The sequence below is a fragment of the Ictalurus furcatus genome, chromosome 8, assembly GCF_023375685.1.
Source record: "Ictalurus furcatus strain D&B chromosome 8, Billie_1.0, whole genome shotgun sequence".
Lineage (NCBI taxonomy): Eukaryota > Metazoa > Chordata > Actinopteri > Siluriformes > Ictaluridae > Ictalurus > Ictalurus furcatus.
The window spans coordinates 8,122,165-8,410,522 of NC_071262.1; the positions used below are offsets into that span (position 1 = coordinate 8,122,165).

General features: G+C 38.3%; 7 protein-coding genes and 1 pseudogene across 22 annotated transcripts; 6 read left to right on the top strand and 2 right to left on the bottom strand.

Moving 5' to 3' along the window:
• The first annotated feature begins 5,568 nt into the window (after positions 1–5,568).
• Positions 5,569–21,021, top strand: gdpd2 (glycerophosphodiester phosphodiesterase domain containing 2). Of its 2 annotated transcripts, none has more exons than XM_053630999.1 (15): positions 5,569–5,674; positions 13,836–14,037; positions 15,010–15,113; positions 15,375–15,468; positions 15,560–15,619; positions 15,855–15,953; positions 16,621–16,714; positions 17,849–17,988; positions 18,475–18,557; positions 18,636–18,795; positions 18,912–19,112; positions 19,688–19,836; positions 20,076–20,223; positions 20,446–20,528; positions 20,790–21,021. In XM_053630999.1, exons 2-15 carry the CDS (start codon positions 13,951–13,953, stop codon positions 20,851–20,853), a joined length of 1,566 nt encoding a protein of 521 aa, XP_053486974.1. In that variant the 5' UTR covers positions 5,569–5,674; positions 13,836–13,950; the 3' UTR covers positions 20,854–21,021. The 2 variants fall into 2 exon arrangements, with proteins under 2 accessions (XP_053486974.1, XP_053486975.1); XM_053631000.1 differs by lacking the exon at positions 5,569–5,674 and adding an exon at positions 11,662–11,981.
• An 11,720-nt stretch (positions 21,022–32,741) lies between these two features.
• dlg3 (discs, large homolog 3 (Drosophila)) lies at positions 32,742–128,927 on the top strand. 7 transcript variants are annotated; one of them, XM_053630509.1, is made up of 24 exons: positions 32,742–33,115; positions 33,867–33,998; positions 40,710–40,795; positions 46,582–46,695; positions 85,307–85,360; positions 87,042–87,092; positions 88,133–88,257; positions 88,952–89,121; positions 89,242–89,378; positions 90,266–90,410; positions 90,979–91,153; positions 102,106–102,262; positions 102,857–102,959; positions 112,675–112,789; positions 119,153–119,329; positions 119,950–120,025; positions 120,552–120,654; positions 122,438–122,479; positions 123,088–123,138; positions 123,240–123,341; positions 123,461–123,633; positions 123,788–123,897; positions 127,257–127,348; positions 127,494–128,927. In XM_053630509.1, exons 1-24 carry the CDS (start codon positions 33,100–33,102, stop codon positions 127,598–127,600), a joined length of 2,613 nt encoding a protein of 870 aa, XP_053486484.1. In that variant the 5' UTR covers positions 32,742–33,099; the 3' UTR covers positions 127,601–128,927. The 7 variants fall into 7 exon arrangements, with proteins under 7 accessions (XP_053486484.1, XP_053486486.1, XP_053486487.1 ...); XM_053630511.1 differs by having other exon boundaries at positions 90,997–91,153; XM_053630510.1 differs by having other exon boundaries at positions 32,743–33,115; positions 120,555–120,654.
• Positions 128,928–130,043: 1,116 nt separating this feature from the next.
• tex11 (testis expressed 11) lies at positions 130,044–151,077 on the bottom strand. The gene is made up of 29 exons (XM_053630645.1): positions 151,056–151,077; positions 148,640–148,755; positions 147,206–147,290; positions 146,980–147,059; positions 146,652–146,732; positions 146,409–146,528; positions 146,178–146,258; positions 145,960–146,045; positions 145,675–145,732; positions 145,495–145,590; positions 143,429–143,510; positions 143,012–143,090; positions 142,773–142,924; positions 142,221–142,306; positions 141,458–141,595; positions 141,257–141,359; positions 140,773–140,897; positions 140,034–140,119; positions 139,843–139,896; positions 139,406–139,446; positions 139,155–139,241; positions 138,967–139,037; positions 135,228–135,344; positions 134,925–134,997; positions 134,660–134,809; positions 134,398–134,506; positions 134,193–134,313; positions 131,238–131,405; positions 130,044–130,808 (listed from the first exon to the last, which is right to left on the bottom strand). Exons 1-29 carry the CDS (start codon positions 151,075–151,077, stop codon positions 130,737–130,739), a joined length of 2,739 nt encoding a protein of 912 aa, XP_053486620.1. The 3' UTR covers positions 130,044–130,736.
• A 12,855-nt stretch (positions 151,078–163,932) lies between these two features.
• Positions 163,933–208,313, top strand: kdrl (kinase insert domain receptor like). The gene is made up of 38 exons (XM_053630517.1): positions 163,933–164,512; positions 171,049–171,130; positions 172,240–172,436; positions 173,276–173,397; positions 174,301–174,460; positions 174,593–174,729; positions 175,505–175,676; positions 175,765–175,828; positions 175,990–176,156; positions 176,780–176,861; positions 179,916–180,112; positions 181,650–181,771; positions 182,641–182,800; positions 182,937–183,073; positions 183,205–183,376; positions 183,464–183,581; positions 183,687–183,853; positions 185,352–185,508; positions 187,689–187,803; positions 190,015–190,120; positions 191,044–191,328; positions 191,558–191,704; positions 191,964–192,092; positions 193,039–193,145; positions 193,461–193,596; positions 193,965–194,069; positions 195,236–195,349; positions 195,448–195,536; positions 196,163–196,316; positions 196,950–197,047; positions 197,552–197,674; positions 198,068–198,179; positions 199,845–199,944; positions 202,049–202,154; positions 203,105–203,226; positions 204,048–204,126; positions 204,350–204,450; positions 206,358–208,313. The coding sequence occupies exons 1-38, from the start codon at positions 164,443–164,445 to the stop codon at positions 206,533–206,535; spliced, it is 4,989 nt and encodes a 1,662-aa protein (XP_053486492.1). The 5' UTR covers positions 163,933–164,442; the 3' UTR covers positions 206,536–208,313.
• Positions 208,314–232,804: 24,491 nt separating this feature from the next.
• On the top strand, positions 232,805–233,932 carry LOC128611266 (kelch-like protein 10; annotated as a pseudogene).
• A 14,527-nt stretch (positions 233,933–248,459) lies between these two features.
• On the top strand, positions 248,460–251,273 carry cdx4 (caudal type homeobox 4). The gene is made up of 3 exons (XM_053630923.1): positions 248,460–248,987; positions 250,666–250,811; positions 250,909–251,273. The coding sequence occupies exons 1-3, from the start codon at positions 248,546–248,548 to the stop codon at positions 251,140–251,142; spliced, it is 822 nt and encodes a 273-aa protein (XP_053486898.1). The 5' UTR covers positions 248,460–248,545; the 3' UTR covers positions 251,143–251,273.
• Positions 251,274–253,188: 1,915 nt separating this feature from the next.
• Positions 253,189–258,789, top strand: chic1 (cysteine-rich hydrophobic domain 1). Its single transcript, XM_053630530.1, has 6 exons — positions 253,189–253,331; positions 254,337–254,391; positions 255,396–255,551; positions 255,916–255,972; positions 256,359–256,418; positions 257,352–258,789. Exons 1-6 carry the CDS (start codon positions 253,189–253,191, stop codon positions 257,400–257,402), a joined length of 522 nt encoding a protein of 173 aa, XP_053486505.1. The 3' UTR covers positions 257,403–258,789.
• On the bottom strand, positions 257,935–284,102 carry lnx2b (ligand of numb-protein X 2b). Of its 9 annotated transcripts, none has more exons than XR_008386525.1 (13): positions 283,892–284,102; positions 273,069–273,616; positions 270,088–270,278; positions 269,074–269,270; positions 267,050–267,442; positions 266,376–266,510; positions 264,570–264,744; positions 263,705–263,948; positions 261,767–261,925; positions 260,840–261,375; positions 259,060–259,100; positions 258,717–258,734; positions 257,935–258,610 (listed from the first exon to the last, which is right to left on the bottom strand). XR_008386525.1 is itself a non-coding variant. In XM_053630529.1 (10 exons), the coding sequence occupies exons 2-10, from the start codon at positions 273,461–273,463 to the stop codon at positions 261,240–261,242; spliced, it is 2,022 nt and encodes a 673-aa protein (XP_053486504.1). In that variant the 5' UTR covers positions 273,464–273,616; positions 283,892–284,102; the 3' UTR covers positions 260,355–261,239. The 9 variants fall into 9 exon arrangements, 2 of the variants coding, with proteins under 2 accessions (XP_053486504.1, XP_053486503.1); XR_008386523.1 differs by having other exon boundaries at positions 258,717–258,756; XR_008386521.1 differs by having other exon boundaries at positions 258,717–258,756; positions 258,913–259,100.
• Positions 284,103–288,358: the final 4,256 nt, after the last annotated feature.

A 288,358-nucleotide genomic window follows, 5' to 3' on the forward strand; every position in this document is an offset into this window, starting at 1 on the left:
ATGATTTGTTGACTTCAAAAAAGCTTTTGACTCAATTTGGCATTAGGGACTTTTACTGTAGTTGATTCAGTGTGTCATCAGAGGAAAAACACACAACATCATCAAATCAGTGTACACAAACAACAAATTTGCAGTTACAACTGATGACAAACACACATATTTCCTCCCTCAGAGTCGTGGAGTGAGGCAAGGCTGTAGCTTGAGTCCCACACTTATCAGTGTATACATCAATGAACTAGCAAGGGCTCTGGAACAGTCTGCAGAACCCGGTCTTACTCTATTAGACAATGAAGTCAAATGCTGCTGTCACCCACAAAAGAAGCTGCAGACCTCCTGCACACCTTCTGTCAGACATGGGCTCTGTCAGTTAACCCAAAAAGACTAAAATAATGATATTCTCAAAAGACACAGTTGCCAAGACCAACATCATAATTTCAAATTACAACCCCAATTCCAAAAAAGTTGGTACAGTATAGAAAATGCAAAACAACAAACAAAGAGTCATTTGAAGATTCAATTCACACTGTACTATATTGAAAGTACATTATTAACACATTATTTGATGTTTTACTTTGTGTATTTAATTTATTTTTTGAAAATATACACTCATTTCAAATCCAAAGACACCAATTGGTTAAGTTTAGCGAGCAGAATATTCCCCCATTCATCCAATATGCATTTCTTCAGCTGCGCAACTCTACAGGGCCTTCATTGCCTTATTTTGCACTTCATAATGCACCACACATTCTCAATCAGAGACAGAACAGGACTGCAGGAAGGCTATGCTAGCACCCGCACTCTCTGTTTACGCAACTATGCACTTGTAACTCAGGCAGAATGTGGTATTTGAATGTGCTATTTGAAATGTTGACTCGTTGGACCACAAAACATGATTTCACTGTGCTATTGTCCATCTCAGATGAGACTGAGTCCAGAGAAGTTGGCGACGCTTCTGGAGAATGTTGATGTATGGCTTCTGCTTTGCATAGTAAAGCCTTAACTTGCGTCTGTAGATGCAGCGGCAAACAGTGTTGACTGACAAAGGTTTACCAAAGTATTCCTTAGCCCATGTCAGGATATCAATTACAGACTCATGACAGTTTTTAAGACATTGACGTCTGAGGGATCGGAGATCACACATTTTCAGAAGTAGTTTTCAACGGTGCCCTTTATGTACCGAGATTTGACCGAATTCCTTGAATCTTTAAATTATACTGTGCACTGTAGAAGGTGAAATGCAAAAATCCTACCACTTTGTCTATGAGGAATGTTGTTCTCAAAGTGTTGGATTATATGTTGACTAATCTGAAGGTAGATTGCCAAGCCTCGCCCCATCCTTGCTCTTGAAGGACTAGGCCTTTTTTGGAGGCTCCTTATATACTATCATTAGACGATTGCCTCACCTGTTTCACATCACCTTCTTATTTCAAGTCATCACATCGCTATTAGTCCTAAATTTCCCCTGTCCCAACTTTTTTGGATCACGTTGCATGCATCAATTTCAAAATAAACATTTATCTTCAAAAAACTATGCAGGTGATTAGGTAAAACATCAAATGTCTTTATATGTTTTTTTGTCAAAGTACATTTACAAATCACTCCTGTTTTTATTAGCATTTTCCATACTGTCCCAACTTTTTCAGAATTAGGGTTGTATCGACCTTTTTTTTTTATTGCGTGTGAATATGTATATCTGTAATTTAATGTTACCAATGCTTTGGCAATGTAAAGCCTTTTACCATGCCAATAAAGCTACTTGAATCTGAATCTGTGAGAGAGAATGTGTGTGTGTGTGTGTGTGTGTGTGTGTGTGTGTGTGTGAGAGTGAGAGTGTGTGTGTGTGTGTGTGTGTGTGTGTGTGTGTGCACATAACCTCATTGATACCCCAAATTTCTGAAAAACACTCCATATTATTAATCAGTTTATAAAGCGAGAAAGAGAGAGAGATGTAGGTCCGCAGAATCTCTCACCATCTTCAAAAAACAACTAAAGACCCACCTCTTCTATGAACACCTAACAAACTCATAATAAAAAAAAAAAATGCACTTACACCTCTACTCTGCACTTTGCTTCTTCTGGAATTCAATTAATAGATCTCGTATGGTAGCACTTCTTGTATTGTTCTCTGCTTGATATCGCTTTGCTTGCATCTTTCTCATTTGTAAGTCGCTTTGGATAAAAGCGTCTGTTAAGTGAATAAATGTAAATGTAAATGTAAATGTAGGTGTTGAATGCAGTTCTACCACTTTAAATTTAAATCACATGACTCTTGTATTTTCTTTGGACTTTTTGCCCAAAGACTTTTTTTTAATTTAATAAAATGAACTGTCAAATCATATGTAAATATTGCCATGTATTTCACTACTGAATGGGTTCATACACAAAACATACCATAATTTAAAGTCCAATAGCATTTGAAGAGAATAACTTACAGTCACAAAACCAACTGGAAAGTGTTCATCTAGGGGTCAGCTTTAATGCACACATTTTAGATTTTTGATATTTAACCCTACAATGCATGAACCAAAAAACCTACACGGATACATAAAGGGGGTCAAAATGACCCGTACTGGAATTAATAGTTTTCTTAAAAAATAGATGTCCTATTAACTTAAGCTGGCTGCACACTGTGCGATTTTTAATCGTCTTTTGCGACTGTTGCTTGTCAGACTGTACGAACATGATCCCTGCTTTAAGCCACATCACATTGTAGGATCTCAGGCGTCGTTAATGTCTGACTGTACAACAGTCAAGACACGAAAAACAGACACGTGCAAGAAGACTCGTATGCAGTAGGAGAAGCAGCCACACTACAGGACTATGCCTCAAATCTTCCGACACTACCAGAATTCCAGAATTGAATCTGGGGAAACATTTGAAACATTTTAGGATTCTCTAAATTTGTCTCAGACGACCAAATCATGGCCAAAAACCTACAGTGTGAATCCGGCTTTGAAAGAACTGATGATACGCAAGTGTTTTAATATTTCACACATGTTTATTTGTTTTCTGCATTTTATGTCTGTCAGCTGGCCACCAGATAACTGCCTTGTTGACTCAACCGACATTTTTGGTAATTGAGCCAAATTTTTTGAAAACTGTATAGGGAACTGTGTACAGTTTAATTTATTTATGTGTAGACCGATAGTGGATGGGAGCCAAAGGAATTCAAAGTTATTTACGCAGGCAGCACTTCTAGTCAACATTTTTTGCCCTGTTGAACTGCTTGTCTGACATAGAAAGGCATGCCACATGGAACCACCTCTTGAAGCGGTGACATCCAACCTGAAAAAAAAAATCTGAAACAAAAGTATGGGGAGCATATTTTGATATTTTAAATGAACCAGCAATTATCTCAGGAGCGTATTCTGTAATAACATCTTTAAGATTTCAGGAACAGCATGTTTAGATAAACCAATATCCCCTATCAAATAATGCTCCCAGTTTATGTGGGAGATCAGGAACATCAGGCTGTAATGACAGATGATGGAGCCACTGATGAGTCCTCAGAGGATGAAAGAGAGACCCAAGTCCTGTGTACATGAGTGAGCCGTAATGGCTCATTGGAGTCATGAACCGCCTAATCAAAGCAAAGCTCAAAGTCACAACATCTTGATGGAGTGTCCTGGACCAGCTACAGGGCCCATCACCATGTCCACTAAAGATACCTGGGAGATGTTTGTCACAAATAACATTGTTGAAGAGATTCTGATATGTACAAATCTCAAGGGCAAAAGGTCTGCTACAACAAAGAGTAAGCTGTGGATGGACATAATGAACACTTTACAGTTGGTTTTGTGACTGTAAGTCATTCTCTTCAAATGTTATTGAACTTTAAATTATTGTATAGTTTGTGTTTGAGTCCATACAGTATAAAAACATCACAATGTTTAGATATGATTTGCCAGTTTATTTGAATAAATATCAAAAATCTAAAAAGGTGTGCATAGTAGCAGACACCTACATGAACACTTTACAGTTGGTTTCGTGACTGTAAGTCATTCTCTTCGAATGCTATTGAGCTTTAAATTATGGTATATTTTGTGTATGAGTCCATACAGTATAAAAACATCACAATGTTATTTATACCATTTATTTTAACCCTTATGTTCTGTTTGGGGTCTATATGACCCCAGACCCTCTTCAAATAGGAAAAAAAAAATACCATTACATGTGTTTTTTACTTTCTGATAATGTTTCTGATGTCTGCTATGACATGACTACACACGTGATGTTTGGGGTCATATTACCCCAATAATAAATGTTATTGAGAGCAAAGGATTTTCATATGCTTTGAATTTGTTTGGTTCCTAAGGTGCAAAACACACACTCTCTATCATACACACACAAAATTACATTTTGCAATGTTCTCATGGAGGGGGGATGGGTGTGTCTGCGAGAATCTGTGTGGTATACACCTGTAAATCACGGGGAAACTTTTATACTTTCTACCTTGTCTGGCATAGGGGTGGAGTTTACATTTGGCTGTCCTGTTGCCCAGATGATGTGTATGCTTAAATTTGCACATAGATAGTTTCTGTGGTTAGTGAGTGTGTAGTAACAAAAAGCACTTTTGCATTTACTTAATTTTTCTCTTTTTTTTAGTTAAAAACAAAAACAAAACAACAATGATATCTGACCGGGTCAGATTGACCCCAAATATAACTAATATTACTATTGTGGAAAACTGATTTTATTTCTGTGATTTTTTTATTCAAACAATGGGGATATTTATATTTGTTTAATAGCATATGTAGAACATATACGGCTATATTTTTTTTCACTATTTTGTGTAAATTAAGAAATGATATGGCTATTTCTCTATTTAGTTTCTTTTCTGAAACACACATTCCTGCTTCAGTAAATATAAGCGTTTATGATACACTTCTTTCTATTATTTTATCAGTTCAATAAGCTCAGGATAAATAGAAAGGAACATTTAAGCAGGAAAAAAAGGTTTATTTCATAATTATAATGATAATTTTCACACTTTAATCATTGGGGTAACAGTGACCCCCAAACAACGAGGAAGTGAAGTAAATCTCAACAGAACATGAGGTTTAATAAATATCAAAAATCTAAAAGGTGTGCGTTATACCCGACACCTACATGAACACTTTTCGGTTGGTTTTGTAACTGTAAGTCATTCTCTTCAAATGCTATTGAAGTTAGAAACGTGTATACCAATGTCTCATGAAACTTTAGAGACGGTCCCTAAATTTGCGAATATCCTACGCCAACTTTATGCCAGTCACTTTGTAAGCTTTTAAATGCTGTACGTTTCCATGCTTGCCCAAGAAGAACAGAAAATATTTATAGTTCGTTATTTGTTTTTAAGTCACAATCGAATTCATGAGGTTTAAAGATTCATTTTCAAGTTTTCCGTTGACAATTGGGCTTCTTCAAGTTGCCACCAGCCTTCCTCCAGAGGAATTTTAATCACTTATCATTAGCATTCAACTCTCGACATGCTGCAGCAGCGAGAAACACACACAAAGTTTAAAAGAAAGAAAGAAAAAAAGTGTGTGTGTGTGTGTGTGTGTGTGTGGTCGGTCTGGGTCTGTGTGCGTGCGTGCGTGTGTGTGTGTGTGTGTAAAGAGCCCCAAGTGAAGGCACTTCAGTGTGCTGAAGTGAATCTCGTCGAAGTTAAGCTCCTTCTAAATGCAATGCTAAGGTAAGGGATTCTGGTTTGTTTTCACAGTTAACTAGTTAACGGATTGCATTCACTCTAGACTGTATTATCTGTAGTTTTGCAGTGTTATCTCTCTCTCTTTTTTTGTTAAACCGGGTCTGAAAAAAAAAGCATCTTTGAGGCTGCACAATTTAAAAGTGAAGTGATTGGAGTTATGCCGTTGTCTTTTACCATCTTACCAGATCTGGCCACATTGTTTTGTCAGTCGCTTTTAATGTAAACCACTTCCAGGAAGAAGTAGAACAGGAGCACAGACTTTTTACCGACAGTGATACTATTACCTAGACTAGCTCAACGAGTCGATCAGAAACAAGTGGAAGACACAGGGGGAGGGAGGGGCTACCACTTCACCCACTTCTCCCACTTCACCCACTTCTCCCACTTCACCCACTTCACTAAAGTAATAGTAAAGATTAAGTGTTAATAAAGTACCATATATTTTCCTTATGATTGTGGATACATTTGTGTTCTGTCAGACTCCTTTCCCAGATCTCCCTGGGTAATTAAAGGTGGTGACAGCTGGATAATTTTGGGTTGTAAGTAGTGTAAAGAGAGGCTCACATTTCATAATTACCTCAGATAATAATAATAATATCACCACCACTTTGGCTTAGTGGTTAGCTAAGCACGTTCGCCTCACACCTCCAGGGTCGGGGGTTTGATTCCCATTGTATCCCTGTGTGTGCGGAGTTTGCATGTTCTCCCCATGCTGCAGGGGTTTCCTCCCCCAGTCCAAAGACATGCATGGTAGTCTGATTGGTTTGTCTAAAGTGTCCGTAGTGTGTGAATGTGTATGTGATTGTGCCCTGCGATGGATTGGCACCCTGTCCAGGGTGTACCCCACCTTGTGCCCGATGCTCCCTGGGATAGGCTCCAGGTTTCCCCGTGACCCTGAAAAGGAGTAAGCGGTATAGAAGATGGATGGATACCACCACTTTACTAAACCTACTTTTAAGCAAAGATTAAGTGTGGCACACTATTAAAAATTTCATGTCATCATCCGATGATGATAAAGAGCAAGGCTGTGCATAAAGCACTCTGCGTTAATAATAATAATAATAATAATAATAATAACGACCAGCACTGGTCACATAATCACATAGTAGTGACAAAGCACTAGTAAAAAAACACCAACCATATTACCTTTAGAAAAGCTGCAGGTGACGAGTGGAAGTATTAAACTTTCTCAGAATGAGGTCTTTCCATTCGGTGCGAAATTTCCATTACTGTTGAATTATGAAGCTAAACATTGAATGTTTTAGACAAAAGTTTTCATGACCGCACATAACAGCAGCGTGTAGGTGTATTGGCTGATTATGACAGTACGTCATGACTTTAAGTATATTTTTTAGTCAACTTCTACTCTTCATTCATAATCAGTATTCATGGTAAAACTAAATTAATTTACAAAATTGTTAAAATAATTTTTTGTTAATTATTAGTATTTCAAGAAGTAAGAGGGCACAGAGGCATGGTGCTGAGTCCCAGCAGCTGAAAATGCGTTCAGGAGTGCTTACCAGAGGGGCCACAGTGACCTAGGTGGCCGGGCCGGGCCCCCTGCAGGCCCCCTCGTGGCGCAGATGCTGAGAAGATAGGAGGAGCAGAGAGTTCCAAAAGTACACACCGCTTGTGTATGACACTGGTTGTGTCCGAAACCACATACTTATCTACTATATAGTGTAAGCAGTATACCAGAGGGGCAATATGTCCGAATTCTAAGTATGCGAGAAACAGTAGGCAAGAAATACCCGGATGGCCTACTGCTTCCGGCGAGATTTTGCAGTATGCAAATGATGGACACTACGCGAGTCAAACAATCCCATTATGCAACAGGACTGGTGCAGACGAACTCAGAAAAAAACGTGGAAGACAGCGTCGGTTCTTTTTAAGTATTAAACGTTGGTTAAACAGGACTTGTTTAACAATACTTGAATAAATTGTTAACTTGTTTAAGATTTTTGTGTTTATGATGACATCAAAGGTCACATGAAATTGCTAACATGGCGGATGTAGTATGTCCGGGATTGTAGTCATAATACACACACATACTCATTAGCACGTACTGTTTCAACAGCAATGCAGTATGTACTATAATCCAAGTTTATCAAGTTAAATTGCATTTATACATGGGGGTTTTCTTACTAGAAGACTATCTTACCCATCATTGCTTGAGAACTACAGCATCTCAAATTCAATTAAATTAAATTTGTATAGTGCTTTTTACAGTGGACATTGTCTCAAAGCAGCTATACAGAAATATATAAACACAGGATACAGATTTTAAATGTGTGGATTAATCCCTATTGAGAGAGCCGGTGGCGACGGTGGCAAGGAAAAACTCCCTAAGATGATATGAGGAAGAAACCTTGAGAGGAACCAGACTCAGAAGGGAACCCATCCTCATCTGGGTAACAACAGATAGTGTGAAAGTAAAAGAAAGTTCATTATGGTTTTTACATGAAGTCTGTTTGTTGAACTAGACCACTGTTCACCAAAGGAGACCTGAGTGCAAAACTGCATGTGGTAATTGCAGTGCCAAGGCCATAGCAGCAACCGTAGTCCCAGCAACCACAGTGAGAATGTCCATGTGGAATTGAGGTCCAAATCTGTTTCATGGTACTTCAAGCGGTACCATCCTAAGCAATCTCCAGGCTGTAGCCTTCAGTTGATCAGAGCTCCATGAGGAGGTAGGGTATCCAAACGGTTCAGGCAGGTCCGGAGTGCAGAAAGGATCAGGATCACTGGCATCTCCATAAAATCATGTGTGGCTTGACAGAAGGAGAGAGGGAGAGGGAGGTAAAGAGAGGGAGAGATTGTTAGGTAAGACTGTGTACTTTGCGTAAAAGAAAGTCAACATGGTAAGCTTGAGTAAACAAATACATTTTCAGCCTAGACTTAAACACTGAAACTGTGTCTGAGTCCTGAACACTAATTGGAAGGCTGTTCTATAACTGTGGGGCTTTGTAAGAGAAAGCTCTTCCCCCTGCTGTAGCCTTCGCTATTCGAGGTACCGAAAAGCGTTGATCTAAGTAGGCATTCTGGATCATAGAAGACCAAAAGTTCGCTTAGGTACTGTGTCGCAAGACAATTCAGTGCTTTATAGGTCAATAGTAGTATTTTATAATCAATGCGAAATTTCACTGGGAGCCAATGCAGTGTGGATAAGATCGGGGTGATGTGTTCATATCTTCTGGTTCTAGTTAGGACTCTTGCAGCTGCATTCTGGACTAACTGGAGCTTGTTTATGCTCCTACTGGAACGACCAGACAGTAAGGCGTTACAGTAATCTAGCCTCGAGGTGATGAAAACATGAACTAATATTTCTGCATCATATAGTGACATTATATGTCTTATCTTAGAAATATTTCTGAGATGAAAGAAGGCTATCCTAGTAATATTATCTACATGAGCTTCAAATGAAAGACTGGAGCCAATAATCACTCCAAGGTCTTTTACTGCTGCACATGATGAAACAGAAAGGACACCTAGAGTTACTATGTAATCAGAAAGCTTACTTCTAGCTACAAGTCTTCCTAGTAGAAGTACTTCTGTTTTATCAGAATTAAGTAAGTGGAAGGTAATAAGCATCCAAAATCTAATGTCCTTTACACATTCCTCAACTTTATTAAGCTGCTGTGTGTTGTCTGGCTTTGCTGAATCATACAGCTATGTATCATCAGCATAACAGTGGAAGCTGATACCATTTTTACGAATAATTTGACCCAGGGGTATGAAGTAAAAAGCAGTGGGCCTAAAACGGAACCTTGTGGTGCAAGCAATAGCTCAAAATACACAGCATGTTTTTTTCTCGTGGTGACAGTCTCTGCATTCCCAATGGTATAAACCACCCTCTGAAGGGCATTTTGAAGGGAGAGTAATCAAGCTAGTCCTGCTGTAAGATTGCTTCAAACTGAATTTCCAATAAAAATGACTTAAAAATTGAGTTCCATGTAACCATTATTTTTAGCACCACAACTTTTAGCCCTCCAAAGCTCTCACAGTGGATGGTAAAGTCTCTGAAAGGATTAGGGATGATCATTTCAGCTCTAAATTTTAGTTTAAATTGATTCATTTCGTATTTATGTCTATGCACTAAATGACAAAAAAAAGTCATATCTTTCCTGAATTTGCTATGGATGTTCTGTTTTCTTGTAATTATAAGGAGAACTTTTGGATCAAATGTAATAGTTTTTTTTTTTTTGATTGTGTATAAACATTAAATTAACGATTTAAGTAAAACCTTGTGTGCTTTTATTAGACAATTTTGAATAAATGAACAAGACATTCTGTAGATGTAATCAGTTTTAATATTTCAAAATTGATTTAGTCTCATACACCGTTAATTACAATAACTACATTTACATTACATTTACATTTATTCACTTAGCAGACGCTTTTATCCAAAGCGACTTACAAATGAGAAAACTACAAGCAAAGCGATATATCAAGCAGAGAACAATACAAGTAGTGCTACCATAGAAGATCCATTAATTGAGGTGGGTCTTTACCTGTTTTTTGAAGATGGTGAGAGATTCTGTGGACCACATTGAGATTGGAAGTTCATTCCACCACTGAGGAACAGTTAGCGTGAAGGTTCTGGAAAGGGACCTTGCGCCACGCTGAGTGGGAACTACTAAATGTCGGTCGCTAATCGATCGCCGATTGTGAGAGGGAACGTAGGCCTTCAGGAGAGAGTTGAGGTAGAAGGGTGCCGTTCCAGACAAGGTCTTGTAGGTGGGCATCAAGGCCTTGAATTTGATGCAGGCGGCTACAGGAAGCCAGTGGAGGCAGATGAAGAGGGGTGTGACATGGGTCAGCTGAAACTAGCTGAAAAGAAATACTGAAACTAGCTGAAAGAACTACTGCTAAAAAAACAGAACAAAGACTTGAGACATGACTTGGACCTCGGGGACTTGTGAACATGTCTGGTCATCACATTGCAGAAGATGATTTTAAGTGTCAGAAATATGATCGAGGTAAAATAAGTAATATGAGTAAATGTTACATCAAGTGCTAAAACTGCACTATACTGCTGTATCAACAGTATATTGTTTCCTTGGATTTTTGGTCTGTCAGTAAAGAACCTTTTGTGGTTTCTGAATTTGGTGATGTGGGATGGGACTGAACCCAGAGTTATTTTCTATTAACAAGTGAATGATTTTAATAACTTTCAATACTTGAGTGAACTAGTGGATAGTGGAGAAATATAGACTTGCTGTGTTTTATATGATTGGTCTGCACCCAGGATTGATTCTAGATTCAGAAGAGAGAGTATCATGGTTGCAGGTTTATCGCATAGAATTAACCGCTGTGACGAGAATAATGCCGTGAGTTCATGGTAAACTACTTTTCACTGAAAACATTGCACAGCCTGCATGACTAAACTCCTCAAGCAGGAAAAGCATGAATTCTGATTGTGCAATTATTATACAACACCTACAGTGTGTGGACAATTGTACATGCCTTGCATGGTCAATATTGTTCTGTCTTTGTACTAAACTGTCCATAAAAATAGACTCTGGTCCAGGAAAGACATAATGGGCTCAGATAGCAGACTGTGGATCCAGCAAAAGTATTTTAGTAGATTAAACCAAGCACATGAACAATAGCTGTATTGATCAATGCATGACATAATAGCTGTGGGTAATTATTTACCTGATGGGAGCTCATAAACAAAGGGAAGCATTTTCATAGGTATTCATAGTTTTTTCATTATTTAATTAACCCTTTGTGGTCTAATTAGTGAAGTAGTGACATGGTTTGTTAAAAAAAAGTTAACAAATTTACCCTGAAAGATGGAGCAGAAAAGCATTTCCCTTATGGTCGAGAGATCACAAGTATGAATCCGAAAAATGCCACACCCATCTGTTGCCGGGAGCCACAAGAGCAAAATTACCTGTACTCTCTGGGTTGGAGGGATGGCATCCAACATTAGCCCACTGTGGGCATCTGTGAGTTCATGTGTGTGCAGATACGGCTTTCCTCTGAGTGCGTTCACTGCACTGTGACATAGCATGAGCAGTAGTTCAAAAAGTTGGCTGGCTTCCTTAGTATCTGTTCTGTTATAGGGGAGGGTAGGGGTGGATGGGAATTGGCCAAGACCAAATTAGGAAGGAAATGGGGAGCAGGTTTGGGCAACCATGTTCAGGGGTTGTCAACTGGCAGACTGGATGCAGATGCAGCAAAGTGTTTCAGCGGATCAAACCAAGCACTTAAATATACAGTAGCAGAACTGATAAATGTGTGGAAAAAAACTAACTGTAGATGATTCTTTAGCTCATCAGGAAAGGTAAGACATGGCTTGTTAAAAAAAAAATGTCAGCAAACAAAATAGAATGTTTAAAGTTGACAGAAAACAATGCATTTGTTCAAAAAAGATATCTAGGCATAGTCATAGTCTGTGGCACTAGTCAGAAGTGGTAATGTGAAGTGCCAGTGCGAAACAAACCATGGGTACTTTTTGATGTGTTTTGGTGTGTCCTATTTATAGCAGTTAACTAATCACAAATGTTATCACCATACCATCATGTTCGTTATCTGGACCTTTGTAAGCAAATTTTATCTTGCTGAACCAGATATCACTTACCGTTATGCTTGATGATTTTATGGAACATAGTCCATTGTTTGAGCATATAGATCTTTGTCTGAAACCAGTCATGGTTGCTGTAGAATTTACATTCCTTTGTGAAGGACCATTAAAAAAAAATCATGATGCTTTTAAATGGTCTACATTTGTACCACTGTTGTGGAGTTAAATTCAGACACTTTTGCACTCAGTGCCCATATTTTGTATAAAGCTGAATGCAAGAGTTTGCACAGAAGCACAGAAGCTGAAAGAACGCATTACTAACCATGGTTTATGAAAACAATGTTGAAATTCTGTTTTCTCTGATTTTTCACCTGAGGTATGCATTCCATGTTTTAAAACTCATGTAACATATTTCAACATGTCATAACTGGTCATATTTTCTGTGATGGCAAAATCTGCACCAGGATAGCATAATCTCAAGACTAGAATAATGCCATATTGTTTATTTTAATCACCTTAATCGAATGAATGATTTTTTATCACAGTATACAATCTTGCCAATAAATCACACCCTTGGGTGGAACATGTCTGGTCATATGATCTAAGCTGTCTTAGATTGCAGGTGTGTGGTTTTATTTTACTGCTCATATATCAACCAGAGGCATGTAGAAAAACACAGATACATGTTAAGTAAACACATTCATTTTAATTGCATTAATGCTAAGCTCTTTGTATCCACTTTCTCTCCAGTCAGGCCAGATTTCTTGCTTTTTAGTTTTCTAAAACGGATCTGTTTTTTTTCCTTCTCAGAACTTGTCCTACTTACTATGCTTTATTGAGTTTATTTATTTATTTTAAAAACTGACCTCTCTTTATCTTGTCAATCTGATCATCCGTTGTGAGGTGAGAGGAGAAGCTCATGAAAAAGCATATTTTGACAGTATATTGTTTCGGTGCATGGGAAAAGCTAATGGAGATAATACAGATAATGGAGAAAATACCACTGTGACAAGTAAATTACTCTGCCATGGTTTGAGAAGGCCATGTGTATTTAGTTAAAAGTATTTCCTTAAATTATGGACTAGGCAGCCATATAATTGTTTTATGTTTATCGTATCTAAATAAAACTTGGCCATCATTGTTGGTATGCTGTGTGTATGTTCCAGACTCCAGATTTTCCTGGCTGTTTTCTGGCCATGTGAAATACTCACCAGTGATGTAAACCATATACTATAAACTCAGTAGCTACACAGGATGACACGTGAACATATCCTTATCTGAATATGGAATTAATGGCATGCAAACTTCTCTTAAAACATATAACTTTGTTACTTGCACCATTGTAGATATTTGACTCTTTCCCTGACTCTTTCCATTAGTAGTATTGGGTATTTTTTAAATTTGTATGTTATTTGTCCATAATATATCTATTTAAAATGCCTGCTGTGTGTCTATTCTACTGTTGATCACTTGCTATATTTATTCATTGTTTCATTTACCCATAAATGTCGTAACTGAAAAAACACCCTCCATGCAGGTTCAGTAACCACTAATGAGTTAGGAGGTGTGTTCCAGTGTACTACTTCTTCCATATATTGTCTTTTCTCCATGCAGGTCTGAGATGTGAGTCATTTAACGGATTCCTACACACATAGAAACTCCGCTGCAATATAACGAAGGAGCTCTTATTTATCTTTCATTCTGTGTGTGAATTTGTGAAGAAAACGCAATGCGCTCAAGAGACAGCATCTTCAGAACCTGCCTCAGAGGGATTTACAGTTGCTCTTGGAAGCGTTCACAAGACAGTAAAACAAAAGTGAGCCATGATCATTTTGTCTAATGTATTCATTTTGAAATATCATTGAATACTTCCTTAATGAGCACTTACAATGTAACTGTGTTTTCCTTTTAACTCAGTGTAGTGCTCTTGGACAGAAGATTTAGTCCTGATGAAAAGTGTGTTAATTGGAAGCCTGATTACTGGTGCAGGGGGGCATTTATATATATATATATATATATATATATATATATATATATATATATATATATATATATATATATATATATATATATATATATATAATCAAGATGACTAATTAGGAATATATTCAGGAGTTTCTAAAACCTTGTGTGCAGTGGCCTGCTTTGGTTAAAAGCTGTTAAGAGCTGCAATTAGTTTATCACATCCTGCATGTTGTGTCTCATCAATCCATCATTCATGATCGAGCGAAACTCAACATGAGGAAACGAGGGCATGGTTCCAGGAGCCTCAAACGGGGCATCCAGCCTCACTTTAAATATCTACACAATAAAGATGAGAGTTTATTTGAATGCCACATTTAAATAGAGGTTTAGCAGAGGGGTTTTTTGTGCATCAAGAAAATTCTCTCATCTTTTTCATTTGGGGTTTAAAAGCTTTTCCAACAGGGACATTTCTTAATTGTGTTTAAGTCTTTGACTACTTAACTACTCAGAAGGGTGATGGTTCATTGAAAGTACGCTTTAAGTACAGTTTATTTATGATCCATGTAACCTGAACACAGTAAGATTGCGAAAGACAAGACTTTAATATTTGCATTTTTTTCACTGATCCATACGATTGTAGCAATTCATGTGAACGGGCAGAAACAAACATTAAAATGAAAGATTGATGTTCTCGTTTGTGTGAGTAATAGAGTTTACCTGTTTGGCCGGTATGAAGATTACAGGTAAAAGTAAATTGGAATGACTGTAAGTTGGAAGCGTGTAGAAACTTGTACCATGCTTGTTCTCTCTCATCCTTCTTTAGTGTGTATACTGCTGGTTCAGCTTTCTCTCTCTGGTGTCCATTCTGACCCTGGGCTGGATGTATATCTGTTTTGTTGCTTATAATGACCACGATGATGTCAACAGGTGAAAACACACTCACTCATGCACGGACACTCTCTCTCTCTCTCTCTCTCTCTCTCTCTCTCTCTCTCTCCCTCTCCACATTAAGTAGCTCATACAAATGTCATATTTAAATAATGCAAAATTAAAATGTAAATCTATTGTTAAAATTATTGTATTTTTTTTTATTTCTTTCTTTATTACAAATCATATCTTCGTTAAATATTGTGGTTACTCAGTGTGGTGGGTAGCTAAATATTTATTCATGACTTGTCACTTTAACAGGGAGGCCTTTACTTCCCTCAGAGTTTGGGTGAACTGGTACATGATTGTTATAATCCTGTCTGCAGTATTGGCTACTTACTGTCTTCTGCTCCTGGTGAGAATGGAAAATAGATTCATAGTAATTATATTTTTGTAAGTACCTCTATTTAGTTATTTGTTGTAATAAAATATCTTGCTTGTTTCAGGTGCTTTCATTAGTCCATATTTCCATAAAAGAACCTTTGGCGTTACACTGGCTGCATAAGGTACAGATATCTCTCAAATAGTATTTAAGCATATATTAAAGTATAATGTTTGAAACAATTAGATGTTGTAATTCATGACCTTTTACCGTGATTTCGTAGTGCACTAAATGTAAACTGGAAGATCTATTTTAGACGCTAGAGACTCTAGAGTGATGAGGAGAAATTTCTTAGCAGTAATATCTCAGTAAAAGGCTAATCGGATAGACTGATTGTTTTTTTCCTTCTTATTGTGTAGGTTTTGTTGTTTGTGGGTCTGGTTATGGTCGGACTTGGCGTAGGTGGAATGAGCTTCAGATGGACAGAAGAATGGTCCAGTATCTACTTATCACTGCAGGTGCAGAATGGAAATAAATTCTAAACTATTTATGATTACATGAGTCTGAGTATATACATATACAGTACATATACAGTCTTGGGCACAAACATTATTTTTCCAACAAAAAATTAAATGTTGGAGAAAAATGTTTGTAGGCCAGTAAACAAAGTAACATATAGTGTAACAGACCACTTTTCAGATAAAAACATAATGGAGGCTGCTGGGTTTTGCATGCTAAAAATAAAAATGCTGCAGGAAGTGCAACAGTCAGAGTCTCCAGAAGAAAAGAGGCAGATTCTCCAAGATGCTCAGTAAAATTTACCAGCTACGTTCTTTACAAAACCGCACAAATTGTACCCGAGACTACTGATGTATTTTAAAAATGCAAATTCAAGTCAGTTTAGCACTTTTAACAATGAACATTGTCCCAAAGCAGCTTTAAAGAAATATTTAAATTCAGAATATGGATTTTAAGGGCAGGGTTGTCCCAACAAATTTGGACTTTGTTTAATTTGTTGCTGTTCACTGCTTTTTATAGTATTTTCTTAGGTAGAAACATTATTTTTTGAAGCCATCTATGCTTTACAGTATTTCCTTGAATGTGCATAAAACCTTTGCACAGTAACGTATATGGAAGCATTTTATTGTACTACTATCTCTAGTATTGTGTCGCTGTATTGTACAGGCCACAGCTCCTTTTCTGCATTTGGGTGCTATTGTGGCTTTGACCATCATCAGCTGGCTTGTGTTCCAGAGTTACTACAGAGCTCAGAGAACTGGTGAGTACTTCTTAAATAGTCCAATGAATCATGCCACATACAGTGCCCTCCATTAATATTGGAACCCTTGGTAAGTATGAGCAAAGAAGGCTGTGAAAAATTGTCTTTATTGTTTACCCTTTTGATCTTATGTTTAAAAAATTCACCAAAATATACTCTGCTCTCCTGGATATCAAACAATTGCAATTTATGTAATGGAGTCACAGGCCAGGGTCAATCAATCAGGCAAACAGTCCAGACTAGGAAAAGCAAAGAGACATGGTCGTGAAGTGAACAAGGTCGAAACCATATAAACAAACACAGTATCACGGCTTGGTAACAACAGAGACAAAAGGCAACTGAGTGTATACTTCACAAAGACATTGTGAATGAGCAGTCTTTTTTATATTGTGGTGTGATTGGGAACAGGTGTGCGTGATTAGTCCTCAGTAGAAGGTGAAGTGACTGTGTGTTCCATGACACAAACCAAACACAGGTTTATTAAAATAAATATCTTTGTTAAATATAGGTGTGTAACAATTATTGACACCCTTTTAGTCAATACTTTGTGCTACCTCCCTTTGCCAAGATAACAGCTCTGAGTTTTCTCCTATAATGCCTGATGAGGTTGGAGAATACATCTCCTCTTCAGTTCACCCCACAGGTTTTCTATTGGTTTCAAGTCAGGGGACTGGGATGGCCATGGCAGGACCTTGATTTTGTGGTCAGCAAACGATTTTTCTGTTGATTTTGCTGTATGTTATGGATCACTGTCCTGCTGAAAGATCCAACCACGGCCCAATTTAAGTTCCTGGCAGAGGCAGTCAGTCTTCTTTGCTCATATTTACCAAGGGTGTCAATATTAGTGGAGGGCACTGTGTAATAAATAATATAATATATATATATATATATTAGTGTGTATGTGTGTGTATGTATTAAAAACATTTTAAGCACCACTGTATTGTGTATCATAGAAACAACTTCAAGAATTGTGATATATTTTCGTTATATTGCGTACATGACAGTATCTTGTCTCATATAGCATGTATACGTAGTGAAATTTCATCAAGTATTTTCTTTTTCATCTTCTCATTATAAATAGTTATTCAGAAAAGCACTGAACACTGCACATTGGCTGTCTTTGTTTTGGCACAGTTTCTAAGATCTTCATAATTGGGGTATTCATGGCAATTTTGGTCGTGGTTTTCCTCAGTCCTCTCTTGATTCGTAGTCCATGTCTTACTGACACACTTCCCCCAAAACCCAGTCTTGTGGGCCACCGTGGTGCACCTGTGGTAAGCACAGCTTTTCTGAAAATTTATACATGTGGTGTTGCATTTATTTCTACAGATAACAGTAGACTGTATCATGTTACACTTGCTTATACCTGACAGGCTGTTTTGGAATAGTTTTCTACTGTAATGTTTCAAGTTATTCTAGTGTGATAACTTTTTTTGAAACCACCGTCAGTTTGGAGCAAATTAATGAGTGAATCATTTGTGGTTATTTCACCTTTGGCATCATTCCCAGAATGTTAGCTGGTAAAACAAAGTCATTTTTTTAATGAGTTTGCTGTCTAATGTGGGAATGTTCTTTAAATCAGATGGATTTGTAGACTCCTTAAGGTCTTTGGAGCAGTTGCTCTAGTAGTAGGTATAGAATAAAATGTAGTGACAATAAAGATTAGAGATTAATACATTTAGGGATTAAGATAATTAAAGTGCAGTATATCTTGTAAAATCCCCCTTGAATAGTTTTTTTTTTTACTGTGCTGTGTTCAGTTGGCTCCAGAGAACACCATCATGTCATTCAATAATAGTGTGGAGTGTGGTGTGGTAGCCTTTGAGACGGATGTGCAGCTCAGGTACATCAAATCCAAGTGACATATTTCTACCGTTTGTCTTGGCTTTGCTTTCTAATGTGAATCTTCCTCTCTCTTCAGCAAGGACATGGTTCCTTTTCTAATGCATGACAATCGTAGTAAGTTTCTGGCAAGGACAACTAATGTGGATATCGTGTTTCCAAATCGAATGTACAACACGAGCAGTGACTTCACATGGGAGGAGCTACAGACGTTAAATGCAGGCGAATGGTTTGTCAAGGTAAAATAGGGAATTTTTCCATGGTAATTAAAATGGGAAATTCTTTACATTCATGAGGGAGAATTTTAATTAATTATTTATTTATAATAAAAAAAAATGTTCTTTTGTTCATGCAGACAAACCCTTTTTGGTCTGTGTCTTTCATTTCGGAGAAAGACAAGGCTCTTGCTCGTGAACAGAGAGTACCATCCCTTGAACAACTCCTAGGTATTGCAAAAGATTACAACATCTCTCTTATCTTTGACTTCAAGAATAAAGATGATGACTGCAATAGCACAGTTATGACCATACTGAAATCTGGCATCTCGCAAAATTTGGTAAGCTGAATTGAAGAACTGCATCACATTCATTCTTAACTAGCTGGTCTTCTGACTGAGTCCATTCCAGTTCGAACAATGAATTCCAAAAAAGTTGGGACGCTGTGTAAAATGTAAATAAAAACAGAATGCAGTGATTTGCAAATCACATAAAGCCATATGCTATTCACAATAGAACATATCAAATGTTTAAACTGAGGAAATGTACCATTTTAAGGTAAAAAATAAGGTATTTTGAATTTGATGGCCGCAACACGTCTCAAAATAGTTGGGATGGGGGCAACAAAAGGCTGGAAAAGTAAATGTTACTAAAAAGAAACGGCTGGAAGTTAACTGGCAACAGGACAGTAACATGATTGGGTGTTGGGTACTGTGCACATCAGCTAATTAATGTTAATTAATAAATAATAAATTTAATAAATTAATAAATATTATAGATTTGTCCATGAAGTAAAAATATGTAGGTGAAGTGGCTATGTGCAAGCTTTTTTTTTTTATTGGTCTTTTTTTTTTTTTAAATCCTGCTGTGCTGCTTTTTGTTGAAGGTCTGACCCTATGACTGTAATGTCTTTCAGATATGGTGGCTCCCTTCAAAGTGTAGACAGGATGTTAAGAAGCAGGCTCCAGGGTTTCGCCAGGTCTACAGCAATAACTCTTCAATGGTGAACGACTCTGGGCGATTTCTTAATGTGAAATACAATGCAATAAGTACTGAAGACATTAGGTGTGTATTAAAGGTGTTTGCGCACACTTTGAGACAAGCATAGACATGATAGTAGGTGAAAGGCTGTAGTTCGACACCATGAGGAAATTCCATGAGAGATATGTGGTTTAGATAATATTAGGAAGTTGGTGCATATTGTTATATTTCACCAAGTATAAAATTAATCATTGGAAATAAAACTTAGTTTTGGTGTAGAGGTGTATTAAATATGCTTATATTGTTGCCTATTTATGGTACAGTAACTTCAGAAGCTATAATGTGACGGTCAACCTGTGGGTGGTGAATGAGCGCTGGCTTTTCTCGTTACTGTGGTGCGCAGGGGCCAGCTCAGTGACCACTAACACATGCCACCTCCTCAAAGACATGTCTCAGCCTGACTGGCATCTGGTAATTTCCACTTTGCCTGTTCTACATTCTGTTCTCATTTCAAATTTATGTCAAATTAGTGTTCATTAGTGTTGTAGTTCAGTCCAAAAAGTTATGCAAGAAGTTGTCTCTCTCTCTCTCTCTCTCTCTCTCTCTCTCTCTCTCTAACTCTCTCTCTCTCTCTCTCTCTCTCTCTCTCTGTGTGTGTGTGTGTGTGTGTGTGTGTGTGTGTGAATTCCTCAGGCTCCTCATGTGTACAGAATTATATGGATCACTGCTGATGTGGTGTCATTACTGGTGATGATCATTCTGTTTTTTGTGCAGGGGTAAGATGAATCTTAATGTGTTACGGATTTAGCATGAATACACACGTTTACATCGCTACAATTGTTCAGTAAATTGGTATAGTTTCTCTTTCTAGTTTTTATAGCTATTTCTGCATTAATAGAACCAATAAATCCTAAATGTATGAATGTTAATGGTAATTTTAGTGTTTTCTGATTGCTCTTACGATTTCTCCTTCAGTGTGTTCAGTGAGGAAACTGCAATGATTACACATGAAACAATGTCTAATTCTTTGTGTACAGGAAAGCAAGGAACCAGATTTTTGTCCTGGAATCAGAAAGAACCGTCCCCCTTCTTAATTTCTGAGTAGCTCTAACACAGAAGAAAGAATGAATACAGCACCGTGGTGAAAAAACTAGTATTTTAAATCAGAGATGCAGATGGGACTAATGGAGCTAACAAGTGGCCTCCAGCTCACAGCCTCCAGTTTGTGAAACATTCACAGCTACACCAGCCCCATAGCTTCAGTGCAGAACTTTAAAAAAAAAAAAAAAAAAAAAAAAAAAAAAAAAAAAAAAAAATAGTAATCTTTGAAAGAATGAAAAAGGGGATATTGCTTATAGTTTTTTTGTTTTAGTGCCTTTTTCTTTACTGGCTGATCTATTCATGTAATTAGTGATTATATCACTAATTATAGAGCAGGGAAATCACTGGTAATAGAGCAGGGAAATCACACTGGATCAGAGATGGGAACCTCTGCTTTATATAAGGATCTCTTGTTCAACATAATGTTTAATAAGAATTAAAAAACATATGCAGATGAAATGACTTCCATTAAAATGTTGCTTTGCTTAATTCAAGGTACAATCATGATGATTTGGCATTTATTTAAAACAAAAAGTTTGATTTGAAATCGGTCAATTTTTTTCAGAAACAGATCAATTTAAAGTTGCCTATAAAAAAAAAAACAACTCATGACATTATATCCTCTCCTTAGGAAAAAAAACATCACTGAATGTATAGTATATGTCCTTTTTGATATTTGTTAATGTTTATAATACTAATGAAAAGCTTTAAACCTTCTCTACTCCCAATACAGCTCCCATCATGGCACTATGTTAATGCTACAGTAATGATGATGATGAATGCTTTCATTTTTAATAAATAAATAAATAGTTCCACAATGCAGAAATTGGCTCCAGGCACACATGTCAAATGTTACCGAGCTGAATGGTGAATCTCTGCCTGGTAAAATATGACAGAATGAGAAAGATATGGTACATAAACTATATGAAATGTTTGCTGTTTTAGATTCTAGGTCTTTTTAAGAAAAAAAAAAAAGTGGGGAAAAAATCTTGTCCATAAGATTAGAAATGAAGCAGCTAATATAACTGTTTCTGAATAAATACCCAATATTATTCTGCCCTTCAGCTTTTACACAGTCATTTACACATGCCAAAGGTATTTAGCCTAAATTCTAGAATGATTTGACTGTGATTAATGATCATTTTTTGATCATAGAGTATATAGTACAGTAGTCCTGTTTATAACTGGGTTAATCAGATGTCTCATACTTTAAAACCTTAGTGTGCTTGTGTCTTAATGTCAGTCTTGTCTAAATTGTAGGTTTAAATGTTTAGCACCACTGATATACTTTTGTCTTTGACTGTTTCATCCATGTTTGAAAGCTGTTCTTAGTGTTTTGGTCGGAGTTTACTGATTTTTAGGTGTTTCAGGTTGTTGATTTCTAAATATTGCTCAGTAATAGAAGGACAGTTTAACACTAACCAGTTCTTGATTTGAACATTTGAGCCACTGAGTCACTGCTTCCTTTTACTGAAAGGAGCTTGCTTTTCTTGTTTTACTGACTTTTACAATCAGGTTTTTGTCTGTGCCCAAACCCATAACTGCTGCATTTCAATAATAGTTTACAGTTGAGAAAAGTTTGTGAAAGGCATCTGAATTTGTTAAGCTTCTGGTAAGGGTTTTAACTTCCCAGATGTTTTTCTGAGAATACGAGAAATAAAAACATTTTTGTTTTATTTTGTTTATGATTCTAGTTAGTTTGTGGATTAGTTTATATTGATTTTAATCACTCGCGTTTGAAAAGCCTGGTTATTGAAACAGTGACCTGATTGGGAACTTTTAAGTAGACTAAGCCACCTTTTATTTTGGTCTGTAATGTTTACATTAGATGACACCAATGTTTATATTTCAATAATATTGTACCATGTATTGTTGTACCATTTTTTAACTTCTATAACTGAGTGCCCCTGAGGTTCACAAACACTTAAGAACCTCAAATGAGTTTCCCAAAAGTCAAAGGTTTTTTGATATCAGAAACTAAATTGTGCACTTGGCTTTGAGATTCCAATAGCAATATATGAAATTGTTGTATATAGTCTAAACTGTGGGCTTCTGAGTCTTATTCAAATTGACTTTTCCATGACCTGAAAAGCAATTTTTTTTTTTAACTGACAAGTGGACTTGCTGTATATGAACAAATATTATATGAACAAATGCTTTAATTATCATCTTTTGACTAATTATAATCAAATGTTTTTTTTGGGAGAGAGGGTATTCTTCCGACATTCCTCCGACTGAGACAGCATGGCCACAGATGGCTGTTTCATTATCAGGATTCAAACCCATGATTTCCTGAAAATAGCATGTGTACAGTTTCCTGTTGTACCGCTTGGGAACCAGAATTATCTGTTATTTTAATCAATTTTTCACACAACTAACTGATTTAAATCTAAGTGATGAATATATTGTTTACTTTATGCCACTATCTAAACAATCCACCTGTATTTCCTACACTCATATCTCCACCTCAAAATCCTTTTATAGATGGAGCAATGAGGTAGATGAATAGCCATGTTTTGTGTTGTAGCTGTTTATAATTAATTCCATAATTTTACCAACTAAAATTTTGATATAAAATACAGTGTAAATAAAGAAAACCAGCTTTAACAACCTGCCTTGAATATCCCCAATACTTGACTTAATATAAAGTTGCAGGATTGGGTCTGACCTTCTAAAATTCATGTTTAGGGCTCTACTTAAAAGAATATCTTGAATCTTCAGAAATGTTTTTTTTATATATATATATATATATATATATATATATAACCTATCTTACAGTGGTGCCTGAAAGTTTGTGAACCCATTAGAATTTTCTATATTTCTGCATATATATATTATGTACAGCATCATCAGATTTTCAAGACCTAAAAGTAGATAAAGAGAACCCAATTAAACGAATGAGACAAAAATATTATACTTGATCATTTATTTATTGAGGAAAATGATCCAATATTACACATCTGTGAATGGCAAAAGTATGTGAACCTTTTGCTTTCAGTATCTGGTGTAACCCCCTTGTGCAGCAATAACTGCAACTAAACGTTTCCAGTAACTCTTGATCGGTCCTGCACATCGGCTTGGAGGAATTTTAGCCCGTTCCTCAGTACAGAAGAACTTCAACTCTGTGATGCTGGTGGGTTTCCTCACATGAACTGCTTGCTTCAGGTCCCTCCACAACATTTCTACTGGATTAAGGTCAGGACTTTGATTTGGCCATTCCAAAACATTAACTTTATTCTTCTTAAACCATTAGATGGACAGGTGTCCTAATATTTTCCTTTAGAGTTCCCTGGTATAATTCAGAATTCATTGATCTGTCAATGATGGCAAGTCGTCCTGGCCCCGATGCAGCAAAACAGGCCAAAACCATGATACTACCACCATCATGTTTCACAGATGGGATAAATTTCTTATTCTAGCAGTGTTTTCCTTTCTCCAAACATAACACTTCTCATTTAAATCAATTCATAAATATTTTTTACTCCTCCACCCAGAAAACATTTTTCCAATAGCTTATCGGCTTATCCATGTGATCTGCAGAAGGGCAGCAACGTTCTTTGTGGAGAGCAGTGGCTTTCTCTTTACAACCCTGCCATGCATACCATTGTTGTTCAGTGTTCACCTGATGGTTGACTCATGAATATTAACATTAGCCAATGTGAAAGAGGCCTTTAGTTGCTTAGAAGTTACCCTGGGTTCCTTTGTGATCTCGCAGACTATTACACATCTTGCTCTTGAAGTGATCTTTGTTGGTTGGCAACTCCTGGGGAGGGTAACGGTGGTCTTGAATTTCCTCCATTTATACACAATCTGTCTGACTGTGGATTGGTGGAGTCCAAACTCTTTAGAAATGATTTTTATAAGCTTTTCCAGCTTGATGAGCATCAACAAGCCTTTTTCTGAGGTCCTCAGAAATCTCCTTTGTTTATTCCATGATACACTTTTAGACAATTTTATGTTAATTATCTAGTCTAGGGTAATTTTGTGTAGAAAAGAGTCAAAAAACTCGGTCAGGATTAAATCCTTTTAATGACAAAAGCTTTTGGTCCCAAGTCCCTTCAGGACAGAGTATGAAGTGACAAGAGTGTATTTCCTCATTTGAGTCAGCCTAATATAGTCGCAACACCAGCCCTTATCTTGCAAAGAGCTGGTCCTGAAAATAGAAGTTGTCTGTCCAGTCAGCAAAAGTCTGAAAAACAACTTTACACACTACCGGTCAAATGTTTGGAGACACTTAACTGAAATGTTTCTCATGATCTTAAAAAGCTTTTAATCGGAAGATGTATGATTAAATGTTTGAAATCGGTGTTGTAGACAAAATATAATTGTGCCAACATATACATTTCTTTCATTAGAAAACTAATATTTTATTTACAAAAAACTCTTTGACTTGGAGCGAAATATTCAAAAAAGCAGCTAATAAGTGTCCAGCAGAGGTGGGAACTCCTTTAATACTGTTTAAAAAGCATCTCAGGGCCATTCCTCAAGAAATTGGTTGAGAAAATGCCAAGAATTTCTAGAAATTCTAGGCAAAAAGGGTGTCTAAAATATTAAATCATTTTTATTTATTTTTTTTGCATTTCTTATAACATAATTTCCATAGTTCCATTTGTGTTACTCCAGAGTTTTGATGACTTTATTATCAAATAAAGTGGGGTGGAATTAAAGAATGAGTGTGTCTAAACTTTTGACCTGTAGTGTATGTATCCATATAGCTGTTTTCCACTGAGTCACTCTCCCAAATGAGGAAATTGCTAAAAGGAAAAAATGTTACAAACAGTTCAAACATTGGGTTACAGGAGTTAAAGAAAAACATCAAGTTTTCTTAAAAGGCAAAAGCATAATAGAAAAATTTCCATCATTCCCTCCTTTTATCGTTAAAGATAACATCATCATCATTTCATAACATACTGATTAGAAACGTAATAAATGATAAAAATGAGAACATCCACCCTACCGCTCCCAAAACCTGGTTTTACAGTAAGGCTTCATAAGCAAAAGATTTTTTCAAAAACAGAGAATTATATCCTATGACATTTATACTCTATCATCATTAAACGTTTGCCACATTTCAGCATTAGTAAGATCTTGCATGGGAAGAGCACACGTTTTGGTGATGGGTGCGAGAGCAACATAATCATCTTCATCTGTCTCTGGAATTAGGTGATAAGAAATAAATTGATGTGTGATAGAGTGATCCAAACTACAGATGATGAACCCTCTGATGCATGGAATGATACAGCATCCAAACAGATCCCGCCTTGACGAGCACCCAATCGCTGGAGTTCACCTTAGTCTCATAAACGGGAGGGTCTTCCTGTTGGGGAAGACATTTTCTAATAGCTTTAAGTCGTTTAGCAAAATGGTGCACATATTCTACCAAGTCATCATGGATATTTTCTCCCTCCTTGGGTACCTGTAAAACAGTATTTAATGGAAAGGGTCTGCCACGGAGCAATTCATACAGAGAGAGAGTCCTAGTGAGCCTTTGGCTCTAATAGATATTAAAACTAAAGGCAAACCTTGAACCCAATTTAAACCTGTGTGATTCATGGTCTTTCTCAATTTCCCTTTTATAGTGCCGTTATTGCGTTCCACTAGTCCGGCTGATTGAGGATGGTATACACAGTGTTTTCTGAGATCTATTCCTAGCCATTCACTAATGATGTCTATGACTTTGTTACAGAAGTGTGGTCCTTTGTCACTGTAGATTTTTACAGGGATTCCCCACCTAGGAATGATTTCATTGACCAATATTTTAGCTACTGTGGCGGCATTGGCTTTCCCAGTTGGGAAGGTCTCTACCCATTTTGACCAACTGCTCACAATCACTAGACAGTATTCTTGACATGGTGTCAATTCAGTGAAATCCATCATTAGGTTTTTGAATGGTCCTCCTGGTTTAGGGAAGGTTAAGGTTGGTTGTTTTATGTTTCCCTGTGGATTAAATTTAGCACAGGTGAGACAGCACTCACAAAAAAAATTTTTGAATAGGTGGTGAATCCTATAGTATAGAAATGCTTGTTTACCTCTTGTACCATCCCTCTTCTTGAGACATGAGTTACTCCATGGCTCAATTTTGCGTACAGTACAGAGTATGAACTGTCGAGGCATTTCCTCTTTTGAGTCAGCCTAATTGAGTCAGCAAAACCATCCCTTATTGTGCAAAGAGCTAGTCCTGAAAATAGAAGTTGTCTGTCCAGCAAAAGTCTGAAATACAAACAAACAACAACAACAACAACAACAACAAATATATATAATGTAATATTATATAATATAACATTATATAATATGATATATATATGTACAGTGTGGGAAAAAAGTATTGAATGCACCAACATTTTTTTTCAGTAAAAATATTTCCAATGAGGTTATTCACATGAAATTTTCACCAGACACAGGTATTAACTGAAGAAATACGGAAATATAAAGAATTCAAAGATTAAAGTCCATAAATACTGTTATGTGTAATAAAGTGGAATGACACAGGAAAAAAAGTATTGAACACGCTAATAAAAAGCAGTTCTCCAAGGCAAGGTAATGCAAGGAACAAGCTGAAATCTGTAAGTAGTTAGAAAGTATATCATATAGGCCTGTGTGTGAAAGGGAAATGATGTGACTGTGACAAGAATAGATTAAGACAGAAATAGGGGTGTTTTGAAAACGGGTCGCAACGGTTGTGCTATTATTAGAGATGCACTGATACTAAATTTCTCAGCCGTTACGATAACCAATTATTCAGAGTGATATCGCCTGATACCGATACTGATATTGATAGTTCTGCCTTTTATGCCTTCTTTTAAATTAATAATATTCTGAAAGAAATGCAAATAAAAACTTTATTCTCTCCATTTCAACAAGTTGTTTCACAGTAACTGGTCTCATAAACAGAAAACACACTACTCTAATTAACATTAACACATGAACTAAATTCTGAAGATTAAAGTAAGATTTCTTAACTTATTGAATGTTATTAATTCATATTAACATTGACTGAAAGCTAAAAAAAACCTCCTGTTAGTCTCACATTCACTCACCACAAACACAAGCATTTCTACTTTCACTGAACATCAAACTAGTAATATATAATATAAACTTTTTTATATATTAACATTAACTGGATATGAAATATACTACTCTACAAATATATATTTTCTGGTAATATATATTTATTCAATATATATACAACTCATCTTCATTTAAATCTTTCAACAGTGTACTGGCCCTTTAATTCAGCGTGAGTTGCGTGTCAAAAATAAAAAATTAGACTCAACGCCGAAACTCCCGCGTCACTGTTGCAGCGTCCGGTGTAAAATTTTAGCGGTGCAGAGATTACAGAGATTACAAACTGCAGTTTTGTCGTCATTCCACACAAGAGACATCATCTTTACACACAGCACGAAATTGATGTGTTTTCCCGCCCTCTTTTGAGTGACAGGATATAATCGACCCCGATCATCGGATGTTTTTAAATTATCGGATGATAGCCCATAGCGTGAAAAATTGCCTTTATCGGCCGATACCTAGTGTTGAATTAACACCAGGAATGTTTATGAGAGTCCAATGGACTCATATAAACACTGAAGGGTGTGAATTCAACACTGTGATTGTTAAATCAACACTGGTGATTTTGCTGTGTATAATGTGTAAGTCAGTTGCTGGTCACAAATCATACACCTCAAAAGGTTGTTTTGGAGGTTTTCAAAATGGTCACATACAAGAGACCTTGGTCTTTTCACGCCTCCACTCATCCTAAAGTTGAAATGATTGTCAAAATGCAAAACTGTCCAAATTCTCTTTCGCCTACGTAATAACCCACATCTGGCCATGTCTTCTTTATTTTTAGAATGAAATTTGGCAAGATTTCACATCAGATGATTGACAAGGCATCCTGAGGCTAGCACTGACCAAGGATCAGTACAAAAACTATTACAATTTCATAAACCTACATAACCGGCTCATAGTAATTACCTGATATAAATTCATTCATTCACCTTGAGATCAACACCCCCTAGTGGTGAACCATAGAAATTTCCAAACGTTTCAAGCCAGTATGAAGTTACTAAGTCTCGTTTGCTGAAATCACGTGACCTGAAGCAGTGTTTTGAAAGCGCCCATAATTTCTTTGAGCACTAGAATGTGAGGTAACCGGCCTTGCTGTGGTTGTCGCTCCCCCTCTGGCCTCACCATGGACATCGCTGTCCCGTTGAGCTATGCCGAGAATGACGCTCCTCTCTTCATCTCCAGCCGTTTCGCCGGTTCGTCCAGGACCCTCTTGTCAGGAGTTGTGCCTTTGGGGGGCTGGGGATTTGCTGAGGTGGGGTGGGGGTTGTTCTGTCACATTCACCATGGATAATTCCCTTCCAGAACAGTACAGGGCAACTTCACACATTTTGATCTTTTTCCTTTGTTGTCCAGCTAACTTCAGGTGTTTGCACACCTGTTTTGTGTTCCTCTATATAAGTTCTGCAATTTGCCTTGTTGCTGAGCATTGTGCTAGTTGTGTTGTGGTTATATTTTCGAGATTAGTGTGTCTTTGTTAACGTATTGCCTTGTCTTGTCTTTGTTCAACTAGTTTCCTTGTCTTTTCTTAGTTACTTTGGTTTGTGTCATTAAAATGAGCAATGTGCTGGAAAATTGTGAAGAACTCCTCACTGAGGGTATGTTAAAAAAAAGAGCTTGAGGTGTATGTTGTAAAGTGTGTGCATGTTCACAAGATTGAAATGTCAATCACCCCATCATCCATATATATATATATATATATATATATATATATATATATATATATATATATATATATATATATTCTAAAAAAAATTCCTATAACATACATTTATCATAAAATATTGACCCTGACCCTATAATAGTGTGTGTAACTTAAAATGTAAGTTTGTCTTGGTCTCCATTCACTGATATAGGAGTGAGCAGGGCTAAAAATTGTAGTGCAGCCAGTGAAAAGAGGTCCTCAGTGACATTTAACCCTTACTTTTAAGCCTCTGTTATGATACAGTCATTGCTTATGACTTCGACCCATGTATACCCTCCTGAGACCTGTCAGAAAAAAGTTTTAATATTTAATAAGTTTTTTTCTCCATAATACAAGTATTTTGGTTGAAATAAATATGTCTAAGAGAAAATATTTTCAAAAACATTATTTATTTTTTATTGTCTGTTCCTTGTCATGACATCAGGTCATATTTTGTGTGATATGTAAATGACAAAGGTACTGTAGACATTCATTGAATACAAATACAATGAAGAAATGAATAAAATAAAGAAATACATCCTTTAAATTTTCTTAAATGTTGAAGTTAAGTGTGAATAAGTAGTATGGGGTGTCCATCAATGTAACACTCAGGTCTGAAGAGGGTAACAGTCATGAATGGTACACAAGGAAGTTCTTCTGTCTGGAAACATATAGAAACTTTGTGCATTTGTTGCACTTCACAAAGGTGTTTACCTTGCATTCAGCTCTTCGGCATCTTGATTCACTGATTGCATCGACCATCTTTGTCAAAGGCAGTACTCCATATTTTCTGAGAGTACTTCTCCTCTTTGGAACAATATATTGTTCATCAACACAGCTCATCTCAAAATCATCACTGCCCACCTTGTCTTGTTGATTTCCATCACCCTGTGCCTGATAAATCATTTCTTTAGCCAGCAGGAACTTGAAATCAAAATACTGGAGCCTCTTCTTTTTACATTTCACAAAGACATGATGATCTGACATATACTGAATACAGCTGTTAGTGGCAGCCATTTTGTTAAAAAATAAATAAATAAATGGATCATTGTGCAGAATTCCATTTTCTTGTATGGCTTGACACCCCTGAATACATTCTTGCATCTGTAGCCTTCAAAATCCAACATCAAACCATTTGGACTGGCAACCACAAAGACTTTCAATCTTGTGACATGGCATCAACAAGATGAACAAACTGCCTTGCAGGACACCCACACTTAAAAGAGATCATTCGTTCATCTAAAGAGGCCTTCAGTGGTCTTGGTAGATTGAGACAGCTTGTTGGACTCTGGCCAGCAGTGGCCTCACTTTCCATAGAATATCATTTATTAGGTCTTCCACAGAAATATCACGATCGTGCTTTATTTTACGTTATTGTCTAATCTTGAAGAATCCATTCATATAGATAGATTTGGCAGTGGGAACCGTCATCTTTGCTTTCTAGCCTCAAGTGATTTTTTATCATTGTACTGCTCAAACTACTTCTAGGGCCTCCAGTCTTGTATCATACTCTTCTCCATTGTAGCAATTTAATAATTGCAGCAAATTTAATAATATTAATATGAACCCTTGGAGTATATTATATGCCTGCGTGTGCATACTTTTAACTTATGTGCATAGAGTATGTATTTATGTATAAAAATGTACAGCTGAAAATATAAAAAGGCTTAGTGTTAAAAATGTACAGCTAAAAATATATAATCTCCTTGTATAATACACTGAACTAAATAAATTAAGCTCAGAACCCTAGTTTACATGTTACATCTTACCCACAATGTACAATGATGAGTATTATCCCCTTTTCCCCAGCTCTTGCTCCTAATCAGCTGACGTGTTCTCCACTGAATTTTATCTTCCAGTACTGATTGCTGACCATCTTCATCCTCATCAACAGCTCTATGTCTGAGTCTCCCTCAACAATTCTGAGCAAAATATTTTTTCTTCCTGACTCAGAGCCCCATTCCCTTAGGAGTGAAAATAAGCAGAAAAACAGGTAACCAGTCCTGTTGTCCACAACATAGGACATTAACTAAACATTTAGTTTTCAAAGAGTTAAATTTACATTATATTACTAAAACCATTTTGAAATAGTAGCTAATATACTTTTTATTTTATTTTACATACATTCAATATCAGCCTCAGAAACACCATGTCTATATAAATTCAATCATTTACCTCCTTTGCTGCCATAAAATGTGGTGGCTAAGATGGAAGCCATACTGAAAAGGTCAAAGTTGGTGTTTTCTTATACACATCCCTACAAATGTGACATCACATGATATCCTCTAAACCAGGCGTTCTCAAACCTGTCCTGGAGGACCCCTAGCACTGCACATTTTGTACATCTCCCTTATCTGACACATCCAATCCACGTCTTGCAGTCTGTGTGTCAGATGAGGGAGACATACAAAATGTGCAGTGCTGGGGGTCCTCCAGGACAGGTTTGAGAAGCACTACTCTAAACAATACAATAGGATGCAGTTTTTGAGATGGAAACCTTAGACCAATGGTCACCAAGCCTCTTCCTTGAGATCTGACTTCCTGCACTTTTCATCTCTGACCAAAATATAACACACCTCTTTTAGTTGATCAAGAACTTGTTAAGGCAATGATTAGATGGTCAGGTGGGAACAATATGGTTGGAGCTAAAGGCTTCAGGAAGATGGATCTCCAGGAACAGAGTTGGTGACCACTGCCTCAAAAGGTCTCAAAATTGGTAGGTCTAAGGAGGACACTGCCATTGCTCTGACTTCACAGCACACGTAGCCTACAAGTGTTTTGTAGGCATAGATTTGGAGGGAGCACTGAAGGAACGATTTGTCAAAATTTTAAAGCAAATTTCTGCTTACATTTCTTAGAAAATCTTTAAAATGTCTGACTGATCGCGTTCACAACGAGGCTGCCACCGCTTCTCACCACTAGATGGCGACCGTGGCCTGTTTATAATCTAAAACGACATCGGGTCTCTCTGGCAAACAAGTTACACCCATCAGCTCAGCGTCACAGTTACAACAACAACAAAAGCTTTTGTTCTCTAACAATGTCCTCACCTGTGTAAATAAGGAAAATTAATAGCAGGAGCACTAAACATAGGTGAATGCTTGAAATATGGGATCTTTTAATAACGTGAACTTTTGTGCTTCAAACAAACAAAACAACCCCACAAAACACAGGTTTTATTTTATAGGGAGACATTAACCTCTAATCTGAGTGAGCAGCTCGTTAGTCATGTGTATCATCCGTGCCTCCGTCTACACACCCTCATCTCTTATCACACACACACACACACACACACACAGCGCTGAGCTCTGCCCCTACCTACGTGTCCGTAAAGCGGCCAGAGTTTGTTATGGCCTCAAAAGTGAAAGAAACTCCCTGAGAGTGTGAAAACTGTGAGAAAGGACGGTCTTTAAACTGATTTACATGAAACGTTGAGTTCATTTGGGAATATTAACGCTGTATCCGTGGACTGTGTAACTGTCAGGCTGTAATTATTCACGATGGTCCATAAGTACGGTAAGTCCACTTCGCTAACTTTGGCTAATGTACTTGTAACTTGTGTGGTGTGTTCCTGCATGAGAAGCGACTACTGCTCCTTTTAATACTTCCCCACAGTGATGATAGGGTTGTTGTTTTGTTTGTTTGTTTGTTTGTTTGTTTGTTTGTGCATAATTTTGCGCTCTTGAAGAAGTTCCTTGGGAAACAGGAAGTGGTGGATAAATTTCTTCCCATCATATTGTGCGCGTTCAGCACTAGTCTATAAAGAAAAGTGTTTTTTTTTTTTTTTTTTTTTTTTAATGTATTTTTTTTAGGATGAAGTATGTATAGATTTAAGTCTAGTGCTCAGTGTCGGTCGCTTTATTTGACGCCCACTTTCAATTAGTTAAAAAGTTGGACCACGTTGTAACTCCACTGTTTGCACTGAGCAAACAGAAACTTAACACCAGGAACAGGAGAACATTAGAAAACACCGGGCAGTTGTACAAGCTAAACATTACTCTAAACTGAGTAGTATTTTGATTTGTGCATCACCTGGAATTTAAAACTACAGAACCGTTTTCCAGGACGTCACGCTGGTGGCCCCGCCCCTTCGAGCACAGCAGTATAAATGCTGATGCAGAGTCACACTATGTGGAATCAGAGGAAATGAGTAAACGTCAACTTGTCGTTGTTAATGGTATACCACTGAGCAGCATGTTCAACCTCATACAGATCTAAAGCTATAAACAGGCAACACATAGCCAAGTTTCTTTCCCTCTATTTGCAGATACTGAGAGAGCCGTTGGGCTGCTGAGGCAGTATCAGGCTAGTCTGACCAGCCCAGAGGAACAGGCTCTAAAGACCAGTGTGGGCAAGGTTTCTGCTATCTTTGGCAGCCAGCTCTTTAAGGCTCTGTTGGGTAAGATATGTTTCTAGGTGAATCATGTCTCTGGACACATTGAGTCTTATCATTTTCGTGCTGGACAACACTGACTTCAGCAAATTCCATGTGAAATCACTGCAGCAAGAAAATATTTGGCTTTGCACTAATCTGTTTCTTTGGAGCGCTCGGGTTTGGGACTCAACCCTGTGTTTTAGTTGTTACGTAATCAGTCTCAAAAATCCATTCTGGTATGATAAAAGTTGCCAGAAATGCCATAGTTCCACAAGCTCATGTAGCATATCGCTCGCGCTCATTCCTATTTCTTCAGGGTGATACCACAATTGGGGTGTCCCACTGATATTACATTTATAAATGTGAAAAGTCATTTTAAACATAGTGTCCTTCACATCACAGCAACCTGTGCGCATATAAATAACAGATAAATAACATTAAGAAAACCTCTCTACAGCACTTAGAAAACTGCATTTTTGCCTGCCCCCGCCCATTATAAGCACTACCCTGAAACCTACGCTAATCCTTAAAATCTTATTATTTTGCATTAATGTGCACAAGGCACCCATTATAGGTTAGGAAAAATGTGCATTTTAGTTGTGCCCCACAGCATTCCCTGTACCCTCTTACCTGACCACATTCACCCCTGTGAAATATTTAGAATACTCCACAAGTCACATGTTCAATAGGAAGTCATCAGGATTTCCATAGAGATTTCCTGAAGACCATGGGAAGAAGAAAATTACGTTTTATTGTTCTTTTTTTAATATTGACTGACCAAGGGTGAGTTTCCCAATAGCATGGCAAAGTTCAGACTGGGAGAGAGAGTATTCAGTGCGATGCTTTCTCTATCATTTAATGATGATCTCTGTGCTGTGAAGCTTTTGGGAAAACCAGCCCAGGTTCCTTTGAAAGAACAACCCTGTTACTCTCAAAGTAAATCATTAATTTAACAAAGTAAATCATTAGATTACCCTTACTATTATAATTTGCGCCGGTTAATCACATTTTGTACATTTGCAGATTATATATGTGCACGTATATACTGTATGCTAAAAAAATCAAGCTCGTTACTTTCAATCAATTTAAGAGCATAATGCAAAAAAAAAAACCTTTAAAATGTGAGATATTTGGCCTTATTCATCAATCTTTTAGCAAAGTTGTGTGTTAATGTAAGCCAAACCAAACTTAAAATTTTCCACTGGATTTACAAACGTTTGGAAAGTTTACGATTTTCTTCGTACTCGCGTGTGTATGTTGATCATCTGTCACAAAGCTCATTTGCATTTAGTGACCTCCACAAACTCCATAAAAGTTCAAGTCACAGACAGCTGGGAGCGTGAAATGAAGGGTGAGAGTGAAGGCTGAAAAACAGAAGTGAAAAATATTTTGACTTGAGTAAAATCTGAAAGACAAAAAAAAAGTGGAAATCATTTTAGCTCACTTCTATGCTAATAAAAATAATATTATTAATATTATATATTATTAAATAAGCAAATGCTAAATCTTCTGTCAGCTGAGGCGTTTGTGTGCGGATTACGGCTGTGCACAGACAGACGTATTCTTCTCAGACGTATGTATTCTTAGTCCCTGTCCTAGTGAACTAGCATTTTCACGAATGCCACATTTCTTGTGTTCGTCCAAGCCATTTACACGTAAACCTGTTCATATCCAACTTGACAAATAAGGCTCGTTGTTGCCTGAGATGGGTTCACACAATTTTTTGGTTAAATGAATGTTTTGTTAGATTTAGTATTGAAAATTATTTTAAAAAGTAAAGTTTCATTTTTAAGAGTTACAAGGGCTAAATGGTACCTCCATTGTCGAGCACCCTTCAGTACATGTGAACTAAGCAACCTGACATTTTCCTGTAGTCAGTTTGGGAAGGACAGGAACAAGCATCCTGTGCTTAGATGCTTTTTGTTTTTTATTTCTCTGGAACCTACAGAGCTACTTCTCTGCAAAGGAAATTTAGTTCCATCAACATATGGCTATGTATTTTCTTAATTATGAGTCCCAAACCTTAATGAAACTTTCCTATTAGGAAAAAACAACAAGGCACTGTGTTGGTTTAGTTTGGGTTGCTATGAGCCTGTAGTGATGAAAGGGACAGGTTCTCCCTTCATTCAAAATCCCAGGTGACCTTAAAAGGCTTACGGCTTACTTTGTGTCCTCGCCAGATAATATTCTGATGAAGCAGAAACATAGCACTGGGTATAGGAATTACTTTGCTGCTCCTCATATATCTGTTAATACCTTTGTTATTGAGTATTTATAATAGATGCTCTTGTGTTAAGTACTCTTGTGCTTTCTTAGATATCATGTAATTACATGTGTGTTTAACAGATAATGTAAATGCTCTCAATTATTCTATCAGTAGTTGAATCAAGGATTTAGAAACCACACAAGATAATTGCAGTGCAAAACTTGAGAAGGTACTATATGCAGATAAATAAATACGAAAATACATTCTGGAGGGAAAAAAAGCCTGGATTGCTATTTTAACAAAATTATTTTGAAGTGAATGACTGCCATTCTCTATAGGAAGGATACAAACCAGCTTCACACAGGGTGTGTTTTCAGATTGTACTGTAGTGTGAAGGAGAGCCCAAGTTGTCTCTTAGGCCCAGAAGAGAATGGGGTCAAATTAGGTTTGGCTGTAAAAACATGTGGTTTTAATCAGCACAGATTCTGGCCTGGTGTCATGTTGGGAGGGTGAATGGAACATGATCTTACCTTTAATGATATTTCTCTTTATTTGGGCTTTGAAACATTATTCCAGGCCCCAAGCCTACTGTTGTACAGTACTGTGCAAATGTTTTAGGCACATGCAAAGAAATGCTGTAGAGCAAAGATGCCTTCAAAAATAATGAAATTAATTGTTTCTACATTTAAAAAATACTGTAAAGAGCAGTAAACAGTAGTAAAGGAAACAAAGTCAATATTTGTATATTTATATTTAAATAGTAGTCTCTCGTACAATTTGTTTTGTAAGGAAATGAGCTATAAGTTTTATTGAGCATTTTGCAGAACCAGTCACTGTTCTTCTGGAGACTTTGACTGTCGAATTTGCTTCTTATTTCTGCAGAAAAACCCAACAGCCTTCATTGTGTTTTTAATCTGAAAAGTGTCTCTTACCACTTAATATACTGCTTTCTTTATTGACATACAAACACTTTTCTGTAACATTTCATTTTGTGCTAGAAAACTAGTGTTTGGGAATCTAAAATGTTTTTTGTACTGACTCGATAATGTAGAAATCATAAAATAAGAAATCTATAACAAAGTTTGTACTAAAAAAATATAGGGTGCCTAAGACTTTTGCATAGTACTGTATATACCAGTGAGCTGCCTTTTTTTTTTTTTTTTTAAATTGTATTTATCATACATGCAGTCAGATTAATTTCTTTTTATCACCCTTAATTTCTGAAATGATTTTAATTTCCATCAGGTCTTTTTGTGATCTTTTTCTAAGTGGTCACTTCTGTAAATATAGCATAATTTCACAGTGTATATGTTTGTAAATCTATAACTTTCTGTCTGTTAATATAACTTTGTGTTTCATTCATTTAAACATCAGGCTTATTATTCAGATTTTCATCTTGAAGCATATTATTCAGTACCTACTATGAATTATTCAGTAACTACAGTGAAACTGTTAGGAGAGGTATATAGAGATATATGTCTGGACCCTCCATGTCCTAAGAGTTTAAGGAGTTAACACAGTACATTTCTGTATGTTTTATACAACCTTCTGTCATAGGTGATACTGTAATTATGATAATGGTATTGAAGAACTGCACTCCTGCTTGTAACAAGCCAACCTCTGTGCTATGTGGGAGGTAGGGAGAGCGGCTGGGATGGTTGATGGGATGTCTGCATGATTGCACAATTTTGAACAAAGGTTTCCTTAACAGCAGGCTCATCTCTTTGTTCCCAAACACACAAAACACAGGGGAACACACAGTTCCCACAAAAGAGGTGCTGTGGTGACCCCTGTCAGGGCATCACAGATTTGTACTGTATGGAAGAGACTTAGCTGTATGGAATACAATTTCCTTAGCCCAAAGGATACAAGGTTGTAGATTCCAACTTAGGACAAACGTGAAAAAGTAGATATGAAATATGGCTGTGGTAGGAACTGTGACTGGTTAATTAATGTGGGAGACATGTGTACATTTTGTTTTGTGTCCAGGAATGTGTGTGGTTTTAATGGGGAGTGGAAACATGGTTTCAGAAAAATTGTTGGCATTATTCTTTTATTCTGTCATGATTTTTATGTTAAACTAGACAAAAACATTTTGCGCTCAACTGTTGCGTGTACTTTAGATGCATGTGTATTGAACATTTCTTTTATGCAAGTAAGAAATGTGGGCTGTTTTAATATTTCATATATTCAGCTGAAACACGCAGTGATGAATGTAGCAGAATTAAGAAAATGAGCTCACTAGGACCTGTGCAGGTACTTCCTGCCATTTCTGTTCCAATTAGGACTGAATTCATGCTTGGTGTACAACAGGAAAGAGTGCATCATTACTGCCTACATGATGTTCGAAGACAGCTCTGAGAACTTTCCTAAACACCATGTCTCTTTGTGACACATTTAAACATTTCTATTCATTACAAAGCTGAATGTTTAAATCATGCTTTGTTTAGAGGCGAGTCCTGCTCATTTAGCTTGCAGTTTACTTGCTTTACTTTATCTCTCTGTCTCTTTTATCTCTCTCCCTCTCTCATCTCACTCTGGCCAGCCGGGCAACATAACTACCTCCTACACAGTGTTCTCTTCCCACACACACAGACTTACATAGACACAGCCACGATGAGTCACATAGCCCTCATTCTTCTACTGTCTTTCCTAATGCACCTCTGGGGGACATCGACACGACCCCTAACAGCCACTCATGCACAAATAAACACGCGCCACAAATCTTGGGAATTTTTGCTAAGAGTTTCTTTTAGGTCCTTGCAAATGCTACGCTCTATCTGGAGGTACTTTTGTAATGGTACATATTTATGGGAGTAGTAAAGAAAGCATGTTTCACACAGTAGAGCACCAAGGAACACTATATCATTAGCTCTGTTTGTGGCTTTGTATTTTGAGTTCATGATTCGTGACCACATGTCCATGGATTGTTAATGACTGGAGAGGTGAAAAATAAAGATCTGAAGAGGGCAATGGAGGAAAGATTTATAGCTGAAATAAAACCAGGTAGGGGAATAGTAAATGGCAAAAGGGATAGAATTGTAGATGGTGTGAGGGTGATGTGATCTGGATCAGCAGAACAACATGGCATAGTGGTAAGACAGAGGTTGCTTATCATTCGCTTATTGCTTATCATTCTCGGGTAATTAAAGATCTCTTAAATGTACAACGGCCAAAAATATTTCTCATATTGCTGTACTCCATGGCTCATATGGCAATAAAGACAGCATTTCTTATGTATAGACAGATGGCAAATTAAACGGAAAAAAAACCATAAAAATGTGTTAATAAGGTGATGGGCCACCACAGGCTGCCAGAACAGCTTCAGTGTACCTTGTTACAGATTCTATAGTCTCTAAAACTGTACCAGAGGGATGAAGACCATTCTTCCAAAAGATTCCCTCATGTGGTGTTTTGATGATGGTGGTGGAGAGCGATGTCTGACATGTGACTACAAAATCTCTCATAGGTGTTCAAATTGATTGAGATCTGGGGATTGAGAAGGCCATAGCATATAATTTACATCATTTTCATTCTCACACTGTGGAACTGTGATCCTGCTGTATTCAGAGACCCAGCAACAAGTGGCCAAAAAGAAGGACGGCAGGTGGTAGTCATATTAAAGACTGTGGGAATAAAATTGCATTAAAAGTCAAAGATTGTTGTTGGTTAATACCTTCTTAACAGTGTTTAAATGACTTATTTGTTTATACTTTAGGGAATTGCACCAGCAAAGTTACAAAATATAGTGGGTTATGAACATAAATAACATCAGGAATGGTCAGAATTTCTAGGGAGAAAGGAAAGGTCTGTGTATATGACTGAGATGAAATTCTTTTTGAATAGTCTCTTGGTCAAGCTAATGTAGCCCATCTGTTTTATACATTTTATAACAAAGGATGATATAGGAATCAAATAGACCTACAAAATGAACTGTAAATTGATGTAGATAAATATAAATGTAAGATGTCATTAGTTGGTAGACAGTGTTAGCAGTTTTGCTGGACCCCTAACACTGTTGTGACCTGCAGTATTGACACTGATGGTTTTCCAGCAGTGGAATGTGCTGTGTACTTCACTGTGTTATCAGCAGTGAATCACATTAACAGCCTCTCTGTTAGTGAGTGTGACTGCTGCTGCCATCTAAACTCAGTATGGGCAGGAAATTTGGATGGAGTTGCTGGAGGATATTTATAGATCCAGACAATGGCAAGACTGATGCACAGGTTGAGCCATGACATTGTTTATGACTTTGATCTTGACATTTTAATCATACTGGCCTTTCACATGACCAATACGGTTCTCTTTTGTTGTTGTCAGTTACTATGACACGAGTAACATGCTTCATTAATAGTAACATGCTTCATTAAGAAGTCATGTAATACTGTATGTGTCTTTAATGTGGTGTTTGAAACATCATATTCCAGTGGTTTATCATAGTTATGAAAAAGCCCACTGTAGAATGACTAACCTTTGAAGGTAAACAAATAAACAAAGAAAAGCATAGCAATATATTTTATTCATTACAGATATTCAAGAATGCTATGAGGTGACCCTGCAGCTAAATGCAACAGAGAAAGCAGCAAAAGAGAATGGCCTTAAGGAGATGTTGGAGGTAAGCGTCTTAAAAATATGAAAGTTTGTTATATAAAGTGAACAAAGAACTCATAAACAATATTTAAAACTATGACTTTAACAGAAATATGCACATACCTGTCAATTTGCAGCCTCACATACTCATTACAGTTTTACGTTCAGACATCGGTCAGTGTACCTATTTATTGGTCAGTGTTTGTCATCTGCCCATAGAACAAATATGTGAAAAATGAAAAGGATTTGGTGCAGTCCAATAATCAAAACAGAGTGGAGAGAAGATGAACGAGAAGGAAGTAAGTGTGAAAACAGATGGAGAGAAAGAAAGAGGGAGCCAAGCATTAGTCATTTCTAGAAAGGACTGCAGTGGTAACATCCAGTGCTCATCAGTGGGAAGCATAACAATGTCACCAAGAACTTCAATTATAATGTCTAGTCACATGGAGCAACAAATTATTTATAGGCACGGTTGAGAAAATATAACCTCAACTTCTATTTGTAATCTGGTAAAGGCCACTTGGAATGAAAACATGATTTACTGCAGATTATTTCTCCTGTCCACACTGCAGTGGAGTGGTGACCTCATATATATATATATATATATATATATATATATATATATATATATATATATATATATATATACATATATATATATATATATAGTTAGTGCTGCAACAACTAATTGAAAATAATCGATCATGAAAATCGTTGTGAATGAATCTCATTATCGATTAGTTGGTCTGCGCACGTTTACTCATTACGTTACTTCTGTTCCGAAAACACACTTCGGAGAGTAAATACTAGAGTTGTGTCCCAAATGACGTACTATACACTTACACTATACACTGTGTACTCTTGTGTATGAATTTTAGAAAGGTAATATCATTCAACTGGAACACTAGCGATTTATTTACTTACCGGAAGTATAAGCCGCTTCCTAGTTGACGGCGCATGACGTCATACCCACGTAATGCGACGCCGCTAGCTTTAGCCTAATACCTAGTCACCGACAATGACTTTCTTCAGTTTACTGTTTATGTCAGCGTTACCTTTTATTCCAACATGACCTCAGTGACCATCAGACAGAGGCAAAATCGTCAAGTGACTGAGGAAGAAAGTGTGCGACCTCCAAGTTCTCTAAGGCAGGGGGATCATTTTATATTGAATATCGTGGTGAAGATCAAACTTTATAAAGCAGAGATTGTGTAGCACGGAAGCACGACAGTGATGCACGAGCACAAACTTATGTTTATATCCAAAATAATATGCCTAAAGGCAATGAGTAACAGAAACCACAAGGTGCAGTGAAAGTGAGTTTTTATTATTAATTTAGGACTGTAGTTTAATTCAGTGCTTTTTGTGCATCCATAATAATAATGCATAAATACTTATAAATCTTATAAATTATAAAAAAAAAAAAAAAAAAAAAAAACTTATAAATTTTATATATATATATATATATATATATATATATATATATATATATATATATATATATACACACACAAACAATACAAACAATACAAAAAATATAACAACAAAAGGTTGTTGAGCTTCACAAAATGGGAAGTGGCTATAAGAAAATAGCACAAGCATTGAAAATGCTCATTTATACCATCAGGGCAATAATTACGAAGTTCCAGTCAACTGGAAATGCAATGTGAAGAGGATGGTTCCAGTGACCAAAAAATCTCCAAGGATCACAGCTGGAGAATTGCAGAAGTTAGTTGCGTCTTGGGGTCAGAAAGTCTCCCAAAGTACAATCTAAAGTCACCTACATCACCACAAGTTGTTTAGAAGGGTTTCAAGAAAAAAGCCTCTACTCTCATCCAAAAACAAACTCAAGCACCTTCAGTTTGCAAGACACTATTGGAACTTCAAATGTGATCAGGTTCTATGGTCAGATGAAACCAAAATAGAGCTTTTGGTGATAAACACCAGAGGTGGTTTTGGTGCACACAGAGAGGTAGCCATATGGAAAAGTACCTCATGCCCACGGTTAAATATGGTGGTGACTCTTTAATGTTTTGGGGTTGTTTTTCTGCCAGAGGTCCTGGACATTTTGTTAGGATACATGGCATCATGGACTATCAAATATCAACAGATATTAAATGAAAACCTGACTGTCTCTGCCAGAAAGCTTAAAATGGGCCATGGTTGGATCTTCCAGCAAGACAATAATCCAAAACATACATCAAAATCAACACAAAAATGGTTTACTGACCACAAAATCAAGGTCCTGCCATGGCCATCCCAGTCCCCTGACTTGAAACAAACAGAAAACCTGTGAGGTGAACTGAAGAAGAGAGTCCATCAGTGTGGACCTTGAAATTTGAAGGATCTGGAGAGATTCTGTATGGAGGAATGATCTCAGATCCCTTGCCATTTATTCTCCAACCTCATCAGGCATTATAGGAGAAGACTCAGAGCTGTTATCTTGGCAAAGGGAGGAAGCAAAGTATTGATTAAAAGGGTGCCAATAATTATTGCACACCTATGCTTAGCAAAGGTTTTTTTTTTTTTATAAACTTGTGTTGTGTTTGCAATTGTTTGATATCCATGATAGCAGGATATTTTTGTGAATTTTATTTTAACAAAAGATCAAAAGGTTAAACAATAAATAAAATTTTTCACAACCTTCATATTTACCAAGGGTGCCAATATTAGTGGAGGGCACTCTCTCTCTCTCTCTCTCTCTCTCTCTATATATATTTGTTTGTTTGTTTGTGTGGGTACTATATGCATGTACACTCACTGCCCATTTTATTAGGAGCTTCTGCACATTCATACAGTTATCTAATTAGCCAATCATGTGGCAACAACACAATGCAAAGAATTATGCAAGAAAACCACATCAGGTTCCACGTCAGTGTAAACTCGAGAGACTGTTGTGTGTAAATATCCCAGGAAATCAGCAGTTTCTGAAATACTCAATCCAGCCCATCTGGTACCAATAACCATGCCACAATCAAAGTCACAAAGATCAAACTTGTTCTTCATTCTGATATTTGATGTGAACATTTCCCAAAGCTCTTAAATTGTATCTGAATGATTTTGTGCATTGTGCTGCTGTCACATGATAAGTAGCTGATTAGACAGCTGCATGCATGTACAAGTGCATGAATGTACAGGTGTTTCAAATAACTTGAATGGTGAGTGTATATGCACACACTTAGATTTCAACCAAAGAACAAGCAACAAATTAAATAAAAATAAAACAAAGCAAACTTGGGAGTAGTTATAAAAACCTTCTTGTGAAAGAATACAATTTTTAAAATGTTTAAGAAAAAAGTGTCAAGTGTATGGTTTTATATGAACTATAAACTGAAACAAGCTAACTCAGTGCTGACCATGAGGCATTAAAACCTCCCTGAACAATCAGGTAATGTATTTTAAAGTCTGAAGAGCATTATGTATTGTCAGTAAAAGTGTGATATGTATGTCTCTAATCATTTATGAGTTTGGATTGGATTAGATTGGATAGAATAGCTTGATAATACAGATACAGTGTGGGACTTGGATACAAATACAAACCAGGAAGAATTTACCATAAACTTGATCAGTTCAAATAATTAATTCAAAAGTGAAAAAATGTAAAAGTCAATATTTTACTGTAATTATTCTGTAATAATATTTTTTGTAATAATGTTATTACAAAATCATATTTGAAAACATTTCATACATCAAGAAACATGCATTTAAAATCTATAAAACTATATTGCTGGAAAATAAAACTAAACAAATACTCTATGGTCATTAAAGTGTGTAATTAGTATGTTAAAAGTTAAAAGTATGTTAAAAAATTAATTATAGGCTGTCATAGATTCTCGTTTGGTATGCACAGACGTGCAAAGCATTTCACACTTTGATTAGAAATTTGTACCAGTAGGTTTCACAGCATTTGTGATTTGTACATTTTTATTTATTTCATAGTACAGAAGTTTCTGTGCTGGTTTGATTAGCCAGACATAAAAGTCTACGCACATTTTTCTTCTCATATTGAAACTGATTTTTCCCTTCAGTTCCACATTCCACTGTTTTCAAAAGCATCAGCACTGTGTGACAAGGGCCTCCCTTCCGTGAAAATACTGCAGGGGTCACTGACTCACTGTGTTATCTGTGGTGAAGAATGTTCCAGGCGCAGCAGAGCCCAGTATGACTTTGTAGAAATGCAGAGCCGTGCTGTGGAGAGTTGCTGGCTGTTGAGTGAGAAGCAGCAGGCAGGGAGGGTGGGCTAGAGCTGAGAGAGTCCAGTGCAGTTCTTATTAGCATTCACCACACATTGTCACCTGAGTGGAGGAGAGTTAAATGAAATGAGTCTGCAAATTCACTGATTTCGTGCGGAGGCTAGAGAGAAAAAGACATCAGCATCTCTAGAGCACCATTACTGTGAATGTAGAAGTGGTGGCATGTCACTTTTGCTATTAATAGGATTCAACGTAATCAGCCTTCTGGGTTTTGGAATTAATATGACTTTAAGACGCTCTGAATTTGAATATGCATCTTTTTGCCATTACAATGTATTAAAACTATTTTGTGCCCAGTGGGTAGCAATAGTGTGTCTATTCACTTTACTGGCTCTGCCACAATCAGTTGCACTTATACACAGCACTAGACTATCATAGGTCAGGGAATGCTATCCTGTTGTAATTTTATTTTTTCCCCAAGATTTTAATTATAATTTACAGGTTGGAGGAGCCCTACGTCTGTCATGGGTATGAAATATGGTTAAAAAATTATTCAAAATTTTTAAAAAAACTGTGGTTAAATATATTGTAGCAAGCCCATGAACTCTTGCTCATTTGTTGTACCTAATTAATTACCATTAATACCATTAATTTGTTGGCTCATTGACAGTAAATAAAAAGGCACTGTGCAAACATATGACAACACAAGTTAGTTCTTATATGTGAAAGCACATTGTTGTGGTAATCATAGATGTAAGAAAACAGTAGTAAAATAGTAGATAGATAGAACAGTAGATAGTTGGTAGCTACTGTTTTGATCAGCATGTCCTCCATGTTGGAAGGGGCCAGATTCAGTCGTAAGCCAATGCAAGTCTGTAGAGAAATGTGGTTCAACTGAATTTACAAACTTTGCTTTGTTGCAGATGTTACATTGTTGTACATGTTACACTGTATATTACAGGTACATGAATGTTCTGATTGAGGCACATTGCTGAGTAACTGTTATCAATAAATGTAAAACTACTACTACTTATTAAAAATAACTACTCTAATAGGCGAGAGAATCAGAGTAGGGAGCCAAAGGCAATAATTTCTTAACTCATATAATAGGAATATTAGCAATAACAAAATTTGTAGATGAAAATTACGTAATATCTACATTTACGTAAAATGTACAATTATGTAAAAAAAAAAAAAAAAAGTCCTTTACAACAGCTCATTTATTATAAATTGCTAACTTAAGCTATTGTAAGTTGGGTCATGATAATACAGTGGTACTCTCAAATCCAATCCAAATCTCAAATATTGATAACATTTGGCACAGTGTAAAGATAATGTCAACAGTAGACAATCTTTAAACTCACCTAGCCATCATCTTAGCTTTCACACTAATGTGAAATGTGTTTGTGAACATGTGAAATATATCCAAATTTGATCATAGTGTTGTAAGTTACATATGAACATTATATTGAAAGTATGCTGTCGGGAATTGGTATTGTATATTAATGGTTTGTCATAAACGACCAGACATTTTAAAGTTCAGTGGAACATTTTGTTATTTAAATATGTAACCATTGAATCTGTCATTGTCTGAGGTTATTATTCTGTACATGTGTAGCACAACTCAGAATTGGAGGGTGTGTCACGAGTTCGAGTGACCAGCAGGAGGACTCCACAGAAGGTTGAGAGAGTGGTCGGGCTCGTGAGCTGTTCCCATGTGGAGACACCCAAGGTGAGTGGCAAACTGGGAGCAATTTGAATGGATGTCAGTTTGAAGATTCATGGAATTACTTAAAGGAAAGTTCAATATTGTCCTGTTTAGAATAACTGGAGTTTGGAAAAGAATACTGAGACTACTGAAGAATCGCACAAAGCATTATAGTCTTTGTCTATGAATGAATAACTATTAAGTGGTTAACCTTTTATCAAATGCCAGTTCTGTTGTGCAAATGGAACTACCCCATATTTCTGCGTGTTCAAATTTACGTGGACATGCTGTATGTTTATACAATATATAAATGCAATATATGTTCATTTTTGTTGAAATATTGGGAAGATACAGTCATGTGAAAAAATAAGTACACCTCATGGAAATAGTTGGCTTGTTTGACATATTTGGACAATTAGCTTTTCAATCATTTATTCAACAGAAATATCAGTAGATGTGAGATTCTTCTGTGGAAAAATTAAGTACACCCTTGGCCTCAGAAGCTAGGATTGCCCCCTTTAGCAGAAATAACTTCTTGTAGGTGTTTTGTATAATTGTCCACAAAGCTTGCTGGAATTTTTGAACACTCTTCCATGCAATATTCTTTCAGTTGTAAGATGTTTGAGGGGTTTCTTGCATGTACTGCCCGTTTCAAATCCCCCCACAACATTTCAATGCGATTCAACTCCAGGCTTTGACTAGACCGTTCCATAACCCTCCATTTCTTCTTTTTGAGCCATTCATTTGTGGATTTGCTAGTGTGCTTAGGATAATTATCTTGTTGAAAAGTCCACTTTTGGTTCAACTGCAACTTTTGGACAGATGGCCTCACATTATCTTCAAGCACTCTTTGATATGATGCAGAATTCATAGTTGAATCAATGAACGCAAGCTGTCCAGTCCGTGAGGTAGCAAAACAACCCCAAACCCTTAAATTTCCACCACTGTGCTTCACAGTTGGTATGAGCTGCTTCTCCCGAAAAGCTGTCTTTGGTCTGAGCCAAACATGTCTGCTGTTACTATGGCCAAACAACTCTATCTTTGATTCGTCTTTCCAGAGCACATTATTCCAAAAGGCCTGGTCTTTGCCTATATGCTCATTGGGAAACTGTAGTCTTGCAAAGGCATTTTCCTGGCACTCCTCCCATGCAAGTCAGATTTTTGCAATCTCTTCTTGATTGTAAAAGCATACATGTTGACACCAACAGTTGCAAGACTTACTAGCAGATCCTGTGATGAATTTGTGGGGTTCTTGGAGACTTCTTTTTGCATCAGACGGTCTGCTCTTGGGCTGAATTTGCTGGCACGGCCAGTCCTGGACAAATTGGCAGTCATTTGAAATCTACGCCATTTGTAAATTATATTCCTTACAGTGGAATGATGTATTTCAAATAATTTGGAGATCTTTTTAAATCCCTTGCCAGACTAGGCATCCACAACCTTTTTTTCCTGAGGGCCTTACAGGCATCTTCATATCTCTGCATAATGACACCACACTCCTCAATAACAAAGGGAACACCAGACACTAGATACGAGAGGGGTATAAATAAGACGGGTTCCACCTGCACTCCCTAAGCAGGTTGTAATCACTGGTACCAAATGTTGAAAACATGCTTCTAATTTTATGGATTTGATTGGGTGATAAAAGTAGGGGTGTACTTACTTTTTCCACGTGATTGATCTGTTTTTTTATAATTGTGAAAATTACTACAAAATGTCAGTTTTTGATAGAATGTATCAACCTTATTAACAGGCACTGTTTCGAAGGTTGCATGTCAACATGGCTCTATATCTGTAGGTTTAATTTCAGTATTCCCTTTTTTTTTAGCTTGCCCAACTAGCTTCAATGCTGTACTTGTACATATAACTGTTTTACTGTTTTGATGAGAATAAAACATATTTACACGATTAGATTTATAAGGTGCTTAAAGAACAGTGTGCATGAATTAAAACTATTATGCTTTAAATATTTATTACCTTTTTTATGTCTTTCTGTGATTTGGGATGAATGTAAGGTAATGAATGATACAGATTGGTGCCATTTTCACATTAGATGGTAGATCCAGGCTAAATCTCGACCAAAGAAACATGGTGTTAATCACAATGTCAGAGTTGTTTGAGATGTCACTCTATTTTTTTTTATGTGCTCCAAAGTCATCATGGTCAAGTTGCACTGTATCATTGCAGACCTCATTTTCACATGTCTTCCCAATCACAACACACCCAGAGGCACATGGCAGCACAATGCCTGTAGGCACTGGCTTTTGAGATGAGTAGAGAACTGAGCGAGGGGTGTGGGAGTGTGGAGGAGGAAGAGGAGTGTGCAGTGGTCTCAGCTAATGCTGTAGGAAGGCTTGGTGTTTTTGTTTTTTTTAAAGCTATGTCAAGTGTCATTTAAAGATTGTCAATATTAATATCCTGTGGTTGATAATGCAAAGCACATTGTGTTTGAGAGAAAAGCTGGGTGATGCTGAGCCAAATGTAGTGCCATGTCTCTTTCCACACATGAGTAGGGAATTTTGGGGATACAAGGTGCAGTGTAGGGATGGAGAGAAGCACAGATAAAGAGGGAGCAACAGAGATAGAGAGAGAAAAATAAAGAGAGAGTGGGGGAGGATGGAAGGAATGAGCCGACTGAGAGGCGAGGGCCGGTGCAGTGCAACGCAGTCAGAGCTGGAACGGACACCCAGAGCTCAGCCTTCTGCAGGTTGCCATGGAAACCACATTCCTCCCTCTGCTTGCATCCCCACAGACTGACTGCCTCGCTTGCTCTCCCTCCCTCTGTCTGTTTTCCCATCTCTCTTTCTCATCTTTGTACCTTACGCAGTCATATGTGTTCACCAGTACAACATGGCCAGAAACCCAACACCAAAATCGTAAAATGTGTGGACATGATAAAACTAAATGAACGGTCCTAGTTGAAAGCTTATTCAGTGCGAGAATTGAATATTATCTTATTTATCATATTTGTGTGTGCTATGAAATGTATGTTCACTGATTTCTTGTCATAATTCCATACATTTTTATTCCAGTCATTTATTTCTTATGATTAGCATTCTGCATGTAATATGCTTCTTTATATGTTCCCTCTCCTCCCATTATTATGCCTGCACCTTGCTCCTTCCTTTCCTTAGCTTCTGAAATATTCTTCTCCTTTTCACCTGATTCACTTAATTTCCAGTCACTATACATGGACCTCATTCTCCTTTTTTCTCCATCCCTCTTTTCCTTTGTCACTATCTTTCGTTTTCTATAGCTCCCCCCTATCATTAGACTGTCACTCACATGTGCGCTGTTTGGTACAGCAGCTGTTTTCTACCACCAGTTCTATTAATAGGAGTCACAGCCTTTATAGACGCTTTTGTTTAGGGTCTCATTGAGTGCGTAATGTGGGAGCCATGACAGAATCTTTATGTCTATAGAGTCATGTTTCTCCCTTTAGCTGTCCATGAAACACTGGAGAATGGTTTGAGCATGATTGAATTGCATGAGGTCAGCACAATGTTAAGAACATCATTTGAACAAAACATTTCCCCACACTGCTACATATCCAACAACACTAAAGGAGAAAAGGCATTAATATCCATGCCGTATCTTCACACTGTTTTAGAAATCTCCCTGTATTTTATGCAACCTTGTCTCTGCATTTCATTCAAATGATGCTTAGTAATGGTGCTAGTGCCCCTTTAAGTCTGCCTGTGTCTTATCTTACCTTATTTGGGCATGCATCCTGTTAGGTGGTTAGAGAGCAGTCACATGGCCTGCTGTGAGAATGCACAAAAATTCCAGAAATTTTCTACAGATGTCATCTGTGGGAGTGTGTATCTGAAAGGTTTGAGGTGTAAATGTTTATGTAATTGGGATTGCAATTAGGCAGATAGATGAAGGTTATTTTGTTTCAAGAGCTTTGCCTTCCCCTTGAAATCATGTGGAATTCCTCATGTTTATACTATGAATTGGTACACCTTCCATATTGATTTATTAAGATTTGGATAGATTATGATCAATAGCTCTGCTATGTCACGTTAACATGATTTCATCAGAGCTGCCCCTATTTTCAGAATCATTTTCTAAACATGTATGATGAACGAGTTCAACTAGTTGGCCTACCAATTAGGCTACCTAGTGTAGGTAATATAGCATCAAAATATCCAGTATGCACTGTGAAACATTAAAACTCACATACTCAGGAACACATTTTGTGAGAGGATCTAAATCTAGAGCTGTAGAAACACTTGTGTTCACACTATACAGCTGTACTAATGGCATAATTGTTTTTAGAATTCAGCCTGTGACTGCATCTGCCTCTCCTAGCACACTATGTAGTATTTTCAGTACATGTATACTATACATGATGTAATCTGTAAATATAATATGTGTATGGAAGCTTTATGTTTTCTGCAAAGCTGATTAGTGACGATGTCTGTTAAAAGAGCTATATATATAAAATTGAATTGTATTGAATGGAGCTGCCTGCAATTGTACACTACATGGCCAGAAGCTTGTGGAAATCTGACCATCACACCTATATGGGGCCTTCCCCAGACTGTTACCACAAATTTGGAATCAGTTGTATAGAATGTCTTTGTATGTGTTGTTATTACAATTTCCCTTGACTGGAAGAGGCATAGCCCAAACATGATCCAGCATAACAATGCCCCTGTGTATACCTTTTGGGATGAACTGGAACGCTGACTGCGCCCCAGGCCTCCTCACCCGACATCAGTGCCTGACCTCAATAATGCTCTTGTGGTTTAATGGGCAAATCCCTACAACCATGCTCCAAATGACATCTAGTGAAAAGCCTCACCAGAATAGTGGAGGTTATTATAACAGCAAAGGGGGACTAAATCTGGAATGGGATGGTCAAAAAGCACATATAGGAGTGATGGTCAGGTGTCCATGAACTTTTGTCTATATGACAAAACAATGCAACTCAAGCAACAGTAAAGCATTCACCCTATTATACTGAGTTCGCGAGTTCGAACCCTGACTATGACGCTGTGGCCATGAGTCGAAGAGAGCAAAACGGGCCATGTTTTCTGAGTGGGTGGGGTGGCATACTCTCTCTCCCCTGTCAATCACAGTGACACTAGCCAATCGTTGCCATCTGTGAGGTCATGCATGTGGAACCTGATGAGTAGCGCTTTCCTCCAAGTGTGTTATGCTTCCTAGTGATGCAGTGCCTAAATCTTTGATTCAATTGGCAAACATCTGCCCTCGTTTCTTCCCTCTCTCCATGCCACTTTTTATTATTACAGTTATGTAGAGCTCTGACCAAACATAAGCCCTTTTTATATATTTGTTATGCAATCTTTGAAGGAGTAGGACTCTTTCCCTAGAGGTACTAGAAACACCCACATGCATTCACACACTGAAAGATGTAACAAACCCCATGACCTAATGCCAGCATGTTATGCTTGAGTATAAGCCTGAACTGCTTCTCTAATTTCTCCTCCGATTTGCATCTTCAGTTGTAAAGATCATGGAGATTTGTACACTGCTCCTGTGAAGAGTACTGAATTGTGCACCACTGTATGATGAGAGCTATGGGTAAAAAGAAAGAAGAGAAGGAGTCATGGCCTGAGATGGATATGCTTGCATCGTCATTTTTAGCTGCAAGACACCACCCATATATAAACTGGTTTCAGATGAGCAAGCTTCCTTGTGGTTATAGTGTAGGAGCAGATTTTTTAATCAGTAGTTTTATAGAAAATTGTAATAGTAGTAGTGATTATTCCCCTTCAGTCATTTCAGTAACTGCTGTTTCCTTTCCACTGTTTGGCAAGAGAGTTAAACTGGGCTTTATGAAAAACATGTTTGGGGTGAAAAAATGGCATAAATAGTTTTGGGATGAGTTATAGTATGGTGCCCTAATGCAGCCATTCGTATTGCATTATGTGTAATAGGATTGGATAATGAGCACAATAGCCATAATAACATAATAGCTGTCTCAAAATTAATTTCTAATTGACAAGACATGTTAACTAAATAAATATTCTAGTTAGAATCTAGGATATTTGGCATGATGACATGATGATGCAGTGGGTAATGTTGCTGCTTCACAGCTCCAGGGTCCCCGGTTCAATCTTGAGCTTGGGTTTGAGTGGAGTTTTGCTGGTTTTCCCTGTGTCCATGTGGCTTTCTTTCAGGTTCTCATGTTTCCTCTCACCTCTCAAAAAAAAATAAAAAATACACATGCCTGTAGGATGACTAACTATGCAAATTGCCCTTAGGTGTGAATGTGTGTGTATGGTAGTCTGCAGTGGACTGGTGTCCCATCAAGGGTGTGGTTCCATTTCATGCCCGGTATTAATTCACCACGATCCTGACCAGGATAAAACAGTTAATAAAGATAATGATGATGATGACGATATGGGCTCAAGGCCTGTGATGACATAATGATGTCAGTTTGGCTAGGGCTAATTCAAATGTACGTGAATCCAAAAGTTTAAATATTAAGAAGGAAATATTTCGAATGACTACACTACCTTTTGACATATTTCTCCTAACTAAGGTGCCTTCATATACTCGGTGTAGTTTGACTGTTTTTTTTTTTAATGAATTAACCATAATGTGTTAGACCTTAGAAATTACCATAAAGTCAGGTTGAGCCTGTGACAAAATGTTAGTTCTCTATTATTTGGGTGATTTTTTTTGCAGTCTGCAGTGATTCATATGAATATGACTATATGAAATGTTCACCTGACTCATCCTAATTTGACAGCCTTAACTCTTAAAGCGTTTATGTGCAAGCACCACTTTTTCTGATATGGAGCCAGCATTTGATAAGTGTTGGAATCTCTGCATCTTCATTCTGTCGCTGTGCCTGTGCTCAGTTTATGGAGCGCTGTCCCTTTAAGAGCAGCCACTGAAACAACGAGTGGTGCTGCTGCTGATGGCCATGCTGCAAGTTGATTGGCTGTGTCTCTCAGAGCTGAGGTGCTGGAGGGATGCTGCTACGCATCTCCCTCTCCCCCTCTCTGTCTTGCTTCCTCTCTCTCTCTCGCTCTCTCTCTCTCGCTCTCTCTCTCTCCCCCTCTTGCTTGCTTGCATCCCTCTGTATAATCCTCATCTAGGGCAAGTGAACTGAGCGGCAATTCAGTGCTCAGCTCCTTTCTGCAGGCTGAGAAAAGAGAGAGGAGGAAAGAAATCGCTTCCCAGCACAGGAGGAAGATAAAGAGGAAATCTTACTGGTAAAAAGAAGAAAACAGAGGAAGATTTGATATCATCCATAGATATATATACAAATTGTTTATTATATATATTTGTACACACGCATATAGATATATAAATATATATGTGTATATATACATTATATACCTGTATATAACTGTGTATTTGTGCTTGTCAATTTATATTAATATTTTTATATGTACTTGTGCGTGTGTGTGTAAATATATACATATATAAACAAATGAATTTATATATCTATGAATTTATTTACTCATCACTGTGAAGCAAGACAGTCAAGAAGAAAGTTCCATCATCGGGGCTGGTCTCTGATTGAGAGATCATATACAGTATTTTCATCTTTCCCTTTCACATTTTTTTACATTGAAGGGAGGAAGACTATAGTCCTTTTTGTATTTCTTCTTTCCTGGCTGATACCTCCTCACCTCCTTTTCTGGATTGGGAGGAACAAAGCAGAGGATAACAGGGCTTAGAAGACAGTGAGATTCCTGTGATTTCTGTGCTTTCCACCAGCACTGCTGTTCTCTGAGCCGAGCAGCATTGTGTGCTGTGTTTGATCTGAAGCGGCGGCAGCAGCAGCAGCAGCAGCAGCAGCACCAGCAGCAGCAGCAGTGAGAGACAGTGAGAGAGCACCGCGTCGTGTGAGCCAGCCAGCATGCACAAACACCACCACTGCTGCAAGTGCCCAGAATGCTATGAGGTGACACGCATGGCTGCCCTGCGCAGAATGGACGCTCCAGCGTACGGAGACTGGCAGCCGGAACCCTATGGATATCCGGCCAGCTATGGAGGTGGTCAGACCTTACCGCCCCAAACCTCGGGTGGAGGAGCAGGCATGGGCGGAGGGGGCACACTGGGCAGAAGTAAAGGGAAAAAGATGTCAGCCGGGGGCCCTGGAGGCCCCACTCCCATGAGCCAGTCCAAGGGTGGCCCCAAGGTAAATGGCAACAACTCGGGAGGGCAAGGTGGATGGTGGCCAGAATGCACCTGTACCAATCGGGACTGGTATGACCAGGTAAATGCATTTGTCGTGATTGATAGACTGCCCGTGCCAGTGGGGGCGTTGAAAGGAGGCAGGTGGTGTATGTGGTTGCTAGGTTGGAGCGCTCGTATTTAGAGGAGCTCGTCCTTCTGCTGGAAGTCTGTTTTACCACAGCCAAAATGAAGCCTATGTCAAATCCCTGTTAATAAGCGGTTTTTGTAGTACAGATGTTTTCTGGGTTGGTGAGTGAATAATTCAGAGTGGATCATTTCATGGCTGTATTTTTGTGGTGGAGAAGATGGAGGAGGGGAGTGACAGGATACTGAGTAGCTTGTCTCTAAATAGCTGCACTGATTGAGGTGTTATTCATATTCGAAGGATCTTGATATATATGGATGCCTAGCTTACTAAGGATGATAAGAAATACTGCACAAGATGCAATAGTCATGTGTTGGATGAAAATTTCTACTGATTATCTAGACGTGTCTAAGCGTATATAAATCTTCTTTTATTGCTTATATTTTGGGAGTGCAAATCAGAAAAAAAATAGGAACACACTGTAATTAAATAAGGTGAGAGAGAGAGAGAGAGAGAGAGACAGAGAGAGAGCGAGCAGGGGTGGGGGAAGGGTCACAGTCAATGTATGAAATGAAAGAAACAGCGGCTTATGTGAGCAACAGTGTACATGTATGTACAGTGCATACAAACCTATACTTGTATGTGATGTCATTAGGCTGGGGACTGTTTTAATCTGTACGTTTTGAGTGACAGAGAAGGTGAGAGAGCAGACAGCAGGAGAATAGCAGTAACATGGAGGGTGAAATATCTGTGGCTACCAGAGAAAGTGAGAAAATCCACCAAGCAACGGGAAGAAAACATGATCAGGAAGAAAAATGTGAGCAGCTGCCAGTGATCTGCTCCCTCTGTCTGGATGGACTTCTTTTTAAATATATTTCCTGAGCTATAGGAAAAAATTATAATCAGTACCTTTTTTGAATACTGCATGCTCTCTACTAATTTGTCAAATATTTTATGAAATATCCCCTATACGTTTAACGTTCACCAGGTTTAATTTTGGTTATGCAGTTGCTTAGTGGGCAGTTTTTAGAAAGTATGTTTATGGGGATTAATGAGTTGGTGGTTAAAATGGATGGTGGTTAAATACAAAACAGTGAGAAAATGAAAATGCCTTGGTCGGGTGGATATCATGATGTCATCTTGCCTGTCAGGTTTTCAGAGGATGCTTCAATTAGCTTTGGAGGCCGCTTTACTTACAATCACCATCCATCGTAAATGTGAATTAATTAGTTATAATCTAAAAGGACAGCATTATAAAATCATTCATTATATCATTATATCCCAGACACGTAAGAGACATAGAAATGGCATGAAAAATGGCAGTGATAAAGGTGAAATGTTGAGAAAGAGAGGAATATGCTCATAAAACCAGCCAGCCAACCAGTAGGGGGAGGGGGTTATGTAAGACCAGGCGGTTGCAGGAGATGCGTAGAGAGCAGCCATGTAGCTATGAACATGTAGCATCTGTCCCAACCCTCTGTAGGGCAACAGTTTAATGCCTTCTATCTTAAATTAGTGTGAAAGCTGCACATATTTGCCCACATCTTTCTGTTTCTTTTATAAATTCAGATGTAGTATGGTTAATTTGTACCTGTTTTTTAACCTCAGTGTTACACCAAGCTAGATAAATACAACCTCTTTCTTACAGTACAGTGACACATGGGTGGGAGTCTCTTCCCCACCCTGCACGTTCAGTTAACTACACAGAAGCAGTAGAGTCTCTCATGCAGTGGAGGCTTGTCCATAGGGGCCTCAACACACATTATTAGCTCCACACCTCCACTAATATTGGCCCTAGGGCTGCAACTAACGATTATTTTCATAATCGATTAGTTGGCCGATTGTTTTTCCGATTAATCGGATGGTGGGCAAACTTTCAGTACTATTTTTAAAAATTTATTTATAAAAAAAACTTTATTTAAAATAAAATCCACAAACTGAGTGTTACAAATGTAAACTTCAGATTAAAATTTTACACACCTGTTTGTTCCAAAACAGAAAAGAACCCAATACACACACACCAGAATATTTATTATTAATTTAATTTAAACTGTAGCTTAATTCTTTGCTTTTTGTGCATCCATAAAAAATAATGCATAAATACTAATATATATATATACGCACACACACATACACATACATATATATATGTATATATATATATATATATATATATATATATATATATATATATATATATATATATATATATATATATATATATGTGTGTGTGTGTATGTGTGTGTATATATATATATATATATATATATATATATATATATATATATATATATATATATATATATATATATATAATGGTGGCTTGGCAATTAAGGCTCTGAGTTACTGATTGGAAGGTCGGGGGTTCAAGCCCCAGCACTGCCAAGCTGCCACTGTTGGGTCCCACTCTGCTCCAGGGGCGTCGTATCATGGCTGACCCTGTGCTCTGACCCCAGCTTCTTGACATGCTGGGGTATGCGAAGAATATAATTTCAATGTGCTGACGTGTATATGTGATCAATAAAGACTCATTATCATTATATAATAGTATTTATGCATTATTTTTTATGGGATGCACAAAAAGCACTGAATTAAACTACAGTCCTAAATGAATAATAAAAACTCACTTTCACTGCACCTTGTGGTTTCTGTTACTCACTGCCTTTAGACATATTGTTTTACTTTTGATCATAGTGTTTTAATTAGACATTACAGATCTTACTCGCGCTCCCACTGTATATCACCACGCATGAGGAACAACGCAGCCTCGTTACTAATAGATCGCTTCTGTTATAATAAACAACAGAATTTACTCTGCAAGCGTGCAAATACAGCATATAATGACAATAAACTTAAATTAAACTAAACCTTTTAAGCAACTTGCACCAGTTTTCCCTGCCCCTTACACACAGTGGAGCATTTTGGATTCAAACATAAGTTTGTGCTCATACAACACTGTTTGATCTCCGCGGTGTTTAATATAAAATGCCCCCCTGCCTTAGAGGACTTTCTTCCTCAGTCACTTGACGATTTCGCCTCCATCTGATGGAGACTGAGGTCATGTTGGGAATAAGAGGTAATGTTGACATAACCAGTAAACTGAAGAAAGTAATTGTCAGTGACTCTGGGTATTAGGCTAAAGCTAGTGGCGTCGCATTACGTGTGTATGATGTTATGTGCCGTTGACTAGGAAGCGGCTTATAAAAAACCTTTGTTAAATATAGGTGTGCAACAATTATTGGCATCATTTGGTTGATAATTTGTGCTACCTCCCTTTGCCAAGATAACAGCTCTGAGTCTTCTCCTATAATGCCTGATGAGGTTGGAGAATAAATGGCAAGGGATCTGAGACCATTCCTCCATACAGAATCTCTCCAGATCCTTAAAATTTCAAGGTCCACGCCGATGAACTCTCCTCTTCAGTTCACCCCACATGTTTTCTATGGGTTTCAAGTCAGGGGACTGGGATGGCCATAGCAGGACCTTGATTTTGTGGTCAGTAAACCATTTTTGTGTTGATTTTGATATATGTGTTGGATAATTGTCCTGCTGGAAGATCCACCCATGGCCCATTTTAAGCTTTCTGGCAGAGGCAGTCAGGTTTTCATTTAATATCTGTTGATATTTGATAGTCCATAATGCCATGTATCCTAACAAAATGTCCAGTTCCTCTGGCAGAAAAACAGCCCTAAAACATTACAGAGCCACCACCATATTTAACCGTGGGTATGAGGTACTTTTCCATATGGCTACCTCTCTGTGTGCGCCAAAACCACCTCTGGTGTTTATTGCCAAAAAGCGCTATTTTGGTTTCATCTGACCATAGAACCTGATCACATTTGAAGTTCCAGTAGTGTCTGGAAAACTGAATACACTTGAGTTTGTTTTTGGATGAGAGTAGAGGCAATTCTCCAGCTATGATCCTTGGAGAATTTTTGCCAATAATTGTTACACACCTATATTTAACAAAGATTTTTTGAGGGGATAAGAGCTTAGTTCTATAAATACTTAAAGAGGTCTATTGGGGAAGGAAACCCACTGCCCCATGCTTACTCTTATGAACATTTTCAGTGGGAGGAACTGAGCACAGGACAGTTAATGTAGTTGCCAGTTTGGGTTAGTTTAAAAACACTGCTGCCAAGATGATGTTTTATAGTAAATATTCAGAATGAAATCTAATAAAGTTCCACAAAGTGTGAGTGCATACAGTGTGTCACAATAATCTTCCTTTTCCAGTGCCTGAATTTTTTTGTGGTAGTTTCAAGTATTTTGTGTGGTTTTGAGATGTAGTTGGGATGGAAATTTTGCTGAATCATGGCAAACCTGGTTAATGATATTAGCTCTTCTGTGTGTGCCTCGCTGTAGATGGGAAACACAAATGCTGTATCAAACTCAGTTTAACAAGGTATGTCTAAAATTGCTCAAAACGAGCTGCTAGACTGTATGCTGGATGACTGTGTGTTGTAGACTCTGAACTGCCTTAAAAAGTTCAGAGTCTACAACTAGTAGACTAGAGTCTATAAAAAATAGACTAGAGTCTATTTTTTACTCTTAAAAAATACTCATATTCACTAGATAGCATAAGTCAAGTGTGATAACCTATCGACGTAATTTTGTGTGAGGTTTTTAATGTCGTCCTGTCTCAGCAAAAACCTGTTGTCACAAGCCACTGCTGTTCGGATGTTTCATGTTTTGAAACCTGGTTATTTGCTTTCACTGATAATGGCAAGAGGTAAAATATGTATGAATAAATGTATAGATACATAATCAGTCTTTTACTTCTATACTCTGCAACCTACAATTTATGTGCAAGAAGCTTAGTCAAGTCTTGAACTATTAGTAGATACACATTAACACTTCAAATTAGTACCACTATTATTACAGTTAAAATGTTCAAGGAAAAAGTCATCCCTAACAAATTCAGATTTTTATAAATTGTGACATTTTATCCGACAAAAATTGGCATGATGATAAATGTTTATACTAGGGATGCACTGAAATGAAAATTCTTGGCCGAAGCCAAAACCGAATATAATTAAAAACTTGGCCAAAAGCCGAAGGCCGAATACCGAACACGTTTTTTCGCGTTTTTTTTCCATTTATTTTACCATTTTTTTCACCATTGCATAAATTAAATAGTCAAAATGTGCTTTTTACTGTTTTGTCTTGCTTTTCAAAGAAAATAATCAATTACAAAAACTACAATTTCAAAATATTTATTTAACACTGAACATTTTTTTCCATTCCAGCAGGCATAGGCTACCAACAAGGCACAATATAACTTTAAATAAATAAATTACTAAAATAAAAATATTTTTATGTGGTCATCTTTGAGCCCCCCTTGAATAGCCTATGTTAGGCCTATAACTGACTGCTGAAAGAATGGAACACTCTGTAGCCTACAACAAAAAGTGCATTGACAAGAGTGCAAAAAATGGTTCTATTCGGTTCTATACGGCTGATTATATTGGGGATATATACCGCTCACGTCCCTGTACACCTCGCGGAGTATTATAGTAGATTTATTATAGTAGATATTTAGATATGTTGTTAATGTTATGTTCCCTTAAATAAATACGTCTTTACCTGCTTCCGTACTCTACTCCCTTATGTCTCGCGACGTGACAGAATACTCCGGAACAGAAACAATTAAATGCACGTGTCCACAGTAAACAATGTCATGGTTGTCAACATCCGAAGAGCATGTGCTCGTGCACGTAGTTTGTGCGTGTGCGCGCCCCCTCATCGCTCCGAGCTCGCTGCTGGAAGTGGAGATCGTGGCATTCACGCGTCTCACTCTGGTTGCTAGGCTATTTGGCGCGTCATCAAACACGTCATTGTTCGGTCAAATTTATTCAGCCTTTTCACTTATTCGGCTGAACACCGAAAATGCTTTTTTGCTATTTTCGGCCGAATAATTTCGGTTGCCAAACATTCGGTGCATCCCTAGTTTATACAAGTAAAGTAATTAGTAATAATATAATTGTCCATTTTTCATAATGGAAGAGCAGTGTCCTTTGGCTATAAATTGTATCGGGATATCAGATAGGGTATGAAAAGTTTCTGCGTTGCTTTTGTGCTCTCAAATCAGCACCCACAATAATCAATAGGTGTCTTCCCACCAGCTGATGTTGTGCAGTCTTTAAGCAAAGGGAAGCATGTTTTTCTGTTTTTTCCTGTGCTGTGCAGATGTACCTATTATATATATTATATATCTATCACTTATTTACTATTGAAATGCATCTAAGCAAAATTATTTGTTCAGTGATAATATTCTTTGACAGTTTATAGGTGAATATGACTTCTACAAGGATAAGTCAAATGAAAACCTTAATTAAATTAATAGATTAGAAATGAATTAATAAATTAGACATAAATTAGAATTGAATAAAGGAATTCAGACACTCTTTAGGATCTAGAACATTTGCGCTAACTGAAATGGAGATTATGTAGAAAAATTATACATTTTTGTGATACCTATTTGCAAAAAACCAATGCAAAATTTTAAAACAGGGGTTTTATTTGACTCAAGCTTGTATATTCTGTTTTTATCTCTGTTTTCAACAATCCAAATAATAGTTATACAGAAATATACGATCACGGAGCACATTATTAGGAACGCTACACTAATACTGGGTAGGGTCTCCCTTTGCTCTCAAAACAGCCTCTATTCTTCATTTCATGGATTCCACAAGATGTTGGAAACATTCCTTTGAGATTATGGTCCATGTTGACGTGATTGCATCACGCAATTCCTGCCGATTTTTCAGGTGCACTTTCATGCTGCGACTCTCCAATTCTGCCACATCTCAAAGGTGTTCTACTGGATTTGGATCCGGTGACTGGGAAGGCCACTGAAGAACATTGAACTCATTGTCATGTTCATTTAACCAGTTTGAGACGACATTTGCTTTGTGACATGGTGCGTTATCATGTTGGAAGTAGCTATTAGAAGATGTGTAAATTGTGACCATGAAGGAATGCACATAGTCAGCAACAATAGTCAAATAGGCTGTGGCGTTCAAGCAATGATTGATTGGTATTAACAGGCCCAAAGTGTGCCAAGAAACACACTTCCCACACCATCACACCACCTACACCAGCCTGGACTGTTGACACAAGGCATGTAGTGTCCATGGATTCATGCTGTTGGCACCAAAGTTTGACCCTACTATCTGTGTGCCTCAGCAGAAATCAAGATTAATCAGACCAGGCTATGCTTTTGTAGTCTTCACCTGTCCAATTTTGGTGAGCCTGTGCCCACTGCAGGCTCAACGTTCTGTTCTTGGCTGTCTTCTGCTGTCTGTTGTAGCCTTTCCGCTTCAAGATTTGATGTGTTGTGCATTCTGAGATGCTTTTCTGCTCATCACATTTGTACAGAGTGGTTATCTGAGTTACTATACTGTAGCTTTTCTGTCACCTGGGACCAGTCTGGCCATTCTCCTTTGACCTCTCATTGCCAAGGTGTTTCTGTCTGCAGAACTGCTGTTCACTGGATGTTTTATCTTGATTGCATCATTTTGAGTAAACTCGAGAGACTGCATGAAAATTCTAGGAGATCAGCAGTTATAGAAAGACCAAACCAGCCAGTCTGCCACCATCATTCATACCACAGTCAAAATCACTGACATAACATTTTTCCCATTCTGATGGTTGACATGAACATTACCTGAAGCTGCTGGCCCGTATCTGCATGCTTTAATCATTGCACTGCTGCCACATGATTGGCTGATAAGATCATTGCATGAATGGGTAGTTGTAGAGGTGTTCCTAGTAAAGTGCTGGATGAGTGTATATCATGTTTTACGATGTTTCAAGCCTGCAACAGGTTATCAGAGTCTGTGGAGATGGGATTTTTGTTAACTTTACTAACCCATGACAAACACAGTTCTGAATACAGTAATGCACACCATAATGTTTCACCTCCTGTCTGAAACAGGGACTATTGTGAGACATGTAGGACTATATTTAGCTACTCTGGAATAATCAGTTGCAGGAGAGGAACTAAAGTTGGTGTGGTTTCAAGTTTGGCGCATTCGGTTTGGTGTTGAATTGGTATTTGGTAGTTTGTGTAGTGTTACAAATGTAATATTGCATGTGGTGATGTTTGTCTCTGCAACAAGGCTTAAAATTCATGTTGCACATTCAGGTGATTAGCAAAGAAGTGTCAGGTAGAATAGCCTGCATGCACATTCTGGGGTAAGGTTTCAGCTGTGCTGCACAAACAATCTATTATAAAAAATGCAGGTGCTGTGTAACAGTGAAAAGGCAGTTCTGGACAACTATTGGCAGGACACATTGTGTTGCAACAACGTGCCGTAGCTTCATGACGTAGTTAGAAAAGACCAGTGTAAGTGCCACATTTCACAACATGTCTACATTCCAGCTAAAATGCTTTTAACCATTGCTTGAGGTTTTACAAAAGAAACACAAGTCAGCTGATGTAAACTCTTTAAAAAAGTGGTCCTTCAATATTCTTCAATAAGTTCTTTGTATAGTAAAGATTCTTTGTTTCCTAAAAGAGTACTAGTTTGAAACCCTTTCTGAAATGCTACTATAGGGTTCTACATATAGTCCCCAGAAGTACAACTGAAGAGTATAATTGTAATAGGCCTTTCAAGAGGCAAACAACTGTCCAAGGGTAAAAGTTAAGGAATTAACAATGTTTACTGTATCTTGGGGAGACATTCTTCAAAATGTGTCGGATGCCGTGACCGTGCAAGATGTCTCCAAGAACAGTCTATTTGGAAACATGGGTTTTGCCATTAACCACAAAATTTGATAAATATTATCGGAACACTTAGTACCGGGCTCAGTGGTCGTTTCTACAAGAGAGGTGGATTTACAAACAAAACAATAGAAGTAATAAAGGATGTAAGAAGGAAAAAATATTGAAATAATTTTAGCACTCATCAGAGAATGTTGAAATCCCATTACCACATTCTCTTGCTTCATCCAACATTATAGGAGACAGTACAGTACCTGTGCCTTGGGTAAGTGAGGCAAAGTATTAAATACTAAATTCAGGCACCTAGAACTATGTTTTTCCATATTATAGAGGGCCCCAATTTGTCTCCTTGTGCTTCTCTGCTTTATGGCTAACAATGTTTAGTGTAAATGTTAATTTGCATTGTCACAGATACAGATGTGCTTTACAGTGAGAATATTTGGTATAACGCATTAACACACATATTGTCTTCATTTGGGCTGGCCTGTAATTCTATAGTAGAAAATGTAGTTACTTTGTTTGATTAATATTCTAATATACAATGTTCTTACAGGATTTCTGTATGCATGTAGTGTGTATATATATATTGAAATATGCTCTCAGATATGCTCTTCAGCATTGCAGAAGTTATTTACATGGATCCAGCACATTTGCAGCTCTTTTTCTTTTAATAAAAATACAATTAAATAAAGTAACAATAACTACACCATTTTAACGAATGGTTATTTTTTTATGTACCCCCTCTCTTCCAAAATTACAATCAACTCATTTCCATGATGACCAATTGGTAAGTACTTGTGTTATAAGTCACATGTGCACACAGCATGGATTTCACAAAAAAGGGCAGCTGAATTTGTCATTTCTTACAGAAGTAAGAAAAAGTGATTGACCAGAACAAGATGCTAAAAAAAAGCACAGGAGACATAATATCTGTTTCTTAAACTTGTTAACCCATCTCGCACCAAATTCAGCCCTGTGCTGTCTGTGCATTTTTGGGTTTCTACACGACACCAAACTGCCACAGATGAGCAGAGCAAATCACAACATTGGGAGGAAACTGTAAAGTACATGACTGCGTTGTGGAATAATTGGGATAATAAGGCAGGCAAAGAAAGTCTTTTTTTATTGATATCGGTATTTATGTTGTTGTATTCATATTATGTTGTTTAAATGGCGTAATGTACTTTTGTAAGAGCCAGTACTCTGAACAAAATGTTCGTTGTGAGGTTGTACATATAGGAAATGTGCATTTGACTCCTCCAGTCCTCCAACAGCATCACTGAAATGTTATGGTTGCAAACACCTATGTTTTTAGCCATAAGATGACATTTGACACTACTGTATTGCACGAAGTCTTCAGAGCACTGTTATGTCTATACATTCTAAGACCTTTTCCTTCCCTGTCCACCTGCTGGCTCACCTCTCCCTTGGTGTTCCGGTATCGCATGTTTACCAATTAAGCATTGTTTGAGGAGGCAAATAAATGTCTCCACCCCCCCATGCATAACTGAGCCACCAGTATCACTGTGGTTTTTTTCTCATCCCTTCAGAAATGTGTTTTTCCTCATTCCTGCCCAGAACCTTACAGGCACCAAGCCGATGTTGCCATGGTGACACAAGGGAGATCAGAATTTTAGTGCTGTTTTATAGACTTGATTATTTCAGCATTATGTTTTAGTATAGTGGCTTTCGTATGTACAGGGAACTTTCTACTGGCACCATAGTTGCATATCTATGTAGTATGTATCAGCATATATGAATGTGTGCTTTTTACTCAATGGAAATAAACAGTATCCTTTGTGGTACCAGACTCTGTTGTATGGCTCCACTGTCCATTGCTTTTTGGCGAGTATTGCACTATTAAGGGAAATGAGGGGATCCAGGAGTGCTCATTGGCCATAATGTTATCAAACTAACAATTACAAGGCTGATAAGTACCAAAAAGTTTACTTGGGTTAGTGGGTAATAATTCTATTGCCTTTTTTATTGGACTGCTGAAATAACTGACCTAGCAGAGTAATGTTTTCTCAATGATTGCCTGATTGACTGACTCTCCCAGTGTTAAAACACATGCTTGGGAGTAGCTTGGGACCTCCACACAAAAGGTGTCATATACCTACAGTCCCCTCTGAAAGTATATGAACAGCAAGGCCAATTGTCTTGTTTTTTTTTTATATACACTAAAGGCACTTGGGTTTGAGATTAAAAGATGAATATGAGAATAGATTATAGATAGATGAATGGATCATAATTTCAGCTTTCATTTTCTCATATTTACATCTAGATATGTTAAACAACTTAGAACATGAGACCTTTGGTGGCATACCACCCAATTTCTAGTAAGTAAATTGGGTGAGGGCGACTGTGGCTCAGGTGGTAGAGCGGGTTGTCCAATAATCGTAGGGTTGGTGGTTCAATCCCCAGCCCACATGCCTCCACATGCCAAAGTGTCCTTGGGAAAGACACTGAACCCAAAGTTATTCCCAATGGCAGGCTAGCACCTTGCATGAGTGAGTATGTATGTGAATGGGTGAATGAGAAACGGTGTAAAGCGCTTTGTAGAACTGCTAAGGTTAAAAGGTGCTATATAAGTGCAGACCATTTTACCATATTAAATAGAACTTACTGTTTGGTTGCATATCCCATGCTTGCAATAACTGCATCAATCCACTGACATCAACAAACTGTTGCATTTTTCTTTTGTGATGCTTTTACGGGTTTGTACTTCAGCTTCTTTTAGTTGTTATTTGTTTTGGGGGTTTCTTCCTTCTCCTCTTCAGAAGGTGAAATGCGTGCTCAGTTGGGTTAAGATCTGGTGTTTGACTTGGCCAGTCTAAAATCTTCCATTATTTCCCCCCCACCGATGAAGCCTTTGTTGAGTTGGGAATATGTTTTGGGTCATTGTCTTGTGCATGAAGTTCCTCCCAATTTGATTGGTTTACATCTTCTGGTATGATCTCTATTTCTGCTCTTGAAGTATCCTTGATTGATTCTGATACCTTCACCACTGCCCTGTGGAGGTTGTTGGTTAAGGCTGACTGTTGTTTTTGTTTTTTCCTTCACAACTCTTACAATGTTTCCGTCATCAAGTGCTGCTGTTCTCCTTGGCCAGCCTGTTTGATGTCAGGTTGTTAGTACACCAGTGGTTTCTTTCTTTTTCAGGACATTCCAAATTGTTATATTGGCTATGCCCAATGCTTGAGCAATCGCTCTGATCAATTTCCCCCATTTCTCAGCTTCAAAATGGCTTGCTTTTTTCCCTATAGACAGCTCTCTGGTCTTTATGTTGGTCTGTCCTTTTTTTAAACAACAAATGCAGTATTGTCAGTCAAAACCCAGGCCTCAAACCAAGAGCAGACATTCAGAGCTATTAATTGTTTAAACAATCAATCTAACAGGGCACACCTGGGCAACAAGAAACACCTGACACCTGTGTTCCAATATTTATGGTCATTTGAAAAAATGGGTGGGTTCAACCAAAAAGTGCCATGTACAAAACTTGTGTGTTGTTTAACACATCTAGATGTAAATATCAGAAAATGAAATGTCTTCAGTGTATATCAAAAACAAAAGAATTGGCCTTGTCTTTCCAATACTTTCAGAGGGGACTCTATACAATTGATAAATAATACAATTGATAAATAAGTAAAGAAGAGTTGCAAGAAGCTCTGTTACTGTATAATTTTTACCCTACCCATGTGTCCAGTGCTCTCATTATTCCTGCCTCCTATTCCTGACCGGCTAGTAGTTCTTATTAACAAGCATTCTGCCCATTAGTCAACTGAGAAGCCAGATTGCAAAACAAGTCAAAATGTCTGTAAAAGGGATTTGTGGGGGAAAGCACTATTTGTCACTATTCTTGGGGAAAGCACTATGTGTCTGCACTATTTTTCAGGTCCACTTGGCATCCTGTGTATGAGTAAGAACTACTAAGCAGTCAGAATGCAGGAGGTTGGATTTGCTGGAACAGTGGGAAATATAAGCATTGATTCACAAATATGTCCAGTTTCATAACTCACATTTATTTAATATTCTCTGTTACTCATGTTATGTGGGTCAGCCATTGTTAAACTCCAGTGACTGGAGTTGCTATGTAATTCAGGCTCCTACCACTGTGCAAAAAGTACAAAAACATTTGACACTTCGGGTATTAACATTATACTACATCTCATTGAATTGAAGCATCATTGAAGTGTGAACACAATATTTACAGTAAAGTACAGTACCTAAGCATTACAGAAGTATGTGATCTGAGACAGTGTTAAAGCGTTTATTATCTAAAGTTGTGTCGTTTCATGTGTTATTGCATGAACTATTATTGTAATAATGTATGAAGGTACATTAGACTTTGTAGCTACATAATTATGCAGTATTGTTCCTCAACTTATAGAAATCAGAAGACCTTGAGCTCATTGCTAAGTATCAGTGTTGTGTTCTTGAGCAAGGCCCTTAACCTGTGAAGAAGACAAGTTTCACTGTACTTCACATTTATTGTCATACCAGACATACAAGTCTCTGTCTGTATACTACCTGTTCTACATTAGGCTAACTATCTTATTCTCCACAGTAAGACATACATATCAAATCAATCAAATTCTAAAGGCCTTTCAAATCTGGCAAAGCTTTTAAGGTTTTCACTGAAGTTCAGGAATCTTAATTAGTGCACCTTAAAATTTTGTCTGGATAGCAACTTTTTCTCAGTTTCCAGTCTCGTAAACTGATTTATAAGATCACATTTTAAAAAACATGCTGAATTGTAGCTTATTTAATTACTACATGGCGTAAGACACAAAAGACTAATCAGATTCTACCATCCTGTCAAAGATTTTCATAAACAGGAGCGCCTGAGATCCCATCGCACAAATTTCCAAGAGGCTCCAGGGCAAGATTATGAAAATTAATTGAGCAATGCAGAGGGCAGACATGTGATTGACTGAGCCAGGACAGCGTTGCTAAGGCAACCACTGCATGCTTAGACTCCTCTGGTCGTTTGGGAGCAGGGCTACCTAAACTTATGATATCATAATATGCAAGTCTGTCATAAATAAAAAAAAAAAAGAAGCTATTTTATAATATTACTATACCAATACTACATCAGTCTTACCATCTGTGTAGAAATATTATAGAAATAATACAGAAAATGACATATGGTTCATAAAATCATTCTACTTATAGATGTACTATACAGCTCTAGTCAGAAGAGATCATATTTAGAAAGTCTGTATAGATAATCGTTCTGAATAAAGTTAGCTATCTAGCTCGTTTCCCAGCTAATTATCAGTAATTATGTCAGCCTACCTAACTGTAAACTGCTTTGATGGAATGTCATACATGATCAGTCAATGCTCCATATATACAGTATACACACTGTATATAGGCAATGAACACAACCTTTCTCTGGAAACATTTCTTAATGCATAATGTACGGACCTCATAAAGGAGGAGAGGAGCACAGTAAATCACAGCAAATGCACTATGGAACTGGGGGGACAAGGTGCACACTACAATATTTATTCGCGCAGTTAAAGAAATTGGCTTTCATCCACTTTGAGAAGGGCTAAAATGTCTGTTCCTGAGAAAACGACTAGGGAAAATAGACAGTTTCTTTGATGGGAGTGGAAAGCAATGACCATGAGAAGTAGAGAAACTTTGGTCGCCAGTGGTGATATGATCTTGTCTTTATACAAAACATACACACATACACACACAAAACCAATCGTTTTTGCCCTCTCTTAAGTGACACAAAACCATCTGTCTTACTTCTGTTTTAGTAACATCAAAAAGCTGACCAGATAACATTAAAATCTGTCCACGGTTAACTAAATATATATATTGAGCACATAAATAAAGGCTTAGTTTAAGGTTCTCAGATCAGATATTATAACTAGTAGTCACTGTCATACTGTGCATCTGGAAAGTATTCACAGCGCTTCACTTTTTCCACATTTTGTTATGTTACAGCCTTATTCCAAAATTGATTAAATTCATTATTTTCCTCAAAATTCTACAAACAGTACCCCATAATGACAACATGAAAGAAGTTTGAAACTGCCCAAAAATAGGTGTGCCAAGCTTGTAGCATCATACTCAAAAAGACTTGAGGCTGTAATTGGTGCCAAAGGTGCTTCAACAAAGTATTGAGCAAAGGCTGTGAATACTTATGTACATCTGCTTTTTTTGTTTTTGATTTTTAATAAATTTGCAAAGATTTTAAACAAATTTCTTTCACATTGTCATTATGGGGTATTTTTTTGTAGAATTTTGAGGAAAATAATTAATTTAATCCATTTTGGAATAAGGCTGTAACATAATAAAATGTGGAAAAAGTGAAGCGCTGTGAATACTTTCCGGATGCACTGTATGTATATTGTGTATATAGTGTTTCTGTACATGTTGAAAGACCTGCCTGGTCCAGGCTTTATAGGACTTGTCATAAGACTACAGGTTTCTTCTGGGTTCTCTGGTTTCCTCCCGCATCACAAAACATCCCCAAGATATGTATCAGGTAAGCTAAATTGCTTGTCCAAGAAATGAATAAGTGTGTGCATGAGCTGGCATCCTATCCTCACACCCAGTGTTCATGGGATAGGGTCTGATCCACTGTGACCTTGTCAGTCATATGTTATGTTTGTGTTATTTACATAGAGAATGGCAGTGCCATTTGTTTGTTTCCTGCATACTTTAATTCCTTTATTCTGATCATAACAATGAAGACTGCGTTAAGGATCTATGTGCAGAGTTTTAGTAAAAGTCATACGGTCTACAGATACACAAAATCTAAGGCAGTGGATCCTGATAAACAATAAACAAGTCAAAATCTGATCAGCATTTAAATTTCCATACATAGATCTCAGGCAGTCCAAGCAAAAGTAGGAACAAAAAAGAAAACAGACGCTCAGACTCATTAGGTAACTGGCAAGACTTTGGAACAAACAATGAGGCGATGAGGTTTATATAGGCAATACAGTACTGCCCTCCACATGAATAATTAGTAACCATGACAACAGGTTAGAACTCTGATAACTGAGACCTCTGGTGGATTGGCCTGGAAGTGCAACCATACTGGTTATGATTCAGCTCTTGAGGCTTTGAATATGATGACAGGAAAAAACAGGTGTGCGTGCATGCCACTAAAAGCCCTTTTTTTGGGCACAATTACAGCTTTTGTGTTATGCCATCCACTCTCCACCACCCACTAGTTAAAGGTTATCATCACAGTGAAGCATTGTATCAGGTTCAGACCAGCAATGTGTTGGGGTTTCATCATCCCTTTTTGGATACTGTTTATACCCCACACTGTGGCAGGCTTTATCTAAAATAACTGTGCATCTGCACCTAACTGTATCATAGCTCCCACATTTGATCATGGAAGCTGCATCCATTGCAATCAATAACACTACAGAGCTTCTTAAAGCTTTCCTCCTCTTTGCTTAACTCCTCTTTGTTTTGTGGGTGTCTGTAGGTGCTTTTAACAGTGCTTATTCTTTGCTGAACTGGTCATAATTTTATACATTTTAGACATAAATTTTGTTCATACTATTCCAAAGCATCATGGGGGAGACTGTGAGGCTAGAATACTCCTTATTTCAAAGCCACTCATTCACAGAAGGTTGACTTTGCAATTTACCCATACGCAGGTGCACAGAGTTCCATTTCTCACTAATATACAAACAACCCCTCAGTCATTTGTTTTAGATGCAGTCCATTTTCGCCTTTCTTCTTTGTTTTGTTCTTTTACTTAATGTAATAACGGTCTCTAAAATCATGTACATTAAATAAAATTACAAGGTATACAAGAACTGCTTTCTGTGGGTGTTATGGCAGTGGGGATAAATACTTATGCTATCATAATTGTACATTTACAGTTGACATTTATATTTGTAAATACATTTGCAAATTAAATACATTTCCCCCCATTTCAGTATTATGGGCTATTTAGTGTGCAGGGTGTCTGAAAAGTCAGGAGCCAGTGGGAAAATCTTGAACAAATATGTTGAGAAGATTCTGCAAACACACAATACAGTGGCTGAGAAATTTCATAGAGCATAAGGGTTTTACTCTCATTAGTTCCTGACTTTTCGGGCACCTTGTATATATCATGACCCAATGAAAATTATGTCCAATTCAGTTCCAGGTTGTAACACTACAAAATGTGACATAGGTGGGTAGGTAGGTAGGTAGGTAGTTAGTTAGTTAGATAGATAGATAGATAGATAGATAGATAGATAAACAGACAGACAGAGAGAGAGATAGAAAGAAAGAAAGAAAGAAAGAAATGCTTAATCATAGCCATGGTCATGTAGCCCTCTATGAAACAATGAACATTCAGAGCCAGTTTCAGAGTAAGAACAGTAGTGAGTTTCAGTAGTGAGTTATGGTGACATCTTGGTGTTGGTTTATGCAGCATTTGAGTGTTGCAAATGTCATTTTTTTTCCCAAGTGGAATTTTAACAGATAATATAATGTACAGTTTAAATCTATACACAGTGCAGCCCTGCTCGACATGTTTATTCACCATATAACTTCAGACAGATAAGGTTTAAGCAGTGCATCTCTCGTCTCAGAGAGTCTCAGCTGCTGGCAATTGCCATGAGAAGATTGCGTATGTAAACTGTAAAGATTACATGCTAGATTACCATGCAGCATTATCAAAGTTTTTCAGTGTTTCATGGTAATTAGGCAGGAACACAATGTTACACTGGAATTTCATCCTCTGTATAGTAGTCCACACTATAAATATTGTTGCAATTAAATATAAGCTTTAGGGCTTTGATCGTTTTGTAATTGGCAGGCATAAATTAGTCTTTAATTATTGCTCTTCATTTTGGGTTTGTAATACAGTCTCCTCCGAAACTATTGGAACTGCAAGGAGACAAGAGTGTTAAAAAATTCCTTTCTTTTTGCTATACACCAAAGACATTTGGGTTTGAAATCAAAAGATTGATATGAGACAAGAGTTTAGGATTTCAGATTTTATTTCCTGGTATTTTCATCTTGATGTGTTAAACAAGATAAAACATAGAACCTTTTGTATCAGACCACCCACTTTATAGGTGAGCAAAAGTATAGGATCTGATAAGTCTTGAAGTAAATTAAAGTTAATACTGTAACACTTAATATTTGGTTGCATATCCCTTGCTTGCAGTAACTGCATCAACTCTGTGACTCCTTTACATACCCAGATTGTTGGTTTATTCAATTGTGTTTCTTTTCTTGGCTTTTACCTCAGCCTTTTTCAGTTGTTGTTTGTTTCGAGGGGGTTTCTTCCTTCAGTTTGCTCTTGAGGAGGTGAAATGCATGCTCAATCAGGTTAAGGTCTGTTGATTGACTTTACCACACTTAATTTGTCACTAAATGGTTTGATGAATATGAAAATGGTGTAAAACATATGCTGTGGTCTTCACGATCACCAGATCTTAACCCACTTGAACACAGATTTTGGTCTTTAGACGGCACTCTTCACCACCATTATCAAAACACCAACTGACGCAATACCTTTTGGAAGAATAGTGTTCATACCTCCAGTACAGTTCCAGACACTTGTAGAATCTGTGCCAAGGCACATGAAACTGCTCTGGCAGCTTGTGGTGTCCCAACTTTACTAACACACTTAACTTTCCCTTTAATTTGTCTATGTAGATGTGAAATATGTAGATAGAGCACACTGTAGATCTTTCTGTTGTGTTTCACCCTGCATTTGGAGGGAAAAAAAGTAGTTTATGTGATATTAGTCATCATGACTTCGTGACTTGCAGGAAAGCAGAAAAAAATAGACACCATTAAGATGTTGTTACAGCATGAAGACGTGGTTGCCTATTTACTTTTTTTTTTTTGAAAAAAAACAAAACAAGTGTGTCCTGGGTGTTATGAGAAGTGCATCATGCGTCCTAATCATGCAAACCTACATCACATATCACAAACACACACACAGTCCCACATTAATGCTGCATCCACTTTGGTGCTGGGTAGGAGGGGAGCTTTGCCAGACACTGCTGTTGTTGCCATGGTGCAGTCTGAATTGAGCTCCATATTAGCTTCGCTCTGCCTAATAGGAAGAGACTGCGAGACTGCATTCTGGATGTTTACACAAGCACGTAAATAAGCTTATAGCGTCTTGGGTTGATCTTCTGCATCAGTGTAACGTGGTACTTGTGTAACACATCACACTATGAACAGATTGTTGAAATCCATATTATAAAATCGAATACAGGTCCTTTGTGGATTAATATTTGCCATTAAAATTCTAATTATGTAATCATTTGAATCCAAATGCAATTGAGGATGATGTCAGTGGGTTGGGTGATGCCCTGGGCCAGAGAAAATGATGCAACCAAAGGCTACTCATACTTTACTCATTATACTAATATTTTTCTGTTACTGTTTTGCTGACTTGCTGGGAACAGCCTGGAGTTAGAATGTATAATCATTTCTTACAGCAAATATAGGAGATAAAACCTACATTGAACAAAATCATTTTTAGGTGCCTTACAATATGTAGTGATGCTTATACCTATTTGTAATCTGTTTATAATAATTGTTCAGCATTTCGAAACTTTCACTCACTTCTAGGTGATTACTTCTCAGCTCCAAACACAATTTAAAAATACTGCCCTCTCAAACTGTCCTTAGGGAATATGGATTGTGCAAGAGTCATTTATGTAATTACCTTGGGTGAATTATTAAATTAAAAACCAAGATGTAATACCCTAAATGGGGTCTAATGCAGGGCTAGTCATAGATGTCTTGAGTAATTAAAGCTACCGTGCATAAGGTTTTTTTTTGTTTTTTTGAAAATGAAAAACAAATACCCATGATTATTGAGTCGGAGTACAAAAAAAATAATGAAAAAAGTCGACCTCACAATCCTGTAATAGTAAGTCAATGCTATGTCAGGAGTGTCGGGTCTGAATTGGCCAGAATTTTGTATGCACACATCACACGCCAGCTCAGAAATATTTAATGTCACCACGCCCCAATATACTCATTTATAAATCTTTTAGTAAAGTTGTGTGTAAACGTTTGAGCTAAATACTATAAATGTAATAAAAACAAGCAATTTAAACCTGAATGTCTATTCCAGATATGAAAGTGTGGTAATCCAGGCAAATTCTATGATTTGAACTTGATTAAGTTGAGGTTTGCATTAGTTAGTCTGCTTATGTGTAAATTTACACACACTCAGGAGCACGAGTAGAACATGAACATTTTTCCAAATTGATGGGATTTACATGAATGCCATGTGCCAATTCCTTATGTAAATGCTCGTACTAAAAATGTACTCATAAATGTTTGTATCCAGCTTGATAAATGTGGCCCATTATGACTAGAATAAAAGAATATGAAAGAGTAAACAAAGTAAAAAGGGAAGAAGGAAGAAAAAGAACTTAGGATTGGGTTTAATGGCGTGATAGACCTCAAGAAATAAGTTTGTAACTCAATCACTCATTCATTCATTTACTCACTTAATCACTCACTCACTCACTCAAAATACAATATTCATGCTTTATTGTGCAGTATATGCCTATAATTTATTTAAGCCTGCATACTGTGTACTGCAGTGGTGCACAGTCTCACCTCGGTTTCTTGTTGAGATTTAATGTTGTGGAACGTCCGCAAGAAAAGTTAGTTCCTGTTATCACAGCATCGCATTCTCTCTCTCATCTTCTCTCTCTCATTCTCGTTCTCACTCTCTATTACTCGTTCTCTCTTAAAAACACAGTCAAAGTGTAATTTTACCAAGAAACTGGAAAACATAAACTCCTCTGTCCTGAAGACTTTCACTGTAAAAAAAACGGTGACTGTTAGAAAGCCCTGACTCCTTAGATAAATGCTGAATAAATAGCGACAACAAAAAAGTCACCACATGAACGATTATTCATTTTCCTTTGTTAAACAACCACGTTTTTAAATCTGTTTTTTATTAGTCTTAGATTATGTGGAGTTTCCACTATACAGCGTCATCCCTGTGTATGAGCTATTACTATGGCAACAATAACATTGAATGAGCGCATTAATATAAACCTATTGTTCATGTTACAGCTGGAACTACTATCTGAGCTTTGCGGTTATACAAAGATAATGCACACCTTCTGACCAATCAGATTCGAGAATTCAGCCACACTGTGGTATGATAAATATTAAAACACTGTGCAGTAATTTGAATCGGATCACTTTAAATATTGAAATACTTTTATCAGAATATGTAAATAAGAATTAACAGAATGAGACATACTGTACATGTACAAGAATTTCCTGATCCTGATTTCTTCTGTTTTTGTGTACATCTCATACTAAATAGTTGCACACCTTCAAACGAAATACAACATAAAACAAAGGCAACCTGATTAAACACACAATACAGTTTTTTTTATTATTTTTATTTTTTACTCAAGCAAAAACAGTTATCCAACACTTATCACCCATGTGAAAAACTAATTGTCCCCTTAAACATAAAATGTGGTTGTGCCACCTTTAGCAGCAATAACTGTAACCAAATGCTTCCGATAACTGTAGTTCAGTCTTTCACTTACTTCTAGGACTAGTGCTTAGACTAGGACTTACTCCTGGGCTTTGGATCATTGTCTTGCTGCATAATCCAGTTGCGCTTGAGTTTCAATTTACAGACTGAAGACCAGATATTCTCCTTTAGGATTTTCTGGTAGAGAACAGAATTCATGTTTCTCGAAATTATTGCAAGTTGCCCAGGCCCTGAAGAAGCAGGCCCTGAAGCAGCAAAGCATTCTCACACCATCACACTTCCACCACTATGCTTGACTGTAGGTATGATGTTCTTGTAGTCGAATTCTGGTTTATGCCAGTGTAACGGGGCCCCTGTCTTCCAAACAGTTCCACTTTCGACTCATCAGTCCACAGAACATTCTCCCAAAAGTTTTGAGGATCATCAAGGTGTGTTTTGGCAAAATTCAGACAAGCCTTAATGTTCTTCTGGGTTAGCAGTGGTTTTCACGTCGAGACTCTTCCAATGATGCCATTTTTGCCCAGTGTCTTTCTGATAGTGGAGTCATGAACAGTGACCTTTATTGATGCAAGAGAGGCCTGTAGGTCCTTTGATGTTGTTCTTGGCTCTTTTGTGACTTCCTGAATGAGTCGTTGTGTGCTCTTTGAGGAATTTTGGAAGGTCGGCCACTTCTGGGAAGGTTCACTACTGTGCCGACTTTTTCCATTTGGAGATAATGGCTCTCACTGTGGTTCTTTGGAGGCCCAGAGCCTTTGAAATAACTTTGTAATCCTTCCCAGACTGATGTATTTCAATCACCTTCTTCCTCATTATTTCTGAAATTTCTTTCAACTTTGGCATATTGCGTTACTGGCTAAGACCTTTTAACCAATGTCATGCTGTTGAAAAAGTTCTATTTAAGTGTTGATTTGATTGAACAGGGTTTGCAGTAATCAGGCCTGGTTGTTTCTAGTCCAGCTGAACCCCATTATGAATGTAGTTTCATAGATTTGGGGAATTAGTAACTACAGGGGCAAATACATTTTCACACAGGCCCAGTTCATATAGGATAACTTTTTTGCTTCAATAAATAGCATTATCATTTAATCACTGTATTTTGTGTTTACTCAGGTTGCCTTTGTCTTATCTTAGATTTGATTTTAATTTCTGAAATAATTTAGTGTGAGATATACACAAAAACAGAAATCAGAGAAAAGGGGCAAATACTTTTTCACAGCACTGTATGTAATGGGACATTGTCGCTCCCATATGGGTCATGTGTACTATGGTGCTTTGCATCACTAACTTTATGTGCTGATGTTGATCTAGGGGACAAATGATACCTGGTTAGTGGCTAAGCAACAAAACAAGATTGTTGATTTGTGGTGAGTTTCTCCATATTTTTGTATTTAATCTCTTGTATCAGGGGAGACAGAGTCATTCGAGGCACCTGCTTAATCCTGTGTGTATATTTATTGCTCTGCATTTTAGCTAGTGTGCTAACACTATTCGTTTTTGACAGACTGGAGATCAGCATACACAGATTATATAACAAAGTACACAGAGAACACAGATTGAGTTGCTGTAAATGTAAATATATCTGGTAATAAAATACTTACATTGGAAGTGACCAGATGTGATCCTTTTGTTCTCTACACTGTATTTTAGCCCTCTAGCAAAACCTCTACACTTCAGGTAGATGTGAGCATACATAGCAGCGGATTGTGAGATTCCATTAGAGCAAATCAGAGATTTTAGACTGGGCACAGGCTCACTCAAACTGGACAGTTGACGATTGGAAAAAAAACTGGGTAATTTTTTTCCCCCTAATCTTCAACTGTCTAGTTTGGATGAGTCTGTGCCCATGATAGCCTCAGATTCTTGTTCTTGGCTGACAGGAGTAGAACCCAGTATGGTCTTCTGCTGTTGTTGCCCATCCACCTCAAGGGTTGATGTTTTGTGCATTTTGTGCTGCCTTCCTGGCAGCTCGAACCAACTGGCCATTTTCCTCTGACCTCTCATATCAACAAAGCATTTCCACCCACAGGACTATCACTCACTTAATGTTTTTTCTTTTTTTTCTTTTTTGCACCTTACTGTGTAAACTCTAGAGACTGTTGTGTGTGTGAAAATCCCAGGAGATCAGCAGTTTCTGAAATATTCAAACCAGCCCATCTGGCACCAACAACCTACGCCATGGTTAAAATCCCACAGATCACACATTTCCCCATTCTGATGGTTGATGTGAACATGAACTGACCCTGTGTCTGCATAATGTTATGCATTGTGTTGCTGCCACATGATTGGCTGATTGGAAAACTGCATAAATGAGCAGTTGTACATGTGTTCCTTTTAAATTGGACTGTGAGTGTAGAATAAATATGGAAAAAGGTTTGTTTCAAATGAAATCTAAATGGAACCGAACATTCTGCATGGTGTTATGTAAGTCACTTTTTTCATAGCCAGCTGGGTTCCAAAAAGAAATACCACTCACTAGGAATTAAATTATTTTTCTTTGTTCTTGGTACATTGAATTATCACAGCTCTTCCTCTCTGATGGTGATTGTGTGAAAATTGTTAATCTGTGTGATCTCAGATTGGTGGGTGTGATACTTATGTGTGTTTCAGCAACGCAAGCTCTGATCTCAGTGGATATACTGTACATGCTGTAGGCTTGTGCTCCGAGACTCTTCTTTCCATCCAAAGGTGCGCAAAAGAGACTGCAAATATGGCCCCTCTGTGGTAGGCAGATTGTTTTGGCAATATTTGATCTGACACAGATATTTAAAACAAAAGCATTTTATGACCTTTTGGCAGTAAATATGCCAACATATGGAAGTGTGTGTGTACAAAAATATATAATTATTTTACATAATTATGGAGAGAGAAAGTAGTGGCACAGTCCTTGTTTTCTGCACTTTTTTTTTTTTGTCGTTGTCCTACTTACTGTAAATCTTCATCACTTTCCACACCTACACAAATTTGTCAGCCAAACTCAACACAAGCACACTGAGTGAATGGAGCTGTGTGGGTGTGTTGGAGTGAAGGATGGAGAGCTAGTCCCTCGGGCAAGTCAGGAAGGATGGAAGAGAGGATCGGGCCTTTCTTCCATGCTAAGAGCAAGACATGCCCCTATCATCTGTGCTTGTTTGTTTTAATAGCAGATCCCATAGAAGCCCTCTGTGTTTTGATGACCTGCAAGCTGCTTCTGTGTGCTCGCCTGCCAAATGTCTTTCTGTCAGTCCCCACAATGCCTTCAGGGGGTCAGAACCATCTTTCTGGAAGGCCTTTGAAAGGGCATAATGTTTTGAGCCTTTGAGTTTAGTCTGTGTGTAATTGTTAGCAAACATTTGACTAATTCAGTAATAATATTTGTCAAGACCACAATATTGAGAGTAATTCTAAAACAATATACACTTATACTGATTATAACATTTCTCATAAAATGACCAGTAGAAAAGTATGACTGTAGATTAACAGTCTGCGTTCAATATAACAGAACAGATAGCTAGCCAAAGTAAACTTTAGTAACATTAAATAAGGACGAGAAAATATTAATGACTTAAACATCCTAATAGACAGTCTGTTTGTGTGTAATCCATCACCTTAACTACTTTATCTTGATCAGAGTGCAGCCCTGTATTATATAGTATAATTCACTGTCAGTGTATTTGCTTGCCCTAATATGTTTTTGCACCCAGAAGGAAAAATTTGAGCTCATCTATTCTTGGTTATATCCATTTATCAGCAGAACCAGCACAGTACAGCAAACAGTGCTCTTATCCTAGCAACCAAGGATACCAGCCAAATGAGAAGCAACACGCAATGGTCTCAAATCCTTATCATTACAGCCAAATTGATATAGGCATTAATATATTGTCCAGTTTTGGCAGCTCTTCCATGTGTAGTGTCTATGAGAACGATGTACTCTAAAATTCACAAATAAAAGAAACGAAAGAAAGTACATAAGTCCAATCTACAGTAATTTATCATATATCACTGTATGTCATTGAGTATCTGGTTCAGGTCCTGCTTTGGACAAGGAAAGCAGCATAATAATTTATTTCGGTTTAAATAGAGGATGCATCCTCATTGTTAAGAAAGAGATGATTACAGTGCTGCTGCTGCAGTAGTTAAAATAGCATGGAAGCAGTGTGATCAGACATGGTGGGGTAGATTATTAACTCAGTGTCGACATGTTTCATATCAGTCTCAGCCAGGCTGCATGTGACAAACATTGTATGAGATCAGAAACATAGAAGAGCATCGCCATCTTCAAATACACATTATATTGTTCAGATATCAGCCTGGCTATGACTGTAAAACCTCAATCGAAATCCACACGTTGTGTATTGCTTCGTCTGTAACACCTATTGCCATTATTTCAGGGTTTCTTTCTGTGTTGAGCTCAAGGTCAAACCACTGACCCCTCAGAAGCTCATATAGGTGTTCACAGGGTACACTTCATCAACATTACATAACGAAGGGAAAATGCTGCTGACGACATCACCCCAATCGGCAAAAAATATACATTAGTAGAAAGTGGTAACTTCAAAAAGCATAGCCTGAATTATTACATCTTCACTTTTGGAATTGCTGAGGTTGTTTTTGGAAAAACAGAGATAGCACATTTATGGCATTATGCAGTTTAAATCCTGTGAATTCTACATTCTCGTATATGAAATGTGACTTGTCCTTGGACGAAAAAACATTTGATTAGCCTACTTCATTTAGCCTTCATCTCTCTCTCTCTCTCTCTCTCTCTCTCTCTCTCTCTCTCCCCTTCTCAGCAACCATGCCTCAGCATGAATGGGATGTTGGGTGCATTGTAATTGGGTCTCTATTGATTGGATTGCAGTGCGGCTTATATGAAATCTCAGTGAAGACACGCTCTCTCTCTCTCTCTCTCTCTCTCACTCACTCTCTCTATCTATCTATCTGTCTATATGTTGATCTGTCCGTCTATCTATCGCTGTATGACTGAGAGAACACCTCACACAATATGAGAACACCTCACACAACCGTCGCTAAGTCTCTTTATTGCTGCCCTGGGCTGAAGCTCAAGAAGCATGCAAACTAAATAGATTCCTCTCTCTATAATCAGGGTGATGTAAAAGTCATGTAAAAGTGATCATCCTGTCAAAAAAGCAAAGACTGTCAATATGGAGGCAAAGACTTTTACTATTACAGTGTTAAAATACAGTAGAATTTATGCATAGGCTACTAAGCTCTGTACACTGTAACATTAGTTGTTGTTTTTTTTTATTTATTTATTTTTTTTTTTACAACTGCTGATGCAAATAAGTAAAAGATTATTTGGATATTCATTGAGAATTTGGTTTCTGAGTGTGTCACAGATTAGAATAACTTTTTATGTGCTATGAATATGTGTGAATTTGGACTCTAATTGTGGATATACTTTATAGTCATTTATTAATATCTATGCCAGGGGTATTAAACCTATAACCCATGGGCCATCTAATGAATTATGAATCTGTGTTCTAAATTTAAAACATCTTGTGGATTGTAATTGAATTGAAAGGGCCACAAACTTGGCTACTGAATTGAAAGGGCCACAAACTTGGCTACTGAATTCAGGGCCACAAACTTGGCTTCTGACAAAATGTGCTAATGATATGTGATTCTTTATTAGCCAGCTAAAAAATTCGACCATACAGCCATGTCTCTTTGCCTTCCAATGTGCTAACTGTAGTATGCTGAAGGTCTATTTCTGGAGTATGTCAGGTAGTGGCTCCTTTAAAGGAACCAGTGTGATCTTCAAATGAGCATCAGTTTGCCTTTTATAAGAAAGCATTTTTTCATTTTATACATAGATACCTTATATCTTATGTCTCTTTCCAGCAAGGACGAATGCTAATGCATGACTTGAAATCCCAATTAAGTCAGTTTCAGCTCTATGTTGTAACACTACAAAAATGTGGAAAGATTCAAGGGGAAGTATACTTTGGAAATTTAGTTTTCTTGGTAATGAGTAGCATTCTGTCTTTTCTGGTGATAGACAGTCAGGTCCATAAAGCAGGAACTGAATACAGCTGCCGTAAAGGCCTGGCAGATCATCACCAGGGAAGAAACCCAGTGTCTGGTGAGGTCTGGTTCAGGCAATCATTGGTTACAAATGATTTGAAACCAAGTATAAAATATTTAATAAATAAAAGTATTGAGTATTAAAAAAATAAAGTTTCATTTATGATTGTTAGTTTGCCCAATTACTTTTGATCCCTTAAAAAAGAGGGCGGTGGCGGTGCTGTAATTCCTACACCGCTGGACGTAAATACCCCCAGATTAAAGCTGAAAGTCTTTAAATGATATTTAATACTCCAGTATTCTGTGGTAGACAGCTAAAAATGTCCAAATATTTATGGACCTGACTGTATGTTCAGAATGTACTTTTCAGATATATTAATACATTAATAAATTATAACATTTAAGAGTTGTGGATGTGTTATTGTTCTACTAAACTGATTTATACTGGTCTGGCTCACTTGACACTGGGCCAAGTGTAACGTGACCCATTACCTAAAATATGTTTGATATCTTGACAAAAGAAATCTTGTAGTTTTGTTCTACAAAACATGTTGACTGATATATCTTGTAGTAGCTATTTTCATAAAGCATGAAGCACAAATCTTTATTTAGATCAGTATTTTTAGAATTCTCTAAAAAAAAAAAAAAAGTCAAGTGCGCTTTTACACATGGAGTATTGCTACACCCAAAAACTGGCAGGAAATGCCATCAGCTGCAGATGCTGTCTAATGGATAGTTGCCCTCACCTGGCTATTGTGCAGCAGCTTCAGGACAAAGTTGGGTGAATGTGATACAGCTGGACTGTCCTCTAAACAGTTATGCTAAACCCAGGGTAAGCCTCCACCAATTCCACCATTAGCAGCACTGTGCACTGAGAGAGAGAGAGAGAGAGAGAGACTGAAAGGAGGATCCTGGGTAGCTTGGGTAGCTGTTGCCATGGGAATACATTGATTATTTAACAATTTGGATATGGCACGTCCCACCACTCACAAAGGTTCATCGAGAGCCCACATTGTAATCCCGCAGGTCTGTAACCAAGTCCAACTGGGAAAGGCTGTCAGGGATGGGCGCTAGTATTAATTCATTTTCTAAATAAGCAGCAGCTGCAGTAAATCAAATACCCAACCAGCATTTTGTGTGCATGGCCCTGATTCCTTTACTGCAGCTGGAGAGATGTGAGCAGTGACAGCTGGCTAGAGAACAGACTCTTATCATTAGTTTTTGAATTAAAAGGAAATTAAGGGATTTATGATAATCTTATCCAGATTTGGTTAATTCCACCCATGGTCCTTCTCTACCCTTCTGCCACATCTGGACACCTTCCAACATTTTATGTCGAAAGGACAATATTGTAGCTCTGGTCCATATCTGCATTTTCAAGTGAGAGCGTGCATCACGTTGCTTAAACCTCTCAGATCCTTGTGATTCGTTTGAATGATTAGAAATAAAGACATAAAAAAGTTTCTTAAGCAGAAGTGTGACGCAAGAAATCTTATTGTACAATGAGATAATGGTTATTTATAAACAAAGTGCTAGATTTTTATGCTATACTTCGTTTGCTTATATCTAAGCCTATGAATTTCAGGAAACATCATGTCTCCTATAGTATTTCGGAAAATTCCACTGTAAAGTGCCATGGTCTTAACATGATCTTTATTAGCAGAGAATGGATTTGGCTGTCTGTTTAAAAAAGATTAATCAGAGATATCGGAACATATTAATAATTATAATACATGAATACAAATGAAAATAATGAAGCTCATTTATGAAGCACTGTAGTTTGTTACTGTATTGTTTAGCAATGTATTTGCTAAATAATGGGTGTTTATTTGGTTTGGCCAGTCATCCATGTTATCAGGTTATCAGCCAGGCTGTGCTGCAGTTGTACATTTAGTGTGTCATCTTAGGAAGAACATTCAGTGTGGAATGCGAGTGCCTGTCCTGGTGTACCTGTCAAGAAATTGGAGATTGAGGATGAAACTGAAACCTATAACACAAAAAACGTTTAAGAAAGGGCTGTTGTGTTTCTGGTGGCCTTTGTGCATGACGTGAAGAAGTTATTGTGATACTGTAAAACCCGAAACTGCAATTACAAAGAACGAGAGTGTGAAAGGTGAAAGTCTATAGTGTATAAGTATGGTGTATTGCTGTAATTCCACATATTGCTGTTGTACTCATTTTTTTTTTTTCTTCTTCTAAAGTTCAGAATTCAGTTGTTTAAAATGGTGGCTTATGATAGTGTGCTGCTAGGTGATATAAATTCCAAGAAGGATAAGCAGAAGATTAATGTACAATAATGTTGAAACACCAAGCAGCTTTAGGTTATATCAGCAATAACTGGTTGGAGTATATTCATCTTCATAATTTCTTGGTTCGTCTTGGAATCTTGCTTTGTAGCTTTTGAACGGTTTTTGTTCAGAAAACGACTAAATGCTATTGTGTAGGTGTAGTAGGCCCCCTTTCAATTAAAAGAAAAAACACCTGCAATGAAGCTGATCACTCAGCAAAACTCATTGTATCAGTCAGATCAATGATGAAAACAAGACCAGGTTTACTTTTATTATGCCATGAAAGACCTCGGGATGCTTTGTGTCTACTCGTTTACTCTCTCTGGAGACCTCATTGATGTAGTCGAAAATGTTAGTCTGTGACATACTTAATTTGAAGCATATTATTGCCTCCATCTCTATCTTGCACATGCTACCACCTCTTAGTAGCACTTCATGAAAGAAGATGGAAGAATGGAATTATATGTAGTCCAGTAGGGAATTCAAACATATAGAAGCATATTCCTTTTGCTATAGGTGTAGTTTGTTGACGGAGAACTACAGGCCAATTGAATCCTAACACCTCCAGTCCTGATTCTGATCTTCTCCCTACGGCATCACACCTTGGTTATAATGCACCATGTTTCATGGAGGCACACTGGCTGTTTCCATGGCGTGGATTTATTTTCTCCTTGCTCCTGACAGTGCGTATATGAGGGAGTGTGTGTGTGTGTGTGTGTGTGTGTGTGTGTGAGAGAGAGAGAGAGAGAGAGAGAGAAAGAGAGAGAGAGAGAGAGAGAGAGAGAGAGAGCGCGTGTGTGAGTGTGTATGTGTGAGAAGCCAACCTCACACACTGAGGTAATGTGTATCTCTTTATTTTGCAGGCAAACCCTCCTCCCATCATTGTCAATGCAGACTCACTGGATGCAGGTCCTTATGTAAGTATCTGCTGTTTCTCTGAGTACACAACCAATAGTCTCTGCCTGCCATGTGGAATTATCTGGCTTTAACTTTTCTGTGAGTGAGATTATTAAAGCAAATAAACTGCAACATATAAGACAATTAACTTAGTTCAATTAAAATCGAATAAAGGAGTAAAATGTCCCTGTAAGTTAACATCAAGGCACTTCTGAGGTTCTCTGAAATTTGGATTAAACTAAAAGCAGCATAGAAACTAATCTTCACCATTTTTAGTGCTTAAGTTGGACACCAATAACTGACAAGTTCCTACTGACATGAGTGCCCTGCTAGGCTTTTTTTTTTTTTTTTGAGCATACCAGACTGATGTGTTGCTCATAAACCATTTAGTGATTTATAATGAAATAATAGTACTTTAAAGTTAATTCTGTAAGATACTGGGAGCCAACAGAAGGATTTAAGAATTGCGGTGATTTTTTCCATTCTTTTCATTTTAATATGAACTCAGTTGACCATTACAGTAATCAACCCTGCTATAAATAAAAGTATGGATGGGTTTCTCTTAGTTCTATATATTTAGTTATAGTATATGAGATATAGTCTCAGTAAGTGATTTGTTATACTGCTAAAACTAAGATAAGCTTTCATTAGGTTTCAGAATTGTTCTTTTGATTTGAGTCAAAATGGGCAGCAAATCTGTTACTCATCTTTGTTTTCAAATAAACAGCTCACAGTTTTATCATTCTTTAGCTGTAGTGCGTTTTGCTAGTTGGTAATACGTTTAATGCACTGCCATATAGTCAATGCAGCCACAGTTGTTTGGTAAGAGTGCTAAATTTTAATAAATCTGAGTATCGTCTGCATAGCTATGGTAAGATATTCCATAAACTTGTAGGATTTGGCCAAGGGCAAACATGTAAATTTAATAAAAGTGGTTCAAAATCTGAACCCTATTGAACACTACAGGTCATTGGCATCTGTTTGATTCATATTTGCTTATTTCAACAAAATAGTCCCTGCTTGTAAGTATGATGTAAACCAATTTAGGACCAGTCCTGAAAGTCCAACCCTGTTTTCGAGTCTGTCTAAGAGTATTTTATGATTGAAGGCTTCACTGAAGTGGTAGTAGTAGTAGTAATGAAACAGTTGTTCTACCAAAATGAATATTTGGCATCTGTTTGGACCAGAATCCCAACTAAAAAGTTAGGAATGTTAGGAAGCTAGTCAGTTGATTGAATTTCACAGTTAAGGTAACTTTCAAACATGTCTGTAATTATACATCACAGTTGCATTAAAGCTTTCCTTTGTAAGGGAAGGCTTGACAAGTAAATTTTTCATAGAACTAGGAGAGTGCCAGACATTGACTATTTGGAGTTTGTATGTTGCTATAGAGTTAAGAAATTTTTTTTTTTTTTTGGTTGTCCAAAGCTTCAAAACTGCAAGTAGATGATTTGAGGTTTCTATCAGAATTTCATAGTCAGTTGCACAAAACAGTGAGCCACGATGTTAGAATGTCTTAGTAATAATCAAATTATTTCTCTAATCTCTAGTCTTCAGTGAATTGAATGTACTTGCTGTGTTTATTGTTTAAAATTGTAAGTGACTGAACATTATGTCTTAAGAAATTTTTATTGTATAAAACCTTATGTGCAAATTATGAAAGCACAGTAAATGAATGAATTGTTCTTTTGTTAATTACAGGTAAATGGGAGTGATGGCATGTACAAATATGAAGAAATCATTTTGGAAAGGGTGAATACCATTCTGTTACCTCCTATACATCATTAGATTTTGTCAATTTGTTGGGTTTCATGTTCTCTAAATCACCCGTGCACATCTGACCACTAGATGGCAATAAATAGTGAGCCCTTGAACTGAATGGGAGGCACAACTGTGAAATGGCTTCTCGAGGAAGAGAACAACTGCAGTCCTTCTCCATTTATAATTTATTCAACTTCTCAAGCTGCACTCATTAAAAATGACAAGATGGTCCCAAAGAAGAAACTGTTTTAAGTGAATGCTAAACGTATGAGTGAATAAATGGGCAGAGGCTTTCTCTGAATCCCTCCATTTTGTATAAAGCAATAAAGTTTTAATTGGATAATATATAGCACCTAAAACAGCAGCTGCTGTTGCAGAAGGGTCAGTGCATGCCAGAGCACTGTGTGTCTCCTACAGGTCTAGATGCATCTCTTGGCTTTCAAGATAATTGCAGGGCTGCTGCTCCACTAAGTGGAATTTCTCCATGCAGAGGCCTAAATAAACTATTTACGATCACACAGTAAAAGGTCTGTGGGTGTGTAACAACTGACAGGGGGTCTCAGTGTGCCTGCTCTGGCTTGGGCGCCAGCCTCCCTAACTGTTCCTCATTAATTATAGAAAATAATAAAGTGGATCTTCTCTCTGCTGTCTTCTTTGGGGCCTTGCAACCATGTCTGATAGACCATGGCGTTGTCAGCCACGTGACAACGCCATGGTGTGACAACGAGTAGTGTGATGGGTAGAAAGATGGAGAGTCAGATAACCAAAAAAGAGAAGACAGGATCATAGAGAAAGACCTTGAAATAACACTTTTTGTGCAAATCCTTTCAGAGCACAACATCGCTTTTGTTTATGTGCTTCTAGCCATGTATACATCCTGTTACTGAGATTTTTTTTTTAAATGTCTGCTGAAATGCTTGTCTTCGAAGGAGAAAGGTGCTTATAAACTCACTAGAGTCATAATTCAAATCTCCTAAGAAGATACCAAAATGTTAGTTTTAAATACCTAAACTTTCTTCTGTAATGCACAGGGAAACTCTGGGCTTGGCTTCAGTATTGCTGGAGGGATTGATAATCCACATATTCCTGATGATCCAGGAATCTTTATCACTAAGATCATCCCTGGAGGTGCAGCAGCCATGGATGGAAGACTAGGGTGAGTCTGCATGCTGTTTCTGTCATCTTTTTCTGAGTTACACTGCTTAGAAGAAATGCTGTCCTAGTAAACCACTGCCTTAGAACCACTGCCCTAATTTTTATTATGCTTTTTTTTTTTTAGAGAGAGAGCTTTCTGAACCCCAGTATCTTATTTATTAAATGTGACCATTTTTCAAAGCAGTCACAATTCCCAGGTGGGCAGCAACGAATGTGGGTCAAAGGCTTGTCTTATACAGATAGTAATAGTAAAATATATAACAGTAAAAAAAAAAAGAAGAAAAGAAAGAAAAAAGAACAGTCTACTATAAATGTAAGCTCTGTACAGCCAGTGATACATGGTTTTAATTTAGGCAGGGTGGTTTAGTTTGCTATGTTGTGTGATCGACGTAGCAAATGGCATGCCAGGGAACATCACCATCCAACACAGTCACTTTATTAACCGGCAATTTTGAACCGTGGTCATATTTGTCTCTTGCTGTTACTAATGTAGCTACATTTATCTTTATTTAATTTAGTAGATGTCTTGTGCTGCTCTAGAACATTTTTAAACAGCACTTTCTTATAGAAGGCATATAATGGTGATTGTATTAAAATGTGAAACTAGGTGTATAGTGTATATATTTGGAGTATAGTGAAATTTAGTCATGTTTGTCATGTAATGCTGACTGGCATGGTGTGTATGTGTGTGTTAGGGTGAATGATTGTGTACTGCGTGTAAATGAGGTGGATGTGTCGGAGGTGGTGCACAGCCGGGCCGTGGAGGCTCTGAAGGAGGCCGGCCCCGTGGTCCGACTGCTTGTGCGCAGGAGACAGTCTCCCCCCGAAACCATCCTTGAGGTCAATCTGCTCAAAGGGCCTAAAGGTCAGAGCAAACACAAAGCAGAATCTGTCACTCATAGTATTTTGGAAACTTTTTGCATAGTTATGGCATCAGACTTTTTCAGTACTTTGTCCATCTGGCTAATTTCACTTCACATTGTAGGTCTGGGGTTCAGCATTGCTGGAGGTATTGGCAATCAGCACATCCCTGGTGACAACAGCATCTACATCACAAAGATCATTGAAGGCGGAGCTGCACAGAAAGATGGAAGGCTGCAAACAGGCGATCGTCTGCTGGCTGTAAGCTATCACATCTACACTACACTAAGCAATGTACACAGAAAACCTAGTGTTACTTTCACAAGTGATTTGATTCAATATTTGCAGACACATTTTTGTACCAGCCGTATCTTTTTCTTCACATAGATGGGTGCATATGTTTACAGCCCTCTGAAATGACTGATATGGATCTGTTTCTCTATCTAAACTCCAGATAAAGCTGATTGCTGATATAAACAGCTAGTCTGGTGGATGTGTGTCAACACAGAACAGAGCCACTGACAAGCTTATAGAAATAAATGTAAATGATGTAGTTCTTCTGACAACATGACATTCATCCGTAGGTGTTTGTGGTGTTTTAATGTATGTCTTTCCACCAACAGTTTAATACAGCAGGGAATCATGTTTCCCCTTACCCAGCTCCTGCGTTTCATCTTCTTCCTTTTGTAGGGAAGCCAGTCCATCTGCATGGGGCCTCCTGGCCTCCTCTCCACTATCATTTCCTTCCCATTGCCTCAAATGCAGTGTTACAGTGCCTGGGGTCAAACAACAGACACAGGCTTATATAGTGGGGGTGGGGTGGGGTGGGGTGGGGTCGGGGGGGGGGGGGGGCGGTGCTAGAAAGTTTTTAGTTCTTTGTCAGGACCAAATGTTCTGGTAACAATAGGCATACATGACATAAACTTTTGGATTATTAGGACATTTGGGTATTCCCCAAGGTTTGTTTTCATACAAATAAGTATGCATCTTATGTTTGAAAATTTAAAATAGATAAAAGATAGTCTTTGGGTACTGAGGTTAATTGTACCTACATCATTTATCTACATTAATGTAGTAAGGTCTATGCAAATACCTCACAAAGATAGTAAAACCAAATTTTGTGTGTGTGTGTGTGTGTGTGTGTGAAGGTGAATAATATCATCCTGCAGGATGTGCGTCATGAGGAGGCTGTTGCTGCACTGAAGAACACTTCAGATATGGTCTATTTGAAAGTGGCTAAGCCGGGGCCTGTGCACCTCAACGACATGTACGCACCTCCGGATTACTCTAGCAGTACGTACCTCCTTCTGCCAGTCGGCACTGCAGACCACAACCTCTAAAAAGTATATTTTATTTATTTGAAGCTTCAGGATAAAATGTGGCATGTACAATGTAGAAAATGTGGTTAAAGGGCAATCAGCAGTTCTATCAAATGAAAGCAATAAACGTTATACTTACTCAACACACTGCCCATCAACTATCCATGTCTTTTCAAGAGACATTAAGACACGATATTTATTGCACTGCTGTGTAGTTTTGTAACAGTGCAGAGGTGTAGCAGTGGGCGTACTGTGTCTGCTCTTCTTCCAGACTCCCACATGCCACAGTGCTCCACACACAGCCCTCCTCCACTCTCTCTCCTGCTGAGCGAGGAGGCGCACACAAATCTGTGTAAAGTCACACCTAAAGATTCTGCCAAGCACCAACTGGGCCCTCAAACACACACACACACGCGCGCACATGTTCACACGCTCAAACTCTCATTCTGTCTTTCTCTCTCGCAAACATGCATGCTTTTGCAAACGTATACATGCGGCATTGACCACTTCAGGACTAATCATCTCTCTTTTTCCCTCTACTGGTCTCGCCCTCCCCCCAGCCTTCCCCACCATGGTGGATAACCACGTCAGCCACAACTCTAGCATGGCATACATGGGAGCCATGGAGCCGAAGCCTGTGTACCAACCTCCTCAGGTCACCCCCTCAAGATATTCTCCAGTGCCACGGCACATGCTGGGGGAGGACGACTTCACCAGGTCAGCTCTTCTGCTTTTCTCTGCTTTCACAAAGTCACTTACCGTGTCAGAGTGAAATAAACGCACTCTCACTGCCAGAAATCATGATACACCTACATCAGTGGTCACCAAGCCTCTTCCTCGAGATCTACCTTCCTGCAGGTTCCATCTCCAACCAAAATCTCACACACCGGTTATAGTTGATCAAGAACTTCTTAAGGCAATGATCAGATGGTCAGGTGGGAGCAATAGGGTTGGAGCTAAAGTCTTCAGGAAGGTAGCTCTTCAGGAACAGGCTTGGTGACCACTGACCTACATTGTGTTTCACCAAGATGAGAACTTGTGATGTTTTGCACATTATCCTGTTACTTTATTTTACTTGAATTCCTATAGACACGATTTGATTAATAGAATTCAGTTGATTTGGACAGAACAGAAAAGACTATTTTCATGTAAGTGATGGACGTGGGCAGTAGAATATCTATGAGATCCCCATATTATGCCTCTGTGTGGTGGTGTATTTGTGGTATAAATAGAAACATGAAAGCTAAATTAAGCCTCTTTAGGACTGTGGGAGCACAGAAAACACTTGTGGAGAAGAGCAGATTCGGGAATTGGCATTTAAAGATTCAGCCTTCAACGGTGAAAAACCGCTACAGTTTCCTGGATGAGCTCATCCTGTGAGTCAGTCCAGCCCCCACTGTTGCCATTCAGTCCAGGGACATAAGAGCCCTCGAGTCTACCCTGTTGAACGAGAAATTTATACATTGTTACTGGTGCATATGTGTGTGCACACAAGCTGGTCTCTGTATGCATGTTTAATGTAGTGAACACACCAATGTCTCTGTCTGTGTGTCTGCTATCTCTGTGTCTGATCCAGCCTCATTTACTGTGTGATTTCTGTACTCTCAATAGGGCCGAGCCTATTTACAGTGTCATCCAAAAAGCTCTCAGCGATATGAGCCCTCCCTCGCCCCACCTGTGCAGAGGGGGGACTGGCAGGTACTAACCCATTGCTTCTTGTTTTGCTCAGTCCACCCTAACCTAGCCTAGCTAACCTGACCTGACAGTCACCCCTTCTGCACCCTCCTAGCACCACCATCTCACTTTAGTCACATAATGGAGTGTGTGGTGTGCAAATATGTGAATATATATATATATATATATATATATATACATACACACTGTAAACCTGGATACGTTAGCAAAACTAAAAACAATGAGTATTCGCCCTATGTTTGAGAGATTGAGAGTTTGAATCTAGATAATGCCACAGCCATCCATGGCCGGGAGTCAAGAGAGCAAAATTGGTCATGCTCTTTGGGTGGGAGGGATGGCATTACGGTCTCTCCCCTGTTAGTCGCAGCGTCATTAGCCAATTGTGGGCGTTTGTGAGCTTATGCAAGCAGAACAGGATAGCTTTCCTCCGAGTGTGTTACACTGTCCTGTTAGAAAAGATGTTTTGAACAAAGCATGTGTTAGCTTCCATGCTCAACGGTTGGTAGTTGTCATATGATAGGGCGAGAGGCACCTAGTGGGTGGGGATTGGCCAAGAACAAATTAAAAAGAAAATGTGGGAAATTGTTTACAATAATGATGATAATAATAATAATAATAATAATAATAATAATAATAATAAAACGAGGCAATCAGTTTTATTAATAACTTTTTAAGTTTAATTAAGTTAATGTTAAACATTTGTAGAACATGCATTTGATTACACATATATTTTAAGTGTGTACTGCTTAATGCAAAATGTTAGTAACAATAAGTAAATATGTTTGTAAATATAAGTAAATAAGTAAATATGTTTGGGTATTTTAACTAAATATGTTGCTGAAAAGTCAGTGTGTACGAGTTTTTCTTACATAACCACAAAAGACATGGCTGTAATACTTAAAATGACACAAGTGACTGCTTAAAAACTTTGTGGCAACCGATTGCCGTGAATTAAGTCAGTTCTACCAACTCAAGAGACACAAGCTATGAAAGGACATACACCGTATTTGTAGATTTATATACATATATCCTGTTCAGATATATGGGAAGGCAAATGTGATACAGGTAGTGTGCGACTGGGCTTTAGTTTGTGCTCTGTACCTACAGTATTTAACCCTAAGCCCTAGAGAATCACAGCTTCTGCCATCTTCTCATTTTCATCCCGTAATAATGTATATTGTCTGCATCATCCTGTTTCCCTGTCAAATCTTCTGTTTAATCACATCATATATAAGTCTGAGTCATTTACTAGACCATGTATGTTCTGTTGAGATGATTTGGTGTTCTGTAGGTAAATTCTGCAGGTGCAAGTCTGTGTGATTATGCTGTAAATTGCTGTGTATTATCCATTTCACTCAACATTGTGCATCTGCGCTATGTACGTCTTTTCTATTTTTATTAGATTTTTATTTTAATTGAATATTTGCAGTCTTTATTACCTACCTACGTATTCGGTTGCATGTTCCGGGGTTGGGGTTTGACTTCCCCCCTCTGACCTGTGTGTTCGGAGTTGCATGGTCTCCCCGTGCTGGGGGGGTACTCTGGTTTACTTTCTTCTGTGTACTCTGGTTTCTTCCCCCAGTCCAAACACATGCGTTGTACGTTGATTGGCGTTTCCAAATTGTCCGTAGTGTGGGAATGTACGTGCGATTGTGCCCTGTGATGGGTTGCCCTACCCCTCACCCGGCCTGCCTGTTTTACCAGTTCCCATTTACATTTGCTCCCTGCAAGTAAATCAACAAGATTGTCTTTAAAATAGTTATACACAATGATTCCACTCAAACAAGTGAAGATATCTTTCCTAACAAAATCATTCTCATGAGCACTTTTTAGAAGATTGTTTTAACTCTTAAAACTATGTGGCACAATTATTGGCACTCCAACAGCTATTTAAAATCTTTGTATACATTCATGTATAAATTTACTAGGATATTTCAAAATTCTATGCAGTATTTAATGCTGTAATATGCTGATTTGTCTCAAATTCAATAGCCTTACATGCTAGTGTAAATATTTTAAGTGTAGAGGCTGTGTTTTTCTGCTGACACAAGCTCAAGTTTCAGGGTAATGCAAGTGAATTGCTAATTCTGGTGGGTGTAAGCAAAGTTTCTTTTAGCGCATAGTATGTATTTTCATGGTCATAGATTAAAAACACCCGCACTGACGTGGATGAAGCAGTGCAACAGGGACTGCATTGTGCACACTCAGTTCTTTAAGCGAAGGAGAGGAGCTGATTTGATTGATCATGGCAGCAGCAGGCCAAAGCTCTTGATAATGAATTCATTCTGACCCCAACTTTTATTATAATTGTGATGCTCTGAGCCAAGTTACCACAAAAATACTGCAAATACAACACCACAAGCTTGTGCCAGTCGTATGTGTAATTGAATCTGAATTGCAGTTGTCTTGAGATTCACAGAAACTCTAGATCTCACTAGGACACACACACTAATGTTGCCTTGAAGCACTATAATGGTTTGGTTTTTGTTCCACTTATATAACTATACCCTGTTTTTCCTATAATTGTACCGAACAGTGAAAAGTTGATTCTGTAGTCAGGGACAATTAATGAGGGGGGCACAGTCTTGCAGCTGTTGAAATCAGAGTTGTTGAAATGCACACAGTGACGTACAGTTAAGCCCGTGCTCTTGTATGGGCATGCACACACGCACGCACACACACACATACACTAACACACAAACTTTATGTTAAGTCATATGTAGACAAACAATACAGATTTGGTATCATAATAGCATTTTAATTTAATTTAATATCAAAATAATACTAGGGAAAAAACTATTTGAAAATACTCCTGACTGTCTGACATTCAGCAAACTGTGTATTGAAAGTTAAGAGTGTTGAATTTTCAGTACTTTATGAATTATTAAAGTGATGTAAATAAATTATAAATCTACCTTCTTAGGTTACATGTATGTATGTTTATTCAGGTTACAAAGAGATAAATATGTAGAGGTATGGATATGAATATGTGGTTATTTCTTGTATGGTGCCAGTTTGCTTCTGGAGACTGTGTGTGTGTGAGAGAGAGACAGCGAGAGAGAGAGTGACACTCACTGAGTCATAGTTAGGACTTAAATCAGCATTTTGGCCATCTGTGCTTCCCGCAAGCCTGTCACTGATACATTTGCATGTCTATCTGATCCACCTTAGAACCACAGCCACTTCCAGATGCATATATTAAAGCGATTCAGTGGAGATCTTCTGCCTACCCCCTGATGGAAGGGAGGCCATTTTGTACTGTAGCAACATGTTGCAGTTTTTAAAGCCATTATGTATTGTAGACACAAATCTCCAAGCATTTGTCCCACTAAATTGGAAGTGAGATGTTTCTTTGGGGTTATTGCATTGTGGTTCTAGCATTAAGATGTGAAAAAGTGTGACATACCTCCATCAAAACCATTACCCACAAAGCAAATGAAATGGCCACGTATAACACTTTTCCACTGAACACAGCACGGCTCGAATCCAAACTCGGAACTATCCCTATCCTGACCAAGTGTGTGTCACTTTCCCATCTCAAAACGCTGCTTGTGAAAGCAGGAAGAGTTTCTTTAAATGTTTGTTTAAATGTGTGATATTAATGACAAAAAAAATACTATGTGACTTTGTGAACCAATGAGCACTGAAAATAGTTTGTTAGTTTTAATAGTATTGCAAGCATGGTAGTTATTTAGGAAAAGTAACTGAAGTTGATTTAAGTAATCTTTAGGAAAAATATATAAAAGCAAGCAATACACCAATAAAATTATCATAAGGTACATGCATTTATTTTCTGTGGTGAAATACATTCTTTAGAGCATTACGTACTATGCTTTAGGATACTAGGTAAGGTGTATAGCTCCATTATGCAATGTATTATGTAGCATGCAAACAAAGTAAATAGGAAGCCATTTGGGATTCAGTCTAACTTCAAGCTAGTGGATTTTGGAAAGTAAAATCAAATCAATTGTATAATAGTGACTGTGAAACATGAATTTGATGAATAAAACTGTTTCCCCTTAAATCTAACAGACACAGAGAGAGAAACTTTGTCAGACATTCACTATTACTGAATAGTGATTATTTCAGCTGCTTGAGAAGTAAGACACTGTGAAGTGATGGTAGAGAATCGAGACATTGATCGGTGTCTGGGACGACTGTTTCTGATCAGTCCATGCTATGCAATATTTTTAGTTCTACCCATAAGTCCTCGCTCAGTTTTATATAATACCTGGACAGAAATGGTCAATATTTCAGCATGGTTATATATGTATGTATGTATGTATGTATGTATGTATTGCACAGCTCACATGGTGAGGGAAATACCGACAGCATGCAGGATAACTCTTTTTTTGGTGTGCCAAGCCATTGGAAAAGTGCTATTAGACTGCATCTTTACATTCTTGTGATCAGAGATGGGGTTAAAAGAATAGGCCATACATGACCAGTCATGGCCATAAATATAGAGTATGAACATGGACCAACTCTGTGAGAGTACAGTGGTTGACATCCTTACATCCTTATGACCTTGTGTTCTGTTTTGTACCTTTTTGTTTTTCCATGCAGTCTCCATGCATTGCCCATTAATACAAGGAATACAAACACCCGGTTGAGGTGTATGAGGGAAAAGACTTGTGATTGGACATCACTGTTTGCTTAATACACATACAGTACACAGTAGACTAATCACAAACTTTGCACTGAGTCAACAGTGACTATAAAAATGGCCAGTCTTCTCTATGTATCTTGGGAGTGCTAAGTCACTGTCGCCCCAATTAAACTACAGAGAGTGGGGTTTTTTTTTTGGCAACATTAATCAAGCTCCTGAATTTAAACTGTTAATCATTTATCACACCTAGTTTATTCTTAGCTGCTCCAAAAGGCTTGGAATATCTTGAGCAGTCTGTTGCTGCAGAGTCACGTTAGAATAAAGTCATGTGATCTGAGGCAGAGAGCTGTGGTAGAGTATTAACTCAAAACTTTAAAGGAAAAAACGGAAAGAGAGAACAGAGAGAATCAAAAGAGTGGTACATGAAAGCCACGGACCTGTGATTGTGCCAAATTTTTTCCCAGAGAGAGTGTTTGTGGTGAGACGTGTCAGCTCTGTACACCATTAATCACCCAAGCAGAGCCAATTACTGTGAGCACAGAGAGGAAGACAGACACAAAAAGAGAGAGAGAGAGAGAGAGAGAGAGAGAGAGAGAGAGAGAGAGAGAGAGAGAGAGAGAGAGAGAGAGAGAGAGAGAGAGAGAGCGAGCGAGCGAGCGAGCGCATGTTGTAGCGGACTGGGACAGTGTGACCCAATAAACAACCTCACAGCTTCATTCAGAGCAGTGAGGTTAGGGAATTTCAGCCTGTGCCCCAGAAGACCAGGGAAATGGGCACTCACCACAAACATTATCAGTGATGGAAACAGAGTGAGAAATGGAGACAGATAAAATGATCTTCTCTTCTCTGTTTACATTCTTAGAGCCGATGAAAAGGCAACAGGGCCCTCCCTGGTCGCAGGTCTCAAGATATGAAGGAGAACTTGATAGCTTTGTTCATATTCCTTTGAAGTTTACCTCTTTTTCTTCTCATGACTTTCATTTTCTCTTACACTCAGCCATACAGTTTATGGCTAAACGATAAATTTGACACCTTTACAAATTTGTGGACATCCTTCATGGTAGCTAGTTAACTTGCCTATGTGTGAGATAATAGTATGCTGGGATACTTGTCAAGGACTCACATGAATGATGAGCACTTGAATGTTACAGAGACCATTTTCATACACAGAGCCATTGATTGAAAGAAAAGAATGACTACCAAAAAGACATGTACATGAATATAAATAAAAGAAAACAGTATGCTGTTTTTGCACAAACATTGGGGTGAATGAGGGTGTGTAAGAGTTAAATCTTACCCTGCTCCTGTTGAAGTGAGTGTATGACAGCCAAAGTGGAGCTGTTTCCCATCACACCCCTACAGCCAGAGATTCCACACAGTTGCACACACACACACCATACCATTCTAGAGACCGGACAGAGATACACACAATCTTAGGATAACTTACAGTCCTTTCAGGCTGTGTGGAGTAGCTGGTGTCAGGCACCATGTTCACCGTGAACATCTCCTCATCTGTGCCGTTGGTGAGGTTTAATATGGAGAGACAAGGTAAGAAGCACGTCTCCTTCAGGACCTGGGACGGGATCTCCAGGTAAACGCACGCTTGACTGAGGTTTCACGTGCACGCCGAGGCTTCTTCCAAGCTTCCCATCCAAATTTCTTTAGAAATGGACGTGAAACTTTTAGATATATTTGCTGGTGTTTGGTGAACACAAAGGAACTTTCTAGAACTACTGGATAAGTATTGGATGATACCTCATATTACTACACCTCATATTTTATTTGATATATTTTCATGTTTCACTAGACATTCTTTATCTATACATGCATTGTATATTGTGAAAGATTATATAAATGAACCTACCTCTTTGTGAGGAATGATTTAATGTAAAATAGTGATTGGCAATAAGTCTTGTTGAGTGACGCACCATGTGTGGTTCTCTGGGAAAACTTGTCAAATATCCCTGTGGCTGAAATCTAGGAACAAAAAAATAATAAAAAATTGGATTTTCACCAAAACTGAGTCTGCCATTAATATACTTTGATATTAGTTTAAGTTGTGTAAAGCATCTGCTCCATCAAATCATCATCAAAGCAAAGGAGAGCCCTTAAACACCCAGTAAACATTTTGAAATAACCTAATAAAAACACAATAATAAAAAGAAATTGTTACATTTAGAACTAGTGAATTAATAAGTAATTATTTCCATGTTAGTGCGAACAAAGATCAGTCACATGAAGATAAAACAATGAAGCTAGTGGTTAAATGCTTTTACCTCAGGAAATGGGGCAGAGGCTGATGTGGATGTTACCTGATAATCAGTGATAATTCATTTCCCATTCTAAAATTATAATTCTTTAAAATTTCAAAGCAAAATTATTTTTCCATAAGTAAATTAGGTAGAAATTTAGAGGTAGCTGGAATTTCAACACAACCGTTAAATGCATTTTTTCTTCCCATTTTCTCCTTTGCAGGTAACCAGATTTTAAGATACTGTAATTTTAATTCTGACTGAGATATGGGGAAAACAATGCAATTCAGAAAAGCTTGTAGTTTTCAGAAATATGCATCATATAATTTGTCAAAATTTGACACTAGGCAGAGTTTTCCTAAAGGGCTACACATACAGTTTACTCTCTTCAAACCACTAGTGATGAATATACAGACATAAGGGGCTCCAATAAATTTAAGTTTTGATGTAGTTTGATGATATCCCCCCCCCCCCCCCTTCTGTTAAAGCACCACTGGGTAATTTCATTGACAGTATCCTTCATATAGCTTCTCAAACATTTACTTGATAAAATAACTGTGACCTATTTTCTTATTTTCTGCTCTTCTTGTGAGCTAAATTATTATTTATGTTCTTAAGTTTTATAGAAGTAGACAGTCTATCATCAAATACCACCGATTAACAATTTTCATCAGCAAAAGAAAACCACAGACCACAGAAATCAAATGTGGTTGGAGGATTGTAAATCCAAGTACTAAACCCTGGATGTACTTTAATGAAGGCACTTTAACGGAAAACATGAATAATACATTGTGGAAAGTAGAGTTTTGAGGTGTCTGTGGTACATATTTGATTGAATGTGTGTCCCTGGCTCCTGCCTTCAAGTGTGCTTGGAAGGGGTTTTTGATGGTTCCTCAGTATGGCTCAGACTCCTCAGGATGCCAGGACTGGGCAATCTGGAATGTTTCTCTGCTTGCAGATGAGTCACAGGAGCTAAAACAGAAGTGGTCAAGTGAGGCAGGAATGAACTCTGTGTGAGCATGATGTGTACAATTGATATAAAAAGTCTACAAACCCTTGTTAAAATGGCAAGTTTTTGTGAAGTGGAAAAAAAAAACCTATGAAAAATCATGACAGATATTTTCCCACCTTTAATGTGAAATTACAAAGTGAAAAATGGTCAGAAACTTTTCTGGGGAAAAATAAAACACTTACAATAACCTAGTTGCGTAAGTGTGAACACCCCAAAACAAAATTAATCAACCACTCGGTCTTTTTGGGTAAGAGTCTATCAGTGTGGCACATCTTGACTTGGCAATTTTTTTCCCACTCTTTCTTCCAAAAACATTCTAGATCCGTCAAATTGTAAGGGCATCGCCTGTGCACAACCTGCTTTAGGTCAGCTCAGTTTTGTAGCTGGATTGGGGTCATCCAAAAACTTTGATCTCCTTTTGGTTAAGCCATTGCTTTGTTGATTTGGATGCATGCTTTGGGTCAATCACGTTACAAAGTTGAATTCGGAGGCAAGCACAGATCTTCAAACATTTAATAAACAAACAAACTACAAAGACACGAGGCAAAATACCATGGTCTCATCAAAGCCATAATCATAACACATTTTGCCATATGGTTTAGGGTGATTTATTTGGGCTTGGATGTTTTTTGTGAGAAAGGGCTTCAGTCTACCCACTCTACACCATATCCCAGACATGTGAAGAATACAAGAGATTGTTGTCACATGCAGAGAGTAATCAGTACTTGTCAGATATTCCTGCAGCTTTAATGTTGCTGTTGGTCTCTTGGCAGCCTCCCTGGTAAGTTTTTGTCTTGTACTTTGGTAAATTTTGTCACTGTGGTGCTCAATTTTCTCCACTTGTTGATGATGGCCTTCATAGTGTTCCATGGTACATCTAATGTTTTGGATATTCTTTTATACCCCTCTCCTCATCGATATCTTTCAACAAGTGAGATACTGTACAGGCTTTGTAAGCTCTTTGTGGACCATGCCTTCACCATTCAGATGAAACCAAGAAGATGTGAAGAAAATCCTACAGAAACAGCTGATCTTTATTTGGGGTTAATCATAATAATTCCATTGATGACAGATGTAGAATAATTACTTTTGAACATGAGATTGAATGTAATTGGTTCATTGTGAATGTAGCCACATCCCCAATTATAAAAGGGTGTGCACACTTATGCAAGCAGGTTATTGTAAAAAAAAAAATTCCTTAAAATGTTTCTGATCATGGGCGCACGGTGGCTTAGTGGTTAGCACGGTCGCCTCACACCTCCAGGGTCAGAGGTTTGATTCCCACCGTGACCATGTGTGTGCGGAGTTTGCATGTTCTCCCCGTGCTGCGGGGGTTTCTGCCGGGTACTTCGGTTTCCTCCCCCAGTCCAAAGACATGTATGGTAGGCTGATTGGCATGTCTAAAGTGTCCGTAGTGTATGAATGGATGTGTGTATGTGTGCCCTGCGATGGATTGGCACCCTGTCCAGGGTGTACCCTGCCTTGTGCCTGATGCTCCCTGGGATAGGCTCCAGGTTTCCCCGTGACCCTGAAAAGGATTAAGCGGTATAGAAGATGGATGGATGGATGGATGTTTTTGATCGTTTTTCACTTAATTTTTATACATTGTAATTTCAGGTTGAGGGTGGAAAAAGTTTTGACATGATTTATCTTACTTCACAAAAACCTGCCATTTTAACAGGGGTGTGTAGACTTTTTATATCCACTGTATATGAGCAAAAAAGTTCTGGTGTGTTTTAAACTTTCTGTATAAAAAGGAAGGCTTGTCACTCACATTGACATGCAACCAAAGCACTGCGTTATCTGACTATTATTAATGTTAGTGTAATATAGATTTGAAATAGTATAATATTAAACACCTTTCTACCTAAAGGTGGTACACCTACACTGTACACAAGGGGTCAATTTATTTATTTATTTATTTATTTACTTTAAAACATATATAGAGACATCTGCTTCTCACTAAAATGTCTAAAAACCTATAACAGAGGTGCATCTTTTTACTCACCTATCTGTCTTTCTGCTTTACTGGTGTCCCCAGTCTGCTGTTGGTTGGCATGAGCCATGCTCCATGTCCTGACTTTTCTGCTCTATTTGGCAGGGAGCCACGGAAGGTTCTGCTGCACAAGGGCTCTACAGGACTGGGCTTCAATATCGTGGGTGGGGAGGATGGAGAAGGAATCTTTGTATCGTTCATCCTGGCAGGTGGACCAGCTGACCTGAGTGGCGAGCTTAGAAGGGGAGATCGCATCCTATCGGTCAGTAACTCCCTATAACACAGAGGCAACTTCATATCACCTTATCTTAGAGGTAAAACCCAAACACCTATAATTGATATTTATAAAATAGTGGACTCTCTAACTTATGCATCATCCTGTATGTACTTTCACAAAGTGGTTCAACATTTCTGATGCATTCTTTAAATTTGTAGAATATAAGCTTGCTCACAATGTGTGCTTTACAACTCAGCATTTTTTAAAATAAGCAAGTGCGAGGGTCAAAGTCTCCAGAAGAACTGTGGTTGGTTCTGCAAGATGTTCAGTAAAACTTACAGCTCAATTCCTTATAAAACTGCACTAATTGTAGCCTACCGGAGACTAGTATTTAATTTCTTTTAAAGCAAAGAGTTGTCAGACCACATATCGACTTTTTCATTTATTACTGTTTACTGCTCTTTATAGTATTTTTATATATGTAAAAAATATTCAATTTCATTATTTTTGAAGGCATCTTTGCTCAACAGCATTTCTTTGCATGTGCCCAAGACGTTTGCACAGTACTGTATAACAAATTAAAAGACGTCAGATCAGACTTTAAAACCATTTCATTAAAAATCTTCTCTGTTGTGTCAGGTGAATGGTGTGAATCTGCGAAATGCCACTCACGAGCAAGCTGCAGCTGCATTGAAGAGGGCCGGTCAAACTGTCACCATTATCGCCCAGTATAGACCTGAAGGTACAGATACTATTGAATTTCCTTTGCATTATATTAGTGACGTCATATGCTATGTATGGCATAATGAACAGAGAGCCAACACATGAGCTGATATCTAGCTTTGTAAACATCTAAATGCTTCCAAAAGTCTTTTGTAAGAAAGCGGGGCATTGGTGGCCAGGTGGTATGATATGTGCATTATTTATGAAAGACATCTGAGAGGTGGTGTGTTGTGAAGGCTAATCTGGAATCCTCACCTCGTTCGGTTTTGAACATATTTCTGCTCTTATAAACTTGGTCGGTCTTGCTGGATTGTTTTTGAATTAATTTCAAAATGCAGTAATGTGGGGTGTCTCTTTAAGGCAGGTAGACTACAGAGCCTCGCCTAGTTCATAAAAAAAAAATAGAACTGTGCAAACGAGGACATAGTTGTTGGTGGCTGATTGGCTGTTTTAGTTCGAGCTATTCTCCAGAGAGCTGTTGTGCTGGTGAACTGTGTGCTCGGTGCAGCTCACCATGTGCCTCACGCGCTACTAAAGGGGCGGGATCACCGCAAAACTCCTGCGGGAGAGAGCGAGAGAGAGAAGGAGAAAGAAGGAGAAAGAAGAGTAACGGTGGTTTAAAACCACTACCGTTTTTCTATGTATAACTTTTGGGATTGGAAATTTTAGCTGGTGTTTTCCTCCTCGCGTGATCTGAGCGCGAGCATGAGGTAAACTCCCGCGCTTTAAAGCGGAGCTGCGAGTGTGATCCTGTCCGGCTGCGGTACCGCGCTGAAGGGAGGAGCAAACCGAGGACGACCGAAACTGTCTTAATCTGCTTTTATTAAGAAACCCTCGCGCTGGTTTCGGTGCAGAACAAAAAGACAGTATATATGTCGACAACGACATGGCCCGCTGCTAGTTTGTTTTTCATCTCGGTGCTTTTAAGCGGCTTTATGGTCTCTCGAGCGGCTTGAATAGGCTGTGTGTGCGCGCGCGCGCGCGCGCGTGTAAAACTTGGCTACACCGAAGAGAGGGAGCTCCAGCCGGGCGGGTGAGGAAAACTCCTCTACTACAACACAGGGGTTAAAGTAGTTAGTCGCTGTTGTTTTAAAGTTTGAAATAAGACAAAGAGATCGTGTCTGTAAGGTGTGTGTAAAACGGTCCCGGGTGATTCCAGAGGCTGTGAGTTTTGAGTGAAAGTCCAGTGTTTTTCTTTTCCTTCTGTACCGCTGTGCATTGTTTGGCGAAATTGAATTAGCTAGGTTTGCTGTTTTGTAGTGTTTGCGTTACAGTAATGGTACTCTTTTTTTTTTTTTTTTTCTCTTCATTTTAGTAGCAAGCTAATTGCGAAGCCCCCCCCCCCCCCCATAAAGCTTACACGTTTTCGGTTACCAATATGAGCTTCTAAAAGAAACTAGCTTTTTCAACGCTAACTAACAACTATTTTTCTTTTACCCGAGTTACTATGGAGGTGGTAGCACGACGTGTTAGCTCGTTACTACTGTAAATGGCTTCCCTGAATTATTTGGTACTAAGGGTTCAAAGGTAGCACAACGCTAAGTATATGAATACACACTCATTTATGGTGCTGAATTTTTTTAACCTTATAAGTGTCTGTAACGCAACGTTTTGTTTTTGGATGTCATTTTTGCTCTCAGAAGGAAAAGAAACAAAGCCAACATGAAATGTGCATGCAACTCCTAGATAGAGCAGGTGTGTAGACACTCAGGTGTGTCAGGAAGTGGTATGGTTAAAATGAGTTAAACTGAGTCATTATCGATCACAAGCATTTGTGGATTGTTGTTCTGTATCTGTGTTGTTACTAAACTGGTTTCTATCTGGTCTTTTCCTGGAGCACTACCTGTCAGTTTAGTACAGCACTAAGATCTCATTAACGACACTGTCACTGCAACAGAGCAGGAAGCAGTATGTAGGACGGAGTTTGTAATGTGATTTGCTTTCTGGGTAAACTATGAGTGGAATGTGGCAGCAGGTTATCTGTTACAGCATGCTCACTGTGATCGCTGCTGAAATATGAAATATAATTGGACCGTCCCAGGGGCTTGAACGTCTGCATAGAAATAGAAGTGACGTATATAATTTAGGCCAGAATAGATTGATGGACCAATGTGGGACTCGACTATAGGCCGCCTTGTATTACGAGGATAAGAAAAGGACCAGAGCCAGTGCTGCTGATGAGCATGTTCGTTTTGCAAGATAAATACGGTAAGGAATAAACCAACGCGGCATGCTGTCGAAGGAAAACTGTCAATGTCAGGGTGGTATGATGCAATCCAACGTAAAACGGGTTAGTTAGTTTCTCTTATCAGGTTCGCCGGCACAACACCGGTTTCTGTTTCTTCTTTTTTCAAGTTAATAAGACAAAAAGAAAAGCAACTTGTTGAGACCGCTGTCTTGAAAACTTTTCCTTGTCGGAAAATTTGACCTCTAGCAAGGGCAAGGCAAGTATCCATTTTTTTTTTAAATGTATTAATCTGGTAATAGGTAATGTATAACCAACCTCAATGATGCCAGTAAAGAATTTTCTTTTGTACGCTGTCTTTTTACGCAAACTTCAACCAGTAGTGTCACCTTGTTGTGACCTAATCAACATGTCCCATGTCTGGCGAGTGTCCTATTATATGGTTAAGGCCACTGGCTCAAAGAGCAGCTGGGGGAACAGGAGTTTCAGTGGTGCTTCAGTAGTGGCTTCTCAGATGTCTTTCTGGGCATGGTGCCTAGTGCTTCATTGCCGGCCCGAGCCTGGAAATGTCTCTGAGACATTTCTAATTGAATTTCAATTCAGAGGACTTAATGAACTCTTTAGGAAGTCCCTCTCGTTCCATCTTTCCATTCATTACTTTCAGTACTTCCATTCATTCATTTGCTCCTTAACTCGGTAATGATGGGCAAATTTTAAGTTTCTTTGAATGGACTGCCACTAATAGCTTCAAATATAAATTTTTATCCTGCCGCATTAACCTCTTTTATACTGTAGAGCCAAATGGTTCTGATCACGGAGCGTAACCATTCCAATGCAGTTTCCATCAGGACACAGTTTGGCACAAAGCATTTCCTCTGAACAGCTAACGAACTTTGTCCAGTACAACAGAACTTTTCAGCTTGGTGACAGATGGATAAGGGTGATACCGTTTCACAGTATGATCAGCTAGTCAAAAACATCAGTTTCAACGAGTCACTATATTTATCGACCATTAAAGCACACAACCTTTGTCTTGTTTTTGAGATTCATAAAATCTTTTATGATGTCAGTATTTATCACATTTCTGCTTTTAAGCAAAAAGAGAGTGACTTTGAGGAAAAGCATTGCACTGAGCCAATAAACAACAACAACAAAAAAGAAAAATCTAGCTAACACAGCAGTGTGAAGTGCTGCTTATCCAAATAGAGGTAGTTGAACAACATTCTGTTTAACGATGGTCAGCACTGCCATGTTCTTTTGTGTATGTAATATCTGTTGTGTTTGAGGAAGTTACGAACATGCTAGGAGTGGCAACACAGGTAGCAGTGTAAGATTTTAAACAGTACTAGATTACACAGCAAGACGTTTTCAGTGCAGTCTGTGGAAATGGAGGTTGCTGTAGTATGATTTTGGGGGGGTCCAGATGGAGGGGGTTATAAAATCCAACCTACATTTCTGCAGATTGCAGCTGAAAACAAAAGAGATGAGCGCCACTCGAGTAAGGAACTTGTTTGAGTCAAAAATGAACGAGTAGCCAGTAATAGACGTATAGTGCCCTCCACTAATATTGGCAACTTTGGCACCCTACAGCAAAGAAGGCTGTGAGAAATTGTCTTTATTGTTTAACCTTTTGATATTTTGTTTAAAAAATTTCACCAAAATACCCTGCTCTCATGGATATCAAACAATTGCAAACACAACACAGGTTTATAAAAAAAATCTTTTTGGCACCAATTGTTGGCACCCCTATGAATTCATTTGAGAAAATTATTTTTAATAAGTATATTCCCATTGATATTTAAATATTTTTTTGTACACCTGGATGACTAGGAACAGGAAATTGTTCAACCATGACTTCCTGTTTCACAGGGGTATAAATATGAGGAAACATAGGCCAAGCTCCCTTAATCATTCATAACAATGGTTAAGATCAAGGAATTTAGCTGTTATGTGCGGCAAAAGGTTGTTGAGCTTCACAAAATAGGAAGTGGCTATAAGAAAATAGCACAATTATTGAAAATGCCCATTTCCACCATCAGGGCAATAATTAAGAAGTTCCAGTCAACTGGAAATGTTATGAATCAACCTGGAATTGGACGTGTATGTGTATATTCTCTCACTACACTGTGAAAGAGGATGGTTCGAGTGGCCAAAAAATCTCTGAGGATCACAGCTGGAGAATTGCAGAAGTCAGTTGTGTCTTGGGGTCAGAAAGTCTCCAAAACTACAATCTGAAGTCACCTACATCACCACAAGTTGTTTGGAAGGGTTTCAAGAAAAAAGTCTCTACTCTCATCCAAAAACAAACTCAAGCATCTTCAGTTTGCCAGACACTATTGGAGCTTCAAATGGGATCGGGTTCTATGGTCTGATGAAACCAAAATAGTGCTTTTTGACAATAAACACAAAGGTGGTTTTGGTGCACACAGAGAGGTAGCCATATGGAAAAGTACCTCATGCCCACTGTTAAATATGGTGGTGGGTCTTTAATGTTTTAGGGCTGTTTTTCTGCCAGAGGTACTGGACATTTTGTTAGGATACATGGCATCATGGACTCTATCAACTATCAACAGATATTAAATGAAAATCTTACTGCCTCTGCCAGAAAGCTTAAAATGGGCTGTGGTTGGATCTTCCAGCAGGACAATGATCCAAAACATACATCAGAATCAACACAAAAATGGTTTACTGAGCACAAAATCAAGATCCTGCCATGGCCATCCCAGTCCCCTGATTTGAACCCCATAGAAAACCTGTGAGGTAAACTGAAGAAGAGAGTCCACCAGCATGGACCTCGAAATTTGAAGGATCTGGAGAGATTCTGTATGGAGGAATGGTCTCAGATCCCTCGCCATGTATTCTCCAACCTCATCAGGCATTATAGGAGAAGACTCAGCTGTTGTTTTGGCAAACGGAGATGGCACAATATATTGACTAAAAGGGTGCCAATAATTGTTGCACACCTGTGTTTAACAAAGATTTGGGGGGGGGGATAAACCTGTGTTGTGTTTGCAGTTGTTTGATATCCATGAGAGCAGAGTATTTTTTTGATTAAAAAAAACCCCAAAAGGTTAAACAATAAAGACAAATTTTCACAGCCTCCTTTGCTCATATTTACCAAGGGTGCCAATATTATTAGAGGGCACTGTACATGCATTATAATTTGTATTTTAAAAAAAAAGTCAGGTTAGGTAACTGTCCAGTCATACTCTGTCTAATTATAAGTCTACACTGACAAAGCAAAGAGTTCAATAAACCCCTGCATGAGATGCGTCACTCGGACGCTCTGCCGCGGCACCTGGTCGCAAAAACATAGCAGGAGCCTATAGTGATTTTGTAAGAGCAAGCAAAAATATGTTCTTTAAAATGTTGAGTTGTGCTGTTGTGTGTCCGAATAGGAAAAGTGTTCATAAATACTTTCGTTTTTACCGCATACTGTTGAATCTGACTCCTTTCCAAGAAAACACAATACGGTAGAAAGCGGTTGTGGTTACAGGAAATTAGGAGATATAATTGGTCCAAAGAGTTCTGTCTTTCCAGTGCCCATTTAATCTCAGCGAAGTAGCTAACTATCATATCAGTGAACTAAATAAGAATTTACCAAGCTGACTTGCTAGTTAGCTAACATGCCATTATATACATTTTATATTGCTTTTAACAAACCTTTGTAGCTCACCTAAAATCTACATCAAGAAACTATCATATGGAGGATTTGTTTGTAATGGACACTTATAGCTAGCTAACATTGTTCAGATGAGTTTAGAAGAGTCTATGGCCTTTGTTTGGGTAGCACCTTTGACTTGACGTCCTTGTAAAACATTTCATCTTGAATGTGCCCACAAACAACAAAGTCGTAAGGATCAAGAGACTTTAATGCTTCAGTTTCTCTCTAGTATAAAAGTTGAGAGTTTCTATGAGAGATGTATGTTTGTCCAGTCACTGCAGGCTTATAGTGCACTTAGGATCATTTAGCCACTAACAGGGCCCAAAAGCCATAAGGATCTTTTACAGTTACACCATTTGAAAGTGTTATTTTAGCCAAATATCACTCCCGGTCTTTTAGTGCTGATCCATGATAATAAGTGGATAACATTTTAACTAATGTCAGTCTGATTCCTAAATAAAATTTTCGATAAATTTTTCAGTCAGATTATAACCAAGTAGGTTGTGGGTACTCTGGCCTTCTTGCAGCCAGTTTGTGTGCACATCTTTTATTTCACAAACATAAAACGGGTCTCATAAGATTCACCTGAAGTCTCACAATCAGCCCTTAACTGTTCAAGTGATAGGAAGTTGTCGTAAGTAGAAGATTTTTTTTTTGTCATAACCTAATAATGTAAAGATTTTTTCCACATGTTTCATGTACATGTTTGTAAAGTTATAGGCTATATCAACACGGATTAAAACAAAAGCAGCCAATCCACTCACTGAGAATAGTCCTAGCACATAAAGAGGACAAGCAGTAAATCTGTAAGATGTTGAGCTAGCCCATTTTTATGCCTCTGCCACTAGGTTGTGTGTGTGTGTGTGTGTGTGTGTGTGTGTCTGCCCGTCTGAGATTTGCGCAATATCTCAAGAACGAGTGGTCGAATGTCTGTAGCATTTATATGGAATTATCATTGTAACCAACAGTACCAATTAGACTTTGAAATTGATCTAAGCATGGTCAAGGTCACAGCAAGGTCAAAAGTCTGAAATGGTTATTCTTCAATAGCTTGGAATACATTTTTATTTTAAAGGTATATCTGACTTATAAGTTAAGAAACGAGAAAGACAGGCTTGTTGGCGACAGTGGCATCCCCACCGATGCCGCTGGTGTTGAGTTTTACTTGTTTATCAGTGGTTTCTAGTGTTCCAGGAGGCAGAGTGGTAGAGTTCACTTTTAATGAAAAAAGTGTGGATTAGGCCTTGCCCACTTAATCTTATATTTGAATTGATATGTATATTTTAAGCACTAAACAGATCGTGATGGTGGCATTGCATTACACCCCTGCTTCAGAGTATTTGATGTATGACACTTCGAATGTCGCATTGTCATTGGGCTTTGATGACGTTTGAGCCACTTTTACGATGTTGAGTGACAACTGCACTATCCTTGACATTTATAGTGAATTATTCACACACTGCTGAAACCTTTTGTCTCTCTGTTGAAATCCTCACCCATGGATTGTTGACTTTTTGATATTTCAGAGTATCAAATAAAATGGAAATAGAGGGAGTAATTGTGACAGCCTTAATTACAGCCACCCCATTGTCTTTCCCAAGTGTTGTGTAGTCAGCCTGTTGACTACTGCATTTCTGTCATGGTACTAGGTTGGCTCTTTGCTTACATTTAAGTGGTGTCAGATTACCTTACCTGTGTTTGACATGCTGGGGACTGTAGATCTGTTTTATTTTAAAAGTTTAGTTTTTGTAGCTCTTATGCTTTTGTTTTTATTAGGACTTAAATGCCAGGATAGAGGTTGTTTTATGAAAAAGCAGTTTATTCGTGGTATGGCATAGAAGCTTCTGATGGTTATAGGAAATGTAAAAGTTCTTGATCATGGATGATTAGTTGTAATTGGATATCTACACCTGTGATACATCTACCAGCAGTATGTTTTTTTTTTTTTCCCCCTAGAGTTTGTTCTTGAATGCGGTTTTCTCGCTAGTCACTCACTTGGTGTGTGCATGTTGGCGGATTGATTGCTAAACTTAATTACTACAGCCAGGCCACAATGCCGCAGAGGTGCAAATCACATTTTAAAGACGCTCCTGTATAGTCTTGTGCCTTGCTTCAGTATTGCTCTAGAAATAAGATGTTTTGTTTTCAATTAGACATTGACCGATAATTGGTTTTCTCGATATTTATGCGTTTTTCAATAATCCGATATCCGAAAAATGCAGCCCTTGCAGAACTGCATCTGTTTTTTGTTTATTGGTTAGTTATTTTTATGTGCTTTATTAGTTTTACCTGTTTACCCCATTGAAGCCTTATTTATTTATTTATGTTTGTTTGTTTGTTTGTTTAAAATGCACTTTAACAGTGCACTTTATTTTTCGCACTCTTTCACACCCCTCTATTTACTGGTGCATAAATAAGAGTTGTTTTGTTTTGCATGCAAGTAGCAAGTGAAATTGACAAAATTGTTATAAATGAAACGGTTTGTTCAGTGGTGTTATCATTGTGTCAAAAACAAAAGTGAAACAGTAAATAAATATCGGTTTTGCATATTGGTTATCAGGCACACAAACATGCAAATAATCAGTATCGTTTATAAAAAAAAAAAAAAAAATCAATATTGGTCGATCTCTGTTGTCAGTGACTACTGTTTATGTGAAACCTTTGTTTAAGGTCTTCATCCCACTATGAGAAAGTCGGTATGTTCAGCTTAATAATTATGCATAATTAATTACCTGGAAATATTTATTAGAATACATGACGAATATCCACTATTTCTGAAGTCGTTCATGGGTGTGTGGTTAGCTGTTGGGTTTTACTTTGTGTCCTGTGTGGCAGGTATTTGCCGGGAGCCTGAATTGCTTTTAGGGGTGTAACTATATGGTGAATCATATTGTTTGGTTTGATATGAAGCTGCGAAAAATGCAATGAACACACTGCATAATAAAGTAGGCTATTAATGTATTATGTGAATTTTTTTTATATATACATTTCAACTTAATCAAGCTCATACTCTCCTGAAAAAGTAGCTTCCTCTTGATCTCAGATAAGGATACAGTGGTTTAAAAAGAAACACGCTCAAATATTGTATAGCATATGGGAGCACCTCAGCTTCCAGGTAAATTATAACACTGACAGCCAGTATGTGGTGGACTGGAACATTACAGTGTGCTGAATCCACCGAATGTGTTCACAATACACCAGCGCTACTACAGCGCAGCAAACTCTCTGCTACATTCATAAAACCTTTCCTCGCCGATTCAACACCGATAGCTATGTGACTGAGAGCACAACAAGCAAACAGCAGAATGGGAAACTCTGAGCTTCAGACACGCCCCCCAGAGCGATGCAAGAGAAAGCTAGTCATGTTTAATTTTGTAACATTCTAAAGCACAGCTTTGTGGATCGTGAGTGGATCATTTAAACACCGAAATTAAAGATGCAATAGTCAATCTTTTTTTATTATTATTCCTTGTAGAAATAACCTGGAAGATATGTAGAATGTGATTTTTTTAAAAAATTTTTTTATTTTTATATATAAACAGTGGATTAATCTGTGACTTTAGCAAAAGTTGAAGTCTCTGAGGAAAAAACAGTTTGGGAAACAAACTGTACAGATCACCATAGATCCTGTGGGCGGAGCTTCATTAACATGAGTGGGAATCATTCAGATGTTTTGCTGTATCAAATATGAATAGAGATAGCACCTTAGTATATTGAACTTGGATTTTGTGTATTGTTACACCCCTAATGTATGTTATGAGTTTGCATTCTCTCCAGTTCTAAGTCAGCAACTCTTTGAGTTGAGTTGATGCTTTTGAATAGTGTGTTATTGATGGTGTTATTGTGGGGTTTTTTTTTTTAATGTTTTTTTTTTTTTTTTTGCAGAGTACAGTCGTTTTGAGTCTAAGATCCACGACTTGCGGGAGCAGATGATGAACAGCAGCATGAGTTCTGGGTCAGGTTCCCTACGCACCAGTGAAAAGCGCTCCCTCTATGTCAGGTAAGAGATGCATGACAAACTCACCCTCCTGCATACAGTTAATGGTCACTACTTGTAGAAAATCAATAGGTTTAAACCATCTCACGCAGGTGAGTTGCTGAAATGCTTCTGTGTGGTTGAGCATTTCATTTATTTAACCTTTTGTACTTTGCCCTGACTGATAAAGTGTGTATCAGAGACAGCTACACCTCATACATCAGGTATTCGTAGTCATGCAACTATTACTGACCTTTTTTGGTGTAAAAGTTGTGCAGAGGTTCTCAATTTTTAGTCTAAGGCCCCTTTTGTAATTAGTGTCAGAGCGCGCATGAGAGATGTGGCACTGTTCTGATCAATTACAGCAAAGCCGGTCGAATGGGAACAGGATGACCGACCAATTGTGAACGGCACAAATGCCAGTTTAATAATGTCTAATGACAGCTATTATTTTTAACACATACCACTTTTTACACATCAAAGCAGATTTGGTAAATTAATTATAAAATATTTTTTTACACAGCCCCTTAAACCTTAACGCTTAAATATGTTTAGATTTTACTAAAATCATGCACGAAAAGATGGTCTGACATTTTGGTTAAACGTTTTCTATCATAGAAATGGAGTCCATAATCTTAGAATAATGGTATAATCCATGTTGGACAACATTAACTGTGCTTATTAGTGTTGCTGTTGCTCTGGTTACTATGAGACAAAACTCTTATGAAAAGATGTGTATTTTAAAACACTGAGCCACAAGCAAGTTCAAAAAGCCTAAAGAAAAATTGACCAAAGATTTTATACGAAGTGTTCAATAATCTGTTTATCACATACACATTTATGCAAACAGTTTTAACTATGAGAAATGTTGTATGTTAGCGGATTGTGTTGTGAGAACACATACTAGAGGCACTGAAGGAGAGAGGAATCCTTTTCTGGTGTAGATTACAAGGTTGCAAAACCTTTAAAATACAAAACTATTTGCACATTCAGTGTTTGTGTCATGATAAATGATGGAGCACATAATTTTTTTTTTTTTTTAATAAATCCATTCAAGTAAAATGTAAGTAACCTAAATGCTTGCGTAAAGTGGGGACTTGTCTCTATGGGTCAATGGTACTACACTCTCTAGGCAATCTATGTGTAAATATTATTTAACATTTCAAAAGTTCATAATGTTAATATTTGTGCATGTGTTCATGGCACTACCGACAATATTTGGGTCACTTTGCTTATCTTCCTAAATTACCATCCAACAATGAACAAACCTTAAAGAGAAATAAGATGTACAGTTAAAGGTCACAGACAGAGCATTGTTCTTGTTAGATTTCATACGAGTCAATTTCACAGTGTGCGCGAATGTTATGGGGTGGGGTGGAAGGAAGAATGACAGGTTTTGGTGGGTTAAACCAATATCTGGAGGCAAGAAAAAATGTACATGGGACTTAAACTGACTAAAACCTAATACCTATAGTACTCCAGACTGTGCTGTTGAATGTATGAAGCAGTTAATGGGCTGAACCTAAAACAGTAATTGTACCTGAGTGTTTGATTAAGCTGATGGCTGTTTGCAGTGTTTTGTTCTGGTGGGAGAGCTACATGTGTAAACATTCGAAAAGCAGGTTTTTCATATTCTGTACTTTTGGGATACAAAAAATGATTTCTCGATTGCAGGGTTTAGTATGAGTACAAGCTACGAGGTGAACAGAAGCGTCACTCTTTGTACAATGTGAATAGACCAGTGGCACAAGTTCATGGAACTGCTTAAGGATGAATAGTTAAATACGATCACAATGCCTTGCAAATGTCAGCCATACCATGGGAATGTACAATGTGTTATATGTACGCTGCTGTGAAATTCCTGAATTTGTGCACGTTTTTCACATTATATTTAGTCTGATTTTATAGAGGATTGTATAAGTATAGCGATAGAGTCTGGCAGGAGAATTGACACAAGTTTGTTTCTTCTTTCATGTCTTTAGTGTACAAGGTGTCAGTTATACAATCAGGTGTGAAAAGGTGCAACCTGGTAATGCAACCAAATTGAAGAGTTAATTAGTATCAGTGATCAATAACCAGTGTGAGTGCTTCAGTTAAGGATTAGTCTTGATTTGGGCCAGCCCTGTCTAACTAACATTGAGGCTTTAAATCAGAGTGAACTTAGAAGCATACAGGTTGTCCAGCCAGGCACATCATGCCACAAAGAAGAGAGTTTCCTGAAGACCTAAGGGGGAAAAAAACAAGTTTCTGGATGTCTATCAGTCTGGAAAAGGTTACAAAGCCAGCCATTTCCAAGGCTCTGAGGCTTCACTGAACCACTATCAGAGCCATACTGTCCAAATGGAGAAAGATTGGAAGAGTAGTCAATATTCCCAGGAATGGATGCCCTTCCAAAATCTCTCCAAGAGCAAGGTGTAAAATCATCCAGATAAAAACATCTAAAGAATTGCAGGCCTCTCATGCCTCAGCTAAGGTCAGTGTTCATGACTCAACCATTATAAAAACTTGGGGCAAGAATGGGACCCATTGCAGACTAGCACCGCAGAAACCATTGCTATCCAGGAAGAATATAAATGCTTGTCTCAAGTTTGCCAAGAAACACAGAGATGATCCTGAGTTCTGGAACCATGTGTTATGGACAGATTAATCTAAAGTGAAGCTTTTTGGTCAACATGGGCTCTGTTATGTGAAGCACTCTGATATTAGTGTGATGGTTTAGGGATGCTTTGCTGCATCAGGACTTGGACGTGTTGGGAACTCTGAATTCTGCTCTGCATCAGAGAATTCTTCAGAAGAATGTTTGGTCATCTGTCTGAAGCTGAAGTGCACTTGGGTTATGCAACAAGACAATGATCCAAAGCACACAAGCAAGTCACCCCACAATGGTTAAAAAAAAAACAAGAAATTTACACTTTTGGAATGGCGTAGTCAATGTCCAGACATAAGCCCTATTGAAATGTTGTGGCAGGACCTGAAATGCACAGTTTATGCTCGAAGGCCTACAAATGTCACTGAGCTGAATCAATTCTGCAAGAAGGAGTGGGCCAAAATTCCTCCAAAGCGTTGAGACACTAATTAACAACTTCAGAAAGCGTTTGATTGCAGTTATTGCTGTTCAGTGCGGGTGGAGAAATGGAGTGGGCCCTTTCAATAGCTGGTTACAATAATTTTCTAACATAGGGGGATTAGGGGTTGAATATATATTCTTAATAAACACATAACATGTCTATCACACAGTGGTTTTTGTTACCCCAGGGTGATGGTGTCATTCAGTGTTTGAAATGTGCACAAATTCAGACAGGGGGCAAACACATTTTCATGGCACTGTGTAATGTTAGCAAATATACAGGGTTTGTTGAAAGTAAAAATCAGTCAATTGCTGTACATCTGTAATGTGTGAATAAATATTTTTAAATATTGTTCGGCGTTCTACCTGAAAAGTCACATCAGAAGTTAACAAGATGCAGGCAGTAAGCTGCGTTTCATGTTACATCGTGCACATACATGCAGTCCATCCTTACTGTTTAACTAACAGACATTAAATTCTGTAATTAGTAAAAATCAGTCTGAATGTCATGAATTTCACAGCACAGTCACAAACAAGAGGCCTATATAACTTGTTGAACATACAGTAGAATGTCAGTGGAAAGAAAAACGAGTGGAGCAGGTTCTCCCAGGTTCTTTTGGGAATTACCGGTCTGACAAGGTAAAAATAGAGGCTCTGTCCTGGGCACAGTGCATGACTCTCTTGTCTTTTTCACCTACCACCTGGAACAATTCACTCAGCCTAGGGGAAGTTGATCATTGTGGTGTTTCTCTAACCCAAATACATAATTCTGTTTCCCAACAAACAGTAGTACTTTTCACGTCTTTATTGAGCACATTGAGTAACCATTCACAGTGCGGCCTAGAAAAAGTGAAGCCTTGAATTTAATAACTTTTACATTTTAGCAGCAACAACCTCCACCAAATGTTTCCTGTAGCTGCTTACAAGACTGGCACAATGATGAGGAGGAATTTTGGATCCATTCCTCCATATAAAAACGGGTTCAATTCATCAGTATTTTTGGCCGGTCTTGATCGAACAGTCCTCTTCAGGTCATGCCACAGCGTCTTAAATGGATTATGGTCAGGATCCATGACTTGGCCTTTCCAAAACATGAATGTTAATCTTTTTTTCAGCTATCCTTTAGTTGACTTACTTGTGCTTTGAGTCATTGTCTTGTTGCATCACCCAAACTCTCTTAAGCTTGAGGTCATGGACTGTTGCCCTGCCGTTCTCCTGTAAAATGTCTTAATGCAGTTTTGAATTCATTGTTCCCTCTGTGATTACAAGGCATCCAAGCCTTGAGGCAGTAAAGCAGCTCTACTCCATGAAACTCCATGCACCATGCTTCACAGTAGGGATGAGGTTTTGGTGTTGGTGTGCAGTGCCTATTTTCCTGCAAACACGTTGTTTATTATTGACAAAGTTACATTTTTGGACTAATCTCTCCACAGAACATTTCACAGGTGTTGTGGAACATGCAGGTGATTTTTGGCAAGCTTGAAAGTTTTTTAAATTTTATTTATTTATTTATTTATTTATTATTTAAAAGACCGGAGCGGTTTTCTTTGTGGTGTCCTTCCATTAACACAAATCTTTTTAATTTTTTTCTGATTGTGGACACATGAACAAAGAGTAGCAGCAGTCCTGAATTTTCTCCATTTTTAGACAGTTTATCTCATCATGGATTGAAGAACACCCAGGTCTTTAGAAATGCTTTTGTAGCCCATTCCAACTTTGTGTATCCCTGTAATACTTGGCACACACATCGATTTTTTTTGTGCACAGATTTGTCAGTAACCAGTCTCAGTGTCTTTATTATTCTTTATTTATTAATGCAGTGCAAAATGTATTGGAATAGACAGTCTTAAAGTAAATAACATTTAATATTTGGTTGCACATCACCAAACTTTCATTCTTGCATTAAAATTTGAATGGTTTCTGTGCGCGTGTGTGTATACATGTATACACATTTTAGATTGACATTTTTGTGGTGTTTGGCAGGCACCCTTATCCAGAACTTACATTTATATAGTTGAGGGTTAAGGGCCTTGCTCAAGGGCCCGACAGTGCTGGGGTCATGTGGTGCTTCTGTTGTGCTATGGGGAGCAAATTGCTAGAATGGTTTGTGTCCACTTTTTCCCCTTACTGTCCCCATTTTTTTCTTCCTCATCCTCTTGAGATTTTAAGTAAGTGAAATATTGCAATAAATGGTATAACATTTAGCATGTATCAGGTCACTATTTTAAATATATTATTACTTTATCATATATTTATTATTACAATTATAACTTTGTTCCAAATTTTTATTTAATGAGACTGACATTTACATCAGTCTCACAAACCGTTTGCAATACCATCATGAACCCCTAGGGGTTCACGAATCCCTGGTTGGTGAAACTCTGCCTTAGAGAAGGGTCACTGCAAATCAATACAAAGTTATTCAGACTAATCACCTTTATCCTATGATGAAAAATTTCTGTCCTGATCAGAGTGGTCTCTTTCCGGATGACGGAGCTCCATCCACAGGGAACGAGTGATCACTGAATGATTTGATGAGGATGAAAATGATGTAAATGATATTCTATGGCCTTCACAGTCAGAAGATCTCACCCATGGGAGATTATGGACTGATGCATTCGGTCTTGTTCACATCTGGTGGTTTGGGATGCATATGGCCACATTGCATTTGTAGATTGAACACAAAAGTGTCTTCATGCGGTCCCGACAGCAACGAAGGAGCACAAAATCGACTGCGTCATTAGTCAGACCATGCATTTAAAATGTTTGAAACGGCCTGTACATGAGCGAGGATTTATGGGGCATTTCTGCCTGAAAACAAATGCAACGGATGATTGACTTAATAAATGTGAGTGCCACTCGTCCTTCAGCGTAAAGGATGTATGAAATCTGATTAGAAGTGGTCACTGGAGACACATTCAAAATGGCAGGTGTAAAAGGCTACGCGTTTCGGCTGTCTTTTTGAGATGGATGTTAATACCATGTGTGAACAGGGCCTTAGGCAGCGCTCTCCATGACCACCACCATGTTTTAGAAGAATGGTGTTTATTTCTCCAGTTCAGTTCAAGAGACTTGTACAATTTTTGGCCAAGGTGCACTGAAGCTGTTCTGGCAGCTTGTACTGGCCCAGCATCTTAGTAACACACTTGTTTCCTTTAATTTGCCACCTATATGTGTGTGTGTGTGTATCTCTATATATTGAGTATATATCGAATTTAAATAACGATTAGTCATTAAAGCTCCCTTTTTCTTAATTATTCTTAATTTGATTTTTGACACATGTAGAGAGTAATGATCGAATTTGTCCCTCATTTCTGCAGGGCTCTGTTTGATTACGACCGTACCAGAGACAGCTGCCTACCCAGCCAGGGCCTGAGCTTCTCATATGGAGACATTCTACATGTCATCAATGCTTCTGATGACGAGTGGTGGCAGGCACGGCTCGTCACTTCCCATGGTGAAAGTGAGCAGATCGGGGTCATTCCCAGCAAGAAAAGGTACAGCATTACTCATCACCCCTGACAAAAGATTACAAAGTTTACTTCAAAATAAGAACAGTTGTGCTAAATTAATCATATTCAATAAAAAAAAAAAAAAGCAGATGTATTTACTAGCAAACAGTTCAATGAGTAATACGGTAATCTAGTCCATTCATTTCTAATCTCTGATTGGTTATTGAGAGAGAAGTGGCGGGGGGTAGAACAAAGAGCTGAACACTGGCAGTACAGCTGCAATGTTGCTGCAACCAAATAACAAACCAAAATTTTCACATATAATGCTGGTCAGTTCAGTGTTGGTATATGTAACCATTTGGATTATCATACAGATTTGTAAAAGGTAAAAAAACAAAAAAACAAAAAAAAAACAGTTGGGTGCTTTTCAGAATACACAGTATACTCCATAGAAAATGCATCTCATTTCTAATTCGTTTACAGTCTAGCTCATGGAATATGTAATGGTATCTACACAACAAACAACAATGTGTGTACACAGTAAACAAAGCCTGATGTTGGTGCTCAGTCACTTATGAATAGCGTTTTTGGCATACCATTTGTTGAGCCAGTTGAGAAAGCAGCAGAATTATTTAACTAAACACTGCATTTTTCCCTTAACACAGGGTGGAAAAGAAAGAGCGTGCTCGGTTAAAAACTGTCAAGTTCCATGCTAGGACCGGCATGATTGAGTCCAATAGGGTGAGTGCAATTGAAATGCACCTCACTCCCTTCCCACCCTGTCATCCTGTGTAAACTACATGCTAGATGATCTACCTGATTCAGGTATGGGTAAAGGGACCTTACTATAGTCGGAGAATAGCAGGCTCCTCATAAGGCGGCTCACGTGTCACTGAGTGTGTAGAGATGGACAGATCTACACACATACACGTAATAATACAGAAATTCAATCATTACACTCTGTGATGGTGAGACATCTAAACATTCGGTTTGGTCTAATGATTTTGCATGGACCTTAAATTAGATTCAGATCATATTCCTCTTTTTTAATATGATATTTTTGGAATTTTTCCCACTTGTACTCATTCATTGCCCATGATGAATGTCTCTGATACATTACACTCCATCAGTTGTTTAATTTATTTCTTCTTCTTTTTTTTTGCATGCTTGTGTTTGCTAGCTGTTGGTGTGCTGTTGACTGTATTGAAACCCATTTGTTCTGTTTTTCATCTCTCATTTCCACTCCCCTCATGTGGTCACCTCCCAGCAGCCAGTCAAAGTAAAGCGCAAAAAAAGCTTCAACCTGTCACGCAAGTTCCCGTTTTACAAGAGCAAGGAGAATATTGTGCAGGATTTGGTGGAGCCTGAACGTGAGTATATAAGTGTGTGTGCAGGGGTTTAAGGGCTCTAATACCTGCTGTCCTTCATGCTTCATCCTCCTTCATGCTTGCCTTTGGGACAGCGTGCGGCTGGCTTTTGGTGCCTCGTCATACCTTTAAGTCCTCCCCATGAGACAGCGGAACCAATCAGAATACAGTGTTCTCTGGCCTCTGTGTGCTCTGAGCGAGGTCTCAGATGTCTGCTGCTCACTGGTGTAGAGATGCACTAATACTCCAGTGCTGTGCTTTACCTAGTGCTATTCATTTGCCTGCAAAATCTCTGATTATCATTATTCCAATTTAATGCTTGAAGCAATATTCTACATGGGTACACTGTAGACTAATCAGACCGAGAGCACAGCCAGTTTGTGTTAGTCTCCCTCTCCATCCCCAGAGAGCACTACACCCTTCTTTTCGGCCTCTCACTAACATCTATTTCTTCCTGTCTGCTCTCTTTTCTTTGTTTCTGCTTTCACCTTTCGGGACACTCAGGACTTCCCAGGGTTAAGCGATGACTTTTATGGATCAAAGAGTTTGAGTAAGTGTGTGTGGTTATACTTATCAAGCAGCTGTCCCTTGAGCTCAGAATGCCACACATAAAGCTCCCCCCCCCCTCACATCCACCAGCAATCACCCAGTTAGAATATGAATATGTTAAATATCACAATATTTATAAGAGATTATAACGAGAGACTGTTGGAGAGATAACATTAGCAGCAGCACTACACTATGTTTTGTTTCAATTAAACTACAGAAGTTTGCTTTCTTAAACAAAGTAAATAAGAGAGTGCCCTTTTCCTACCTCAAGCCACAAGGTTTCAATAGACATGTGCTGGGTGAGTAAATGTACAACTTAGGATCTTAACCATTCAAACATGGATTAACATGTAAATAATATTTAGTGAGATGAATTCTGACAGCCCTAGTGTGAAATACTTTCATATTCTTCCAGTATTAGCTATAAAACTTTTGTCTCTGTTCGGGATTTCATACTTTATTTATTGTACTGAAGCATGGATAGAATGTATAGCGAATCAACCGTATTAATTCATGGCCAGTGCACCAGATATGAACTGGTGTTAGCACAGTAAAAAGTCAATGCGAAAGACACCGGCCATGCTTTCTGTCGTGAAACAGTAAGGTAGCTTCACTTGATCTGATGTTTTCCTTGATTCTCACACCCATGCTGTTAAACAGTCGAGAAAAGCGAGTTGAAATAGTGTTAATGATCTTCATGATCAAAACTGTAGTAAAATAAGAGAGTTTTCATTGTCTCCTAAATCAAGCAAATTACCAAGCAAAGTACAAATCAAGTCACATAGTGCTGATGTGTATTTGAGATTACAACTGGTGTTAAATGAGCTGTTGAAACCTGTAGTTAGTATCTTGCGGATGTGATGCTGTCCACCTTTTGATTCCAGTGAGAAACTGAATACCAGGGTGTTTACTTTGGCACGATTTGTAGTATCGGTTTCTGCTGTAGTAACACAGACACGGCCATAGGAAACCCTGACCAGGGAGTGGAGGTCATTTGGGACTGTACAGGAGGAAATACTTAATTTACTTGTACTGCCACCTCCTACCACTTCTCTATAAAGGAACTGGTGAACATCTGTGTGCATGTGCAAGACTTGCTTTCCTTTTATTTCTGCTCTCTATTTCCTTTCTGTAATATAACAGTGAGATGATGTTTTCTTCAAGTTAATCTGTACTTTGTACTAATTTTAAAACTGTTCACATGGAGATATTTTGAACCTTCCCTTTCTTTCTGCAGAGTGTTTGACATCTAATACCAGTGACAGTGAGAGCAGCTCCAGTAAGTGACTTGAAAGCCCATTATTGTGTGAACAATCATCATTTCATTATTAAAATTTTTTAGTATTCAATGCATTTAAATATTTCACTTTATTGTATTACAGAGATAATTCAACTTGGGTACTGTTGTCATGATTTGGGGGGTTTAAATCTTTTTGTTCATGTGTAATTGCCTACAAACTGAAATATTCTGTTAAAGACATTTTACTCTCATGTCTAGGAACCCCCTATTTTTATTTATTTATTTTTTGTCTAGGAACAAAAAATATATACAAGTTTTTTTTCTTCTGTATTTTTTGTCTAGGAAAGCCTTTCTTAAGATTCCGCTCACTCAGAATGCACTTTGTGATATGCTGGTTTGAGAAACAATAGGTCTAAGGTTATGGAGTTCAAACATTGTTCTAATGAAATTGCAAACCTTGTACATAAATGCACAGTAGAAATCAAAGTTAAGAACGAGGAAGGAGAAGAAATTGAAAGTGAGTGTGGAGAGCCTGTGAGAGTTAGCAAAGAGTCCTTTTGGAATCTTAAGTGGACATGCATGAGAATAAGCCAAATCCTTCGTATTATACCACCATTTATTTTTGCCTTATTTTTTTAATCATATAGAAGGTCAAGAGGACACAATTTTATCCTATGAGCCAGTGACTCGACAGGAGAGTAAGTATTCGGTTTTAGAAACACAATCTGTGCAAATCTAATCTCTACACTGGAAAAATCACCTTGAGTTTCACATTTGGTATTTATTCCTGCTCTTGTAGTTCATTACACAAGGCCTGTGATCATCTTGGGTCCAATGAAGGACAGAGTAAATGATGACTTGATCTCAGAGTTTCCCCATAAGTTTGGATCCTGTGTTCCACGTAAGTGTGCCGAATTCAGCCAGAGGCAGTGTCATCAATGGTTCTGCTTGTTCTTGTTTTTATTTGGCTTTAAACGGAAACGCATTCATGGAATAAACCATAAGCAATCCACTCCCCAGATACAACTCGTCCGCGGCGAGAGAATGAGATGGATGGGCAGGATTACCACTTTGTGGCTTCAAGAGAGCAGATGGAGAAAGACATTCAGGACAACAAGTTCATTGAAGCAGGCCAGTTCAATGAGAACCTCTATGGGACCAGTATTCTGTCAGTACGGGCAGTGGCTGAACGGGTTCGTAATGGCTTACACATGCTAATGAAACATCGCACAGAACCTTAACCTGTTCTTTAAACAAATTCACTTGTTTACATCTGATTCAATATGGCAAATATTTTATTTAACAGGAGTGTGGAAAACCCATGCATTTTCTGTCTTTGTGCTTTAGGGGAAGCATTGCATCTTGGATGTGTCTGGGAATGCCATAAAGAGACTCCAGCAAGCACAGCTCTATCCTATTTCCATTTTCATCAAACCAAAATCCGTTGATGCTCTAATGTAAGTTTTAACTTCCCATCTCAGCTCGGGGGTGAAGTAAATTCATTAAGATGTTTAATAATTCCCCCCTGCCGTATATGTGGTGGTATTCAACAGTTTACTATGTTAAGATTTAAAAAGGATATGGAAATGTGAGTATTTATTGCCTAGGCCAGGGTTGCCAAACTAAATTTTGTCTGGGGCACATCAGTATTTTTGTGAGTGTTTTGAAGGGCCATAACCAAGGCTTTGTGTTTATATACACCAATCAGCCATAACATTAAAACCAGGTGAAGTGAATAAAAAGGATTATCAGGTCTGGTCTGATTCGTCATTAGAGCTACTGTGACACAAATTGCTGGAAAAATTAATGCTGGCTATGATAGAAAGGTGTCAGAACACAGTGCCTCGCAGCTTGCTGAGTATGGGGCTGTATATCTGTAGACTGGTCAGAGTACCCATGCTGACCCCTGTCCACTGGTGAAAGTGCCTACAATGGGCACGTGAGCGTCAGAACTGGACCATGGAGCAGTGGAAGAAGGTGGCTTGGTCTGATGAATCACTTTATTCATACATTCATTTATTTATTTATTTTATTATTATTATTATTTTACATCATGTGAACGGCCAGATGCATGTGTCTTGCATACCTGGGGAAGAGATGGCACCATGATGCACTGTGAGAACAAGGCAAGCCAGTGGGGCAGTCTGATGCTCTGCTAAATGTTCTGCTAGGAAATCCTGGGTCCTAGCATTCATGTGGCTGTTACTTTGACATGTACCAACTACCTAAACATTGTTACAGACGAAGTACACCCCTTCATGGCAGTGGTATTCGCCTAATAGCAGTGGCCTCTTTCAGCAGGATCATGCACCCTGCTACACTGCAAAAAATGTTCAGGAATGGTTTGAGGAACATGACAAAGAGTTCAAGGTGTTGACTCTGCTTCCAAATTCCCCAGATCTCAATCCAATCGAGGATCTGTGGGCTGTGATGGACAAACAAGTCCAATCCATGGAGGCCCCACCTTGCAACTTACAGGACTTAAAGGATCTGCTGCTAACGTCTTGGTGCCAGATACCACAGCACACCTTCAGAGGTCTTGTGGAGTCCGTGCTTCAACGGGTCAGAGCTGTTTTGGTGGCACAAGGGGGACCTACACAATATTAGGCAGGTGGTTTTGATGTTATGGCTGATTAGAGTATACTGTAGTAACTCATGTATAATCACTCTTTGAAATTGTGGTGAGCTGAAAAGCATCTCAGCATGCACAAAACATCAAACCTTGAGGTGGATGTGCTACAGTATAAGACCACATCAGGTTCTACTCCTGTCAGCCAAGAACAAGAATCTGAGGCTATCATGGGCACAGACTCATCGAAACTAAACAGTTGAAGACTAGAGAAAAAAAAAAATCACCTGGTCTTTTCCTACTCTTCAACTGTCCATTTTGGGTGAGTCTGTGCCCATGAATTAGCCTCAGATTCTTGTTCTTGGCTGACAGGAGTAGAACCTGATGTGGTCTTATGCTGTTATAGCCAATCCATGTCAAGGCTTGATGTGTGTTCTGAGATGCTTTATTTTGTTTTGCTCACCACGGTTATAAAGAGGGGTTATTTGAATTACTATATCCCTCCTAGTAGCCTGAACCTATCTGGCCATTTTCCTCTGACCTCTCTTATCAACAAGGTGTTTGAGCCCGCAGATCCTCCACTCGCAGGATGTGTGTGTAAATTCTAGAGACTGTTGTGTGTGAAATTTCCAGGTGATCAGCAATTGAACTACTGAAACAGCCCTTCTGGTACAAACATCTATGCCATGATCAAAGTCAAAGAGAGATCACACTTTTTTTTTTTCCTTTCTTTTTTATTTATTTATTTTTTTAAACTGAAGTGCTTGACCTGTATCTGCCTAATTTTTTGCATTGTGCTGCTGTCACATGATTGGCTGATTTAGATAATGGCATGAATGTACAGGTGTTCATAATAAAGTTCACTTTATGTAAGATGATTCACTTTGATATTGCATTCTATGTTTACTGCACTAATCAGGAAACACTAACTTCCACGGCTTTTTAAAAATAACTGGTTATGTAGTAAAAATTAACTAAGCAACTCCTAATATTTGTTTTACGAATATTGAAAATATATTACAATATGAAGGAGATACTCCTATGAACCCTAGGTGATGCATTTCAGGATTTGGAATCAGGCATTTAATCACACTAATGGCCAACACATTTCTGAATCTTTTTCATGCCTTGCATCCAGCATGTTTGGCCCATGGGCCTTCAGTTTGACATATGGTCTAGGCCAGTGGTTCTCAAACTTTTTCAGCATGAGCCCACCCCCCCGGTGTAGGGTGCATCCCTTTGTGGCCCCCTAGAGTCATCACATTTTCGCAGTTTTTTTTATTTTATTTTCCATGCTAGGCTCTTCTGTATTAACTTTCTCAGCTAAGAGACTATATCCTCTGTCTAAAAACTTCTCCATTTTAAATGGCCTTTATAGGTTTTTATCAGCGTATAGCTAACAGTGCTGTACACTAGTATATCGACAGATGCCTCTGTTTGGTGTGTCTTAGTGTGCTGTGTATAATTGCTTTAATTTATTAATATTTCTCAGTTTTATGTACACCATAGTTCATAGGTTGACAATGCCGACTTGTGTACAGGTAAAATTAATTTAGGGGAAAAAAATGTTCTAGAATTTCTACGCGGTCCCCCTGGCGCCATCTGGCGGCCCCTAGTTAGAGAACCACCGGGCCAGGGGTTCCAAACTTTTCCAGGGCAAGGCCCCCCAAATGGCATTAACATTTGGCCGAGGCCCCCCTTTTGCAAGATGTCTTGAAAACACATTAAAAACACAGACTTCTGAATATATCCCCCTTTTTTTTTATTAATAATTACATCTTGCATCTTTACATTACATTAGGGATTGATTGTGTGTGTGTGTGGTTGTCTGAGAGTGAGAAAGAGAAAACATACTAGTGGGAGGGATGGGCTTGGTGGCTCCGACCAAATTGTTGAGGCCCACTGGGCGACCCAGAAACCACTGGTCTAGGCTATGCTATCATCAGTCTGCCTGCAGTCTATCCCATAGCCTAGCTATCTCCATTTAGGTGTAAGATTTAGTGGGATATGTTCATACTGAATAAGTTTAAGGTACTTTTAACAGACTCTGTTTTATCCCCTGGTAAATTATCATTGATTGTGGTGTTTTGAAGTCGTAAATTTGTATATTTGTTATTTGTTGCTGCCCTCTTGGCCAGGTCATGCTTGTAAAAGAGATTTTTAATCTCAATTAGTGTTTTTTTTGTTTGTTTGTTTGTTTTTTAAAATCTGGTTAAATAAAGAAATTAATGAATTTGCATTTTATAGGGAAATGAACAAGAGGCAGACGTATGAGCAAGCCAATAAAGTCTTTGATAAGGCAGTGAAGCTTGAACAGGAATTTGGAGAGTATTTCACAGGTAAACATTCTTGTTTTTCTGTGGCTAAATGTGCCTAAGTCATTATGGAATAACTCCGTTATTTTAAATGAGATATAGAAATTAGAGCATCTTGCTATAGTTGACTAAATTAAATGATCTGCTTGTGTCCTCTCTCATTTTACAGCCATAGTCCAGGGTGACTCACTAGAAGAGATCTACAATAAAATCAAGATGATCATCGAGGAGCAATCAGGCCCCTACATCTGGATCCCGTCCTCAGAAAAACTCTGAAGAGTGTGCAGCCTCCATCCTCTGCACGCATTCGGAGTAATGTTCCAACCCCTGCCCTGCTCCAGCCCGAGTCCTCTCCTTCCCTTTTTACTGAAATGTTTCATATCAAGTTTTAGTGTCATCATTATGTTAACTCAGATTAAAAGAAGTCTTATCCCCTATTACTGTGACTGTGCACACCCCTGCATGAGTTTCTCAGCAAATCCGTTCAAGACTAGGAATTTCATTACAAATTATTTTTGTCTGGTAAAACAAAAAGGGAAAATGAACAAATCCTTTGTGTTTGGATGGACTTCGGAAGCCAGTGTCTCGACGAAAGAGTGGGGTTGGGAATTAAAAAAAAGTTCCTTGGAAATGGAGACTGACTGAAAAGCTGGAATCCTGTATATGTTTATTGTTGCATTGTAAAGAAATGGAAAAAGCGGATCAGAGACCATCAAGGTTTTCTACGAGGACTAAACACAAACCAAACCTGCTGAAGGTACTGTTCCTGGATCACTGACCATGTTTATAGAAATTTGGTGGAGAATCTTAGAACCCAGTGATCCTCAGTAATCACACAGAAGTTTGCTATTTGGCTGGCTGTCGCTGCCAGTTCTTGATCAAGAAACCACTGAAGGCAGAACAAATGGAAAACAATATGAATCTATACATTTATATTACTGAAATCACATGGTAAATAAAAATCCTATGGAGATTTTACTACATAATATTATACTATGGTACACATTTTACACTTCACTAGAATTGTCTATTTGGAGGGCTGTTAGAGTTTTGTCTTGGTTTTTTGTGTTTTCTCTTTCCACATTTTTTTTTTTTTTTTAGCTGCTCTTTATTAAAGATGGAGTAGAGGGGTGTAACTGGGCTCTCTGCAGAACACCAAACTGCCTTACAATTAATAAAATTAGTTAATTCTGAGGGGAAGCTACAAATTACTCAACTGATCAATGCTTAATGGAAGACTCAATCAAACCTGTGTTCTGAGTTTTGTACTGCATATTGGAGGCCTGACTTGTGAGTGCAATAGACTTAAGTGTCTTACCTCTCTGAAATCCTTGTTTCATCATTGCTTATCTTTTAGTGACTGATTTTTGAAAAATGATTTTGGCATCCAAGGCTCCTCTTAAGCTTTTGAACAGCAGCTAGCCCATTTGCACTTTCTCAACCTATCAAGTCTTTTCTCTTCAGACTGAACGGTAACATGGTACTGTCCTGTATGCTGCCCAACTGGGAAGCCTTAAAACGGGTAGAATTAAGACAATAATTGTATTGGATGTCCTTCTCAATATTAAAAGTCAATAGAGCCTGAATTGGCCTAAGTTCCCTAGACCTGCCAGATGTTTTCATTAAATGTGTTTGGGATGATTTTAAATATTTTTTCTTTATATTTGTTTTGGGGCTGATGTGACTACTGTGTTTATCATTGTAGCGGGGTGCGCTCAGAAATCTGATGACTTTATGTAATAATTTGGCAGTAAAAAGGCAGCAATGACATGATGGAAATTAAATGTGCCAATAGAATATTCCCTAAAAGGAATGAATGATTTCTGAGCATCTAGTCAAGCTAAGTAGTTACTTGCAGGATCATCGCTCGTTATTTGCTATGCCTTGGGAATGCTACACCTGTGGTGACCCTCCTGTACACAGTCTGACTGAACATGAGGAAAAGCCCACTGCAGTTCTGAGCTTTACCGCTCTGCATAAGAAGGGACTGTGCAGGCTTAATGATAAAGGATTATTAAAGTCTCCCTGGATGAAAGATTCATAACCCTTGGACCCAGCATTTTCTTCTATGGCTACAGGACGTGATGAAAGTGCTGTGCCCACCACGCTCCAGCTACTGTATCTGCAGGCATTTCCTAAGCAGATGTGACCATTGTCACTAAACCAGCTGTCATACTTGTGTCAAAACCAGAGTTCAGGGAATAATCGAAGGGAACAGAGCCATTTATAAACTGCTTACAGACTGTTTCAAAGGGTGTTAGCTGTAAAATGTAAATATCCCCTCACTTATGCTTCATGCATGCGTGAAACAGCTGGGACAAATGTTTTTATAGATTACATGTCAGGTAAGTAAACTGACTTCTGAGATTAATTTCCATACACATGTGCCGTAATGTTGATATTTCTCTCTAGACAAAAATCTTCAGCTGCCTATCAGAACACATTTTCTAGTCAGTTGGGGATTGACTTCCCTAAACTAGGGCCTGTCTACTTGTGATATCTTGTGGAACTTGTCTGAGTGTATAAATGAAAATTGTATAAATGGAAAAAAAAAAACAACCTTAAAAAGTCATACACACATTATAATTTTATATATATATATATATATATATATATATATAATTAATTACACACACATCTCATACACACATACATATATAAATATCAAGAGATACAGAGTGCAACCTGTAGGAAGTTATTAAAGTAAACCAGGGGCATAACTAATTCATTTAGTGGTCCTCTGGTGTTGCGTAAAGGAACAGCTGACTGTTATTGTGTCTGGTGTCAGTCAGCCATGTCAGTAAAAGCCCAAAGAATTTTCATTCATTGTATTTTTTTTTTATAGAGGTTGCAGAATCCTCCATTGATTCTGAATGGCTCTGTGTGTACTGATCAGTTTTTGCTCCAGTGGAGAAGAGATTAAATAAACATGTTTAAGGGTGGGGCACAAGGGTTCCTGTTTGTCTTCTTGGGTGATGATTAGTTATTACTGTGAAAGCACACATACATTGATTGTATAAGAGAGTCCTTTTGTAACTACAGAAATGATCATGATGCACATGAAAACAAGTCTTCAATCCTGGTCAGGTGGGAACCTGAGGTGGTCAGTTCTATAATATTTTGTTTGTTTATTTATTATTATTATTATTTTTCATTTTTCTTTTTTGGACTGGACAAAATTATTTGTTTGGAATTAATAAAAACTGGTTCTGTTGAGATTTGAACATGGGCTTTTTCCATTCCCCCATTAAACAATAGAGTCAGTATGTAATATTAGAATATGTTGTATAGCATATACAGAAGGTTGCATAACAATCTTTCAGTTAATTTGGCATTGTACATTTTCTGATTCTGATTATACAATACAGTGCCACACAAGTCTACAGAATACAAAAACCTGTACCTAAAGTCATCACTCCTCCATTATGAGGTTCTTCTTGGCTTTGTCCAACCTGTCCAGTACCTCACTGTACAGAACAGACATCTGAAAAGTCATTTTATCATTGGTCAGTATTAAATCTATCACTGATACTGATGTTAAGGAGCTAGAAATCATACCTTTAAATATCATAAACTTGTATGCTGAGCCCTGATGGTCACATACAATTGTGAATTACTCTTGCGGTATGATTAACATCCCACTATGTGCTTGGTTGCTCAAAAATGGTATCACACTAACAAAAGCATCTTTCCTATGTAATCTGTGCTTTTTTTTGGTGTGATTTCCATTACTGGCAGGCCCTTTATGGTGTAAGGCCTAAAATATCAGTCTTGTTCTTTCGAATAAATCCAATCATGGCGACAACAAACTGCTTCCTATCCCATACCGGGGCAAATTAAATATGGAATAGAATACTTTAGTGCATTGTTTTTACAGCAGCAAAGAGCTCTTCCTAAACCAGCATTATTTTACCTGAGTCTGATAGCTGTCCTGCATAGAACCCAGGTGCTGCAGGAAGCTGATCCCTAAACCACACCACTTCTCAGCCTCAGGATACTGGGACAGACTGTAGAGCAAAATTCCTGTATTCCATGCTCGAGTCAACAGCCATAAGATCTCCAGTTCAGGGAAGTCTTCTGACTGGGGGGAAACAGCAAAACTATTACACTATAGAATAACTTTTTAAATAACACAATTTTAAAACCGAATGCTTCTGATTTAGGGCACTCATTTTCACCTAAATTTTCAGGTTAGTACCAAACAGTATACAGTCATATGAAAAAGTAAGTACACGTCATGGAAATTTTTGGCTTTTTTTGACATATTTGAACAAGCAAACATTTGATCATCTTTGAATCAGTGCCTATTAATAATGATGAGTCTTTATTGGTCACATATACATTACAGCACAGTGAAATTCTTTTCTTCGCATACTCCAGCATACCAGGAAGTTGGGGTCAGAGCACAGGGTCAGCCATGATACAGTGCCCCTGGAGTAGAGAGGGTTAAGGGCCTTGCTCAAGGGCCCAACAGACCCTTCTGACCTTCTGATCAGTAACATTACCACAAGGAAAATTAGCTTTTTCAATCGTTTATTCAACAAAAATAACAATCTATGTGATATTCTTCTGTGGAAAAAGTAAGTACACCCTTGGCCTCAGAAGCTAGTATTGTCCCCTTTAGCAGAAATAACTTCTTGTAGGTGTTTTGTATAATTGTCCACCAGGCTTACTGGAATTTTTGACCACTCTTACATGCAATATTCTTTCAGTTGCAAGATGGTTGAGGGTTTTCTTGCATGTACTGCCCGTTTCAAATCCCCCCACAACATTTCAATGGGATTCAAATCCAGGCTTTGACGAGGCCATTCCATAACCCTCCATTTCTTATTTTTGAGCCACTCCTTGTTGGATTTGCTAGTGTGCGTCGGATCATTATCCTGCAGAAAGGTCCACTTTCATTTCAACTTCAACTTTCGGACAGACGGCCTCACGTTATCTTCAAGCTCTCTTTGATATGATGCAAAATTTATAGTTGAATCAATGAATGCAAGCTGTCCAGTCCCTGAAGCAGCAAAGCAACCCCAAACCATATTTCCACCAACGTACTTCACGGTTGGTATCAGGTGCTTCTCCTGAAAAGCTGTCTTTGGTCTGCGCCAAACATGTCTGCAGTTACTATGGAAAATAACTCTATCTTTGATTCATCTATCCAGAGCACATGATTCCAAAAGGCCTGGTCTTTCCCTATATGCTCTTTGGCAAACTGTAGTCTTGCAAAGGCATTTTCCTGGCACGCCTCCCATACAAGTAACATTTTTGCAATCTCTTTCTGATGTCAAAGTGCATGCATTTACAATCAACAGTTGCAAGACTTACTTGCAGATCCTGTGATGAAATTTTGGGGTTCTTAGAGACTTCTTGCATCAGACGGTCTGCTCTTGGGCTGAAATTGTTGGGACGGCTGGCACTGGACTAGTCGTTTGAAATCTGTAGATTATTTTCCTTACAGTGGAATGAGGCATTTCAAATAATTTGGAGATCTTTTTAAATCCCTTGCCAGACCCATAGGCATCCACAACCTTTTTTCTGAAGGCCTTACAGAACTCTTCAGATCTTGGCATGATGACACCACACACCTCAATAGTAAAGGAAATGGTAGCTCAGCAAATAAGACATTGGACTTCTGATCAGAAGGTTGTGAGTTCAAATCCCAGCACTGCCAAGCTGCCACTGTTGGGCCCTTGAGCAAGGCCCTTAACCCTCAACTGCTCAGTTGTATAAATTAGATAATTGTAAGTCGCTCTGGATAAGGGCGTCTGCCAAATGTAATGGGAACATCAGACACTAGATATGAATAACACCTGCACTCCCTAAGCAGGTTCTAATCACTGGCACCCAATCTTGAATTTTTTATGGATTGAAGGTGTCAGAAATGTAGGAGTGTACTTACTTTTTCCGTGTCACTGGTCTGTTTTTTTTTTGGTAATTTAAATTGTGAAAATTACTACAAAATGTCAATTTTATGCATCATCTGATAAAGTGTATCCACTTTATTAACAGGCACTGTTTCAAAGAGGATCAAATGTTTGCTTGTCCAAATATATTTAAAAAAAAAAAAAAAAAGCCAACCGTTTCCATGGAGTGTACTTATTTTTTCACATGACTGTAACTGATCATGAGTAATACAGATGGGAGTCAAATTGAAGGAAAACCTGGTGTCTCTGCTATGTTGAGGGGGGATTTTACTAGCAAAGTTTGGGTCCACAAATCAATACAAATTTATTCTGACTGATCTCTTTTATCCTATGATAAAACATTTCTTTCCTGATGGGAGTGCTGTCTTCCAGGATAACCTGTCTTCCATACACAGGGCAGGAAGGCTGACTGAATGATTTGATGAGGATGAAAATTATGTAAATAATATGCCATGGGCCTTCACAGTTACTAGATCTTAACCCAGTTGAACACCTCTGAGGGATTTTGGATGTGTTATACAGCACTCCCCCATCACCATCATCCAATGTTGCTCATACTTACAGAACAAGTTAAGAGACTTGTAGAATCTGTGACCAGGTGCACTGAAGCTGTTCTGGTAGCTCATAGTGCCCTAACACCTTAGTTAGACACTAACACACAATCTATATTTGCTTAGACCTATTGAAATTGAAAGTAAAATTTCTGTTTAATGTCTTGATTCAGATTAATCCAACCAGTCAGTTTTTTAAGCCAATCAAAAGAACAAGTGCTCCAAAAATTTTCAATTTAGCAAACTGGCAGGAAGAAGCTGGTGAATGCAGCATCTGCTAACTGAAGTGTAGCTAAAAGCCCATTGACTGAAACAGGAGATTCTTTTTGAGATGGGGATAATTGCTGAGCTACAGTAGTTGACATGTGATGGGTTGCTGAGTCATGTTGGCCAGCTCACTGCAGCTGAAATGATGGACAGGGCCTCCTCATAGTAACCCCACACTTCCTCTAATATACGGTGGTCCACTTCGCACACACCGCTGGGCAGTGACAGCTGGATTAGAGTATGCAAGCAGTAACTGTTGGTGCACACATAAAATCAAATATTAAGTTGTGTGAAAACATTTTGTCTTTAATAGCATATATGGTGTCAGGGCAATTACCAGCAGCGTGCCAGATCTGCCTGTGGACCTCGCTTGTGTAGAGAGAGGGCAATTGTTAAAGCCTTCTTACACACCACAGGAAAGTGGGCTGGGGGTTTCATTGCTAAGGCTGCATATACAAAATGGGTAACCATTTCGATAATCCGCATAGCTTTATCTCATTACAGCACAAAGAATTTGCATTCTTAGCTGTCTGAGTATGAATAAAAGCTAAATTTAAATTAGCTGAAGAAATTACTTGAATCAGTAAACAATATCTTACTTGCAATTGTCTCCAAAATTTTGGTATCAACATTATCAAGCTCCAGGACTGACTCAAACACATTCTCAAGCTTGGGATCATTTAACTTGGCTCGTGCCTCAAACTCGTAAAGAAGTAATATAGTGTCAGTTGGGTCTTTGGCATAGTCACCTGAAAATAAATTGAATGGTACTGTATGTAATGCCTGTTACATTTATGAATTTTGGTTTACACTGGAATAAAGTTGCAAGTATTGCAGTATTATTCAAAATAACTGAAAAGATACCTGAAGCTTTTAATGCCCTCCATATCTCCCTGCAGATCTGAATGTGCTCTAAAGCTTGGGTAAGGATCTCAGTCTGAAACACAGTAGATTAAGGTAGATTTAGCTTACAGCACCCTCTAGCCGGGAACACTGCACATAAATGCATAATAAAACTGATTAGAATACTGACAATCCACATTCACTTTAAACATACTGGTTATATGTGTTTAACAAATACTTCAAATTTCAAAAAAGAAAACAAATCTTAATAAGAAAATAACTAATTCTGAATGGTATGTCAAAAATGTTGCATGATTTATCTACCTGTTGTTCAGTCTGAGGAGTCATGCAGCAGATGTCCAGACAGGCAGCAGCAACCATCAGCAAACATATCTTCTGCCCCATCAACACACCTCTATCTTGAACACAAAGCTGTGACAGCTGACCACCAGTGGAACCAGAGGAAATGGAAAATGTCGAGTCAAATATACACTTATCATCCACTTTATTAGGAACACCGGTACACCTGCTCATTTACGCAGTTATCCAATCAGCCAATCATGTGACAGCAGCACAATGCATAAAATTATGCAGATACAGGTCAAGAGCTTCAGTTCATGTTCACATCAAAGATAAGAATGGGGGAAAACGTGATCTCTATGACTTTAGCAGTGGCATGGATGTTGGTCCCAGACGGGCTGGGTTGAGTATTTCAGAAATTGCTGGTCTCCTGCAATTTTCACACACAACAGTCTCTAGAGTTTACACAGAATGGTGTGAAAAACAGAAAACATTAAGCTCAAGCTCTTGACCTGTATCTGCATTATTATTTGCACTGCGCTGCTACCACATGATTGACTGATTAGATAACTGCATGAATGTGCAGGTGAACAGGTGTTCCTAATAAAGTGAACAGCAAATGTAGGTTTCTGATTAAAGCATATCTTTGTATGTAATCAGACATTAATCCTCCAAAACATACAGGAATACATTTTGCCCTAAAGGTAAATGTAAATAAAAATAAAGGTAAATAAAACAAATAAATAATTAACATTGACATGGCCTATAGTACTCTACTGCGCAACATTTTCACACTAGAGCTGTATTAGTTATAAAATAACTGAATCCAAATCCCAAAATTGTCATATTAGTTCCCTGTGTGCACCAACACTGACACCTACAAAACTGTTCAAAAATACAAAGAAACATTGGGTCTCATTTATCGAGCTGGATACAAACAAAATTGTGTAAATTGTTAGTACAAGCGGTAAAAAAATTTTGTATTCATGAAACTTAAGTCAACTCTATTTATTTCAAATACACACACAAATTAAATAATTAAATCATTTTGTTTTGCCATTAATATATAGTGTATACAGTGCCCCCCACTAATATTGGCACCCTTGGTAAATATGAGTGAAGAGGCTGTGAAAAATTGTCTTTATTATTTAACCTTTTGTTCTTTTCTTAAAAGAAATATCACAAAAATACTTCGCTCTCATGGATATCAAACAATAACAAACACCATATAAAGAAACATTTATATTTGACATTTTTTTAGTACACTTGGGTGACTAGCAAAAGGAAATTGTTCAACCATGACTTTCACAGGGGTATAAATATGAGGTAACACATAGGCCAAAATCCCTTAGTCATTCATATAAATGGGTAAGACCAAGGAATATAGCTGTGATGTGCAGAAAAAGGATGTTGAGCTTCACAAAATGGGAAGTGGCTATAAGAAAATAGCACAATCATTGAAAATGCCCATTTCCACCATCAGGGCAATAATTAAGAAGTTCCAGTCAACTGGAAATGTTATGAATCAACCTTGAAGAGGACATGTGTCTATATTGTCTCGATGCACTGTGAAGAGGATGGTTCGAGTGGCCAAAACATCTCCAAGGATCACAGCTGGAGAATTGCAGAAGTTAGTTGTGTCTTAGGGTCAGAAAGTCTCCAAAACCAAAATCCGAAGTCACCTACATCACCACAAGTTGTTTGGAAGAGTTTCAAGAAAAAAGTCTCTACTCTCATCCAAAAACAAACTCAAGCATCTTCAGTTTGCCAGACACTACTGGAGCTTCAAATGTGATCGGGTTCTATGGTCAGATGAAACCAAAATAGAGATTTTTGGCAATAAACACTAGAGGTGGTTTTGGTGCACACAGAAAGTTGAAAAGTAACTCATAAAATATGGTGGTGGCTCTTTGATGTTAAATGTCAAGTTTAAAATGGGCTGTGGTTGGATCTTCCAGCAGGACAATGATCTAAAACATACATCAAAATCAACACAAAAATGGTTTACTGACCACAATATCAAGGTCCTGCTATGGCCATCCCAGTCCCCTGACTTGAAACCCATAGAAAACCTGTGGGGTGAACTGAAGAGGAGAGTTCACCAGTGTGGACCTCAAAATTTGAAGGATCTGGTGAGATTCTGTATGGAGGAATGGTCTTATAGGAGGAATCAGGCATTATAGGAGAAGACTCAGAGCTGTTATCTTGGCAAAGGGAGGTAGCACAAAGTATTGACTGAAAGGGTGCAAATAATTGTTGCACACATATATTTAACAAATTTTGGGGTTTTTTTTGTTTGAAATTGTTTGATATCCAAGAGAGCAGAGTATTTTTGTAAATTTTTTAAACAAAAGGTTAAACAATAATGACAAATTTTCACATCCTTCTTTGCTCATATTTACCAAGTGTGCCAATATTTGTGGCGAGCACTATATATAAACATATAAATATAAATATATACACAGTACTGTGCAAAAGGTATTTTTTGTACAAACTTTGTTATAGATTTTTTTATTTTATGATTTCTACATTATCGAGTCAGTACAAAAAACATTTTAGATTCCCAAACATTAGTTTTCCAGCACAAAATGAAATGTTACAGAAAGATGTTTGTATGTCAGTAAAGAAAGCAGCATATTAAGTGGTAAGAGACACTTTTCAGATTAAAAACACAATGAAAGGCTGCTGGATATTTCTGCAAAATAAGATGCGAGTGCGATAGTCAAAGTCTCCAGAAGAACAGTGACTGGTTCTGCAAGATGCTCAATAAAACTTACAGCTCATTTCCTTATAAAACGGCACTAATTCTACCTGAGACTACTTTATTTTTTTGGTCACACCAAATATTGTCTTTGTCTCATTTACTACTACTTACTGCTCTTTATGGTATTTCCTTTTGTCTTTTTGTTTTTTACATGTAGAAACATTTAATTTCATTATTTTGAAGGCAACTTTGCTCTACAGCATTTCTTTCCATGTGCCTAAAACTTTTGCACAGTACTGTATATATACTTCACCATATAAAAGGAGGATGAGGAAGAGGGCTTGTCTGTGCATATGGCTGAACTGATATTACTGGAAGAGCACATGATACCCAACAGAGACCGCTATGATTTTTTTCCCCAGAGAATGAAAGCTGGCTTGTAAGTTTGCCACGTCATCTGGTCATTTTTAAAAAGCTTTGTCATTGTTTGGCCTCCTCTGGTAGCAGAGAAACTCTGTCGATCAAAAATAATTTTTTATTTTTTTTTACTCAGTTTTTGTGTCAAACCATTTTCTTTTGACCTCACTTATATCGTGCTGAATGGATGATACCAAATTCATTCCATAACTTCTCTCCATATTTTAGTGTTTTCTTAAAGCTGGATAATTAATAGGTAGCCTTCACACACAGCAGGGCCAACATCATCAAAAGCACAAAAAAGATTCAACAGTCTTAGTAAGTGTTCCAATTAAACAGTCATGGGTGGATAAATGGATGGATAGAAGGATGGTTATTACATATTTTGTGTTTGGTAAAAACATCATCAATTGTATCACTTCATAATGCCCACAGTTATTTTTTCCCCTAAACTTCCTATGTTTTGCTTTAACATCCCAAATTGTTTATGTAATCAATGCTTATCTACAGTATGAAATAAATGCATTTTAAACTTTAATAAGTCTTAATGTTCACACACAAAAATGCTAATGTGGCCCAGTTAGAAACTGAGTTTATCATCCTTGCTCTGAAGAGAAAATTATGCATGCAATCTGAATTTACCTGGTAGCACAGAAGAAAGAAATCCCTCATTCTAACTGAACTGCTCTTACACTGCAAGGCTGTGTTCCATGCTGACAAAGGAAATATAAGATACATCATTATGGCACTGCAGTCACACAATGCTTACAGTACTTCAAACTAAATATATGGTTCATCTCATATGACAGATTAAGAAAGTGAGATTGCACCTATCCTTCTGAACCAGTTGGCCTCGTCAGAACAATGGACCTCTCCTTGACCAGGTGCTTTTTTGAGTCGGGACACATTTTTCAGTGCTGTTCAAACACACATACAAGAAGTACATATATTTCACACACTCTTGTACGCATACTTGCTCAGTTGACAGAAGAAATTACAAAGTGATGGATATCACCTCTCTTAATGGAGATTTATGTGAAAAATATATTCTCATTTGTCCAATCAATGATATCACACCTACCCATCTTTAGATACAACAAGAGCGCATCTAGACAGACATCCCTGCAGCAGTTGAAAGAATAAATGAACAAAATGTCAAAGTGTCAAAAGGAACAGAAAAACTGTAATACATTTTATAAATTTTTATACAATATGAAGGGAAGGATTTTTGTATTAATAATCTGTCTCATATATATATATATATATATATATATATATATATATATATATATATATATATATATATATATATATATATATATAAAATGCCATTTTGGAGGTTAATGAAATATTTTGGTTGAACCCCTTGAATTAAAGCTGAAAGTCTACACTTTAATCACATCTTGATTGCTTCATTTCAAATCTATTGTGGTGGTGTACAGAGGCAAAATTACGAAAATGGTGTCACTGTCCAAATACTTATGGACCTGATTGTATATACACCAATGACATACTAACCTGTTTTCTTCATACGCATTCTCCATTGTTGATAGCACAAGCCGAACTAAACACCTAAATAAAATGATTTGGGCAGATATTTCAGAAGGCGCTACAATATGCTGAAAGATTGTTCTCCTGCTGCTGATATATAATCATTTTTCACAGTTTGTTAAAATATACAAGACAAGGGTCTTTCTTTCTATACAGACCTGAGAGCAGTAAGCACTTGGACTACATCATGTGAGACTTCACAGAAATGTTCCAGTGCTTTCATGGCTGTGTCCTGCTGTTTATTCTGTCATAAACAAAGCTATACTATATGACCAAAAGAATATGGACGCCTGACATACATCACATACATATGCGGGTCTTCCCCAAACTGTTGTCCCAAAGTTGGAAGCGCACAATTATTGAGAATGTCTTTGTATGCTGTAGCATTACAATTTCCCTTCACTGGACCTAAGGGGCCCAAACCTGTTTCATCATGACAATGCCCCTGTGCACAAAGCAAGGTCAATGTAGATGGGTTTTGCCAAAGTTGGTGAAGAAGTACTCAAGTGGCCCTCACAGAGTACTGACCTCAACCCCACTGAACACCTCTGTGGTGGGTGAATTGGAATGCAGACTACGTCCTGACCTAATGCTCTAGTGGCTGAATGGGCAAATCCCTCATAGCCATGCTCCAAAATCTAGTGTAAAGCCTTCCCATGAAGAGTGGGAGTTATTAGAACAGCAAAGGGAGGACTAAATTTGTAATGGGATGTTCAAAAGCACATAGGGGTGTGATGGTCAAGCATCCACAACCTTTTGGCCATATAGTGTATTCAGGATATACTGTAATAATACAATTACAATAATACTATAATCACCAGTATAGTCTACTGGTAAAAATATTACTGATTAATAATAATAATGAGAAAAATACTTATATTCTGTGTAATCACTGACATCCAGAGCAATTTGGGCTGCCAGGCTGAGAAGGTTTGCTGCTGCATTCTCAGAGACAAAAAGCCTATCTTCACTGGGCACAGGCATCTGCGCTAGTGCACCAATTTCTCCTATAGCCTCAGTAGCTGAGGGGCAGAAACAGTTTCATTACGACTATTATCCCTTCATTTTGTTTTATTGTATATGACCCTTTATACTTGGAAACTTTACAGTTGGTCACTTTACACAACTTTAGTGCAGTAGCACTATATGTGATGTATTTATTTCTCACTATGTTGTAGTGTACATTGTACTTTGTTATTGTACCTATCTATGCTCTTTCCTGTGTGTGTGTATCATATTCTGTTACATAAGCAGTTTACGCTAACCTTACCACAAGCATTTCAATGTACATATGTCCTGGCGTACTGTGCAAACAATAAATATATTTGACTTGACTATATATGTAGTACAGTAGACATTAAACTGTATAAATGTTACTAACCCTTCTCTATATTGTTCTCCAGAACCGCTATCTTGTAGACACTAAAATGTGTGAAGATGCTGTTTGGATCACACTTAAGTGCCTCTGAAATAGCTTCCTTAGCCTACAAAAAATATTGAACATTATTAGCATTTGGTATAAAATCCATAGGTGTGCATGTTAGTGTGTTTGTGCATGTATTTGTGTACTGTATTAAATTACCTTGTCTAGTTGCCGCAAATAATAAAAACAGGAAGCTCGGTTTCTCTGCAGTTTGGCCAGGTTCTGATCCAGCTCACACGCCTTGTAAAAACTTAATGAATAGTTGTACCACTGCAGAGCCTCATAATAGTTTTTGGCCTGAGCAGCAAAAATGATAATAATCATTTTTATATTTTATAATAATAATAATAATAATAAAAATAATAATAGATACTAAATTTCTCAGCCGATACCGATAACCAATTATTCAGAGTGATATCGGCCGATACTGATAACAAATAGCAATAGTTCTGCCTTTTATACCTTCTTATAAATTAATAATAATTACTTCCACAATTCTGAAAGAAATGCAAATAAAAACTTTATTCTCTCCATTTCAACAAGTTGTTTCACAGTAACTGGTCTCATAAACAGAAAACACATTACTCAAATTAATATTAACACGAACTAAATTCTGAAGATTAAAGTAAGATTTCTCAGCTTATTGAATGTTATAAATTCATATTAACATTGACTGAATTGTAAACAACCTTCTGTTAGGCTTCACATTCACTCACCACAAACAAAAGCATTTCTACTTCATCACTGACATCAAACTGGTAATATATAATATAAACTTTTATATACAGTAACATTAACTGGATATGTTAATGATTAATTCAGCGCGAGCAGGTCGAGAAAAAGCGCAGAGCTTTTTACCGATTATCGGCCGATACATCGATGCATCTCTAATAATAATTAATAATAATATCTGAAGACATACCTCAATGCTTTTAGCAGCTTTATCCCACAGAAGGAGGTGGAGGGAGGTGAGACTGTGTGGTGATAACTGCCTTCCTGCATAATGACCTAAAAAGGAATCAGACATTGGTCAAGTGACCTCTCAAAATTTTATATTTATACCAGTGAAACCCTAATAATTTACGTATGCAGAGCCAGACAGGTTCTCAGCAGCGTACTACTATTCAGTATTTCCATGCTATCAGATTAGTGTCAAACCTAGAAGATGAAGAAGCCTTTATACGTCACATATACATTACAGCATGGTGAAATTATTTCTTCACATATCCCAGTTTGTTAGGAAGCTGGGGACAGAGCACAGGGTCAGTCATGATAAAGTTCACCTGGAGCAGAGAGATTTAAGGGCCTTACACAAGTGCCCAAGAGTGGCAACTTGGCAGTGCTGGGGCTGCAACCTCTGACCTCACCTTCTGATCAGTATCCCAGAGCCTTAACTGTTGAACCATGGTACATAGTGACAAACCCCCAGAGCCTTAACTGTTGAACCACGGTACATAGTGACAAACCTATGTACCTGTGATTGCATCCTCAATTTTCTGTTTGGCCAGCAGTTCTTTGCCTCTCAACATCAGCAGCTCAATTTGCAACAAAAGTGCAGAGCCCAGCTCAGGAGATGATTCAAAATGTTGGCAAACCATGTTCAGAAAATCAAAGGCCAAAGTTTCTCTGTAAACATCACAGTATAAGAGTGACACAATGGTTAACATTAAATAATATGTTTAGAAGGGAACTTTCAGAATTAAATGTTGTTACCTATCCTCTGCTGTCAGCAGCTTTACTGTGCTAAGACACACATCCAGCTGAACCTCAGAGTCAAGTAATTCTTTTAGTCCTACCATGCAGAGAGGTAAAAAATAAATAAATAAATAAATAAATAAATAAATAAATATCGGTTATATATATATATACTTATATAAATACATGGTTAGTGCTAGGGTTATATTAACACTTAATCCTTACCCATGGGCTCTAGAGGTAATGTTTGAGATTTTGTTGGAGAATAAATTTGTAAAAATGTTGCAAAAATTGTAAATGCAAATAAACTGTGCATAGGCTACTGAAGTGAGATTTTTTTATATAGCTTTTAGCCCACAGTATTTGACTGGTTACTTCTTTAATACAAGGTTTAAACAATGTTTAATACAAACCTCACAGAATCATCTTACTCACCAGATTTAACAACTTCATCTGGTGTTCCACTCTTTAGCAAAATGCGGATCTTCAGATAAATACCTGCTGGTTGTAAGTATTCCTATTAACAAAAGAACGTATAGTAGTATAATGGTCACCTGTCCTTTTTTGCATTTATGAAAAAGAACAGTATATTATACAGTATTATAAAGAGCACAGAAAATATCTGTGGAGCACAATGAAGTATAACTGTTGAAACGATCCCTCCTGCTAGCCATGTTACAGACAGTCCCCTTTCTTTACAGGTCAGGAACACAAACAGAAGAGAATTCAGTGCTAAATAGTCAGTATTGCCATATACCAAAAATACTGTCTGCTGCAAAAAGAGTCATAATCCAAAAAGAAAGAAAAGTAAATTTGGGAGCTGCCTTTTCAGAATGGAGAAACCTGTTGACCATGAAGTGGATGAAGTTGGACAACAAATTAACTGCATTTCACCTGGACAGTTTATTAATGTTATAAGCTATTTGAATCAATATCTGCAGCTACAAGTTAACTGTCATGGCAGTATTCTGCATATTCATAGCTAACTTTGTAGTAACTGACTAGAGTAAAATGAGACACTGAATTAGTTAGCATCCATCATAGATTTTGCGATTTGAGGGTTTGTGTACTTGGATATGAAGAGAAGGTGCAGTCAATGAAGACTGATCTACAATCCTGATGAATTCAAGGGAAAAAAATGGGAAAGCTGTGCCAGATTTTGGAAGCTCACAGTTTATTTTAGGCACAACTTAATTAATGACCTGGCTGTCTAAAAAAAGCTAAAAACTTCCAAACATATAACTTATGGTTCTCTCCATGGTTCTCTCCTGGCTAAGAGTAGGATACTTCCTTTACATGAGGGGAGACACCTTGCTGGTGGTGGAGGAGTTTAAGTACTTTGGGATATTATTCAAATGTGATCGGAAAAGACAGCATGAGATTGGCAAACGTATCAGGTCAGCTGCAGAATTTACAGGTGTTGAACTGGTCTGTTGATGAAACACAAGCTCAGTTTTTGGAAAAAGCTCTCAGGTCAATCAATGTCACCTGTGGCCGAGAGCTTTGGGTAGTGACTGAAAGAATAAAGGGGCGTTCACACATACAGCGACTCGCAAGCGACAAAACAACTGGAGACCGTTCAATTTTCAGTTGCCGACTTCCGGCGACATGAGCAACAGCGACTGTTGATGAGTAGATGTGGGCATGTCCAGTGACGCAAGAAAGTTGAAAAAAGTTTAACTGTATGCTAATATGGAGCGACTAATATGGTGCAGTGACTATCAATATGGCGCATGTTATCTGTCTCCTGTCAAATACTGGAGTGCAGAAAAGATGGAGGAATAATTAATCATAGCCAATCTAGCCAATTCTTTACAGCATGCCTCTGGACACATACCGAGACACAAAAAAAGATTTGGTTGATTAAATCCTAAAAGAATGCATTTCAAACTGAGTCCTGTCCAGCCTGAAATACTGCTGGAACTGGACCTCATCCAATCCGCAGCTTCTGTAACAGACAGTAGTACTCACCATGCTGCCTGCGAGTCCGAATTGTTTCATGGACCCAGACAGGCCGGTGCTTGCATTTTAGGTGCAGATAGATGGCTGCAATGGCAAAGCGCTCACACTGCTTCTCCTTCATCTCGTAGGATAGGATGTACATATACACTGTTGAATTTTATATACAAATGCTTTCCCTCCAGAATGTTTAATTTCAGGGGCAAGAAAACTGATTTTTTGTCAAAAAAAAGTGGAATGCTAGTTGCACCACCAACTGATAAACATTACTATGGCAACCATTAGTAGGAACGCCTACTGGAGAATTCATGCGATTTGCAACTTGCAGCTATACAATAGCTGCATGTGTGAACGTACAGTAAGGCTGTGAGTATACACGAGGAAAAAATTTGGTGCCTTTGCAGGGTTGCTGGGCTTAATCTCTGTGAAAGGGTGGGAGAGTCTCAGCGTAGAGGTGCTGTTTCAAATTGGAGAATTTGATAAGTTCTACCTAATGCACCTTTAAATCCGTACTAACAAAGCTTAGTTGATAAGCATTATACCTTATTAGCCAGGCTCACAGCATGAAGAGCTTTATCTTGATACTTCTGACAGTCTAACTCCAAATAAACTCTAGCAAGTAGTCTCAGGACTTTGGCCTGAAAAGAAAGTGCAACAGACTATGGTAACATTTTCAAACAATAAACAGAACTGTGTAGTGAAGAGTCTATCTGAAAACATACTTGCATTTCTGGCCCTTGAGAGTACTTTGGATTCATCTTCCCTATATCATAGCTTTGACTGGAAATCACAATAAAGCGAATGATTCTTTGTAAAGCATGTGCATGAATAAATTGAAAGCTGAAGAAAGTCACTGCTATTACCACCAACTGACAACAATATAAAACATATATAATATAGTATAATATATAGTAATATAATAAATTATAATATAATAGAAAGGTGATAAGATCAATATTATATATTCATTAAATGTATTTATTAAAACAGTAAGAGTAAAGTCTCACCTGAGCCAAAATGAACTGTCCTCAAGCTTCTTTTTATTATATGTATCCACTCCAAATTTATAGCAAATTAGGGACAGATATCCAGTCTATTCAACATTTCCCCAAAATAGGAAAAAGATTCAAACAAATATAGACTTATAAAAAATACTTAAAATACAAAATACAAAAATAGTACATAACACAATAAATACTTATATTAGCTCTTTATAGCAACACACCTGCTTGGGAAGTCTCAGAAGCATCTCTTTACATCGGTCTACACAGGAAACAGCCTCCTGTTGATTTTCTTGAGCAAGCGCCTGTAATGACAAGACATCACCATTCTGTTCAATTCCTGTCTCCAGCACATTAATGATTTGCGTAATTATTATCACCTTTTAATTTTATGTTAGTGCAATGCATTTTCAGTTCCTTTTTATCTAATGTATTAAATGTGCTTCTTTGCTTACTGATTCAGCTTTATAAGAAAGAACCCGCAGCAGGTCTTTCTCAGCATCTGCTTTTGGTAGGTTGGTATCAGCACCTTCATTTCTTTGGGATATCAGTCTGCAGTAAAGAGTCTCCAGGCTCTGGAAAATCATACAGAACATCATCACATCACATCTACAATGATTTGTACCCGTTATGCATGATGCAACATCTCAGCATTTTTTTTACGCTGAAGCGGCTCATTATTCCCAAATGGCACTTACAGTTACAGCCTGGCTCAAAAAATCATCAGCAAGCTTGGGATTTTTACATTCAAGCCATGTTTTTCCTGTCTTACTGGCCATCTGAGAAACACACATTAGAGAATTTAATAACCAAAAAAAATCTAAACTGGAATCCGGAAGTAGATGTAAAGGTGCATAAATAGTATATTAGCATCACCATAGAAAACAGGAGACAAACAAAAAAAAATATATAAAATATATATATATATATATATATATATATATATATATATATATATATATATATATATATATATATAATGTTTTCAAGACTGTACAATACAATTCTTTGAATATGTCAACAAACCAAAATCTGCTTGCGAATTGCTTTCTCTGATGGGTTCTCAGGTTCACATAAATACAGGAGTCGGCAAGCTATGTGACGCACTGAAACACATAAAGTACATAGTCTTTATAGCCCATTTACACTTATAAACTAATAAACTGCATGGAAAGCATGTCACATTTCTGCACATCTGCCGGTTCACAGTTACACAACAAATATTAAGCAAATAACACTACAGTACTGAAACCTTTGGCTCTTTGTTGCTCATTTATGGCTGAACCAACATTTTTGGTCACAGCCCAGTTCCACAACTGAAGAACATATTCTTCAACCTATAGAAAGAAAACATACTCTTTTAAGGTTTTGTCTTGTTGAATAAAAAAAATCAAAAACAAGGAAAAATTAAAAAGTAACAAAAAATACAAAAAGAAATGCAAATAAACAAAATGTTAATGAACCCAAGCTCTTCATATTTACACGGAGCATTGCATAACAACACTGTGCTGACATCTATCCATTTCACCAAAAATACCCCTGAATGAGCCTTACACCTTAAACTGGTATTTGCAGCCCAGGTACCAATTTTACCATACCATTTTTGTTGCTACTTTAACCAACAAATCTGTCATATTCACTATTACATACAATAAACAGACATAATCAAAAAACCACAACATTCACAACACAATGCACAGTCCCGACTTTTAGCAGGAGCTGGAGACATGTCCCATCAGATCCTTTGACTCACCACAAACACAATATTATTTAAAAGAAATGTGCATTTGTTATACATGATAATATACCTTAGATCTATTCCAGTTGGCCCTGAATAATGAAATAATTGAAACTGTACATTGTATTTTAAAGCATTCATGATGTGTATGTGTGTGTGTGTGTGTGTGTGTGTGTGTGTGTGTGTGTGTGTGTGTTTGTGAAGTGTCCTGCAGCAATGAAAAGGTAGCAATAACAGAAACATGCAGCAGTCCATTTTCCCTCCAACTCCAGGCGGAAAGGTGTTATGATTTTGTTTGGTATGACCGTGCTTGCACACAGTATGCCTTTTTTTCCTGTTCTTTTTGCCTTCTTCATTCATAAACTACACAATGCGCCCACAAAGTCGCTTTGAAAACGAATGGAGCAGGTGAGTTTGTTCATCTACAAGTCTGCTAGCTAGCTTAGCCAGGTTCTAATGTATACAGAGCACACTTGCTAGCCTGCACCTTTACAAAAAAAAGGTATATTTTGTTTTTTAATTTTTTAAAATAAATTTTGAATTGCTTCACTTTGTATTTCTTTTTTAAAATCTGATTATGATGATTTGTACATTGATGCAGAATCCTTTAATGAGACAGGAGAGATGCATTTTAGAGAAAAAAAAAATTCTCCCCGTTACAACATTACAAAATAAACAGGCAGCAGTAATGTCAGAGACAAACAAAATATTTAGTGTTGTACTTTTTCACAGTGATACTTCAGCTTTTTCATATCATTTTTTCAACAGGGGAGTGCAAGAGGAGTGAGTTTTCTCCCTGCTAATGATTAAAATGGTTAAACACTACTTCTCATCCATTTTTAATGTATTATTTTGATCAGTCTATTAAATACAATTGGTCTGTGTTTAAAATAATTTTAAAAACAGTACGGGATTATATCATAAAAAATTCATGAAGTATGTACTCACCTGTGAATCCTGGATTTTAGTGTGTTGCTCAAGGGACTCAACTTTATCAAACAGCTTCTCAATAAATTCACTCACACTCTCGTGACTTTGGCTATGCAGAAGTTTCTCTAACAGATCTAAAAGAGAAACAAATTGTTTAGCACAAAATGCTTCTTCCAAAGAAATTTTGCTTATAAAATAGTAACACAGACCTAAAAATGTGTTACATGAAATAGTGGTTGAAGATTTTCAACCTTGCCAGTCAGCATTTATTGAGTGCATAATGTGTTCTGTTCCATCATTCAACTACTAATAAACTGCTTTAATGTAGTCACACAATGTTCTGTTTTTTAAAGTGGAAGAATGGGAACGGCAAATATGTTTAATTCAAACAGATATTAATTTTTTTGATACACAGTAGTAGACATCAAAAGTCTACACACACACCTGTTAACACGGCAGGTTTTTGTGATGTAAAAAAGAAACCAAGATCAATCATGTCAGATCTTTCCCCCCTTTAACATGGTATCGCAACCGACAAAGTGAAAAACAAATAAAAACCTTTTAGACAAAAAATTAATAAAAGAACAAACTTTGCACACCCCTTAACTAATTTTTTAAAGCACATTTTGCTTGTAATACAGCACTCAGTCTTTTTGTGTAATACAGCACTCAGTAGGTAAGAGTCTACCAATATAGAACAGCTTGATTTAGTGATTTTATTCCACTCCTGCAAAAATCGCCTATGTACGGTCCTCTTCAAGTCATTCCACAGGTTTTTGCTTGGATTTAGATGAGGGCTGTGACTGGGCCAATCGGAAACATTCATCTTCTTCTTATGAAGCCGTTCCTTTATTGACTTACATTTGAGTTTTGGGTCTTTATCTTGTTGGAAGATGAAATTTTCAGCAGAAATCATCAGCTGTCTAACAGAGGCCTTCAGGTTTTGTGAAAAAGAATAGTATAGATTGGTATTTAGAGCTATCCATGATTACCTCTTTGTTGACTAGAGACCCTGTCCCAGCTGAAGAGAAGCAGCCCCAATGCATGATGCTATTGTCTTGTTTTTTTGCCAAACACATATTTTAGAATTATGCCCAAAATGTTCTACCCTGGTCTCATCAGACTATAACACAATTTGCCATGTTCTGGCAAAATTTTATTTTCTTGATCGCGCTGCCAAAGGCGGGATACCCACAAAAGCCAATGAGAGCGAGCAAGCATCACCAACTGGGTGTTGCATGGTTTTATAGTGGAAACATGGCAGCCACAAACATGCCACGGTAGAGACGACTTTGTGTGTGTTTACAAAGAAATGGCTATCATGTAGAGGACGCTGTAAATAAAGTTTTGGCTAAAATTGCTATTTTGTTTTTCTCTGAAAAATATAATGCACGCCAGGAAAGCCATCTGACGACGTCAATAGTCCTACATATTTGTTTTTCTTTTGAAGTCACGTTTGATAAAACGCAAGTTTCTGTGAGAGCTTGTGTCTGTGGAATCGTTACTACAATCAACAGGTGTGTGGTCTTGCAGTCAGGCCAAATGGCCTAGTGTGTGCGTTCTGAGGATTGTAATGTTAAAAATAAAATATTGCTCTAATTAGGACTTCCCAACTCATAAATAAGTACTTCCCAGGAGGACTTGAACACACAATTAAGCCTGACTATGATGTATTTGTGATCAATCACTGATAACCATTGTTCCCGATGACCAATCACTGATAACCATTGTTCCCGATGACCAATCACTGATAACCATTGTTCCAATGACCAATCATTGCTAACCATTGTTCCCAATGACCAATCACTGATAACCATTGTTCCCAATGACCAATCACTGATAACCATTGTTCCCAATGACCAATCACTGATAACCAATGTTCCCAATGATTAATCACTGATAACCATTGTTCCCAATGATTAATCACTGATAACCATTGTTCCCAATGACCAATCACTGATAACCACTGCTTGTCCCATGCCTCAACCTCTTGGATTAAACTTTATTCCTGGAGATATTTACAAGAAATAAGATTGAGAAACGATTTCCTTCAGGACTACTCAACTTTCATGGCTACTGCCACTGTTTCTTTTTGTCTGCATTCTTGATAAAAGTATAGTATTTTGTAAATGCTTAAAAGTTTAGTTTGTGGTGTCATGACCAAAGATGACTTCATTCTATAATCAATAAATTATTTAAGAAATAAATTTTTTATATATATATATGTGTGTGTATATATATATATATATATATATATATATATATATATATATATATATATATATTCTGATACAACTCTGTTCTGAGTGAAAATCATCCTTCTTCATGTACCTTAATTTTTAATTCAATATGCCAATGCTCATGATGAATAATTAACATGCAAATTAGTCTATAACACCATCCAGTTGGCTAGTTTCCTCCAAAAGAAACTCACTGTTGGGAACAGTGTGCATCATCGTGATATTTAGCCTGGTTAATGAAGATTTACGAATAGCAGTAGCTGAACTGATATAGATATCTTCGCTAAGGATATTTCAGAAGCATAAGAAACATCAAGTTTCAAGCAAGTGTGGTTTGTGAAGGTGTAACCTATGTATTGTTAAATCTTAAAATGAACACTTTTAAAGACGCAAGAAGTTCAAAGCTGTTTAGATATTCAGTGTTTGAGTAAACTTAAGAAATAAATGTTAAAGGTGAGCAGGTGCTATTCGGTTACACGGTCCACTAGCAAACATGCTAAATATCAGTCTTCTGGAGTCAGGCACTGACCTTTCATTGTGATGGAAAACTGCTCCATGTTATTAACAACTGAAAACTTATTTATGTTTAATGCTAATATACTATAATATATTAAAAACAGACAATTTTGTTGTAACTATAAGTTGTACTGCCTCACAAAAGTCGGTACAAACGCGTACAGTCCTGAAGTAGCTACTGAAGACAGCCACCTAAACCTGCCTTAGCCACAGTGTCTCGCGCACACATCAAGATTTTTGGCGCGAGACTGAACTGAAGCGCTCGAGCTGAGGGATGTAGTGGTGTGTTTTGGGACATGGGGCGTAGTTTCCGGGGGGGATGGGGGAAATAACCCCTCCAGTGATCAGAACTAGCAATAACCACCGCCCCAATAATTATACCATAATCAACTGAAACATATGTATAATGTTGTAACATTAGTGGTGTTCCGAATCGATTGTGATTTTGTCATAATAAATCAGATAAAAATACTAAAAGCCCCCCTCCGATGCACAAGTTAAGGTATCACCCAACTATTGCCTCCCAACACAACGCTTGATTACTGCCGTTTGCCTGGGAGAGCACAGTGGCTCGGAAGCTGAAGAGAATGTCTGCTCAGTAGACTGTTTGTATGGGAAGCCAAACAACTCAAAAGCTGGATAATATGGTGTACAACACACCACATATATTGTAGCTGGTTAGCTAATTCATTGCAATTTAGCCATAACTACCAATATAACAAGTTCACGAAAAACAGCCTTGTGTTATGTTAGCTAAATTTTATTTAAAAGTTAAATAGTAGTTTTATTTAATATTTATTTAATAGTTCAAATTATTATCAACAACAAGGTTGTTCACACTGGACATTGCATTCACACTGTGCAATGCAGTGGCATGTTAAAATCTCACAATAAATGATGTGTATAAGTTTTAATCAGTTCCAGTGTGCATTTATTTGGACTTTATTATGGCCTGTGTAATTTGTTTGAATGAAACAATCGTTTGATCATAGATAATTGTGGACAATACATGGATAGGGTAGTTAGATTGATGGATGAATGAGTACATAGATGGAAAGATAGATAAGCAGAGGGAAATTATGTAATGACACTGCAGATATAAGACAGCTGATTCCCCCGCCCCCGACACCCCGAAATTTATTGAATTTCATATTTGTAAAATTGGTGTTTTTATACAACATGCTCGTTTTTAGTGTTGAATAGTTCAGACCAAAAAAAAATAATTTTTTCAATTCGCTCTATAACTACAAAGCTGAAAGCATCTTCAACAGACTACATTTGTGTGGTCAAGTTCAATACTGCGGTCAGATTCAGTTCTGTTTATACAACTGCATTTTAGAGCCACTGATTTCAAAATTAAAATAAAACATTACGAGGAAAAGGTCTTTTCCCTCAAATACATGGTCAAGAGTGCCTGCATCACCAGATTGGATTGGTCAGAATTTCTCTAGAGAGAAAAGAGCTCACTGACAAGAAACCATGTTGGTAGGAAACGTAACAGTTTATCAAACAGTGTTCATACATTTATTAAGTTGCTCAAATACATATATTAGCCCTATGTGTGAAAAACAACAACAACAACCAAAAAAAAGAACACTGGCAGAAATCGACCCTACACTATTAAAAGGAGGAACCCGAATATCCCAGAGGAAACCACTCAGGAGAACTCCACAATAACCTGAGCTCAGGAATGAACCAGGCACCCTGGAGCTGTGAGGCAGCAACACTACCTGTTACACCACTGTGCGCTGCCCCTTAATGGTTTATAATTATATATTTACAAACGTATATACATTTACAAAAGTAATTTTCAAAACACTAATGAATACTGAATGGTGGTTCTTACAGTAACCCTTCTGAATGGTCTACATGAGGAGGTGCAATCTTGCTTTCTGACCAGAAGATGGCATCTCATACAAAATGTTGTGCGAAAGCCGCATTTAAAAAAAAAAAAAAACTGATTGCATACTTGCATGACTATATAAACATCCACCCTAAGTCTTTAAAAATAAAAAAGCTGCATGAAGTGTGTTATTTTTAGCATCAAGGTGAACGCTTTATTGATCTTACAGACACAATGGAAAAAAGGGACAGAGTTTACCACTGATTATTTATGTTGATATCATTTAGATGTGTCTTGTTTTTTTTTATAGTTTAAAATAAATCCACAACCTGTATGCCCTATTTATTTGGTTTGATTGTATATTAACTACTATACAGAGACAAAGGGATAGTGTAACTGTTGCAGTATGAGTGTAGTGTAGAGTAGAGTAGTTTGTGTAATGTGTGTTCAATGTGTATGAACGATTCATTAATGTTCTTAGCTTTTATGATAGATACACAATCTGTGTTTTCATAGAACTTTTAAGGTTTCCCCCCACACTGTAAAAAAATATTTCTTGACTTAGTAAGTTCAACTTATTTTATTCAGTTGATCCAGTTAATAGCCAATTTAGTTGTATTGACATATTTAAACGAGTTGGTTCAACATTTAATTATTTATATGGAATCACAAATGAGTTCAACACAATGTATTCACGATCAACCATTTACATTACTGCTTACGTAACTTCCGCAAGCCGATAAGTTTCAAATGCGAAATGCGCACAATTATAACTAATAAAGTTTTTAAAAATTTTCCATTGTTTGGCTTCAGAACACATTAATTTACATGGTGGAATTGCATGGAATACTTTGATGCGAGTTTGCATGTTCTCCCCGTGCTGTGGGGGTTTCCTCCAGGTACTCCGGTTTCCTCCCCCGGTCCAAAGACATGCATAGTAGGCTGATTGGTGTGTCTAAAGTGTCCGTAGTGTATGAATGGGTGTGTGAGTGTGTATGTGATTGTGCCCTGCGATGGACTGGCACCCTGTCCAGATTGTACCCCGCCTTGTGCCCAATGCTTCCTGGGATAGGCTCCAGGTTCCCCCTGACCCTGAAAAGGAATAAGCGGTAGAAGATGGATGGATGGATGGATAACACTTTTAACGGCTTCTGATCATAATTGCACATTGGTTTGTGTGCTTCAGCAATATTTTATTGGTCAACTTGTGTACAAGACTTATACTGTGTGTTTGTAGACAATAAATGTACTGAGCCTTTGAAGTTTGATAATGTTGTGTTTTGTTAATTTTATACTTTTATTCTCATTTTGGATACAATTTTATTCATTTAATGTACTAATTTTGAGTACATCTAACTTAAATGCACTATTAATATTGAATACATCTAACTTGAATGCTAGTTGAGCAAACTTAGATTGCAGTTGAATAAAGAAGTTGAGATGACTTAACTTAAGTTTTCCTAACTACATTTTATAAGTTACAATTACTTTTTTATTTGTTAAGTGAATTTTTCTATTGAAGGACAACAACAGAGAGTGTGAAATGAAAGATTACCCGAAGATTGCAAACAACAGAGAATATAACGGCATCAGAAGATTTTGAGAAAGTTGGATGTTGGAAAGTTCTTGCTGTTAGTGGTGTGTAAAAGAATGTAAGGAATGTAGGGCTGCCAAAGAAATCCAAATAGATCTCAATGACATCTGGATAACAGTGGGGGCTAAAACCATATTATCTAATGAGAGGAGGAGAATATAATCAGATAAAGATTTGGGGACCAAAAATTAACCTTGATTGACAATTTATGTAACAGAGGAAAAAATGGGTTTATGTTTCAATATAATTAGACAGTGCTTGCTTCCACTTTTTATTTTTATTTTGGGGGCATCAATACAAACAGCTGACTATCTGTAGGGGTTATTAGGACTTATCTTAAATAACATAGTTAATGCTGTTGCCTAAAGAAGTGTAGATTTACACTTATTGTCCACTTTATAAGGAATACCTGTACACCTGTACACCTGTTCATTAATGCAATTATTGAATCAGCCAATCACATGGCAGCAACATGCATAAAAACAATGCATATACACGTCAAGAGCTTCAGTTAATTCACATCAAACATCATAATAGGGAAAATGTGATTTCAATGACCTTGGAATAGTTGTTGGTGTCAGAATGGCTGATTTGTAGAAACTGTTGATGTGGGATTTTCATTCACAATAGTTTCTAGAGTTTGCACAGAATGGTGCAAAAACATTCAGTGAGTGACAGTATTATCTGCAGAAATGCCTAGCTGAGAGAGTGGAGAATGATCAGGAATTGACAAGAAGGCTCCGGTAACTTAAATAACCACTCTTTACAACTGCGAAGAGGATAAAAGCATCTATGAACGCACATCACATCAAACCTTAAGATGGAGGACTAACAGACCAACAGCAGAAGATCACATTTGGTTCCACATCTGTCAACAAAGAACAAGAAGCTGAGGCTACAGTCTAATTGAACCGTGAAAAAAATGTCACCTGGTCTGATGAATCTTGATTTCTGCTGCAACATGCAGAAATCATACTATGTATGCAAATGTTAGGGTCAGAATTTGGCATCATGGCATGGGAAACATTGTCTTGGCACACCTTCAATACCAATCAAGAAACATTTGAATGCCACTGCCTAGCTGAGTATAGTTGCTGACTACAATTTACCCATCTTATAATGACTACTTCCTGCATGATTATGCACCATGTCACAAAGCACAAGTCGTCTCAAACTGGCTCCATGAACATGACAATATATCTCACCATATCTTAGTCTAATTGAACACCTTTTATGATGTGGTAGAAGGGGAGATTTGCAGCATGAAAGTACAGTTGAAAGATCTGTAGCAAGCTGGTGTTCACAACGCAATTATCATTTAATTATTAACCAGCAATTGGTTTGGGATATTTAAGGATTTATGATTTTTTCCCATAATTTTACAAACTGAGCAGCTTTCTATGAGAGATTTTTTTTAGTAACATTTTGTAATGTTGGTTGTGTTACTTGGGTGAGTGTCTGTAAATGTACAGCTTTACTCTCAGTATTTTTACTCTGGGTGCGAGCTTGGCGCATGAAACAGTTAGAGTAGCCTTCTTTTCTGCAGGTCAAATGCACACAAAGTTATGTCAAAATGCCCATCTTGGTGAACATTCACGTAAACGCATTCGCTTATGTGTTAAGTGAACGTAACCAGTTGGGAAAGAAATCGGATAAGTGTCAATATATTAGATCTGTGCATTAGGTCTTAAAGTGAGAGCAGCCTAATATACCTGCTGCTATCTGTCATTAATGTTAATGAAATATCAAAAGAAAAAGAGAAAAATCACTCACTGCTTATGACTGAATAACTTTAATATCTTCAATAAGGATCAATGTATATTAAATTCATACATGTCCAAGATGATACCTAGAGATTTAGAGGGCTCCACCTCCAGTGAAACACGGTGGTCTATATTCAAGCCATCCATGTGCTCTCCTAGTCTACGAATTGTAAGTTATCTTTGTCCCTGTCTATCTCTTTCTCACCCTATCCCTCTCTATCTCTCTTAACATTTCAAGTGTAATGTTAGTGTGCATTAGAAAAAATATGTTCCTTTATTTTACAGCCATAAAACTAGCATCTGCTCAGTCAATCATAAAGGCATCCCCATGCTCTACAAGTTGCAAGTTATCTCCATTTCTTTCTCTGTCCCTGTCTGTTCTCTCCCTATCCCTTGATACAGAAATCTCTTTCTCTCTCTCTCTCCCCTTGCATCTTTGACACACAAAAAAAAGAACAACCACAGTGTAATTTTAGTATGTATTAGTAGTAATTTTTGTTCTTTGTTTTAGAGCCACTGAAGTAGCGTCTTGCTGGTCCATGCTCAAACCAGCCTCGTGTACTGCTAGTCAACAAGTTTTCTCTTTTTCTCTCCCTGTATATCTCTCTGTGTCCTTGTCTCTCTCTGACCCCAGCTACCTCTCTCCCTGTCTCTCTAACCAGATCTATCTCCTTGCATCTCTGACAAACAACCACATTTCAAGTATAATGTTAGTGTAACATTGTTCTTTGTTTTACTCCCATGTAAGTATGGCAGCGTAATCGTCTGTCATTACTGCTCTTTCACCTTGCCTGCTCTGAGTGTCTCAGGGTGATTTCTGAGCAGCTTGTTTCAGTATTTTTTCCTCCCTGCTTCACTGGTCATATCCTCTGCGTAGTGGATCACCAGACTTTCTAGACTCCATCCATCTGATTGTTGTTATTTTGGGTCCATTTTTCAAGTTGAGAAAAAAATACTGCTGTGTTCTCCACTTTGTTTATATACAGAGCTAAGCTGTTTAGCTATGTTTTTTGTTTTTTTTACATGGATGTATTAGAAGTCAAGTTTTTCTTTAAATATAAATGTTGATACCCCTTAGGAATGTTCTGTAGGTAATCCTTTTTATTCTTGTTTCTTTCATTTTCTTATCTTTGTTTTTGCTTCCCTTCTCTTTTTGCTGTCCTTTTTAGTAGTTTTGTCCTGGTTTAGGTCTGAGATTGCATGGCAGTTGGCAGTTGGTAACTGACAGTTGGTGCTGTTGCCAGTTAGCTTGCTAGGTAGCTAGCGTCTTCAACCATTTTGTCTACTGATTTTAGTTTACTGGTTTCTCAGATTTTACTTAAAATTTGCCCACTTTGTTCTCATATTTTTAAGTTTAATTTATTATAAAACTTGCAATTAAACTTGATCTTATAGGAGCTCATCCTAGGTTTTTATCATCACTTGGTTCTCTCTGTCTCTACCTATCTTTCTCTCTCTTTCCTTGTCTTTATCTCTCCGTCTCCTTCTCTATCTGTCTCTTGAAGTCTATTTCTCCTCCTTTGAGTATCTCCTTCTCTTGGTCTTTCCATCCCTTCAGACCTCGACCTTTCTTTCTCTGTCTCTCTTTTTCTCCATCTTTGTATTTCCCTCTCTGACAGTCTCTTTCCTTCTCTGTTCCTTGCTCTTTCTTTTTCTCTCTTTCTCTGGTAGTATTTATTAATTCTAATACTTTTTTATACAACCAGTGAAATCAGTCTGGTGGCTCAAGACATTTACTGCACGTTTATTTTACAAGTGGTAATTTTTTTTAGACCCTTTCTTTTTTTGACACTTTCTAATTGTCTCTTTTAATTGTTGTGCCAGTGATAAGCAGTAATATATTTTTGTCTTTTGTTTACAGCGTTCATCTTACCTGCAGAAAAGAAGCAAATCCCCCCATCCCTGCCCCTCTGTAAAAACTGCAAATTTTCCAATAATTTAATCAGTTGATGTAATTTGTTTGTTTGTTTGTTTGTAATGTTAAGAGAGACTGTAATGAATTAGCAAACATTGAACACTTTACAGATAAATGTTTCCCTTTGAGACATCTAAAAATAGAAAGATCTGAAAGATCTATAAGTTAATAAAAAATCTGTTTTTATCGCAGAAGATTTGTTTGAATTTTTTAAACAAGAGTTATTATCACTGTAGGTATACCGTTAACTAGCAGAAAAGTTGAACAAAAATGGTCTTTTTTATTTACTGTAGGTAAACCATAAATTAACAGAAATTTCCATTTTTTAAATTACTGGACAAAGTTTGGGTAAAGAGCTGCCTGTGTGTTTTCTGTTATTTTATGGCTTTATTTCTTAGATTGTGGAGTGCACTGTGTGTACATATATATACAGTATCTCCCAAAAGTGAGTACACCCCTCACATTTTTGTAAATATTTGATTATACCTTTTCATGTGACAACACTGAAGAAATGCCACTTTGCTACAATGAAAAGTAGTGAGTGTACAGCTTGTGTAACAGTGTAAATTTGCTGTCCCCTCAAAATAACTCAACGCACAGCCATTAATGTCTAAACCGTTGGCAACAAAATGAGTACACCCCTAAGTGAAAATGTCCAAATTGGGCTCAATTAGCCATTTTCCCTCCCCGGTGTCATGTGACTTGTTACAAGTGTTACAAGGTCTCAGATGTGAATGGCGAGCAGGTGTGTTAAATTTGGTGTCATCGCTCTCACACTCCCTCATACTGGTCACTCGCTGAATATCTGAAAAAAAGAATTGTTGCTCTACATAAAGATGGCCTAGGCTATAAGAAGACTGCCAAGACCCTGACACTGAGCTGCAGCACGGTGGCCAAGACCATACAGCGGTTTAACAGGACAGGTTCCACTCAGAACAGGCCTCGCCATGGTCGACCAAAGAAGTTGAGTGCATGTGCTCAGCGTCATATCCAGAGGTTGTCTTTTTGAGAAATAGACATATGAGTGCTGCCAGCATTGCTGCAGAGGTTGAAGGGGTTGGAGGTCAGCCTGTCAGTGCTCAGACCATACGCCGCACACTGCATCAAATTTGTCTGCATGGCCGTTGTCCCAGAAGGAAGCCTTTTCTAAAGATGATGCACAAGAAAGCCCGCAAACAATTTGCTGAAGACAAGCAGACTAAGGACATGGATTAATGGAACCATGCCCTTTGGTCTGATGAGACCAAGATAAACTTATGTGGTTCAGATGGTGTCAAGCGTGTGTGGCCACAACCAGGTGAGGAGTACAAAGACAAGTGCGTCTTGCCTACAGTTAAGCATGGTGGTGGGAGTGTCATGGTCTGGAGCTGCATGAGTGCTGATGGCACTGGGGAGCTACAGTTCATTGCGGGAATGGCATTGAATGGCAACATGTACTGTGACATACTGAAGCAGACAGTGATCCCCTCCCTTCAGAGACTGGGCCGCAGGGCAGTATTCCGGCATGATAACGACCCCAAACACACCTCCAAGATGACCACTGCCTTGCTAAAGAAGCTGAGGGTGAATGTGATGGACTGGCCAAACATGTCTCCAGACCTAAACCCTATTGAGCATCTGTGGGGCATCCTCAAATGGAAGGTAGAGGAGCACAAAGTCTCTAACAACCACCAGCTCTGTGATGTCGTCATGGAGGAGTGGAAGAGGACTCCAGTGGCATCCAGTGAAGCTCTGGTGAACTCCATGCCCAGGAGGGTTAAGGCAGTGCTGGAAAATAATGGTGGCCACTCAAAATATTGACACTTTGGGCCCAATTTGTACATTTTCACTTACTCACTTTTGTTGCCAGCGGTTTAGATATTAATGGCTGTGTGTTGAGTTATTCTGAGGGGACAGCAAATTTACACTGTTATACAAGCTGTACACTCACTACTTTTATACATATATATATATATATATATATATATATATATATATATATATATATATATATATATATGTGTGTGTGTGTGTGTGTGTGTGTGTGTGTGTGTGTATGTGTGTATCCTCAGATTCTTGTTCTTGGCTGACAGAAGTGGAACCTGATGTGGTCTTCTTCTGTTGTAGTTCATCCACCTCAAGGTTTGATGCGTTGTGCGTTCTGAGATGCTTGGAAGGTGGGAGGAAACCAGAGAACCTGGAAGAAATCCATGGGGACACAGGGAGAACATGCATGGACACTCTACACAGACGGTAATCTGAGGTCAAGATTGAACCTGGGACCCTGGAGCTGTGAGGCAGTAGTGCTACAAAGGTATATATTAGCTGCATTGTTAACCATCCAGGAATAAGCACTGGAATCTGGAAAATATTTCAGTGGGATTCAAACCCAAAATCCAGTGCCGTACCTATGCCTCTGGTGTTAAAGCCCATTATTGTATTCTAGTAAAAAAGAACCCTTCTGTGAGCTGGTGTATTCAAATGGTTGACTGCTGATGTACATACAAACTTTACTATTTATTTGTTGATTCATTTTCAGTAAACATGATGAATTTGGAGCCTGTCTCGGGGACATGGGGAATACACCCTGGATGGGACACCAGTCCATTGAAGGGTGCCATGCACACACATTCACAGTTCACACCTAGGGAAGGTTTAGATTCCAGTCCACTTACTGGCACGGTTTTGGGAGGAAACCCCCACAACTACTCGCTACACCACTCTGCTGCCCTTTAATGGTTTATAAAAGTATACAGGTTTTCAAAAACACCAATGCAGACTGGTGGACAAGTGGGATTTTATTTTTTACAGTAACCTCTGACGCTCACCGAAAGAAGGTGCAGTGCTGCTTTCTGAGCACAAGATGGCATCTCATACAAAAAACAAAAATGGAATACCAGAGTGTGAGAACCACGGTTTTTACGTTACATTACATTTATGGCATTTGGCCTTATCCAGAGCGACTTATTTATACTCTCATTTATACGACTGAGCAATCGAGGGTTAAGGGCCTTGCCCAAGGGCCCAACAGTGGTAGCTTGGTAGTGCTGGGGCTTGAAGTCCTGACCCTCTAATCAGTAACCCAGAGCCTTTAACCACTGAGCCACCACTGCCACACTTTTTGTTTTTGTTTGTTTATTATATACAATGCAGTGTGCACTCTGGCATCTCTCTGCTGTTCAATATAAATGAAAATGCTAAATTTAGCCTACCTAAACACAGACTATATACAAAAGTGAAGTCTGACAAGTTTTAGGAGCAGCCAATATATTTAATATTAAGCCTATTTTGATTTAGTGAAAAAAAAATACTTAAGCTTAATTGAGTACTGCATTTCTATAACAAATGGTTAAGCTACATTTCCATGCTGAAACTGATGTTAAGCGAAAAAGACTTAAGTGACAGAAACAAAAACAATTAGTAACTATAATTAGCACCAGTAACCAAGCATGGTTCTTACTGAATAACTTATGTAATTATTGATATTACAGTTTAGTAATAACAGATTAGCAAAAGAATGCACGCCAGTTTCTATACATTTGAGCCAGTTAAGCTATTACATTTAAATAATTGTATATTTAGGTTGCTATATCTTACAGCAGATGCTGTTGTTATAACATGAGGTTATTGCTGAATTGAAGGAAAGAGCTCAAGCTGAATACATACAACTGTTTAAAACTTCGTATTGTGTTCTGCACATTAGGTTAAAAAAGAAATGTCTTAAAAGCCCAGTCCTCTCATATCTGAACTTCCAGCAATTGTTCCAGCTCAAATCTTATCTAGCTGCCCTTCTGGCCCATGGTTCACATCTTTAAAGACTCACTTGCAAAAGAAAAAAAAAAAAAACTCTACTTCATCTCTATATGTGTTTTGGTGTTAAGGATGTAAAATCAACTATGTTGTTAGTGGTTATTGTTAGTTAAGTGATATGAAATAACAAACACAAGTGCTTTCAGTTTTATTTAAATACGTGTTATATGATACAATCCTTATGTGCAATCCCACAACTGTACAGTATTTGTTTATTTGGTCCAAGCCTTGTGTTGCACCTTTAAATGCCCTTATGAATCAAAAGATACTTTTGAAAAATCCTTACATTTATCATTTATACCACTCTATATCAATTGCTTTATTTTGAAAGTCTCTTTTAGTAAACAGTAAATAGCCAAACTGGCAATGTAAAAAATGTAACTAATGTGTTAAGGTCAGTATAGTTAAAATGTCCCATTTATGATCTCTGCTTCTAAAATACACACACACACACACACACACACACACACACACACACACACATATATATATATATATATATATATATATATATATATATATATATATATATATATATATATATATATATATATATATATATATTTTTGTTTAGATTACTATGTGTAACTGGTAGATATGGGTAGTACAAATGGGTATGCCTCCCATGGTTTCAGGCTCTATATCATCTTCTTTGCCACACAGTGTTGAAAAAAAAAACAAACAAGCTGTGTATCACTCGTAGCAAATTGCTAACAGATTTGTCCACTCAGAAACAAAGCATCCGTCCTAAGCTTCCGAAAACAAAGGAGTGCATGAGATGTCTCGGCATGAAGTGTGTTATTTCTAGCATCTAGGTGAACAGTGTATTGATCTTACAGACACCATGGGGAAGAGGGACAGAGATTACCATTGATTATTTGTGTTGATATAATTTAGATGTGTGTCCTGTTTTTTTTTTTTTTTTAAATAGTTAAAAATAAACCCAGGACTTGTTTGTCTTATATATTTGGTTTGATAGCATTTTAGCTACTATGTGGAGATAGTGTAACTGTTACAGGATGAGTGTACAGAATAGATCACAGTTTCATTTGTACAACAGTGGCGGCTAAGATGTTTATATACATTTATGTACTTTATGTATTTGGCACACTCCCGTATGCAGGGCATCTTATAGAAGTGCTTTGAAGTCTCTGTCAATAAATACATCCTGATATTGGTTCACTAGCTCATAGACCAAGAACACTATCAGTATAAAAACTCTGTTGGGGAGGTAATATAGTAAGAAAAGCACACAGACAGAACGATTTAAAAAATATTGTATGTATGTATGTATGTATGTATGTATGTATTTATTTATTTATTTAAAATGTCATTTAATTCAGTATAATTTTTTAGCTATCTGACCAAATTAGAAGAATATAATGAGATAAAGATTTGGGGATCAAGACTGACAATTTGAATAACAAAGGAAGAAAAGTGTTTATGTTTCATAAGACAATATTTGGTTCCACTTTTTAAAAAAAATATATTTTGGGGACATCATTAGCCTTGGCTTAAATAACAAAGTTTATGTTACTGCCTGCATAAGAGTAAGCGTATTTATGTGGCAGCCACAAAACATGTTTAAATAGACTCAATATATGAAGCTGAGGTAAGTTTGGCCACAGATGTAGCAGCGCGCGCTGCGGATTCACTGGACTGTGACGTTGCGTCGTGTTTCCTATAAAGTCTGCGCGCGCGCGCGCCCAAAGCAGCTGAGAGAGCACTGCCTCAGTCATGAGTTTCACGCGCTTTCAAGACTTCAATTCATTTAAACTCGAATAATTTATCCTGATATTCATCTTTAATCCTGGGACTTGTGAGGCTATTCTATTGGAAGCTTCAGTATATTGTTTCCCAAATTTTATCCAGACCATTTTAAGGGAAAACACTCACAACACTCGCACCTGCGCGCGAGACTGCTCTTCACTGGAGTTCGGGACGCTTGTTTCCATTATGGGACGTACCTCGCCGGATCTGATACTCTGAACTGTATGCAAGTGTGTTCTTGTCAAAGGGATCTCTACTGAACAATAACATTAAGTGTTTTTTCTCAACTGGACGGAAGCGCGCACGCTGTTATACGGAGTTTAAGCTGCTTCACGAGTCACTTGGAGTGAGTGATACTGTAGAGTACCGACACCTTCTCTGAACACACTGAATGAACATGACTCCGAGAGAAAGCGCAGCTTTCATACTCGTGCTTTTTCACTGCTTGACGCCAGCAAATGGTAAGTGGTCATCTTTTAAATCAACCATCTCGCATTTATCCTATCTGTGTTTCGAATTGATGACTTGCTCCTTCAGGCTACTGAAAACATCAGAGATGTTGGCGTTGTGGTAGACTGGTGGTCACACTTTGAAAGAAATCTTAAGTGTTCATTAATACTATGAATAAACAGTTGCTATACCAGTCCATGAAGCGCATCAAGTCCATTTCTCCTCTTTAGCACCTGTGTGACTTTATAGATGTTTGGATGCGCTCGTGCGGGTAATGCAGTTCCATGTTAATGCACAGGAGGGAGTTTAGTCCCAGCGATGCACTGATTCTGAGCTTCAATGACGCTGTGTACCTGCTCAGCATTGAGGAAATCATCAAGCTGCCTGTTCAAGTCTTTATTGAAGCTCTAGTTTGCTTTTGCTGGTTTTTATGTAAGTGATTGTGGGTGATCAATTGGTTAGTAGTAAAAACAAACAAACAAACAAACAAAAACATGCTGATTTGTCCTTCCTGCAAATGTGGTTGGTCAATATCAGAAAGTAGCCTTAAACAACGGACAGTGATTCCCAACTTGAAAAAGTAGTCCGCACCTTGCATGCACTGGCCCTGGATTAATTTGGCATTTTTTTGTTTTCATTATGAAGCTGAACCCAAAACAGTAGAACTGAGTGGAATGTCCAGTGTGAGAAGAGAATTTCTGTTTACAGGAGAAAGATCCATTGACTGTCCGGCTCTCTCAGACCATAAATAAATATGAATATAAAGGGTGGATGTTGCTTAAGATGCTGCAGATACACATCTTCCTCTTAGTATCCAAACAAATAGAGACTCCTGCTTTGATCCAAAGAGAGGAAATACCACTCCTCCCACCTGTAGCCATTTTGGTCTTCATGCTTTGTCTACAAGGTTTCCATGTAGATTTCCTTCGCTGTCCACATGCCGAGCGTGGGAAACACACATGGAGGAAGTGGATGGAGAGCCAGGAGGCACCCTGGAATTGTTCTGGCCCACCGAGGTCAGGGAAACGTGACACACTGCCCGAATAAAGATTCCTTCCCCAAGCATCTTGCATGCCCAGTTAACTGTAAATATAACTCATATATTCACTCGGTATGAAAATGTATGCCATTGTTTTCTGAAGGCCTAAAATGCATTGTTTATACTAAATATGTAATCAAAAAAGGTGTGTAGTCAAGGTGATAGTTTAAGAAATAAGAGAGTATTTAAAGCAAGTATTAAAAAAGTGCATGGAATATTTGACAAATCAAGATTTCTTAGCAAAATAAATTTAACCAAGCACCAAGGTTCTGCTCTGTGAAATGTTCTCATGGATTTCAGTAAATAGGTATAGCCGTCTTGTGGCTGTGCTGCATTTGGAGGGAGCAATCAATGCACTGTTTTGCAAAATAGTGAGCTGATAGATTTTTGGACAATTGAAAGGATTAGTAGATGCAAAGATATCTGTGAGTCTTAGCAGTATTCTTTGATGAGGCAAATCTGATGGCTTTGTGTTGTGTTTCTGGTACAGCTATTGATTTCCTACTGATTGACTGTTGAATACATTAGGGGGTTATCAAACTTTTTGCAGGCATGCGCCTTTAAATTCAACGGACCATCTCAGTACAGATTTATTTCATGAACATAATCCAACTATTGAAATAATATGCTCATTTCAGAAATGTGTACTTAAATAATTCATTCTTTCACTCTTTCACGCTTACTAGCCACATTATCCTGATCAGGGTTACAGTGGATCAAAAGCCTACGTTCAAATTTTTGAAATATTTAAAATAATTGCTTTTATTTTTGCGATCAGCTAAAATGTGGAATGTACTTTCCTGAAATAGTTACATAGTTACTAGAATGGTTATAGCAATTGAACATTAGTCAGTGTTCTTTCTGAACTGCTATTTACTGTAAATTAGTCATTGGAGGAACATAATTCTTTGTGGATTATTCATCACCCTGATTGCTCATTAAGCTCTGAGAATAAGACAAAATCTGACTTTGACCTTTCTTATTAAACATTTAGTAATTTAGCACTGGGACAGTAGTAAAATATGCTTAATTGGTGTAGATATTGTCCAGGGACCATTTCAAATTGATTTTTTTCATACATGAGGGTGAAATTTGACTTCCAATTTTGAAGTACTCTCCAACCACTGAGGCAATACAGTCTCTCATAGAAATGTTTTAACACGTCTAGCAGCCGGTTACACCAGAAGAAAGTAAGCCCTATTAAAGTGTAGTTTGAATTTTAAATGGCCACTATGTTCAGGGTTACCGAATTTTTTTTAAATTGCACCACTTAGCATAGGTTAGTTATAACGTAGTTATAATCATAATATCTGCCATAAACAGAGCTACTCGTTAAGTCTGTTACAGTGCACAGGTATGGTCTTTACCAACTTTAAATGTATATTTTTATTTTATACTTTTAAAATCAGGCATCATAACAAGCACTTTACTCGACTGGTGCAAAATGTCATAGGTCAAATTGAGATTATTGGCAAGGAACATCATAAACTATTTTAAACATTTTACAATTAATGTAATGCTGTACTTTATCCTGTCATTCACCATATTCAAAGGCAGATAAATTTGACAAAAGCCTCATTATGTTTTGCTGCTAGGATTTGTTACTAAAATACCATTGCTGCATGAGAGCCCAAGCAGAACAAGTGCAGATACTAGAGATGGATAAGTTGAGTCACCACTTTTAATATTTGACTAATATGAGAGACAGACCTTACTTGAAGTAAATGTTACTGAAATGAAATACAGATGCTAACTGCTTCCCCGTGTCCCAATCACAGATGTAGTATTTCTTGTTTTGTCAGATCATGTTTCTTCTCTCAGAAGGCTTTCTGTGTGCACTCTGGAGGAGATCTGTGATGCACTAATACAGGAGGCTGAGAAGCATACAGTAGATAGAGGTCAGCCATGTGCAAAATCAAATCATCTTTCAATAGAGGAGTGGAATGTGTGAGCACACTATGCATTACAGGGTCTCTCTGTAGTTGAAAGGCAGGTGCCAACACAGGGGCTGTGAATGTTAATGTTGGTTATCTCTTGATCCCTCCAGTGTTTGACAGAGTGGGAATTATTGTGGTAGGCAGTGGACCAGTGAAATGGTTAATAGCTTACATGCATGCTTTATAATTGGCCTAAATGTGGGTGATGATGTTTCCCTCATGCCATATAATAAACAGATTAGTTTCAGAGCCCGCTATAATACATTTTCATACTTTCATATTGCAATTTCAGGGTGAATGTCCTTCACCAGTCCTACACCAAATCCTGTGAGATTTAGTGCATATTATGAGAGCTTATGGGATTCTATTCCACTTTTGAAGGATATAGTATGTATTGTTTGTTATACCCTAGAGTCTACAGTATAACCTTATTTGAGTGGTATTACTTGTAAAACCTGACTGTGACGGTATATTTGGCCAGTTGTTCTGCTACTTGTATTTTTGTAAGAATGGGAGAGATTTGGACAGTTCTCTGAGGACTGAACTTTAAGCTAATAAAAAGTCTGGTCTTTTTGATGTTGTCTTAACCTAGCAGCTTGGAAGAAGGACAAACTGGAATATGACTATATGCTTGTGAAAAGCAAGTCTCACTATTTAAGACATTCTCCTGTTTTGGCAGATCAGGTACTAATGAATATCCTCAGGGATATTCATTCCCTTGAAACACAATGATAAAAGAGCAGAATGGATATGCAGTAAACAAAATAAGGGTGGTCATTCTCTGGGGAGTATCCCAGGGCAAACAATTAGTGCTTGTCTTTTACCCTATTTTCTTTCATGAGGCCTGTATGCATTTGAACACTTTTGTTCTTAGTGTCAGTGAACCTTGTGCCAAGGCTACAGGAATTGTGATTCTCTATTGTTGTGTGGGTGTGCGTGCTCCAAAATGATTGCCTCCTCTGAGACGCCTTTACGGGCACACTGCATCACACAGTGAGTGAACAGGAAGAACAGGGAGTCCTGAATTAACTGCAGTGAAGGGAATTCCACACATTATGCCTAGCAATTTCAGGGCTGTTAGGTGAAATTTCCTCATCACAGACAGACAATCCATGACTAAACTTAAAAGTAGTACTCTCAATACATTGCTGAGGAAGAGCTCCATTGGTCTAAGTCACTTGTTCTTAATCTGGTTTTAGTTTGTTGGATTACTCAAATGAACCCCAAATTGGTTTATATATATATATATATATATATATATATATATATATATATATATATATATATATATATATATAAAGTCAGTGATGTCTCCTGTTTTGTTTTCCTTTAATGTTTCATTGGGGAATAATTTCTTAAATGTACACATTGGATCAATTTTTTCCTGTTCTCATGATACAGTATATTGGAATTAAATGAATAAGAAATTTAGAAGAAGGATCCATAGCACAGAGAAAGGGGTGCCTAAGCAACTCTCAACTCATTTCACTGACAGTTTAATGACTGGAACTGGAGCCCAAGCAAGTTTGCTAAATCCTGCATCCTTTATGTGCCCAGACTATACAGTATTACATATATTCATGCCTGTTACATAGTTTTAATTGGCTTCTATGAGAACCATGATCCAGGCCACTTGAAGCACTGCAGCAAACTGTATTTCTGGTATTTTTCAGACACTGTTCTGAGGAATGCAGGCTCCAGCTGTTGAAGAGGGGGCGAAGCTGCTTGTGAGGTCAACAATGGGCAGGAGTCAGGGGCAGGTGGGGGTGGAAGAAGGGGGCACGTGGGCGCAGAGACAGATATGATGGAAATTTATAAGAAAGAATGCTTTTTAAGTACTGCTGGAGGCCCTGCTGAACAAACCAGCTGTGAGGATGAGCAATGAAAGTTTGTGGACTTTAAGTACTGTGTTTCTCACCAGTATATGAATGCAGGTCCACATCTGTGAGAATGTACTAATGGGAGAGAGAATGTGTGCATGTTTGTGTTTTGTGTGTAACTGCCCATGTGCATAATTACCGGCTGACACCAATATAAAAGGAATGATGCAGAATCATAAGCTACTGGCACAAAATGCAGGGACCAAAGTCAATTAGCAACACTCTGGCTACTGGTCTTTCTCTTTCATTCACCCACAGCCTCATGCACTACTCTAACTTTTAATGAGGATGTTTTTCATAGGGTTTTAATAGGAAATCCTGCAATAAATTACAAGTGACATGGACCACATGTCGCTGGGGTATTGACATTGGAATGAAACCTTTTACTGATGCAAGCTGCAGTGTTACTATTTTATTTTAGTTTTACTCTTTTCACAGATTTTGCTGACACATAGTGATATGTATGTGATATGTAGGGCAGGTTTTATCATGCTTTTTATCTTGTGAAATGGCATGACATCTGTAAAGATGTACTAAACTATCAAAATACTCCTACGATTTAATTAGACATGGAAAACCTCACAATTAAAAGTGGCCGGGGAATACTGAAATACTTTGCAATAAGAAAAGTGATACTTTTTAGCTGAGTGAGTTACAGTGATATTGTGATATTGATTACAGTGATGACTTTGTATTTAAAGTAAGAGTTTTGGGTAGAGGTGCAGTATCCATCTGAGAGAGGTGGGGACACAAGTAATATCCCTTCCTTTTAACTAACCTTGGAGCATAAAACAACAATGATGTTATAGCAGACTGGGGGGAAGTTCGTATTAAGTAGCAACAATGGTGGGTAAGTTCATTCTTCCAGTGCAGCTGTGTTTTTATACTTACTTTCACAATACACAGAACAGATTTAATTGGTTTTGTGTGGTTGTGTGTTTGCAGGTGTGCAAGACTGATGGTAGGGTGCAGTGGCTGAACGTCATGTTTATATGCATATTGGTTCAGTCTGAAGCTTTTTTGAATAGAGGGGAAATAGGGAAGCAGTAAGAGAGTGTGTATATAGGAGAAAGAACGAGAGAGCGCACACGAGAGAGAGAGAGAGAGAGAGAGAAATTGTGACTGATGGTAACCCTCATTAGGAACTGAAGACATTTTGTAACTCTGCAGTTTTCCTTTTCTGTCTAATTTTACATACTGTATCCATTGTATTGTGCAATTAAAGTAAACCTCTTTTGCAGAACAAAAAGCACAATAAACAAATGCTGTTTGAGGAGCAGAGTCAAAATGGACAAGAGGGGGCCTGACAGTGCTTCCTATCCTCAGCATGACTCAATTCTCCCATCAGCTATTTTAACTGACCACACATGAAATATAATTCTTCAGTTTAACAATATTTCTGTATCTTCCACACATAAAAATACTAGCATATATAGAAGGCTGGACAAGCTCCATTAAAGTGGTTATATAAGAAACAGGAAACAAGATTCTCCTAGGTAAACTGACTGAGTGATTTAATTGACGTTATTGGTTTTGTGCAGATAGAGGTGACCCCCAACAGAAGATTTGGGTCTGGCTTGATTTGAAGTGAAAAATGCAGTAATTTGAGTAACTACACTGATTGTAATTACAATGCTGGCAGTAGAGGCATACTGTTACTGAATGCCTTGGCTGTGTTGTGCTTCCTGCAGGGATGGTGTTAGACCCACAGCTGCATCCTTCCAAAGACACACACGTGCAGCATGCTGGAGAATCCCTCATACTCATCTGCAGGTAGTGTATTCTCATCTCTGACACATCCTGCAAAGCTACAAATCTTATTTCTGTTGCTGCTACTAGTACTATTACTACTATTACTACTGTAGTAGTAGTAGTAGTAGTAGCACACAAACATCTGTGTGCTGTCATGTCTAAAGAATTTTCATTTTCCTGCCCGCACAAAAACTGTGAGACATTTTGGACTCAATTTTACTTACTATATCTGTGTTTGGGAGGATAATACATCACTTTTGTGTCTTGTATTGCTTCAGAGGAGATGAATAATCAGGCCCACTTCAGAAGAAGGATAGTTGGCGTGAGTCCAGAAACATTTGTTCTGACTCTGCTTACTTCTAATGCTCTTAAATCTCAGCATAATTTACCATCAGCACATAAATTAAAACAGATAAGAGTCGTATTTCTGCTTAGGGTGTTACACATTCAGTAACTCCATGAGCCAATCGATATGGTCTCATTTGTTAAAATCAATCTTATTGGAACAGGAAGATGGAAGTAGTGTGAAATAAAACTTGCATATTTATTGAATATTTATGGAGACTTGCATCATGTTGCAATCATGTCAGGAATGCTAACCCCCCCTCGGGCCTGTGGAATGTGATGCTTCCCTTCAAGGGCATGTGCTCTTAATGTCTCTGATTTGTCCATTCTATCTGGCTCGTTATGAGGGACTAAATTTGTTTAACCTCTCTGTCTGGAGGCAAACCCACTGGTATGTCAGACATGGTATGTTTGATGCTCTTCTGGGATCTGTTTAATGTGATCTTGTTTGAAAAATGTGTTGCTATTACATGCCATACAAGTAAAGCCACGTTCCCATGTGAAAGTGAGACTTATCAAAAGGCATTAGAAATTTGAAATGTCAAAATAAGCCATTATATCATTAAATATAGATATATAGATGGGAAAGGCAATTAAAAGAAATGAACAGAACTGTTAAATATCTATTTGTGTACAGAATTGAAAATTTAGGTTTTCATAATACAAACACATTTAATATCCTCTTATGATTAGTCTACATTTGAAACAGCGAATTAGGCCAGGTGTGTCATCTGTGGCTGTACCTATATGTTATTCTTAATAGTCATTATTGATTTTTGGATTAGGGGGTCTACGCAGCTGCATTGGAAGCTTGCCAGTAGGAAACTGAGCTCTGAAGGGGCCCAAGTTGAACCGTGTGAGCTAACTACAAACTGCAGCAGGCTGGTGATACACAACCTGAAGTACACAGACACAGGATACTACACTTGCAGTCATAACAATTCCAGAAAACACAAGAGTTCAACGTATGTCTTTGTCAAAGGTGAGTTATTGGTTTTAGATACTGTAGGTCATTTAACTTTTTCCTGGAATACACTTGAGACTAAAGAAGATATAATTGGGATAATCATCATTTCTAGGATTTGAAACTGTTCAGAGCCCCCCGAAACTTCACTTTTATTGCTGTGAGCATGGATTAGCAACATCATTGTATTCAGTCCTTTTTAAGAAAACGTGTTTAATCTTTTTCTCCCGTGTTGGCGATTTTTGATCTATTTTATGCTGTTTTTGTTTGCTATAAATTTTGTTAAAAGTCTTTATAACAAAAAAGTCACATCTTTAAAACTAAATTGTCCAACAATTGCAGCATTTATAAGGCCAGAAGATCCTAGGACAATATTAGTTCCTGATATTTTTTCAGTCTGTAAGTGACTATGTGATACCAATTGTGGAATTTCTCCAGTGCTTTGAAATATGTAAAGCGTGGGCTCCTTTGTGTATTTCTTTGAGGTTTAAACAAAAACATGAAACAGCCAATCTGGCAATGCCTTTTTGTAATAACATATTTCTGATCACACACTGAAAAGACATTTATTATATTAAATTAGGCAGACAGAACAAAGATGCAGAGACAGGATAGTATTTGTACAGGGCTGGATGACTTTTGGGAGACGGAAGCAGAGTGTGATTGTGTTGGAAGCTCTGGTCATTGACTATTATTTCCTGATGGGCTCCTGTTTTTCCAGTGTCTTATTGACTGTCACAGTAGCATTGTGTTACAGAAATTTCATCAGATGCCTCATCTACTTAGATAATCACATATGCATAATACATATAGTACATACAAACGTTTTAATATACATATGTATATTTTATTCACAGATCATCGTCATCCATTCCTGGGGACCTCCAGGGAAAAAATCCTTTATACACACCCACATGAAACAATTCTGGAAATCCCTTGCAGGACAACATCTCCTACACAAGATGTTACTTTGGAAACAGTGAGTATTTTTTCACCTTGCTATTTCACACATTGTGAAGCCATATAAGAAGTACCAGTCTTTATAAGAAGTTTTGTTATGCCATCATGAATGAATATAAGATGGCTTTGGGTGTCATTAATTGCAATATGTGGTTGCACTGTGAGTGCTCCTGACTGCTTTCAGTTCACATGTTAACATTGCAGACAGTTTATTACAACGAGTTTATTACTATGAAGCATTGAAGGAAGTATAGGACTATAAGCATCTTCATGGTTCACATCCTCCAGACATTTTCTGAAGCATTTGGATGTGTACAGATACACTGACAGAGGTGCAGGGAAGCTTGAGAAGGGTTGTGGAGTCACCCAGTCTACTTCCTTTAAGAACAGGAAGGTGGTTGTAGACTTTTCCCATCCACAATAGATGACGTTGACTATAAATACACCATTTTATACATGTTTGTCATGCAATTTAGGTGGGAAAAACAGCTGGCCGAGCGAAGTCAAGAAGGTTGATGAATTCAAATCATGATGCATTTTCCAGTGTGTGCATATTGTCTGTTAAGCTATTAAGCTGTACCCAGTGCTGCTTTGCCATGGACAAATACTTCTCAGTTAGATGTTACAGATTGCTGTGTGACCTTCCTGCTGTTGGAACATCTGTGGCATTCATCCTACCCATTTCCTTCCTTCCTTCTTTTTCTAACATCATGATGGAACAAAAGAAAAGTAATAAACAAAAGATGTTAAATGATACTCCAGACATGTTTTATGTCTTACCACATACAGAATGTCCCACAGACCTTAATTGTGATTTGCCCTTATACTGTATCTATATGTATTGGTTCTCAATTGAACCTGACTCACTCTCATAGAAAAAGAACTGGTTGATTACGTCGAGTGATCTTTTTTTTTAATTTAGTTTCCCCGCATGAACGACTCTGCCAAAGCACATGTGTCATGGGATCCAAAAGTGGGTTTTAGGATTCCACTGGGTCCTTATCAGAGCTACGACATAATCACATGTGCCACCAGTGTGAAGGGTGAACAAGTCAAAACAAGCTTCATCATACTACGTCGTAGTAAGTGCTTTTTAACATGTTATCAAATATAAGGTGTTCAAATACAGCAGTTATTGAGTCAACATTTCTGTTTGTAATGTTTAATGTGTAACAGTATACATTCATGTGATCCCAACACTGTGTTCTGTATAGGCAGTGTTCTGGAAAATGTACGGATCACTCCTGAGCATTCAAAAGTCTTGGTTGGAGATACCCTGACACTCACCTGTTCAGCAAACACCACATTCAATGGCAGGATTCAATTTGATTGGCAATTCCAAAACAGCCCAGTAAGTTTTTTTTATCATAAATCAAAAGCAATTATTTATACATCATGAAAAACAGTCTCTGTTTATATAAGAGGTCTTGAGTTCTTTTGACCTACATACATGATATGGCCAAAAGTACATGGGCACCTACGGAACCTGAGTTCTTCCACACCAACCTTGGCAAACCATGTCTTTATAAAGATCTCACTTTGTGCATAGGGGCATTGTCATTCCGGAACAGCTTTGGGTGCCTTAGTTCCAGTGAAAGGAAACGGATGCCACCATTTTGGAAGCACACAATTGTCTCTAGAATGTCTTTGCATGGTGCAGCAATAATACTTCTTACACTAGAACTAAGTCGCCCAAACCTGGCATGACAATGCCACTGTGCACAAAGTGAAATCTTTTTAGTGGCCTGCACAGAGCCCTGATTTCAACTGTACTAATTTCCTTTTGGATGAACTGAAACGATGGCTGCTCACTAGGCCTTCTCAGCCGACATCAGTGCCCAATCTCTTGTGGCTGAATGGGCACAAATGCTCATAGCCACATTCCAAAATCTACAGGCAAGTGTTCCCAGAAGAAAGGAGGCTGTTATAACAGGAAAGAAGAAACAACTCAATATTAAAACCCATGGTTTTGGAATGGGATGCTCAGTACTCGGGTGTCTACATACTTTTGGCCATTTAGTACTGTATATAATATTGAGTTTGTATTGGTAAAATATAAATGTACTAGGTTAGGGTATTAATAAAAATAGTAATGACCACAAAGGAATTGCTTCTCTGTATGCCAGATCAGTAGAACTCACAACACTAACGTGAGAAGGAGTGACCCTAACAAGGTCATTGTCATGAGCAGCAAACTAATTATACCCAGTGTGACTGTGGAGGACAGTGGCATTTACATCTGCACAGCAACACTAGATGACTCTAAGAAACATGCTTCAGTCACGATCATTGTACATGGTGAGTATGTGTTGGATAAATTCTGTCCCATTACTTTTGCTATTGTTTTAGTAAATGAGACATTTTTTGTTGTTGTTATTATTTGTAGAGCATCCGTTCCTCACTGTGACCCATGGAACACATACGGTTGACACTGTTGTAGAAAGTAAAAGGTGGGATGTTAAACCACAGGTCAATGCTCTGCATACACCAGAAAAGAGTTGTTTTACGGTCATAAAATTGTTTTATAACTAACAGTAATCCCGAATGCAATGAATAATCAGAATAATTGAAGTAGAGTATCTCAGTATTTTCCTGTAACAAAACTTCACAGGTACAAGAATGGCTTCCCCATCAACGCCTCTTTATGCTATGAGGTAATGGGCTATGACCACATCATCAAGGAGGTGAAAGAAAAGGAAGAAGGGGTCTTTGCCTTTGCTTTCTCCAGCCAGAAGAATCGGCTTCACAGGAACATAAGTTGCACATTTTCTGTCAAAGGTAAGACAACCTACTGTCTACCTGTGATATTTTGTCTGATATCTGTACTGCATAGAATCCAGAGGCTGCATGAGGCTTATCCGAAAACCACAGACTTGGGATACTAGGACAGAATGTACAGCAGAAATCCTGAGTTCCACAGATGGGTCATAAATTAAAGGCAAACCTATCGGCTCTGATGTGTTGTAGGGGGATTTTCCTAGCAAGTTGTGGGTCCACAAATCAACACAAAGTTATTCTGACCTTTATCCTGTGATAAAACATTTCTATTCTGATGGGAATGTATCCTAATGGCAGTCTTCCAGGATGGCAATGCCCCATCCACAGGGCACAAGTGAGGTTTCTCAGAGACAATCTTGAAAAATATCCACTGACTTTCAGAATATATTGTACCAAAATATATTCAGCTATATAGTCTAACGAGTTCAGTAATACAGCCAGCATGATTTTACTTGATAGATATTGCAGTTAATACAGCCTAATTAGATTATGCTTAATGGAATCAAAATGCTGTTGAGCTGTCTCCGTTCATCTCCATCTTTAATATGGCTGTATGTGGTAAGAATGCTGGTAGTAGAGGCATAATGTTACTGAATGCCTTGGCTGTGTTGTGCTTCCTGCAGGGATGGTGTTAACCCCACAGCTGCATCCTCCCAACGACACACACCTGCAGCATGCTGGAGGATCCCTCGTACTCATCTGCAGGTAGTGTATTTTCATCTCTGACACATCCTGCAAAGCTACAAATCTTATTTCTTTTGCTACTATTGAACATGTCTGCATGCTGTCATGTCTAAAGAATTTTCTTATTCCAGACACCACAAAACATGTGGGATTTAAAAAAAAACTAAATATACACTTATTAAATCTGTCATTATAATGATGATACATCCAAACATATCACTTTTGTGTCTTGTATTGCTTCAGAGGAGATGAATAATCAGGCTCACTTCAGAAGAAGGATAGTTGGCGTGAGTCCAGAAACATTTGTTCTGACTCTGCTTACTTCTAATGCTCTTAAATCTCAGCGTAATTTACCATCAGCACTTAAATTAAAACAGATAAGAGTGGTATTTCTGCCTAGGGTGTTACACATTCAGTAACTCCATGAGCCAATCGATATGGTCTCGTTTGTATAAATAATTCTAATTCCTATTGAAAGCTGGAAGTAGTGTGAAACGAAACATGCATGTTTATTGAATATTTATGGAGAATTGCATCATGTTCCAATCATGTCAGGCATGCTAACAATTCTGGGCATGCAGAGTGTGACAGTTCCCTACAAGGGCATGTTCTCTTAATGTCTCTGATTTGTCCGTTCTATCTGGCTCATTATGAGGGACTAAAGTTGTTTGACCTCTCAGTTGAAGCAAGCCCACTGGTATGTCAGACATGGTATGTTTGATGCTCTACTGGGAAAACACCATGAAAGAAAAGGCATGTTCCCATGTGAAAGGCAGACTTATGTGAATGCTTGAGAGAGGATTTCACACACTTAAAAATAAACCATTAGATCGTTAAATAGTTATATGGATGAAAAATCAATGGTATGACTATCCAGTATAAATGCATCTGCTGATGCTTTTAGACTACTGATGTAACACAATGCTATTATCTGTGTCTGTATCTTTATCTGTTTAGTGCTCCAATTATTTGGATCTCTGTCTGTATTTGTATTTAATTTGGAAGTCTAGATGGAAGATCCATTTTTTGTGAACCCCCTGACATTCTGTAAAACATAAAAAACAACAACGCAGTGCTGTCGGGAATTTAAATGATTTGTCATTCATAAATTATGACAAATAACATTTTGCAGAACATAACCTTATTTTCAACAGCTGCTGAACTTGTAAAGTTCCTAAACTGCAGCTACTTCACTCAAGTTCATAACTGGTCTCAACCAAATGCCTCATGGAATTTTCTGGCAAGCTTTCTACTTAATATGATTGAGTAAGCTAGGGAACTGACTTTCAGAAAATTTAATTTTGTCTTTCCTAAATCGGAGAACAACAATTGCTGTCTAGTAATATTTTATTATATTTACTTTGAGTTTTTGACTTTGTTATATTCTAGAAAGATCAGAAAAGTTTGCTGGACACTTATCAGAATCTACTACGATGCAGTGCTGCTGCTAGCCTAGATGGGGTCCCTTTCATAAAGATTTTCTTTTAATAACAGTGGAACATTCATTTATGAACAACAAAAAGGCATGCACAATAACTACACATTAATATTGTAAAAATGAATCAAATGCTTATATTTTGGAGACCCAGCATGCTGGCCTGTGCACAGTGTGCGGGTTGCATGGAGTGGTGGGTCTATAAATGAAAGCATATTTCTTTTGTGTTTGTACAGAATAGTGTCTCCTATTTGTATAGTTGGCTTGAGCCCACATTGCATGAAAGTAAAAACCTCCCGTTCATACTAGCTTTAAAAAAAAATCATTAGGCCTGTTCATATCTGTTTAAAATACATTATCTATTTAAACAACAATGTATTTGTATTTGGTTACACCCCTAAGAGGGAGGTCATTGCCAGTATGGTGTGTGAATTCTGCCCCTTACATTTCTACATCAGTTCATAATTGGTCTCATTTAGAGATGTGAACCTTTTTAACTGCTTTGCTTTTTATCTGGCTTGCTGCCTAGCCAATTATGTTAGCTACTGGAATCTTTGCTAGGCTAACCTGACATTAGCAAAAAAAACAGGTTAACGTAGTAAAATATAACCAGATAATGTTAGCGAATTAATTAAACTTATCTCATTATGCTTTAATTTTATTTATTTATTTTTTTTAAAGATTTAAAAAAAAAACGAGTCTTTGCTTACCCCAGTATATTGAAAAATTTTACTGAGGAAGGACCAGGGGCACTTATCCTAATGTTCCACACTGTGGTCCAGTGGCTTATCCATCTTCAAATGTTCATGGATAGCTATAGTGCTAACTCCATTCTGCAGCATGAGAAAGTAATGGCCACTGATAAACTGGCATGATTGATGATTGTTTTTTACAATTAGGAATTTTATTGGATACTAAACTGAGCCCATGCTATTGATGTGTAGCATACAGTCATTGGCTGAATGATAGAAGAAGAGACCTTTGACATTGCATAGAGTATTTTGAAGGTCTAAATGAAAATCTAAGGAGAAAAAAAAAATTCTTGGAAATGTAAATAAGAAGAGTACTTCAAGTATTCAATTTCAGTAATACTAGTAAAGTATAAATTATGCCAAGATAATACTTAAGTATAATAATAGAAAATATATATCTGATATAAATGAATGATTCCCACGAGTTTCATTCTCGAGCATGCTCGAGCGCATATTACATGAAAGTAAAAACCTCCCAGTCCACTTTTGCGAATTTTGTTACTTCACAATAGGTAACGGTTCTTAGCTTCAAAACCCCTCTGTAACAGAAAAACACTCTGTTGTTAGGTTCACCGAGAGGGACAGGGTTCTAGCTTTAACCTTTTCTTTTTTCTTTTTTTCTCAAGAGTGTACTGTGAGTTCAGCATTTCAGTATTGGAGCTTTGCAGAAATGATACCATTTAATGAGTTGCTTGAGTGACCACATCTCTCTTCAAGAACAGACTTGAAAATCTCAGTTTCAGAATATAAACACTGTCTAATATTATGATGAATATTATAATCTTATGATGATATTACTCCTGATAAAACAGTGAATTAGGCCTAGTGTGATATCTGTGGATCTTCCTATATGCTATTCTTAATAGTCATTATTGATTTTTGGATTAGGGGGTCTACCCAAGTGCAGTGGAGTCTTGCCAGTAGGACTCTAAGCTCTGAAGGGGTCCAAGTTGAACCGTGTGAGCTAACACCAAACTGCAGCAAGCTGGTGATACACAACCTGAAGTACACAGACACAGGATACTACACTTGCATTCATAACAATTCCAGCGAACAGAAGAGTTCAACGTATGTCTTTGTCAGAGGTGAGCTATCAATTTTAGATCAGTTTGGTGGATATCTTCTTTTTCTTTTTCAGGAATACACCTCAGACTAAAGAAGACATAATTGGGATGATAAACATATCCAGGGTTAGAGTTAGGGTTACTGTTTAGTGCTCATAAATATCTCTTTTAATGCTGTGAACATGTATTATCAACATCATTATAGTGTTGACCATTTTGAGAAAATTTGAATGTTGTAAGGGTTCCTTTGGGATTAAGAAAATGGGTTTAATCTACATGTACAGATAATATTTTTTTCTCTGATGTGTAGGAAACTGTTTATCTTTTTTATGCTGTTTTTTTTTTTGTTGGTACATTCCACAGCATAAGTGCTTGAAACAAAAAAAAAACACAAAAAAATCTTTAGAACTAAATGGTCCAACAAGTACAGCATTTACAAGGCCAGAAAATACTAGCACCATATTAGTAACTGTTATTTTGTGCACTTCACTGAGGTTTTGACAAAAACATGACTCAGCCAACCTGGCAATGAGGACTTTCTGTAATAACATATTTATGATCACAAACTGAAAAAACATTTATTATATCAAATTAGGCAGCCAGAACTCAGCTGTTCAGGGACATTGAGACAAAGATACAGAGACAGGATATTATTGTACAGGGCTGGATGACTTGGGAGACGGAAACGGAGTGTGATTGTGTTGGAAGCACTGGTCATTAACTATTATTTCCTGCCTGGGCTTCTGTTTGGCAGTTTAACAGTAGCAATGTGTGAAAGCAATTTCGGCAGATGCTTTACCAAATTTCTTATTCAAATTTGCCTTCTGATCTTTAGCCCAAGTTCATAAGGCACACTCAAGACATTCTATCACATAGACCCATTTCCTAAAGCACCAAAAACCTGTTAGACTTTGCCCATTAACAACCTTTTATCTTACAATTAACTTACACAATTTTGAAAATGTACAAATACTCTTTCAGAACATACTATATATATATATATACATATATATGTATATATATATGTATATACATATATATATATACATATATATATGTATATATACACACACACACACACACACACACATATATATATATATATATATATATATATATATATATATATATGTAGATAGATAGATATATATACAGTATCTCACAAAAGTGAGTACACCCCTCACATTTCTGTAAATATTTGATTATATCTTTTCATGTGACAACACTGAAGAAATGACACTTTGCTACAATGTAAAGTAGCGAGTGTACAGCTTGTGTAACAGTGTAAATTTGCTGTCCCCTCATAATAACTCAACACAGCCATTAATGTCTAAACCGTTGGCAATAAAAGTGAGTACACAAAAGCTGTACACTCACTATTTTACATTGTAGCAAAATGTCATTTCTTCAGTGTTGTCTCTTTAAAAGATATAATCAAATATTTACAAAAATGTGAGGGGTGTACTCACTTTTGTGAGATACTGTATACATATAAAATCAAAATGATCGTATGATACATACTTTATATTTATACTACACACTTGTATATTATGCACAGATCATCAGCATCCATTCCTGGAGACCTTCAGGGAGAAGATCCTGTTTGCATACAGGGAGGAAAAAAATCTGTCAATCCCTTGCAGGACAACATCTCCTAATCAAACTGTTACTTTGGAAACAGTGAGTATTTTTACTTTGCTATTTCATGCATTGTGAAGCCATACATTAATACTTTATAAGAAGTTTTATCATGCCATCATGAACCAGTATAAGGTTTTGGGTGTCATTAATTGCACTATGTGGTTATACTGTAAGTACTCTGTGCAGCTTATGTGTTCCTGACTGCTTTCTTTTAACAATATAGACAGTGGTCAATGTGTTTATTACTATGAGGCATTGAAGGAAGTATGGGACTGTAAGCATCCTCCAGATTCTCACATACTTCAACCATTTCCTGAAGCATTTGGATACAAGATACAGATACATTGGCCGAGGGGCAGGGAAGCTTGAGATGGTTTGTGGAGCCACCCAGTCTACTTCCTTTAAGAAGAGGAACTTTGTTGTACTTTTTTCATCCAGAATAGAAGACATTGACTATAAATACAACCACCATTTTATACATGATTGTCATGCAATATGCAGTAGGTAGTGAAAACAGCTGGCCAGGCGAAGTCAAGAAGGTTGATGAACTCAAATCATGATGCATTTTCCAGTGTGTGCATATTGTCTCTTAAGCTGTTAAGCTGTACCCAAATGTTGCTTTGTCATGGACAAATACTTCTCAGTTAGATGTTACAGATTGTTGTGTAACCTTCCTACTGCTGGAATATTTGAGGCATTCATCCTACCCATTTCCTTCCTTTCCTCTATTTCTAAGCATGATAGAGCAAAAGACATGTAACAAAAAAAAGATATGATGTTTTATGCCTTACTACATAGTTACATTTTACCACATGGCCCTTAATATGTATCAATTTTAAGTTGAAAATAACTCGATCACATAGAGAAAGAATAGATGGACGACCTCAAGACTGATCTTTTCTTTTCAGGATCCTCCCATGAAACACACTGTCAAAGCACGCATGTCATGGGACCCAAAAGAGGGTTTTAGGATTCCACTGGGTCCCTATAAGTACTACAACATAATCAAATGTATCACCAGTGTGGATGGAACAGAGGTCACATCAAGCTTCATCGTTTTACGTCGTAGTGAGTGCTTTTTTTAATATTATTGTCCTCAAATATACAGTGGTCAAATTAAATTATTGAGCCAATGTCTATGTTTGTGACGTTTAATGTGTAATAGTAGACATTCATGTGATGACTGTCTTTGTCTTGTGTGTAGCCAGTGTTCTGAATAATGTACGCATTGCTCCTGAACATCCAAGAGTCCTGGTTGGAAACACACTGAACCTCACCTGCTCAGCAGACACCACATTCAATGGCAGGATTACATTTGATTGGGAATTCCAAAACAACCCTGTAAGTTTGTAGGATCTCCCTAGGTCTTGCATATAATATTGAGTTTGATTTTTGTTAAATAGAAATTTACTAGGTTAGGGTATCAATAACAACAGTAATGATCACAAAGGAATTGCATCTCTATATGGCAGATCAATCGGACTCGTAGAACTCATGTAAGCAGGAGTGACCCTGACAGAATCATTGTAATGAACAGCGAACTTAATATACCCGATGTGACTCTGAAAGACAATGGGATTTACAATTGCACAGCAACATTAGATGGCTCTAAGAAGTATGCTTCAGTCAAGGTCATTGTACATGGTGAGTATGCAATGGATAGATTTCTGTGCTATTAATATATTTTTATTGTTTTAGAACATGAGAGATTTTTTTTGTTATCCTTTGTAGAGCATCCATTCCTCAATGTGACCCCTGGAACACATACTGTTGTCACTGTTGAAGAAGGTAAAAGGTGGGACTTCAAACCACAGGTCAATGCTCTGCCTGCACCAGACAAAATAGTGTGGTAGGTTCATAAAATAGTTTCCTAACAATATAACTGTAATCCCTAATGCAATGAATAATCGAAATAAGTCTAGAGATTCTCTGTATATTCCTGTAATTTTCACAGGTACAAGGATGGAAACCCCATCAATGCCTCATTATGCTGTAAGGTAAAGGGCTATGACCTCATCATTAAGGAGGTGAAAGAAAAAGATGCAGGGGTCTTTACCATTACTTTATCCAACCAGAAGAATGGACTTCACAGGAACATCAGCTACACACTTTTTGTCAAAGGTAAGGGAACCTACTGTCTACCTGTGATATTTTTCTTGAGTCTAGAAGGTGCTGTCCAGGTACTGCAGGAAGCTTATCCCAAAACCACAGCCTTGGGATACAGGGACAGAATGTACAGAAATCCTGTGTTCCACAGATGGGTGATAAACTTAAGGAAAACCTAGGGCTCTGCTACCATCAGCTACACATTTTTGGTCAATAGTAAGGCAACAGACACAAATACTAGAATTTTTCTTCAGTCTTATCCTAGCCCTATTAGTTTTCTATGGGTGGAATGTCTCGGTTGTTTTTCTGTGAACTAGATTGACATAGTGAATGCACCTGGAGTTCATTAGTAGCTTTTGAAAGGGACTTATTGCACTAAACATAGAAAGGGACTTACAGCACTACACATTGCACTGCACACATCCAACTGTCCTTCCAGCTCGCATTGAACTTATCATACCCTACAGATCAATTGCAACGTGTTAAGAAAAATTGCATATGACTATCATTTAAAACAAACTACTGAATAAAGAAAGCTATATTCAGCAGTTGGTATTTGTATTTAACAGAAAGGGTCATTTGTAATACCACTGCAATAATGAAAGTTTAATACATTTATATAATTGATGTACAAGTTCTCCTTGGGCTTATGGACGTACACAGATGGATAAAGCTTTGATGTGATTAAGAGCATAATGTTCAAATTAGTAAGATCCCAGAGAAAAGAAAAGTGTTTGCATATACTCATAATTTTGCTACATGAGAATTTGATAATCACTACATTTAAGGTTGAGGCTCATCTTCTGCTGCATATAAACATTTGTAACATTGCATCAGTCACTGGCTTCATACACATTACATCATCAGGCAAATATAAATGGCAAGTGGGTTATAGTGTGGAAATGGTAAGGAAAAGAGTTTTTGGAGTATTCACAATAAAAGCTCAAATTATCTTGCACATCTACCATTGTCTGTAACAAGGTCTGATTTCAGTAGATCAGCACATACATCAGAGTAATCGTCAATGTTGGAGAGAAATATCAAAAACACTCCTCTTCACATTAAAACATCAGTTGAAATGACTAGCCTCAGCAAAAAACAAACAAACAAACAAACAAAAAAACACATATCCACAGAATCCCAATACATCATATTAAATACATGATGCTGACTGCAGGGTTGCTGTGTTAATGATTATGGTCAGAGATGTGCAGTATTAACTGAGTTGATCACCTTGTGTGTGTAATGGTAGGTCATTTGGGTCTTTCATAATCATACAGCTGAAAAGTTATCAGCCAGTGAGGTCTCACAGTGGGCTTTATCTCAGTCAGCCAGAAAGGGGGTGCCTTTCCTTTGAGTGGTGATCCCTCAGCCCTTCTTGTCTACTATTTACTCTTAGGCCGCTCATGCTCTTCTAGCTTCCTTGTTCTTTTCACTTCATACTCTCTTTCTATGAACCTTTTTGCCTCTATCTTCATTTTTTTAAAGACCCAAATTATGTGTGCCTCCACAGTGAAACCCAGAATATTTGAAGAAGAGGTGGCTCCTGTAGGCACCCAGACTTACAGGCTAGGCCAGGAGCACCAGCTTACCTGTACTGTCTTTGGATTCCCAAAGCCCAATATCACATGGTTGTGGCAGCCCTGTGACCCTGATCAAAAGCTCACACGGTAAGCTGGTATTGCAAGACATGAGAAGAAGTCAGCTACATTTAGCAAATGTCCAGAATGATCAGAATGTTCCACAATTCCTCCTTTTCCTATAGCTTTGGAGCAATTAGCTATCTGTAGACAAACTGGATATGTATCTTGCAAATCCCAGTGCTCAGCTTGTGCTTCAATCTGGTATTCCCAGGTTCAAAGACCAATGTGTTAGTGAAACTGCAAAAAATGTTGAGTGCTGTCAGTGCACCCAGAATATATATTAAGCACCAGCAAAAGAGCATGGTTGTAAAATCAGGCAAATATAAATGATAAATGGTGGAAATGGTAAGGGAAATAAATTTTGGAGCATTCACAATAAAAGCTCAAATTATCTTGCATGACAAACACTATGCAATTAGGACTGCTGTTAGTTAAGTGATCATTGGTTCAATAATGCTGTTTGGCAAATTTGGTTCACAGATGAATGATTAATGTCAAAGTACTCAATTTCTGCAGTTTAAAGATAATCAGCTGTGACAATGGAAACATTACTTGTGTGTTAACATGTGATTTCAGCAGGTCTCTTCCTCTTTATATTAAAACAATGACTATGTTTACATGGACAGCAGTAATCTAATTATTGACCTTACTCTGAGTAAGATAATAATGTGATTAAGGTGTTTACATGAGTCGCTTTTAGAATATTCCTTTCATGTACCCCCTTTTACATGTTATAGAACATAATTAGATTAACGGCACGTCATTATGTCACCGTGCCAAGCCGTCCGACGTCCCTCCAGAATTTCATGTATCAACATACAGTTCGTCTTCGTTATGGTACCGTATACAGTTTTGGGTGTTTTTATTAAATTTTTTTTACGAACGCTTTAAGTGCGGTTAATTATTTGTCATGCTGTACGTGAAAATAGACGACTGCTTGAAGCCGTGGGCTGCATCCCAAACCGTGTACTTACCGCCTATATAGTAGCTGAGATACATGTATTTTTACCCACTACAGGCCTATAGTAGGCAAGTATGCGGTTTGGGACGCAGCCGTACTCTCTTGTTCGCCGTAAAATGTTGAGCACTGCCATGTGTGATCGTGTCCTGTCGCAAAATGCGGTGAAAACTCTCACACAACGTTGATAATGTGATTAAGGTGTTTACATGTCTGTAATACACGTCAATAATGCGACTAAAACAAGAGTACTCCACATGTCTTAATTCGATTAGTGTTTACTTCGAGTAGGACCTTAATCATATTAAGGTAATTAAAAATTGCTGTTTACATGATAGTTTCTTAATCACAGTATTGTCTTAATCAGGTTAATAGTGGATTATTGTTGTCCATGTAAATGCACTGAATGACTAGCTTCAGCAGAAGAAAAGTGAAACCACAATAATCACAGATTTCAAATACATCATATCAAAGTGATGCTGACTTTGATATGATGTATTGTTGTGTTAATGAGGGTTGTTGTGTTAATGATTATGGTCAAAGGTATTCACTATGAAGTGAGTTGATCACCAGTGCTCATGTGTATAGTGGTAGGTGATTTGATCGGGTGTCTCATAAGCAAAAGTTATCAAAAGTTTCCGTCTGGGTCAGCCTTATCTTAGTCAGCCAGAAAGTGGGGGCGTTTCCTTTAAGTGATGACGCATGCCTCAGCCCATTCTCTCATGCTACTGCTTCCTCTTTGGCCTCCACGCACATTAATCCCATTGTTATTTTCCTCAGAAGGATATTGCATAACCTTTTGTTGCCTTCAACACAGTAAATCAGTAAAAAAACAATGAGACATTTGTGGGTGGTCTTGAAAGGCATATAATCTTAAGTGGCATTAATTAAACAAATTATTTTTATTAACGCTAGCAAATGTTATTTTCTGGCTATTTCTCAGCATATCATCTTTGAAACTTTATGACTAAAAGGAACTTCTGTTTTTGTATGCATACTTCTGGAAGTACTCATTGTGACTCAATTCTCAGAATTTGTATTATTTTTAGCCAAATCTGATTTCCAAAGCAGATTTCACACATTGCATGCACATTTCACACATTTTATTTGCCAAAAATTGCACATATGTAATATGTTATTTCTACTGCCTGCGTAGAACAAGCCTCATTCAAACATATCCTTTGATTCTGTCTTTTATTAAAATGGGCATTTTCTAATTGCAGAAATTCTTTTACCCTATGTCTTATAGGTGCAAATTATATAGGGATCCAATAACTGTCAAAAACAGTACCAAATATTCACATCCAGCAAACATGATTATGGATGTGTCCAATGAGCTTAAGGAGATAAATAGCAGAAACAAGGTATGTATTGTATGTTGATTACAAAAAAAGCTTTCAAAATATATTTTTGTACATCGTTTTAAAAATGTTTCTGAAAGGTTTCAGGAAGATGTTTTATGCATGGCTAACGCTTTACAGTAACAGTACATGAACAATCATGTGCTAATACCTGAATTAATACTTACTTAAATATGAACTAATGATGAGTTAAGGCATGTACTAATCAAGAACGAATGAAGAGCTAACCTTAAGACTCACTACAATGTGAGTCTTATGAATTCATGCATGAATAACAACCACCTTAATTACATGTTAGTACATGTATAAAGTAACAGGTAGGGGTAAACTGAATCAAACACGCCCCTACATGTTAATTAATACATTAACTAACACACATGTACCACCATGTACTTAATGTGGTTGTTATTCATGCATGAATTCATAAGACTCATGTCATAGTTAAGGTTAGCACTTCATTAGTTTGTGATTAGTACATGCCTTAACTCATCATTAGTCCATAGTTAAGTAAGTATAAATTCAGGTATTAATGCCCGATTATTCATGTACTGTTATTGTAAAGTGTTACCTATACATGCATTTACTCCTCAATCAAAAGGAAGCTAAGAGGAGCTGAACTGAAAGTAAAGCAGGCAAATCAGTATACAACAGATGCATCAAACAACATATTACACTCTTCCTCACTATGTGTAGATTGCTGTCTTGGTTATATTGACACTATACACTGAAATGGCAGACATCCCATAAGAGCAACATCCCATTGAACCTTGTTACCAAAATTTTGACGTTAAACTTGATGACAGGCTTTAATATATTAGATTCCTCTATGCTTGACCTATATAGTATTCCTCCACACTTGATCTATGGTTGACTCAATACTGTTGTAACAATTTGGGTCAAAAATTTAATCCAAAGCAAATGGTAAGTGTTGTAAAACTCAACCCATGTTACACTGAATGCAAAATTAATGGAATTGAGAAACCCACATATCACTGTAATTGTGAGGCTCAAGCCTACATGTACTAAAGATGTAAGATCATTTTTCTGCTTTCCAATGAAGCGCTATAACCTCACAACATGTCATGCCCTCTGAGAGAGAGTTACAGTATGCCACACACAATTTATATGTAAGCCATATTTACTAGCTCATGTAAATTAAAAGACCATGTTTTATAGGGGCATGACCTGGTGTTTAATGATAACAAGGTCAAATAAAAAAAAAATTAAGATTTGATTGAGAGTGAATACTTTTTTGATGCATCACCTAAATTCCTTAGCTTTAAACAACATACTAGTAGGTTTCTGCTTCAAACTGTGTTGGAACTGCAAGTAGAGAGAAAAGAGCAGGGTTTGTGTCCAAGAGTGAGGGGGTTAGTCTGAATGTCTGGCTAAATCATTGGGGATTCAATCCTTTGGGTATATATTTTTAAATGAAGCCTCAGGTAACATGGAAATATGGCATTTTGCTGTAATACAATACCACATACTAAGAGTAGTTTCACCTGGTAAACAGGTGTATTTTGTCAGATATAAATTGGTGATTTCCTCAAAATTTCATAGGTCATTTATGTTACTGCAGCTCAGAGCCAAAACAACACAGCAAAAATCCTTAGTGCTTGACCTGAAATCAAGTTCCCTGCTTTGTTCATGATGAACTTGCAAAAATACAAACTTGACTTGTTTCTATCTACTTGTTTACAAAGACTTCCCCCCATATGTCAGGTGTAATCAACCTTGGGTACAGTCTGGGAACATTAAGACATTTATATTGAGACATGCTGAGACAGCATACATTTGCATACAGCATACAGATGGCTGTATTTTTTATGGGAGTGCTTGACTCTGCTCCTTTGCCAACAACTGAGCTTACTGTTATGTCTAATAAAATTGCCTCCACTTGTGTGGAGACACTGTACAAATTACATGCAACCCAGGCACTCTTTCTGTTCTCCAATACTTTAGGGTCCAAAACTTCATTTGAACAAAAAAAATAGGTACTTTTACTGTGCATGTAGTGACTCATTCATTCAGTGAAGCTCCACACAGACAGTAACTCAAGCCCAGCGTCAAACCCAGTACCCTGGAGCTATGAGGCAGCAATGAGGCACCACTGCACCACCATGTCACCCTATGATTACTTGCAGTGATTTGAGTAGTGTACTGAAACAGTAGTTGAAACAGTTATATTCCAAAAATGTGCTGTATTGTTCACAGATAATAAGTTCCCTGGTTGTGATGGCTAACGTGTCAGGAGTTTATACTTGCAAAGCCAGCAATGAGATTGGAGAGAGGACAATGATGACTCATTTCTATGTGAATGGTAAGTGACTTATCTAGATGTAATGTGGCTTTTTAGGAACAGCAGATTTTTTTCAAACTGGTCCCTGCTGGTTTTTGTTTTATGGTTAAGCACACTGTAAAATATGACAATTTCAATTATATATAATTAGGAGGTGGGGTGGGGGGCTTAATTGTGCACCATTCCTGAATGCTTTGCCTAAGTGTGACTATCACTATTGTAGACAGCTTAACAGGTTCAAATGTTCTTGAACTGAACAGGAGGGCTATGTAATTGAGCATGTGTTAGCTGTGCACACTAGATTAGAACAATGAGGAAGAATTAAGTATATGATATTACAGACAGAGATCAGGCAGATGGAGTTAGAGCACTAAAATAGAAAGGGTACAAGTTGAAGCAGTTTCTGAAATTAGCGAAGTAAAAGTGATGGCAGGCTATAGGGGACCAGAGGAGAATATAATGGCCTAGGGAATGTGCTGTGCCAAGGTGGGGATGACTCTGACCACAGGAATGCTGGTGAGAAGGACCGAATTGTAATAACAGCTGTGTTCTCTTACGGAACTCGAGACGCTCTCCAGCACTGTGAATAAACAAGCGTGTTCCAGCTCCCCTGAGGCCTGGCCTCAGCCTGGTTCCTATTGTAGCTGCTTCAGGTCGGCCATCTCTGTTGCCTTCCGCCAACAACCTGCTTCCAATTAGTAGTGATGAAACAGGAAATAACTGCACATTTGACATTCCATGACCGCGATATGCAGCTTTGTGTGCTGTAGTGTGGGACAGAGTATGACCGGGTCTGAAGATCATTTCTAGGACTGTATTTGTAATGTGAATATTGTCATATACTTTATTATCAGGGAACTAAAATTCTGTGGGAAAACTAATGTTGGTCTTTGTTCCCAAAATACAATTTCCAAATACAATATTCCTTTGTTGTTGTGTTCCAGACCATCCCCAGTCTTTTGAGGTCAAACCCTTGACAGCTACTGAAGGAGATGATGTCACGCTGATTTGCCAGGGCACACGGTTCCTCTATGATAGGCTGAGCTGGCATGATTCACAGGGTCGCCTGGTTCAGGGTGACAGCTCCATCCAGATCAGTCCTTATTCTGTCTCCCTATCACTCAGACTGAAGAATGTTTCTAGAAACCACACAAATGACTATGAGTGCAGAGCAATCAACCTCAACACCAAAACTGAGGTTAATACAATGTCTAACTTAATCATTGATGGTGAGTTACTTTTATCAAGCCATGAGTATATTTATTATCTGTTTCCATATTTTCATGTATTCATATATCCTATTATGAAGTTGTGGCATTTCCCATTTCTGATATAAAGCTAATTCTGTCACAAATGCATATGAAGCTTAAACATTTTGAATGTGACGTGCTTGCTACACTCTGAAAATAGATTTATCTATCTTATTCAAGTTTGTTTACTGTCTAACTATTTGTACAGAGAAGAGTGTTCCCTGGTTGATACAGAACTTGACCAGTCAGGATGTGAACAGCAGCAGCACTCTGACCCTAGCATGTCTGGCCCATGGTGTGCCACCTCCATTTATTACATGGTACAAGGACAAGATTCCCATCACAGAAGGACCAGGTGAAGATGAACTACTGTTTAAGTCTGCTTAAATGTCACATTGTTTCATCACATTCAAAATACACAAATCTATTTTTTCAAATTTCAAATTGATCAATGTAGTAATTCCTGATTTAATCGATACATTTATATGCGAACACACATCAAATGACCTGAAGTACTGTAGTAAGTAATACATTGTAGTAAAAATAGTTTTTATTGAAATTACAGAAGTAGCGCAATACACTGACTGTTTTAAGTAATTTAAAAATGCCTGCAGGAATTACTCTGAAGGACAATGGGATCCTGATCATCCAGAGGGTGAAGAAAGAGGATGAGGGCTTGTATGAGTGTCAGGCCAGTAATGCAAAAGGTCTGGCAACCTCTAGTGCAGTCATAACTGTACTGGGTGAGTACCAGTCAGCTGACAGTCAGCTACTTCTCATTTCCTATGACCAGTACTCAATACAACGTAATTGCATAATGGACCTGGTACTTCAAGTAAGTCAGTGCCAAAGTGCAAGTTCTTATTACTAGTTTTATGCCAACATCACAATCCGCGATGAACTGAAATCTTTTTTGTGATTTTTTTTTTGTGAAATCATTTGTGCTTCTCTCTATAATCCCATGTATTCATGTGAATAAGATAAAGAACTTTAGCCAAACTTTAATATTTAAGTTATCCCATGAGATGGAGTCTGAGGTTTCTGGGAATGCCATACAAATTCCAGGGCATTTTTTTTAATGATAGGGGTCCCTCACTTGGGAGCTGACCTCTGTGCTATCAGCAAGGAGCTTCACTAATGATGGTAGTACAGCTTCTTAAAGTAGCAAGGGGCTTGAAACTTGAAACACTATAATGGAAGACAAATGACCAGTTATGGTGCCCAGTACGGCACAACGCAGCTTCTTCCATGCAAATGATCCCACAAGCAGTCACTAACATTCTCTTCTGTTTTCTTAGTGCAAAAAGCTGTGTGGTGTAATCAAGTGAATGAATTTGGGATATTTCTGTGTGTCTGCATTGAGTTATCTAAATCCAACTAGAGCAGGGAATGTGCTTTGGTAGCTTTATTGTTTGTTTCATGCCTTTTGGAAAAAGAAATTCCTAATGACTTATGCAGTATGCTGACTGTTGAATTTTTTGTAATTGATCACAGAGCATGTACTATGCAATAAATCAGCAAGTGTGCTTTCCATAAATAAACAGTGTATGAGCAATGCCATGTGCCTGCATGTCCAAGTTGTATACAAAATGAATTAAAACAAAATGACAATAAAGTCACAAAGCGCCTCAGGGAGCTGGCTTACAAATAGAAGCTTAACCATTGGTATGTGCTTTTGTGTAACTTCAGGCGATGAAGGCAAGCCAAATATTGAGGTGATCATCCTTGTGTGCACGGGAGCTGCTGCCACCTTCCTTTGGATCATGCTCATTCTCTTCATACGCAAGCTTAGAAAGGTAACCAATACTGTAAGGCTTTAAATTGTTCGAAAACCACTGCTTTGCCTTTATTATAATAAGTTTTGAAAACTGTGAATTTCTAAGACTATCTACAGACTGCAAATTTGTACATTTCCCATAATGGAATACATTTAATCAGCATTTTTTTTTATTTAACTGAATAAGCAGTTTTGTAATATTGCTTTCTCATATGACAACTCTTTAACAGAAATGCATACATAACACAATGGTATTTGTGCTCTCTTCTCATTATGATAATTGTTCAATGAAACCCTAAAGGAATATAAAATGTATACCTCTATTTCAATTTAGCCAAGTTCTGCAGATCTAAAGACGGGCTACCTGTCCATCATCATGGATCCTGACCAGATGCCTCTTAATGAACAGTGGGATCGTTTACCTTATGACAGCAGCAAATGGGAGTTCCCTAGAGACCGTCTCCGACTAGGTCAGTTTTATTCATGCATTGGTTCTAACATAAAAACACCTACTGATTCCGCAGGAATAAGTGAGTCAATCTAAATGAGCCAATATACATGCATGATGTTTGACTTTTTGGACAAAAGGGTTGTACTATTATTTCTTAGTGACCAATGTTTGTCATAGGTTCTTTAGTACCCCATAAATTCCCTGTGGAGAGCTACAAAAGTGGTCCCAAGCGCTGCAGATTGTTTTAATTATAGGCCCATATCTTTACTGACAGGACAAGCAGTCTGATTTATGATCCTCGAGGTAGGACAAAGTAAACCGACAAACTCTCTCTCTCTCTCTCTCTCTCTCTCCCTCTCTCTCTCCCTCTCTCTCTCTGTTATATAGGTAAAACTCTCGGCCATGGTGCTTTTGGAAAAGTTGTAGAGGCTTCTGCATTCGGCATAGACAAGCTCTCCACATGCAAAACAGTTGCTGTTAAAATGCTGAAAGGTAAGTTAATGACAAATCACTGATTTGGTCCTGAATTTTTAAACCAAACTTCAAACTTTATTATCAGATGCCCAGATCAGATTTTGTTTGAACTCTTGCATTATCTTGTAATCTCTTTCTAGTGAATTTGTGTACCACAATGAGAGCAACCTTTTCTCCAGATATTTATTCTTTGAATTAGATTTACATTCAAAGCAGGAACCTTTCACAGCTGGATGATTTTGCTCTTACACAAAACCTTTCACATCACAATATAGATGCAGAAATAATTAGCAGCTATGTTGGAGGGTTTGTATGTAGGGTTTGCATCTGAGGACACAGCTGTTAAGAAGGATAGTGTGCAGATATGAAACTTTGACACAGGTTAAAAAATGTCAGGTCTAATTGTGATGTATGTGCAACTATTCATGTACACTTTCATTAAATAACTTCAAGCAGATCCCCTTTTTGGATTTATGAATGCATCTTTATTGCTTTTTTGGAACAAAAAAAAAAATCTCGCGTGTACTCAACCCAGTGAAAGCACACAACCAGACCACACCTTCAGCATTACTGGCTTGACATACAATTTTCTAAACAAATCACTAAAGATTTACATAAAGAATGAAGATAAAACAAATATTTATAATGTTAATTGGGACAGCAGCACTTGAGACTGTCTTGGTCAAAATATCCTACCTTCTTTTACTACATTGACAACAGTTTGTGGAGAATATCGGCCGCTTTGAAAAGCAATAAGTGCTTCTCCAGTGGTGGAGTTGTGTGATGATAAATCACTCTAAAAGCATTATCCCTCTGGTGTCACATTATCAGTCCTCCTTAAGCATTAATCATTGGGAGAGAGAAGCTGTCCGGATCATGTGCTCTGCACCCTAGGTCAGTTTCTAATGAAAAGCAGTACACATTCTAAAAAGTCCTATGTATTTTGAAATGCAATGTCAGTGTTTCCACAACAGTGAATCTAATCATTTTGTGAAACATCTTGCTCATATTATCTTTGTGTTTACATGTTATCCTTACAACAAATCTGATAACGTAGATGCAAAGGAAAAATTTGTCAATTTTATTATACTCAAAATCAGAAAGATGTTTATTGGCCAAGTAAGACTTCACTGATAATCCATTTTTCCTTCTTCTCCTGTATACTTTTGTATCATGTACAATAGGAGGAGCTACAAACAGTGAATGCAGAGCTCTTATGTCTGAACTGAAGATACTGATTCATATTGGCCACCATCTCAATGTTGTCAATCTACTGGGAGCCTGCACTAAGCAAGGAGGTGAGAATGTAGGGACTAGTACTCCGGCCCTAATTTGGACTGTTTGTTAGAGCGAGCTTAAAACATCTACATTATGTACTGTTCTCTGCTTGTTTCAGGCCCACTGATGATCATTGTGGAGTACTGCAAGTATGGCAACCTTTCTAATTATTTGAGGAGCAAGAGAGGAGACTTTGTGGTTTATAAAGTAAGTATAAGATGTGCTTTCATGAATGAATAACACTGTGTCTTTCACGCTTACTGATGTACACTACCGGTCAAAAGTTTAGAAACATATACTTTATTTAACACCCCCCTCACACACACACACACACACACACACACACACACACACATTTTAGAATAATAATAAAGTCATCAAAACTCGGGAGTAACACAAATGGAACTATAGGAATTATGTTGTCATAAAAAATCCAAAATAAATACAAATAATTTAGTATTTTAGCATCTTCAAAGTAGACACTTTTTTGCCTAGAATTTCCAGAAATGTATTCTTGGCATTTTCTCAACCAATTTCTTGAGGAATCCCCCTGAGATGCTTTTTAAACAGTATTAAAGGAGTTCCCACCCAACGCCGGACACTTATTGGCTGCTTTTCTGAATATTTCGCTCAGAGTTGTCCATTTAACGAAAGATTTTTTTGTAAATAAAATGTTAGTTTTCTAATGAAAGAAATGAATGTGTTGGCACGATTACACCAATTTAAAACATTTAATCATACACCTTCAGGGCAAAAGATTTTTAAGATCATGAGAAACGTTTCAGTCAAGTGTCTCCAAACTTTTGACCAATAGTGTGTATTTCTCTGATCAGTCTCAGGATGGAAAAGCACTGCTGCAAAGTTCAGGGTGTGAACTTAGTGAGCTCCTCAAGCGTCGACTGGAGAGTGTGGCTAGTACGGGAAGCTCAGCCAGCTCAGGCTTCATTGAAGATAAGAGCTACTGCGACTCAGAGGAAGAAGAGGAAGGTAGTGGCTGAATGTCTTCCTTCCCCTCCTACAGTCATACCCCTCTCACCTCCACCCCACCCTACTTGCTCCAAAGACTCCTCTGGTTGTTTTTGTCCATTTCAATTTGATAGGATGCTTCCTCTGGGATACATAAATACAACTTATATTTATCACGACCCACTGTCGCCCGCTGTCCGTAGAGTTAGTTTGTTTCATTTCCTGCCTCATACCCAAGCTAATGTGTTCCTGGCATTCCGCACATTGCCTGTTATTTTGGGTATTGATAAACTGTTTATCCAGGTAGAACAGAGGAAGGGTCTTGCTCCCCCAGCCCCCTCCCCCAACCCCCAAACAAAACAAAACACCACGCCACACCCAAGGTTCACTGACAAGCTATATTAAACAACATCTAAAAATAAGTGCCAGATCTTTTAGCTATATTTACAACACAAGGAAGCATCTGAGGAAAACAACTCAAAGTTCAAGACAAACATACAAGCTTAGGAGGAAATGTTTATATTCTGCATATTATCAGTGAGTAGAGAAAGCCTTGTGAAGACTTCATGTCTTATGATTCTACAGTGGTTGGAAATGGATGTTTTTTTTTTTTTTTATTTGTTACTGATTTTTTTGTTTTACTATTTCACACAGAGTCTGAAGACTTGTATAAGAGAGTGTTGACACTAGAGGATTTAATCTGCTACAGCTTTCAAGTAGCCAAAGGCATGGAGTTTTTAGCTTCAAGAAAAGTAAGTCCTTGATTAAATTGCTGCCCAAAGTTGTACAGATATTTCATGACTCCAAATCCTGCTAGTCAAACAGGATGGTGTCTGACGTTCAGTGCTTAATTTCTATTTTGTTAAGTTTTCTGCTGTGCCCAGTAACAGTTTGCCTCAATTCTTCTTTTTAATTGCAATGCAGTTCCCTTTACCGTACACATATAAACATGCACAGATGTGCTCAAACACAAATGGGGCAAATTCACAAATGTAATATGGAGATTAGTTTTTGTTTGAGGGAACTGTGGAGCTTGTCATGTTACTGTGGTTACTCCTCACATTCTGCACAATCACCTCAGCTTTTTCACATTATCACACCTTTCTTCCATGTGTTTCCAGTGACAATGCACCACATGGTAGATAAAACATGAAATATAGGCTTCTCTAACCCAGACAGTTCCACTCTTCAAGTTTGGCATGTATGTATTTGAAACATATTATATAAGTCAAGCCTTTGGCTTCTTTTTCTCCCAGTGTATTCACCGTGATTTGGCGGCACGGAACATCCTATTGTCCGAAAACAACGTTGTTAAGATATGCGATTTCGGACTAGCCAGAGACGTGTATAAGGACCCAGACTACGTCCGTAAAGGAGATGTAAGTGTGCCCTTTTACATTTTGACTATGTCCCTGATCACATTGTGCAGATCACCTTTTTAATACAGTATAAATCATTAAAAAGCACTTAACTTGTTGAACAGCTACAATAACAGCCTCAGCCTGGAACAAGTACAGTGATTTTGCTAATGCCAAGAGTCGGTGGTATTCGCACAGTCATGTTGTAGCCCTTGACAATATTATTCTGTTCAGAGAATGTTTGCTTGTGGTCGAGTGTGGTCACAGACGTCATGCTGATTTTGTATTTAAGCAGATTTGCACTGTTTTACAGTTTGTTTGTTTGCTGAACAGTGTGTTTGCATGACTACAGTTCACACAGGTGAATTAGGGGTCTGGCTGAACACTTGGGCTAATCTGCCACTATTTCCACAGGCCAGACTTCCTCTTAAGTGGATGGCACCAGAGGCCATATTTGACAAGATCTATACTACACAGAGTGATGTTTGGTCCTTTGGTGTGCTAATGTGGGAGATCTTCTCTCTGGGTAAATATCAGTCCTGCCACTGGTGGGTGTAAGTCACAGTCACCTTTACTAACAACCACCCAGCACATACATACTAACTGTAAAATGCCCATGTGAATTGAATAAAACACATGGCATCATGTGAATAATATATGATCTCTTGTGAAAAACAAACCACATGGCCTCATGTGATTAAATGTGACAAATGACCATGAGAAAAATGTGTATCTTTTCTGTAAGAGATGCTAACTTAATCTACACTCTTATTGTGTTTTCTTGCATGGCTTATAACAGGACATCTTGAGTTAATATTGTAGTGTTACTGGATTATGCAGCAACCAAAACTGTTGCATGCACTTTCAAATTCACAGTACAGTTCAAAGAACATGGTTGTTTACAGCAATTCATTTTCTTAGAAGAAAACAAATGAATAGTGACTTCACTTGTTGGATTTGATTTTGCTGCTATTTTATTTAAAAATTTTGCCAATACAGTATTCATTGTATACACACAGCAGATCTTTCACTTTCAAAGAAAAAAGTATTTCACCATGTGTTTCGTTTCCTCGTGTCCTTGGTCAAGGATGCGTAGTGGAAACCATGAGTTATCCAGAGCTATCCAGAACTGTTGGACAGTAACTCTCTACCACTCGTAAATGATTGCTTTTGTATAAAAAAAAGTCATTGTCCTGTCAGGTATAAATAAAGATTTTCATTGCACATAAGCAAGTTTCATCTGAGTTTCACACCTCAAGGGTTCGATTCCCGCCATGGCCCTGTGTGTGCGGAGTTTGCATGTTCTCCCCATGCTGTGGGGGTTTCCTCTGGGTACTCTGGTTTCCTCCCCCAGTCCAAAGACATGCATGGTAGGCTGATTGGTTTGTCCAAAGTGTCGGTGGTATGTGATTTTGCCCTGTGATGAATTGGCACCCCATCTAGGGCGTACCCCGTCTTGTGCCCCATGTTCCCTGGGATAGGCTCCAGGTTCCTCGTGACCCTGTAGGCTAAGCGTTATAGAAAATGGATGGATGGATGGAAAATGAACTCACCAAGGACTGCACATCTGGTTTGTTTTGAATTTTTGTTCTTCTTCACAAGACCAGCTGAAGCATTTTTTTGGAACCTAATAATGTTTAAAGAACAAATGTTTGCATTAGACCCAAATCCACTTGGGTTGTGGTTGTGTGGTTTTATCTTTGTGTGGTGGATTTCTAGCCTTTGTTGTTTGGATGTAGTTTGTGACTGTTAGTGATGGGTCATTGTGTGTTAGACTGAATTAATCATAGTATGCTCTAGGATTAACCTTTTTCTGTGCCATTTATTGTTATTGGATATTATGTGAAATATTCCAAGCAAGTACAGAAAAATATTGTTCCAAAAGCACTGCCATTTTTAGGATTCAGCTGCAGCCCCAACTCTTGTAGGGTTACTAATTTATGCAGGTTTTGTCTGAATGTATTTATACCTTTATAAACCAATCGTTTGTCCGTTTTCCTCGTAAGCATACTGGAAAGTCCCACCATTTCTTTTTCAGCTCACTTCACTTATCTAAATCCATTCTGCAAAATTGCCTCAAAATAAAAATTGCTTCTAAATAAAACCCTTCTTATTAATCTCTTTGAAGTGGTCAGTGATTCGCATCAGGAGCTAGCTTAATAACAGTCACCATTCTCTTTCTTCTCCACAGGTGCCTCTCCTTATCCCGGTGTACAAATTGATGAGGAATTCTGCTGCCGCTTGAAAGAAGGCACCAGAATGCGAGCACCTGAGTATGCTTCCTCTGAAATGTAAGAGTGACACTGAAATGTCCATTTTATAACATAATTCAAGTGTTAGAATATATTGTTATTGCAGAGAAAGGTCATAGACATTTTTTTTTCATGACGGCATTTGACAGAACTTTAAATCGTTTAAAAATCTTGTCTAAAAATGCATTTAAAGACAGAACGTTTTTTTAGATGTTCCTTCTCTGGAATGCTGTTGAACAGTTTCTAGGAATTTTATGTGAACTTGGAGAGACTACAAAGGAGGTTGCCTCTCTCGCCTTTTTTTTTTTTTGACATCAATCTTGCATCATCCCAAAAGAGGAAAGTTCAGATTGGCTGAGCCTTTCGATGAGAACTGTGGCTCTTGTGCACCTAGTTTAGAGGCTGCGCTCAGGGGCTTCAAGATAAAGTTCAGTCTGGAGAGTGTTATTGCCTGTTCCTAATCAGAATGCTGCTACGCTAAAATACCCCTTTCTGAAACATGAGCCTGTGCAAGCTGCTAGCTATTCAATTGTGTCAAATTCCTCATTTTTATTGATTTCAAAAGGTTAAACTAGTCAAGGCAAATACACTTATAAGAAGTCAAGGTAGATTGTTAATAATTTAAGATGGCTTGCAAAATGTGGTCCAGACATCAGCCTTCAGGGATGAGGTACCCTCGCGGTCATAAATTTTGTCAAGCTGGTGCCAACTCTCTTAAACCATAAAGGACAAAGGCCTTTCATGTGACCTCAAAGAATTTATTAATGGAGTTGGCAGATAAGGTTTAATATAGTATGCAGCATCATCTCTGTCTTCTGTTAGAAAAGAGAGTGCTCCCACATGTCTGATATTCTATTTCTTGGGAGACAGTCATGACCCTGACTCTGACCCTTGTCTAAACTTCCTCATAATGTGTGTGATAATAGAGAATAAAAATATTTTGGGCAATAATTCATAAATCGTTGCTCCATAGACTGATCAGGAATGTGACCTTATTCAGCCTGATTCACTGTCAAGAATTCAGAGCTCAATCCACCAGTCAAATTTAAAAACTGCAAGACGAAAACAGACCTAACATATCTAGAATCTATGATTTATATCAACCAGAAAATTACAGGCTTTATTAAACCATCTGTGATGAAATTTCATATTTGTCTCCATTATAAAACACACAACATGTTGATCGAAAAGGAATAACCAACTGCTATTACAAGTTTCTGTTAGTCAGGAATCTCCAACTAGAGCAGAAATTCCTTCATTTAATTAGTAATTAGATAATCACCCCAATAATCCAGTTTAGGAATATGTGTTACTTTGTTCCAAACAACAACAACAATAATAACAACAAAACAACAGCAAAATTAATATAGTAGGTCAGGGCAGAGTAACACAAAGGAAATTCTGAGACATCTGCTCATATAAAAGTTTGTCCTAACATCAGATTAGCCCTAATCAGAACACTAAACTAAAGATAGTGGAGACTGGACTGTACTTAAACAACATCCTACTGCAGAACCACAATTAAAACAGGATTGGTCACAATCATTCCCTGTTGCCACTCTCAGCACTGCTTCAGAATCTCCTTCCTTAATTCCTTTATAACCGAGTAGCACCGTTATTCTGATATATGGAGCTGAGAAGTACCACATGGAGAGAGGTACTGACAGCTCTTTAAATGCAAAGAAGGCACCTCTCACCTCTAATGCTTGTGCTGAAAGCAGAAGAATTAACTGTTCATATGACACGAGAAATTATTAATGACAGGCTATAATAGGACGAAGGCAAATGAGCTTGCAGAAACGTAGAGGTCAGGTCAGATAGCCTGTAGTGTTGGGGAGGTGGTAACTCAAGATCATCTTAGTGGCCACAAGAGGAAAGAGATTTATGGCTGCAGTGCACAGAACACTGTGTGTCTATGTTTCTGATGTACTCCTCCACACTAATATGTTGACAACTTTGTCTGTATATATAGACTGTATGCATAGTGTCAGGATATTTAATTAACTAAATGTAATTAGTATGCTTCTAAGCATATTTCTTAGATCATTTGTTATTATTATTATTATTGCTGTTATTAATCATGAATAATAATAATAATAATAATAATAATAATATTGTACGTGTTTGTGTGTGGTCCCTGTAGATATCAGACCATGTTGGACTGCTGGCATGGAGAAGCACAACAGAGGCCCACATTTACAGAGCTAGTGGAGAGACTAGGAGACCTGCTTCAGGCAAGTGTACAGCAGGTGAGTGAGTCGTTCAAATGCTCATTCATAAGTTCAAAGGATATCAATTCTACAGCCTGCTTTCTGATTTATTAGATCCTTAGCAAAAGCTAGAGCCCTTTTTGGGATGTACAACATAAAAAACTCATGAATAAGGGCATTGATTCAGTAAATGAGTCACTGTGCTCAGTATCCTTTCAGGAAACGGTAGCTTTGGTTTGTTCTAGGTATGGTGAGGATATGATGAGGAGTTTTGCCTGTGAGAGTGCTTAGTGTAACTGAGAAGGGAAACTCCAATAAACAATTTTATTTGGTTCCCTTTGACAAAAGAACGAGGAAGAAAAGTACACCAGTACAAGATGAATAACAGCATTTAGTGCAGCTATGTTTGCTTTTAGAAGGTTAAACCAAGCTTGTATTCTTGTCTTAACCAAAGTATACACCCTGGAATGACAAAATTTATTTTTGCTTAAATCCTGTTAAAAGAAATTTGCTATCTGGCACATCATTAAACAGGGACAGTTCAAAGCGAGTGTGAAAAGTCTGTAGACTGTAGGAAGCCTGTCAATGTTTTGATAAAGGAAAGGGAGACAGTTATCCCATATTAAATTACAAACTAATGTGGAAGCAGATCAAACTGTAAATATCAATGATGGAAACAGCGAGACATTTTTTTTTTTACTCCATCTCAATTAAGATTAGAGCAGTCTGGACTTTTTATATACAAATCAGCACCTCATTGCTTAAATATACTCACACACTGTGAAGAGGATTTATTTAGTTAAATTTTTTTTTTTTTGTCTCAGCTAGTTCCTTTGCATATGCAATGTCTCCACAGTACATATACTGTATGTAGAGCTTCAGATTTCTCTAAACTTTGAATTACCTCATACTGCAATAGCATAGGCTTGGTGATGTCATTGTTATTATGGGGGCCTCAATAAAATGGTTTAACTCTGTATTTCGGTCAGGAGGGAAAACATTACATTCCTATCAACACAGCACTACTGACAAAAGCGGATCCGTCAAATTCAGACCCTACAGAGGAAACTTCCTTGAGATCTGTTTCTCTCAGAAACTCAGGAACCTCGTGGTAAGTGTATCATTATAGACAGATCTGTATGAAGGACAACATCATTTTTTTTAAACACTTACTGTAGATTAATTGTAGCAATATTGTTGTCTATAGCTGTTTTAAATTTTTAGACAATCTTTTGTATATATTAGAACAAACTTTTCTCAGTTCATTACCTGATTTAAATGAGTTCATTATGGCTGAGGACAAACAGAGCAGTGCGTGGCTCCTGATAAAGCAGGTACAACGCTGAGAGTCACAGGCTCGTTGCACTATGGGCCTCTTAAGGAATTTCCTCTCTAGCCACAAATGCACTCTCAAAATTTATGTCTGCTAAAGATAATATTTGTTCAACTGTTGTATTTTCTCAGGTTTGCTATGTGCATTTATTAAGAACGGTGTTGAAATGCACTCATGACAGCTATCCCAAAAGCTGAATTAAGCAGCTATCTGATAACTCTGACATTCTAAGAAAAAATGTTTAAAAAAAATACTTTTAAAGACATACACTAAGCTAATGCAACCATGAAACCCTTTATTTATTGTATTTAGCCTTTGTATGTTTTAACATATATTTGCAATAATATTTTTATTCATTTTATTCATGTAAAGAATATGGATATACACTTTGTAGGGTATCAGTCATGTAATATATGCTTTATGCGAGAATAATAGATGGGTGCGAAAAAGGCTAACTGTGCAGAATCACAGCTCAAAAGAAACACTGAGGGAAAGTAATGTTATTGGCACCTTTTATTAAGATTTTGCTCAACAAACACTGGAAATTATTGAATAACTGTGTCAATACTAACCTTGTAGTGAACTTCTGATTCACTCAGGAACATCAAGGTCCGTCCAGGCAGCATCAAAACCTTTGATGATGTAACAATGGAGAGTGGAACAAATGATATGCATGAGGTGGGGAGTTTGTTCTCACACCACACCCCCACACACACAAGTCCATATGATTTTCATAAAAAAACATGTGGTTTCCAATAATAATAACACAAAACACTGCACATCCACTCTGCAATGCTGCATTGACAGCAAAACCACTGTATTTCTTAAAACAGATGTTTATTTTTCTAATAACATCATTACTCACTTTAGAGCATGTGTTTTCTCATACTGTCATTTGCAGGGAGAGCATTCGGACAGCGGTATGGGTCTGTCCTCTGATGATCTGAAGAAGCTGAAGCATTTGGATTCCTTGGTTCAACCCTTAAGTATCATGGCCCTGGCGTAAGTGCACTGTTAAAACCCTGTCACTCACAGCATCAAACATTACAGGAAGAACTATCTTCCTGGTAACCCTCCCACTGAGAGGGAATGTAGATGCAAGGATTGTCATACAGTTTTTTTGTGCTTCACCCTGCACTACTTTTACTCCCAGTCACTGCCTCTCTCTTTTTAAGAGGTGACTTGGCGAGAGAGTCTCACAATGGCACAGTGGAGGAATATTGCTCAAGGTGACAAACCCAACAGCTAGACAACAAAAGCAGGGCTGGGAGTGTGGCTTGTTAATGTTGACTACAGGGCCTCACATCTAATGTCTTTGTCTGCTCTGACTACATGGCACTGGCGTTCTCACTTACTAAATTGAAAAACATGCAAGCATACTAGACCTGTTCAGGTCAGTAGAGAATGCCATGGACAAATCTGGTGCCAAGTTTCTGTCAGCATTTCTATAGTCATGCCAAGTGGCACTCATTACTCTATGGACAGTGCTCACGAGATCATAAAAATGGCCTGGAGTGCTCCACAGTGAGAGCCCTTAATAGATGTTGTCAGATCTAGATAGGGTTTCAGATATTTCCCTTGTATGTTGAACTTCAGAGAACAATGCTTAGTATGAAAAAAGTTCCTGGAATAAAAGTGTATGAATGCCCCACACATAGAAGTGGTTTTTGCTGCTCTGATTAAAGTCCACGTGGTTGTTTATGTTTTTATGCAGGGTATCAGCTAAGACTCACTCAAGACATCTTAACCAATAGGACAACAATTAGAACATTTTCTGCTTGGTAAAAGGAGATAATTCAGTTGTTGGCTATAGATATCAGGCCATCTGAGAATGTGCTCTTCTGATTGTGGCTTTCTGGCGGTTGTACATAATCATTAAAAAGTGATGTCTAAAGAGGTTATTTTGTTATAGATGCAGAAATGGTCAAACAGACTCTTCCCCTTAATCAGCCAGAATCTTCCCTTGTGTTGGAGGGTTACAGATTGAAGTGTGGTTTGACACAAAGACAAATATGCGAGCCCACATTTTGTTGTTGTTTCCATTGCCAAGTGACCCATACTGTACCATGCTGAAAAAAAAAGTTCAAGTTAGGCTGTATACGAAATGGCTTCCAGTGATCAGTAGAATACAAAGACTCTTAGTGGTGGTGTTGTACTTTATTATTGTCTGACAAAGTTTGCATTCAAGCTTCTTTCTAATTGTACTATTTGAAATGATACCACAAACCATTTCTCCAGACTATTTACAGTGATCCCCTTACCAATGGTCTCCACCACAGAAAAGCTAACTGAAGCCCAGAGTCTGCTGGCAGAACTTTGTCCATGTTGCCATGGCCTCTCCACTTGGGTAAAAAAAAAAAAAGAGCCACTTCAGGCATGCAGAGAATGATCTATACATTGCAGGGAGGCGCTCCTGCTGAGAGACCACTCGATCACTGCCACCTTTGACCTTCTAAAGCTTTACTACTTCTTCTTGTCCCCATCAGTATTGTGTGCATGAATTCCACTTGGGACTTCTCCATTCAATGCACACATGTGCTTTGAGGGCAATGGATCATACTGTTGTATGTGCTTTAGAAAGCCTTAGAACCTACAAACCCCTGAAAGTATGGCACTCCATTCTGTATGTGTTTTCACCAAAAACCCACAGACTAATAACATGGCACACTCAATGATTTACTCCAAGGTGTCTGACCTAGTGCACTTCAGAAACACTTAGCAACCAATGGGTCAATTCAATGGCAACGAGTTTTTAAGTGCAATAAAGCATTGTTGCAAGTTACAGCAGTGACTGATGCTATTAAAATCGGACTGGGATCTATCACATTTGCTCTGAATATGAAATATACTGTACATAGTGAACACATTCAGAGTGCTTTCAATGGCTTTATATGTTTCTTCTGCTTCAGGATGAAGACTAAGAGTAAGGAGTCTGTTTTGTCAGAAGGGGAGATGGAGAAATACCCACTACCAGTCCCTTCACTAGACTTTAGTCTGGAAGATTCCTCTCTAGATCCAGAGCTGGAGTGCCATAGCCCTCCACCAGACTACAATTATGTTGTCCGCTATTCCACACCACCTGTCTGAGTTTCCCGCTGTTACCCGTGTGCCATCTGGACCTCATAATCAAGTCCTGGACTATTACACTTACTACTTAATCTTTTCTTACTTTTATGAATCTTTTTTACCTAGAGATTTTGTTAATTAATTCTGTTCCATTGTTAACATGTATATTGGTCAGTATAATTCCAGCACTTCTACCTTAGTGTGTGTTGTCTCCTAAAAGCTGTTGAAACACATCACAGCATCACTGTGATACACACATATAGATCACCTCAGGTATTTCTGTAATCTACTGTGAACACAAAAAGCACAACATATTACAACTTGTAGCATAGATTTCTTTCATCAAATCACAAATTCCAGCAAAATCAAAATCAAATTTTAAAGGGAGAAAACAGCTTCTTTAGTACTATACTAATTTGAACAGATTAACGAAAAGAAAATGGAAATGATCTAATTTTACATTTTTACATAGATATTTGTCAGCTCTTTCTTTTAAAGGTTACTTTGAGGGGAATTTTTTTTTATCAGTGGATACAAACAGGAGTGTTATTAACTCATTAGATTATAAAGAGTTAATATTTTGTTGAATAATTTCTTGTAGATGATTTTCCTTTATAGTTTCTGCCATTCAATATAGATCATAACTGTATGTAAATTTATTCAGATGTCACAGTTTTGTATACACATTATTTTTTATTATGAGAATCCACATAATGCTCTCACTGTTATACCCTATTTATACTGTTGCATTAAATTTTTCTAATTGATTAGATTGCAACTATTAATAACCAACATTAATATTTTCCATTTATTAAATTGTGCAAAACAAAATCATTCATGTTGGGAGGATATGTGGTCTGATCTCTGTAAGACACTGTGTTTACTGCATGTACTTTATTGACCTCAATATGAATGGTTTTAGGTGAAATTTACTGAATCCAGTTATACTCACCATGCGCTACATCCCAATAAAATTGTTAATAAATAAATGTTATTGAAGATAACAGTTTGAAGACCACTTTGATAAAATAATCAAATAGTAATCGTGTAAATAATACCATCACTTTAAATGAGATATATGTTGAATTATTAAACATTAATCCATCACACAAAAAGACTTCTTCTGCCCTGCATCCCTCTGATACTTGCTCACATTTCAATGTCTAATAATGTATCACATTGTATACATTATAATTACAAGAAATATTCGATGTCCATATGTTTCCAATTATTAACCCATTATATTTTATTGCCTATTGATCCATGTTTGTGCTATAGCCTAATCTGACTAAAGCTTGCAGGGCAGGCTAAAAGATTACTAAGTAATATAATTTTTAAAAGGCTGGTCTCTACATATATATAGTTATCATAAATTATAGCAGAAGCATATGCGACCCTGCAGGTAATATCAGTATTAACTATTCTGTAACAGGGGACAAGAAATGTGTGGCCTTGTACCAAAGATTGTTGTCAGCAAGGAGAGAACTGTTACTCCTATTTGTTACTTACTACTCTTTCTTTCTTTTCCTTAGTTACCAGTATTCATTGGTGGATATACCATTTTCAAGACAATATCTTCTATCAAATAATATTTGTATTATTTTTTGACTGATGTATGTCTATTGACAAAGTATATTTATGCACTGAGATTTTGTTTTCCTGCATTATAAATGTATTTTAATCGGGCATCAATAAAGATCTATATATTTATACATAAAATCTTATTGTAATGATTGACTTTTATGTTTTCACAAACCCAGACAGTTTTTAAGCACAAACCTAACTAAATATGAGACATGATTAATATAATAAAAATCATACACAGTCTACATTAAAAAAAAAAAAAAAAACACGTGCGCGCACACACACACACACGTTCTCTACAAACTCTGCAAGCATGAAAAGTCTACAAAGTCTGCAAGCATGACATATGGATGGTAACAGCTATGGCAGTAATACAAGCAATACTTCCAGAAGCTTTTTTAACATTTAATTAAAAAAAGAAAAGAAATAGAAACAAAAGAAAGGTACTGCAAAAAAATTCTTAAGTGTGGAATGTTGACAGATGTACTATAGACCTGTATGATGCTAGACGAGTTATCATAGCAATTTACCCATTCCCGTAGCTACCTACTGATAAATGAGAACCTGAGAAATGCAAAAAGAATATATATTGTGTGCCATTTTGCTTCCGAAAAAGCTTTGGCATCATATTCCTGACATTCTTACAAATTTTGCAGCCTTTGAGATGTTCAGGCTGTGTGTCATCAGTATGTGCCCTTCCTCCTACTCCTTGGCCATGGAGACACACTTCCTGAGCGGGGTGAGGCGCCGGCAGTCTGTCTGTCACCAGGACAATACCTCAGGAACGGGAAAGGAAGGCTTTCCTAACCATCCTAACACTGGCCTTCCTGTGGGATCACAGTGCCTCCCAGCCACGGTACTAGGTGTATCCAGAGTCTGACTGTATCGTGGGGGAATATGTGCAACAATTAACAAATAAAAAGTCTTAGATGAGCAGCATGTTATGTTATTAACATCCCATTGCATGTCACCTACACAAACAAACAGGGGAAGGATGTTGAATAGGTTAGGGGTCATCATACTCTGGCCACAAATCTAGTTGGGAGACTCACGTATAACTACTATTTTTCCACAATCACAGGAAGATCTTGAAGTCTTGAAAATCTTTGTATTATGAAAAAGAAACAAGAATGACATTCACACAAACACTGCATTTTATATAACAATTAATCTGATTGTATAATTAATAAAAATTTGTTTTCGAAATTAAGATGGATCCATTTGCCAATTTGAGGATATGATTTGGCTTTTGAGTAAAGCTATTTAAGTACAGGATGTTTTTAGGGGTTGTTTAGTTCATCATTTGTGAGAAAATTAAACTTTGAATTTAAAAATAAAAAATACACTAGTTATAATACACACATATATTCACAGCTGATATAGATCCATCCATCCATCCATTCATTTTCTATACCAATCCTATACAGGGTTGCAGGCAGTTGATTTAGTTGCACATTATGTAGATATCTTAAATCATGTACATTGACAAAATTCTATCTACAGTATGTTAGTGTAGTTTTGTGATGCAAAAATACTGCACACCTTAAGAAATTATGCAAAAATAACAAACAAAATAAAAATAAATGACACAAGTAGATTTGCTTTTATCTACACTACATGGCACCAAAAGTTTGTGGATACCTGACCATCACACCCATACTGTATGTGCTTTCTGAATATACCGTTCCAGATTTAGTTCCCCTTTGCTGTTATAAAAACCTCCACTCTTTTGGGAAGGCCACTAGATTGCACCAGTGTTGGCTGTTGGGATTTGCCCAATTAGTCACAAAAGCATTACCGAGGTCAGGAAGTGATGTTGGACGAATAGGCCTGAGACATGTAGTTGGCATTCCAATTAATGCAACACAAAGGTGTTCAGTGCGGTCGAGATCAGGGCTCTGGACAGGCCACTCGAGTTCTTCCACACCAAGCATTGTTATGATGGAACAGGTTTAGGCCTGTTAATTCCAGTGAAGAGAAATTGTAATGTACAGCATAGAAAGGCATTCTAGACAATTGTTTGCCTACAACTTTGTGGCAACAGTTTAGGGAAGACCCACATATGGATGTGATATTGAAGTGTCCACATACTATTGGCCATGTAGTGTATGCTCAGAATTACAGTATTCTGCTTTTTAGCTGTTACACAGTAGAGTCTGTAAAAGTAATCCACAAGTAATCCACCATCTAATTAAAGCCACTCACTTATTGGAATATGTTGTTATTTTTACAATGTTGCAACAATTGAATGTATGTAAATCCTTATTCCAAGAAAATAGCCTTCAAAATTAATCAGCAGAGCAAAGGGGATGTGCTAGAGGATATACGAGCTTGCCAAAACCTATATTCCAAGTAAAAGACAAAACAGTAGCCCCCGATGTTCCACCATCTCTATAATGGCTATTATTGGAACTGTGATCCAATTCTCACGATCCTTTATCCATACTCTGTTCTTGAGAAGTGGTGTTGAGTCAGGCCTCACGTCCGCACCCTCACTCAGAGCCAGAACAATGAGTCGGATGTAGTCCTACAGATTAACTGTATTTAACGTACCTTTATCCAACATTACTGACTGATCATGTAAGCAAGTGAAAAAAAATTATGCTTCCGTTAGCACAAGTAGCTGTAGGAATGAAAAAAAGTCAAAATATCATGTAAACAGCGTCAAAGAATATACCCATAGTGCTAAACCTAGCTGTATATTCCCATAAAATTCCAATATATATATATATATATATATATATATATACTTCCTAATGTTCACGTGCAAGGCAATGATTTTATAGTGATTAATTTATTTAAAATATATATATATCAAGACCTTGACCATTCTGTGATTTTAATATATTAAGCCAAAAGGTTTTGACTCTCAATGAGGACAAAGTAGACTTTCAAATTATTATTATTATTATTATTATTATTATTATTATTATTATTATTATTATTATTAATTTTTTTTATTTTTTATTTTTTTTTTTTACACCTTTAAGCAATATTTTGATGTAAAACTTTAAAATCACAATAAATGAAACCTAATTGTTTAAAAAAACAAAAACAATAAGTGCTCATTAAAAGTACATTTTGATTCAGAAATACATTTATTTATGTCCATTAACTTAATAATCTACATTTATCTTAGAATCAAAATTCAATCATAAGCAAAAGTCAAACAGAATCTTATAATGCCAACGTCTCAGTATGTAAGTGATAACAATAAAACTTAAGATATGATGCAGTGACTACACAAAAAGAAAACTTGGTCTCAGTTTCAGCATCCCATTTTCAGATCTTGCCTGTTGCATTTTCTTTAAAAAGTAGACTATTGTAGCAATGTGGTATGCTGTGTCTAAAAAATAATGTTTTTGTGATATTATGTGTACTGGTAAAATATAATGTTAATGATAAAGGATATCAAATTTGCTCATCATGGTGTAATGTCAGACTGGTATGTCTTCACTTCCCTAATCTAATACAAGTCATTTATTGTTTGGAAGCATAAAAATCCATAAAGCCATTGTGGACTGAGAGGAAACAAGACAGCTTCACTAAATTTTTTAGTTTTGTCAGTGGGTTCTAAACACTGAACTTGTAGATTTTAAGTCAAGTTTATTTAACAGAACATACAAAACATCCACAAACACAACACAAAAGCAAAAACAACACACACACACAAACGATACACCCAAAATTTAATAAAACAGTGAACACAAAATAGAATAAAATAAATACAATAAACTAAATACAATATACAATAATAAGTTAGTGGAGAAGATAAATAATTTTTGCATGAAAAAAAGCCTTGGCAATCAGCCTTGGCATGAGTGAAACTGTCTTCATGTTCTAATAGAAGTTCCACATGATGGAGCCAGAAAGTTTGGGAATCTGGGTTCATCCTAATACTCTGTGTGCTAATAAACAGCCCCACTTACTACAGAATTAATGACATAATCAAGATTTTACTAATTTTATTAAGTGCCAGATATAAATGCACTCTAGATCTTTGCACTGAACAGTGCACACTGGTGAGCTCAACTGGAAAGACACAGAAATGCATGCAAAAGCTTCCAAACCCATTCGCTAGCAGACATGCTGGCCTCAGGTGTACAGGCTTTGGTTTTCTAGGTTGTCTGATTCTTGGTGCAAATGTAAAGGAAGTGTAATAAGGGTATAATAACAACCAGTGATGCAATACATATGACATGTTGCACCATATATGTGAGATATAAAAATACTTAGAGCATGACTTAGAGCATGACTATTGTGAGTAGGGAGTGCTGTTGATGTAATCACAAATTTTATAGTCTGGAATGCTAGCATTTCACTGTAAAATCCTAATGGGGGGGGGGGCAAGCATGTAATAGATATCCATCCATGTATCCATCCATCTTCTACCACTTACTCCTTTTCTGGGTCACGGGGAACCTGGAGCCTATCCCAGGGAGCATCGGGCAGTAGGCGGGGTACACCCTGGACAGGGTGTAATAGATATCTGATGATTAATGGTGATTAACATGATTGGGCAATTTTGAGTTCAATCTGTCTTATACAGCACATTAAAAGCTTTAAATTAAGTAAATATGAATTGCATTAAGAAAAATCTTCATGGTAATACAAAGTGTGACCCTGATCCAGCACCATAAAACCTCATACATCAAGGCCTCACTGGTAAAATACTTTAAATCTGAAGCTCTTTATTCTCATATATAGTCATGTGAAAAAAAAAAAATAGGTACACCCAATGGAATTATTTATTTATTTGTTTGTTTGTTTATTTATTTATTTATTTTTAACATATTTGGACAAGCACACATTAGATCTTTTAATTAATTGCCTATTAATATGATGCACTCAATCAAATGACATAAAATTGAGATTTTGTAGTAATTTTTGCAATTTCAATGAACAAAAAACATCACTCACATGGAAAAAATAAGTACACACCTACATTTATCACACCTTCAAATCCATATAAGTAGTATCAGGTGTTCAAGATTGGCTCTCATATCTAGTGTCTGGTATTCCCTTTGTTATTGAGGTGTGTGGTGTCATCATGCCAAGATCTAAAGAGCTCTGTAAGGCCTTCCGGAAAAGTTTGTGGATGCCTGTGAGTCTGGTTAGGCACGTTTGGTTAGGGATTTTAGGTTAGGAGTTTTAGGTTAGGAGCACTGACATATATAAATTCAAAATTCTGGAATTCTGACAGATTGCTTAACATTTCTACAGTTTAAAGGGAAAAAAAAATTCATTTTACTCGAAAATAATTCACTAAGCCTGGGGAAGCCCATTACTGAAACCCCTTATGGAGCTCAGTTCAAGGGAAAAGTCTATGGAGCTTCACCATTTTAGCCGAAAACATTCACTAAGCTTGGGGAAACCCATTACTGATACCCCTTATGGAGCTCAGTTCAAGGGAAAAGTCTATGGAGCTTCACCATTTTAGCCGAAAACATTCACTAAGCCTGGGGAAACCCATTACTGATACCCCTTATGGAGCTCAGTTCAAGGGAAATGTCTATGGAGCTTCACCATTTTGTCCGAAAATCATTCACTTCACCCGTGGAAGACCATTGCTGATACCCCTTATGGAGCTCAGTTCAAGGGAAATGCCTATGGAGCTTCACCATTCTCAGTTCTCAGTTCAAGGGAAATCACCCTGGCAGACACATAACTATTGAGTGAATCCTCAACGATTACACCACAGTTCGTGTATATATCAAAAACTCAACTACATCTTAAAGATGCACCTTTAAAGAAAATTATACAATTATATGTTCGCCCTTTTGTCCGAAAATCATTCACATCACCTGGGGACGCCCATTACTGATATCCCTTATGGAGCTAAGTGCAAGGGAAATGTCTATGGAGCTTCACCATTTCAAGACAGTTCAAGGGAAATGTCTATGGAAGTTAGCCATTTTGTCCGAAAATCATTCACTAAGCCTGGGGAAACCCATTACTGATACCCTTTATGGAGTTCAGTTCAAGGGAAATGTCTATGGAAGTTAGAAATTTTGTCCAAAAATCATTCACTAAGTCTGGGGAAACCCATTACTGATACCCCTTATGGAGCCAAGTTCAAGGGAAATGTCTATGGAAGTTAGAAATGTTGTCCAAAAATCATTCACTAAGCCTGGGGAAACCCATTACTGATACCCCTTATGGAGCTCAGTTCAAGGGAAATGTCTATGGAAGTCCAAACTTTTACCCAAAAATTGTGCACTTCACCCGTGGAAATTCACAACCCCACAGTGGGTCCATTACCAGGCGCATCGGCCATGCCGGGGGACCCACACTTAAGCACTCCCCCCCAGGATCGTTAGGCCCCGCTTTCACGGTCTGTATTCATACTGAAAATCAAGATCAAGCGAGCTTTTGCCCTTCTGCTCTACGGGATGTTTCTGTCCTCCCCGAGCTCGCCTTAGGACACCCCAGTCAAACTCCCCACCTGCTACTGTGACCGGAGCGGGTCGCCTCCCCTGGGTGGCCAGGGGCCGCCGGGGAGGGCTTGGAAGCCAGAAGTGAGAATGCCACCGGCCGTCCCTCTTCGGAATCATGGCCCTGGTTCCGAAAACCCACAAAATAGAACCGGAGTCCTATTCCATTATTCCTAGCTCAGCTATTCAAGTGAGGCCCGCTTTGAACACTAATTTTTTCAAAGTAAACGCTCTGGGCCCCTGCAAGGGACCGGACACCCAGCCAAGAGCATCTGGGGGGCGCCGGGGAGGAAGGGTCTGGGACAGGGGGTTGCTCACCTCGCAGCGGACCGCCAGCCCACTCCTGAGGTCCAACTACGAGCTTTTTAACTGCAGCAACTTTAATATATACTATTGGAGCTGGAATTACTGCGGCTGCTGGCACCAGACTTGCCCTCCAATGGGTCCTCACCCACAGGTTTAGGATACGCTCATTCCGATTACAGGGCTTCAAAAGAGACCTGTATCGTTATTTTTCGTCACTACCTCCCTGTGTCGGGAATGGGTAATTTGCGTGCCTGCTGCCTTCCTTGGATGTGGTAGCCGTTTCTCAGGCTGCCTCTCCGGAATCGACCCTGATTCCCCGTTACCTGTGGTCACCATGGTAGGCGACTATAGTACCATCGAAAGTTGATAGGGTAGACATTTGAATGAGTCATCACTGCCACGGAGGGCGCACGATCAGCTCAAGGTTATCAAGAGTCACCAAAGCGGCCGTAGGGCCCGAGACCCCACGGATAGGTTTTGGGTCTGATAAATGCACGCATCCCCAGCCTTGCTCCCCCGGGAGGGAGAGGAGGTTCAGCGCTTGTTTGCATGTATTAGCTCTGGAATTGCCACAGTTATCCAAGTAACATATGGAGCGATCAAAGGAACCATAACTGATTTACTCATTCGCAGTTTCACTGTACCGTCCGTGTGCACTTAGACCTGCATGGCTTAATCTTTGAGACATTTTATTTTAATATGCTATTTCTGACACCAAGGCAGTTTGTCTGAGCACGCTTGCTAGCGTGTGAAATTAACGGAACGTCCCTTATATCAAGCGCATTTACCTGAAACCTTCTGTGGTATTTTAATAAGCTATTTCTGACACCAAGGCAGTTTTTCTGAGCACGCTTTCTAGCATGCAAAATTAATGGATGGTCCCTTATGTCGAGCGCAGTTAGCTGAAACCTTCTGTGGTATTTCAATATGCTATTTCTGACACCAAGGCAGTTTTTCTGAGCACGCTTGCTAGCGTGCGAAATTAACAGAACATCCCTAAATAGCAAGAGCACATGGCTGAAACATTGCTATTTTTAAATATGTAATTTATTCCACCCTAGTAGCTTTTAAAAGCACATTTTTAAGCGTTTAAACGTCCCTAATAGGCAGCGTGCTGGTTTTTTTTCTGCAGGGTGGTTCCTAGTAGGTCCGCCTGCAGTCCCTAGTAGGCAGAATTTTTGCTGCACCTGGTTTTTGTTTTGTCTGGTTTTTTTTTTTTTTTGCTGCACTGTTCTGTCTGGTTTTGTTTGTTTGTTTTTTGCTGCCCTCCTGATTGGCTGCTTGGACGGCAGCTGCCAGGACATGGCACCCTATAAAAGCGCCCACTCTAGCGGTGCTGCTCTTATAGGATATCAAGGAGAAGAGCGTGCCCAATTTGCCGGAGGTTCTATGTGAATGTGCACGTTCATCTCGCCCAGGTTCATCAAAAGGGTCCGGAGGAACGGTGACTTCACGTGGCAGCAGCGAGCAAGCGATATGCGGGTCTTCTGCACTGCCCGGTGTCTGGATGCGGCAAGAGAGGCTTCTGCAGGCTAGACCGCCACCTCTTAGACCTTCACCAGCTGTCCGGGGGCATGGTCAGGAGGCTAATGTTCGGGGCAAAGAAGAAAGTCGCTCGACGAGATCTGCAACACATGAAGAAATCTAAAAGATGCAATTGTTCCAAGCTTAGCAAAAACATTGCAGAACTTCCCGCGCAAGTCGAGCGGCTGCAAGAGCTACTGGCCTGGCATATCCGCGGCCGCTCTTGAGCCGGCCTGGCCGCTTCGCCGCCGCCGCGCCCCGACCGCTTGCCTGACAGCCTGGCCTCTTCGCCGCCGTGCCCTGACCGCTCGCCCGACAGCCTGGCCTCTTCGTCTTCGTCGCCGTCGAGCCTCGCCCACTCCCACACCAGCCTGGCCACTTCGCTGCTGCTGCGCCCTGCCCACTCCTGCACCAGACTGGCCACTTCTCCGACCGCCCCGACCGCTCCTGCACCAGCCTGGCCGCTTCGTTGCCGCCGCGCCCCAGCCGCTCCCCGGCCGCTCCCGCCTGGCCGCTCCCGCCTGGCCGCTTCGCCGCTGCCCTGCCTGCTCCCGCACCAGCCTGGCCGCTTCGCTGCCGCCGCCCGCTTCGCTGCTGCTGCTGCGCCCCGCCGGCTCCCGAACCAGCCTGGCCACTTCGCCGCCGCCCCGCCCACTCCCACACCAGCCTGGCCGCTTCGCCACGCCCCGCCTGCTCCCGCATGGCTGCTTCGCCGCCACCGCCGCCACGCCTCGCCTGCTCGCCCGGGAGTAGCGGCTCTGTGGGTGAGTACCTAAACTATCTCTAGGCCTATTTTTATTGTGTGTGTAGTTTGAAGTTTATGTTTTTCTTTCACTGATTTTTTTCCATGTTTTTCTCTTTTCCAGAGCAAATGTTACAAGTCTACACGGCTTGGCTGACAGGCCTCCGAGATGCCCCCAAAGTCGCTGACAATGTCAGGCAGGAGAGGAGACATGTGGAGCGCTTCATTAACTTCATGTGGGCCGACGCGGACCGTCCCCCGGCAGCCCACCTGAGGTACATTGACGATGCCCCAAGAGTCCTCGAATGGATGAAAGCGTTGTGCTGGCAGTACAAGGTGACGACGGCCAAGTTGTTTATGACTCATGTTTCAAAGTTCCGCCATTACCTCTTCGAGGAGAGGCTGCTGGAGGTCCGCGTTGGCTCCACCAGGCTCTCGAGTCTCCTGCAACTGATTCAGCGGGAGTGCAGACATCTGGCCAGCCAAGTCATGCTCCACAGGCAAGGCATGCAGGCAGAGAAGAGCAGGCGGGTGCTCTCGAGGGAAAACCTACGCATCCTGCACGGCAAACCGTCGGATGCCGTCCCTGCTTCGCTGGCTGATCTGAAGGCATGTCCAACAGACCCGGACCGGGTCAACCGTTGCATCGGGCTGCTGTGCGTGTACTTTTTTTCAGTCAGCGGACACAGGACCGGCGTCCTGCAGAACCTCACGGCCAAGGAATTTGAGAGCCTTGAGAAAGCTGACGGCGGTCACTTTCTGATCAATGTAAGTAACTTCTGTGTATTTCACTTTTATTTCCAGGGGCTGCTGTGTTCTACATTGGGTGTGTTTAAAATTTTTTCATTTATTCATTCATTGTTCTTTTCTCCCAGGTGAAGCAGCACAAATCTGCCGCCGCGTTCGGCCACGCCAAGCTCGCCGTCAGCAAGCTGGAGCTGAAGTGGCTGAAAGCGTTCTACCAACTCAGGAAGTATATACCGGGGTATGCGACTTCCGTGGGCCGGTTCTACTTTTCTGCCACAGGCACATGGGCCAGGATAACCGCGCACGTGAAGCTTGCCCTGCGGCCGCTCGCGGGACAAGACATCACCGTGTTGGACATCCGCACAGCTCTAGCGACCCACGTAATCATGATTAAATTTTTTTTTAACAAATTCCTTCCAATGTGTTAAACTTTAAAGTGATAGAGAAATGTCTCCTCTCTTCACAGTGCAAACGCAATCTGTCCATTGAACAGCGCACTCTCGTCACGAAAACCATGTGCCACAGCAAGGGGACATAGGACCGTTTCTACATAGCGGAGCTGTTGGTCGGTGAGGCGCACTCCGCCCTGTCGGCGCTCGAGTCTGCTGCGGGCATATCAGCTACATAGGCCGGTCTGTGTGTGTGTGTGTAAATAGTTCAATAAAAAAATGTTCATGTTTGAACTGAATTCCCCTCTTCTTATTACTTTGAAGTGTACAACAGTACAGCATCACTCAAGGTAAGACCACACAGCCAAAATTTCCTCTGTTTTTTAAAAAAATTTTATTTAAAAGTTCATGGTCGGAGCTCTGGGCAGCACGCGAAGCTCGCAGGCTTTGCCCGGGGAGAGAGCGTCATCCTGGGCATACTCTCGGGAGCTCCAGACCGATGACCGCTGAATTTTTGCCTCGTTGATTTCAATGGTTTTCGCGCTCCTTATAATGGTACAGTCAGTCCTGTTTATTTTTGTTGTAAAGTATTCAAATCAATCAATATCAGAAATATTTCACTTTGAGTGTTATGTTTTCATTCAGTATCAATTTTAAAAACTTAACCGATTAATCGGTTATCGGCAGGTTCTGTCTGACTTACTTACCGGTATCTGTAAAATCGCTCGACCTCTAAAATACACATTGTCACTAGCAAAGTAAATTCCAAAACTGTCAATCACAAAACCAAAACCCATTTATTTTATATGGCTGAACTTCATAATCTGAAACAATTGCGAGGTAATTTAGTGAAAAACACTTATTACTGATAGTCAGTTCGTTGAATATGACAAAATATTTCTACAATTATTACACTGTATTCTACTAAAGTAAAGGAGGAACGGCACTGAATGTAGCGAAGCAAAAGTACATTTCTGTGATTAAAAATGATCTTGAGTAAGAGTATAAGTACGGCCAGTTAACCATTACATTTTTTTTTTGTAAATGTAGCGCATTACTACCCACCTGTGAGTATCCGTGATAATCAGGATTTGTAAATCACCTTGTGAATATGATCTTTCCGTAACAACACATTTGATAAATGTTGCCACATGTTTAAATTAATACATAAAATGTTTGAATATTTTGTTTAATTTTGATCGATTCACACAGTACAGTACAATATAACACAATTCAATGACATGGAACCCAATATAGGAATTAAGTCAATTCAGTGAGCTTTTTTTTTTTAGGTGTGTGGACTTTTGTGTTAATTTTTCGAACCAGTTTTTAAATAACTTTTAATCTAAGAAAACAACAAAAGTTTCCATTGACTACAAAGGAGAAGATGGAATTCATTCAATGTTCATTACCTTGAGGAACCTTCTGCAGTGAAAAAAGCTATTATTCAAGGTATTTAAAAGCTCATAAAACTGAGCTGGGACCATGCTCACTCTTGTAGTTACAAACTTGTTTAACTTAGGTTTATCCTACGTGTTGATGAGAAACGTAATATTTTTATGTAAACCGTGCGAAATATTTTTTTCTTAAATGTAACCGACCATACATTCTATTGTTTTCAGGTTCGACAACGTTTAATGACCTGCGTGAAGTTGGCCCCCCCACCAACGCAAAACGTCAGCAAAATAGTCTCAATCGTTTGTGCTTCGTTTGTGCTGGTTTGTGCCGTAAAAATTTTCGTTTGTGCTGCGTTCGTTTTTAAAATATTAGACATTGAATTATGATGTCACCAGCCCCACACATGCTCCAAGTTCATTCAAAATAGTCTCAATCGTTTGTGGAGTAGCTATGTTGCCATTTTGTACTTTGGCCTCTTTTGATGAACAGAGGACTGTGAAAATTGAATCCCTGTCGACCGCTGCTTTCTTGGGCATCTGGCATAAGCAAAACATAATTACCCACTGAAATAATCCTGATGCAAAAAATGTCACACACTGTAAACTTGTTTTCATGTATTACTGTATTTGCCAGAATACACGGAAAATATAGTAATAATATATAAGGATATTATATCTTATATTAGGACCAATATGGTAATGTTGACCCTTAGATGCACAACGTATTCCAAAAACTAACATGGGTACCATGTGCAGCTGTAATTAGCATTTCATAGCTCCATTAGCCATACTAGTACTGTATTAACAATGAGTTTTCTGTTCAAGAAACATTGACAATCTTAGCTCTTTGAACGTTTTACCATTATGATTAAAGTTAACTAATAATATTCTAACTGACAGTGTTAAAAATTGTACTTACACTGGCCAGAATTTTGATTTAGTAACTGTGTCGACTTTTCCTATACTAACAACACTAATTTCCACAAGAGCATCGTGAACAGAAGTGTCACACCTAGTGGTGGGAGTGAAGTGTAACAGATTATTCTCCTTGTAAATAAATGAAAAGTTAAATCATGAGAGACCAGTGAATGAAGTAAAGAGAATTGTTTATTGAACAAATGATCATATGATTTGTCTTGAAAAAGTCTCCGGCAGGTCGACTCTAAAAGTGTGCTCACACCGAGGACATTTGCGCCTATAAGTCAACGTCTAATATCTTATAAACGGAAGCAGCACAAACGAAACTTTTGTTGGCACAAACCAGCACAAACGAAGCACAAACGATTTTGCTGACGTTTTGCGTTGGTTGGGGGGCAACTTCACGCAGGTCGTTTAATGTGCTCTGCTTCTTGTTGTAAAACGGTTCTGAGAGAGGTTCACCGATCCGTAGACCAAGCACAAGCAGATCATGGGCTTCAGTACAAGAAACACACGGTTTGGTTGGTAAAAGAATGTATACAGTATATGTCACGGCAGAACTACTGTGTCTACTAGCAAGCGTGTTAATTCAAATGAAACATGACTGCCCCCTACTGGTCCTGTATTTCCAGTGACCGCAGCAAGCGCGTGATTCAGTGTAAAATCGTAGGATCCCTTTTCTTTCGACGCGCATTTTTTAATGGACACATCTGTATCACCATATGCCGCCGTTTCACAGTACACCTGTGACAACACTGAAGAAGAAGAATTCGAACGGCCTTGCTGCTCACCTGGAGACACGCCATCACGCTGCAGGTGATATCTCACGCGCTGGAAGGTGACTCAGATAGCACACGCACATTCATGGAGACTTCTGTGAAAGAGCGGAGCATCTGATAAACGTCATGTTCCTTTTTTTTTTTAATATAGATGGACCGATGTTAGTTTTTAAATGACCGTCTTCCTTACCAATAAACAACGTCCATATGATGAATCTTAAACAGTCGAAACACCATCATGTTTGTTGGTGCTGTCCTGCATCACCGGTGGCTCGGAGCAAGAAGATCAGCAGAGAACTCAGGTTTTTAATGTGATTTAGAAATCCACTTAAAAATGATATTATATAAAAAACAGATACATTCATGGCTCATTTGTTCACATTTGATCGGCAGTTAACTATTTGTCAAGTACTGAATAAAACCCATATTTTGTTTATTATAGTTTATTCCAAGTACGTGCATACCATGTGTGTAAAAACAGAAGCAGTACCGTCATGCCCTTCTTTAGAGATTTTATATCGATTAGTTTCACTTGTCCATTTGGTCTTACTATATTAATATTTACGAGGGGCATCTACACTTAAACTGCACTTATGCTTTGCGCAGGATAATAAAATACATTAAAAAGGCACTTGGGATAAACATTGTGTACATGGACTTATAATAATGCTCTAAAATGATTACCAAAAGGCCACTTCATAACCTTGCTTACAAATCAGAAAATACTGCACGAGTCCCAGGATTGATTAGGACACTTTCCCCTGGTTTCACAGACGAGGCTTAAGCCTAGTCCCAGACTAAAATGTATGTTTGAGCTGTTTTAACTGAAAGCTACTTGCACGGACGAATCTTAAAATATCAGTGCCATTGTTTTATCTCCAGATGCGCACCAGTTTCTAAGGCACGTTTATAAAAGCCACTTAAATGTCCTAATTGATCGAAAGCCTAATCCTGGCTTAATGTAAAACCCTGTCTGTGAAACCAGGCCTTTATCTTCTAGTGAAGGAGAAGAACATTCAGTGATCCTGTAATAAACTTTAAAACTATCTTTAAATAGTAAAAAAAATAAGGACACTTTAATGTAATAACCGCTGAAAGCATCACGGTGAATATAGTCACAAATAAGGTCAAATATTTCACAAGACCTTGAAGGGGGATCGTTGTGACTTTTTTCACAATATAACATCCTTTCCACAATACCAGTATCAAGTAAAGATTATAATGAGCTCTATTTGAACAAAAATCCATAACATTTGTAATGGACAAGGTGCATGACAGCTGGTTCTGGATTGCCAGACAGGACACAGGTGTGGGGATGATTGTGATCTGTGCATTTTAGGATGAACCATCTCCTAAGGTGTTTGGTGAAGAAAAGAAATGGAAAAAGATGTTAGAGCATTTTATAATGAAAAAATGTACAAGATATTGTGGGCAAAAATACTTATTTCTCACAAAGAGCATCAGGCTATCAACCCCAAATTAATGATGATAAACACCATGTACAATGCAGCAACATGTACACAACACCGTCAACAACCTCTAGACTAGATACTACACGGCTGTGCCAATGAAATCAGATTGATGTATGATTCACAATATTTATATGAATAAAGTTCTTTTATTCACAAGTTAAAGCTATTTATGTTCATTCTTATGACTTACATAGACAAAATCAATGAAGCAGGTATAAACTGTGTGAGTAGTTGACAATATATATTTTTGGATGAACCTGGACCATGTTTGGTGGTTTGATAGAGATAATTGCTCATTTACAAGTCTTGTTCTAAAAGCTGACAGTAATGAATAAAACTGAGCAACCTGCAGACTACCATCCATTCAACATCACAGAATAACCAACACAAAGCTGCCCTGTGTACGTGTACAAATTGATCTGAGACACGCAGATAGCAGGAACGGTTTGTACATGCTGCCGACAGATCTTGGCTTTCCCATTTAGCTTATAACTGAAAAAAAGATGTTATGTGATTAGGAGGAAGGATTATTACAATAGCTAGACTGGTGTAGGTACGAAGCACTTCATTTTAATTTAAGCAGGACTGGCTGACTGCTCATCACAGGATTAAGAATTTCAGTGCACAATTTGGTCCTTCAAACAATGTGAAAACTAAAGGCAAAGTAAACAAATATAATGGATGTATTTATGTAGGCTATACTAGACATTTGCAAAAAATATAATATATATTAAAATATAAATATTACATTCTAAAACAAAAACAACTGTTTGCCCACCGTTTTAAAGCATAAATGTTAACTAAATGTTAACTGGTACGAGGAACACACACATTCACTTATCTGAATATAGTAAATGAATATAGTATGTGACAGCCAGTATTCAGTCAACTAGCTTCATGTAGATTATTTTTATGAGACAAATACTCTGCTCTAATGAAAAAGAAAAAATAAGATTGCTCTATCATAGTAATTATATGACATGTAATATAATTGTAGTAATTATATTACATGTACACCCCCTTCACATTCACTGCTCTCATAAACACAACATGTAGAATATTAAACCTACATTTCAATGTATAACAATAAATATTGTGGCAAAATGTATATTTTAGTCAGAATTATAGCACTCCCATTCTCTTCTTCTGTTTCCAAATTAGATAAGGATACGAGCGTCAAATGTAAGTTATGTGCTGGGGAAAACATGTCTCAAGTCCACACACATCTGTGGAAGCGTCTGACAGGTAAACCACGATAAACTATATGCTTGGTTGTTTGAAGAACTGTCTCTGGTCCAGTCAGTTCTGTGGTCTGTGCACGACTCAAATACTCCTCTCTACTCCAGTTATAAAAACTGCTGTTGATTCAAGATTTGACAGATGAAGTCGTGTCAACTGTGAGAACACTTTATTAGTTTTATGGACGTCGCCATCTTTGATATTACTTCACTGTCGCTATGGTTACAGGTAATAGTCCGAATAGAATACAGGTTTGACTTTGGTGTCATGTATCAGGAAACTCTGGACTCCAGTTCCCATCAGCCACTGCACTGCAGTACATGTCACATGACCACCTGCACCTGATTCACATTTCTGTTAATGAGCACACTTGTGTATATATAGCCATTGTCTGCACTGTTTCATTGTCTTAGACTTCTGTCTTCCACGTAATGGTGTTTTGCCTAGTTGTCTTAGTGTCTTTGTTTTGTTGTGTATATAATAAATGTTAATTATCTGAGATTGCTTCCGAGCCCATCTTTGATTTGTGACATTTGGTTACTTGTTCATACAGACAGAATACCAAACGCTATTGTAAGCTGTTGTGTGTACATGATATTTTTAGAATCACACCTGTAAGTCAATGTGGTTGTTAATCCCAAAAACTGACAGTGTGAACATAGCCTACCTATGAGTCATAAACACAGTTTATGTGCTTTTATAATTAATTGGGTTAAACTGGCTTCTGCTTTACAACTCTGGACAAACAGTTGTTTCATATTTTATCATTTAGAATTTATTTAAAACCTCTTTTTTCATGGTGTATTGTTCATCCTACATTTCAAACAGTTTATTCTCAAAGCCTTCAATTTGAACACTGGGAATGATGTGGAATAACTTGCTTTTCAGATATATACAGAAAATAAAATGTGGCTGTTTATCCAATTAGTCTGGGAAATAATTAGATTATTAAAATAATCCCTGATTGCAGCCCTAATAAAATAAACCATTCATATAGAACAACAGTCTGCTAAACAATTCATTACCTTGTCTACATGGGGAAGAGGTTTGGTGGTGAAGGTGGAGAGGAGATCTTCACCCAAGATTTGACCTCCACTTTCCACAGGTGGTGCACCCAGGGGTTGTGGTGAGCTGGCAGCAGAATGAAGGAGATCAGCTCAAAATCTGCTTTACAACGTTAAAGCTTGGTCATATTTGAGTTAATCCATCTCAAGTGGTCCAACTGTCCCCATCTGAAGCATGCTGAGACCCCCTAGTGGTCACTGGCCCCTGATTGAGATTGACACACACAAGCTATTTTAGGGTTGGGTGATATAATATATGTGACAATATAAAATCTCTACCAATGAAGATTTTGCTATATCGTTTATACTGGTATGTAAATATATCCATGCCGCACAGGACTAAAAGTTATTGACATGTTAGAGTGATGCATGAACGAGAATAAAGTGCAGGACATGTCTGATGTAAAAAATAATAATAATTAAAAAAAAAAGAATATATATTTTTTAAAGAGTTGAATGTATTAAGTGTAACAGTACTTTTGCTGTCTGAGATACTTATAGTACTGTTTGTATGCTGCTGCGCAACTATCGCGTTTGGTGTAGAAATGGTGTAAGGGAAAAGAATGTGCAAAATATTTATATATGTACAAGGGGTGTAATGGTTCAAATTACGTTTTGGTCTGTATCGCTGTTTTAGAGTCACTGTTTCTGTACTGTTCGGTATGTGCTATGTTCAGAGAAAGAAAAAGGACTACTGTCAAATAAAAATAAAGAAATATACAAATAATCAAACTACATGCAGCAGCACAAATAAATATAAAGCAAAGATACCAATGAAAAACAGTTATTTTCAGATTTTTGGGTAGGTCTTAACAGTAGTCTTCAGGTGCAGAAACTGAATAAAGTAATCAAACACTTGTATCAAACAAAGTTTACAAAGAGTGACTGTTTTGTCCACGTTTTTTCACCATCGCTGTAAAGATTGTAAAGCCAGAGTGTTTCCAAACAGGATATTGTTATGATGCAGACGGTTCTATCAGCAACTTGTCTCCTTCCATTGCTGAACTGTGACACACCAATGAACTGTGAGGAACAAACTTAGCGGAACTGTCTGTCTGTTTTACACATTGGTTTTTACCAAACCATATTATAGATACATTGTCAGAACGATTTGAGATTAACTGCGGTGCAAATGCGTGCCGAACTGTGGGTGGAGAATGGTATGGTTCTTTTTTTTACTGAGAAACGTTACACCCCTAATATGTACAGTATCTCACAAAAGTGAGTACACCCCTCACATTTTTGTAAATATATCTTTTCGTGTGACAACACTGAAGAAATGACACTTTGCTACAATGTAAAGTAGTGAGTGTACAGCTTGTATAACAGTGTAAATTTGCTGTCCCCTCAAAATAACTCAACACACAGCCATTAATGTCTAAACTGCTGGGAACAAAAGTTAGTACACCCCTAAGTGAAAATGTCCAAATTGGGCCCAAAGTGTCAATATTTTGTGTAGCCACCATTATTTTCCAGCATTGCCTTTACCCTCTTGGGCATGGAGTTCTCCAGAGCTTCACAGGTTGCCACTGGAGTCCTCTTCCACTCCTCAATGACGACATCACTGAGTTGGTGGATGTTAGAGACCTTGTGCTCCTCCACCTTCCATTTGAGGATGCCAGACAGATGGTCAATAGGGTTTAGGTCTGGAGACATGTTTGGCCAGTCCATCACCTTCACCCTCAGCTTCTTTAGCAAGGCAGTGATCGTTATCATGCTGTAATACTGCCCTGCGGCCCAGTCTCAGAAGTGAGGGGATCATGCTCTGCTTCAGTATGTCACAATACATGTTGGCATTCATGGTTCCCTCAATGAACTGTAGCTCCCCAGTGCCAGCAGCACTCATGCAGCCCCAGACCATGACACTCCCACCGCCATGCTTGACTGTATGCAAGACACACTTGTCTTTGTAGTCCCCACCTGGTTGCCGCCAAACACGCTTGACACCATCTGAACCAAATAAGTTTATCTTGGTCTCATCAGACCACAGGACATGGTTTCAGTAATGCATGTCGTTAGTCTGCTTGTCTTCAGCAAACTGTTTGCAGGCTTTCTTGTGCATCATCTTTAGAAGAGGCTTCCTTCTGGGACGACTGGGGTGGGGGAGTCAGCCTGTCAGTGCTCAGACCATACGCCGCACACTGCATCAAATTGGTCTGCATGGCTGTCGTCCCAGAAGAAAGCCTCTTCTAAAGATGATGCACATGAAAGCCTGCAAACAGTTTGCTGAAGACAAGCAGACTAACGACATGGATTACTGGAACCCAGATAAACTTATTTGATTCAGATGGTGTCAAGCATTTTTGGCTGCAACCAGGTGAGTAGTACAAAGACAAGTGTGTCTTGCCTACAGTCAAGCATGGTGGTGGGAGTGTCATGGTCTGGGGCTGCATGAGTGCTGCCGGCACTGCCTAGCTACAGTTCATTGAGGGAGCCATGAATGCCAACATGCACTGTGACATACTGAAGCAGAGAATAATCCCTCCCCAAACACACCTCCAAGACGAGCTGAGATATCGAGGCTTCCGTAAACATCCGTATAACCACAATTTGTTGTGAGCCATGAGACAAGGCCACCATGGTTAGACCAAGTCAAATAAAAATCTAGTGGTTTTGTAATATCAATACATAAAGGTAATCACTCAAAAACATTTAAGAAAATTAAAAAATGGCCAAGCAACAAACTTTAACATTTTTGGACCACTTCAGGTGGACTGACCTGTTTACTCCTGTACGGTGAAAATCTGTGGATAGAACACAGTCATTGTTGTTGCAGCTAAAAACAAAACAAAAAATGTACCTGAAAATGGAGTTTGTGGAAGAAGAGACAACTGGACCTATAGCTAAATGATGGTACTCGGATGCCCAGTCATGGTGGCCCCCATACAAAGACCGGTTGCTGAAGAGCATCAGGATGATGGAGGCACCACAGCCAAACATCAGGCCAGAATTCTGCATGAGTCAGGTAAGCAGAATAAATTACTCTGTAAATAAACATTATTAAAACAGATGGTAAAGTCACTAGTACATTTTAACATCACCAACAAATGGAAAAGAAAGAAGCAGAAGAAAAACTCATGCTACACTGATGACAAACCTAGAATGCCTGGGAAAATATATATATATAATAATAAGATAATATTCTGCCTGATATAGAAATAAAAAAGAATCTTTAATAAAATAATCTACTTTAAGCCATCATTAAATATGAAAATCTCATGAAAAATGACTAAATTACACATAAATACAAAAAGTGTACAAGTATGGTTCTCCAGTGGATGTGTGGAGAAGAAACATCTATTAAACGTTTGTCACGTCTCGTGACGTAAGGAAGATATGACGGATGCAAGTGCAGTTTGACAGTTTTATTAAAGAGAGACACAGGTAGATAAATCCAAATTGTAATCCATAAACGTAATCCAAAACATGCAAAAGGTCAGGCAATCGGCAAACAGGCATACATGAGGAATCAAGGTCGTGGTCATGAGATACAGGTTCGATATACCCAACATGGAACATAAACAATCGCGAGAGACTGGGAGCAGAGAAACCAGCGTGAACGACTATGACTATGACTATGGTAAGGAATCTAACAAACATAATCAGCCTCATAATGGCTCGTAAATACTAACATTTGTACACACACACACACACACACACACACATTATATATGTATATAAATAGCGTTCATGTTTGTTCATAATTACACGTTTGTTTTTTACATATTTAAAGTTTTATTTGGTTATGTCGGCTTTAAGTCAGTTGGTTTGTCAGCATGTCGTTGGTAAGTATTAATTAGCCTTTTTACATCGTAACACATGTTGAAAATAACAATCATATAATAGATACAACTAAATAGTATAATTACATATACAATAATCTACGCTCCTCACTGAAAAACGGTTAATGGTTCTGAATCTCTCGGAGAAAACAGCTGTGACTGACAGCATCCTGTTTACATAAGTTCCATTTAATCGACATGGTCCAATCACAGGTCAGGGCGGGAACATTTGAAGCTTTTCTCTACTTGGATAATTGTGATTGGTTTAGCCCATCAGCGCTGAGAAATCTAAACTCCAGTCCCATGCTTTAGCAGTGGCCTGGATGAAATAGGCTGGCACTGATTAAGTGTAATCAGCACTAAATCCACGAAACAAGCAATATTAACATGCAATAATCATTATGTAGACCCAGTAGTTCAGGGGTGTCCACACTTGGTCCTGGAGGGCCACTGTCCTGCAGAGTTTAGACTTCAACTTGTCTCCACACCTGCCTGGAAGTTTCTAGAATGCCTAGGAAGCCCTTGATTATCCGTTTAAGATTTAAATGGGATCAGGAGCTAAACTGTGCAGACAATGGCCCTCCAGGAGCAGGAATGGACACCTCTCCACTAGTTCTTCCCATCCATAGTTAAAATGTTGTGTTAAAATGGTTACCTCCGTGCTGATGAAACTCCGGCATCAGCGGATGTGTTGGCCCCGTTTCTACCTGCTGTTAAGATGAGTTTTTGGTGAATCATAAGTGATTCAAGGTGCATTTCCGCCACTTACTCGGCTGGAGTGTGGAGCATGATGAATGTTCGTGACAAAACAACTAGTTACATTTTTTTCAAAGGATCTGAAATCCTATTTATTACACCTATTGCTTTCATATATTTTGTAATTACATAATAGACTTTATACTGTGTTAATGCATTCGTTAGTATTGTTTTAAGAGTTCCATATTCGACATTCAACACATTTAATTCTTCTATTAGTTGAATTCGTTCTCTTTCATATGCTACACAATTTAATAATATGTTCCACAGTCTCTGGCATTCCACATTTATTGCAATTACCTGACTCATGTTTGCCAATAATAAATAGTGACTGATTAAGAGCTGTGTGACCAATACGGAGTCTAGATAATATTGTGTTCTCCTTCCTACTTCCAAAGTTTTTCCTCCCATTTACTTGTTTATGAATGTTGTATAGATGACAACCTTTTACCTCCTCATCCCACATCTCTTGCCATTTCTTAATCATAGCCCCTGTAATTATTCCTTTCATTGCTGCTTTACTTAGTGATATGTTTATATCTGTGTTGGTGTATTTTAGTGCCTTCTTAGCCATTTGATCAGCTTCCTCATTTCCTTCTATCCCAGCATGTGTCGGTACCATAGCAATGATGTACTTAATCTACAAGTACAATGATGTACTTAATCTACAAGTAATCTATTTGTACAATCTCATTCTTAGGAACATATCCCTTTTTGTTATTCATTTCATGGAAATAACCACGCAGGTATCACCTCGTCTCTAATCAAGAAGTGAAGCGCTGGTTGGCACTTGCTTCCCAGAAATTAAACCACGCCCCCACTCCATGACGTATTTACAGCTATATTAGGTCCATGACTATTAAAATAACATTTTTAGGCAACTGTAAGGAAAATAAAATAAACATTTGTTTGTCATTTTACTTTGTTTCATTTAATTTTAATTTAACTCTCATGCAACACCTGCCATTTATAATGGAACTCAATTCAAACTCTTATGTTTTACCCACTGGTCAAAAAATGCCCCGTGGCCATGATTTACATGAGCCACTACTAGTAAATGAATAAAAGCACACATTTAGGTTCAATACATGACAAAAATGACAGTTAATGTTATATTGTTTCCCCAACTACAGAAAGTTCTCTACAGTCAACCTCACTCACTCACCGGTAGCAGCCACAGTTAACACTCTGTCAAAAACCGGGTATGTGCACTCATTAACTTACTACTTATACTAATTAGCAAAGATGATGGTGGTAGTGACCTCCATGCTTTATTTATTCTTAAGGTTTGAACAGTTACAGCGCTCCTATGAAGCATGTTGTTACGCCTCACCGGGAGATGGCACTGCGGCGCGGCTTCTGAGTGGACACGTGACTTGTGTTTTGATTCGTTCTCTTCCTGCTTGAGTACTGGTTTATGTTAGAGGATGTCTTTGATTTGCCCCAGGTGTCCATGGTTTAGTATAATTATGTTGGCTATTTAAACCCCTCGTGTGGCTGCCCACTTCGCGCAGTATTATTATTTGTAACGTAGATGCCAGTGTGATAGATATCGGCATTAACAGTGTAGCATGTAGGTTTAGCATGCAGGTTTAGCATGCTAGCGGTCTCATTTCCATGTCCTGTTTCCTGCCTCAACTTTAGTCTCATGTTTACTCGTATCTAATTCCGTAAAGATTGCGTTCCCTGTGTTTGGTTTTTGTTTGTTTGTTTATGAATAAAGACAGCGCTCCTGCGCCTAATTCCTGTGTATCCCTGTGTATCGTTACAGAATACTGCACCTCGAACGTGGAAGCAGCAGATCAACATGAGCACAGACTTGGGCCGAGCGTTCTGGGAAAGGAGTAGGCGCATCGACAAAACACTGGCTCAGATCGATTGCCGGCTAGCACAATGGGAGCTGCTGCAGCAAGCCGGCCCATGCACCACATCGCCATCCGCGCAATTTCCCACGCCCCCGCTGCAGGGGAATTGGAGCCTCCCACTGCAGGGGAATTATACTACACCATGCAGCCAGCAAAGCTACCTGAACTCCTGGAGCCTCCCACTGCAGGGGAATTGCACCATGCTGCCCAGCCCGGAACCGAAGGCTGACCTAGAACTTTTTTTTTGGGGGGGGGCAACGACGACATCAGAGCTCCAGCCTGAGGCCTACGGGGAGGCCTCAGCTGTGGAGCTCCCGCCTGAGGTCAACATGGCGACCTCAGAGCTACAGCTTGAGGCCTGCGGGGAGGTCTCGGCTGTGGAGCTCCTGCACACCGAAGAAGCTGTCCTGCCGCCCTGCCCAGCCGGGGAGGCTGTCCCGCCACCCTGCCTGGCCGGGGAGGCCGTCCCGCAGTCCTACCCAGCCAAGGAGCCCGTCCCGCTGTCCAGTCCAGCTGAGGAGGCTGTCCCGCTGCCCTGTCCAGCCGGGGAGGCTGTCCTGCTGTCCAGTGCTGCTGGGGGCGTCGTCCAGCGTTCCAGTCCCTCTGGGGACGCCGCCCAGCCTTCGAGTCCCGCTGGGAACGCCCAGCGGGACTGGATGATGGTGGTAGTGACCTCCATGCTTTATTTATTCTTAAGGTTTGAACAGTTACAGCGCTCCTATGAAGCATGTTGTTACGCCTCGCCGGGAGATGGCACAGTGGCTCAGCTTCTGAGTGGACACGTGGCTTGTGTTTTGATTCGTTCTCTTCCTCCTTGAGTACTGGTTTATGTTAGAGGATGTCTTTGATTTGCCCCAGGGGTCCATGGTTTAGTATAATTATGTTGGCTATTTAAAACCTTCGTGTGGCTGCGCACTTCGCACAGTATTATTATTTGTAACGTAGATGCTAGTGTGATAGATATCGGCGTTAACAGTGTAGCATGTAGGTTTAGCATGCAGGTTTAGCATGCTAGTGGTCTCATTTCCATGTCCTGTCTCCTGCCTCAACTTTAGTCTCATGTTTACTCGTATCTAATTCCGTAAAGACCGTGTTCCCTGTGTTTGGTTTTTGTTTGTTTGTTTATGAATAAAGACAGCGCTCCTGCGCCTACTTCCTGTTTATCCCTGTGTATCGTTACACATGTATAGAGTCACAGTGATAAGACACAGTGATAAGAGCATTTAAATAGCAATACTAACTGCACTGTTCAGGTCCGATCTGAAAAAAAAATCATGAATATCACGAACAACATGAATCCCACCAATGCCATAGAAGCGTACAATACGCGAGCGGCACGCTGGGTCAACATCACGTGCAACGATGAGAGTCCACAAGCCTATCACGGGACGGTGTATCTGAACAGCTTCGTGTACTGCATCGGAGGATTCGACAGTGTGAATTACATCAACAGTGTGAGAAGGTTTGACCCCATCACCAGAACCTGGGCTCAGGTGAGCCCCATGCACTCTTGCCGGTGTTACGTTAGCATGTGTGTGCTGGATGGTCATATCTATGCGATGGGAGGATTTGATGACATCGAACATCTGAATACGGTCGAGCGATATAAACTTGAGAATGATCAGTGGCACATGATCGCGCCGATGCATGAACGAAGGAGCGACTTTAGCGCTACAGGACTGAACGGCAAAGTTTACTTATGCGGAGGGTTTAACCAGTGCGAGTGTTTGTTCACGGGGGAGTATTACAGTCCTCAGACGGGAGCGTGGACCCTCATCCCCCCCATGATGATCAGAAGGACTGGACTGGGCGTGGTCGCATACGGAGGACAGGTTTACTCTGTTGGGGGATTTGATGGTGATAATGAGCTAAGCGATGTAGAGGTGTATAATCCTCAGACCAACGTATGGAGACAAGGTCCAGCCATGAACAACCAGTGCAGCAACTTCGGCATTGAGGTGCTGGACGATATCCTGTTCGTTGCTGGAGGAAATAACAGCACTACCACCATGGATGAAGTGGAGTGATATGATGAGCAGACTTCTGAATGGCATGTGGTCAAAAACATGGGGATTTCCCACTGTGGTCTGAGCTGCTTTGTGCTGTCTGGTTTACCAAACATGGCTGAGTACGCCACGCCCCGAGACAATCACTACGGAGTCCCTCAGAGCTCATGGAGCACCAGGGGCTACCTCACACCTCCTGCCAACGTCTGAGACATACAAATAAACCACTCCCTTCATCAGCATCCTTTTGTTCTCGAGAATCAAATTAAACATTCTGAAGCAGTCAAACTCCTGAATTTGCCTTTTGTTTACTCTCATATGCTGCAAGCCATGGTACTGAAACTCATAAAACCACAACGTCCCTCATGGAGACGTGCGATGGAATAGTTAATGTCCACCGTCCTGAGATCTCACACTCACACACATACACACACCTGATGTCACAACGACATGGCGGTGCTCACATGGTCAACGCTAAACAGAATTCCCTTCATGTTATTTTCTACGTGATAAAACTGGACTTTGTTGATGTGTAGCCCAATTCCTCTTCCCAAGCACTAATGGTTTTGATATTGTAAGAATTGTCCTGTGACCAGATCGTTGCATATATCCGTGAAATAATGCCACCCTTATGAGGATTCAGCTTGAACACCTCTTCCCATGCAGACTTTGTAGGTAAGGAGAGAAAACCAGCGAACAGGGAGGAGACACAATGCCTAATTTGAAAGAAACGGAATAGGTAAGATGGAGGCAGGCTGAATGATGAGGATAATTCAGAAAAGTTTGCAAACACATTATTAATGAAAATATCCTCAAAGCATTTCAGACCCTTCTTTTCCCACAAAGAGAATGTGGAATCTATAAAGGAGGGGGGAAAGAGGTGGTTATTACATATTGGTGCCATGGTTGAGGCAGAGATGGATTTAAAATGACTGTGAAACTGATAGAAAATTTTTAGAGAGGTACATATTATTGGATTATCTGTGTATTGTGAAAGGGGTATAGCAAGGGAGGAGAACACCATAGCAGGGTGCGAGGTTGAAATACAAGACCTTGCTTCTAAGTGGCACCATGGACGAGAGGGGGGGTGCACCCAAAGCACCAGTTTCTGAATAATAATACATGGAATTGGGCAGTGAGAGGCCACCACTTAGTTGACTCCTTTGAAGTGAAAATTTGGAAACCCTTTTTTTCCTGCCCATATAAAAGAGGAAATTAATTGGTCTATATTCTTGAAGAAATATTTGGGTAAAAACAAAGGGATAGACTGGAAAAGGTAGAGGAATTTTGGAAGAATGTTCATTTTTACCGTGTTTATTCTACTAAGAGGGGATAATGGTAGAGCCATTGAAATTAAGGGTGTAAAATTCGCCACCATTAATGCAGAATAGGAACGGATGACATTAACTCCGAGATATTTGAATTTTGAATCCTCCAAATGAAAAGGTATTTCAGTCTGTATTATCTTTTGGCCAGATTGGTTTCTGGGGAAGCATTCACTCTTTTGTAGGTTCAGTTTATACCCGGAAAATTTCCCAAAGTCATTTAATACACGTATTATCTCTGGAATATATGCAATTGGATCTGTAACATAAAGCAGTAAGTCGTCAGCATATAGGGTTAGTTTATTTTCAATTCCTTTACGAATTATACCCTGAAATACAGGAAGAGTTCTAAGCGTTATCGAGAGAGGCTCAATCACTATGGCAAAAAATAAGGGAGACAGAGGACATCCCTGGCACGTAACCCATGACAAAGTAAAATAGTCAGATTTAGCATCGTTGGTGTATATATATATATAAACGTTACCGGATCGCTCCCTTCCTCTCATTCCGGAATACCGACGACCCGGAGATTGCAGCATCGTGAACAGGACTCCAAATCATCCACTTTATCGGTGAGTTGTTTGTTAGCCGAAGTTAGCTTTAGCACCGTCTGTTCCAGTGCTACAGTGCGGTCACTGTAATCGTTCAGGTGCTGGTCAAGCTCGTCAATACGCTGTCCTTGTGATTCAATGCCCGATTTAAAACTCTCAAAAGACGCAACAACTGGGGCCAGAGCTGAGTCAATAGTTGCTTTCACCTGTACTGCGGTGGTAGATGTTAGCTCCACTACTAAAGTGTTGCGGAGATTTTCCAAGTCCAGCGGTAGCTTGTCATCATGCTCGGTGAAGATTTAGGTTTCCATAGTCTTTCAGAAGCCATAAGTCCTTTCTGGTTATAATTGTAGACCAAGTAACTGAAAAGGAACGCACCAAATGTCTTAGAAAAGATCCAGGTTGCCTGAAAAACACAATTAAAAGATAAAATGCTCAGGAGCTCACTCCACGCGTGCCTTCTCAGCTCAGCCGGACTCCGTTTTACTTCTGTATTTGACACTATTGATAACACCACCACTGAGCTGAACAAACTGTTTTATTTACAACAATTTAGTCAATTTCACTTCCTCCTCGCATACAATACAAAACAACTCTTATTTATACACCAATAACATAGTGGGGTCTGTGTCACGTTTCGTGACGTAACGGAGATAAGGTAGGATGCAATCGCAGGTTAAACAGTTTTATTATAGAGACACAGGCAGGTAAATCCAAAACGTAATCCGATAACGTAATCCAGAAACATGCAAAAGGTCAGACGATCTGCAAACAGGCATAAACTGGGCAAGGCAGGAATCAAGGTCGTGGTCATGGAAAACAGTGTCGATATACCAAACATAAACAATAGCGAGGTACTGGGAGCGGAGAAACCAGCGTGGACTAAATCTTATGAATATGACTATGACTATGACTAAACGTATTCTACTATAATACTCCGCGCCGTGTGTTGGGAGGCGCGCAGTATTTATACAAACATAATCAGCGCCGTAATAGCTGGCGGCTGAGGGCAATTCAGACACATGTGAAAAAATAGCCAATGACAGAACAGGGAGGAGACATAACAGAAACATAAACAAACACACCTATCCAAATGTCACGAATGTCAACAACGAAAAAGCAGGTGCTCGCGCACCTGGACAGGAAGGCAGAGCGACGTCCTCGGTGGAGCAGGGAAACAGAGAGACGTACGCAGCAGTGCAGGGAAACAGAGTGACGTACGCAGCCGTGTAGGGAAACAGAGGGACGTCTGCAGTGGAACAGGAAAGCGGAGCGAAGTTCCCAGCAGAACAGGAAAGCAGAGTGACGTCCTCGGCTGAGCAGGAAAGCAGAGCGACGTACTCAGCGGAGCCTGCAGGCTGAACTTGGCTGGTCATGTCAGCAGACTGGGACGTGAGCAGAGCTTGGTCGTCTGTGTCAACAGACACTTGGTTGTGCACGTCAGCAGACGTGGACGTGAGCAGAGCTTGGTTGTCTGTTTCAGCAAACTTAGGCATGTGCAGAACTTGGTTGTCCCCGTCGTCTGACCTGGGCATGAACATAACTTGGTTGTCCTTGTCGGCGGACTCGGGCGTGAGCAGAACTTGGCTCTCAGTGTCGGTGGACTCGGGCGTGAGCAGAACTTGGCTGTCAGTGTCGGCGGACTCGGGCGTGAGCAGAACTTGGCTGTCAGTGTCGGCGGACTCGGGCGTGAGCAGAACTTTGTCGGCCGTGTCGGCTGACTTGGACGTGAGCAGGGCTTGGTCGGTCGTGTCGGCTGACTTGGATGTGAGCAGGGCTTGGCTGTACGTGTCAGTAGACTCGGGCTTGAGCAGAACTTGGTCGGCCGTGTCAATAGACTCGGGCTTGAGCAGAACTTGGTCGGCCGTATGAGTAGACTTGGACATGAGCAGAACTTGGCTGTCCTTGTCGGCGGACTCGGGCGTGAGCAGAACTTGGCTGTCCTTGTCGGTGGACTCGAGCGTGAGCAGAACTTGGCTGTCAGTGTCGGTGGACTCGGACGTGAGCAGAACTTGGCTGTCAGTGTCGGTGGACTCGGGCGTGAGCAGAACTTGGCTGTCAGTGTCGGTGGACTCGGGCGTGAGCAGAACTTGGTCGGCCGTGTCGGCTGACTTGGACGTGAGCAGGGCTTGGTCGGTCGTGTCGGCTGACTTGGACGTGAGCAGGGCTTGGTCGGTCATGTCGGCATACTTGGACGTGAGTAGGGCTTGGTTGGTCTTGTCGGCTGACTTGGACGTGAGCAGGACTTGGCTGTACGTGTCAGTAGACTCGGGTTTGAGCAGAATGTGGTCGGCCGTGTTGGTAGACTCTGGCTTGAGCAGAACTTGGTCGGCCGGGTCAGTAGACTCGGGCTTGAGCAGAACTTGGTCGGCCATATCAGTAGACTTGGGCTTGAGCAGAACTTGGTCGGCCATATCAGTAGACTTGGGCTTGAACAGAACTTGGTCGGCCATGTCAGTAGACTTGGGCGTGAGCAGAACTTGGTCGGCCGTGTCAGCAGACTTGGGCGTGAGCAGAACTTGGTCGGCCGGGTCAGTAAACTTGGGCATGAGCAGAACTGTTTCTAAAACATAAACAATAGCGAGTGGAGAAATGGGATCGGAGAAACCAGCGTGGACTAAATCTAATGATTAACCTGACTATGACTAGGACTATGACTATGACTATGACTATCGTAACGACTCTATACTAAACATATTCTACTATAATATTCCGCGCCGTGTGTTGGGAGGCGCACAGTATTTATACAAACATAATCAGCGCCATAATAGCTGGCGGCTGAGGGCAATTCAGACACACGTGAAACAATAGCCAATGAGAGAATAGGGAGGAGACATAACAGAAACATAAACAAACACACCTGTCCAAATGTCACGAATGTCAACAACGAGAAAGCAGGTGCTCGCGTACCTTGCACGGCAGCGTGCATTCACATGCGCTTCAGCACGCTGCTTAAAGGGGAAGTCGTGACAGTCTGAAAGAGTGCAAAAAATTGAAATAAAGTGCAATGTTAGTAAATTGTCTTCTTTTGTTTAAATAAAAGCGTAGATGAGGTTAAAAAAAAACAGTTAAAACAAACAAAGCGATAAAAATAATTCAAACATATTTTTTAAAAAAAACATAAGCAAACAAAAAAACAGATGCAGTGCTGCAATGGCGGTCCTGCACGCAATTATGAAAACGCCCACAAGACGGCGCCGTTTATCGGTGGATCCGATATTACAAAACCGATATCAGATTATGAAAAAAATGCTTAAATATAGGGGGAAAATATCGGTAGAACCAATTAATCAGTTGATCTCTACAGTGCCCTCCACTAATATTGGCACCCTTGGTAAATATGAACAAAGGCGGCTGTGAAAATCATTTATAAAATAAATTCACAAAAACACTCTGCTCTTGTTCACCCCATAATGTTGGGTTTCACTTCTACTCTGATGATAAACAAGTATATAACGCTTTTAGAATTTGAAGCTTTTGGTCTCTGAACACGTTCACTTGGATGAATCTAGGATGATTCCAGGCATTATAATAGGCATTATTATTATAATATTTTTTAAAAATCCACACAAAGCCTTCTATGTACGCTGATAAACATAGAACAAAATGTGCTGATGAATGTACCTCATTCTTTTCCAAAAGCTGAATGCAGTAGATGTAGTAGATTTCAGAAGAGGTGAGCTTATAGGTTTCAGCCAGTTTAAGTGAATCTTCCAGTGAAGTAGCCAAGTCCTGTTTCAGAATATGTCTTACCAGCATCTGCTCAAACACACACACACACACACACACACACACACACACACACACACACACACTATAATACTTGGTTGATGATAGTACACTTGTACATGACGTGGATTGTACCAGGGTATTAATGTCTGTAATCATTAAAACAGGGTGTTAACATGTACACACATTGTATACTGGTGGTGGAAAAAAAAACAAAAAACCCACCAACCATCATCTCTCTGGAGTTAGAGAGTGTCAAATTGCAAATTCCATAACATCTCACAAGTTTCTTCATCTCCATTAAACAATAACTCTCTTTCAAAAGCTCCTGTCTGAAACAGTAACAAGAGATAAATGCAACAACAGTAAGTTCGACACATTAAAAAAACATATCTGCATTAAACATATCTGTACATACTCAGCTTCCATATTAGTGTATTAGGATTTTGTGTTAAATAGTTGAGGTGCTCTTTTTCCAGATGCTGTTGAACAAGCTTCTCTATTGTATGATTCCTGGGAACCACAGCCTTGTACATGATCTCGAGGATGGCATCCATCACCAGCTGAACCACACAGAAGGACACGATGCAGCACACAGATATAATTGCTTTCCTGTTATTTATGGTCAAACAAATATAACTGGTCTCGTTCTAGCTCGCTCATCATTCATCATTTAAACTACAATACTATTAACATGCTGGGTGTATTATGTGTAAGAGTCGGCATATAAATAAAGTCTTTGGGGTGGGGGGGGGGCAATGAAAAAATATATTAAGTCATTAGAAAGGAAGGAAGGAAACTTGATACGTTTCAGTGATTTCAGGCTTTTACGCTCAATACGATAAGGCTTTCATATGGTTTTAAGGGCAGCACTTACATTGGTGTCAGTCATACAGTGAACCAGAGCCACTGCTTTGGCCTCCCACTCAGTGAACAGAGACGTGATCTGAGAACTGCAGCAATCCAGCAAGTCCTGAAAACAGCACAACAAACGGTTCAGCTCAAAAAAGGGAGGGAAAAGTCTTTTATCTATAGTCTTAACGAATAACTCTGAGTGCACCTGCCTTTAATAACCTAATGTCGTGTCAAAAACGACTAACGGTGCTAATTACCTTTTTCAATAAGTGATCATACTCAAAAGCACAATTGAAAGTAAAAATCTAGAACACGTTGGATGAGAAGCAAAAATCCAGTTTATTGTTCAAAAAACAACATGAGATCCAATCAGTGAGACGTCCCAAAGTGATTTGAATCTGTGCACAGACTCAATGCCCTATTTATTCAGTCTTATCTTATGGTTACACCCAATTATCTCATTCTTTTGAAATCCCAATATGCTTTAATAATGTCTTTTTTGATTTCCCCTTAAACTCTACTTTTCTCATTTTTAAATACAATTAGAATCAACTTTTCTCACTTTGGAATCCCCTTAAAACCCATTTCAGCCACTGGATATCCCCTTATCTCCCTGTTTTTCTTTCTGGTATTTAAAAATTTTCCAAGTTTAGTTCAATTCAATTCAATTTTATTTGTATAGCGCTTTTTACAATAGACATTGTCTCAAAGCAGCTTTACAGAAACATATAAACACAGGATACAGATTTTAAACTTGTGAATTTATCCCAATTGAGCAAGCCGGTGGTGACGGTGGCAAGGAAAAACTCCCTAAGATGTTAAGAGGAAGAAACCATGAGAGGAACCAGACTCAGAAGGGAACCCGTCCTCATCTGGGTAACAACAGATAGTGTGAAAAAGTTCATTATGGTTTTATATGAAGTCTGTTTGGCCTTAGAAGCAGCCGTAGTCTCAGCAATCTGGAATTGGAGTAGATGAATCTGTGGAGTAGGCTCGACAGAAGGAAAGATGGAGAGAAGAGATTATTAGGACTGTGCTTAGTGTAACAGAAAGTCAACAAATAAATATTTTTTCTTTGAATCTTTAAACTTTAAGAATTATTTTTAAACCCCTTTAGCCTTTTTTTTTTTAACCTATTGTGGCGACAGGCCGGCGGCTGGCGCACAAGAAGTAAAGAGCGCTCCTCCCGCGACTGCCGCTGTGGTGCTGAAGAGACAGCTCCAATGTTTTGGACAGCCGGAGAGCACGTGCTGCGGGGCAGGGCGGCCGACACACCTACGGCTGGCGGCCGATAAGCAGCGAGGCAATTCTCCACCATCCAGCAGCCGATGGGAGAGTATAAAAGGGCGATCCTCCGCTCGCAAAGGGAGAGAGAGAGCCCCCGAATAATGCATGATAACCTGTCTTGTGGCTTTTACAGAGAGTTCGGAGGGAACGGAGGATTTCGCCCCCTTGCTGCACCCGCGGCTCTGGCTGACTGCGGAACGGGATCTCAGCCGCTCGGAAAGCCCCCAGCACGGCCCCGGCAGCCCTGTGGACGGCACCGGCGCCTGAATACTTCACCCCACTGCACCTCCCTTTGCACCTCACACCCTCACTGCACTTAAATAAACTCTGCACGTTTTCCTCAGAAACGGCCTCCTGTGTGTCTGTGCTCAGCCCACCGCTGTCTAGGCTCGCTACACTATTCGATTTTTATTCAAATTTTTAAAAAGTCCTTATTTTTTTTCCAACTGACATCTTTTTTTTCTGGGCTCACTGAATCATGTCCTATCAAATAAACTCTTCAGCTCATACATTAAGCTTTTAAAGACAGTGTTAAATAATTTTAAAATAGACAAACCGCACCAGATTTGTGGACATCCAGAAGGACGGCAGACCGAGTTCAGCGAGCATCAGTCCGTTCTGAAAGAAGGGCAATAACAATCTGAAAACTGGATATATATTCCAGATACAAAACAGGATGTCTTGTGGAGTTCAAATAAAGAACTTATTAGAAATGCTAATAAATAATTCATACCTTCTCTTAACTCCAGGCCTCTTGCTCGCAGCACAATCCATTTAGCCAGGACTCTCTGTAAACACACAAAAGATGATCAAACATGTTCTTCAAGAGTATCACAATAAGCATAACGTATTTATAATTGTATGCAATTTAAAACGTATCTGGAAAAAGATTTTTACAATTAAAAAAAATGTTCCGTTTTTAAAAATCATCGACTATGATTTAAAAAAAACAAAACAACAACAACAACAAAAAAAACATACTGCTATTGGAGGGGGAGAAAAACAGTTTCTGAATTTGCATACATTTCCAGGAAATGAACACAGGACCAAGTTATATGTCTGGATCACTTATTTATCTTTAAATGACCTTTAATTTACTAAAATCTGCCACATGAATACATAAAAAATGTAAAATAGAGGCATGTAGCTACAGACACTGTATACAGTATGACACTGACATTACAGTACTGGGCTGTCATGATTAACATCGTATCATCATATCATACCTGTCCTTTAGGCAACACTCTCCACATAAAGGGCGCCACCACACCCTTTAACCAGATACAGAGCTCTTGAGACGGGACGTCTGACGGGATGGAGCTCAACAACGCCTGCATGGATTTCTCATTAAACTCGCCCACAAAGCCTGAAGAGATGGAATTAAGTCAATTATCAAAGATTCACGTTATTACGTATTGCTCAACTTAGAAGCTCGAATACACAGATACACAGTGCGAGGTATTGATATAACAACTGATTTGGGCATATCTGTTAAAACAAAAATTTGCATTTAAAAAATATGCAAAGTCTGGCTTCTTTTTTTGTTTGTTTGTTTGCAAAATCCCATTTGAACAAAAAAATGGAGACAGTCTAGAACACAAGTTTATGCAAACTAATACTTTACTAAGTATTAGTAAAATACAAGTAAAATAAGTGCTTTTTACATGTTTGTCCAAAACTCAAAGAATCTTTTTCGTTATAAACTGAATGTTCAACACAAGCAGATGTCTGTTTGTCTCTGTTATTTAGAAAAATATATATTAGAGGTCGACCGATTGATCGGTTTTGCGAGATTAATTGGCCCTGATAACCCGACTGTTGGAACTATCGGTTATCGGCACAAATTCACACCGATAGTTTTTCCCGGTTGCAGCTGATGCTGAGAAGGATCCGCTGTCATCATATAGTACGAGAGCGGCCTCTAGAGGCGAAATAAAAACTGTCACTGACCAATTCTGTGTTATTTGAAATGTTTTTTGATTCATTTTGGACGTGTCTATTTTTATTTGTTATTTGGAGTGCTACTTTTTGGTTGGATATATATTTTATTTACTTTAACATTTATTAATAGTTAATTCATATATATTAATATTTACATATTTTTTCATTTTAAAAATATGCTGGAATTTTTGACCACTTGCTGGAATTTTTGACCACTCTTCCATGCAACATTCTTTCAGTTGCAAGATGTTTGAGGGTTTTCTTGCATGCACTGCCCGTTTGTCGATACGCTCATTGGCAAACTGTAGTCTTGCTCTAATGTTCTTTTTAGACAGTCAAATTTGTTTCTTTCTGATTGTAGAAGCATGCACTTTGATAACAACAGCTGCAAGACTTACATGTCATTGCAGATCCTGTGATGAATTTGTGGGGTTCTTGGAGACTTCTTTTTGGATCAGACGGTCTGCTCTTGGGCTGAATTTGCTGGGACGGCCAGTCCTGGACATTGTCATTTGAAATCTGCGCCATGTGTAGATGATTTTCCTTACAATGGAATGATGTATTTCAAATAATTTGGAGATCTTTTTAAATCCCTTGCCACTGAAAGAATATTGCATGGAAGAGTGGTCAAAAATTACAGCATGCCGATGTCAGAGACAAGCGGACAATTATGCAAAACGCCTACAAAATGTTATTTCTGCTAAAGGGGGCAATACTAGCTTCTGAAGCCAAGGGTGTATTTACTTTTTCCACAGAAGAATATCACAACTATTGATATTTCTGTTGAATAAATTAATGAAAAGTCTAATGTTCTTTGTGGTTTTGTTCAAGTATATCAACTTTATTAATAGGCACTGTTTCTAAGATGATCAAATGTTTGCTTGTTCAATTGTCAAAAATGCCAACAATTTCCAAGGGGTGTACTTAATTTTTCACATGACTGTAAATGCCTCAATTATTTCACATTTTCTGTCTATTGAAACCAATTATCTGCTAATAATCTTTAGATAAGGGAAAAGAAATACCACTCAATAATTATGTGTGCTATTTCAAAGTCACTGAATTCACCTTGTTCTCAGAGACAAAAGTTCACACACAAACCCTTACAAGAACTTCCAGATGTTGACCGTTTGTTATTGAAGAAACTCTATAAGTATCATAAAGGAATGCAATGACTTTGCCTTCCCTGCTTTGATGCTGTGATGGTGTGTATAATTATTTCAGATGGTAAAAAATATTGTAGGAGATAATGACGCATTTTATTTAAATGAAATGTAAATAATTAGGTAAATAATTAAATAAATGTAAATGATTCAAATAACTCGATATGTAGATAACTATTATTAGAAAATCTTGCAAATATTTATTATAGCCTACCTTTTAATTCTATATTTGTTATATTTGTTTAATACATTTTTTTTATTGATCTAGATGCTTTCCAGTTCCTTGGTTGATGTAGACCAGTGGTCACCAATCCTCTTCCTGGAGATCTACCTTCCTGCAGGTTTCATCTCCAACCAAAATCTAACACACCAGTTTTAGTTGATCAAGAACTTCTTAAAGCAATGATTAGACGGTCATGTGTGCTGGATTATGGTTGGACCTAAAGTCTTCAGGAAGGTAAATCTCCAGGAACAGGGTTTGTGACCACTGTTCTGACATATGTCATACTGAAAATCTAGATCAACCAAGGAACAGGAACTTAAATTAAAAAGTAAAAAGTCAGCTCAAATATATACACCACGCCACATACAGATGGAAGGTTTGAAGATGTCCATAACAAATCTTGAGAGATTAGATGCGATTAGGCGAGTAATTATTTAGAGCACACTGCCCTCTTAAGGCCGCTAAAATTAGTACAGGTCTAGAGCGCACGTGAGATAGCTAGGGCTGCAACCTAAATCCACAAACTGCCACAACTCTCAACTAGAACATCGCTGATTATTTATATATATATATATATATATATATATATATATATATATATATATATATATATATATATATATATATATATATAGTTTAGAACATATTTCTGAAGTGCACATTTTGCTTTTGTAAACAGTTCTGAGTTATGAATGGTCTATATAGGAATAAATTAAAAAACGAAAATGTCGTAGGCTCCTAATTTGACTAGCCTAAATAACATAACACATAGTTTATGGATAATACATAACCATTCAAAAGGAATTTTTCGACTAAATTACGATTATTTACAACTGTTTAGGAATAAAATAGACTCGGTGATTCTTCAGCACCTTTGTGCTTCTCCTATCTGACCAGCAGAGGACGCCCTCGTTGTGGTTTAAACCATTGAGAGTCTAGTGTACAGTAAAGCAAAGTGAACAACAGCAACATTTTGGTCGATTGTTCTATAAAAGTGGTTCCCAAACTGGGGTCCGAGCACATCCAGGGGTCCATGAAGCATAGCCAGAGAGTTTTTCATATTTTGTTACAGTGGCGGAAATCCCAACCTGCTACTAACAAAGTTATGTTTAGCGTTCTTATTTATTTATTAGCCTGTTTGTCTGGTCACTGGAATTGAACAGATTTATCCAGACCTCAGTAAATAAAAAACAAGTATAAATACCATCAACTTTGACCTAATGTTTTATCTTGGTGTAAAGATCAGAAATGAAACATTTCTGCTCTAATAAATAGCCAAACAAATAATAATGAGCACAATAGCTATTTTAAAAGTTGGATTATGTTCACAAAATAAATATGTGCATGTATATATATTTGTACAGAAGTTTAGTTTATTTATTTTACAAGCTATGCACATTGGAGGAAAGTGTTTCTTTTTAAAAAGCATAGTCTTCTAAACGTGGTAAACATGACTGATACATTATATAACACCTTGAATGTGTGCATGAAGAGGATACATGTTGGCCTTTTGGTGACTTAGTTGGTTACATGCTACTTTGAAGGTGCATGTAGGCACACATATGGGCACTGTGATGTGACCCAGGACAATGAGTGGATGATATGTTTGTATTTTCACCATAATTAATAATTAGTCATTAGTAATATATTAGTAAAATCACAGCATATTATATTATCACTTTTAAACTCGCCTAGTTTTGCCACTTAATTATGGTGACACGATATTTTGCCATCTCACCTGAATACAGCTGTTCAGATAAAATGCTAGCCTACAGACAAATATATATTCTAAAAAAGAATCATTAACATTAGGCTAATTGAATCATCAAAATTTATATAAACATTAATTAATAACTGTTGATTGTTAAATAATTGTTCACTAATTTGTACAAATGATTTTCTCTTATTATTTGCATGTGTTGGAGTGCAGCATACCAAAGTGATCCAACCAACCTGATAAATACTAATAAACATTTTCAGCCCATATTTACTCCAGTGTCAGTCAATATTTAAAGGGAGCCACACGAAAAAACTTGTTTCTCCCTTTTTAATGGATGTCCCACTTGTGCTGACCATAAGATCCCAATAATTATATATCTATATATATATATATATATATATATATATATATATATATATATATATATATATATATATATATATATATATATATATATATAAACTCTTAAAAATAAAAGAACCTTTTCCTCACAATAACCTGAAGAAAGATTTAGAATTTTTCCACATAAGCTAATGGTAGCATTTACTGTCGGATTTTTTTTTTTTTTTTTTAAAAAGAAATGACATTTAATTTTAATTTTATTTTATTTATTTATTTGTGGCACTGACAGAAATGGTTAAAGATTCGTCAGTCAAAAAGTTTTTTTTTCTATGACATATAATAATTGCTGGCATTTAAGTGTGTGTACGTTTCAAATTAAATGCTAGTTTCATCATTTAAAACATTTTAACTTTGTCTTGTTCTTCTTTTTTAATGATTCTGTGTGAGGAACCTATCCAGAACAAAAGCTCAGCAATCTACCTCCAATTTTAATTAATACGAAAATTTCTTATAGACGATTATTAATGAAACAGTAACTTCATCTGTGATTATATTATATAGGCTACTGAAAAACAGCTAAATTAATGAATACTTAACAGTGACAATTATTCAATAGTCTATGCAACTTTAAGTTAGGTTTCTAGATGTCACATGAAGTCTACATATTGAACACATTTCTACGAGGTAAAACAATTTTGTGTGATTTATTTTTCTGTTTGGTTCACATATGTAATATATTACAGCTAACCTAATAAGCTTTGGCATATGTGTGCTTCCTTGTCCCCTGTGATTTTCTGTGCTCTCCATTGAAGTCCAGCGAAAAATTGAAATCACTGTATGTAGAATTAATTCATGAACACGGGCAGCTGGTCCTCAACTCTGAAAACGATAAAAATAGTTAACAAGTCGTTAAATCTTCCAAATAGTTGGCGACACGCTCGACCCGGTGTCCCTGCACGAGTGCCGAGTGTAAAAGGGCCCAGGTTCCCACCAGGCCGGAACTAACTGTGAAGTGTGACCTGTTCAGAGTGTGAAGGTGTGAAGGATGCCGCCAGTGAGAAGCTGACCAGAGACAGAGAAAGAGGCACCAACACGCTTTACACCTCTTTCACTCGGAGATCTTTAACAAATAACGCGCACATTCGAAAGGCGAGAAAGTGACATGGGTACTATGCAGATGTAAGGTTCCCATATCCACAGGTTTTCTTAAATTGCAGCTATTTATGAAAGACCAGGCCTGTAAAACACACGCAGTGTACACGTTTAAAGACGACACATATTTATTATGATGAATGACCATTTGAAATTATTATTATTATTATTATTATTATTATTATTATTATTATTATTATGCTGTCTTATTTATAGGCTGGCAATTTGATCATCTGTGCAATGTGTTCAAAGTGCGATGACCTACTTTATTCCAGGTTTTTTTTCCTAGTACATGCCATTAGTTAAACTCAGTAAGTTTGTGTTACAAACTTGCTCTGTTGCACTAAGAAGCAGAAGTGTCCCTTCCTGCACGATTTGCGGTATTGAGGTGATGCGGAAATCAGGCGCTAGGGGAATGTGGCGCAATGGGTTGGCGGCCTTATTGGCCCCTCATTTGAATGCAAATCCAGAGGGTTTGAAGTCTTGGCTGACGTCAGGAAGGCCTTGTTATACGTACATCAGTGACCACCACCTTGTCAACAGAGTCGCATCATGTTTGATTGAAGCACGTCAAGGACTACATCGCATGACCAGCTTGGAAATCTTTTTGTTTCTGGACTACCACATTTCAGAAAAAACCTCTAAATCTGGCCTTCTGTTTCACTTTAAGCCATATCTAGCATAATACATTGCTAGTATGTCGTCCTAAAAACAGGTTTTGGGTTTTTCTTCGTGAATCATGTATGTTGGATACCTTTTGGATAAAGGCGAAGGAAACATGTATCACCACCAAGGACCTGTACGGCGATCTGGTATCAACCTTCCGCCACAGAATTTCGTCTCCACACCACAGTACTCTGATTTTGGTGGATACCATCATATGGCCAGCATGGACACACACTCTCAGGCCACAGGACCGTGGGCCGCTCCGTACGGCGGTCCGAGGGAGGACTGGGGCGCCTACAGCCTTCCACCTCCCAACACCATAGCAACTCCAATGAGCAACTCATCACCGGGACAAGTCTCCTATTGCTCGCCTGATTACAATTCTATGCATAACCCGGGGTCAGCTGTGTTGCCCCCGCCGCCCGACAACATTTCCGTGGCCCAAATGTCCCCGGATAAAGAACGGCGCAACTCTTATCAGTGGATGAGCAAAACCGTCCAGTCCTCTTCCACCGGTGGGTTTAGCATTAAGTCTGAAATTCATGCCTTAATCTAGTTCTTCTATGTTATTAATATCACAGCGTGAGTTCATAACACGTGCCATTGGTGCATATCAATAATTACTGAATAATAATCCAAGATGCCATTCCTGATCACTCATATTCAGATTCACAGTGGAATCTTTCAGTATAATGATCACAAACAGTGAATTATTATTATTATAATTAGGCCTAAATGTTTAACTAAATCATTTTCGCTTTAGTATAGCATCAATTTGGTTAACGAAAAGTTCGACATCGTAATCAATTAAATTTTAATGGGTCTTAAGAACAGATATAAACCATCCAAAATGCATTTTGCCAACTTTATTGAAAATTACACTCCAAGCGTTGTGAGGTGTGATTTAAGAGGCCTAGTTGTTAACGAATATGTGGTTTATACATTAAGATTAAGTGTTTGTGGAATTGTTGTTTAAAAAAATATTATTTAAACAAGCTTTTTTTAACGATCAAGCGAGAGTATTTTTCGGCTGTACTATTTTTTACACAAGAAACTTTTAAAGAAATGTGGGTAACTTGTGGCAGGTGAAGGTGTTGGGATCTGGCGCCAGCGCCACTTGTAATGCTAATGACTCAACTCCTGTAAACTAGATGTGAGATCCACGTTTCCCCCCCCTGATATCTGGTCTCATGTTTTGAGGGTTATCTGTCATATTCAGGCGGCGGCTTCTTTCAACACAGTTTCACTTTGATATGCAACAACACGTTTTCCTCCGTCCCTGTTCTTCACGGCTTGTATTGCCGTAATGGAGTGACGAATTTCACAGCAAATAAAGGTCACCTTTCTCCAGCTCATGTTAAAACAACAAACCAGTCTGAAACGTATAGAAAGCAATTTAAAACAGTGTTTATCTTGTAAACTGTTGAACACTATATATTTATGAATGAAGAAATAAATTGACTAGGATATGCCAATGTAAAGTGATGATGGTCTGGCATTGGGTTTACACATGATTAAAATATATTATGTCTAGAAGATTTTCAATTACCAATGATTTTGTTCAACTCTAAGTTATTTTTGCGTCAAGTATTATGTTGGTCACCGACTGGAATTAATGAACCGATTAAATTACTGTTTCCAATTTCCCCAACAACTTCAAACATAAAAATGACATAATTTACGGATACACATGACGTATTTTATTTCTTCTTCCGATTATGAAAAACAACTGGCTTATAAATCAGATCCGGCTCTTGACTGTATGCCAAGCATCCTCAGGATTCTCCTTTGTAACGCCTCTTAACACATCACTGGCGTGTAGATCATATCTGTGCGACTCTTTGTTCTGCAGTTTGTTAAAAACTTGTCATCAGAGGAGATCACAAACTCAGTTTACAGATCTTAATACAGATTAATATATTTCTTTGCAAGCGCAGGCATGGTGCTTTGGCAATACTGTCCAGACAAAATGATTTGCAAGAGAGACCATTTTACATTTCACTCTCTACACACAAGGCTTTGTTGCTTTCATTTTGGACTTACGATGGGGTTCATTTCAACAAAATTTTGTTCATTTCAATAAACTTTTTTTTCTATTGTTTGTGTTAATAAACAATATTTTCGGTTGGTTTAAAATTTATTGTTAGTTTCTTCAGCCTATTAATCTAATATTACATTCCTGCATCTGTTTAGGAAAAACAAGAACAAAGGAGAAATATCGAGTGGTCTACACGGATCACCAACGACTGGAGCTGGAGAAGGAGTTTCACTTTAATCGTTACATTACCATTAGAAGGAAATCAGAGCTGGCGGTGAATCTGGGTCTCTCAGAGAGACAGGTACAACCTGGAATACAAACTCAGGCCAACATTTATATAGCCTACAAACCATTAAGGCTGTTGTAAGATGGTAAAATATGTTGTTTTTTTGTTTCAGGTCAAAATTTGGTTTCAAAACCGCCGCGCCAAGGAGAGGAAGCTGATCAAGAAGAAGCTGGGTCAGTCAGACGGCAGCAGCGGCTCCGTGCACAGTGACCCCGGCTCGGTGAGTCCGCTGCCCGTTCCCGGTTCGCTCAGTCCCTCGGATGTGCACGGCTCCGTTTACCCGCCTCCAGGATTGAACGTCTTACCGTCCATAAGAAACATTCAGCAAGTTACAGTCACGCAGTAAACTCAAAGTTGGAGTATCTTACTCCAAAACAACCGACTTAAAACTGAGCACTCCTACCCGCTGCAAGGACACGACACCCAGCGCTCAAACGGATTCACGCGCTCCAGACCACACGTCCCGGGGCGCGAGCTTGTGGATTATAGTATCAGAGGAATTGAAGTTTTGTTGCAACCAAAGGCTGGAGGCTCTTCAAATATTGTTTTAATAGAATAGTGTTTTGTTTTGTTTTGTTTTTTTAATAAAAAATAAATAAATAAGAAAAACGCACGAAAATTGTTCGTCTGGTACAAAAAGCTAAATATTCTATAGTTTTGTTTGTGTTTTGATCGGTTAAGATATAAATATCATTTTCTGTATGTGGTGAGTGTACGAGTTTATGCAAAAGAAAAAAAAAAGTTATCTCAGGCAGAGGCCTACAGTGTTTCTACAGACGTCTTTTCAACCTGTAGGCCTATTTTCAGTATTTTCACATGCGTGGACGAGTTCTGCTGCTTTTCAGCGTTTCTTTACATCAGCACCTTTTCGTTCACATGGCCGGGTGAATGCAGATTTCGGATTTATGGGTAGAACGTTTTGAGTGTAAATAACGTTCCAAATGTAAATAAATGTTTTGGAAAGCATCACAGAATCATGTCATTAATATCCACAAGAATACCAAAAAACGTATATTTATATGTCAACATGTGGACCTGTCTAAAGTCATCTTCTGTGGATAAACACATTAGGCAGACCAAACACTGCTTATAACCTAATTTGGGTATTTTCATTTCATTCATATTACAAGTCCTAAAAAAATAAAAAATAAAAAAATAAATAAAAAGGTTTGACCCACTGAATAATTTTAGTGCAAAGTGTAAACATCCTGATAAAGATATGAACATATGTAATTGCACAGAAGCCCCAAAATCTAAAAGGAAAAACAATGTATAATATTCATTAGGACAAATAATAGAAAAACAGGCTGCACACAATTTCATGTCTGTAGCAAAGATAAATGTTATAAACCAAGAGGACACAAGAGCTCATCTGCTCATTTTGCTGCTATTTAGCTATAGGCCTATATTACACAGGCCAGACCCTGATGTGCTGTGTAGCCTGCCATGTTGTAAAGATTATTGTTTTATTATTGTGGAATTAGGTTAGATACTAGACTATTGGTTATTTCACCAATCCTTTTAGGATTACTTTAAAAGTAGTTTATAAATTATATAGCCTAATTTGACTATAAGGGATTAATAGTTTTTATTTCAGCCAAGGACTTTTTTTTATTGTAAAATGAATAAATCAATCAATAAATAATTCCACTGGTCTCCTCAGGTACATATTTATTTTATGAACATAATCCAACTATTCATATAGCCTACCAGGAACGTATTTAAGTGTGTACAGTAATATTTTGCTTATTACTGGACCAATAGAGATTTTAATCCTGACTTTTCTCCCCTCACAGAACACATTTCTATTGAATCTGTCATTGGACTCAAGTTAAAATTAATTATAGGCCTAGTAATAATAGTTATAGCTAGTAATAATAGGCTTACTTGTTCTTGAATTATTGAGGTTTGGATTAAAACCATAGAAGGGACCAGGCTAATGACTATAAGAAATTAATATTATATAATATCTTTGATAATTGGTTGTGATTGTGTCTACTGTAAACTGTAAAACAGTTTTATTTATTTATTTAAAGTGTTTTAATGGCTATGCTTCACGCATGCCTGGAAGGTTCTGGACTCCAGTTTGAGAACCACGTGTCTAATAGATTATACAGTCTAGTAGTAGGCGTATAACTTACATTACATTAAATGTGTAGCCGAACTATCTGAATATCTCTATAAGCCTATGAGGCTACATGACTGTGTAGCAAGGTTGACCATGTCGTTTGTTCTTTCCATGAACTGAATTGAGTTTTTCATGCTGAATGGTGATACACTGATCAGCCCCTCTTTGCTTTCCCGCCTCTGACGCGCACACTTTAAGCCCCGCCCTTCAGCGACCGCGCGCTTCACGTAACTCCGACGTCACTCGCGCGGTGTCAGAAACGTCATGAGCGTCTTACTGCCCAACATGGCGGACTTTGATACCATTTATGAGTTAGAAGAAGAAGACGAGCGAATAGTGAGTGAAGAGCACCTCGCCAGATACTGCCCCGAACCTGTGATAATGCGAGGGGCCGGCCACATCACTGTGTAAGCGAACGAGCGCCGCCGAGCCGCCACTTTATGCTGCTGCTTTATGCCTCTGTGGTTAGTGCTGCTGTGTTTAGCCTCCACGCTAGCCTTCAACTGTGTGCGTGTTTTCTTGCTTGCTGGATGGTAGCTCTCAAAATACATGCAGGCCAACTCTCTCTCTCCCTCCCTCACTCATTCACTCACTCACACACACAAACCTTTTTGTTTCAGCGACACTGGTTTTGTAAGACCGAGCAATGATCCTGTCACTGTTTTATTGATCTCCATGTATAGCTGCGCATGTCTGTCATCTGTAGCCTGCATGGCTTATTTGTTTATCGTGGAAGTCTACCGTAGAGTCAGTAGTATCACGTGCATAAAGTCGCTTAATTAACTTTTGTACCCCCCAATTTGTTCATCTTCTCTAATATGTAAATTGGGCTCTACGGTTTGTTAAAAACCCAAACAGTTCCGCACACATTAGTTTATTATCTTAACTCCTTATCTACACAATGTACTGCTTTGTATCTTATCCTTCATTTACTTCCGGGAAAAATGTCCAATCGATCTCTGTCGGATATATAGTGCACTACATATGGTGCAGAAGCCATATCATGCCTCTCCGACGTTGGGTACTAATATAGGGAGTAGGGAGCTAGTTGAGACTCAGACGTGTCTACAGTAGGAGCCAAAACCCAATGTTTTATTTAACAGACAGGCATTTAGATCCTAATAAAACATAATATTGGTCATATGTGGTCATTTTAATTTGCAACATTATTATATTGCAATACAGCCCCCAGATAATTTTCAAATCTGACACCTTTTATCTATTATAAATGACAGATCTTGTACTTTCAAAATGCATTATCTGAACAGATTGTTCTGCACTAATATTAACTTTACAATCACCTGTTCCGTTGTTTAATTGTTTTTGCGCTGCGAAACTGACTTTTTCATGTTGATAACATATTAAAAGCGTATGGAGGAATCTTGCTTTACATGTAATTTCTGTATTTATAGGTTTGGACTTAGCAACAAATTTGACACAGAATTCCCATCTGTTCTTACAGGAAAGGTAATGGTGCCTAAAGAATTCATATGTATTTTTTACCTTCTAATCACCCCAAGCATGTGGCTATTTCTATAGTGTATTTTTTAAAAAACAAACAAACAAAAAAAAACCTCCCAGGAGTCTTGAGTACAAAATTGGAATATTTCGGTAAGTGCACCATAGTGCAACTAACGCAAGCTGAATGGACTAAAGTGATTTCTGTCAATGAGTAAGCTGTCTTAAGGGCCTGGCAGGCTGGGATCCCAGTGTTGGGAAGATGCAGCTCCAGGTGACAAAATAATGAAATAAAGACAGTGCCATGCACAAGAAAGGAAAGCTTCCTGGGTCGAATGAGGAAACAAAAAAGGTTGCAGGGGGAAGAGCAGGCTGAGGGAAGTGCGGGGCAATAAAATGTATCTCTAGTATTGTGACCTAGGGTGACATGTGATGGATGAGGTCAGGATTATGATGACTGAAGGGTGCAGATCAGGCCTGTGGGGCTTTATTCCGAGCTCTTTCACTGTTTGCAAAGAGACCTTTGCATCCTGTCATAAAAGATTACGACCCCAGTTTTATGGTGTACATACCCAGTGAGGAATGAGCAGCCATTCATGTTGTTTGGACGGTACAGCCACAGGCTGTGGGCTTATCTCTCCTTTTTTTTTTCGTCTCCATTTGCCTTGAAAGTCCTGGAGCTTGGTTGGCAAGTTAGAAGCATTCAATTATGAAATCTTATCTGCTTTTTAAACAAGGCATCTGCTCAAGATTTACACAGGATATTTTTCAGTTTGGTAATTTGTGCAATCTTTGTGACAAATTGAGGCTAAATGAATGCCATTGTTATATTCTGTGTATGTGCACATATTGTATATGTTCTGTTTTTTTAGTACATGTCACTTGTGTTTAGCAGTTTTCTTCTGCTAGCAGCTGATGCATTAGTAAAAGGGAGCATGTTGATGATCAAAATGATTAGACTTTATGTCTTTCTTTTTCTGGCCAGTATTGAATTTCCTCTGCTTTTTTTTCAGGTCGCTCCAGAGGAGTTCAAGACCAGCATCAACCGGGTGAACGCTTGCCTGAAGAAGAACCTACCAGTCAACGTGAAATGGCTACTGTGCGGCTGCTTGTGCTGTTGCTGTACTGTCGGCTGCAGTCTGTGGCCTGTCCTATGCCTCAACAAGAGGGTGAGACCCTCCACTGTTGTTATCGGTCTATGTGTAAATCTTTTACTGCATTTAGTACTCTAATAATAATATTGTCTTTGGTGCTGAAGCGAAAATAACAAGGTGTGTAATTAGTGACCTGGTGTACAATTGACGCATTAAACCAGGTTAGCTGAAGGATGTGCTATGAAATGTTTGAGAATCCACAACAGGTTATTGACCATAACATGCAGCTTATGAGCTGGTTAAACAGGGGCCTCAGTCCATAAATGTCTGTAAAGTCTTAATGCGGGTGTTTTATTAGTATTTGCTAAGCACCTGTTTGACGGTATTGAGGGGGTGATTACCGGCACATTTAACCCCTGTATTTTTCTTTGTTTGACAGACACGAAGATCCATTCAGAAACTGTTAGAATGGGAAAACAACCGATTATATCACAAGGTAAGCAAATTTCACCTCAATACCACTAGAGCAATAAAGGAACGTGCCCCATAGTTTTCAGTGCCTCAGTAAATGAAGTGTTTAGATGTTGTTAATGGTTGTAAATCTAGCTGCTAAACTGTGAAAATGCCCATGTCCTTCGCAGCTATTTTTGGCTGGGCTATTGATAGATTGCAGAGGCTGACCAGACCGTGCAGAGGTCAGCAGTAAAAAAATGGTTGACAGACACTGCACCCAGTATAGTGGGGAAACTCCTCAGAGCACTAACTGCTGTTTGACCCAAGTGAACCCACGTGTGTAAAGCCTGTCTGCATGTCTGGAGTGTTTGCGTGGACTGGGAACTTGTAGAGCATTCACTAACTCCAGTGCTTTATAATTCTCATCAGCTGGGACTGCACTGGAAACTCAGCAGACGAAAATGTGAGAGTAATAACATGATGGAATATGTAAGTATTTATCAGTTATATATGTTAATGCGTGCGTATACCTTAATAATTGACATTTCATTGCAGAAATTGAAAGGACATCACTAACATTCTAAGATGATCTTTTGTCCTCAAAACTAATTGCAAATTAGTTTATTACCTAGCCAAGTGCATGTGGCTAGGTTACTGGGCCTCATGTATCAGTCATTTAGTAAATGAGTTGTGTGTAAATGTTTTCATTGGCCAAACCAAACAAAAAATCCCTGCCAGATTTACTACAGTAAAGATTTCAGTAAAGTTGAGTTTCTTCGTTCTCCTGTTTAAATGTTTATTAACAAATGTCACCCATAAATTACCAACCACCTTCATGGGACAACTGATTTACATCTAGTTATGGCCAAAAAACCACATAAAAGGCAAAGCTCACACAGAGGTTTGACAAAATGATGACTAAATAGTGAAAGAGTGCCTCATAAGCATGTTGTGCGCTAAATCTTCCAGTAATGCAGCTGTCGTTGCATCGCATCGGCCACCATGAGCACAGACAAACTCTACCTAAGGATTCCGTTACGTTTGTCTTAATGGACTTGTTTATTAATTTATGGATTTGTTTTAAGTCATTAATATGAAATGACTGAGTTTCACAAAAGGTGTAATAGAAATCATTAACCTTTAAACTTGATATTGTAATCTATATATAAAACTGCACACCAGTTATACCATTTGAAGCCTTTCAATTCACATCATTGCGTCTCCTTATACCTAAATTTACACAAAAACTTGTAGGATACAAATGCTTTCTGCCAAACTAATAGGATGTTGTGAAATGCTCATGTGAATGGTTTAAGGATAAACTGGTTAAATAATGCCCAATTGATATTGGAAAATCTTTGAAAAGCAATGGTCTGGAGTAAATTAGCTCCTTAATATTAATATTTCCTTTCCTTCCTTCAGGTGATTCTTATAGAATTCTTACCCAAATATCCTATATTCCGACCAGACTAAGAGCACTGCAGAGGGATGCAGGCGAATGGCTCTCACTTCGCTCCTTACTTAGTGCCTTGTATATAAAGTTGGATTGAGGGTCTTCATGGGTGTCTCTGAGTCACCCCTTTTCTCCTCCCAGTACCTTGTACAGTAGAGTTTGCAAAACTGTCACTTTGCTTTAGAGCAGATTTTGCACATTTCCAGATATAGTAGAAATGCACCTGTGTTGCACCCGGATGTTTTTGTTACATAAAATAATAAACAATACTGTTTAAAAGTGCATTTACCCCAATAGCCATCCATACTTCCCACCTCCTACATGTAATATTGTTGATAAAATCAAGGCACCTCAAGGTGTGTATTTGCCTTATGATAAAAGTATAACCTTTTTTTTGTAATGGAGGTGTATGTATTGGATGCAGCGTGGTATAGAACCTGTAGTTTTAAAGGTGTAGTGAAAAGTCGTTTACTTTAGAGCGAATCTTGCGCATTTCCTGATATAGTTGCCCTGAAGCAAAATGAAAAGGTTCAGGGTTGTTCTGCGCTAATGGAATGGGTAGGGAATTTAAAGTAGCTAAAATGTTTGTCAGCATGATTTTTTTATTTCCGTTTGCACTTTGGTGATGGGCCTCTAAACAGGGGCAAGTTAAAGAAACAGACCATTTGAATATAATTTTGGACAAGATGTACAGCCTAGTATTTCATGTTTACATTATGTAATTTAGCTGGCAATTAGTTTTCTGCCAATCTATTATTGTAACATAGTTTTGTTTATAAACTGCATCTCTGTAACTTTCCAGTCTATATGGACCCGTTTACCTAGTAAGCCATAAAATGTATGTACAACATGCCAGTCAAAGTGAGGGCTGAAAATTGCACTTGAGCACACGAGGACATCAGGCTTTCAGTTGAATGTCCCTGAGGTGTGTGTGTGTTTTTTTTTTTTTTTAATGTCATGTGTAAAAACGATTTTGCCAATCAAGATTTAAGTAGTATATATCTCATCAATTTCAAAGTTAATTCCACCTTGTAGGTATTGTTTTGTAGTCTCTTTCCTCTTGCGTTTGTACATTTCAGCTTCAAATCAGCAAATTGCAGTTTTTGGTGAAGTCCATATGCTGTTATACAGATGCAGAGACGTGGACTTTCACACTCCTTTTTCATGTGTATGCAGACTCTCTGTTGTTACGCCTGCCTTGTTTTTCTTCATTTTTCTATATGTCAGCCTGTTGGATTAGAGTGCCTCTTGAATTGAGCAGAATGTTTGGGGAAAGCTGTACTAAAAGACACCTAAACTTTGCCTAATTATTTGGAGCGAGACAAATCTCTTACCGTTCTACTGCAGAGCACCTGTAAATGTTTCTCTTGATTTCTGTGGAAAGCATAAATAAATTGTTGATTATAATGGTTTTGACAGTTGTCATCCTTATATAACGTCACTTCAATTTGTAGTTACTAGCTGCATATGAATTTCTTTACTATTAGCATCATTTTGCTTGATATTATTGTGAATTCTATCAATATTTACCAAAGACGGGTAATTTGATGGGGTGTTGATTTCAAGTCTTGTATATATTGTTAAAAAACAATAACAAACTGATTTGAAACACAACTTTCACTTTTTCACTTAGGGTTATGTTTCCTGCTGTCCATGATGTTACTGAAAAGTTCAAACCTTGAAACAGACACTGAAATATGTTCATGCAGCCTGGTCTCCTGAGAAATAAATATAAACATGAATGAAGAAAGGTGAGGCTGAATGTGGTCCAGGTTCAAAGAAATTAAAGCTAAATGCAAGAGTGTGAATGCTGACCATGACCCTTCTTTCCATACAACTTGAATAGTATATTATTACAAATCTGCAAGTAGGAGATTATGTTTGGCTGTGATACTGTGCTTAATTTCCTAATTTACAATTTTCAAAATAATGGTGCTCTAATTAGTGTAGCAGAGAGTAAATGAAGCAGGAAAGGGCCTACATTTAAAAGCAAATCACTTTGGTTTTTAATACCAGTGAGATAAAATGTATATGGATGTACAAATACTGTTTAGTATACTTGCATTTCAGTGAAACGCGGAGTTTAAGTAGAGATAGAGGTGAAGAAAACAAGCTCTGTTCAGGATGCATTCACATTCTCATAGCTGCCAGGTTCAGCACACAGCCACTGTGTCATGTTTCATCTCGGTGTATTTTAAGACTGGAGGATAGATTTGTGATTGGAATTGCCCTCTTGTGGACACAATATTGGGTTGAGCACTTATAATTGGAGGATCTGGCAGCCTGAAGAGGGCAGGCTAAGTCATATTCAGGGCAGGGTTATTGGGCTAAAATGCAACACGAATCAGTTTTACTTTACTTTCTTGCTAGTTATTGCTATTTATATAGTACAAATCACACGTGTCAAGTATATGCTGTTATTTTTGTAACCTTTGACTTTACAAATCTTACTATGAACATGAAATGTTCATTTTCACCATGCATCAATATCAACCATGATCTGCAGATGGAATACCTGAGGATTTTACTCACCTGCCAACTGCTTTTACACAAGATATGACCTGTTCTGTTTACAATATACCCCACTACAGTCCATGCTTTTTTTATGCTCTTCATGTCATGGTTAAACATAATTCCATGTAAAACAAACACTGTGCATTCTTCAATTCCTCCTAGAGTCAGGAGTGATGAAGATAAGACCTACCACCTAAAAAAAGGTCTGTGGTGTGTTCTGTGTCTGTGCCCCCCCTCAATCAGATAGATTTCACAGAAAAGTCCTCTTAACACTTTAAAAGGCCCAGCAAGAGTTTCTGAACATAGTCACTATGCACAAATATTCAGAATATATACAGTTAAGAGAGGAAATTCTCTTGCGGATGTAAGATACTCTTTCCATCAAAAGCAAGTAAATGTTGGCTGAGAAGGGAGAGTGTGTAAAAGAGTCTACATTACTACATGTCTAGAACAAAATCATAAAATAAATCGCAATCCTTTATTATATAGTTTTGGTAATGGCCATTTTCTATGACTGCGGGGACAGTGGTGCAAAGAAAGCAGAAACCAGCATATATTTGGATTTAAAAACAAACAAAAAAATAGAACAAATGAAAATTAAAATGGCCTTTTCGGTATCAGCAATTAAGGCAGTTTTTTCTATACATATACAACTCAAGTCACTTAAAAAGAATGAAACAAAATAGCCATGACTTATAGCTTTAAAGTCATGTTACCAAGCAGCAGGCAACAGTTTTCAGATATAAAGACCAGATATGTTAACAGAAATGCTAAAATACAGTAACATAAAATAATTAACATGTAATTACAGCCATAAAAATACTAACAAGACTTTGGTATGGTCCATTTTATGTAGTATTATAGAAACATTCACACCCTGTGTCACAATCTCATCTAAAGTGTACCTTTGTATTGGACATTCTTTAAATTAAAATTCACTTACTCGGAGTAGTACAGCATTGGTGCAAGTTCCTAAGCACAACACACACACACACACACACACACACACACACACACACACACACACACACACACACACACAAGAAAATGATTGCTGTTACTCAAGGAAAGTAAATGTTCAATAAGACTGACTATCAATGTTTGTTGATGATCTCGAATTAGAAACTGAAGGTGCAGAAATAGTTTCCAGTGTCCATGTGCTTAAAAGTATCCTACATATCTCAAATAAGCACAGTTCCACAAGGAAGGAGGAAAACGTGTCCTGATATTCCTTTGATTTTGTTTTAAATCCAGTCTGTGATTATTGATCCGTATTGGATATCAAAATCGCCAAAACCAGCTTCAAAAAGGTCACATCAGAGACCAGAAAGAACAGTCAGATGTTATACGATACTGCCAGGCCAGGATACTACAGTAAGTGTGACTTTATTCCTCTGAAGCTTCAGCATAGGAATCAGGGATGAATTGTTCATGCCCACTGTAGTTGCTCCATTCACAGCCACAATTTCATCACCGCACCTGCAGTGAAGCACAGAGAAAAACATCATTATTGTAACAACTTCTGGAACATTGTCTAGAAACATTTCTAGAAAAAGAAATGAAAAATAGCTTAACATATGCACCTAAAATTACTGGATTACATTAAAGATTTTAAACTTATTACTACCCAAACACAGTAGCAGTGAGTTAAGGAACTTGTGGTATAATCTTGAAGACATTTTGGCATCTAACCAAGTAAATAAACATTTTCAAGCTTATACAACTCCAGGAAATCAGTATTAGACAATTCAAAATGACACGGAACTGATATTTAAATGAATATTTGCATTATTTAACTACAACAGTATGTTAGCTCATGCATTGCTGATAATTCTCTGTAAAAAACAACAACAACAACAAAAAAACTTACTTGAGACGACCATCAGAGTGGGCGGGAGTTCCAGGCACTATGGTCTTTATGAAGAAGGGCTGTTGACCTCGACTTTCTTCATATCCTCCCACAATACTGAAGCCCCAGCTCTCGTTGTTGGTTTTTAACAACACGATGTCACGACACCAGTGCATGTGGCTTGTGAATGAGAGCAAAAATGTACAGCTCATCAGAGTGAACATGTTTACATAACCACATAAAGAGAGAGACTCTTTATGAAAGAGAGAGACTCTTTATGAAAGAGAGAAGGAAAGGTCAATAAATCACAGCATTTTATTGCACAATATGCCTAGTAGAAAGTCAAGACAACAGGACCTATGGCATAATCAATATTATAAGAGACATTTTTAAAAGATCCTGATAGAAATCCTACAGTTGCAATCAAAATTATTTAAACCCCATTGCAAATCAGGTTTATTGATAAAATTTACAGACTTTCAGCTGTTTGCAATGAACAAATCAAACAAAAGCAATTGAAATAGTTCAACACAACGAATGCTTCAAGTGGTTTCCCCAAATTCAACTGAAAATGCAACTTATAATGATTTCTCCAGTTCCAAAATTATTCAACCCCTTCATGACAAGTATCTTTAGTACTTAGGAGAGCACCTTTAGCTGTTTTGACCTGCTGCAAACGAGATGTGGAACTTCGGAAGCATTCCTGAGGAATCTTAGCCCATAACTCAAGAACAGTAGCCTCCAATTCAGTAATATTCCTGGGTTTGTGTGCTGCAACCGCCTTCTTCAAATCCCACCAGAGATTTTCTGTGTGGTTCAAGTCAGGTGACTGTGATGGCTCTGTAGAATCTTCCAGGACTACTTCTGCAACCAAGCCATGGCGGAATTTGAGGTATGCTTGAGATCACTGTCCTGTTGGAAGGTCCAGTGACACCCAAGGTTCAGCTTCCTCAAGGACGACATGATGTTTTCCCCTGGGATTTCCTGATACTTCAATGAATCCATCTTACCTTCCACACGCTGCAGGTTTCCAGTGCCAAAGGCTGCAAAGCAGCCCCAGAGCATCTCCGAGCCACCACCATGCTTGACTGTGGACAGAGTGTTCTTTCATCATTCTTCTTTCTCCAGACATACTGCTGATCCATGCCGAAAAATTCTAGTTTTGTTTCATTGCTCCACAGAACAGAATCCCAAAACTTCTGTGGCTTATTTATATGATTTTGAGATTACTTTTCTTGTGCTTTTGGGTCAGTAGTGGTGTGGAGTTCAGGCATGGAAACCTGTGTTTAGAACGCGCCTTACTGTGCTCACTGAAACCTCAGTGAATGTTGCCACCAAGTCTTGCTGCAGGTCTTTGGCAGTTTGTGCTTTTGGGTCAGTAGTGGTGTGGAGTTCTGGCATGGAAACCTTCTGCGTTTAGAACGTGCCTTACTGTGCTCACTGAAACCTCAGTGAATGTTGCCACCAAGTCTTGCTGCAGGTCTTTGCCAGTCTTTCGCACGTTTTTCACAACCTGCCTTCTCAGAAATCTGGTTGCAGCTGTTGATAGCTTCCTTTTTCTGCCCTGTTCAAGTATTTCATATGTTTTCTACCCCTAGCCAGTTCAGGTATTTCAAGTATTCCAGCTCAAGCACACCTGGTGCAACTAATGAAGCCCTTGATTGGTTGCATTAGGTGTGCTTGAGACAACACCTGTTTTGCATATTCGTGAGATTCTATTCAGGTGGGTGAATAATTTTGAAACTGGAGAAATCATTATAAGTTGAATTTTCAGTTGAATTTGGGGAAACCACTTGAAGCATTCATTATGTTGAACTATTTCAATTGCTTTTGTTTGATTTGTTCATTGCAAACAACTGAAAGTCTGTAAATTTTGACAATAAACCTGATTTGCAATGGGGGTTGAATAATTTTGATTGCAATTATATACAGACACACTGAACAATATCCATTACTCACCTGGGTAGGCCCAGCCAGCGGGTCCACAGAGGGGAGCAGTTGATTTCATCCTCTCTGGGGTTCTCCACTGTGTCCATTTCTTCTTGATTTGCTGCCTCTGCATCCTGCTCTTCCTCCTCTGCAGTGGTGCGGATGACGCGTAGCGTCACAGAGCTCTGGGCTGTCTGTGTCTTCAGCACAGACACCGCTTCATTATAAGTCAGCTGGGTCAGGTCAACACCATTGATGCTCAGCAACACATCACCTAAGCAAACATCAGCCAACACACATTTATACATTTACCAATCAATATACCCATGAAGATTGAGGCATTACAGTGCTGCATGCATCACCCATAATCAGATGTCTTTGATTAACACTGCCAGAACTATTAAAACTATTTGTTTAATGACACTTTCCAGTAGTGAGGTGGTAGTGTATTAAGTATTTCTTCTAGCTGAAAGCACATTACTGGCTGCTAACAGGTCAGCTCTCAAGATATTTAAATGTCAAATATTTATTTTAGAGTTTTTATGGTTAAAAATATCACAGAATGCGCTCTTTCTTTGAGGACGATGGAGCCAATTGATGGAGCCAAACTTTTCACCAAGATCCTCACATATGTAGAAAAATATATCAGACAACTGCTGCATATTTGCTTAATAACATGAATACTGTGCTGAAATGCAGATATGTTTATCTGATTTTCTACATGCTGTTAACTGCTGAAATCAGATGAAGGTAATTAGTGTGCATGTAGACACACTTGCTATGATCGTTAATAGAGTAAAAGTGAATGAAGTCCAAAAGTGCAAAATCTGTGACGCTGTAATCGCTCTCTTTATGCATCTATTCCTTTTAGCAAGAACTAGCAAAAATGTCAAACCTGGTTTGATGGTACCATCTCTGTGCAGACAGCCCACTGGCTGCACACTGGTAATGTACACAGGCAGACGACAGCGGCCGTCCCTCCCACCAGCAATTGTAATGCCCAGTGAATGTCGTGGCTCTTTCTTCAGACTCACTGTCTTTTCCTGACTGGAGAATCCACCAGGAGGATCCTAATCACAAGCAACACACACAAACACACACACACACACACACACACACACACACATAAAGAAAATGGCTATAAAAGAAATTATTACAGTATTGCTCACATTATATTTAAATAACCACCCAAACCCTATCCTACAGCCATGGATAAAATCAATGCTGTCTTTAGAGCATAGCTGCTTCTCAATATTTTGAATGAAAAAAGTGATAGCTCAAGAGACGTGTCTGAGTCCTGTGGTGAAAACATTTGTAAAAACAAACACTCCTCTGTTCTAGATACTGCTAGAAATGGAGAGAAGTGATAATGTGAAGGGCCTGACACACTGCCATCATAACTCATGACTAGTGGCAAAAGCCACGGCTTCCACTATCTTCTCACAGTGTCTGGGGAACTCCAGAGGGGGTGCGCGGGGCCTTTTCCTACCCAGCAGGGGACCCTCCCTCCCAACAAGAGTAAAGGCTTCAACTCCGCAGGTGAAAGCTAACTGTCACCAGCTTTGATCCCAAGCCACAAACTAAGCAGCAGAAAGGGAGAGAGAAAGCAGCACCCTAGGCCTTTTGATCATGAGCAAGGTCCAAAGATAGAGGCTAGCTGCTTTAATCTCACCCTTACCAGCCTGCATCTGCTGCCTCTAGCTTTCACCTCCAAAGCCAGTGAGGAAGTGACACGGAAGCAAGGTGTGACAGAAGGCTTGTGTGAAGAGTGCTTTAATGGAGAGAGAGAGATGAGAAACATACACACACAGCCACATGGTAGCACTGGACTTTAAAGTATAAGCTGACCAGACCACATGACCGGAGATTGGTTTCTCAGCCTCAAGCCTATTTTCTGCTGTAGAGCCGAATGGTTCTGAGCACGGAGAGAAACTGAAAAAACTAGACAGAAATTCCACAAGGATGGGTGCACTGCTTGGCTGGTTAATGCTATAGTATAAAACATACTGCATACAGTCTGGCAATTTAGTGGGGCATGCTGAGGAACACTCCTTTCCATCATTTACAAGCATGAAACTATAAATGCGGATCTTAATTTAAGAGAGAAAAGTGAAACCAATGTAAAAAAACAAAACGAAAACAACATAACTATAGTCACTGCCTCATTTAGGGTTATTCTGAATGTGAGGTGCTCAGAGTTCAGATGTGATTTTAGTTCCTTACACTTATCTGCAATGGACTTGATCACAGAGCTCAGCGTATAGTCCACTCTAAAATTACATGAGTAAACATTACAAAAGACATTCGTTTATGTCCAACCTATAACTACAAGGTCTATGTAAAAACCGTATAGTAGCTTTATGTGTTGTGTTTTTAAGCATATCCAACAAGCTCATGTGTGGAGATTATTTATTTATGTGCTTCCTAACACTAAAGTAGTGCTCTACAGTTTTAATATACCAGAAGATGGCTGAAACTACAGTACTATTTCAACATGTACAACATGCAGAGTTATTTTCAACCCCATGTTAAAATTTCTTATGTCATTGTCCAATAAAATTTTCAAGACATATCAGCCTAATTTATTGGGTAATATTTTTAACAACAGTTTGGCTCTACGGTGGAAAAGTAGCGAATGGCTAACAGCTAATCGGGTAATACTGACCACAGTATTATTAAATACGAACACAATAAAGTTTACCTTCATGAATGTGGAGCGCCGTCTGAAATACTGGTTCTCGGCACTTCTCCTGGCTCCTCTACTCTGCAGCTCACTTCCCTCTTCAATGGGCTCTGGCTGCCTCATTACCACAAAATTCACTCGTACTTCACTTGCCTGGTCATGCACAACAACCAAATAAAGCCTGCCATGTTACTTAAAGTGAAACACCCAAATCACACAATGTACTGTCAAGTACTGATGAACAAAAACAAATTAGCTAAAAAAGTTCAGGTATTTTTCACATTAATTTCTCACACCGTTACTTTATTTAAAATGTAGGTCCTTCTTCTTTAGCCAATGATCATTACCATTATTAGCATGTTTCAAGTTGTGGAACAATTTAGGATTTTACACACTGTGCTTAACCCCGGGCTATCATCATTATAAAACCCACTTTTAGATGAATGTTTCATACAACATTTTAGGAGACTCATTACTTAGGGCACATGTCCTCAACCCTGGTCCTGGTGTACCCAATCCTGCAAATTTTAGTGTTTTCTCTGCTCTAACACACCTACTTCAACTCAGAATAGGCTGTTCATTAGCTGATTAGTTAAATGACGTGTGTTAAGAGCAATCAACATACTAAAATGTGCAGGGCAGTGGGTACTTGAGAACCTTTCATTTAGGGCATAGCTCCTTCCTCCCAGTACCTGGATGATCTGAGCGGCGCTCTCTGGTGTACCATGTCTCAAATCATGGCCGTTGATGGCCAGAACTTTGTCATTGTTGCGCAGTTTGCCATCTTTGGCAGCCAGGCCTCCTGGTAACAGGTCTAGGATGAAGACACCTAGTTCATCTGACTTGCGGATAAGCTTGATGCCGAGGGGCTCGGCGCGCTCACGTTTCACCAGTGCCACCTGGATCACCGTGCCCGGACTGTTTGAAGGTTGAACCACAGGAGAGTTAGAAGGCTGCACGTGGTGCTCGGGCCTTGGCTTGAAGCCCTTCTCTTGCATAACTGTAAGCCTGAGAACAGAACATGGCCGCCGCAGCACAGCGATGGCTTGTACATGAGGGACAGAGGCAAGGCTCACATCATTCGCCTGCGAACACAAAAAAAAAAAAATCATAATGTGTGATTAATTAAAGGCACCTTTACACAGCAGGCCGGCCTTCAGAATGCACAAAGACAGCATAGTTTAAGGTTACAATTCCAAAATAATTTTTACAATAATAAGATATTCTAATGCCAACGTTTTTTGCCCCCCAAAAGTATTCATAACACGGTAGCATTAACTCCATGAATATCTCTGCCAAAAGCAAAAATGTAACAAGTAGTTAAAACTTGCCCCAAGTCAAAACAGTTTTGCAATATGATCCACTTTGTGGGAATTTTTCTTTTTTTGGACGTGACCTCAACTTCCAGTAACTGCTTCAAATGAGAACTTCTTGTGATCTTAAAACAATGAGTTATTTAGGAGCATGTATCCAAGTAAGGATTCCAGCACAGGTTTTTAAAAAATCCCTACTTGAAAGGTGATTCATTGTTGAGCATGGGTGAGGAGAGCTAGTATTTCAAGAAACGATAAATCTGTCCTTCACTGCCTCCATCAGATCCAAGTCAAAGTACACTACTTGGATTACAGCTGATTTTCAAGGAGCCTGATGGGGCAAAGAGTTCAGCCTTGTTCAGATTTCCAACATATCTGATTGGACTAAGAGAGGCCAGGATGAGCAAAAGGCATTCATTCATTCTGCCTGGAACAGCTTGACTGTATGCAAGGCCAGTCATGTTGGTTTGGTTTTCTATGGCACTGAATTCCATGAGTGCCAGGGGCAGAAATTCTAGCAGAGGTCTGGATGTGGAACGATTCAGTTGAATAACCCCAATATCCTAAAAAAGCAAGTAAACACAGTGCTACTATCTTTCAAATTAATTATTAATCCAAGTGAAGTACATTGTACTGGGCAAAGCTGCAAAATTTAACCAAGCCAAAACATTACCAAGTTCAAATATTAAAACTTTGTGTACTTCAACATGATCATTGGTGTACTTGTTCAATCATTACATTTCTAAACTTGTGTACAGGCAAGAAATCTTGCCACTTCCATTAGGTCTCAATTCATAAAATTTAATAAATAATGATTTATAAATCAAGCAATGTCAAGACTAAGACAATTACAAAACTGTTTTTTTTCTATTTAATGAGTCATCGTGTAACTAAGCTTGTGGTTCGCAACTATAAACATTAACCTCTGAACAGAAAACTTTTTTCAAATAAGTATGGAAAATATTTTCCTGCTAAATATCAGCAGAGAGTTTATCCTATTATTCAACAGATTAACAGCAGTACGGCCCACAGCTTAATCTCCATGTGGACACAATGCACTTCATCCATACATAGGGGACAGAGTTATGTAACCTTGTAGGTACGTTCTCTTGTGAGCTACTGTTATACATTAGGATGGCTGTGTTAATAAATGAATCGAGACCACTACGTGCATGGCAAATTCACCGCCAACTACAGAAAATTTCACAACATTCAGCACATAGTCAAATGTCCTTTATCCAAGCACCTGGCTGGAATGCAAACTCACTGTGTACAATGGGTGTGAACTCTGACAACAGGTAAGGAAGAAAAGAATTGATATTGTTATGGCACAGAGAAGTCCTGCAGGGAGATAAACCTGATCTCTTCTAAACAGACATGCGATGAGATCTAATGTGTCTCACCTCTAGAATGTGATCCCCTGGGGCGAGTCTGGAATCACGGGCAGCCACCGAGTCACGCACAATCTCCTGAATGACAATATTCCCCAAGGGTGTGTCCTTCCCTCCAACTATGCGCAAACCCAAATCTTCCCCTGGTTCCTCACGAAACAGCTCCACAATGCTTGCTTCTGAAACAAGACTGGACCTGAGGGGAGCTCCTTGGAGAGAGAGAGAGAGAGAGAGAGAGAGAGAGCGAGAGGGGACATAAAATATTATAACAATTTTTACTCTTTCAAATAGAACACCTTGACACACTTACTCAAAAATCTAATGTCCAAATTGAATTTTATCGCTCAGCTGTTTGGCTGGATGACACCTGAGGATATTTGGGTTATTATGAATAAAGTTATCAATTTGTATAATCATCAGTCAGAAGAATGACTCAATTACAGAAAAAACAGGTGACAATGTTATGTCAAAAATAATCATTTAGTTGCCAGGTGATTCTATTTGATGTTTTTGTGTAGTCATGACTCCTAGTAGAGATGAATGATACAGTGAATGGCATGGTATAGACATGTTCTCAGACAGCAGACAGTGTTAATGTGATGACTGCTTCAGCAGTATGATATCACTGAGATTTCCCAGTAATCCCAAATTTTCCTCCCACACAAGGAATTGCTTCATTTAAAAGACACCACCTGTTTTGTTTTCCGCCCAAGAGTCAACACAGCTGCAAATCCATTTCCTCCTCTTGTCACTGGCTTCTGTAGGCCCTTCACACTTTTCTTCTCTTAACTGACAAACTGACCAGGTGTTACTTAAACACGTTTATTCCTAACAATATCCACTGATATACAGTATTTTCTGTCGTTCAAAGCTATGGCAACTGAAAATTGGTAACAAGGTCTGTGTTAAATTATACAAAACCATTCATCCGGGATTCCTAATCAATTCCAAGAGTCAGTTTAATATTTGAAAAGACCTACACATATCAGGGTTTTGGTTTGGAAAAGGATAATCGAATGGCTTTACCATCATCTGCCTCCTCAAAGGCAGGATTGGCCATGCCAGGGTCCGGGGGTGCACGAGGATTAGATGTACGTGTGGGTGCTGGGTTGGATTTGGTGTCAGAGTCTTCATCTGTCTTGCTTCCCTTCAATTCATTCCAGGGGGGTCTCTTCCTCTTCTCAGACTCTTCCCTGAGCCGCCTGAATGCAGGGCATCTGGAAAGGAAGATGTGAGGAAGAACCAACAAAATGAGAATAAAAAGATAAGGGGGACAGATAGACAGAATACAGAGCACAGAAATACAGACAGGGGAATTGGAGGAAATGAAAAATCAAGCATGCTTAATTAACAAGCATGGTTCATTACTCAAGTGGTATGTTGGTAATTAACCTACAAAACATTAATTATGGAATGCCAGTACCAGTAACTAAAATTAACCAACATTAATCCTGCAATGTCTTTCAAATGTCTTAAAAGCAAGCGACAAACAGGCGTGGTGAACTCATACTCATTCATTTCTTTCAGTGCTACATGCTAACTTGCAAGCACATGTCAGCGTTTGTCTTTACAGGCCTCGTTTCTCTTGTGGTTGAATTAAGAGGAAGATTTTGGTTTATCTGGCACATAGTGAAAGAGTGAAAGGAATAGGAAAAAGAACAGCTATTCTACTCTGCAGCAGGCAGACAGAGTTGACAGGTCAGACTAGATCAGGATCAGGTCTGACAGAGTAAATTGCCCTCCTCCTCTCCCTTTCTGAACACTCCCTGCTCACTGTGTGTTTACACTGAGCCTCTCCAGCCCACATAAATTACCATCCAAATGACCTTTAGACCTTAACATTATGTCACAAACCACGGATCAGATGATAAGTAGGAGGGCAAGTCAATGCTGGGGCCCAAAAAAATGTCCATTTCTAATGATATTCCAGATATAGTGCACATGATCTCACAAAAAGAGGAGATACCTTGTTTAGTGCATATGTTTAATATAAGTAGATTTGTTGAATAGTTGCAACAAATAAAGTCCATGTCTGGCCTTAAACAAATGGTCAGAGCCTCAGATATTTACTTTTGGTTGATTATGTGGCTCCCAATTAATTACACGATTTGAGAGGCACATAATTAATGTAAAATCAAATCTCTCAAATTGATTTCATGTTATATTTTGTATTCAGTTTTCCAGTTAAGCTTAGTCAAATCTCTGTACCCACCATACTGAGATAAGTTACATTCCAGAGATGCCTGAGCATGATTTTCCTCTATTTTTTTCCAAGGGGAAATACTAAAAATGTAAACTGTGTAATATACTGCATGTAGTAATACAGAAGAACCAGTTTTCACCCTGCTTCTAGACAGAGTAATGATTGATTTACAATCTGGTCCACTTCTGCCCTAGTAGGCAGTAGAACTGCCCACGTTTAACCATATATGAGCAAAGAAACAAGACGTTAATGTTTAACTAAAATGTTGACCAGCAAAACAAGCAAATGGTCTGACAGCAAAGTACCACTTCCAAACATAGCAATATCTTAAGACCTTTTGTGAGGTTATTACATCCGTATTGCTTCTTTTAATGCCCAGTTCAGAACCAAAAGCTAAAAGATTGTGAAGAAAAGTGAAGCAGCTCCTGTCAATGCCACAGTCACAGCCATCCCTGGGTGAAAAGAACAAAACTGACCCTGCTCTAGTGGGATGTGGGATGGATAGTATTACCTTCTCCCCTGTCAAGCAGAGCCAAACTAACCAGTCTTGGACATCTGTGAGCTCATGTATGCGGAAGAGGGCAGTTTGTGCTTTCCTCAGATTATGTTTGGCCTCACTACGACATTGGCATTAGCAACAGATCAAAGTCTGAAGATGAATGAATTTCTTGCTTTTAACATTCGGCACATTTTTTTTCCACAGGTGGACTGAATAAATGGAGCGACATAAAATTGTAACATTTCAACAATAATAAGCTAAGTCCTCGGAGCCTTAGTCATGCCCACTCAATGACCAATATACTGTATTTCATCCAGAATACTGGATTAATCGAGACCATATAATATTCTAGAACTGCCTAAATAATTTACACTGAATAACCACCGTTAAATATGATCAGCTTCTGTTTTATGATTACTTCTGTCTTGTTTGTGGATGCACACACAGAAGCAACAATTTTTTTGTGGTCACACAGGTGTCTTCAATCCATCTGTTTAGATAGTAGTTTAGGTAGTGTAGAGTTAAACAGTGTATACAAGAACATCTTATCAAACGACTGATAGCAAAAGCCTTGTGCCTAATATGTTCCTGGGAGAGGCTCCGGATCCACCACAACCCTGACTGGGATAAAGTGCTTACTCTAGACGAATGAATGAATGATCTGTGATATGGACTATCAACTATATGTAGATCAGCTGTCTAACCAGCTGTCAAGGCTAGTTACGGGAGCTTTGACTTTAACATGTTACCCAAACAAATAGGACGACGACCTGTATGGCAACAAGAGATTGCTTGCACGAACGAAAAACAGTCGCTAATTACACTTTAACAGAAATATTCACATTTCTGTTAAAGTGTAACATCCATCTTCAACTGGACACTGAGCTTGTGGAGTCAGATTTCAAATATGCTGGCAGAGGCAGGGCTTAGTGCGTAGATGAACAAGTGAAATGGAGGAAATAATCCTTGTTAATGTCAAGATACTTCAAACACAAGCATGGTTCACTGATATCCAACCCCATCCCCCCCCCATCCCCCCCATCCCCCCCCAGTGGTAATTGTGTAGTAATATATTGTTTTAATTTAGTTCAATACTTCTGCCACAAAACTTGCATGCAAAAAAATTGAAATAATATTTTTTTTCTTCAATATTTTATGTATGCAAATAACAAATTACACACATGTGCTAAAGCTAAAATGATCATTAAATAACTTAACGAATGTTGTAAAGTTGATTGTCATGTTCATATAATTACATGGATATTTCTTTTATAATATGGTGCACGGTGTACTTCATACACTGACCTGTTGTGCAAATGAGGCTGTAGCTCACAGCGCTGCATGCTCTGCTGGCACTCATTGTGGAAAGGGCACAGCACGGTGAGCTTATCGAGCAGGTTGCGCACCAGCAGGCTGGCGGACCGACACTGTTGCAATGTCACTCGTTGCCGGTCCACTGGGCAGAAGTCCTGTTCACGCAAGAAGCTGCTCAAGCACTGCAGACAGTATGTGTGTCCACATGGCGTGTCCACAGGCTGGAGCAGTGGCTGTAGACATATGTGACACACCAACTCATCATCCACCTCATCCTGGTACTCATAAACATGACTTTCTTGGTTCTCGTGGCACTGGCCACACTCTTTGCACACCCGCGACCAGGTCAAGCCACCCGGCGATGCCAGTGCCTTCTGCTCCGCCATGGTCCAGCGAGCTCTACTCGCTCTAGATTGGAGACGTGTCCTCAAACTTCCACTCTCTATCTGAGCCTTGTCAGGCGCAAAATCTCTCGAGACAAGTGTTCAATCCAAACAACGAAGAGATGTCCGTTCTCTTTGTCTACTCAGCTTACATTTCTGGTGAAAAAGAGAACAAAGGAAAAGTGTGGCTAGTGGAGGTTCTTTTTTTGGCTCCTGCCTGGCTGGACAGGAAATGACACAAATCCACTTAACAGCAACAATATGCAGAGAAAGAGGGGCAGCTATATCCCCAGCACAAATTTCCTCAGGAATCACAACTTGGTTGAATGTCACAGTTTAGTTGCTAAATTCTGAAGGTTATAATTCCATACAAAAAAAAGGAATTACAGTCACAAACCTACACCCAAACTGCACCAGAAACATATTGATATGACAAATAGACATTTAGTTTTCTCATTCCACTCCACTGTAAACAAACAAATGATTTCCTCTATGCATTTGGGGTAGTACATGTAATTCAGGTTTTCCACCCACCTCACAGCAAATGATGACAGACTCCTAGAAACCACTCCATGTAAAAGAGGGATTCAAATTCAGCTACAGTGACAGCCCTGAGCCTGACTGAAACTAAAACCTTTATGTACACAAAAACCATGCAGCCAGAGAAAACCGTGTGACTAGGTAAACTGAAGCCGGGTGGAGAGTGGTGTTTAGTGTCTTGCCATACAAACAGGAGGAGGGGTCTAGTTATGTGTGTGTGTGTGTCAGGAGAGGGGGTAGTTCATGTGCCGATATCGCTCAAAAGCGTAGGAAGTGCATTCCAAGGGGCAGTGGTGGAAGATCAACATAACTGCCCCATGTGCAAACATTACTTTTGGACACAACCCACTCCACCTCTCTGAATTAAATGAAGTACTTGTAAGCACAGGCTGACAGGCTGTCACTAAAACAAGTGTCAAAATGAGACTATGCCCTTTCAAGGTGGTAAATCTAGTTCAAATGTCACAGCTTCCTTTCCAAAACCAACCAGGACAGACCCTAATAATAAACATAACACAGGTAGACAGGCTGATGATAAATCCGCTTGGATTCAACAGACATTTAAGGGCTATCGCAGCAGCACTACAATTTTACAACTCTAGCGGTAACTATAAAATATTCTTTTTGTTGTCAGAGCTTTATTTTAACAAGGTAAAAGACAACAGTGAATGTACCCTTCGCATTATAATACAGGTGTCAGTTTTCTCACGTGTAATATCTGAAATATTCATTATAATGAAAATGAACCACAGTGAGCAAAGCTATACAAAGACTGGAATAATTTCTAATATAAGTGAACAGACACCTTTTTAGGCAAATGCTTTTTTTTTATGAGCAAACATCACAGATGGTATCAATTAGCTTCATCTCAAACCAGCTCTTCCAACATAATATCCTACTCAATATTAGCTAATCTAGTTAGCTGTGTACAAAAGCGATAGAGTACATAGCTAAAATAGCATTATGATGTATTTAGTACAAGGTACACTACATAGTAGAGATGCACCGAATGTTCGGCAACCGAAATTATTCGGCTGAAAATAGCAAAAAAAGCATTTTCGGTGTTTGGCCGAATAAGTGAAAGGGCCGAATAAATTTGACCAAACAATGACGTGTTTGATGACGCAACCAAATAGCCTAGCAGCCAGAGTGAGACACGCGAATGTCATGACCTCGATGAGGGGGCGCGCGCATGCACGAGCTGTGGACACGTGCGTTTGTTTTGTTTCTGATTTGGAGCATGTTTCTGTCACGTCGTGAGACGTAAGGGAGTAGAGTACGGAAGCAGGTAAAGACGTATTTATTTAAGGGCAGGCATACAAATCCTATATCTAGTATAATACTCCACGAGGTGTACAGGGACACGAGCGGTATATATCCCGAATATAATCAGCTGTATATAACCGAATATAACCATTTATCACTCTTGTCAATGCACTTTTTAATGCACTTTTTAGTTGTAGGCTACAGAGTGTTACATTCTTATACGGTTATAGGCCTAACATAGGCTATTCGAGGGGGGCTCAAAGATGACCACATCAAAATATTTTTATTTTACTAATTTATTTATTTAAAGTTATATTGTGCCTTGTTGGTAGCCTATGCCTACTGGAATGAAAAAAAAATGTTGTGTTAAATAAATATTTTGAAATTGTAGTTTTTGTAATTGATTTTTTTCTTTGAAAAGCAAGACAAAACAGTAAAAAGCACATTTTGACTGTTTAATTTATGCAATGGTGAAAAAAATGGCAAAATAAATGGAAAAAACACAAAAAAACGTGTTCAGTATTCAGTCAAGGTTTTCTTTATATTAGGTTTCGGCCAAGAATTTTCATTCCGGTGCATCCCTACTACATAGCCAAAGTATGCGGACACCTGACCAATCACATATGTGCTTGTTGAACATTCCATTTCAGATTTTGTTCCTCCATTAGCCAGGGGAGGCTATCGTCTAGTTTTTGGAGCATGGCTGTGGGAATTTGTGCTCATTCAGCCACAAGAGCATTACTAAGGTCAGGCACTGATGTAGAGTGAGGAGGCCTGGGGTACAGTCAGTGTTGCAATTCATCCCAAAGGTGTGCAGTGGGCCTGAGGTCTGGACTCTGTGAAGGCCACTCGAGTTCTTCTACTCCAACCTTGACAAACCATGTCTTGATTCACCTCACTTTATGCACAGGGGTACTGTCATGCTGTAACAGGGGCAGTAGTGGCTTGGTGGTTAAGGATCTGGGTTACTCATCGGAAGTTCAGGGGTTCAAGCCCCAGCATTGCCAAGCTGTCACTGTTGGGCCCTTGAGTAAGGCCCTTAACCCTCTCTGTTATATCATGGCTGACCCTGCGCTCTGACCCTAACCTCCTAACATGCTGGGATATGCAAAGAAAAGAATTTCACCATGCTGTAATGTATATATGTAATGCAAGACTCATTATCAGATTTGGACCCCTTAGTTCCAGTGAAGGGAAATTGTAAACATTTAAAGGAACATGTAAAGACATTCTAAACAATTGTGTGCATCCAACTTCAACAGTTTGGGGAAGACACACATATGGCTGTGATGATCAGGTGTCCACAAACATTTTGCCATGTAGTTTATTCAGCACAAGGTAAATGTTTAAAAAACTAAACCACATTAACTATAACTTTGATAGCCAACTTTCAGCTGCATTCCTAGCTAGCCCTTAGTTACTGCTAATCCTATAATAGATTATAAATGAATGCTTTAATCAGCAATTTTTTTGGCCTTGCACATCTTCAGGATGTTTGTTGACAAAATGGAACTGTAAACAAGTAAGTAACACTAGTGACTGATGCATTGGGCCGTTTAGTGGCTGGTGATTCAGGGGTTCTTATGAAGACTAATGGTACCATAAATTCTGCTAAGTAACAGGGGATTTCAGCCCAAAACCTGGGAGGTTCAGACTTGACCATAGATAATGCTTAATGCTTTAAACAAGATAATAAGTCAAACCTACTTCCAAATCAACACAGACATTCCTAAATAAATACAAAATGAATGTTTTGCAATGACCATCTCCAGATCTTAAACACCTCCTGAAAACCTGTGGTCTGAATTGAAGAGGGAAATCCACATGCACAAACCTAAGAATATAAATGAGCTTAAAATGTTCTGCATGGAGCAATGGACTAAGTGCAGACAACTAGAGTCTCCAAACTTTTAAGATATTAAGAGACTAACTGCTTTTATTCTATCCAAACAGGCATCACAAAATATTTTTAAAAAATAACTGCACTACTTAAAAAAACAAAAAAAAAAACAAAAAAAAAAAAAAAAAACTTTTTAAACCATGGTGTTTATCCATGTATCTACAGTATGGGCAAAATTATACAAAGTCCTTGAATGTCTGAGCTCAAAATATCACTTATTGCAAGTGTTATTCTTTTTGTATAATGGTGTACAACAGAAATATTTTCCTGCATGCCTTGTACTTTTTGCTCACGGCCAATCTGACTACTTTTTAGAATTTTGTAAAAATTTACATTTGTAAATTTAAATTTGTAAAAACTATTATGATTTCTAATACCTGACAACAGTTGAAACTGAAAGATAAAACTGAGAATTTCGTTTATTTATGAGGAGTAAAATAAACACACAAAATGCCCTCCACTAGTATTGGTACCCTTGGTAAATATGAGCAAAGAAGGCTGTGAAAAATTGTCTTTATTGTTTAGCCTTTTGATCTTTTGTTCAAAACAATTCACAAAAATACTCTGCTCTCATGGATATCAAACAATTGCAAACACAACACAGGTTTATCCAAAAAAATATCTTTGCTAAATATAGGTGTGCAACCATTATTGGCACCCCTATGAATTCATGAGAAAAATAAATTTGAAGTATATTCCCATTGATATTTTACATTTTTTAGTACACCTGGGTTACTCGGAACAGGAAATTGTTCAACCATGACTTCTTGTTTCACAGGGGTATAAATACGAAGTAACACATACGCCAAATTCCCTTAGTCATTCATAACAAGGGGTAAGACCAAGGAATATAGCTGCGATGTGCAGCAAAAGGTTGTTGAGCTTCACATTTCCACCATCAGGGCAATAATTAAGAAGTTCCAGTCAACTGGAAATGTTATGAATCAATAGGGCTGGGCGATAAAAACGGTTTCAGAATTTATCAACCGTACACCTTTATCCATAATGATAGAAAAAATGTTCGGTATATAAAAACAGACATGAAGTTTGGTTGCATGAACATCCCTCAAGCGTGCGTCATCTCTGGATCATAAACAGCCCATCATATGCCTTGATAAAGGAGTGTACTACGAGAGACAAGCAAACAGCCAATAACAACTTGCGTATCTGTGGGGTTCGGTTGCGTCATCGCCATGTGACATCAGAACACACGAACACATGTGGAAATGAGTTCAGAGCCTGCAGAGGATATTGTGAATAAAAAAAGGATATGTCAGCTCACCAGCGTGGCAGTTTTTTTTGGTTTCTTTTCATCCTCATGTTGAAGTACAGAAACATAAGCTGCGAGAGACTTGTAGTGTGCATGCGCAATGCTCTGTACACGTATAGTGCGTGTTACTATGAACAATGGGCAAGGAAGAAATGTGACATTTTGCCACTTTTTGTGTTTTCTGTTAAAATGTCGGCTGTGTGGAGGACAGTGAGTGTCCTTAGAGCAGGAGCTCGACTCGTCAGACGTGGACTTCAGCACAGTGTTATCCTGAAGTAAGTGTTAAAGTGGCCGTTTTGTACAAGGCTAGGCTATGCTAACAGGCTGAGCACAAACCAGAGCACCAGGAGTCCCATTCTGCACTATAATGTGGCGTTAATCTCCCTTAAAGTTTGCCGTGATTGTTCTATAGTTGCACTTTTACATTGCACACATTTTGTAACATTTTATTTATTAAGTTCAACAGTTTCTTTAAGACTTATTAATTTAATCTTCATATAAGATATAAGAGAAGATATTTGTTTAAATTCTGTTTTGTTTTTGATTGTTAAAACTAAAATTATTTGTTGTTTGCCTTAATAAAGTGGGTAAATAAAAAATAGTGGTTAAATTAAAACCCTTTTTTTTCTTCTGGTCTTTGTTTAAAAAGATTAAAATTTATCAATAATTATCGATACCAAATGATATGAAACATTATATCGTGATAAATTTTTTAGCTGTACCGCCCAACCCTATGAATCAACCTGGAATTGGACGTGTGTCTATATTGTCTCCACGCACTATGAAGAGGATGGTTCGAGTGGCCAAAAAATCTCCAAGGATCACAGATATAGAATTGCAGAAGTTAGTTGGGTCTTGTGGTCAGAAAGTCTCCAAAACTACAATCTGAAGTCACCTACATCACCACAAATTGTTTGGAAGGGTTTCAAGAAAAAAGTCTCTACTCTCATCCAAAAACAAACTCAAGTGTCTTCAGTTTGCCCGACACTACTGAAGCTTCAAATGGGATCGGGTTCTATGGTCAGATGAAACCAAAATAGATTTGGCAATAAACACCAGAGGTGGTTTTGGAGCATACCGAAAGGTAGCCATATGGAAAAGTACCTCATGCCCACGGTTAAATATGGTAGTGGCTCTTTAATGTTTTAGGGCTGTTTTTCCTGCCAGAGGACCTGGACATTTTGTGAGGATACATGGCATCATGGACTCTATCAAATATCAACAGATATTAAATGAAAACCTGACTTCCTCTGCCAGAAAGCTTAAAATGGGCCGTGGTTGGATCTTCCAGCAGGACAATGATCCAAAACATACAACAAAATCAACATAGAAATTTTTTACTGACCACAAAATCAAGGTACTGCCATGGCCATCCCAGTCCCCTGACTTGAAACCCATAGAAAATCTGTGGGGTGAACTCGAAATTTGAAGGACCTGGAGAGATTCTGTATGGAGGAATGGTCTCAGATCCCTTGGCATGTATTCTCCAACCTCATCAGGCATTATAGGAGAAGACTCAGAACTGCTATCTTGGCAAAGGGAGGTAGCACAAAATATTGACTAAAAGGGTACCAATAATTGTTGCACACCTGTTTTTAACAAAGTTTTTTTTTTTGGATAAACCTGTGTTTTGTTAGCAATTTTTATATCAACGAGAGCAGAATATTTTTGTAAATTTATTTAACAATAAAGACAAATTTTCATAGCCTTCTTTGCTCATATTTACCAAGGGTGCCAATATTAGTGGAGGGCATACACACACACACACACGCACACACACACACACACATATATATACACACACAGTACTGTGCAGTTTTATAAGGAAATGAGCTGTAAGTTTTATTGAGCATCTTGCAGGACCAGTCACGGTTCTTCTGGAGACTTTGACTGTCTCACTTGCTTCTTATTTTTGCAGCAAAACCAAGCAACCTTCATTGGGTTTTTTGTCTGAAAAGTGTCTCTTAACATTTTTCTGTAACATTTAATTTTGTGCTAGAAAACTAATGTTTGGGAATCTAAAATGTTTTTGTACTTACTTGATAATGTAGAAATCATAAAATAAAAAAATCTATAACAAAGGTTGTACTAGAAAAATAGGGTGCCTAACACTTTTGCACAGCACTGTGTATATAATAACCAACTTGTTTCTATCAATATGTCTCTTATTTATGAGTGATAAACAGTTAATGAGCTATGAATCCAAGAATTGTCTATAGACACCATAAAAGCTGCTGGGAAAATCTAAGCTACTGGGGTCTGGTTCAGTGTCCCCTTTCTACTAACCGCAATGTGTAAAGCTATGGCTCTCACAGCATGACCACTGTTTAACCCTAAAACCCAACAACTTAATGCTAATCAATCAGGATATACATGAATATTGGTAGCTACTATAAAAGTGGGAACCTAATTGCACACTGATCTAAGCACAGCAAAGCATGAATACACTATAAATCTAAAGGATGAGGTTAATGGTATGATTTTCCACACAGCTATGGATGCAAAAATATCATATGCTTAATGCATGCCCCTTAGGCAGTGTTCACAATATATAGGGCCCATTTACCGATTCATTCCTTAACCACAGCCAGGCTAATGTTGGTCTTTTATCACCAGCTAAATATGGGCTTGTTTGCAGACTACACTGACTGTTAACTTCCATACCAAAGCTATACCAATTCCAGGCTATAGTGTAATATGCTACAGTACCATCCATATCGCTCTAAAAAATAACTCATACTCTATATAAACATCTTCCAATATACACAATAATATCTATTTTTCTATTCACTCAAGTGTGTTATGTCAGTGGGTACCAATCAGGTGCCCTGGACAATACAGCAAACAAAAATGTGGCAATTCACTTGATACCACCTCAAGACATCTACTATATAAGGGATATTGATTGCCAATCCATTTGCAAAAACAATTTTGACTGCTTCATACAACAACAATATGAATAGTGAAGCCACTTTACACAAAGTTTCTATCAACATCCGCATGCAACTTAATTAACCGTGACTTGAGAACTCGATAAAAAAAAAAAAATTTTAAAGAAGTGTACTCGTCTTGCTTTAACTGTGGTGACGTCCTGAATGAGCAGTCCAGAGATTTTGTGCAATTATCCAACTACCTGTCTGTCATATTACTCATGTTAAAAATATAGACAGAACAGTGGCAGAGTGGAATCCCAACCAGGCTGTTGCCCCCAAATTGCCCTTGCAAATCTGGCAGGACAATGGATATTGGCCACTCTCTGAGCATCAGTCAATATCAAGTAGCTTTCCAATTTGGAATGGAGGAGGTGCAGCCTAATAACTCAACAATACTGCTGTCCACCACCTATAAAGAAAATTGTAAATCAAAGTAAATGAGAGTGACCAGTTTGAAAAGCTTTTCTCAATCTGACTGAAAGACTATGACTCACTCACTCCACCACTACCTTGCATAAACAAATGAGCAGCTCCGTAGAAGTCTGTACTGCTTCTACAATTATAATTCAGGCAGAAACGATGTATTTGTTATGAGCGAGCACATGAGAGGAAAACAGAGAGGCTGTAAGTCTCATCATCACGCCATTGGAGAACACTATCACACTGGCATAAAGTTGGTTTGACGTTGGACGTTCAATATTCACAGATATGCATAAATTAAGGGACTGTCTCTAAAGTTACATACGACATTGTTAAACACGTTTCTAACTTCAATAGCATTTGAAGGGAATGACTTACAGTCATATAACCAACTGTAAAGTGTTCATGAAAGTGTCAGCTATAATGCATATCTTTTAGATTTTTGATATTTAACAAAATAAACTATTAAATCATATATAAAATTTGCCATGTATTTTATTACTGCATGGGCTCACACACAAAATATACCATAATTTAAAGCTCAATAGCATTTGAAGGGAATGACTTACAGTCATATAACCTACTGTAAAATGTTTGACTAGGTGTCAGGTATGATGCACACCTTTTAGATTTGTTATATTTATTAAAATAAGCTATTAAATCATATGTAAATTAGATATGAATTTCAGTAAAGAATGGGCTCATACACAAAGTATACCATAATTTAAAGCTCAATATCATTTGAAGGGAATCATGTGCAGTCACAAAACCAACTGTAACATGTTCGGCTAGGTGTCAGGTATGACAAACACCTTTTAGATTTTTGATATTTAACCCTACAATGCATGAACCAAAAAAACCTTCACGAATGCATGAAGGGGGTCAAAATGACCCGTACTGGATTGAATGGTTTTCTTCAAAAAATAGATGTCCTATTAATGAAATAATGAAAAGAACCGATGACACACAAATGTTTTAATGACTTACATCATTCCCTTCAAATGCTATTGAGCTTTAAATTACGGTATACTTTGTGTATGAGCCCATTCGGTAGTGAAATTCATATCTAATTTACATATCATTTAATAGCTTATTTTAATAAAGATCAAAAACCTAAAAGGTGTGCATCACACCTGACATTTAGATGAACACTTTACAGTTGGTTATATGACTGTAAGTCATTCCCTTCAAATGCTATTGAAGTTAGAAACGTGTTTAACAATGTCGGATGTAACTTTAGAGACGGTCCCTTAATTTCCGCATATCTGCGAATATCGAACGGCCAACGTCGAATTAACTTTATTCCAATCACGATCACTGCCTTCCACCAGGCTTGGTACACGTTTCATTTCCTGAACCGTTCTCGTCTGTACAACATATTAAAATATGTAAACAAATACGAGCATCAAGGTCTTAATGCCTTCTTTCCAGTCCACACTTCTGTGGTTAGACAGTCAAAATAACAGACCTGTCAACTGTCAATAATGACATGGCTACTGTTGTGCATGGCAGCCATCTCACAACAAAAACACATTACACTTGCCAATAAAGAAGGATGACGAAAATAATTATATCCTATATATTACTTGGTAAATCCCACAGGCTATAGTACACAAAAGACTTAAATGGCAGCTACATGTGTACAGGAAGAGATGTACCACAATTCTGTAAGCCACTGACCTGACACCCGAGTATGGCGCTATAAATCATTCAGCAGTCAGCTGAAACAGAGAATCTGTCTGAAAGCGTGACAACAGGCTAAACTTTAATGAAGCCCAATGAAACAGTAAGGTATAAAATAACCAGGATATTCGGATTGCAATATCATTTGTTAATTCAATTTCTTCATAGATACAACAAGCGGGTTAATGACCTTTAAAAGGCACAGTGTGTAACTTGACCAGCACTGACCGAAACGTCACCTTGGTGTCATTAAACCCAAATCAACCGACTATTGATTCTTGAAATACCGACTGAAATACCGACATACGCAATTAAATATGTTTCTAATATCTACCATACTAATGAGTGCTACCCGTTGTTGGCGTGAAGAACAGAAAACATAACACATGATAGAAACGAAAGACCGAAACTCGCCTTACCTGAGAGTCTGTCCCGGAAGTGGGCAATAAAACAAAGTACTTGGAGGCTGATATGAGGGTAAATGACTTGTTTCAGCTGAGACAAAGTCCCCTAACGAAAAGACTGTCCTGTCAGGGAACTGATATAACCTCCGTTAACCATAAGGACTCCACGGGATATTCCTGCAAGTAGTTTTATTCCGTTGACGACGCAGTTTCAAAAACAAACCAACAGGAAGTGACGTATGCGCAGGTAGGGCCAGGTGAAAAAGTTGCGACAACGCAGTCACGTGGTTCATGCAGCTCTCAACAGTTCCAAACAAATCTGCTGTGTCAACCTGTTTGAATGTGTTTAAGCGGAACAGACAGCAGCGACTGTATTTGTAGCAATATTCTGTAAATATCAATATAATGTTCTTTGATAACTACATTTATAGTAGCATTTTAATTGTTCTGGGGAGTGATGGAGAGACAGCATTTTTTTTGGAGGGAAAGGGGATTGCTCCCATAACGTAGAAGACATTTACATTATGTAGCTATGCATTCATATTTTTTTCGTGCTTCTATGGTCATAATTACTCACGTAGCAATGTTATCTTATGTCAAGATATTCACATGAGCATGCACAACAAGTGAATATCAATGAATGCAAGTAACTGCTCAATTGAACTCACGAAAGAAGTTTGCTCAATAGTGTAAAATAAACAAGGCAAACAATGGCATTCAGCAAAACATTATATTAGGTTATATAACATCCAGGGAGAGGGTAGATAACTTTTTCCTTGACTGGGCAGTCTTCACAGAAACTTGTTCGACCTCCTACAGGGAGAGAAAGATGACAGAAAACAGGCCACTTTTATGCAATTCCTGGAAAGTGATTAGGCTGAGATTAATGAGTGAAATTGATAAATAAATAGACAGCGCCTATATAAAAATACTATACCTCTTATTATTATATTATTATTTTAATTAATTAATTCCCACCCCTCCGAATGATCAATGTTGAAGGGTGGGGTGGGGTGGGGTAGGGGAGTGTTCTTTTGATGCCAAAAAAAAAACAATCAAAGTTAGGCTGCAAGTCCAACTGCCAGTTTATTAAGTACACCGAGCTAACTCTAATACAGTCTAACCTTAACAACAAATATAATCACAGAATATAAACTTTGTGTGTTAACAAACACCAGTAACTGCAAGTGATTTGAGATAATTGTAGGCCAACTGACATCTGGTTATGGTAGCTAGTGAAGTGTTGCTCAGGCTAGCTAACTGCAATTACAATCTAACTAGCTATTATCGAACAATAAACATGAACTAAAGCTGGCTACATAAAATATCATTATTAACAAGATTCATGATGAGAGATCAGCTAATGCGTTAAAATTTCAACAACAACAAAAGCAATAATTTGATCAATTTACCAGCGACTGTGTTTGGGAAAACATTTAAATGAATGGGGTTCAGTGCTGGAGCTATCGGTTGCACCATGACACGCACCACTTCCGCATTCCCCGATTCCTACAGAAGTCTATGGGAGTGTCTCAGCGCTCTTTCTCAGGCCAGGTGTGCCGTGACGTCAGCGTGCAGCGAGCGAAAATGGCTTTGTGTAAGAGGACCAAATAAACCATTTTGGCTTCCTTAAAATTATCTGATAATTCAAATTGTATTGGTCACACATGCACAACCATACGCAGTACGACGTCCAGTGAAATAGAATGTACATAAACCAGAATTTACTTTATAAAAAGATGATGTAACTCGTTGTTTAAGTGCTTTTTTGTTGTTGCTATTTTTTTTTTTTTTAAGTTTTGTTAGAATTTTTGTTAATGGCAGAAGACTCGATTCCCTCTATAAAGCTTTACATCATGTTTGAGGTTCATTGTGGTTCAGTTAAGTTAATTGTGGCACCAACTAAATAGGCATACACAGAAAAGCTTTAGGTAACAAAATTGGTTCCTCTATAGTTATATTTTTAAGAGTACAGACTTTTTTTTTTTGAAAAGGGGGGAAAATATGTTTTCTTTAATGGTTTCTTAGAAGACTTTTTGGCTGGTATGTTAAATCACACTTTCATTGTCTGAGTTGTGTTTTCCACTAAAATAGTATAACGGTAGATTGTTGCCATTTTTGAATAGGGTGAATTCTGCTATATTGTGGAAAAAAGTACATCAGGGCAATCTGAATTGGCAGCATTTATTTTTCTGACCTGATAACTGAAAGTCAAAACCTGTGTTATGCCCTTGCAGTGGACAAGTGTGATAGAAATAATATGACTTCATTCATGTGATATCAAGGGGCGTGATCAACATCAGACAGGAAGTTGATCCCAAAAATTTTGAAGCAGAAAAATAAATGACATATGCTTTGGATGTGTTGATTTTTTAAAATGAGGTTATAACATGAGCCAAGACTAATATATTTATGGTGCATACAGCATATGCATAGGATAAGCATAAAGTTATTCTAAAATCATGTATGTTTATAATTTTCAAGATGTTCCAAAATACAAATTCCAAAAATGAATGTTGATGATGTTTTATGCTGCTGCTGCAAGAAATATATTATAAAATGTTGGCTACCTTTTAGTGGTGATATTCTGCTGATTATTATTAATCTGTTCATATTGAATTTTAGAAAAGATTGGTTATGAATTTGGAAAAGTTTGAAGATTGTCTAAACCCTGATTGTTGTTATAGCTGTGAAAATGAACTATAGAATGTTACTTATTAGAACATCATTACAATATTAGAATATGTTGATGATGCAGTTGGAGAAAATTATTTTTAAAAAACTGTTATTGAAATTTTATTTATTGATGTCATGAATAAGTATGACACAAATAACCAACATTTTATTTTTTTTTTACATGCTGAATGAGGATATAAGTAAAGACCTAAACCAATGAAGATATCTGTCCCAATTTCCCAGATATACTGACCCAAGTTACCAAACATCACTTTATAAAAGTGGTTTTCAGTCGGTCTGGACAAAATGTTAAGCTATGAGTAGAATATCATACAATCATTTTCCTGTAGATAGTCAACACATTGTGGATTTCAGTAATGTACCACATGTTGGGTATTTTGTTTGGCAAGACAACTTAGAAAATTTGGATATTGAAAAACATTCCCATAATATGTGAATTCACCCAGCTATTTTCCACCCTGAGATGATGTTGCAACAACAAAATAAGAATGTGGCACACACACACACACACACACACACACACACACACACACACACACACACACAACAATTGGGTGGATAAACAAAAACAGCCATTGTAGTATTTGAATATGATGCAGTATGTTTTATCTGGACACTATACCTTGGAGCTAAATAAAAATCACTGTAAAAACACATTATATACACAAATCCATTAAATACAGGTCCATCATTAAGGATGATTTAAGGTATGTTTTCTTTAGCAGATTGTGTGTAATTGTTTTATGAGTCAATAATTTAATGACAAAATTAATTAGTCTACAATAGACTTTTAATTGCACATTAAAAATTGCTTATGACAGGAGTGAATCAGGAGTGAACCGAGAGTGAATATATATTTTTAACAAAATGATAGATTAATGATTCTTTATAATTCTTGTACTTTTTCAAAGCTGGAGAGAGTGTAATCTAATCTGAGTGGATCTCTCTAAATGATGCCCAATAAAGTAATAAGACATTGTTTGGGACTTTGCTAGTTAAAAGGCCTTTGACACTTGAACTGTGTCAGTTTCCATCCCCCTGCAGGATGCAAGGGAAGTCTCCCCACCACCCACCATCATAAACCCACTTCTACAGGCTTGTTCCACTCTGATTTATAGTCTTGTGGCTTCAGCAGAGATTGGCATTTGCTTATTTAAATATCATGTTCAAGTTAAAAATTAGTTTATCATAGTGCTGACATTATATGCTATGAGCAGTACATGCATGTTGCACATTGACTTTGCATAGCCTACTTAATCCATATTACACACTTTGATCCATATTACACATTGAAACTCTCTCCACGTTGACCTTAACTAGTTTTTTTCATTTCTGATCCAAAGTTTTACAAGATTAACTGTTTAAGAGGCTAGATTTGTCATGCTGCCTATTTTCCTGAATTGTGTCCTGCTAACATACAATTTAATCATCTATATGTTACGTATGTAAGTAATGATTTGATTCTGAAATGCATTATCCTATAATATGGGTGTGATTCTATCAACCTTAACTGGTTTCATTTTGATCATTTATCATCCAGATATTCATTCAAATAGTTCTCTTATTAAGATATAATCTTTTTCAAAATTTTCTTAGTTTCCCAAGGATTTCCTGAAGATGATGATGATGAGTGATGTGTCTGATGTGCCCCACAAACACATCACAGTATTAAACTCACACATCTGTACATTACACTACAGTATGTAATGATTTGTTGCTGAAATGCATTACTTTCTAGTGTATATTAGTATAATGCTATTACTCAACTAGTTTCTATCATTTCCT

Bases quoted from the DNA above. Each gene is read 5' to 3' on its own strand.
- dlg3 (XM_053630509.1), top strand. The intron at 40,796-46,581 runs GTAAGCGTCTTA...GTACATGTGTAG, and splicing joins GCCTTAAGGAGATGTTGGAG to CACAACTCAGAATTGGAGGG. The intron at 89,379-90,265 runs GTAAGCTATCAC...GTGTGTGTGAAG, and splicing joins CAGGCGATCGTCTGCTGGCT to GTGAATAATATCATCCTGCA.
- cdx4 (XM_053630923.1), top strand. From the start codon at position 248,546: ATGTATGTTGGATACCTTTTGGATAAAGGCGAAGGAAACATGTATCAC. The intron at 248,988-250,665 runs GTGGGTTTAGCA...GCATCTGTTTAG, and splicing joins CGTCCAGTCCTCTTCCACCG to GAAAAACAAGAACAAAGGAG. The intron at 250,812-250,908 runs GTACAACCTGGA...TTTTTGTTTCAG, and splicing joins TGGGTCTCTCAGAGAGACAG to GTCAAAATTTGGTTTCAAAA.
- gdpd2 (XM_053630999.1), top strand. From the start codon at position 13,951: ATGCGCTCAAGAGACAGCATCTTCAGAACCTGCCTCAGAGGGATTTAC. The intron at 16,715-17,848 runs GTGAGTACTTCT...GTTTTGGCACAG, and splicing joins CTACAGAGCTCAGAGAACTG to TTTCTAAGATCTTCATAATT. The intron at 18,796-18,911 runs GTAAAATAGGGA...TTGTTCATGCAG, and splicing joins CAGGCGAATGGTTTGTCAAG to ACAAACCCTTTTTGGTCTGT.
- kdrl (XM_053630517.1), top strand. From the start codon at position 164,443: ATGAACATGACTCCGAGAGAAAGCGCAGCTTTCATACTCGTGCTTTTT. The intron at 183,074-183,204 runs GTAAGTTTGTAG...TCTATATGGCAG, and splicing joins GGGAATTCCAAAACAACCCT to ATCAATCGGACTCGTAGAAC. The intron at 204,451-206,357 runs GTAAGTGCACTG...CTTCTGCTTCAG, and splicing joins TTAAGTATCATGGCCCTGGC to GATGAAGACTAAGAGTAAGG.
- lnx2b (XM_053630528.1), bottom strand. From the start codon at position 273,463: ATGGCGGAGCAGAAGGCACTGGCATCGCCGGGTGGCTTGACCTGGTCG. The intron at 267,443-269,073 runs GTGAGACACATT...TTGTGTTCGCAG, and splicing joins CAGGGGATCACATTCTAGAG to GCGAATGATGTGAGCCTTGC. The intron at 261,926-263,704 runs GTGAGTAATGGA...CTCATTCACAAG, and splicing joins CGCTGGCTGGGCCTACCCAG to CCACATGCACTGGTGTCGTG.
- chic1 (XM_053630530.1), top strand. From the start codon at position 253,189: ATGAGCGTCTTACTGCCCAACATGGCGGACTTTGATACCATTTATGAG. The intron at 253,332-254,336 runs GTAAGCGAACGA...CTGTATTTATAG, and splicing joins GGGGCCGGCCACATCACTGT to GTTTGGACTTAGCAACAAAT. The intron at 256,419-257,351 runs GTAAGTATTTAT...TCCTTCCTTCAG, and splicing joins GTAATAACATGATGGAATAT to GTGATTCTTATAGAATTCTT.
- tex11 (XM_053630645.1), bottom strand. From the start codon at position 151,077: ATGATGCACACTGTTCCCAACA. The intron at 146,259-146,408 runs GTAAGCAAAGAA...TTGTCATTACAG, and splicing joins TTTCTTATAAAGCTGAATCA to GCGCTTGCTCAAGAAAATCA. The intron at 134,998-135,227 runs GTAGATAAATCA...ACTGTGTTTCAG, and splicing joins CTCCTCAGACTGAACAACAG to ACTGAGATCCTTACCCAAGC.